We start from the raw sequence: 288,358 nt of genomic DNA, 5'->3' as shown, positions 1-288,358 counted from the left end.
CACGTGATCTTTCTCTAACCAGGAATGCAATGCACATCGTGGCTGAGAGTTTTTTTCAATTTATCCACCTTGGATGGACGCTCACTCGTTCCTTCCGAACTTGAAATGCGTTCCTGGAGTATTTCTCCCTTGTGCTTGAAATCTCCCTCTGGGAAAGTCAGATAGGATGTGAGTTCAATGGACAATTCTCAACCATGCCATCCAATGGTACATGATTTTTTTTTAGCTCAATTCCTGAAGGAAACGGGACTTTGCAATGCTGAGGTGGCAATTTTATCTGACTGGTAGAAGAAAAACTACAAGGAAGGGGGCATTTTGTTTACAGGGTAGGCAAAGAGAGGGTGTGGATTATCTAAGCTAGAAAAATCAATGTTCTTGCCCTTAAATGTAAGTCTGTCCTGGAGGAATACCATGTGATGTGTCTCAAGTTTAAGTTTGGTCTTTCCCTGACAAGGGTAAAATATATAATTTTGGTTACTGTTGCGGGGAGGAAACAACCTACCAGGGACAAACCACAGCAATCAGGTCTCTGGCACGGGTATGCTCCTGGGGCTAAGAGGGGAAGGGAGGAGTAGGATAGGATATTCCGCAATTAGGGGGACAGATGAGAAGTTCTCTGGAAGAGATTGAGTATCCTTCATCTATGTTGCCTCTCTGGTGCCAGGATGCTAGATTTCTCAGGAGGGAGGGTGAGTAGTCATATGTCATGGTCCATATAGGGATCAATAACATGGGTTAGGAGGTCCTGCAACAGGAGTTCAGGCACTAGGTTGAAAGACAGGACTTCCAGAGTTGTGATCTCAGCTTGCTGAGATGCCACATGTTCGTGAATGGATGCATTCCTTGAACTGGATTAAGAGGATTATGCAGCATCTTAACATATGGCTAAAAACTTGGTGAAGGAGGGAGGGCTTCAGGTTTCTGGATCATTTGGGTCTGTTGCAGGGATGGTGGGACCTGTTCCAATGGGATGGATTGCATCTGAACTGGAGGGGGATTAATATCTTTGCGGGAAGGTTTGCTAGTGCTGCTCCGATGGATTTAAACTAGATTTGGAGGGGTAAGGGAACCAAAGTGCCAGAGCAGATAGAGGAGTGGAGGAGGGAAAAGATTATGTGAAAATAGCATGCATCATTAGAAGTCAATGGGTTGTATGTGTGGAAATTTTCTAAAATACATCTATTTCAATGCAAGGAGTATTGTACAAAAGGCAGACGAGCTTAGAACATGGAATGTCATGTGGAAATATGACATTGTGGCCATTCGTGAAACTTTGTGCAGGAGGGGTATGACTTGCACCTCAATGTTCTGAGCTTCTGTTGCTTTGGATGTGATAGAATGGGGAGAGGGGTGAAATTAAAGGGGGAGGAATGGCATTGCTCATCAGGGAAAATATCACCGGTGTACTCAGGCATGATAAACCAGAGGGCTCATCTACTGAGGCCATGTGAGGAACGGGAAAGGTATGACCACACTCATGTGGTTATATTGTAGACCACCCAATAGTCAGCGACAATTGGAGGAGCAAATCTATAGAGAGATAGCAGACAGCTGCAGGATACATAAAGTTGTGATAGTAGGGGTCTTTAATTTTCCACATAATTGACTGGGATTGCCATACTCTAAAAGGGCTGGATGGCTAGGACTTGGGTTGAGAATCTACATTGGAGAAAGGATCATTTTGAGGATGTGGCAGCCTGCCGTCGTAGTGATCGAGCCGGTGCTCTGGGTGGCGAGCACAACCAAAGGCCAACAGCCCACACAGTGGCACTGGCCCCAACAAGCAAACTGGCATGTAAACAGCAAGGGCAGCTTAAAGGCCAGCAACCCCAAAATGGCACTGGCCTTGCTGCACAGCCAACAGACAGGGACAGGGCGCGGGGAAGAAGGAGGTTTTTAATGCAGGAAAGTACCCGCACATGGGAAACCCGCTTTTGTTCTGCATGTTGTGATGTCAGCCAAGGGGGGCCACAGTGGGAACAGTGCACGTATAAAAGTCAGACCTGAGCCCTAGTAAAACTCAGAACTTAGCCTGACGACACTACATGCATGTTTTCTTTTGAGTTCCACGTGGCTACAAAGAAATGATAAAGGATCTAGAATGCTTTGATTGGGATGCCATTTGTGGGAAAGGATGTGCAAGATGAGTAGAAGATCTTCAAAGGTGAAATTGTGAGAGTATAGAGTTTGTAAGTTCCTGTCAAGGTTGAAGAAAAGGTTAGGAGGCATAAGGAACCTTGGTTTTCAAGTGATATTGGGGATATGGTTCAGAAGAAAAGATCCCCAATGGAGGCAACACGGAGCAAATGAGGTATAGAAAAAAAGATGCCGGAAAAGCCTCAATAAATAAATAATTTTTTTTAAAAAGAAAAGGTAAGAGCTTGTTTTGGGAGACAATGTTAGAGAAAATCCTAAGGGTATCTAAAGGTATAATAAGAGCAAAAGGATATTAAGGGATAAAATTGATTCCTTTGAAGATCAGAGTGATCGGCTTTGTATGGAGCCAAAAGAGATGGGGAAGATCATAACTTTTTTTCATCAGTATTCACTCCGGAAATGGACAGAGCCCTAGTCAATTCAAGTCATGTTTATTTGTCATTAACCATATAACCATAATTACAGCACAGAAACAGGCCATCTTGGCCCTTCTAGTCTGCACCGAACCAAGTACTCTTCTCTAGTCCCACCTATCTGCTCCTTGCCCATAACCCTCCATTCCATATACCTATCCAATTTTTCCTTAAATGACAAAATAGGCCCTGCCACCATTACTTCTCCCGGAAGCTCATTCTACACAGCCACCACTCTTTGAATGAAGAAGTTCCCTCTCATGTTAATTCTAAACTTTTACCCCTTAACTCTTAACTCGTGACCTCTTGTTTCAATCTATTCTACCCTCAAGGGAAAAAGACTATGCACTTCAACTCTACCCCCCTCATAATCTTAAATACCTCTATCAAATCCCCCCTTCTAAGCTCCAAAGAATAAAGACCTAATCTGCTCAATCGTTCTTTGTAATCTAGATTCTGAAACCTAGGTAACATTTTCATAAATCTTCTCTGCACTCTCGCTACCTTTCTATAATTTGGAGACCAGAATGGCACACATATTCCAAATTTGGCCTCACCAATGCCTTAAACAGTCTCAACATCACTTCCCACTCCTGTATTCCATGCTTTGATTTATAAAGGCCAGCATACTAAAAGCCTTCTTCACCACCCTATCCACATGACATTCTACCTTCAGGGAATAATGAACTGTTATTCCTAGTTATTTCTGCTCCACTGCATTCTTCAATGCCCTCCCATTTACTACGTATGTCCTGTTTTGATTATTCCTTCCAAAATGAAGAACTTCACACTTCTCATCATTAAACTCCATCTGCCACCTTTCAGCCCACTCTTCTAAGCAGTCCAAATTCTTTTGCAATCTTTGAAAACCTTCTTCATTATCCACAATTCCACCTATTTTAGTATCATCCGCATAGTTACTAATCCAATTTGCCACCAAATCATTAATGTAAATAACAAACAGCAAGGGACCCAATACAGATCCCTGAGGCACACTGCTTGTCACCGGCCTCCAGCCTGACAAACAGTTGTCCACTACGACTCTCTGGCATCTCCCTTCCAGCTACTGTTTAATCCATTTGACAATCTCAAAGTTAATACTTAACGCCTGGATCTTCTTAACTAACCTTCCATGCGGAACCATATCAAAGGCCTTACTGAAGTCCATATAGACAACATCCACTGCTTTCCCCTCATCAACATTCCTAATCATTTCTTCAAAAAAATTGAACAAGATTGGTCAAACATGACATTCATGCACAAACCAGAGTTAAGTGTTCTTGATCAGACCCTGTCTCTCCAGATACTTATATATACTATCTCTAAGAATGCTTTCCATTAACTTACCTACAACAGATGTCAAACTTACGGGCCTATAGTTGCTGGGCTTGCACCTTGAGCCCTTTTTAAACAAAAGAACCACATGTGCAATTCGACAATTGTCTGCCACTGTACCCATCTCTAATAACATTTGAAAAATCACTGTCAGAGCCATTGCTATTTCCTCACTAATTTCTCTCAAGGTCCTGGGGAAAATCCCATGGGGACCTGAGACTTATCCTCTTCAATATGCTTCAAAAGCTCCTACTTTGGTGCTCTTGATTACCTCGACAATGGAGCCATCAATAGTCAGCAGACAGTGGTCCCCCTATGCTCTCCTGAAGTCAACCACTATCTCCTTTGTCTTGCTGACATTTAGGTCTCTTCATCAGTCCGTTAGTGTTGGCACCTCCTCTCAATAAGCTGACTCATCGTTCTTGCTAATGAGCCCTTCCACAGCCATGTTGTCAGTGAAGTTGATGATGTGATTAGAACTGTATCTCACTGCACAGTCATGGGTCAGCAGGGTAAACAGCAGTGGGCTGAGCACACAGCCCTGGGGGGCCCCCATGCTCAATGTGATGGTTTTGGACATGCTGTTTCCGATCCAGACTGACTGAGAAGTCATGAGAAGTAAGGAAAACCAGCAGTGAGGTCATGAAACCTATACAGATTAAAGAGGAGGAATTGCTTGTTGCCTTAAAGTAAATGAGGGTGGATAAAACCCCAGGACCTGACAAGATATTCCCTCGGATCTTCAGGGAGGCTAGTGTAAAAATTGCAGGAGATCTGGCAGAAATATTTAAAATTTTCTTAGCCACAGGTTGTGGTGCCGGAGGATTGGAGGATAGCTCTCATTGTTCCATTGTTTAAAAAAGGCTCCAAAAGTAACCCTGGAATATAAGCCTGATATCAGTTGTACGTAAATTATTGGAAGGGTTCTAAATGATTGGACATACAGTTATTTAGATAGCCAGAGATTGTTTGGGATAGTCAACATGGCTAATCATGTTTAAGCAATCTGGAAAGTTGACAAATGAAAAGCTGTGGATGTTATCTACGTGGACTTTAGTAAGGCCTTTGATAAGTCCCACATGGGAGGTAAGTCAGGAAGGTTCAGATGCTTAGTACTCATGGCAAAATAGTGAACTGGATTCAACAATGGCTGGATGGGAGAAGCCAGGGAGTAGCTTCTGAGACTGGAGACCTGTGACTTGTGGTGCGCCTCAGCAATCGGTGCTGGGGCCATTGTTGTTTATCATAAGTATCAATGATTTAGATGATAACGTAATAAATTGGATCAGAAAGTTTGCAGATGACACTAATATTGGTGGCGATGTGGACAGCAAAAAAGGTTTTCAACGCTGGAAAAATGGGCTGATAAATGGCAGATCGAATGCAATGCAGACAAGTGTGAGGTGTTGCATTTTGGAAGGACAAACCAAGAAATAATATACATGATGAAGGGTAGGAGACTGAAGAGTGTGGTAGAACAGAGGGGCCTGTGAATACAGATGTATAGTTCCCTGAAGGTGGATGAGGTTATAAAGAGAGCTTTTGGGATATTGGCCTTCAAATTACTGAGTATAGGAGTTGGGATGTTAAGGTAAAGTTGTATCAGATATTGACAAGGCCAAATTTGGAGAGTATTGTGAGCATTTTTGGTCACCTAACTACAGGAAAGATATCAAAAAGATAGAAAGAGAGAAGAGATTTACTAGGATATTGCCTGGACTTCAGGGACTGAGTTGCAGGGAATAGTTAAACAGGTTAGGACTTTATAGAGGATTGAGAGGAGATTTGGTAGAGGTATTTAAAATTATGAGGTGGATAGACAGAGTTGCATGTAGATAGGCTTTTTCCACTGAAAGTAAGTGAGATAAAAGCCAGAGGACATGGGTTAAGAGTTAAAATGGAAAAGTTTAGGGAGAGAGTGGTGGGAGTGTGGAATGAGCTGCCAGCTGAGATGGTGAATGCAGGCTCAATTTTAACATTTAAGAAGAATTTGGAAGAGATATAGAGGGCAATGTACTGGCTGCAAGTCAGTGGGACTAGACAAAAAAGAAATGGTTTGGCAAAGACTAGAAGGGCTGAGAGGCCTGCTTCTGTGTTGTCGTATTCTATGATTCTATAGGAAGTTCAAATTTACACCCACAAATAGAATGTAAAAGGTGGTGAAGCATTCACCCAATCTGCATTGGTTCTTACTGTTGTGGAGGAGGCCACATCAGGTACACCAAATGCAGCAGATTGGACAATGTGCAGGTAAACCTCTGCCTCACCTGGAAGGTCTGGATAGAAGTGAGGGGGGAGATGCAGAGACATATTTTGCACTTTCTGCAGTTTCAGTGGGAAGAGTCTGAAAGAGTGGAAGGAAGAGCAGTCTCGGGAGTCATTAAGAGAATGATTCCTACAAAAAACATATATAGAGTGAGCATGGAAAGATGTTGTTGCTAAAGGGATCTTGCTAGTGTCAGAGGGTAATGTGTCAAATGTAGAAGCTGGTGGGGGTGGGTGGATGTGAGGGCCAGAGGGACTATGCTCTTGTTCTGTCAGGTGGCAGAAGTACAAAAAAATAGATGGGTTTTGGGTGCAGGCTTTATCAATGGCTGAGAGGGGGGATCTGAGTTTATTAAAGAAAGAGGACATTTCAGATGTCCTGGAGTGGAAGGCCTCATGCTGGGAACAGATGTGGCAGAGAAGAAGGAATTGTGAAAAGGGGATTTCAAATTACAAGGTGGGAAGATGTATAATCTAGGTAACTGTGAAAGTCACTGCATTTGTGATAGATTTTCTTTGATAGATGGTCCCCTGAGATGGAGACAGAGGTCAAGGAAGGGGAGAGAGGTGACAGAATCTCACACCTTTTTGTCCTATCACTGCTATGCCTCTCCTATAGTTTCATCTCCCTTTATATATGTAATATTACACCCTTCCAGTCTTGATAAAGGGTTGAGACACAAAATGATAACTGACCATTTCTACCCACGGATGGTGTCTGACCTGTTGAGTTTCTCCAGCAATCCTTGGTCTGCTCAAGATTACAGCATCTGCAGCTTTTGAGTTCCTTTACTTGTCTTTCTTTGGCTTGGCTTCGCGGACGAAGATTTATGGAGGGGGTAAAAGTCCACGTCAGCTGCAGGCTCGTTTGTGGCTGACAAGTCCGATGCGGGACAGGCAGACACGGTTGCAGCGGCTGCAGGGGAAAATTGGTTGGTTGGGGTTGGGTGTTGGGTTTTTCCTCCTTTGCCTTTTGTCTGTGAGGTGGGCTCTGCGGTCTTCTTCAAAGGAGGTTGCTGCCCGCCAAACTGTGAGGCGCCAAGATGCACGGTTTGAGGCGATATCAGCCCACTGGCGGTGGTCAATGTGGCAGGCACCAAGAGATTTCTTTAGGCAGTCCTTGTACCTTTTCTTTGGTGCACCTCTGTCACGGTGGCCAGTGGAGAGCTCGCCATATAACACGATCTTGGGAAGGCGATGGTCCTTCATTCTGGAGACGTGACCCACCCAGCGTAATACCTTTACTTGTATCACTTCAGTAAATGACGTTGTTAGTCTTTAAATCTCCATTGCCAAAATATCAACTTAGAATAACTTGTTTATTTACCACCAATTAGTCTTTGTTGGTACAAAGGAAGTTTAAACAGCAGAGAAATGCAGTCTATGTTAAAGATAAGCTGTATGCTGGACAAGGATCAATCCTCCAAACTGATTGTCGTATGTATTGATTCAGAGGCCTTGCAAGACTCTGAAATCCATGACCTCTGTGACTCTGAAGAACAAGACTAGCAGGTATAGGGGAATGTCACCATGTTCTACTCCATGCCATATACCATTCCAATTTGAAAATATTTTGTTGAGCTATCAATAACATTTTCAAAATCTTGGATTATCATCTTGAATTTATATTGGCAATATCTTCATCATAACGACTGCAGTTGTTCATGGAAGTAATACACCAATTGCTTCTCCTCCCACCCCCCCCCCCCACCAACTCACAAGGGCAATTATGGATGAGCAATAAATGCTGTCTTAGCTAGCAATACCTACAGCACACATAGAATTCAGAGCATGTGCTACAGAATGCAGCAACTTCTGACATTATAAACAATTCCTTTTTAGAGAGAGCCATTAATCCTTGCTCATAGAGACATGGAGTTTCAATATCAGAAGAATGCCCAATGACCCACTAAATCTGTACTGACCATCAGGGACTTATTAGCTATTCCTACATTAAATCCTGTGAGGTAATGTTGCAGCTATATAAACCTTAGTGAGTTCCCACTTGGAATACTATGTTGACTTCTAGTCACCTCACTACAGGAAATAGAGGGTGCGAAGGAGATTTACAAGGATGTTGCTTTGTTTTGGAGAGAATGCTTTACGAGGTTGAGTGAACTCAGTCTTTTCTCCTTGTAGCGACAGAGGATAAGGGGTCACCTCACTTGATAGAGGTATATAATATAAGAAGCATTGATTGTGTGGATGGCCAGAGGCTTTTTCCCAGGGCTGAAATGGTTAACACAAGGGAGCACATTTTTAAGGTGCTTGGGAGTAAGTAGAGGGAGGATATAAGAGATAAGCTTTTCGCATGGAATGATAGGTGCATGGAATGTGCTGCTGGCAACAGTTGTGGAAGCAGGTACAATAGAATGTATTCAGAGACTATTAACTGAATACGTGGAATTGAGAATAAGGGAAGGTTAAGCAGTAGGGAAATTCTAGGCAGTTGTTAGAGTAGGTTATTATCTTGGCACAACACTGTTGGCTGAAGGGCCTATACTGTGCTGTAGATTTCTATGTTCCATATTCTATTAACTTTCTTTTCATTCTTCCCACATTCTCATGAAGTCCCCACAGATTAAACAATTCACATACATATTAGGTACAATTTACAGAGGTAATTTAAACTATTAACTTGTACGTCTTTGTGATGTGGGAGGAAACATTGAGGAAACCCAAAATGGGAGAATGTCTAAACTCCACACAGACAGCATTTGTGGTCAGGACTGGACTCCAGTCACTTGTGCTGTGACGTAATGTCTCTACTATCTGCGTCCTGTCCTCCCAAAAGAATATTCATACATTTCTATGTCTGCTGGTATTAACTCTGAAGTCAATTGTGTAAACCCTTACCAGTCTTTAAATTCCCCTTGCCAAATAAAAAAAACTAAACTCCGAATGATACTGTGCTTACCAAATACCAACAAGTTTGGTTTGTTTGAAGTTGAGTTTAACAAAGGAATAACACATTGCATCTTTAAGATAAAACCCTCCACTTAACCACCATTCATCCACCACATCCACCACTTCACATATAAACCTAGAAGTGCCAAAGTTAAATCCTGAACAATAGGTCTTCAGAATCTTTCATTTGGTTGTCATTTATTGTTGCAATAAACATTCTTTTTTCCTCAGCTGCTGTTTCCTGCCTCCTCTTTAGGGGTTTGAAATTACTTTTATAACACATATCCTGTTGCTTAGATTCAGTGGAAATGCTGATCATATTTCCAGCTATACACATCCATTTCTATCAGAGAAGCTCATCTCATATGAGCCCAAATTTTCAAAAGAAATAAGGAATTTACTGCATGAAGATAGATCTTTTTTTTTTGTTGCATGTGATATTACATGTGATTTATTATCAATTAAAGATAAAACGCTGCTTAGAAACCAAACCAACCCCCTGTCGAGCAACATTTCCCTGTGGATCAATGACTCATCTCGAACCAGTCACTGCAGCTTATAATGTTAATTTAAAAAAAACTCAACGACACTGCAGCTCAGCACCTTGCATTAACTTGGCCTCATTGAAGCTGAAAGTCAATGATCACTGAAACATCAGTTGGTTCTTGGTTGGCTTTGTTATCCAAGAATGTTTTCAGGGCAGGTGAAAACGGGAGCAGGATTTATTAATTGCAGATCTTCACTCTGTGCAATGCTGCTCAATCATTTGGATGAGGAGGACATTACAACCTGAAAAAAGGGTGCAGGAGTAACCTATCAGCCCATGCACCTGCTTCACTATTCAACAAGATTGTGGTTAATCCAGTGTTGGCCTCACTGCCACTTTCTCTCTTCATCTTTAAGATGAACAAAGTGCAGCAGTTAGAGCTGCTGCCTCACACCTCCAGTGACCTGTTCATGACCCGTCATGATATCCTGGGCAGTCTATGTGAAATTTATACATTTTCCATGAGATGGTGCAGCTTTCCTCACTGTGCATCAGTGTTCTCCCGTATCCCAAAGATCTGGATTGGCTGCTACAATATTTCCCTGGTGCATAGGTCAGTGGGGGGGGGGGGGGGGGGGGGCGCAGGTTGGGGGGATGTTGATTGAAAGGTGAGCAGAATAATAGGGGATCATGTCAGATTAGTGCTTGATGTTTGGATTTGAGTCAGTGAGCTGAAGATCCTGTTCTCCTGCTGTAAGACTCTCATTAGTAATAAGAACATGGGAGATAGGAGCAGGAGTATGTCACCTGGCTTGTTGAGCCTGCTCCACCTTTCAATAAGATTGTGGCTGATCTGGCAGCTCCACTCACTGCCCTTTTTCCCTTATAAACCTTAATTCTGCTGGTATCCAAAAATCTAAATGCATCTTAAATATATTTACTGAGGCAACCTCAACTGCTTCCTTGGGCAGAAAATTCCACAAATTCATTACTCTCTGAGAAAAGCCGTTCTTCTTTTGTCCTAAATTTACTTTTCCAAAATCTTGACGCTATGTCCCCTAGTTCTAGTCCTACTACGAGCAGAAACAGTGTATCTATCCTTTACATAATTTTATCCTTTGATCTAAGTTCTAATCTCATTCTAAATCACAGATGACTCGATCTCTCCACCTGGACTATCCCTTCATCTCTGGAATCAACTTGGTGAACTTCCACCTACTGCCTCCAAAGCCAGGAAATCCTTCCTCAAGTAAGGAGATCAGAATTTCATGGAATACTCCAGGTGTGGTTTCATCTGTACACGGTACAGTTGCAGCAGAACCTCCCTGTTTTTAAATTAGATCCTCCAGCAATGAAGGCCAACATTCCATTTGCTGCCTTGATCACCCGTTGCACCTGAAACTTTTTTTGAGATTCATGTACAAATTCTCCCTCTGCACAACAGCATGCTGTAATTTTCACCATTTATATTATAATCTGACCTTCTATTTCATCTTTCAAAGAGGAGGTATATTTCAAAACTTTTAGTCAAACTCTGTCTTGAATATATTATTGACTGTGCCTTCACAATTCCCTGGGCTTGATCATTTCTAAACATGATTATCTGAGAGAAGAAATTCCTCCTCAACTGTTTTATTTGGGCAGTCCTCAATTATGAAACCACGTCCTTATTTCTAGATCCCTCCACTTGGGGGGGGGGGGGGGAGGCATTTTCTCATCAATTCTCCTCAGAATCTTGAGTTTCAATATGATTGCCTTCACTGAGTACAGCCCCAACATCCTCTCCACATACATCAATCTCTTTATTCCAGAATTCATTGAGCCTCCTTTGCACTGCTTCCAATGCAATTATGTCATTCCTTAAATGTGGAGACCAAAACTGTATCCAGAACTCCAGGAGCAGTCTCACAAGCATATTGTAAATCTGCATCCAAATTTGCATCCTGTACCCATTTCAATGAAGGCTAATATTCCTTTAGTCCTCCCAACTATCTGCATGTCAATTTTTCGTGTTTTATACTAAGACTTGCAGATTGCATTGCAGCACAAAATGTCGTGATCTCTATTTAAATAATTATGTGTACTTCGTTTCCTCCTTCCATAGTGGATAACATCACATTTTCCTGCATTTATATACCATCTGCCAACTTCTCGCCCATTTGCTTAATCTGCCTTTATCCCTTTGCAGACTTTTTCTTTCTCCTCCACACAACTTGCTAAGTCGTCTGTTTTATGTCATCAGCACTTTATACTTGGTCCACTGGATCCCTACATACAAACCATTAACATGGAACATTACTGATGAACAATTCTGCATCTCACATTTTTAGACTAATGGTACAAAAGGAGATTTAACAGGTGCTGGTAACATCATTCCCTGGAATTGAATTTGAAGAATTATTCTATATTTTTAAAATTTTAAAAAAAATTTTCACACTATGAACCACATTGACCAAAATACACATAAACATTTCCCTCTTGAATAGACAGTGTCATTTTTTCCCCTTTTCCCCCCTACCTTCCCTCCCTCCTTCCCACCCCCCTCCCCACCCACTAAACATTCAACATATATGATACATTAAACCCATTAAACAATGTCATCACATAATGAAAATAAACAAGAAAATTGTGTCATCTACTTTTACGCACTGGATCAGTTCATTTTGTCTTCTCATTCTATCATTTTAGGGGCATGTATGGTTCCCAAATTTGTTCAAATACTGTGATGTTATTTCTTAAATTATATGTTATTTTTTCCAATGGAATACATTTATTCATTTCTATGTACCATTGCTCTATTTTCAGTCTATCTTCTGATTTCCTGGTTGACATAATACATTTTTTTGCTACAGCTGAGGCTATCATAATAAATCTTTTTTGTGCTCCATCCAAATCGAGGCCAAGTTCTTTACTTCTTATATTACTTAGAAGAAAGACCTCTGGATTTTTTGGTATGTTGCTTTTTGTGATTTTATTTAATACCTGATTTAGATCTTCCCAAAACTTTTCCACAAATATACAAATATTCATATTTGTATATTTAAAAGTACAAATATGGTATAACTCACGGTACAATGTTTGCATACCACCAACTGAAAACCTACTTGAAGGACAAATTGGGAAGCTGGCTGAGGTTACCAGAAGGATTACAGACACAATGATAATTAAAAGATTTATAACAAACATGTACATCAAGCTGCAAGACAAAGAGAATGATGAAATAAGCAGTAAACCCAAACAAAAGTGGGAACAAGATCTAAACATAAAGATAAAGAATGAAACGTGGGAAAAGCTATGCTCCGGAACTATGAGAAATACAATAAACACGAGGTTATGCATGATACAATATAAATGGTTACACAGGCTATACACCACACCCCAAAAGTTAAATAAATGGGACCCAACAGTATCAGATAGATATTTTCGCTGTAAGAAGGAAACGGGAACAACAGTACATGCAATTTGGGCATGTCAGAAAGAAGAATTATTCTATATTATGGATATTTTGTGTCTTGATGTATCTTCAATTTGCCAAAATGCTTTGATGATAAAAACAAACAGGAATTTTAACTCCATGTGCTTCCAATCTAGTAAATACAGGTGGCTCCAATTAATTTATAAATCTCTGGGTGTAACTCAGGAGATTTTAGGCTAAAGATGTACTTGCTTAAGTGTTCCCACCAGAATTTGTCAATAGGATTCTCTTAACTTGTTAAATTTTATATCCAGGAAGTGCTTTGTTAACCCTTAGTTAAGGGTAAAACCCTGAGCGTGTTTCCAAATACCAATCCATGGAAATTCCACAAAACATTTTTCTAATGTGCACAGCTTCATTTTAGATAATACAGCCCGATGAGAGCCATACTCCAAGCACTTGCCATATTTTGTTGTAGACATTTAACTAATAGTTAGAAACTCCTTTTTGTAATGATACAGCACCGTATTCAGAAGGAACTTGCACTGATTCCTATTAATTGACTTCTTTAACATGTTGAAAATCTATCGCAAATCTATCAGTAGAAGAGTTCCTGTCTTTGATTATTTCTGTCTTGAATTACTTTGATCACTGAGACAATAATTCGGCATTTGAAATGTCCAGTCAAAACACTAAATTTCTGGACAATTGCTTATGAGCAATGAATGTTGTTGCATTTTCTTGGGAATTAGGAAAAGTGACCAAGATTCAAAATTCCCAGAAACCAAACATCAACACCACATGCCACCTGAGCAATTTCCAAATTCCAGGACTGTTCACCATCTTCGATTTATCTGTCCATATTTCCTCATTACATGGAATGAGACAATCCATCCCATGTAGTCAATGCCAATTCTTAGACCAATCCTCTTCCTCATTTCCCCCCCACACACTAATATTCCCTACAAACTATTATCCCCACATTCCTATCATCTCACCGTTCACTGGAGACGATTTGTGGTAGTCATTTAACTTTGGGATATGGGAGAAAAGATGAAGTCTTGGAGAAAACCGACATGTTCACAAGGCAAGTGCACTATCCATGCAGCAATCACCAATGATCAAGAGGAACCTGGGTGGCTGGAGCTGTGATACAACAGCTCTACGACTGCACCATTCTGCTGCCATGATTCCATGGTCTTATCCTAAATCCCATGTCTAATCCCAAGCAGACTCATTGTACTCTTTTCACTTTCCTGAAGGAGTTCAATATCTATGTGCAAAGGGATTAAGCAACTTTGTCAGAACATTTCTTTCAATGAAATATTAAAATTTAGAAATCTGTTTTATCTTAGTCGAAAAGAATACTTAAATATATTTTACATTACTCACATTTATGTGATTCTTGCAGAAAGGGAACACTAAATTCAGTTTATGTGTATTGCACATATATAGACCGATTAAAAAGTATTTCTGACATCACAAAAATTGGAATTTTGTATCGTGAATAAATAGTTCTTGGTGCACATTAATGAAAAACTTACAGATTCTGATTTGCCATCTGAGCCATTTACAGTAGGCAAATGTTGTGAGCCATTTTCATCTCTCATAGCTCTGGGCAGAACCATAGAGTGGGTAGAGCAAGGTGGTAAGCTGTTTGGTCTGCCTTGTCCATACTGTCCCAAGAGCAATCTAATGTCTAACTTCCCCATTGTCTCTCCATGGCCTCAAATTCTTTCCTTATGGATATGTTCCCATTTCCCTCTTGAATGCCATGATAGACTCTTTCTTCACTGCTAAACTTGGCAATGTCTTTCAGATCCTACCCAGTTTCTGTTTAATTTTTTTTAAGTTTTCCTTGAGTCTATTTTGATATATCTCTTGGGTCTTTGATTTTTCACCAATGGGAAGATTTTCCCACTCTGCTCAATCTACACCACAATCTGTTTTTTTGTAGATCCCTCACAACCTCCTGTGTTCCAATTAAACTACCCCAGTTTCACTAGCGTATCCATGGAGATAAAATCAGTTATCCTATTTGCCACCTTCTCTAAAGCCCTTACATCAGTTCTAAAATGTTCGGCCAGAACTAGACATGATATTCCAGATGTGACCCGGCCAATATTTTAGAGCTTAGTTGTGACTTCCTTGCTCTTGTACTCCAAGCCATATAATCTTGTATGCTTGTTTTTGTTTAACCATTTTCTCAACCTGTTTAACCACTTATAAGAAGCTATTTAAATCATTACATTTCTTTGTTTCTGTGCTTCTCTGAGAATTATGACTTTTTTTTTAAATGGGCTCTTGTTCTTTTTACCATAAGTAATGTTACACTTCTTCAGCTAGATTTCATGTGCTACCTGTTCTCTCATTCTACCAGCCTATACTAACATCCATATAGTTCACCAGTACTCCAAGTATTGTATCATTTACAGATTTGGAAATTGTGCCCTGTGCTATTAATGTGAACTAAAAAGAGAATTGCTACTGAACCCTGGGGAACTATATGATACACTTGCCTGCTCTCAAAAAAAACAGCCTTTAACCACTGCTCTCTATTTCATGAAACTTAGCCAATTTTATATTAATTCTGCTGCAGCTCCTTTTAATCAATCTTAATATTAATAAAGCTATTCTGTGACACGTTGTCAAATGCCTTTTCAAAGTCCATATATACCATTCAAATCACATTCTCCTCATTGATGTTCTTTGTTAGATTGTCAGGAAACTATTTTTAGTTAAACAATGTGTCATGGAGTGATAAACTCACAAAGAAAATAAGCACAGGACCAAGCTCTTTGGCTACTAAGTCTACACTGACCCTCAACATCTATTTTACATCTATCATATATTAATCTCATTTTTTCTTCCCACATTCCTATTAATTCTCCCTCAGATTCTACCACTCACCCACAATTTACAGTGGCCAATTAATTTACCAACCTGCATGTCTTTTGGATGTGGGAGGATACCAAAATACCTGGAGGAGACCCAAGTGGTCACAGGGAGAATGTCCAAACTTCAAACAGACAGCAGGTAAAGGTAAGATTGAACCCTTGTTTCTGGTGCTGTGAGGCAGTGACTCTACTAGTTGTGCCACTGTGCCTTTTAAAAAAATAAAATCACAAAATGATTTTGTATAATCAATTTTGTCCCTGATTATTGCTTCCAGAATTTGTCCCACTACTGAGACAAAATTCATTGATCTGTAATTTCTGGGTTGTATCATCCCTGAATCAATAGAGATATAGAAGATGATAACCAAGGTTGTCACAATTTCCTTCCCTTCCCTCAACAACATAAGATGCATCCCATCTAGATCAGTAAGTTATCCACTCTAAATGTAGCTAGCTTTTCTGCTATCTCCTTTTTCATGTTTACACCTAAATTTGCAAATTGGGCCCAGTGCAATTAACATTTATGAAACATTGATACAGATCCCTGGAGAACTCTTCTGTACACTTGATGACAAAAGAGACAGCAGATGCTAGAATCTGGGGGGGAGGGGGGAACATTTCTGAAAGACCTCAATGGGTCAAGTGGAATCAATGTCGATGTTTCTGATTGAGCCCCTTGATTAGAGTCTACTGTGATCAGTGCTAACAGTATGGCCGCCTCTATATTGGAGGAACCAAATCAAGACAAGGTGACAATACTTTGGACCACCTGCACTATATCTGCCATGGGCATTTCAGCCTTCTGCTTGCATGTCATTAGAACTCTCTTTCCCAGTCCCACACCATCTGTCCTTGGCCACCTTCATTTCAAAGGAGAGGCTGAACACAAAACACTTCATATTCTGCTTCGGTACCCTATATTGCAATGATATGAACACTAAATTTTACAATTCCAGGTAACCCACATCCCTGGTGTTTACCTCTCTCTCACACACACTTGTCTGTCCAGCTAGGATTCTTCTCCTCCCTTTGTTTACCTTTTCCATCCCCATCCTCTCCCCCTTCTGCCACCAGCTTCCATCATTTCCCCCCACCCCAAAATGATTTTCATCATATGGTTCCACCTATCACAAATTGCCTCTATCCCACCCTGAGTGTGCTATTGTATGTTAGGGCTAACTTTCTTCTATGCTCTCAGTTCTCATTAGGTGTCTCAACCCAAAATGTTGAAAGGCACCTTTTGCTTTTCCAAATCCTACTTGACTTGCAGTGTTCTAGCATGGTTATTTTTGTTCTACTGTACACTTCCCTCCATATTTTTTAAAGCAGAGTGCAAAATTTCAACTGCATCTACCTTTACTGTGACTCCAGCACCATGGTTTTTTTTTTCTTTGGTAAAGACTGATGGCTGAAGCACTAAAGATAAGTTCTTGACATACTCTCTAACTCCATGAGCAGATGAACCCAAGTAACTAAAACTCCAAAACAGAATGGTGCCTCATTTGCATAATAATATTCATTGTATCTCTTGGTCATTGTATAATTTTCACCTTTATTCATTGTAATATTCTGCAAATATTAAATAAAAATGCAACTCAAATCCAAAACTCTATGAGGATGTGACATGAAATGAATTGAGTTTTTGTTTCCACATTGCATGCTGTCCAGGCAAGACATTCCATACTTAAGGCTGACCACCACACGAATTGTGGGTATAACATTTGAAGTTACAAGATAGTGGAGGAGTTTTCAGAGAATTACATTGTAACTATAAAGAGTTGTTGCTTATTCTCGGATGAGCTGCAGTATATTCCATTTATTTACTCTCCCAAAACCTTCTACTATCTACCATCTAATCTAACCCATATTGACCTAGTTGTTGCTTCAATTATTAACCAACATAATACATTTCACTGCCTCCCAAAACCACATATATATATATTATTTCTGCTTCAAATCCCAGCCCTACATTTTTACATCCTTCCTTGACCTTTCATTAAGCTTTGTAGGTTCCTAATCCATGGCACAGGATACATTCTCTTCATATTTTTGAAATCCTTCAGGACTTTACCTGAATGGCATTATCTAAATCTGTTTATATTGTTCCAGGCTGGGATTACTGCTGCGGCTGAAGGGCTCTGCCACTGCTGCATCTTAAATATTTAGAAATCCATATCACTGACATCTCATGTGGGAACAATGTGAAAATAGTCGACAATGTTCGAAGAATCTAGTAAAAATGGCTCGATGATGTATTTACTGAACAATCCTCCCATAACACAAGAAATCTTTTTGACTGCTATTACCAGCCACTTTGCACCCGTAATTGTTATGCTGTGTAATACTAAATTTGCAGAGTGAAATTGCAACAAGATGAAATGATGATCTTCAGTTTCGAGGCTAACTAGCAAAAGCAATTCATTGAGTTGTCGTAAGCGCTCTTTGAATCCTCTCCTTCCTCATCATATTTTTTTATGCCTCTCTAGATAAAGCCGAATGAGATTTGTAATCAAACCTGCCATTCTAAAATGTGTATGTAAGAAATAATAGAAGGATATTCTGAAACTGTGTTTATTCAGGGTAGCGCAGCCATCAAGGATGATGGATGTCATTTTCTCAGCTGGAAAAAAAAGGCTTTTCATCAGGAACCACTTTGTTTTATAATTGGAGAATGTGAAATGGTGGGAACTAAGAACCATCTGACTAGAAAGCCCGGATTGGGGAATAAAAGTAATTTTTCAAGTTGACAGAAGATATAAAACAGTGTTCCATATAGATCAGTTGGATGACTAATGTAATAATTATTCATTTCACATTAATGATTTGGACATAGATATCAAAATGTTGAAGTTGCATCCAACAATGCATTTTATTAATTTTGTAAGAATAAAATTGAAAACTTGCTGGAGTTCTTTGAGGATATAATGGGTGCGGTAGATAGAGGGGACCAAGTTGATGACGTATATTTGGATTTCCAGAATGGAGTGAGGGGAAGTATATTGGCGTGGCTTGAGGATTGGCAGAGAGTCGGGATAAATGAGTGTTTTTCTGATTGGCAGACAATGGTAAGTGGGTGCTGCAGGGGTCGGTGCTGGGCCTGCAGCTGTTCACTATTTACATTGATGATTTGGAAAAGGGGACAGAGTGTAATGTAAATCTGAGGATGATACTAGATTGAGTGGAAAAGCACATTGTACAGAGGATGTGGAGAGGTTGCAGAAGGATATAGTTAAGTTAGGTGAGTGGGCAAAGGTCTGGCAGATAGAGTGCAATGTTAGTAAATGTGAGGTCATCCATTTTGGCAGGAAAAATAGAAGAGCAGATTATTATTTAAATGGTAAAAAAACCTGCAACATGATGCAGTGCTGAAGGACTTGGGAGTGCTTGTGCATGAATCGCAAAAAGTTGGGTTGCAGGTACAACAGGTTAGTAAGATGGCAAATGGAATGTTGGCCTTCATCGCTAGAGGAATTGAATTCAAGAGCAGGAGGTCATGTTGCAACTCTACAAGGTACTGGTGAGACCGTGCCTGAAGTTCTGTATGCAGTTCTGGTCTCCATACTTGAGGAAGAATGTTCTGGCTTTGGAAGTGGTGCAGAGGAGGTTCACCAGGTAGATCCTGGAGATGAGGGGGTTAACCTATGAGGAGAGACTAAATCGTTTGTGATTATACTCATTTGAATTCAGAAGAATGAGAGGAGATATAATAGAAACATATAAAATTATGAAAGGGATAAATAAGATAGAGGCAGGAAAATTGTTTCCACTGGTAGGTGAGACCAGAACTAGGGGACACAGCCTCAAGATTCAAGGGAGTAGATTTAAGATGGAGATGAGGAAAAACTGCTTTTCCAAGAGTAGTGAATCTGTGGAATTCTCTACCCATGGAAATGGTTGAGGCTACTTCATTAAACACATTTAAGGGGGGCGTGGCAAGATGGTGTAGAAGGAAGACATATGTTCCACCTCTCCCCAGCTGGATGATTAAATACCCGGATTTTCAATAGTATAAAAGTGATTAAAATAAGATTTACAGTTACTTAAATAACAGTGCTTTATGATGGCATCCAATGTGAAAATGTTTAAACTTCAGCTTCAGAAAAAACTATCATATAAAAGTGCGGAAGAATTGAGGCCTACCTGCATGGCTGAATCTAAGGAGTCGTTGCTGGGAGTCTCCAAGCCTCAGAGGAATATCCGGTGCTGCTCCTGCATCCGCAAGATGGTGCCGGCACATCGGTGAGTTCGGCCGTTGCCGACCCGCGTTCACGTGAAGCCGTGCACGTGGGCAGCACGGCCGATAAGGGGACCCGTGAACCCGCGACCTCGCTGGGTGGCCCGACGCCTCTGCGTGACCGATTGCCTGGCCTGTGTTTGCTATCGTGGGCCTGAGAGCTTTTAGAGAAAGTCGGTACTGTGGGGGAGCCCGAACGCCAGTGTCTCGAAGAGGTCGGGACTCCGGCGTCGGGTGTCCAGACCCGCAGCCGTTCAGTCAAAGGACCGATGATGACTGAGGAAGAAGAGGAACTTACCTTATTGGAATTTGTCCAGGAGGAGGAGCTTGCAGTTAAAAAGGTGAATCTCAAAAAGTGGAAGTGGAATCTGGAATAGATTCAGTGTTCACTGTTTTGGAAGGGATTGCTTGTCAAATACAGCAAATGCATAATATGTCTAAACAAATATTAACTCAAATGAATCAAGGATTTATGGAGATGAAAGTAAAAATGAATATTTTGTGTGATGAAATGTCAACTGTGAAATAGGAAATGACTGTAGTTAAAAGTGATATTAATAAATGTATACAATCAGTTGATACTGTGCAAGATAATTTTAAGAAAACTGAAACAGCTTTCTCTGAGTGTCAAACTCAAGTAGAACATAATAGAGAAAAAATGGAAGGTTCTTTTGTAGATTGGGGGATTCAGAAATGAGATTTAATGAAGAAGATTGATTCGTTGGAAAATCAAAGTCGGAGGAATAATGTGAAAATAGTTGGTCTCCCAGAGGATATTGAAGGTGCTGATCCTATAATTTTTTTTAAGCACTGGATCCCAGAGGTGCTGGGTAAAGAGCTTTTCCCTGAAGATTTGGAATTGGATAGGGCTCATAGAGCTCTGAGAAGAAGACCACTTATAGGACAAGCACTGAGAGCAGTCTTGAATCGTTATTTAAAATATCAAGATCGTGAAGTGATTTTACATATGACAGTGTAGAACGCAAAACAGAATCGATCTCCATAAATGGTTCAACATAATAGGGTGTTTTTTTATGCTGATTTAAGTCAGGAGGTTATTAGAAGATGACAAGAATTCAATATGGCTAAAGAAGTTTTGTGGCGAAAAGGCTACATGTTTGCTTTTTATTATCCTGCAATTTTGAAGGTTTTCTATGGAAATTTTCAATCTCAATTTTTTGAGAATGATCATGATGCTTTGGTTTTTGCTAATTCTTTACCGGAATTGCGAAGAAATGGATCTTATCCTCCGTTATCTCCTAAGAAGAGAGTAAACAGAAATGAAAATGGACATGTGAATGGAAAGAATGGAAAGTATGAAAAGAAAGAAGAGATGACACAAAGTCTTCTTAATGTTGAATATCCGGAGCAGTCATTGGGCTTGGAATCATTGGGCTTCATGTATGGACTATATTCGATTGTGTTTATTAAATAATTAATATGTATTTGGCTTGGGGGGGGGGGGAGGTGGATGACATTGAAAACTTTGACAGTCATTTGCCACTAGTAGGTTCACCACACCCAGTTTTTTTTAGGGTATTACTACCTTAGGGTGTTTTTTTTAAATTTTTGTGTGTTTTTTTCTTCTTTGGAAGAATTTTAGAGGGGAGCATTATTTTATAGTGTGTAAATATATTAGCAGTTTAAAAAGATGTCTCAATTGAATTTTGCAACTTTTAATGTGCAGGGGTTAAAAAATCCAATTAAGAGAAAGAGAATATTGTCTTATATTAAAAAAAAGAAAATTGATATTGCTTTTTTACAAGACACACATTTGACTGAGAAAGAATATTTGAAATTGAAAAGGGATTGTGTTGGTCATGTTTTTTCTTCTTCTTTTAATTCTAAGGCAAGAGGAGTAGCAATTTTGATTAATAAAAAATTACCATTTGAATTGGAATCTTCAGAGGGGTATGCTGGCAGAGTATTAAGAGTGAATTGTAAAATTTTTGCTGAATCGTGGACTTTGTTGAATCTTTATGCCCCTAATATAGATGATGAGCAGTTTATTTCAGAAGCTTTTTTATTGTTAACTCAAGCTAATGAAAATGCTTTAGTTGGTGGTGATGTCAACTGTGTTCTCGACCTTTTATTGGATAGAAATCCAAAAAGTATAAGGAAATCAAAGATGGCAACACAAATTAATGTGTTAATGAAAGATTTAAATTTGGTGGATATTTGGAGAAAAGTTAACCCTACAGAGAAAGATTTTTCTTTTTATTCTTCAAGACATGATTCATTTTCTAGAATTGATTTATTTTTGGTATCAGCACATTTACAAGGTAGAGTATTACAAGCTGAATATAAAAGTAGAGTTATATCAGATCATTCACTATTACTTTTTTCTTGCGTAAGTTCAGAGGTAGTACGTTTGTCGTTTAGATGGAGGTTTAATGCAATGTTATTGAAAAAACAGAGTTTGTAACTTTTGTTAAAGAGCAGATTTCTTTATTTTTGACGGAGAATGTTAATTCTGTGGATAGTCATTTTGTAATATGAGATGCTTTAAAAGCTTATTTGAGGGGGCAGATTATTAGTTATTCTACAAAAGTTAAGAAACAATATATGGCAGAAAGCTTAGAGTTAGAAAATAAGATTGCTGAGTTAGAGAAGGATTTTCAGAAAGGTGTAACAGAAGATAAAAAAGTTGCATTAGAGAGGTTGAAATTGCATTATAATACTTTACAAACTTATCAATTTAAGCATTTAATTAATCGATCTAAACAACATTATTATAAGTTGGGGAAAGAGCTCATAAGGTACTTGCTTGGCAATTTAAAGCTGAACAGGTGTCTCGGACTATTAATGCTGTTAAGAAGAATTCAATAATAACATAAGCCTCAGGAAATAATGACCAGTTTTATTCATTTTATCAAAAATTATATACTTCTGAGGGGAAACAGGATAATGGTTCTATTGATTCTTACTTATCTAAATTAAAGTATTAGATGGAAATTATATTCAAGAATTGGAATCTCCATTTACAGAATTTGAAATTAAGGAAGCTATTCAGGAAATGCCAAATGGAAAGTCCCCAAGGGATGATGGATTCCCTGTGGAATTTTATAAACTTTTTTATGATGATTTTACTAATGAATTTAGAGAAGTGTTGAATCAAGTTACTGAAGACCAGAAGTTACCAGAATCATGTTCCAGTGCTTTAATAACTATCATTCCAAAAAAAGATAGAGATCCATTAAAAGTGTCTTTCTATAGACCTATTTCTTTATTAAATGTGGATTATAAAATTATAGTGAAAGTATTAGCTAATAGACTTGCTAAATATTTGTCTAAATTGGTACATATTGATCAAACAGGTTATATTAAGAATAGAAATGCCTCAGACAACATATTTCGATTAATGACTTTGGTCAACGCATATCAAAAGCAACCTAACCATCCTATGGTGGTTGCATTAGATGCAGAAAAAGCTTTTGATAGGGTTGAGTGAGATTGTTTTATTTAAAGTGTTGGAGAAATTTAAATTTGGCCCTTTTTTATTGGTTGGGTTAAGGCTTTATATATGAAGCCGATTGCTAGGGTTGTGACAAATGGACAGATTCCTTTACCATTTAAATTGACTCGTTCAACTCGACAGGGCTGCCCATTGTCACCAGCTCTATTTGCATTAGTTATTGAACCATTGGCTCAGGTTATTAGACAAAATAATGAAATTAGAGGGATGAGGGTTAAGAATGAAGAATATAAAATTAATTTGTTTGCGGACGATGTGTTGATATATCTGATGGAACCGGAACGGTCGTTGAAACAATTGCAAGAGTGTTTGCTAATATTTGGAGAATTATTGGGATATAAAGTTAATTGGAATAAAAGTGAAATTTTACCAGTTGGAGTGGGAGATTATTCTGAATTTAAAACATTACAAAATTAAAGTGGACAAGTAAAATTAAATATTTAGGTGTATTTATGGATATGAATGATCAATCATTATATCAATTAAATTATGTACCTATATTAAGATGGATTAAAGCAGATTTGATTAAGTGGAAAGATCTTCCATTGACTTTGATTGGTCAGGTTAATTGTATTAAAATGAATATTTTTCCTCGAATTCAATATTTATTCCAGTCACTACCTTGTTTACTTTCTAAAGGCTTTTTTTCAAGATTTGAATAAAGCAGTATGATAAGGGGATAATCAACAATCTTGTTGTAAGAGGCCCTTTGGGTAGGAGCGATCACAATATGATCAAATTCTCACTCGACATGGAGAGTGATGAAATTAAAACCAAGACTAAGGTCCTGAATTTAAATAAAGGGAATTATGATGGTATGAGATGGGAATTGAGTAAGATTGATTGGGTGGTGTTTATGGGGGAGTTGACTGTGGATAGACAATGGAAAGCATTCACAGATCTAATGGAGAAATTGCAAAAATCGTTTATATCGGTTTGGCATAAAAATAAACCAAAAAAGGTGACTCAACCATGGATAACAAGGGAAATTAGAGATAGCATTAGGTCCAAAGAGAGAGCATATCAATTGGCCGAAAAAAGTATCACAACCGAAGACTGGGAGCAGTTCAAGATGCACCAAAGGAGGACAAAGGGATTATCAAGAGAGCAAAAATAAATTACGAAAGTAAGCTTGCAGCAAATATAAAAACCAACTGCAAAAGCTTTTATAAATATATCAAGAGGAAAAGATTGGTGAAATCCAGAGTAGGTCCTTTGTAGTCGGAATCAGGGGAATATATAATGGGGAATAAGGAAATGGCAGACCAATTAAATTCTTACTTTAGTTCTGTTTTTACAAGAGAGGATACAAATAACCTCCCAAGGATGTTGGGAAACATAGAGACTAATGCAAGGGAGGAACTGAAATAAATCAGTATCTCTAAGGACATGGTCTTGGGGTAATTGATGGGATTGAAGGCAGATAAATCCCAAGGGCCTGATAATCTACATCCTAGGGTACTTAATGAAGTGGTCATTCAGATAGCAGATGCTTTAAGAATTATTTTCCAGAACTCGATAGACTCAGGATCAGTACCCATGGATTGGAGGGTAGCTAATGTTACCCCACTATTTAAAAAGGGGGGTAGAGAAAAAGTGGGGAATTATAGGCCGGTGAGCCTTACATCAGTAGTGGGAAAAATGATGGAATCCATTATTAAGGATGTAATAGCGGAGCAATGACTAGCAGAGAAGGGATCAGACGGAGTCAACATGGATTTACAAAAGGTAAATCATGCTTGACAAATCTATTGGAAATCTTTGAGATGGTGACAGGTAAAATAGATGGGGGAGAGCCAGTGGATGTGGTGTACCTGGACTTCCAAAAGGCCTTCGATAAGGTCCCTCATAAACAACTGGCTTACAAAATCAAGGCTCATGGGATTGGGGGCAAAGTATTGATGTGGATTGAGAACTGGCTGGCAGGTAGAAGACAGAGAGTTGGGATAAATGGCTCATTTTCTGAGTGGCAGGTGGTGACCAGTGGGGTGCCACAGGGATCTGTACTGGGACCCCAGCTGTTCACAATTTACATTAATGATCTGGATGACGGGATTGGATGTAATATCTCCAAATTTGCAGATGACACTAAGCTAGGAGGGGTTGTGTGCACAGAAGAGGGGGTCAGGAAGCTCCAGTGTGATTTGGATAAATTGAGTGACTGGGCAGATACATGGCAAATGCACTACAATGTGGATAAATGTGAGGTTATCCACTTTGGTAATACAAATCGGAGGGCAGATTACTATTTGAATGGCAATAGATTAAGAGATGGGGAAGTGCAGAGAGACCTAAGGGTACTTGTACACCAGTCTCTGAAGGCAAGCATGCAGGTGCAGCAGGCTGTTAAAAAGGCAAATGGTATGTTCCCCTTCTTATCAAGAGGATTTGAGTATAGGAACAAGGATACCCTACTGCAGCTGTACAGGGCCTTGGTGAGACCACACCTGGAGTATTGTGAGCAGTTTTGGTCACCTTATCTAAGGAAGGATGTTCTTGCAATGGAGGGAGTGCAGAGGCAATTCACCAGGCTGATACCTGGAATGGCACAAATTACTTATGAGGAAAGATTGCACAAATTGGGATTGTACTCCCTGGAGTTTAGAAGATTGAGAGGGGATCTCATAGAGACATATAAAATTCTGGCAGGACTGGACAGAATGGATGCAGATGGGATGTTTCCAATGATGGGAAAATCCAGAACCCGGGGCCATGGTTTGAGGATAATAGGCAAACCATTTAGGACCGAGATGAGGAGGAATTTCTTTACCCAGAGGGTGGTGAATCTGTGGAATTCATTGCCACAGAGGGCAGTAGAGGCAGGTTCATTAAATATATTTAAGAGGGAATTAGATATATTTCTTCAGTATAAGGGTATTAAATGTTACGGAGAGAAGGCGTGGACGGGGTACTGAACTTTAAGATCAGCCATGATCTCGTTGAATGGCGGAGCAGGCTCGATGGGTCAAATGACCTACTCCTGCTCCTATCTTCTATGTTTCTATGAGAGTTTTTATGAAAAGGTAGATGAGCTCAAATGGCATTGCATAGACTTACATGGAAGTATACATTGGGCGGACTACAACTACCCATTTTCAAAATATTTATGAAGCAGCCCAGTTGAAGTTTATTAGTAGATTGATGGACTTAGAACAACCTCATAGCTGTGCTAAAGTGGAGATGGCGTGTATTCCTAGGGTTGAAATACATGAATTTATATTTTGTTGGAATTTGAATTTCTTACAGCAATATGATATGCTGATATTGAAGCATTTATTAAAGATTTGGTTTAAAAAAAAAATAGGGTGTTAGGGTCAAAAGATAAATATATATTTTAATTCCATTGTATAATAATCATCTTATTCCTTTTTAAATGTTTAATAATCATTTAAAGATTTTGGATTCTAAAGGTATAAAGACAATACAAGATTGTTTTGTTGAGGGGCAATTTCTTTCTTTCAACCAATTGAGAGAAAGATTTGATATACCTGTAAATTCTTTGTTTGTGTATTATCAACTTAGGGCTTTGATAAAAGATAATTATGGTAGAGAGATGATTTTATCTACTTTGTCGAGATTTGAATCTTTGATTTCCTCTATACTGAAAAAGGGTTATATTTCAGTTATGTATAATTTGTTACAAGATAGTATGGATAAACCAGATTGGGAGAAATCTAAACTTAAATGGGAGAGTGATTTAGTATTTATTTTCCCTGAAGAAGATTGGGTGAATATGTGTCAAGACAATGTAATTAAATTGACTAATGTGCGATATGGAATGGTTAATTATAATTTTTTACATCCATTATATTTGACCCCGGAAAAGTTTTTTAAAAATGGGTTTAGTAATTTAGATTCTTGTTTTAGATGTGGTTCATGTATTGGAACTTTTTTACATGCTGTATGGAATTGTGTTAAAGTTCAATTATTTTGGCAAGGAATTAAAGTAATTTTGGAGAAATAATATAATTTTATACTACCGTTAGTTCCAACGATTTTCTTGTTGGGAAATTTATATTCATTAAGGGGAATAGGATTGGATAAAATTCAAATTGTTTTTGTACATTTGGTGTTATCAGTAGCGCGTAAATGTGTTGCTAGTACTTGGAAAGATGATACTGAAATTAATATAGCACATTGGCATAATGAATTGAAAGTATGTTTTGTTATGGAAAAAATTACTTATACTTTACATGATAATTCTTCTTCTTTTGTTAGTAAGTTGTCTCAGTATTTGAAATATATGCATTTAGATATACTTTGAAATGTTGTTAACATTTATAATTTTTTGTAATATATATAATCAATTTTTTTTTGCTCCCCTATAGGGAGGTGGATGTAGGGGTGGGAGGGGGGGAATGGGTATTAATGAAAAATTTTCTTTGACTATTCCTATATTGTATGTTATGTTTCTGTTATCTTTTAAATGAAGTTTGGGGGAAAAATGAAACACATTTAAAGTTCAGTTAGATAGATTTTTGCATTAGAAAAAGGAATTAAGGGATATGGGGAAAAGGCAGGTAGGTGGAGTTGAGTCGATGATCAGATTAGCCAAAATCTTACTGAATGGCGGAGCAGGCTCGATGGGCCGGATGGCCAACTCCTGTTCCTATTTCTTATGTTCTTATGTTTATGAGAAACCGCAGTTGCTCCTCAAACTTGCATTGGGCCTCATGGTAACAGTGCAGGGGACCATAAACAAATTCATCAAAGTGGGACAAATTCAAAACTAGATCCCACAGGCCGTGAGATTGCTGTGAGGTGTTGTTATATAGTCAGGATAATGGGAACTATTTTGTAACCATGTAAGAATATACCCTTCTCTCTGTAGTAACTGTTGTGCAGCACTGTGGGGTGTATATGTATAGGAGTGTGTGTTGTTATGGACCCAGAAGACCCCAAAACCCAGCAGCAATAGAAATCCACCAAGACAAATAGTTACTTAAACAAAAGTAACTTTTAATTATCTTTCAACATGAAAACAGGATCAAACTTCAACTTATTACTATTAACTTAACCTAACTTAACTCCCTTCTAATTCTAAGCATGTGTATGTAAGTTCAGAAAAGTTCTTTAATTCACAGTCTCACTTCTCACTCCTCCAAGTTCACTGGTTACAGGCAATTCTTATACTGTGCACAGAATTTGACATTTATGTATTTCACCAGGCTTTGGTGCTTGAAAGGTAATGGTTACCGCTCAGGAAGGATCTTGTCAGTTTTCAGAGAGAGATTTGTTGCTTGTTTGACATAAACTGATTCCTTCCGATCAGCCTCTTCAGTGTCTTGCCGAAGAAACTTGCCCCATCAGGGTTTTCCAGATTATAACCTCTTTCTTTCAGGTTACCACAGAATTCCTTATGTTTCTCTTATTTCAAGTGAAACATTATGCCACCAGTCCTCTCCTCTTGTATGCACCACAAGGGCTTTGAACAGGCTGAACTAAGAACTCACAACCTGTCTTCAAAATGGTGGGTTTCCACAAGCTTGCCAGCTTGTCATGTTCCAGGTCCAGCTGCTACTGCTGAACTGTAGAACTGAATTCTCTCTCTCTCTCTCTCACACAGACACACACACACACACACACACATTCTCTCTCTCTCTCGCTCTCTTACTCACTCAGAGAAAATCCTGTTTGACTCTCTCTGCTTGCAAAGCCACATCACCATTCTAGGACAGCAAATTGCATTCAGATAGACTGCAGCACCAGACCTAGTCTTCTGAGTTCATTCATCTGTTGCTTTCTAAAATAATAATCCATTACTCCACAGAACGTTCAATTAACACCTACTTGTTAAGTCCTTATAGGCATTCTTTGAAGTTTTTGCAAAGGCACTTAAGTCTGGATTGTCTGGTTTGAGCAGAGCTCTGGCATTTTAAATAAGATCTGTTTTGAAGTGTTTTTAACTAAAAACCCCACAATCTATCTCCCTTAAAACATATCTATATCCAACATACAATATAAAATATAACATAATCTGTCATAGTGTGAATAGTTTCCTGAAATGGTGGAAGACATCAGTAAGTAAAATCTCTTCTGCTATTTGAATCTTGCCTCTCTAAGTTATTTAAGAAGCATTTCAAGTAACACTGAGACATAACAGGTGTCTTATAAATGAAATGGAGTAAATTATTTCAAAGTATTTATAATACTTATGTTTTATATTTTTATGCATGTAATTATTTTGTGCTGTGTGAGAAATGTATCATGAGTGATTGTGTGTGTACCATAATCCAGAGAAACACTGTTTTGTCTGGTTGTATATGTACAGTCAGATGATAATAAACTTGAACTTGAAAAAAATAGAGGCATCAATCACAGCTTTGAAGATAAGCGAATGAATTTAGCTGAGAAAAGAGATTTAAAAATATTGATGAAGAGCTAAATTAAAAACAAATTTTTGAGTTTGCTTCAGGAGACGAAACCCCTTCACTTTCGTTTTATCTCTACCTATTATTCAAGGACTCAAGTGTCCTTCCAGGTGAAGTATAACACAAAAATCTGCAGACACCACGGTTGAAGTAAAAAAAACTAAGCTGGAGAAACTCAGCAGGTCAAACAGAATCCTTTATATAGCAAGAGCTTGAGCCCTTCATCAAGGTATGGAAAAAAAATATCGACAGGTGTCTTTAAAATAAAGAGTAGGGGTGGGAGAGGGGTGGTTGCAAAGGCAGGAGGTGATAGGTGGAGAAGGGAAGGAGGAGACAGCAACAAATGGGTGAGTATATGGTCATAGAGCTTGAGAGCAGCAGGGATTGCAGATGGGGAGCAGTGAAAGAGAATCCCACCGAAGCAATGATTCTCTTGTACTTCATTCATTCCTGTGTTTGTATCAGCTGTTCACAGAAGGTTCTTCTCTACATTGGAGAAACCAATCACAGAATGGTTGGTGGGGAGGTTTGGTCATGTTACAGGCAACCTGTATTCAGACCCTGAGTTTTCTGTTCTCTGCTGCATTTACTTCTCTATCCTACACTGAATCTGACCAAATTGCCTGCGCCATCCTGTTCTGACCAAACTGCCTGTGCCATCCTGTTCTTCTGACACACAATTATTCAACTTTAGTTCATTAACTTTTTTCTGTCTGTATCAGAACTGGCTCTTCCTGCTATAAATTGTCCATCGGCTCAGTTTTTTCTTTTTCCTGACGTGTTGGGCATGACCAATAAGCCTGCATTAAGCAGAAAAAAACACACAACGCAGTCAAAGAAACATAATCACTCTCCTACTACCTGTTTGACCCTTTAACCTGGTCTCACTCTGTCCCAGCTTTCGGAGTTAGTGAAGCAATTGAAAATACTAAAAGCAATGTTAAAGAAATTGCGATTTACTTCTAAGGGCAAAGAATTCAGAAGCACTGATATAAAACTTGCATGGGGATCATACAGGCCAGAATAAAGTGCATGATTATGAAATGCTCAGAATAACAATGAACACTGTAAAGAAGATTTATGAGGGTTGTATTAGGGAGATTACAGCTATTGGGAAAGTTGCCACAGTTTGTGGCTTCTTTCTTTAAAGAAAAATGACCCTGCACTTGTTAGAGCACTTTAAAATATGAAATAGATGTGGAAAGAATGTTTCCATATGTCAGAGAATCCAAAGTAAGCAGAATAAATATTGATGGTTACTGATAAAGTTCAATGGGGTAAAAGAGGAAACCTCCTTACCCAGCAGGAGCTTAGATTATGAAACTGAATTCATAGGAGGTGGTCCAGACAAATAACAGTTTAGGTATTAACACCAGGAAATGATACAGCATGACATAGGCAGGTCAGATCAAAGGCTGTAATGACATAGTACAGTGAGAAGAGGTTCATAAGGAGTATAAATGTCAGTAAAGATTAGATGGGCCGGATGACTGTTTTTTCTTGACTATTCTCCATGTAGTTTAATGTAGCATACCAATTGTCTTGGATTTTGGCTCCTGAGGGTAATTTTGTAGCATTATATTCATCATTTTTGAGCTGCATGCTGTACTGGTCATAATCCATTGTGTATCTTGGAAGGAAATGTGAACACTGCAAAAATCCTCATTGAAACAATAGCAGCTTGATTCTAGAATTTCATCCAAATCCTGGTGATGTTTGTGAATAGGATGGGGCATTACAGATATCCTAACTATATACCCCAATCAAACAGAAACATTGCACTTCCTGGCTTTGAATTCCTTAAGCACAATGGTGCTACATTGTTGTGCTACTACATCAGTTGTGTTTTCGTGGAAAAAATTACTTACAATTTAAGGAATATGTTTTTGCAGATATGGCAACCATATTTACAAATAGAGGATTGAATACATTAGCCAATCACACTTTTTTTAAATTTTTTATCCTTTTTCTCCTAGGTAAAAAAGAAATGGACTTTCTGACCTGGAATCTGGATCTCTCTCTCTCTCTCTCTCTCCTGTTCTTGAGGGATTTTTTTTCTTGGTAATTTGAATAACTTCTGTTGGTGAATCCTTTTCATTTCAGTATATATTTGTGATGTATACTTACCGATACTTGTTTGATCATAAAATTAAAATAAAATATTCCCCGAAAAAGTATATCAATGGATTTCTTTTGTAAATAGATTATAATGTGATGGTGGCACCACAATCCAAACCACCAACCAAATAGTAAACTATCATGTACAAGAGAACATTGTACTCAACTAGGAAACAGCAAAATGACAGGCCACTTATAACCAACAGAAACTGACAATCACATTTAGGTCTTGAATGTTTTACCCTATACAATGCCCTCCATAATGTTTTGAACAGACACTTTTCCCCTCTTTGTTTGTCTCTATGCTCCATATTTTAAAATTTGTATTCAAACAGTTCACATGGAATTAAAGTGGACATTCTAGATTTTATTCAAAGATATTTGCATGCATTTTGGTTTGAAATTACAGCACTTTTTGTACATAGTCCCCTTGTTTGAGGGCACCATAATATTTGGGACATAGCAATGTATGTATATTAAAGTAGTTATGTTTATTACTTTGTTGCCTTTCCCTTGCATGCAATGACTACTTGAAGCCTGTGATTCATAGAAATCACCAGATCCTGAGTATCATCTCTATTAATGCTCTTCCAGGCCTCTACTGCAGCCATCTTCAGCTCCTGCTGATTTTGCGGGCTTGTCCCCCCCAATTTTTCTCTTCAGCATAAGGAAGGTAGACTCATTTGGATTTAGATCGAGTGACTGACTTGGCCATTCAATAATTTTCCAGTTTTGAGATTTGAAAAATTCCTCTATTGCTTTAGCAGTAAGTTTGGGATAATTGTCTTGCTGTAGAATGAAACGCCGTCCAATAAGTTTGGAGGCATTTACTTGAACTTGAGCAGATAAGAAGTTTCTTTGTACCTCATAATTAATTTTGATATTGCCATCAGTAGTTACATCATCCATGAAGATAAGTGTGCCAGTACCTTTGGCAGCCATGTATAATAGACCCACCACTATGTTTCACAGATGAGTTGGTATGCTTTGGATCTTGGGGAGTTCCTTTACTGCTCCACACTTTGCTTTTGCCATCACTCTGATACAGGTTCATCTTGGTCTCATCTGTCCACAGATTTCAGAATTCTGCAGGCCCTTTTAAACTCTTTTTGGCAAACTGTAATCTGGCCATTCTCTTTCTGTGGCTAACTCGTGGTTTGCATCTTGCAGTGTAACTTCTGTATTTCTGTTCATGAAGTCTTCTGCAGACAGCAGTCGTTAACACATCCACACCTGCCTTCAGAAGAGTGTTTCTGATCTGCTGTACAGGCGATTCTAGATTTTTCTACATTATGATGAGAATTCTTCTGTCATCAGCAGTGAAGGTCTTCCTTAGTCTCCCAGTCCCTTTGTCATTACTGTGCTTACTAGCTCAGTCTTTCTTCTTAATAATGTTCCAAACACTTGATTTTGGTAAGCCTATGGTTTGAATTATGTCTCTTATTGTTTTATGCTTGTTTTTCAGCCTCATAATGGCTTATTTGACTTCCATTGACAAAACTCTTGTCCTCATTGAACCATAGTACATGACAGCACAGAAACAGGCCCTTCGGTCCTTCTAGTCTGTGCCGAGCTATGTTGTTGTTCATTATTCGTGTTGACCCAGTATATAAAAGTAGAAGACACAAATTTCTTGTTTATTTTCATTGTGTGATGATATTGTTTAATGGATTTAATGTATCATATATGTTGAACGTTGAGTGCGTGTGGAGGGGGGGTGAAGGAGAGAGGAAAGGGAGGGGGGAAAAGGGGATAAAATGACACTGTGTATATTCAAGAGGGAAATGTTTGTGTGTATTTTAGTCAGTATGGTTCATAGTGTGAAAAATAAAAAAATTTAAAAAAAGGAAATGGCATTTATCGACTTCAAAGTTGATCAAAAGCTTAGAAGGCTTCCTCTATTATACATGCACTAATGAAGCAATTAAACATACCTGAGTACTCACATATACCTGTGAAGCCAAATGTCCCAAACATTATGGTGCCCTGAAATGGGGAACTATGTATATAAAGTGCTAGAATTTATATATCGTCAAGCCAATACGTTTACAAATAATCTTGAATAAAATATGGAATATTCTCTTTAATCACATGTGGAATGTTTGATTCCAAATTTAAAACTGTGGAGCACAGGAGGAAATAAATTTTTAAAAGTGTCTTTGTCCCAAACATTATGGAGGGCACTATAGTTGCGAAACTGCAGATGTTGCAATCCTGTGTGCAGAAATCGCCAATGAATGAGAACAAATGACATTGCCCAATGGAAGTGTTGAATATATCATGCTATTTATATCTTTGACTTATCGTAAATAGATTAAAAGGATTGTAAAACAAGAAGTTTGTAATAAATTTATTGCGTGAATGAAACAATTATTGGAATTGGTCGAAGTTATGTACAATGCTTCCAGCATTAACTGAACCATTTGATTTATACTAGCTAATATAGGAACTCATGACAAGATTCTGCAAATTACAGTATGATAGCCACCCTCTGGATGCAGTGTACCTTTTATTGCAATACATTGTCCTGCCATTTGTATACAATAGCAGCACAATTGGCACAGCATAGCAGAATCATTGTGCTGAGTGATCTGTGGAGCAGCTTCACTTCCTTAAAAATCCTCTGAAAAAGGAATACAAGAATGTAGAATTGACTCAGTTTAAATGAAGTAGCTATAACTCTCCTTCTCAATCCCATCTTCACGTTGGGTGGTCAGCTCTCCTATTCAGAGCTATTTTCAAAATGGTTTTTTCTTGTTTCCCTAATTAATTTTATTTAACTTTTTTTGTTTATGAACTCTGATACAATTACCAGAAATTATGCCCTGGTTTCAAATTTCTGATAATTACCTGATAACTATAAAATAGTCATACAGTGATTTTTTTTAAGAGCAGCACCTAATAAAAATGAGCCAAATTGTTGCACTTAAAGTAGATTTCTAGGATTACCAAAGTATATGTAGACAATACCAATGTGTTACTAAACCTTTGAACTTTTAATAGAAACGCAATGAATTTAAATCTTTCTCTGCCTGTCAGTCAAATGTCTCATTCAATTTTATGTGACAAGAGAAATGCTGAAAATTGACACTGACACAATAGCTCATGAATTGCAGGAGGAACTGAGCACTTTCAGTACTGGTTGAGCCTATTTATTGCCACTGTCTCCAATCTCTTGGACTGTTCAAAATCTGTGGAAGAAATCTTGCTCCCATGTTAATAATTCTGTAAATCTATTCCCCAACAATGCAAATCTATATTTTTTTTGTATTCTGTATTCTATTTATCCTGTTGTCACAGAAGAAAAATGATAAACATTTTAAATGAGATCCTTCTTTGTGTGTATAAAGGGTATATTTGTTATATGCTCTCTAATTATTTCAATGTTAGGTGTGACCTTTCAAAGTAAAAATCATTAGAGACGTCCAACTATCCCAAGGTTCTTTTTACAAACAAGTAAAATCCAATATGTACTGGTTAGTTCAAACATCAGCACCCTATTTCATCCTTCAAAATCCACTGCAATAATGAATCACTGTTACTGATTATGGGCTTAATAAAGTGCGAAGTCCAAGAGCACAGCCGACTTCTCAATAGAAGTAGCTTGAGCACTGAGCTTGTCTCTTGTGACAAAATAAATACTAATAAAAATAGAAAATGGACATATTTTCAGTAATAGCTACTGCAAAATCACTTGTAGAGAAATTTTCAAGAGCATAATTTTGCACAGAGACTGATTGTGTTTATGTTGTTTGGTATTGCAGATGAACCATGCACCCTATCATGTAAAGCTCTTTCTGATCATATTGATCATTCTACTATTTTCAGGGTAATGTAACATCCCTGAAAAGGTCCATCATTACTATATCTTAATGGAAAGTATGTGTCTGGTCACTCATCTGGGTGCTACTGGTACCTTGGAACCCAGTACTACCTGCCGCATGGTTGGGTGGTCAGCGATTAAACTGGCTCCCCCGCCAGGCTTGCCTGGTGTAGAGGGTGGCTAGACACCCTGCAGGATGAAAAACAAGACCTGTCAAAGGGTGGACGAACCCTCTTGTAGGGTTAATGGCCATCTAGCAAACATGTGTTGTGAAGCACGGAAAGGCCATCCCTTGCATCAAAGCTTGGTCTGGCCATTCACTTCCCCCAGCTATCTTGGGCCTCACTGAACTGCTGGATCTGGGAAGGGGATGTTGAGAAGCTGGGTCTGGACCTGTGCAACACCTACTCACTTAAATCCATTCACGCACATGCTGTTCCTTACTGAGGAGTAGGGTATCCTATCAAATCCCACAAACTAACTCAAAGGAACCATCACCATCCTGTGGGATGGATAGCCAGAAGAATGTATGGTGAAAACATGAATGAAAGCTTGAAAGTGAAACCCAAATCTTGAATACATTAGATTGTGTAGGGTATATTTTTGAAGGATTTGTAGCTAAACTGAAGGATTTATATTTTTGAATAATTTGGGTTTGTTTTGTTTATTTTAACCTCTACATTTCTTGATTTAAAGACACTTAATGAATAGGGGAAAAAAGCAGGGAAAATTTTAAATTTCTAATTTACCAACTCTACCAAAAGCTACTCTAATAAATGTGTTTGATCCAACTTGATGGTTTGAGACAAACTATTCATGATTGGAAAAGGTGCTTGTCTTGGACCTTTTTTATGAAAAATATTTGCATCCTTTCAGAGCACAGCAATTTTAAAGGTAATTGAAGAACATGTGGAATCATTGATATTAAATGGCACATATCAATGAAGTACAAGATACTAATGGGTTTAGGTAATGACGGATTAACTATTAGGCTGAAGCCTAGGGGCCCAGAAGGTAAGGGGGCCTGACACATTATAGTCTGATTAATCTGGCTTAAAAAAAACAATGAGGTTCATTATTCTCCTCCATCCTTTGTGTTTGTTTGATTTCATTAAAAATTATAGGTAGCCTCCCATCTGAGTGAGTGAGTCAACCGGGAAACTCTTTTCTGTTGTGCTAACAAAATCATTGAGGTGTTGAGACTATTTATAAAGTCTCAGTAATGGACCACATTGTTGTAAGTTGGAGAAGAGCGTGCATATAGAGGAGCACTGTAGGAATGGTGCGCCATAGCTACAGCGAGGCATGAACCCAGTGGGACAAATGCAGCCCTTCCTCCCTGCATCTGCACTCGGCTGTGATGGGTTTACACAGTCTCCCACCTAACCTAAATTGCATGACAACCTCTCCCTGCCCAGCGGGATGGGGGCCTCTTCCCTTCCCAGTGGGACATGAGATGCAAACCTCTCCCTTCCCAGCAGGACATGGGACGGGGACCTCTCCCTTCCCAGCGGATGGGGCTGGGGAATAGTGACCTCCCCCTGCCCAGTGGGACAGGGGATAGGCTCACGTTTTAACATTTCGTTGAAATTGGCAGGGTCAGCAAAAAAAGTTGCACATTAAATTGATTGTTGGATTGATATAATATTAAATTAAATCACTGATTTCTCTTCAAATAATACAACCAAGGGTGATAGCGATTGTTTGAAGTTTAATATGTCTATGTTTTTAATCTTCATTGTACTGTGATTTTGCATAATTAAGTTTTATTAATAAATGAGAGCCTAATTCATTCCTTGTTTGCAGGGATATTTGATCTGTTATTACTCATGTGACAGATGTAGAAAATGTGTAATGTATAAATAATTTTGAGTGAAATCTCAGCAAAACAAAAGGAAGAAGCCAAAGTCATGTTTGTAAATTGAGTTTTTAAAATCATAATTCTGGACGAGGAACTGAACAGTTCTTGCAGCAACTGTAGGAGGTAAAAATGTATTACTGATATTCTGGGGTTTAGCCCTATTTTAAAGTATCTTTACATCCTTCATGTGGATGCTACGAGACTAGCTTTCCTCTAGCATTTTTGTGTTTAACGACAGACACAGCGTCGGACGAAGTGTGGGGGCCATGGGGCAGGGGGAAAGATGGGGGAGGGGCTTTCTAGTCAGCTTTGGGCCTGGATGGAAGTTAATCTGCCACTGGGCTAAGGATCTGCCTGCAATTTGAATCTTTACAGTAATTTTTATTATATTTATTAATAACTTCATTACTTTACTACACATAATCCAATTCTTCTGGCAAACTGCCAAAAGTGCTTTTCCAAACTAAGTATAGTTTTCCTCATTATCAGGGGAAATTAATGTTCCTTATCAGTTTACAATATTTACAATTTATCAAAATATTTTTCTGGAATGACTTCTTGTCTCATCCTAGTGTGTCCTAACTTAATCTTGTGGAAGTGATCAGTTGCCAGAAGCAATGTCTGAAAGTAGAGGAGTTATTTTCCTACCAAATTAAAGAAAGACATTTGTTATGGACCGTGGACCATTTTATTTTTGACTGAGGACAGGACTGAACCTACAGTGGGGATTTGACAGCTGCTTGGAGCTGTAATTGCGCTGGGCTACCACTAGGGGACTTTGACAGCTGTCGAAGCATGGGAACTCGCAAGTGAGTGAGCCTGTAGTTATTAACCTCTCTCCACCAATGGGGAGAGCTGGAGCCAGCACTGGGCAGTGCACTGGTTTTGGAGGTTAGTCGGTGGATTGGACTGCAGGCAGTTAGACAATCGGTCTAACTGTATGTGCTTACCTGGAAGCTTCATCAAGCTAAATGCTGAGTTGCTTTGTTCAGGGGTGCTAGCACTGCCATCTGGAGACCTATGTCAATGTGCTCACTCAATAATTTCAGTGGAAAAAGGAAGACTGAGCTATTTTGTCCACAGGTGCCAGTACTGTGATCCTGACAGCAGTTTGGGAACTCTGATACCAAGAGTGTGAATGGAACTGACCAATGCCTCTCCCGTCTCCTTTCAAGTGGAGGACTTCGTGTGGCAGGAGTCATGGGACCACTTAAGCCAGGGTGTCCAAAGGAGAAGACATGTGACAGAAGGTCACTTGTTAACTCTAAAGAGGACTTCGAAAGATTAGTGTGACAGAAGATCCCTTCATAACCTTAAGGAGGGTTTCGGAGGAGTGAATCTCAGGTGGTGACTAGGAGGTCATTGTGAAAATTTCTGGGTGTGGTTGTTGCCACATTCAAAACAAAAGCAAGTCTCATGTTCCCCTGGCAGGGTTGAACATCTATAGGACCACGGTTATCTGGATACAGCCTCAAACTAAAAGACCAGTGGGCAAGGAAATAAATAAGCCTGGAGACCAGATCTATGAGCTGTTCCTTCTTGACTGACAGACGACATGACTGACTGACTTAGGGGTTTTGATTTAGGGAAATTTTATTGATTTTTGGGGGGGGGGGGGTGCATTTGAGCTTGGGCTATAATGGTCTGGGTTTTTTTCCCCATATAATAATCTGCTTTTGTATGGAGTTGCCATTAAGGCTTGTGCTCGGGTGTTAAGTTTATTGGGTTAATTCTATTATTGTTAGTTTATTAATAAATGTTGTGTTTAAAAATTAACCCATTTGTTTATGCGCCTCTCAATTGCTGCTGGGGAGTGTAAAACATTATTACATTGGAGATCACTTTCTACGATATCCAACTCATTCATTCAGTCAAAATTGTTGATCAAGTTCGTAAAAAAGCATAAAGTTATGTAAGGATCAAAATACCATAAAAATAGGTCTGTAGTTACATATTTCAAATATAATATGATTGGAAATCATTGGAAAGGAAGAAAACTAAAAATAATGGAAATCTGATTATATGTTCCAAATGAGAGTATAAAGTATTAAAATAAGCTAGCATTTTAGTAACGCTGGAAATCAAAGAGAAAATGAGCAGGAAAAACAACTGATCCTGTCCTAATATAGCCATTGGAGTATTGAGATTAGGATGATGATTATTTTACTCCTTTAGTTGTTACTTTGGTGAAAGAATGAATAAAATCATGGCAGCCTTGCCAACAACTGTTGAATTAGAGTACAATATTGCACTTGTTTTTCTTTCATTATCCCCAGCAGAATAACATTCCTGCTTTATGAATGCTACTATATATATTTTTTCTGTTACATAACAGGAAAGTTTTATCAAATAACATGAAGGGCATCCTTCATGGGATGATAGAGGTGTGGTTCTACTTCTTTACAACATGCATCTAAAACAAAAGTACGCATTCTGCCCCATGCCCCCTTGAAGAAGGGCTCAGGCCCGAAACGTCAGCAATATATTTTTGTCTCCTATGGATGTTGAAAGACTGGCTGAGATAATCCAGCATTTTGGTGGTTTTTTTTTAACTACAATTACAGCGTCTTCAGGCTTTCATGTTTCACTCAAACCAATAAACTCCACACATTGTAATCTAATTGGTCTTTCTTCTAGCTTCAAACTCTAATATACTGGCTCTATCTCTTCTCTGGAGTGGAAGATGAAAAATAGGCTGCAAAGAGAAGATAATCGTATTATTATTGACTGCATGATTTTTGAAAATTTGTTTAATCCTCATATTTGAGTTCCTTATTCAATATGGTAATGTAGTCTCTTGATTTCTATTAAAGTAGCCCTGCTGGGTTTTTTAAAATTATTTCTGCCTTGATGGACTGCTCATCTCATTGAAATGGATCTTGCTCAATACAAATGCCAAAATTGGAGACATTCATTGCTACAGATGATTACATATTTGACTTGGTCTATTCTCCATTGTATTTTGTACAGGTGCCTAAACTTTTATCCAGGATCATCAGGACACCACACCTGCCATTTTTCAGAATAATTTTAATTTTGGTCCCTTTAAGCCCACCCACCTGAGTCGTGGTGCCATCTTCCCTCCCCCCCCAATCCACTTGAGTCGCGTTGCCATCTCCCACCATTGCCCACCTGAGACACGGTGCTGTCTCGCTCCCTCGCCTGTCTGAGTCACACTGACGTCTCTCTCTCTCCCCCTCGCCTGCCTGAGTCGCACTGCTATCTCACCTCCCCCACCCCACACGCCTAAGTCATGCTGCCATCTCTCTCTTCCTCTCCCCCACCCCCACCACTTTATAAAGTAGCCAAACGACACGGGATATTGCAATGTGAGTTGAGCGAGGGTCATACTCAATGGGTAGGCTAATTATAAAGTAATAATACCATTAATTAGCAATGCAGGATGCGAAAGGATACATGGGAGTTGAGTGAGGTTCACATCGGGTCACGTTTGGCACCAAACTCCATCTTTGATGAGCAAACATCATTACCGAAAATAGTGCTGGTTTTTGGAGGTTTGCTGGTTTTCAGAATCCCGGATAAAAGGTTAGGCACCTGCATTATAGACAAATTTTGCATCAATACCTTCATTTTGAAAGCAGTATATTGATCATTATACCACGTTTGAAAGCAGTATTAAGCTGGGATCCTTTCAATGGTCGACTGAAAGAATAGGCCATTGGTATTTTAATACATTTGTAATGACAGCTCATAAATAGATCATGTAAGTAACAGCCCTCCATTTATGTGGCATCTTTCAGCTCTTCAAAATCTTGTCACTTCACTTTACAGCCAACAAAATCTATTTGTTGAAGGGTAGCCACCTATTGTTATTGCTGACAAATGTCAGCTGCCAAAATGCTCTCATCATATTCTCTCAAATAAATTAGATAAATTTCCATGCAATTTGTGATTGTACCTCATTTACGACTCCTTTTACTTCAAGTGATGATGAAACAAAAAGAATTTGGTTTCCTCCTTTTCCCCAGGCAACAATGCTGCATCTGTTTTGAGGGAGGAAGGAGATTTGTGGGTTCAAACAACAATTTGAATTGGGTGGAAGGTAAGAGCAAATGATGATTATTATAATTCACTTTTTTTTTTAAAAAATAGCCATACTAGCATTAAAACCTTTTTCTGTGATGATGGACATTGAAGGCAGGTAGCATAAAATTGTAAGAATCGTTCACATAAATATATCACCATATAACCGTTTACAGCACGGAAACAGGCCATGTTGGCCCTTTGAGTCCGCACCGGTTCACTTGAACAACTCCACCCTCCTGCTCTCTGCCCATAATCCTCCAACCCCCTCACATCCAACCTTCTCTTAAATGACAGAAGGGACCCTGCTGCAACTATCTCTTTTGGAAGATCATTCCATTCTGCCACCACTCGCTGAGTGAAAAAACATTATCTATTATTTCTCCTAAAGTTTTTCCCCATACACTTAACTCATGCCCTCTTGTTCCAACCTCCCCTGCCCTCAGGGGAAAGAGTCTGTTTATGTCTAGTCTATCTATTCCTTTCATAATTTTAAATACCTCTATCAAATCCCCTCTCAGCCGTCCACATTCCAATTAATAAAGTCCCAGTCTCCTTAATCTTTCCCTGTACGCCAGGCAACATCCTTGTAAATCTTCTCTGCACCCTCTCCACCTTATCTATATCCTTTCTATAATTTGGAGAGCAGAACTGAGCACAGTACTCCAAATCTGGCCTCACCAATGCCTTAAACAGCCACAGCATCACTTCCCAGCTCCTATACTCTATACTATGATTTATGAAGGCCAGCATAACAAGTGCCTTCTTAACCACCCTGTCTACATGGGTATCCACCTTCAATGAACTCTGTACCATAACCCCCAGGTCCCTCTGTTCCTCTGCGTACCTCAATGCCCTCCCTTTAACTGCATATGTCCTATTTTGGTTATTTTTTCTGAAATGCAGCACCTCGCACTCTCTACATTGAATTCCATCTGCCATCTTTCAGCCCACTCTTCCAAACAAACCAAATCCTTCTGTAATCCAAGAAAACCTACCTCACTCTCCACTACTCCTCTTATTTTTGTATCATCCGCATATATTCTTACCAAGTTAACTACACCCTCCTCTAAATCATTAATATAAATGATAAACAAGGGACCCAGCACCGTTCCCTGAGACAACCCGCTTGTCACAGGCTTCCAATAGACAGTTATCCACTATAACTCACTGCTGTCTATCTTCCAGCCATCTCTGAACCCATGCCACAATCTCTCTACTAATCTCTAGTGACTGATCCTTTCTTATTAACCTTACATGCGGAACCTTATCAAAAGCCTTACTAAAATCCAAATAGATCACATCAACTGCCCTACCTTCATCCACTTTTTTTGTCACCTCCTCAAATGTGACAAAGTGCAACTCCATTATTGGAAGTAAGATTCTGGTGTTTGCTAACATGTTCAACAACACTATTGATATCCAGTACACAGTGATAACAGGATATTAGCACAGATTTAAAAGTAACTTCCCAATACTGTAGCTATACCAGAATGAATTGTGCTACAAGGATACACAAAAGTTTTAATGGAATCAATAAGTATCAAACTGTCAAATAATTTAGATAATAAGAGGGGAAGAACTCACCAAGATCTCTTTGTGAAAGTACTTTCTGCCACAAGGAAACACTATGTTAGAACTTAAGAACTTGATTCAGATTATCCTAATATAAAAATGTCAAAACTGTCTTTAAGTACACCAGCTAAATGAATCACATTTATAAGCATGTGTGTGTAATTGCAATCATAGAATCCACTAAGGAATTCAAGAAATACACAATTGGAAAATCTGGCATTAAAAGTTCTTACGTAAGTGTGTATGTTTGGGCCACAAATGTAAACAGACTCACTTTCCAGTAATTTTAGCTCAAATACATGCCCAGCTTTACCTCTTGCCTGACCTTAGCACAGTCTTTTTCAAATTGCACCCAAACTCACATTCCACCTTAAGTAATCCCTAGACCATGTGCTCTGTGATTAGTAAAGAATTGCTTAAGGTGGGATGTGAGTGGGAAGGGAAAGTTGAGAACCACTGCTCTGGATCCAATTGTTACTGAAACATTTTTCTTGAGAAAAATTGTCATTGACCCATTTGCTTTGGAGTTAAGAAACCGTGCACATAATGAGTCAATTAGGGTCAATTAAAACAGTGGTTTTCAAACCTTTTTCTTCCCACTCACATAAACTATAAGTATCCCTTACTAATCACAGAGCTCTTGTGGTATAGGGATTACTCAAGGGGAAATGTGAGTTTAGGGGAGAAGTTTGAAAACCACTGCCTTAGCAGAAGTGGTGTTTCCATGGGTGGGTTGGGCCACCAGTGGAGAGCTCACAAGAGTCCACAGCTAAAATTAATGATGATGTGGGGAAGGTTGTGTCAGGTCTGTTTTGGACCACATCAGGTCACTTTTGCTTCGTCTTCAAAATTGAAATTAAACATAATACCTCATCTCAGGCTCTTGGACAGGATACTTCCTGGTTCAAGCTTCCACTTGTGATAATACAGATTCTATCACAAATGTGTCCCGTATCTGGACAATGTCACCATCTGCGGCCATGACACAGAGGATCATGATGCCAACCTTGAGAAATTATTTCAGACGGCAACTCGGCTGAACTTGACCTAAAATTTCAACAAGTGTGTCTTCCGGACCACTTGACTTGCAATTCTGGGTTGTGTGATGGAAAACGGGATGGTCATGCTGGACCCTGACCGCTAGCATCCCCTCATGGACTTGCCCCCGCCCCCCCCCCCCCCCCACACCCAGAAGGCACTCAGACGCTGCCTGGGTTTTTTCTCTTACTATGCCCAATGGGTTCCACACTATGCCGACAAGGCACGTCCACTCATCAAGACCACCTCCTTCCCCCTGTCAACCGAAGCCAGAGCGGCCTTCAACTGCATCAAATCGGACATCGCTGCTGCAATGCTGCATGCCATCGATAAGTCCATTCTGTTCTAAGTCGAAAGTGATGTGTCTGACTTTGTACTGGCAGCCACTTTGAACCAGGCTGGCCAGCCGGAAGCCTTCTTCTCCAGAACCCTCCAGGGTCCTGAGAGCTGACACTCCTCTGTCGAGAAGGAGGCCCAGGCCATAGTCAAACCAGTACGTCATTGGAGACACTACCTCACTGGCAGGCGCTTTACACTGCTGACTGACCAACGTGCGGTCTCCTTCATGTCTATCAATACCCAATGAGGTAAGATCAAGAATGACAAAATCACCAGGTGGAGAATCGAGCTCTCCACCTTTAATTATGACATTCTGTATTGGCCAGGTAAACTCAATGACCCACCAGATGCACTCTCCAGGGGGACTTGTGCCAACATACAACTAGACAGGCTGCAGAAACTCCACGAGGAGCTTTGTCAACCAGGGGTCACTAGGTTCGCGCGCTTTGTCAAAGCTCGCAACCTGCCCTACACAGTCGAGGAGATTCGCTCCATGACCTGAGCCTGCCCAGTGTGCACTGATTGCAAGCCCCACTTCTTCCGTCTGGAGAACACCCACATCGTCAAAGCCAACCGTCCCTTTGAGCGTCTCAGCGTAGACTTCAAAGGGCCCCTACCGTCGACCAACTGTAACACCTACATCCTTACGGCCATCTACGAGTACTCCCGCTTCCCATTTGCTGTGCCCTGCCCAGACATGACTGCCTCCTCAGTTATAAAAGCCCTGCACAGCATCTTCGCCATCTTTGGGAACCCCAATTACATCCACAGTGACAGAGGGTCCTTGTTTATGAGCACAGAGCTGCGGCAGTACCTTCTGGAGCGTGGTATTGCTTCAAGCAGGACCATCAGCTATAACCCACATGGTAATGGGCAAGTCAAAAGAGAGAATGCCACCGTCTGGAAAGCAGTTACGCTTGCCCTCTGGTCCAAAGGCCTCCCCACCTCTCGCTGGCAGGATGTGCTCACTATTACCCTACACTCCATCCACTCCCTCCTATGCACTGTGACCAATGCCACCCCCCCATGAAAGGATGTTCTCTTTCCCAATGAAATCTGAATCAGGTATGACCAGACCGGCGTGGCTCACGGTTCCTGGTCCAGTACTTTTATGACGCCACGTCCGGTACTCTAAGAATGATCCCTTGGTTGACCAAATGACTGCTCCATGCGAACCTGCATTATTGCTACATTGAGTACCCAGATGGGAGGACACAGTCTCGGTAAAGGACCTAGCCCAAGCTGGATCAGGTGCAGCAGTGCCTTTAACCCAACCTCCCCCTATTCCTTCTCCCCCAGGTCATGTGCTTGAACAGAGGGACCAGCACCACCCCACCAGCTCAGGCCAGACTGTTGGCAATGCCATTGGGGAATTGAGCGAAGCAGTGGCCGCACCCTATGGGCCTGACAGCGACACGACTCTGGCGACCCCAATCCCGGCACCACGACGGTCATGCTGGATGGTCAGGCCCCCTGACCGGTACAGCCCTTAACCTCCATCCACCCTGGGGTCGGTTCTCAAAGAAAGGCTGAATGTGATAGTATAGATTCTGTCACCAATGTTTATATGTACATATGTACAGATGGTACTGTAGGATGACTGTGATTGGCTGAGAGTGTAGCCACACCTACTGGCAGGTCTTAAAGGATTGCTCCTAGCCAGACCACGTCATTCTGGACTGGTCGACCTACTTGTGATATGCTCCAGTCTTTTAGTTAATAAAAGCCTTGGTTTGGATCAAGAAGTCTTTGGTTCCTTTGACGCGCACTACACCACTGACACCTGAAGCTTGTGCAAGCTGTTGATTAAGGTGTGTGTATTTGTTAAATAATGTAACTGAGAAATAGCATTAGCACTTAATTTGGATCCTGTGTCATCAAAGAGCATGAGTGTCAATGTTTCTTCATTGTGAAACTAGATGAGGGCATTTCTTTTACTGGCTGACAAACTGTGCAGTTATTCAAACAGTGTAGTGAAGAGAAAACTGTTACACCCATGCTGAAATAGCAAGGGTTGAAATTCACCTTCCCATCTCAAAGGCAATAGGGAATGGCAATGAATGCTGGCCTTGCCCATGACTCGCATATATCAGATGCAAATTTTGAGAAGAATTAATTATCCCTGCTCTTTATGTTTTGATTAAACCACAATGGAATTCATTGAAAAACAGTTCAAAGTTGACAAAAACATGCTTGCATTTCTTTGTTGGAAATATCTTTTGTATGAGCAGGACCACTCTGAACCGATCCATTGGTGTGTGGTAACCTAGCTCTCTGCAGAATATATTTTACAAGTTCAGGAAATACATTAGAATAGGTGGTATTCACAGAAATATGTTTGATCGCTGGATATGTTTCAGGGCAAAACCATAAATTTGAATATCTATGAAAAGGTCTGTGAAAGAGGGAATCCAGTCTAAGTCACTTGCGAGGAGCCTTTCTAGCTCTCAGCATCTGTGAAATCTCTTTGTAAGTGATCACAATTCTCACCAGTGGGTAATACCAAAAACAAAATAATCAATCCAATTTGCTTGACTTTCATCTGAGATTCTCACTTTATCAAACTGTGACTATGGTTATATGTGCCTGATTTTGGCAATCATATAAAGAGTCTACTGAACTTGGATACTTCTCTAAACTATATTGACTGATCCAATTGGCCACCAGCCTGAAATATACTGACTTGTCCAGACACACTTAATATAGAACACAGCTAGACAGACCTACCAGTAAATGCTTGAATCAGTATCACTTGCGTTAAAGAAAAACTCAAAAGCTTCAATTATTGGCTATTGTCTGCCAATGGAAAATTCTTACCCCCTCCATGGATTTGGAGAGATTCTTGACAGGCCTGATTCATTATAAAATAGCACCATCTCTTTATGACATTAAGCTCTTTCACATTGTTAGGTCTGCTTTGTTCATGAATGAGTGAGACAAACACCAGGCTGAGTCGAAATCAGGGTTCTTTGTTCTTTATTACCGGATTGTAACACTTGCGACTAAACATGTTAGTCGGAGAATGCATTCTGCCGTTATCAGCAAAATGGTGATTTTTTATACCCTTGGATACATGCTTAGAACATCATCATATCATTACTTGTCCAATGACTAAAACTGTTGCTATCCTTTCCCTGCTAGCTTCCTGCCTCTCAATCCATCAATGTCTCTCTTATCTTGTAAGTACAAGGATGCATTTACATCTTGTTACAGCCCTGTACAGGGCAGGGTAACTCCTTACACATTCCCATCTCATGATGTTTTACCTTACAACATTCAAAATGCTGGACTGAATGTTGACAGTTAAGATAGGATAATTTTTTTGTGAGGGACATAGTAAATTATTTTATGAGACATTTTTTTCCTTTTGTTATGAACAATGATGTTCTGATTAAAATAGTATAACCCTTAATTAGGAATATCAGAATTTACAAATATTCACTATCATGCTATCCTACATAATATTCTCAGACAAGCAGTGTCTCAGAATTGAATCGTATTTAAATCTTTGATTAGTATTGGCTCTCCCTTCGTCCGTAACCCTGCAGCCTTCTGAGATATCTTCCATTCTGTTCTCTTGTGCATTTTGGTCCTTAATTTCTGGCATTCTGACTCACTGAGGTCGATGTATACAATTCTGGAATTCTCTTCATGCATCTCTTCATTTATCTTTCCTTCTTAAAGTACTCTTATTTGCTTCCTAATTGACTAATCTTTTCATTATCAATTCTATCTCATTAGATGGTTCAATTTTTTTTTTGTACATCTCTACTGCAAAGTGCCATCAGAAGTTTGGAAGCCATATCCTGTGAATGTCATTCAAGTGTGTAGCTGAAATCCTTTCAAATAATGTTCAATCAATGACTAAGGCAGGAGATCGGCCTTGACAGAAGAGCTGCCACTTTTCAATAAAATGACTTTCACCATTTTTATTTTGTTCACTTTAAGAAACCTTTTTTTAATATTATGCCAATTCCAGTTGCAGCAATTTGATTTGGCTTAAAGGTTTTCTCACAAAAGTTCTAATATTTAATAGCAGAAGAGGGATGTTTGTCAGGTGACAAAAACACCAAGGAGAGACAGCTTATTGTTGAATGTGATTTATGTGCATTCTAACACTCTAACTTTGGTGGAACAAGTGTCCGAGCAAACATCAGTCAATTTACTTTTAACAGAGATTTCAAACAGGATTCTGGTGCCCTTGTTTATCAGAGCATGTAATTGCATTACTTCTACCAGAGTTGGCAGTGAACTGCATAAAAAAAAAACAGAATGTTTTTTTCAAACAGGAAATGGTAGAAGTATTCAACAAGGTAGGATCTGTGGAGTGAGAAGCAGTTAATGTTTCAGGTCGATGGCCTTTCATCAGAATGAAGTGTGGGGTGTTCACTCCTCTTCCCCTTCTCTGCTCCTTGAAAGATGTTCAGTTTCTAATTTTTCTCAGTTCTAATGAATTGTCATTTTATAAATATCAAGGGAAAATATCAACTGGAGGCAGTAACCTGAGATCTCTTCCATTCTGTTCTCTTGTGTATTCTGGCCCCTTTACTCACTTGCGTCTCATTGGATCAGAGGGGTTTTGTAATGTCTAGTTGATCTGTTGCCACAAATTTCCTGCTACCTGGAAAGTAAAAAATAATTCCTTTTGTCATTACATTCCTCTTCTATGAGTTTCCAGTCTGAGTCCATCCATTTTCCTTTGATGTCTTGCTTTTACCCCTTTGAAGAGGAAGATGATGTAATGAAGGAATACAAGGTATGTACACTTGACTTTGGTGGAAAATCTCCATTCACAGATATCCATCCAGACGATATCTATACACCGTCTCTACAGGTGCAGGAAGAGAAGTTTGAATATGTAGATTTAAATTTATATAAATTTAGACATAGAGCACAGTAACAGGTCATTTCGGCCCATGAGTCTGAACCGCCCAATTTACACCCAATTAACCGACAGCCCCCAGTATGTTTTGAATGGTGAGAGGAAACCAGAGGAAAATCCACACAGACACGGAGAGAATGTACAAACGCTTTTCAACCAGTGCAGGATTCAAACCCTGGTCCTGATCGCTGCGCTGTAAAGGTGTTGCGCTAACTGCTACGCCAATCATGTCGCCCGTGTATAGTATGTGAAAGTGCAATTGCAAATTCCTACTGTATATTGACTTTGATCCATGTATCTCTAATAAAGACAAGGAATTCAAATTTACACATTCCTGAAATTATTTGATTTGTTACAAAAGGAAACAGAAGAAAGAACACACTGAAACAGCTCTCTGAACTTTGGTTTAGAAGGCCACACGTCTTTCTCCCTGTTTACAGAGAAACTTTTCCCATTCTGCGGGATTCCTCAATATCCTGGAAGTAATTGGTTACCTTAAAATGATGTGTATTCACAAATTCTATTTCTGAATTCATATTGATTAAAGTAAGGCAAAGAAATAGCCTTTCCTTTATTAATAAATGTTATAATCTTCAGAAATAATTACTAAATAAGATAAGTAGGATATGACTGAGTGCAAGAAGTAACATAGATATGGAAGATTTCAGCAACTCCATTCAAATGGTCTCTCTAATCTGGCACATGATACCAAGATACCTGCTAAGTCAGTGTTTCTCAGCCTTTTTTCCCCCACTCACATACCACATGAAATAGTCCCTTACTAACTGCAGAGCACCTATGGCATCTTGTGCCATAGGTGCTCTGTGATTAGTAAGGGATTACTTAAGGTAGTATGTGAGTGGGGGAAAAAAAGGTTAAGAACCACTGAGCTAAGTAAAACTGTAACAAAATTTGCAGCAACGTTATTAATGAGCATTTTAATGACATCTCAAAATCTGCAATGCATCACACATTTTCTGATATAATTTCAGAATATCTTTCTGGTGCTTTTATTGCTACTTCCAATGAATGGTATGTTTATAAAGTACAATGTATTGATTATTATAAGAAATGAAAGCAGGAAAAAAACCATTTTGCCCCTATACTTGTTTTGCTGTTCATTATGAGCAAAACTGACCTTTTATCTCTGTGCCACTTCTCTCCACTAAATCCCCATATCCCTTGCTGCCTGTAATATATTATCATACTAAAATGGTAAAGGTCTCATCCCTTCGGAAGTGCATTTATTTTCTTCAGACCTGCTCAGAATTACGTATCTGTCAATATTATCCTGATTGACATCATCCAAAATGGAGTCTGTCATAGATTAAATCATAACACAAAATAAGCTCCAAAATACATCATGAACCCTGCAGGCTTGGAGGAGAACAACTGTCAACTATACACATTCACTATTACTATGTAATTCATGTCTATGACTACATTTTTCTTATTATAAATATCCATTAACTTTTGTCTTAAATATACTCAGTGAATGAGTCTCCAAAAGCTCCTTCCTCTCCAGGTGATGACATTTTGTCTTATTACTGGACTTAATAGCCAACATCTCAATGAGAAAGTGACTTCTGGACACCCAACCAGAAAAATCTCTGCATTTACCCTCTCTAAAACTATAAGAAATTTCTGTGTTTCCTTGCAATCACTTCTCATTCTTCTACTTTTAAGAAAATATAGGGGTCTAATCTGCTTAATCTCTCTTCATATGCCAGACTTTTATTTATTTATTCCATCTTTCAATAGATAGGGAAACTGGACCTTTATACTAGATTCCTAATGTAGTCTCACCAAGGCTTTAAATAATTGGTACACGACATCTCCACGTGCATTCAATTCCTCTGGCAGTAAAAGCTCAGATATCATTGGCTTAGTTGTTTATCTTGTTCATTGTTTTGTTCCAGTCAGGGCAGTTGAACTAGGTAAGAAATTGTAAAACATTTGAATAGGCTAATCAAATGGCTGCTTTCTATTCCTGTTTAGACTGTTGATGTTTTCTGTTGGGACTTTTGTTCATGCATGGCCAGATGTTCAACTGGCATTTTTGAATTAATGTCAAATAAACTGAGTGTAGAGCTTGTCGAAAGAATCAAAGACTTGTTGATCCAAACCAAGGCTTTTATTAGCAAAAGACCAGAGCTCTTCACAGGTGGCCAACCAGTCCGGAATGATCCGACCTGGCTAGGGACACAACCTTTTAAGGCCCAGACAGTAGGCGTGGCTAAGCTCTCAGCCAATCGCTGTAAGCACAGTCTAGATACTGTAACTATATACACTATATACATTGGTGATAGATCTGTACTATCACATTGAGGCAAATGGAATTACTTTACAAGTTGGGCGAGATAGTACAAGTAATATATTGATGACGCATGGAAGAAGAGAGCAGCTCTGCTGAAAGCTGCTGGGTCAAAATAAGCAATGCCTCCTTTGGTCAAGTAACACCATGATTATGTCCGACTGAAAAAGAACAGCTCACAGCCTATTGTTAATAACTCAACTAAATGCTTTATGACAATCTTATGATTCATCTATTGTTGTTAGTTTATATAAAGCCAAACTGTAATGGATACAAAAATAATTTAAACCTTAAAATATAGATGTATTGAAATCTTTAAAAATGTTTTTCCACAGCTAATCTTTCTGATGGCACAGAGCTGCATGTTACACATTCATTTCCGGCAGACAAACTGTACAAGACTATAATTATGTGAGCAAATGTGTATTGGTTTAAATCCTCAAAAATTGATGTTGCTGCATAGAAAAGCTGATTCAAAACCATTGGCTTCCTGATTTAATCGGAGCACGTCAAGCTGTTACTAGAGTAAGTTGTGGTTAAATTGTAAGTTGCCCATTAAGAGCAATCTCAGCAGCTGGATTGTTATCTCATTCCATGGTTTCTGCTGTATTTAGTGCTCTGCTGTTCCTTGACACCGTGTGGAGTGAATAGAATTGGCTAAAGACTGGCTTCTATGGTGGGAAGATCTTGGGAGGAAGCCGAGATGAATCGCGCACTCGGCATTTTTAACTGCTTATGGTTGCAACTGCTTCAGCCCTGTCTTTGATATGTTCAAGCTGGCACCACCATATATCATAGAATCATGGAATTCTACAGCAGGAAACAAGTCTTTTGGTCTAAATTGTCAATACTGACCAATCTAATCCCATTTGCCTGTGTTAAGATCATATCCCTCTAAACCTTTTCTGTCCATGTACCAGTCTAAAAGTCTTTTGAACATTACCAGTTCCATTTCTTCTGGCAGCTCATTCCATGTACCCACTGACTGAAAAATGTACCCCTTCAGGTTTTTTTAAATCTTTTTCTTTTCCTTTAATTGATGCCCTCTTGTTTTAGGTTTGCCTATCTTGGGAAAAGGGCAATGACATCAATGCCCCTCATGATTTTATAAACCTTTATAAGTTTCCACCTTAGCCTCCTGTACTACAGGGAAATGTGTCTCAGCTTACCCATCCCAATTCAACCCTATCAGTTCCAGTCACATCCTTGTGAATCTTTTCTGCACCCTTTCCAATTTCATGATGTCTTTGCTATGACTGGGTGACCCGAACTGCCCAAAATACTAGGTATGGTCTCAACAATACCGTGTAGATTTGTAACGTGACATCCCTGCTATGATGAAGTTAATTTTGGCAAATGCCTTCCTCATCACCCTGTTTTATCTGCATCACCAATTTCATGGAACCCAAGTCCTGTTCCCCCTTTCCTATACCCTCAAGTTTCTGTCTAAAGTATTCCCCAGGCTCCTACCATTCACTGTGCAAGTCCTGCCCTACTTTCACTACCACAGTGCAACACCTTTTCCTTGTCCAAGTTAAATTCCATGGCCCACTGTAATGGAAGATTCTAACCTGTTTTTTTAAACTTGCAGCTCTGGGTTCTGCAAGGCTGAGAACCTGCTTGTGTTTTAGAATCAGCAGACATAAGCTAAATTCCACCAAGGGGCCAGAGATGCTGTTATCTGAAGAAAGGACATCTGTGTACCAAGAACATTTAATCTTCCTGCTTGTTTTGGTCACAGACTGTCAGAGGCCTAGCCTTGATGCAAAATAAATCATTGTCGTCAAAGTGATAAGCTGAAAATTATGTTATTCGTTAATAGCCTAGCATGCTAGCTTGCTTGCTTATCTTTCTTGCTGTGCTGGGAATAGGTGCTTGGGTAAGCAGTTTTTGGGTAATATAAGCCATGGTCCCGCTACTGAAGAGAGAGACTCTCCGAGAGGTGGCAACATCTCTCAGCAAGAAGAAGAACTTCTGAAGTCCAGCCAATATCCCGGTCGGGGGAGGTGGAGAAGCTGCTACTGGCGCCCTGACAACCGACTACAAGTTTGCAGTCGTTGCCTCGCTTCGGCAGTTGGGACCAGTCCAGGCATTGATAAGTATAGTTGGGAAGGGCTTGCATATTGTAGTGTGAAATCAGCTTTTGATTTTGTAATAAACATTTGTATAATCTGAACTGCTCTCGGAGTGTGTGTCTATTTTCTTTCGGTAGCTCAAACACTGTGACCAATCTAAAATGAAGAAAATGAGAAGTATAAGTTTACCCAGGACACCCACTTTTCCAGTTCATCTTGATCCTGTTGTAATCTTAGATCATCTTCTTTCAAAGCAAATGTTCCTGGAGTCATTTCCATTGCTGACTTTTTAAAAGAGTAGTTCACGGACAAGTTGCTCTTGTGTCTTGGTGTGAGCCTGCAGGTGCCTCAGATTGAAGAGACTGCCATCCGTGCAGTACCGGATGTAAACAGCGTCTTCATTGTTGAGGTCTTTCATGGCTTGTTTCAGCATCATGCTGAAGAAGATAGTAAAGAGGGTTGGTGCGAGGACGCAGCCTTGCTTCACGCCATTGTTAATCGAGAAGGGTTCAGAGAGCTCATTGCTGTATCTGACCCGACCTTGTTGGTTTTCGTGCAGTTGGATAATCATGTTGAGGAACTTTGGGGGGCATCCGAGGTGCTCCAGTATTTGCCAAAGCCCTTTCCTGCTCATGGAAGAGCCAGAAGTGGTTGTGGATGTCACAAGAAAGGCCATTCCTGATTTGCTGTGCTATAACAGAGGACTCAAAAGGTCAATCACTCTCCACTTAGACTCGCATATAGGCCATGATAATGACTATTCTCTCACTGAGCAGACCAGTAAAATCAATGATTTTTTTAATGGCAATGCTTACGACTAACACTGCTTCTGAATTCAAAATGTACTTAAGATCTGAATTTAATTCCCCAATTACCATTTGGAGATTGGAACTTTTTCTACGACTCATAGTCCCTTTGATTGCTTGTTATGTAATGCAAGTAGCTCTATTTCCTTTCATAGTTGTTCCCGTAAATTCATGACATGGAACGGTTTAGTAGTGCCAAAGTCATTTTCTAGAATACCAACAACAACTTGTTCAGTCAAATCACAGGAGAAGACTTATTACAAGTGCCTATGTAAAGCTAATGTTAATTTTACTGGATCAAAAATATCAAATCACACAACTTTTTTGAGGAAGAAATATGCCTGCCATGTTAAAATTGAAATACCAAAATCAATGATATATTAATTTAGACTGTTATCAGCTTTAATGAAAAATATAATGGATCCATTCCAGAAAATCGGTTATAATTTGCAATAGTTTATTGGATTTACAATGGATTATTAATTTTTAATTTAAATGCCTGTTTTTCGAAGAGTTACTAAGCAGCAGCAAACAGGCCTCAATGATAGTTTTTGTTCAGCATTGACAAATTGCTTTTCCTGTACACTCTTCAGAGATTTCATAGCTTCATCGAGATCTCTTACAAACCGGGTTCAATTAGAATTTTCTTTTACCCCTCCCACCCCACCCCACAGGTTCCTCTCTGTGATAATTCCATCATTTCATGCCACTTGTGAACAACCAGACAACTTGCTCTGAGGTCACAGCTGATGCTGCTGTGAGTCAGTTGCTAGGAGATGACCGAGACTAGTGGGGGTTTGGCTAAGCCTCTGATTTCACCTCAATCTCAGAATTATCTTAGCACCTCCACAGAAGGATTTAATAGTTCATATGGAGCTGCTGTTCTCGATCAGAGAATTATACGGCTCACACAATGTGCCACAAGACCTAACTAAAACTCTTTTTTTATTGTTGTTACAGCAATCTGCATCTTTAAATAAACTCTGATATCAAAAATAATTCTCTAATATCAAGCAATATTCTTAGTATAAATTAACAGATGTGTTTGGTTATAAGAATTGTGAATACAAAGTTTGAATTAGATTGCTAGGTTCCAACAAAACTTTATACTGTTTAATGTGCACTGAGTTGGTGACAAAGCATAAATGTAACCTGGAAGAGGGTTTGAAATGTGTCTATTTCAGTGCTAGGAGTATTAGGAATAAAGGGGATGAACTTAAAGCATGGATCAGTTCGTGGAATTATGATGTTGTGGCTGTTACTAAAACTTGGCTGGAGGAAGGGCAAGATTATCTGATGCAGATACTGGGGTTTAGATGTTTTAAAAGGGACAGGATGGGAGATAGAAAAGGGGGTGCTTGGGGGCAGCAGTTGCATTACTGGTCAGGGATAGTATCACAGCTATAGAAAGGAAGGATGCTGCTGAGGGAGTGTCCACTGAGTCAGTGTGGGTGGAAGTCCAAAATAGGAAAGGAGCAATCACTGTGCTGGTAGTAGTCTATAGGTCCCCAAATAGCCCTTGGGATACTGAGGAGCAGATAACCAGACTGATTTTGGAATAATGCATAAAATACAAGGTTGTAGTTATGGGTGAATTCAACTCCCCGAATATTGACTGCAAGAGGGTGTGTACAAGAAGGATTCCTGGCACATGTGTGAACCGGCCAACTAGAGGAGAGGCCATGCTGGATCTGGTTCTGGGCAATGAACTGTGGTGAATGTCTGCCAAGCTATCTGTCTCCCCTCTGGCAAGCTTTGCTGTACTAACATTGGCTGTGCATTATCTCTACTGTTAAGGACACTCCCCTTGGATATAACTGTATATGCACCTATTCGCTTTCATGGCTTTTATTAGCAGAAACTCATGGTACAATAATGAAAGACAATAGGTGCATATACAGTTATATCCAAGGGGAGTGTCCTTATCAGTAGAAATAATGCACAGCCAATGTTAGTACAGCAAGGCTCGCCGGGGGGGGGGGGGGGGGGGAGGGGGGGGCGGGGAGACAGGCAGCTTGCCAGACATTCAGACATTCACCACAGTCTCCCCCGGCAGAAGAAGGGTTAAAATCAAAAGGACAGCTGCTAGGAAAGACTGGATGCCTACCCCCTGCCACGCATCAGTGAAATGATTAATCAGATAGCGCAATACAAAGTGTACTCCACTATCGACCTCAAAGCAGCTTACCACCAAATCCCCATTAAAAAAAAGGAACAACCCTATACAGTCTTTTGAGGCTGATGGTGGGTTATACCAGTTTTAAAGGGTACCTTTTGGAGATACTAATGGTGTGTCAATGAATGCAAACCACAATACTTCAAAGCTCCAGAGGCTACTCTTATCAAGGCAACCCGACCTTTTGAGACGATTAGCTTAGATTTTAAAGGGCCGTTACCTTCCAACAACAAAAATGTGTATTTCCTTACTGTAATTGACGAATATTCCAGGTTTCCCTTTGCGATACCTTGCCCTGACTTCTCGTCAGCGTCTGTCATTAAGTCACTGGACAGGATTTTCAGCATTTTTGGTTTTCCCAATTACATTCATACTGATAGAGGCTCAGCATTCATGAGCGTTGAACTCCAGCGAGCCCTGCTACGAGAGGGGATTGCCACCAGCCGTACCACAAGCTACAACCCGCAGGGCAATGGGGAGGTTGAAAGGGCTAATGCTACAGTCTGGAAGACTGTTAACCTTGCTTTAAAACCACATGGTTACCCAGTTACCCAGTGGCAGGAGGTGCTGCCTGAGGCATTACATTCTATTCAGTCTTTATTGTGTACTGCAACAAATCAAACACCTCATGAACTTATGTTTGCCTTTCCTAGGAAATCAGGAACTGTGATGGACTGGCCAGCCTGTTTATCTGAGCCTGGAACCATGCTGCTGAAGAGCCACGCTCGGGCGCATAAAACAGACCCCCTAGTCCAACCAGTTCAGCTACTGCATACTAACCCCAAATACGCTCATGTTAAATTCCCAGACGGGAGTACTGACACTGTACCCCTAAGAGATCTGGTCTCACCTGGTTTGTCCCTTCCTCGCACCCCTAGTGATTGAGGTCACTCCCCCCCGAGCCTGTGACCCCTAGTAAGCTTTCAGATGGCCATGCTGAGGCTCCATTGCATCATGCTGGCGATTCTGGAGCGGGTCCAGAAGCCAGTCCTTCCCACACTACAGACCCAAGGAGGACTGTACCAGTTCCCAAGGTTGCAAAGGAGCCACCTGTTTTGAGACGAAGCACCAGAATTCGTAAACAACCTGAAAGGCTGACATATTCATAAAACATCTCATTATATTTTGATTGCTTGCTAGATACTGGCGTATTTTGGCTGTTAGAGTATCTCAAGGCCAGACATGGTATCCATGTATCACTTTGCTTCAGTCTTTCCTAGCAGCTGTCCTTTTGATTTTAACCCTTCTTCTGCCGGGGGAGACTGTGGTGAATGTCTGGCAAGCTGTCTGTCTCCCCTCTGGCAAACCTTGCTGTACTAACATCAGCTGTGCATTATCTCTACTGTTAAGGAGACTCCCCTTGGGTATAACTGTATATGCACCTATTGTCTTTCATTATTGTACCATGAGTTTCTGCTAATAAAATTGAAGTGCCAGTTGATGAAGTAGACAAAGACGATGTGGTCAAACAGTAATCATGGCTTTTATTAGCAGAAACTCATGGTACAATAATGAAAGCGAATAGGTGCATATACAGTTATATCCAAGGGGAGTGTCCTAAACATGAGAAATAATGTACAGCCAATGTTAGTACAGCAAGGCTTGCCAGAGGGGAGACAAGCAGCTTGGCAGGCATTCACCACATGAACATGATCAGGTGGTGGATTCCTTAGAGTAGGAGCATTTTGCTGAGAGTGACCACATCTCCCATAGCTTCAACATAGCTATGGAAAAGGATAAAAACAGACAAAATGCTCAACTGGGGAAGGGCTAATCATGAAGGGATGAGGCCGGAACAGTGAGAAAAAAATTGAAACAGATGTTCAAAGGTGAAAGCACAGAATAAATGTGGAGAAAGTTTGGAGACCACTTATACAGGGTTCAAGATAGATTTGTCCCATTGGGACAAGGAAAAGTTGGTAGGAAAAGGGACCCGTGGCCGACAAAACAGGTCAGGGAACTCATCAAGAAAAGAAGGAAGCATATATTAGATATAGGAAGCAGGAAACAGGAAGGGCTCGTGAGAAGTATATGGTAGCCAGGAAGGAATTTAAGAAAGGATTTAGGAGAGCTCAAAGGGGGCATGAGAAGGCCTTGGCACGTAGAATTAAGGAGAGCCCTAAGGTGTTCTATGTGTATGTGAAGAAGAGAAGGTTGATGAGAATGATGGTGGGGCTGCTAAAGGATAAATGATGCAACATGGGGTTGGAGGCAGAGGAGGTTGGGGAGGTCCAAAATGAATACTTTGCATCAGTATTCACAAGGGAAAAGGACCTTGATCACAGTGTGGTCGATTTGAATGTGAAGATTAAAGAATTGGAAGTGTTGGATCTTCTTATAAACACCAAGATTGATTAAGTCCCCAGGGCTGAACACGATGTACCCCAGGCTGTTGAGGAAAGTGAGAGAAAAGATAGCTGGGGCAGTACCTATGATTTTTTAATCCTCTTCGGCCACAGGGAGGTGCCGGAGGATTAGAGAATGGCAAATGTAGTCCTCTTGTTTAAAAAAGATAATAGGGAGAACCCTGGGAATTATAGACCAGTAATTCTTACATCAGTGGTGTGCAAACCATTGGACAGGATTCTTAAGGATAGGATCAATGAGCATTTGGATAAGTACAATCTACTCAAGGATAGTCAGCGTGGCTTTACAAAGGGAAGGTCGTGCCTCACAAGTCTAATTGAGATTTTTGAGGAGATAACAAAAGCAATTGATGAGGGTAGGGTAGTAGATTTTTTCAAGGGATTTTAGCAAGGGATTTGACAAGGTCCCCCATAAGGGAATCATCCAGAAAGTCATGAAGCTCGGGATCAGTGGAACCTTGGCTGTGTGGATAAAACATTGGTTTGTAGGAAGAAAGCAGAGAGTAGTAGTGGAAGGAAAGTATTCTGCCTGGAGGTCAGCGACTAGTGGAGTGCCACAAAGATCTGTTCTGGGACTCCTGCTCTTTGTGATTTATATAAATGACCTGGATGAAAGAGCAGAAGAATGAGTCAGTAAGTTTGTGGATGACATGAAGGTTGGAGGGATTGTGGATGGAGCTGAAGGTTTTCAAAAGTTGCAAGAGGATATAGACAGGATGTAGAGTTGGGCAGAAAAATGGCAGATGGAGTGTGAGGTGATACATTTTGGAAGGACAAAGTAGAAGGCTGAGTACAGGGTTAATGGTCTGTGGATGAACAAAGGGACCTTGGGGTTGAAATCCATACATCCCTCAATGACACCACACAGGTTGATAGGATAGTTAAGAAGGCCTATGGGATGCTGGGCTTCATTAATAGGAGGATTGAGTTCAAGAGTAGAGAGGTCATGATGCAACTCTATAAATCTCTGTTAAGTCCACACTTAAGAGTATTGTATTCAATTCTGGTCACCTTATTGTAGGACAGATGTGGAAGCTATCTGTATATTAACCTGTCTGAGCACACCCATTGGCTGACTGCACCTGTGGCCCCACCCACAGGCTCCTGAATAGATGTAAAACTGTTCCACAGCTCCCTCCCCAACTCAGGACAGTTGACCAGCATGGACATGTCTCCATTATATTATGAATAAAAGCCTGTCAGTTTCACATAACTTCCATTCTTTTGGAATTATTGATGGTGCATCAATTAGCAGAGCTGAGACTTTTCCCTTTGGAACATAGAAGGGTGAGAAGAGACTTGATAGGGGTCTACAAGATTATGAGGGGTATAGATAGAGTGGACAGCCAGCACCTGTTTCGCAGAGCAGGATCAGCAAAACCAGAGGACATATCTACAAAGTTAAGGGAGGGAAGTTTAGGGGAGACATCAGGAATAATTTTTTTCCCCCCACACACAGAGTGTTGTGGGTGCCTGAAATGCCTTGCCAGGGATGGTGGTGGAGGCTGAATTATTGGGGCATTTGAGAGACTCTGAGACAGACATGGATGAAAGAAATATAGAGGGTTATGGGGTAGGGAGGATTTAGTACTTTTTTTAAAAGGAAGGAATATATGGGTCAGCCCAGTATTGAGGGCTGAAGGACCTGTACTGTGCTGTATTGTTCTGTTTTAATAGCATAATTGAAACCAATGTAATGGCCATATTACTTCTTCCTCCTCTAAGAGATTTCTGGAAATTTTCCCTTTCACCCTACCTCACCTTAGAGTCAAGTCAGTTCAAATTTACTATCACGTGTGCTGAGGTATTGTGAGAAAGCTTATTTTGCGAGCAGCTCATTTGGTCAACCAATACATAGTACATCAGTAAAAATACACTACAGGGTGGAGAGTTACAGAGAAAGATCAGTTACAACAGACAAAGGGTAATGCTGGTTTTTTTTTAGTGTGTTGTCCATTCAAGAGTCTGATAATGGTGAGAAAGAAATTGTCTTTGAATCTGATGGTGTTTGATCTGACATGAATCTTTTTCCTGATGGGAGGAGGGAGAAGGGAAGATGGTGTAGCTGGGGTGGGATATATTTTAATATGTTGTCTGCTTTCTGGAGGCAGTGAAAAATCTAAATGGAGTTGATGAGGGGAGAGAAGTTTATGTGGTGATCTGAGTTGAGTTCACAACTCTCTGGAATTTCTTGCAGTCTTGGGCAGAGCAGTTCCTATACCATGTGATGATATATCCTGACAAGATAATACTTTCAATGGTGCCCATGTAGTTGTTGAAGAATGCAAGCAATGTGCTGAATCTTATCCAAGATTCTGAGCAAATACAGGGATTTAGTGCATTTTCTTGGCCATCATGTTGACACAGTTGGACCAGGATAGGTCATTTAATATGTTTATAATAACTATCCACTTCCACAGCATGAATGTGAACAAGGGAGTGAGTTCCACCTCTCTTCCAGAAGACAATGCCCAGCTCCTTCATCTTGCCAACAGTGAGGGAAAGGTTGTTGCATTGGCACCAAGCCACAAAGCTCTTCATCTGCCTTCTACATTCCAGCTCGTCCTCCATTGAGAACATGTAATGGTGTCATCTACAAATTTAAAGATATATGGAGTGGTGTTTAGCCAGAGTCATGGATGTGCAAAGACTAACTATAGTGATGGACAGAGTGTACTGCTTTGCAAGGCACCAGTGTTAAGGGTGATCACAGAGGAGATGTGTTCTGCAAGACAGAGTTTGTAGATCAATTTGTTCAATACACCAAAATGCTGGAGAAACTCAGCAGGTCATGCAGCAGCCACAGGATGTAAAGTTTATCAAAGTTTAATGTAGTGATAGAATGCTAGTGACACTGCTGACCAGTGGAGTGAGTCAGAGACTAATTTGTTGTAGCTGGGGTTGGATTCAAGATGGATGCCTCCACACGGTCTTGTGTACTTTAGCTAATAAAGTATAGTTCTTTTAAAAGAATCCAAGTTTCTTTATTAATAAAAAAGAAACATCACATGGTACCAGGAGTGCGCAGTGTATACAGGAGTAGGAGAAACACCAGGAGTATGCAGAGTGCATACTCAGTTGTTATCAACAGAAATACAGGCAATGTAAAGATTCGTAATGATGTAAATTGGACTGGAAATGCCGACCATGAGTGAAGGGTGCTTAAACAACGATTCATTCTGTACCTGAAAGCCATTGAATGATAGCAAATCTGATGCATGGAAGATTGCACTGCTATTTACCATGGCGGGACCTCAAGCACTAGAGGTTTTCAACATATTTGTTTTTGCCAGGGCAGAAGACCATGGCAAGTTTGACAATGTTATAAAGATGTTTGATGAGCACTGTTCATTAAAGAAAAATGAAACACTCGAGAGGTACGTGTTTCACTCATGTACCCAGCTGCAGGGAGAGAACTTTGATACTCTTTTTAATGGACGAAATTAAAAGCATGAACATGAAATTTTGGATCTCTGCAAAATTCAATGATGCATAATCAAATTGTGTTCAGAATGATTGATAAGAAAGCGAGAGAGAGGTTGCTGAGAGAGACAGAGTTTAACTTAGCTGGAGTTGAGAAGAAATGTCACACCAGTGAAATAGGTCTGCAGCATGTGAAAAACTTCAGTGATAGTGCAAAAGCCAGTGAAAATGAAGGCATAGTCATAGCCACAATGTCAGGACACACAAACAAAAAAGGAGATATAGGAAACAACAAAAAGATAGAGAGACATTCAATTGCAAACATTATGGCACTCAACATGCACCAAAACAATGCCCAGTCTATGGAAAAGTCTGTAATAAGTGCAAAGGGCAGAATCACTGTGCAAAGCAATGTTCTTTTTCCAAAGGGAAACAAAACAGAAGTGAGAGCATACACACTATAGAAGAAACTGCTCTCAGTGATACACTTTTGGTTGGCATGGTAATGCAGGAAGATTATAAAACAACAGACTCTTAACAGCCAAACCTGAACAGAATCAAGCAGGATTGGTGAACTTTGTCATTGCATACAAATGGAACAAATATTCCTTTCAAACTGGACACAGGGGCAAAGGTCAATTTGATCTGCGAGCATGACAACAGGGCAATGAAGATAAAGCCATACATCCATGCAAATCCTGTACAGTTCAAAGAGGACAATGGACAGGCCATCGACAAGCAAGGTACATGTAAATTCAAGGTGAAAGTTAAAGATAAAAAGCAACACCTCAGGTTCGCAGTAGCCCTAGATGGACATGAATCACTGCTTAGTGACAGAGCATGTGAAAACTTAAGCCTAGCTCATGACCAGCATCATGGGGGGGGGGGGGTGGAATTCATGGGTCATGTCCCCAAATGAGTTATTGTGGCCCCCCACCCACCCGCAGGCCCAGCCTTTGGTGCAATACTTTGTATTTTATTAATTAATTTATATTTATCATATTAAAAGTGAAAATCTTTCAGCTAAATGAAATAAAAACAAAAATAAGAAAAATAATCATATGCACATGACATCTGAAAGGAAGTTATTTTGTAATGGGTGGTACACATATCCGCACGTGACATCATAACAGAGGTTGCATTGGGGTTACGAGCAGTGTGTGTGCCATGTTTAAAACTGAGTAAAGTGTGCTTACCATTCTCCTTGGTGAATCAGTTCTTAAAGACACATAAACAACAGGAATGGATATAAGAAAATGGCTACACTTATCGGCTTCTTCAATGCCTCCTGCAGCTCAGTCAACAGAAGAGGGAGCAAATGTGCTTGGACCTAGCACGGTCACCTCTGAAAGTAACAGCCTCCTTCTGTGAGAATCCATGATGTACCTACTAAAGTAAATGTTAGCTGTGGAAGACAACCCATAGCCATAGATGACATTGGGAATGACCAACCCAACCAAATTACCTCACAACAGTACCCTGCCAGCATTTTCAGTGGTAGAAAGCATTCATTTGTCTCCACTTGGTATCCCAACCAAGACTGGTTTGAATACAGTATCAAGACCGATGCAGCATTTTGCTTTTGTTGTTGGCTATCTAGCACCACTCGGAGGTCTCGGATACTGGATGTCTTTGTGAGTGTGGCTTTCGTAACTGGAAAAATGCTGTGGAGAGAGATTGGGGATTTCATAAATACAAATCTTCAAAGGACTCTATCTTTTGGTATATACTGTGGAAGGAGCAGGAGAGGTGTGTCAATACTGGAAAGGAGATTTCAACATTTGTCAATGCAGAACAACTACAAAAGAACAAATATTATGTTTCCTCTCTCATTGATGTTCTCGAATTTTTGGCAGAAAACCAGTTGCCTTTACGAGGGAAGATAGAGTCTTTTGATAACATGTCAGAGTGGGGGAGTGGACTTTTCCTCTCCTTACTGGACTATACACTTAAAAAGGACCCTGAACTGGCTATGGTTGTGAAATGGATCCCTCGCACCGCCACATATGCCTGTCATGACATGCATAAGTACACTCAGCAGTGTGTTGATAGAGGCTATATTGGAGGAAGTAGGCAACTCCTATTACACCTTGAAAGTAGATGGAACCTGTGACCCCACTGGGTGTGAAAATATATCGATTGTCATTCGATTTGTAAATGAGTCATACAAGGTCACAGAGCTTCTGGTAACCGTGGAAACAGCTGGCAAATGTGATGAACAGACATCAGCAGACACCATTTTGGCAGAGCTAAATGAAGTTGGACTGGACAGCAAAGATTCTAAGACAGGAATTTGATGGGGTTGCTCTGATGTCTGGGAAGCATGGTGGTGTCCAGAAACTACTGCAAAATAAACTAGGTCATGAGATACCTTATGTACACTGTCATAACCACCAGCTACACCTAGTGGTAGTACACCCAATGTCATCAGAGACTTCTTTCATGTGCATGATGCCCTCTCAAATTCTGCAAGAAGTCCACAATTGCTGTAAACTACAAAGGTGTGCATCTTGAACACCTTCTGGTGTGGAAGTCAGCTCCCACCTCTGAAATGAAATCTGACTGCAAAATAAAACACAGCAAAAAAAAAATCTCTTCAAAGAATACAGATTTCATTAAGCCTTTATTAATTTGTATCCTGGAAGTGAGTAAGACTAATTAGGAGAGATCAATTTCTGACACCTGTCTGAAGCCTTTAGCTCTCACTCCAAAAAATACAGAGATTTCATTCAATATTTATGCAATTTCAAATGAGTAAGGGGAAAAATGACCTTCACTCTTAATATTACATAATTCTATATATGTGTATATATATATATATATATATATATATATATATATAAATAAATTTCCCTGCCCAATGCCTGGTTTTTTGGTGTTTATCTTTCACAAGCAAAATAGAATGTTTTATGGTCTAGCATTGCCTCAAAAAATACAAAATTAATGATATTAATGCTAGCCTTATCTCAACCGTGCTTATACTTATCTGTGCTCAACTTATCTGTCCTTGGAAAGCTCATTGGGTGGCATTTTTCACAAAATGTTACAAGGTTATATTTGCAGTTGTCTGTTTTCAGCCACCTTGTGACATAGTAAAGTAATGGTTTTCAACCTTTTCCTTTCCACTCACATACCACTTTAAGTATTCCCTATGCCATAGGCACTCTGTGATTCATAAGGGATTACTTAAGGTGGTATGTGGGAGGAAAGAAAAAGGTTGAAAACCACTGTTTTAATCGTACCTAATTAACGTTATGTGCACGGTTTCATAACTCCAAAGGAAATGGGCCAATGACAATTTATCTCAAGCAAAATATTTCAGTAACAATTGGGTCTAGAGCACTGATTCTCAACCTTCCCTTCCCATTCAGATACCACCTTAAATAATCCTTTACTAATTACAGAGCACCAATGGCATAGGGATTACTTAAAATGGTATGTGAGTGGAAAGAAAAAGGTTGAGAGCCACTGCACAAAAGGTTTGTCAGCCATCTTGTCTGTCTCTGAATTTTAAAAGCAAAAGCTTTAGCATTGAGATACAAACTATACTTCCACATTCCCTTCTTTTTATCATTTGATTTTAACTTACAGTGCGAAAGAGGTCGATACCCATGCCAGTATAGTTGTACAGCAAACCTTCATGCAGGTAACAGCAGCACAGAAGGCAATCAATACTGCGGCTTGTATCACAATTACATGCAAGATATATGACCCCCATGATCCTTTGAATATCCACTTTAGCCAAGTAAACCACCCATCCTGTCCTGTGAGACCCTGTCTAAAACTGTCTAAATTATTCTGGATATTCAGTTTTGCCTTAGAGATATTATAGGATTCATCTTTGACTTTGGTAATGTACTTATCTCCAATAATGGCACATACACCACCTTGGGTAGCTAACTGGTAATCTACTGCATATCGGGGTTGTCATCCGAAAAGTTTCAATTCAACCATTTCTTGATTAACAGCCTCCAGCCCTCCCATAGTCTCATTACCCAATGTCGTCAAGTCACAGATGAGATCTTTGAGATTCTGCATAGCCATTATCCCTGCCAATCCTCCACTGGATATGTAGCTGAGCACTCCCCATCCAATGTCGGACCCTAGGGATTTTGGACTGTGATAACCCACACAGAATTCCTTTGTCACTCCTCAGGTGATGACCCATCTTCTGGCTTGAGCACTCTCAGGGCACGGTACTGCTCGAGGCCCTAACATCCCTAAGGTAAACAAGGCAGGGAGTCTGTTTCCTGTAATGACAGTAATAAAAGTTCCATTAAAAAGAAATATATACCTTTCTTTAACCAACAACAGGAAGTGGTGTTTCAAAAGTCTTCCCTATGCTTATATCCTCACTTTCACTTGTCTGTAATCTTTCTGTTTCAAAATCCACTCTATCACTTTCTGTATAGGGTAGATGCTGGAACTTGAGGAGATGCATCCCGTTGAGTTGGTTTGAATATAGAATAGATTCAACAACTATAAACATTCATCTTATCAACATATGAATAAGAAACATTTAAAAACGTATTATGCTTCTACCCAAGATTCCTCTTTTCAGTTACAACTCCGGTATTCAGTTCAAATGTCAAGGCGACAAGAAGCATAACGATTAGGTTATCGTGTTGTAGGTGGACCTTTTTTTTTCAGTTTGTTGTAATAAAAAGTCTTAATATCTTACCTGGGCCATCATTTTTTAAAGTATGGTGTATCTGGTGAGGCTGTCCTTCAAGCTTTACTGCAGACACTGCTATCAATGGGACCTGGACTGGCCCTTTCCAACAAGTTCCCAATATCTTCCGATCCCAATTCTTTATCAGAACGTAATTTTCAGGTTTGTCATTAGGATATTCACCACTTTGATCTGTTGGATCTCTGTCCTTTAGATGTGCTTGTTGTACCTGTGAATGCATCTCTCAAAAACAATATTTAGTTAGATTACTCAAATATTTGCTTATGTTATCCCTACTGGTTGTACAGGCTTTGTTCCCCAAGACAGCGGGCCATCTCTGCAGCAGATAGTCCTGACTTAAGTCTGCGGTGTCATCCGCATTTTGAACAATGCTAGGGTTAGCACTTTTTAGCCAATCTTAGCCCTGTTTTCTCGGTCAATTTCGCCAGCTTAGTTTTTAAAAATGTTTCATTCGCACACTCCACTATTCCTGCTGCCTAGGGTAAATGGGAGAAGTGGAACCACTGTAATCCCCAATTCCTTATACAAGTCTTCATTTATCTCAGACCATTATCTGAACTCAGTGCCTCAGGCAGACCATAGCATGGAATTATTTCACTTAACAAAGTTTTAATCTAATAGTCAAATCTTAAATAAGTCTATGCAGTATTGTCTTTAAATAAATAGAAAAATGGCCTCCTGGCAAGAGGTACATACCTGCTGGCATGACGTCCCTTTACCTAAAATTTGGATGCCACCAAGTCTGCAGTGAGGTGTTTTCAGTAAGAGATTTCTCATTCTCTCCTTGCCAATGTGGATATCACTGTGCACAATAATCAAGCAACAAAGTTAGCATCATCTTATAACTGAGGATTTGTCAACAAAACTGGCTGTTTGCATTTTTTTTGTTTGATTATTGTCTCTGTTGCTGAGTTGCTGCATTTCAATGCATTCAGAAATCGTATAATGTTGTTAATTTTCAATTTAACCACTTATTAATTGCATTACCTTTGATGGTTTACAGGAACACTAGGAACACCAACTGCACGAAAACCAACAAGGTCGGGTCAGATACAGCAATGAGCTCTCCGAACCCTTCTCCATTAACAATGGCGTGAAGCAAGGCTGTGTTCTCGCACCAACCCTCTTTTCAATCTTCTTCAGCATGATGCTGAACCAAGCCATGAAAGACCTCAACAGTGAAGACGCTGTTTACATCGGGTACCGCACGGATGGCAGTCTCTTCAATCTGAGGCGCCTGCAAGCTCACACCAAGACACAAGAGAAACTTGTCCGTGAACTACTCTTTGCAGACGATGCCGCTTTAGTTGCCCATTCAGAGCCAGCTCTTCAGCGCTTGACGTCCTGCTTTGCGGAAACTGCCAAAATGTTTGGCCTGGAAGTCAGCCTGAAGAAAACTGAGGTCCTCCATCAGCCAGCTCCCCACCATGACTACCAGCCCCCCCACATCTCCATCGGGCACACAAAACTCAAAACGGTCAACCAGTTTACCTATTTCGGCTGCACCATTTCATCAGATGCAAGGATCGACAATGAGATAGACAACAGACTCGCCAAGGCAAATAGCGCCTTTGGAAGACTACACAAAAGAGTCTGGAAAAACAACCAACTGAAAAACCTCACAAAGATAAGCGTATACAGAGCCATTGTCATACCCACACTCCTGTTCGGCTCCGAATCATGGGTCCTCTACCGGCATCACCTACGGCTCCTAGAACGCTTCCACCAGCGTTGTCTCCGCTCCATCCTCAACATCCATTGGAGCGCTTTCATCCCTAATGTCGAAGTACTCGAGATGGCAGAGGTCGACAGCATCGAGTCCACGCTGCTGAAGATCCAGCTGCGCTGGGTGGGTCACGTCTCCAGAATGGAGGACCATCGCCTTCCCAAGATCATGTTATATGGCGAGCTCTCCACTGGCCACCGTGACAGAGGTGCACCAAAGAAAAGGTACAAGGACTGCCTAAAGAAATCTCTTGGTGCCTGCCACATTGACCACCGCCAGTGGGCTGATATCGCCTCAAACCGTGCATCTTGGCACCTCACAGTTTGGCGGGCAGCAACCTCCTTTGAAGAAGACCGCAGAGCCCACCTCACTGACAAAAGGCAAAGGAGGAAAAACCCAACACCCAACCCCAACCAACCAATTTTCCCTTGCAGCCGCTGCAACCGTGTCTGCCTGTCCCGCATCGGACTTGTCAGCCACAAACGAGCCTGCAGCTGACGTGGACGTTTACCCCCTCCATAAATCTTCGTCCGCGAAGCCAAGCCAAAGAAGAAGGTTAACTTATGATTGAGCTTAAAGCAATGGCTCTCAACCTTTTTCTTTCCACTCACATACCACTTTAAGTAATCCCTATGCCATATGTCTGTGATTACTAAGGGATTACTTAAGGTGGTATGTGAGTGGGAAGGGAAGGCTGAGAACCACTGCTCTAGACACAATTGTTACTAAAATATTTTGCTTAAGAAAAATTGTCATTGGCCCATTTCCTTTGGAGTTATGAAACCGTGCACATAACGAGTCAATTAGGTACAATTAAAACAGTGGTTTTCAGACTTTTTCTTTCCACCCACATACCACCTTGAGCACTCCCTTACAAACACAGAGCACTGATGGCATAGGGAATACTTAAAGTGGTATGTGAGTGGAAAGAAAAAGGATGAGAACCACTGGCTTAAAGAGTCTTCAGAAAATTGGAGTGTTTAGGTCGTCATGAAGTATCAAGCATTGTTTTACTTCAAAGCATGTAGTCACTGGTCTGGAGGAGGGTCACCTGTTTGCCATCATTTGGTTCCTCGAGATGTCTCTGTGTCTCCTGCACCTCTGAGTGTTAGACTGACAGTGCTTTGGTTAGTTGCTGTACATAAGTGACCATTTTGTCATTTGACTCACTTAAGTCTAATGTAACGTCACATCAGTCTTAGGATTCATCTTTGACTTTGGTAATGTACTTATCTCCAATAATGGCACAAACACCACCCTGAGTTGCTAACTGGTAATCTACTGCATATCGGGGTTGTCATCCGAAAAGTTTCAATTCAACCATTTCTTGATTAACAGCCTCCAACCCTGCCATAGTCTCATTACCCAATGTCGTCAAGTCACAGATGAGATCTTTGTGATTCTACATAGCCATTATCCCTGCCAATCCTCCACTGGATATGTAGCTGAGCACACCCCATCCAATGTCAGACCCTAGGGACTGTGATAACCCACACAGAATTCCTTTGTCATTCCTCGGGTGATGACCCATCTTCTGGCTTGAGCTGCTGTGTGGGGTTATATGTATTTCAAATAACGACAATATCGTTACGTAATTCAACGCAGTTTCTTCTGACAACTTAGCCAACTTATTCTTTAAGGTCTCTTGTAAATTAATAATAACAAGACAATACTTACAGTTATGTACTTAATTCTATGAAATCAATTTATGTACACTCAAATGCTGACATTCTGTCTTTGCTTGTGGGCACTTAATTTCTTTACCTGGATTATTTTGCTGATAGATGATACATTACTGGGCCTTTCTTTGTGCCTATTTTCTCAAATTAGTGATGTGTCTCTCCTATCATTCCTCCTTAGTTAAATATATAATTAAGTTAGGTTAAAAAAAATTGCGTTAGGTATAAAAATTGTCCAGCAGGGGTGGTTCATAATTCACTTTCTGGATTTCTGTCACACCTCCTGCTATTTACAGGGCTTAATGAAATTAGCAGGGCAGGGGCATCCCCCTGTCATGCTTCATCCCCATATCAGACAAGACCATTCTACTTTCAAGCAGTTTATCACCTTCTGAAAAAATCGGTGAAGGGACCGTTTATAACAGCAGCTTTTGGAGTAGCATCTGCATTAGCATTCCCAAGGGCTACTGGGTTCTAGTATGGGCATAAATATTCCTTTCCCCATCATGTAGACTCTAATAAAGGCAAACAATTCAAATGCTGGGAAAACCAGATGATAGAAAGCAGCTGTCTTTTATTACTTCATTTCTGTATTTTTTTCACAATGGTATAATCTGGAGTGTAGACCTGTATCATTAACAAAGACTTACCAGTCAATAAACCAAGCCGTAGTTTCATCTTCAGCTCTTCAGCTCTTCAGCGCTTGACGTCCTGCTTTGCGGAAACTGCCAAAATGTTTGGCCTGGAAGTCAGCCTGAAGAAAACTGAGGTCCTCCATCAGCCAGCTCCCCACCATGACTACCAGCCCCCCCACATCTCCATTGGGCACACAAAACTCAAAACGGTCAACCAGTTTACCTATCTCGGCTGCACCATTTCATCAGATGCAAGGATCGACAATGAGATAGACAACAGACTCGCCAAGGCAAATAGCGCCTTTGGAAGACTACACAAAAGTGTCTGGGAAAAACAACCAACTGAAAAACCTCACAAAGATAAGCGTATACAGAGCCGTTGTCATACCCACACTCCTTTTCGGCTCCGAATCATGGGTCCTCTACCGGCACCACCTACGGCTCCTAGAACGCTTCCACCAGCGTTGTCTCCGCTCCATCCTCAACATCCATTGGAGCGCTTTCATCCCTAATGTCGATGTACTCGAGATGGCAGAGGTCGACAGCATCGAGTCCACGCTGCTGAAGATCCAGCTTCGCTGGATGGGTCACGTCTCCAGAATGGAGGACCATCGCCTTCCCAAGATCGTGTTATAAGGCGAGCTCTCCACTGGCCACCGTGACAGAGATGCACCAAAGAAAAGGTACAAGGACTGCCTAAAGAAATCTCTTGGTGCCTGCCACATTGACCACCGCCAGTGGGCTGATAACGCCTCAAACCGTGCATCTTGGCGCCTCACAGTTCGGCGGGCAGCAACCTCCTTTGAAGAAGACCGCAGAGCCCACCTCACTGACAAAAGGCAAAGGAGGAAAAACCCAACACCCAACCCCAACCAACCAATTTTCCCCTGCAACCGCTGCAACCGTGTCTGCCTGTCCCGCATCAGACTTGTCAGCCACAAACGAGCCTGCAGCTGGCGTGGACTTTTTACCCCCTCCATAAATCTTCGTCCGCGAAGCCAAGCCAAAGAAAGAGTTTCATCAATGGGACTGTCTGTTAAATCTTCTTGTACCAGAAGTTAAAAGATAATTACTTTGCAAACAATCATAATCTGGTCCTTCAAGTTCATCTGGAGGCAGTGTTAAAAAAAAGGCTATTGAGTTAATAATAATACAGTCATGGAAGGTCAGATGAGTTTACTAAGGGAAAAGTTCATAGTGGCTCAAAATGTAGCCTGTCTGATTAGACGTAGAGAGCTGTCACTAAATGTTGAATGTATTTCACACTGGGTTTCAAAGGTGCTTCAGCTTTCTCTCTTTATTATTTGGCCAGAAGGTTATAAAATGCTCTTGGTTGTTCTTTGTTTTGGAGGGGTTTTTTTTCTGGTAAGCATTGCTTTAAATGTCTGATCTGCAGTACAAGTATGGTGTTCTTCCAAAATTTCTGTTCAGTGTCTTTGGGGAGGGGTGTAACTTGAGATTGCAACACTGAAAGAGTTGAACACAATTTCTTAACTGTTATTAATGCCCAATGGCTGTGAAGCTGTGAGTTCTTTTAAATCATTTCTTCTTCACTCATACACAATCTCATTACACAAACAAAAGTGCTCAAAGGTGGGAGGCAAACATTTTTCAAGTTTCTTCTTCCCAAAAGGAGCAACAATTCTCAATCGAAGCTAAGTCTGAAACCTTCTTCTTTATTATATCTAGTGAGACACACGACTGGTAAATGTGGCTGCTAGGGTACATATAGGGGTGGTCTTGCCCACAAGGAATCTTTTGATTCCTCATTCTCATCATTCTGCAAGAATAGGGTCGCCCTGCCTGATATCGGTGTGGTGTGCTGTCGGTCAGAAGCAAACCCACAAAACCAAAAGACTGTACAACAGGCTTTATTTGATGTAAAACTCCACAGAGCCAGCTGTGAGATTGTGCTGCTGTGAGCTCTGAGAGTGACTTCGAAGGGCCGGCTCAGGCTTATATCCCGGAGGGTGATTGACACCCGACCGGGTGGGGCTTGGTCCATTCAGGTCAGCTGATTGACAGCCGACCAGGCGTCATCTTTTCCCTATGCTCTTCTGCAGGTACAGAGGTTTCCCCCTGCAGTCGGCCAGTGGTGTACCACCACAATCAGGTCCATGGAGTTTTCTTTATTCACCTTCTGTTTGTTAACCATTCAGCGATTTCTTTCGTCTCACATTCAGCTGGCAGGACTTCTCTGTTTTTTTCTACATCTTTTTCCTACACTTATCAATCCCTGTGATTTAAAGGGAAAAGAAACAGTTGCATAAGGTTAAGACTAACACGTTGAATCAATGTACGAAAGTTTCAGAAGTGAGAAAAAATGGGCACTTGATAAATCAATTCGTTTTATAATGTCTAAAAAGTTTTCTGCGTGTATTGAAAGATCTGCTCATTTCTGGCGTGTTCTGGTCCATAACATGTTTTTTCTTTGAACAGTTTCAAGTAGAACATTTAACGTGGGTTCAGTGTTGTTTTGAAAATGCTTTAAGCACTGGTTTCGGAACACACATACAGGTTAGCAGAACAAAGGGCCAAGTCAGTTACGTAGGCAGCAGAAAAAAAATCTCTCTCCCTCTCTAAGATGGGGGTGTGGGCAGAAGAATGCGCTATCATTTTAATAGTAAATATCATATCTTTAATCTGAAATGCTAAGTCAGTTTCACATTCTCTAGTTGATGCTGGGCTGTTCCTTTTTAAAATTTTAGCTATTTGTGATCTTTAAACATCACATTTAGTTTTTTTTCAATATTGATCACAATTGATTAGCACCATCTAATTTAATATCTGCTCATCCAAATTACTTAGCTGGGATAGTTTCTGTAATATCCTGGTAGAGAGTTAATTTCAGCCTTTTTTAAAAAAAAAATGTACTGCACAGACAGGGCAGGAGCTGTTCTGCCTTGGCTGTTTTATGCATTATAAATTCTTCCTCCTTCTCCATGTCATTTTGGAACAGCTCTGGTAAGCTAGATATTGCCAGTATCGGTCCCTTTTCTAATATATCATTACCTTTTTAACTCTATCATAAATTAACCAGGCCAGATCTTTTCTGGCCTCCTGCCCAATTCCTACATCCCTTTTTTTTAACTAAGTGGCACAATTTGCTGTCCAATTTAAATTTATACCCTTAATCTTCACCACACTTCAGATAAAAATAACACATTTGCTGTACTGGGCAATTCCATCTATCTTATCCATTTGTTCTCCCATATCTTATCTCCTGCCTGCTTCACAAATTAAAACCTTTCATCCAGGCCTCTCTGGCCACATGATCAAATTAAATTTAACCTCAGGCAAACAATATAACCATATCACTGCAGTCACATAACCTTATCCCTTATTTCTCCACTGACCTGTATGCTTTATTTCTCTTGGTTCTTTTGTGGATCTCGGCAGGGAACCAGGTCAACCTTGGAAGAGGCACAACAGTGTTCCCGGGTGTGGGTGATGGAGTCCAGGCTCAAGGGTCCTAGAGGTGATCTATCAACTGTGTCCGACATCCTGGTATAACTATTGCCACTTATTCCATCCGGGCCAATTGTTTCTGCGAGATCCTTGCTGACTACATCAATGTGGAAGTCTGCTCCCACCTCTGAAATGAAATCTGACTGCAAAATAACACACAGCAAAAATTCTCTTCAAAGCATACAAATTTTTTTAAGCCTTTATTAATTCGTATATTGGAAGTGAGTAAGACTAATTAGGAAAGATCAATTTTTGACACCATCAGGAAGGAGGTACAGGAGCCTCAAGATGAGCATTCAGTGGCATAAGGACAGCTTCTTCCCCACTGCCATCAGATTCCTGAATATTCAATGAACCAAAGACACTGCCTTACTTTTCGTGTGCTACTGTTTTTATTTATATATTAGTGTTGCAAAATGGTTTATAATAGGAATGTTTGCCCTGTGATGCAGCTGCAAAACACCAAATTTCACAACTTGTTTATGACAATAAATTCTGATCCTAGAGGTGAATGTCAGCCATACTACAGTATCCGAGCTGAGTATTGTCAATGGGCTTCTACTCAGACAGAACAGAAATTATAATTTCTCAATCACTGTGACAAGAGATGCTGGAAAGGGTGGATGAGGGGCACCTTGGAATGGAAAACTGCAAGAGGAGGGCCAGAACTGCTGCTTATTGGCCAGGGATAAATGCTGAGATTGACAGGATGGTTTCTAGCTGTGAGACCTGTTTGAAACATCATGCAAAGCAGGCAAAGGAACCCATGATTATAAGTGACGTACCAGCAGAACCAGGGCGGAAGTTAGGACTGATCTGTTCCACATGGATGGATATAGTTACTTGCTGGTTATTGACTAATGAACTATCTGGAGATTGTGCTGCTTCCCAACATGTCTGCTGCTTATGTGATCAACTATATGAAATCAATCTTTGAAATACATGGAATTCCTCAAATTGTCTACAGTGACAATGGTATCTACAGTTGTAAAGAATTTCAGAACTTTGGAGAAGAGAACGATTTTCGACATGTGACTTCAAGTCCTCTGCATCCACAGTCAAGCAGTAAAGCAGAGAAAGGAGTTTGCATGGTTGAACAGTTGTTCAAGAAAGCACAAGACAGTGGCTCAGATCCATATCTAGCTCTATTTTGTTACATAGCTTTGCCACTTGAATATGGCACATCACCCACAGAGTTTCTGATGGGACTTAGATTATGCACTACACTTCTCTACTCTGCAGGCCCAAACAAGAACAGAGATGTCAAACAGAAACAAAAGTATCTGCAATGGAGACCAAAAGTAAACTATGACAAGTCAGCGAGAAGCTTAGGGCCACTGGCACAACATGACCCAGTGAGACTCAGAAATTTCAACAGTTAGGACAACAAAGCCACTCTTCTGGAGAAAGTAAATCCAAGATCCTACACTGTCAGGACAGAGAACAATCAAATACTGAGAAGAAATCAAAAGAGCCTGCTGAAAAATGAAAGAGACATTGCAGGAACAGAAAAATGCAGAAAATCCAGCCTGCACAGCAACAGAGTAAACATCACCAGTGCTGGACAGTCGTGGACCAGCAAAACCCACACAAGCACCTGTGTTGCAAAGATCCACGTGTTATCAAAGCACCTGACAGACTGAATTTCTAAAAGAAAAGGAACTGCAAACTTAATCTCAAGGAAAGGGGATGTACTGAAAGAGTGCTAGTAACTCTCCTGACCATAAGAGGGAGTCAGAGGAGAGTTGGTTGCAGCTTTGGTTGGATTCAAGATGGATGCCTCCACATGGTCTTGTGTACTTTAGCTAATAAAGAATAAAAGAATCCAAGATTCTTTATTAGAATAAAAAGAAAACCCACATTTCAGGCCTGAACCCTTCATCAAGATATAAGCATTAAGAAGGCTGTACTTGAATAAAAAGGTGGGGGAGAGGAGGAAAGAAGGGGCAGGCTAACAGGTAAGAGGTTATAGGCGGGAGGGTAGAAGAGAACAAAAAAGCTGAGGTGATAGAAAGAGGCACTAGGTCTCTGATTGGAACAGAAGAGGAATGAGATGGGCAGCTGGAAGATAGGAGCCGATGGGTAGGGAAAGAGAAACTTGGGGGTGGGTTTAATGGAAACAGTTGCAGGGTGGGGGGAGGGGTGATGAAGTCAAGAATTTGGAGTCTGGGATGAGTTTGGCATGATGGTCTTCAGCAAAATTAACCCAGAGTCCACCCACATCTGAAATGTACACATGCACAGTTTTTATTATCAACAAAAGGATGCTTGCTGATCGTTGCATATAAGCCTAAAAGTGGAACAAATTATATCAACGTCAACAGGCAATCCATTGTGATCGCCTTGCCTAAAGGACCATTGAATACAACTCCTGAATAGAGTTATGCTCAGATAATGTGATATTCTTGATGTTTCTTCTTGTGGTCAGCTAAGTTAGCAACCAAAATGTTGTGTAGTCATAGCATCTTCCAGGTACTAAATCAAGCTGCTAGTTCAGTGACTCAATTTTTAAAAAATACTTTACGTCCAACTGCATGTAAACTCTGTCACTCATGGTCCGATAGGGTTATAATGGAGTTCAGTCAGAAATCCCGAAGAACACCAGAACGGGACATCGCAGATATAACCAGAACTGAAGAAGAGACAAGGGAAAAGAAGAAGGACAGGTGCAGAAGAGGGGTTAGCCAAATTCATTGCTGAAGAGATGGATCCAAGCATTCAATGCTTTTCATTGATAGAGAGGATTGCTCATGCAGTGTTTGCTGCTTATAAAGAAATTTATTAAGGAAAAAAACAAACTAGGCAAACACCTCCCCAAGAAGAGCTTCAGCCAGGTCCTTCAGGCATTACAGGGTGACAGTTCATCACTGAAGGTTATTTGACCTGAAACTCTTCCAGTGGAACATTAAGAGCAAGTTGATAACAGTGATGTGGAAAATTCTGATCCTCTTTGTTAAATTGTGTATGAAATAGGCTAAGAAAGTGTTCACATAAAAGTTTAAAAAGTGAAAAAAAATTAAAGTTTAATTTATCCTAAGTTCAGTATTCCATATAGCTTTGTTAAGTATATACAGTAATATGGTGTTCGCACAACATCTACATCATATAACGTCCAGTTTGACAGAACATATTGTGGATGTTAAGCGGTGTTCTCGCACCAACCCTCTTTTCAATCTTCTTCAGCATGATGCTGAACCAAGCCATGAAAGACCCCAACAATGAAGACACTGTTTACATCCGGTACCGCACGGATGGCAGTCTCTTCAATCTGAGGCGCCTGCAAGCTCACACCAAGACACAAGAGAAACTTGTCCGAGAACTACTCTTTGCAGATGATGCCGCTTTAGTTGCCCATTCAGAGCCAGCTCTTCAGCGCTTGACGTCCTGCTTTGCGGAAACTGCCAAAATGTTTGGCCTGGAAATCAGCCTGAAGAAAACTGAGGTCCTCCATCAGCCAGCTCCCCACCATGACTACCAGCCCCCCCACATCTCCATCGGGCACACAAAACTCAAAACGGTCAACCAGTTTACCTATCTCGGCTGCACCATTTCATCAGATGCAAGGATCGACAATGAGATAGACAACAGACTCGCCAAGGCAAATAGCGCCTTTGGAAGACTACACAAAAGAGTCTGGAAAAACAACCAACTGAAAAACCTCACAAAGATAAGCGTATACAGAGCCGTTGTCATACCCACACTCCTGTTCGGCTCCGAATCATGGGTCCTCTACCGGCACCACCTACGGCTCCTAGAACGCTTCCACCAGCGTTGTCTCCGCTCCATCCTCAACATCCATTGGAGCGCTCACACCCCTAACGTCGTGGTACTCGAGATGGCAGAGGTCGACAGCATCGAGTCCACGCTGCTGAAGATCCAGCTGCGCTGGATGGGTCACGTCTCCAGAATGGAGGACCATCGCCTTCCCAAGATCGTATTATATGGCGAGCTCTCCACTGGCCACCGTGACAGAGGTGCACCAAAGAAAAGGTACAAGGACTGCCTAAAGAAATCTCTTGGTGCCTGCCACATTGACCACCGCCACTGGGCTGATAACGCCTCAAACCATGCATCTTGGCGCCTCACAGTTCGGCGGGCAGCAGCCTCCTTTGAAGAAGACCGCAGAGCCCACCTCACTGACAAAAGGCAAAGGAGGAAAAACCCAACACCCAACCCCAACCAACCAATTTTCCCTTGCAACCGCTGCAATCGTGTCTGCCTGTCCCGCATCGGACTGGTCAGCCACAAACGAGCCTGCAGCTGACGTGGACTTTTTACCCCCTCCATAAATCTTCGTCCGCGAAGCCAAGCCAAAGAAGCGGTGCATACCTGTACTTATGATTAAGGAAAAATCCTCCAGAACTCAATAAGCGGCACGGTTAGTGTGGCGGAACGGCATGGTTAAGTAAAATGGTTAGCGCAACGCTATTACAACAGGCAGCAACTCAGGTTCAAATCCAGTCCTGTCAATCAGGGGTGTATACATTCTCTGGGAGCTCCGGTTTCCACCCACCCTTCAAAATGAATGGGGGTTGTAGGTTAATTGGGATATTTGTGCAGCATGGGCTCATGGGCTGGAAGGGCCTCTTACTGTACTGTATGTCTAAACTTAAATTTAACATTTATATTGAAGTGTATGCTCAAGCAAGAGGAGAGCTGAGGAAAGGGTTTCTCTTTGGCTGTGTAGTGGACCACAGCACTTGTATTGCAAGCGAGCTGCATTTGTTGTCCCTCAAGGATCATCATCTGCCTGACCAATCTCCAACCCAGCACTTACCCACTATGAGGATTGATCAAGTATTTCCCTCATTTGGTAACTCTGTCATGTTGCCATGGGTGCATCAAACATGCGGTGAGTGACCACATAGAGACCTGCGGTCCTCAGGTTGCTGCACGTGCACGTAGGCTGTCCCCTTATTGTCTTAAGATTGCAAAAGCTGAGTTCAATCACATGCGGGAGCTGGGACTAGTTTGTAGATCTGACAGCTGCTGGGCATCGCTGCTGCATCTAGTCCAGAAGAAGTCTTCAGGGGATCGATGGACATGAGTAATTACCGTGCACTGAACAAGAGAGTGTTGGTCATGCTGATTACTGAATGGTTTACCTGGCCTCAAATCAAGTGTGATGTTGGATTATGAGCAAGGACCTGCTTGCCATGTCAGTGTTCTAAAGTCTCCAGACATACAAAATCCAGACTTGGAGATTTTCCTGTTTCAAATTCTTGTTTTGATCACATCTACCTGGACTTGGTCAGCTCTTACCATCAAGAAGGTACACTTATCTATTTGTGTGAGGACCGAGCTACCAGATGGCAGGAGACCAATCCTATCACCAATATCTCTGCGGAGTCTGTCGCTTGGGCCTTCAATTCCGGCTTTCAGTGTCCTAAACACCATTACAACTAAATTGAAGATCTCAATTGGAGTTGACGCTGTCCCGCTCTCACTGACTTGATCGCTACATAACGGTCTGGCGGGCTGACATTCTGGCCAAATTTAGTCTGGTACTGTAAGGTGGGCAGTGCATGATCCGATTGGCAGGGGTCCAGCTGTTTCTTTGGTGTTGGTAGTAATGAAGAAAGTGGATCATCGATATACGATGGCTTCACACAATCAATGGAGAGAATCAGCCTTCCCATTCTGCCAGATTACAAACTTTTAGGGTAGTATTGTATGACCTCATAAGGGCCATCATAAATAAGCTGGAGTGGCTGACAGATGGCGTCATGTCGAATGAACACAAATCATCTGCAGTTGACATGTCATGTAGGTTTTGGTTTGAGCAATCACGTGCTCTCCCAAAGGTAGTCACCATAATTGGACAGTTCCTACAGTGCAGATATAGGACATGGTTCACCCAATTCACCAGGCACAGTCAGTGTGGTGCCATATACCATTTCTGCAGCTGAACAACCTCGGTCCACTTTTATGGAAATCTGTACGCCAAGGAGGATCTTGGGCCAATGCTTACTCCACACAAGCTCCTTCTGTCAATCTGTCAATGCTGCTTTTAATCGGCAGTATAAATGCTGAACAAGGCCGTTGCCCTGCAGATGTTAGGCCATAGTCTGAATGTGGTGGTGCCCAAAAGATCCAAGTCATGCAATCAAGTCAGTCACCTCTTCACATGACTCGGTTGGTGGAGGGGGTTGGGGAAGGTAAACTGTTGTGGTTGCATACTTACATGGGTCTAAAGTAGAGCTGGTCATTGCTGGTGATATAATGTGCGTGCGCCAGCCGGTCGCCGCTGATGACTCATCCAGAGTGGCACGCAAGAATTTTCATGTGCATGCGTGGGCTGGAATGCAGAGTTCAAATTATATGGAGTTTACTCGCATGAGCAGGGTCTTGGGAGAAGAAGAAATTAGTTACGAAGAGAATAATAAAATGCCAACGCCATTAGGTTGTACTGAAGAATGGGCGAGTGTGTCCTTTTGATGGTTTATGTTACATCTATTTGGTAATCACTACAATGGCCTGGGCATGTATATGACTGTAACAGGTATGGGCACACTTATTTTCATCAATGATGCAACTGCTGATGGCAGTAACAAAATTAATTCTGAGGTATACAGAAATATCTTGTCTGCTCAAGTTCAAGAAAATGTCTCCAAACCCAGGAAGACAATGATCCCAAACACACTCCTAAAACAACAAAGGAGCTTTGTAACGCTAAACACTGGAAAATTATTGAATGGCAAAGTCAGTAACCCAATCTAAATCCAATTGAGTTTGCCTTCCTTATGCTGAAGAGGACAAACCCCTGACACAAGATGGCTGCAGTAGAAGCCTAGCAGGGCATCACCAGAGAAAATACTCAGCCCCTGGTGATGTCTAAGATTCCAAGACTTCAAGCAGTCATTGCACCAAAGTACTAATCATGACTACTTTAATATACATAGCATTACTATGTCCCAAATATTATGGTGCCCTGAAATGAGGGGACTATATATAAAATGTACCATAATTTCTACATAGTCAAACAAAAATGTACATAAATAACCTTAAATAAATTCTGGAATGTGCACTTTAATCATATGCAAATTGTTTGATTACAAATTTAAAACTATGGAGTACAGGGGCAAATAAAGGAAAATGTGTCTTTGTCCAAACATTATGGAGGGCATTGTACATTGATTGTCTGGGCCATCTAGGTATTAAGGAGATGAAGGTACCAGATGTCTTGAAACACACAACGATGGATGAATTCCCAGGGCCAGATATAATTATTGTATCATAGAATCATATAATATAGATGGCAGGGATCCTGGTTGTGATGTTTATATTTTCGTTAGCTACAACAAAGGTATCTAATGACTCAAGGACAGCTCATGTTGTTTTTACATTTAGAATGACAACAGGGATAAGCCAGTTTGGTAACTATAGGTTGGTAACCCTAAAACAGTGGTTCTCAACCTTTTTTTCCCACTCACATACCACTTTAAGTAATCCCTATGCCATAAGTGCTCTGCAATTAGTAAGGCATTGCTTAAGGTGGTATGTGAGTGGGAAGGGAAGGTTGAGAATCACTGCTTTAGACACAATTGCTACTTAAATATTTCACTTGAGAAAAATTGTCATTGGCCCATTTCCTTTGGAGTTATGAAACCATGCACATAATGAGTCAATTAGATACGATTAAAATAGTGGTTTGCAAACATTTTCTTTCCACCTACATACCACCTCCAGATGCCTTATCCAGAGGAAGCTGTGCCTCTGCACACACCAGCCAAATGAACTCTGCCATCCAGGGGTCACTGGCATGGCACATTTTGTCAAGGAGTGCAATGTGCCCTATTCCATGGAGGGCGACAGAGAAATGACCGGTCTTGCTAGGTCTGTGCCGAGTGCAAGCCACACTTCTACCACCCCATGAAGGCACACCTGATCAAGTCATCCAGGCCCTTCAATCAGCTCAGTGTTGATTTTAAGGGACCTCTCCCCTCCACAAATGAGAACACCTTCTTCCTCTCTTTCATTCCCATTCACCATTCCATGTCCAGACACCACCACTTCATCAGTCGTAAAGGCCCTAGACTCCATATTCACCCTGTTCAGGTATCCCAGCTAATATTCATAGTGACTGGGGCTCAGCCTTTATAAGTGATGACCTACGTCAGTTAGTACCTGGTGGTGAGGGGCATTGTGTCCAGCAGGACTACTAGCTACAACACCTGGGGGAACGGACAGGTTGAAAAGGAAAATGCCTCTGGAAGACTGTCAAAGTGGCTCTGAAGTCAAAAGGCTCATCCTGGCAGGAAGCCCTCCCTATGGCACTCCATTTCATCCGGTCGCTACTATGTACCACAACCAAAATTACTCTTCATGAGCTCCTATTCACTTTCGAGAGAACCACACTCCCAATCTGGCTCATCACTCCTGGTCCAGTCCTTCTCAGAAAGCAAGACTGACCCTCTGGTGAAAAGGGTGAAACTGCTCCACGCCAATCTCATGTATGCATATGTGGAGTACCCGGATGGCAGGGAGGACACTGTCTCTATCAGGGACCTGGCACCCACCGAAACAGAGGGTCCATTGCATCGTGCCCTGCAAGCCATGGAGCTCATTCTCACTACCCCAAGTCAGGGTCTCAGGGGATCCAGTTCAGGAGGAAAGTGCATCCCCTCAACCTTTGACCCAGAGACCCAGCCCGCCTCTCCTCCCTCACAAGGGAACCCGGAGACCCAAGGAGTCCAAGACCCCCCAGTAGAATTTAGGGTCTGTGAATGAAGACAGAACATGGGTTCAGAGAAAACTGGTTCAAAAATATACAGTTATTTACAAATTTACAGGTTTAAACGGTCTGGGATTCTGGAGATCCTGGTGGTCTAGAATACCTTGAGTGGAAAGAAAATTGTTGAGAACCACTGCCTTAATGCAACAAACACACCCTCGGTTTTCACTAAAACCTGAGGTAAAATAAGATGGCTGAAGTCACACACCTCTCCATATTTCTGAAATATAACTGTTGAAAAATTGAGATATAAATAATGTAATTAACTGCACAAAACCTCCTTGTGCCCACACAAGCATGTCATGAATGTTCCACCAATCTGTTCTTAGCATGCAATGAATTTGAAGCAATCTAATTATACAAAACAAAATGCTACCTATTAACAAATAAAAAATGTGATCTAGAATACCTTGAGGATCAATCACTATGGAAGGAAAATACAAATTGTCCATAAAATGATATAAAAAAAGAAAGAATCAAATAATATGAGGGTAAACTGCAATTATTTGTTTACCATTTTCTAGACTTTTTTTTTGTCATGCTCTGCCTAATCTGCTGTCATCTTCCTTTTGCTTTACCACTGTTTTCTAATTGCTAGTCATCTAATTGTGTTCAGTTGACTGATATGTTAGGCTGCAAGAATCACATGGGGTCAAACTTTGAATTGACCTGCAATATAACTTTCATACTGGAAAACTTTGCTGGGATCTGTTCAACCTGTGATCACAAAGTTGGGGCTATTTTGGAATTAAAGAATGATTGCAGCATGAAGTGAGCATTTTGGGCCATCTAGTCAATGTTGGTTTGATGTAAGAACAATCTTGTTGGACCCATTCCCCCAAATTTTCCCCATGACCCCATTAATTCTTCCCTTCCTGGTACTTATTCAACCCTGTGCTAATACGACCACCAGCCTACTGCAGGGGGCGACCTTTGTACCTGCAGAAAGACCACCTAGGTAGTTGATTCCGCCTGGCCGGCTGTCAATCAACCGATCTGGATATAAACCTGAGCCAGCTCCTCCTGGTCCAGTCACTCGTGGAGCCATTGGGATTGAAACTGGTGTACAAAACTTTAAATAGGTTAAAGCCTGTAGTACAGTCTTTCCTGTGTTTTTGTGCCTGCTTGCTGCACCACAGCGCACCACAAGCCCCTTTTAAACAATTTTATCTGCCTCTACTGCCATCTCTGGAACTGTGCTGCACTTGCTGTGAGAATATTGTTCCTCATGCCGTTTTTGGTATTTTTTTTAAACATTTTCTATGTTCGATGGTTCTTGATCTTTTCATGAATGGGAACAGTTTGTTTTTCACTCTTTCTGTCATCCCTCATGATTTAAAATATCAGATCTACTTACAAGCATGTATTTTCCAAGAAGAATTGTCTTAGCTTCTCCAATCAATCAACATAACTGAAGTTACTCAATGTTGGAATCATTTTGGCAATTTTGATTCTGCAACTCTCTAAACCCTTTAAATTATTTCTGAAGTATGGTGCCCAGCACAGGGAAAAATAATTCATTTGTGATTGAATCAATGTTTTATAAAGATCAATCATAATTTCTGGTTATTGCGCTGTCTGTCTCTACTAATAAAGCCATTATTAGGATTCCATATGCCCTTTTAACCATGTTCTTAACTGCCCTACCACTTTAAAGAAACTATGCACATCCCAGATCTCACTGTTCTTGAATCCTTTGTAGAATAGTGATCTATTATTATCTCTTCTAATTCTTCCTGCCAGAATATTCTGGCTGCTTTTTCTTTGGAGGAGAAAGGAAACACATATGGCAAGCACTAATTATGTATTACCGCTAAAAACAACATAAACACCATCTCAATTACCACTTCTATTGTGTTGCCCTCAACACAACCCAATAGCACCTTTCAGCCAAAAAGTACACAACCTCCTATATTTGAGAATACAAGATCACAATTAAATAAAGAAAATACCTTATTAAATGTGCAAACCTGAAGGAACTCAGAAGGGCAGGCAGCATAGTATCAATAGGTAGAAATGACCAGTCAATGTTTTAGTTCAAGATTCTTTATCAAGACTCATCTAAGGTCCTAACCCAAAATGTTGGTGTCTTAAGAAAGCAGCCTTTATCCTCAAGGACCCCTACCACCCTCTTCACTCTGGTACCATTGGGAAAAAGGTGGAGCCTGAAGACAAGCACTCAGCAGCACAAGGACAGCTTCTTCCCCACTGCCATCAGATACCTGAATGAACAATGAATCACAGACACTGCCTTACTTTGCCATTTTCTTGCGCTATTCTTATTTATTTTGTAAGGTGGCTTATATAAATCTTTGAAATGTGATGCTGGTGCAAAATAATGAATTTTGTGACATGTTCATGACAACAACTTCTGATTCTGACATTGACTGACTAATTCTATCTATAAATGCTGCAGACCCACTTAGTTTCTCCAGAAGCTCCTTGTTGGCTCAAGATGCCAACATTTGTAGTTGTGTTTCTCTAAGGAAATTACCTTGTCTAAATATTAAAGCTATAAACAATAAAAGACATTTAATTAATTGAAATAATCTTCAAACATTCTCTTTGGTATTGGACAAAACAGGCAGTAATTTCACAATTGCATTTCAACTGACTTTGAAAATAATAGGAACTGAACTTCTTTATGTCACTCTCCTGTTACAACTCTGAAAGACCTGAAACTAGGAATTCACACTTTGTTTTCTGCTACAGTAATGAAGCTACTGTACGTGGAACAGAGGCGAGACTGTGATCAGAACTGAAACTAGGGACAGTCAGACTGGCACACCTTGTGAAATGTGTATCTGTCTCCAGATAGTGGCTGGGGATAAAGTGGATTGGTCCCTTGGAAGATGAGAATAGGAATTGATATTCAGTGATGAGGAAATGGCTGAGGCTATTTTGTGTCAGTATTCACAGTGGAGAACACATCGAACATGTCAACGACAGATGTTATGGATGTGATGGGAGGTGAAGATCTGGATGTAAATGCCATCATTGAAGAGGAAGTACTCTGAAAACTTGAGGGTCTAAAGATGTACAAATCCCTTGGTCCTGATGGAATGCATTCCAGGGTGTTGAATGAAATAGCAGAAGCTAGAGTTGAGGCTTTTGTGATAACTTACCAAAACTATCTGGACTCTGAGCAGGTTCCGGTGGAGTGGAAGATGCTGAATGTCATGCCTCTATTCAAAAAAGAATGTAGGCAAAAGGCAGACTTGTTAGTTTAACATTTGTAGTTGGGAAAATGCTTGAAGCTATAATTAAAGGAGAAATATAAAAACTTCTGGAGCGAAATGAACACATCAGGCAGATGCAACATAGATTCAGAAAAGGCAGGTCCTGTTTGACAAATTTACTGGAGTTTTTTGAGGATATAATGAGTGTGGCAGATAGCAGGGACATTGTTTACCTGAATTTCCAGAAGGCATTTGATAAGATGCTGCATAAAAGATTTCTACATAAGACAAGGATGCATAGAGTTGGGGAATATGTATTAGCATGGATAGAAGATTGGTTAATCATTATAAAGCTGAGAGTTGGGCTACAGGGGTGTTTTTGTGGAGGGCAATCAGTGAAGAGTGGGGTGCCTCATGGGTCTGTGCTGGGCCAGCAACTGTTCATGGTATACATAAATGATCTGGATAATAGGACAGAGTGTAGTGTATCTAAGTTTACTGATGACACTAAATTGAGTAGAAAAACAAATTGTGCAGAGACTACAGAGAGACTGCAAAGATATAGATAGCTTAATTGAGTGGGCAAGGATCTGGCAGTTGGAGTACAATTTTGAGGTTATCCACTTTGGAAGGAAAAATGGAAGATCAAAATATTATTTAAATGGTAAGCAATTGCAGCATACTGCCATATAGAAAGGTCTTAAGAATGCTTATATTGCAAAATGTTGGCTTGCAGGTGCAGCAGACTATCAAGAGGGAAATGGAATGTTGTCCTTCAATGCTAGAGTAATTGAATTTAGGAGCAGGGAGGTTATGCTGCATCTGAACAAGGTACTGGTGAGTCTGCATCTGGAGTACTGCGTGCAGTTCTAGTCTCCTTACTCAAGAAAGGATGTATTGGCTTTGGAGACAAGCCCGAGAAGGTTCACCAGGATGATTCCAGGGATGAAGAGGTTAGTCTATGAGGAGAGAGTGAGTCATTGGGTCTGTACTTGCTGGAATTTAGAAGAATGAGAGGGGATCTTATGGAAACATAAAATTATAAATGGCATAGATAAGATTGAGGTAGGTAAGTTGTTTCCATTGGTAGGGGAGACCAGAATTAAGGGACATATCCTCAAGATTCAGGGTAGCAAATTTAGGACAGAGATGAGGAGGGACTCTTTTTCCCAGAGGGTGATGAATCTGTAGAATTTGCTGCCCATTGAAGCAGTGGAGGTGACCTCAGTAAATATACTTAAGACAAGGATGGATAGATTTTTACATAGTAAGGGATTTCAGGGATATGGGAAAAAGGCAGGTAGATGGAGATAAGCCGATCATCAGATCAAACATGATCTTATTAAATGGCGGAGCAGGTTTGATGGGTGTATTCCTGCTCTTATTTCTTATGTTCTTGGATTTGTTTTTTTTTGTAAATGAATTCCACCTACCCTCCATTAGAGGTATCATTGGGTTGTTTCTGTGGATTCTCTGTTTGGTGGACAGAGATTAACAAGGAAGCTGATCCAGGAAAACACTGGAGCTAGACCCCGAGCTGATGGAATTTCAGGCTTTGAGCTATAAATACATTGGGCGGCACATTTGGCAGAGCGGTTAGTGCAATGTATTTACAGTGCCAGTGATGGGGACTGGGCTTTGAATCCCTTGCTGTCTGTAAGGAGTTTGTATGCTTTCCCTGTGTCTGCGTGGGTTTTCCGCAGGGGCTCTGGTTTCCTGCCACTGTTTGAAATGTACCGGGTGTTGGGGGTAAGTAGGTTAATTGGATGTAAATTGGGCAGCAATGACTCATGGGCAAAATGGCCTGTCTCTGTGGAGTATGTCTAAATTTAAAACTTTAAAAAATTTAATATTTAATTAATCATTAAAGCTCTGCATGCTAATTTAGCAGCAAGATGCTGACATTAAAAAAATCTCTTCTAGTTTATGATCATTTCTTTTCTGCCCATATATTTGAAGTTCAAGCACTAATTCCCTCCAGAGCTCTTCTGATATGCAGGCAGTTCCCAAAAGCACAGCACATCCCAAATTAATATAAACAGTTTGGATCTTAGAAAACATTCTTCTGTGGTTTATTTTTCACACTACAGTAATGTGCATGGTTAATTTTAAAAAAGATATCTTTATCATTAATTTTTTTATTTTAATTACCTTTCCACCACCACCAATGTATATTTGCTTAAAATTGACCCCATCACTCATTGCACACAAACTATATTCATTTAACCAGCTATTTTAAAACATGTACTACAGCAGCAAAGCAATTACAGAAGTAAATACCGTTTATGAAATAAAACAGCTTGCAAAATTTAATAAAATAGGACTGTGGACTTAGCTTCACAGCACTCAGGATTACTGTCCCCTGTATCCTCTCAGCTCTCATTTCATATTGCCCGTTACCCTGTCCTGAACTTCCAGAAGGTAATAGTGAAGCAGCCAGGTCAGATTGCTCCATCATGCTGGCAGATTTCTTGGGTAGCGTAATGGTATGGATTGTTTATGCTAATTGGCTCGGGCTGGCCCACCCCCTGATGACACTCTTACCTGGGACCCAGGCCATAAAGGTCGGGCCATCTTTCCCTTCCTTGCACTTCCCTAGTTTGGATCCGGGCCATTTCAAATCTTTTGTGTAATAAAGCCTATTGTTCCCCTCAACTCTTTGTCATTGCAATTATTGTGGGAACTGATAGTGCCCAGCAATTTATTGCACAAAAATTTTAACATCTCTGGTAATGGAGAAGTTGCTGTGCCCCGATCAGCTAGAAGTGGATCCCCAAGTCCCGGGATTGCATCGGAGCTCTTCGAGCAGTGGGTCAACTGCTTTAACAACTTCCTGGAGGCCGCTGCTGGAGTGGTCGATTCGGACGAAAGGAGGCTAAAGGTCCGACAGGCAAGAGACGGCCAGAGGGCTTTCCAGGCCATCTGAAGCTGCACGACCTACTCAGATGCGTTGGCTGAATTACAGATGCTATACAAGTCCAAGATCAACGAGGTCTACTCCCATTACCTCCTGGTGTCTGGAAAACAGCAACCTGGTGAGTCAGTGGAAGAGTTCGTTCGAGCCCTGATCACACTGGGAAAAGACTGTTTGAGGAACCCCACGGTATCTGTGCCGGGGGCCAAGTGCGTGGAAGACCTGGTCTAGGATGCTTGCATGTCAGGGTTGAGGTCAGATTATATCTGGCAAAATCTCCTCAAGGAGGATCAACTTCCACTTGTGAAAAATGGGTGTCGATGATTAAACTCGCACCACTCTGCGAAGGGTGATGGAATGCAAAATATGTAGATTAGAGCTTGAAAATAAATAGCACTAACTAGTGGACCCCTTTCTTATCAGAAACCTCAAGCATGAAGGAATCTGGTTCGGACTGGCACAGAGATCTAGGGTACCCCATAGTCACTATTGCGCTTGCTTAATAAAGATATGAATATTAACTTAGATGCCCCTAAGGATAGGACTGCCTAATTAACATAACATGCCATGTATGATGAGGGAGGGACTGTGTGGAATCTGCAGGGATGGAAAGGAAAAAGGGAAGGTTGTAAGGCATTGAAATTCCAATTGGAAGAGACTAAATGAAGGTGTGATGTTGAGCACAGGACTGTACAAAAGAGTGACCTCCAGTGTGTCTTGGGACTAAGAGACACCCGGCTCTGCGGACCCAAAATAAAGCTGAACCTATTCTCCAAGACTTTGTCTCCAGAGTAGTGATTGTGAACACTTTATATTTCACACACTGAAACGGGCGATCCAACTGGCCAGGACAATTGACTCGGCCCAGTGCCATGCGGAGTCAATCGCGGGCAGAAGCAGGCCTACCCAGTACGTGCCACCACGAGGCTGCCATCTTGGGAATCGGCATCGGGGACGGCAAACCCATCTGTGGCTGCAGGTCGTCCAGAGCCCCATCTCAGAGCAGCGCGGCGTGTATGGCTGAGGAGCTTCCATTGCCGGCTGCGTGCACGGTAAGGCAAGCGCCATTTTATCTGCTCCCGCCACCATCCTCTGCGCAGTAGCAACCCTCACCAACAACATCACTTCTACCTTCTTCACCAGCATTGTCAACATGGAGGCCGCAATCTTGTGCTTTGGGCCTCCCTATCAACGATAAAGATGACGCACCCATCCTGGCATCGATCACCTTGGACAAAGCCAGCCCTCACCGTATCACGAACTCCATGATGCAGATCGAGGTGAATGGACACAAATTGAACTGCCTCTTCAATAGTGGCAGTACTGAAAATTTTATCCACCCCGAGGTGGCCCGTAGACTCTCAATCCCCATTTGGCAGATGACCGGGTCCTTATCAGCAAAAGACCAGTGGACTTGTATCTGGGGGAACTGTGTGGTGTCTCTGATGGTGGGGATGTGGGGGGGGAGTGTTATAAAGACTTTTTAATTGTTGGTCATGCCCCAGCTCTGTGCGCCAATCCTCCTGGGCTTCAACTTCCAGAGTCATTTCAGGAATGTGACAATGGCGTTTGGGGGACCCCAACCCCTGCTCACCGTTTATAACCCGCATCTTACAGACTCACCCCAATCCAGCACGCAGCCTCACCACCCTGTGGGTGGCCCCTCCATCACTATTTGCAAACCTTACCCTGGACTGTAAACTGACCGCCACCAAGAGTAGACGCTATAGCACTGAGGATATGGCGTTCATCCGGGCCGAGATTCAGCGACTCTTGGTGGAGGGGATCATAGCTCCTAGCTCCAGCCCATGGAGGGCGCAGGTCCTCGTGGTCAGAGGGGCGGGCAAGCCCTGGATGGTGATTGATTATAGTCAAACCATCAACCGCTTCACCCAGTTGGATGTGTACCTCTACCCCGGATAGCCGACTTGGTCAATAAGGTCACACAATACAGAGTCTTCTCGACCACTGACCTCAAGTCGGCCTATCATCAACTCCCCCTTTGCACGAGCGACCAGCTCTACATGGGATTTGAAACCAATGGCAGACTTTTTACACTTCCTGCAGGTGCCTTTCGGCATTACTAACAGTGTCTCTACTTTTCAGAGAGTCATGGATCAGATGGTGGAGGAGCACAAGCTGATAGCGATATTCCCATATCTCAATAATGTCACCATTTGCGGCCACAACCAACGGGACTACGATGCGAACCTCTCTAAGTTCTTGCGTACGGAAAACTCTCTCAACTTGATGTACAATAAGGACAAGTGTGTGTTCAACACAGATCGTTTGGCCCTTCTCGGTTGTGTCATGTCACATGGTGTCATTGCCCTGGACCCCAACTGCATGCGACCCTTTATGGAGCTCCCAGACCAAATCACCCTAAAGGTGCTAAAAAGGTCCCTGGGGATGTTTTCCTATTGTGCACAATGGGTATCCAATTATGCCGATAAAGCCCATCCCCTGATTAAGTCCACAACATTCCCATTATCAGCAGAAGTCCAGGCTGCATTCTTCCAGATCTGAGGAGACATTGCAAAGGCCACGATGCACGCCGTGGACGAGTTCATCCCATTTCAGGTGGAGAGCGATGCTTCTGATTTCGCACTGGCCACCACTCTTAACCAGGCAGGCAGGGCAATAGCTTTTTTCTCCCGCACCCTGCACGATCCTAAGGTACATCACTCCTTGGTTGAGAAGGAGGTCCAGGTGATCGTTGAGGCGGTGCACCACTGGGGACATTACCTGGCAGGTAAACATTTTACCTTGCTGACAGATCAGAGGGCTGTGGCCTTCATGTTTAATACTAAACAGCGAGGTAAAATTAAGAATGACAAGATTCTTAGGTGGAGGATTGAGCGCTCCACCTATAATTACAACATCTTGTACTGACCAGGTAAACTCAACGATTCCCCAGATGCCCTATCCCAGGGGATGTGCACCAGCATGTATCTTGACCGTCTCCAGACCCTCCATGACAGTTTGTGCCACCCCGGAGTCACGAGGTTGTACCACTTCGTCAAGACTCGGAACCTCCCATACTCCATTAAGTACGACCAGTCCACGACCAGACACTGCCAGATCTGCACTGAATGTAAGCCGCAGTTCTACCGGCCTGAGAAGGCACACCTCATCAAGGCCACACGCCCCTTTGAACAGCTCAGTGTCGATTTCAAGGACCCCCCCTACCCACTACAAATAGGAACGCCTACTTCCCGACGGTGGTGGACGAGTTCTCCAGGTTCCCCTTTACTATTTCCTGCCTGGATATGACCTCGGCAACGGTAATCAAGGCACTGCGCAGTATCTTCACCCTGTTCGGGTACCCCGATTATATCCAGCCCGTGAGGAACTGTGACAGTATTTCTTGGCCAGAAGCATAGCCACCAGCAGGACCACCAGCTATAACCCCAGGGGTAATGGCCAGGTGGAAAGGGAGAACACCACCGTCTGGAAGGTGGTGCTCCTGGCCCTTAGGTCCAAAAACCTAAGGTGTCCTGCTGGCAGGAAGTTTTGCCCAAAGCGCTTCACGCCATCCGATCGCTCCTGTGCACCGCGACTAACACCACCCCACATGAACAAATGCTTTCCCTAGAGTTTGGTGAATGGTGCCACCATTCCTCCTTGGTTGGCAACCCCAGGGCCGGTCTTGCGACGGAGACATGCAAGGGCCCATAAGACAGATCCTCTGGTGGAAGTGGTACACCTCATAAACGCCAACCCACAACACGCATCTGTGAGGTACCTCGATGACCACGAGGGACACTGTGCCTAACCGAAACCCAAAACTGCACTGCCTGCCACAGTGCACCCCGCGGAGCAGACCACCTCAATACAGGAGGCTGAGACACCTGGCTCTCCTCCCCAGGAGTTGGTCCTCCGGGAGGCATCAAATCTCCCTTCCTCTTGGGAGCCCCCAAGCATCACCTGACCCAGACTGCTCTCTCCCCTGCCCCCCTCCCCAGGACCACTTCCCCTCCCAAACAGCAAAGCTCAGACACGCTTGCTCTCCGGTGGTCCCACAGAAGGAGGAAGTTGGCAGTGTGGCAAACCTCTAGAATTTTTTTTTCTCTTTTTCTCTTTCCCTCTTGTTATGTAAAAGGGTCGGGGGGGGGAGGTTCTGTTTAAAAAGAGGCGGTGAATGTAATGGTATGGATTGTATATACTAATTAGCTCAGGCTGGCCCGTCTCCTGATGACACTCTTACCTGGACTCTTCCCCTGGGACCCAGGCCATAAAGGTCAGGCCACCTTTCCCTTCCCTGCACTTCCCTAGTTTGGATCCGGGCCAGCTCAAGACTTTTGTGCAATAAAGCCTATCGTTCCCCTCAAGTCTTTGTCATTGCAATTACTGGGGCAACTGGTAGTACCCAATAGGGAGGCACGTCCAATTCATTATTAGGCTCTCTGTTGCAGACTATTCTTGCCAGTCCCAAATCTATTCCAGTTACTTCACAATGGAAATGACCATATATGGTCATTTCATTGGTTAAGAATTTGCAACATGATCATGTGTTTATTGTCGTGCACGTCATACAATGTACATATGCAACACAATACTTGCAAGATCTGGATAGGTACTTCACAAAGCAAAAGAGTCAATCTAGCATTTCCATTCACTGTGCAGCACATAAAGAACATGCTACTTTATTAAACTTCTAGATCAATGCATCTAATCTTAAAAAATATAAATTAATTGAAATAAATTAGAGTGCCCTCCCTGTTGCTATTCCTGCTATGGACCAAATGTTACCAAGTACGATAGTGAAGGATGATACTTGATTGTCCGCATGGCTTTGCAGGGCTAAAGAGCCTGTTTCTGTGCTGTTTGTGTCTTTAGCATAATGAATGTAATCACAACAGAATCCAGGAGCAAACACTTCTAAAATACCTCACGTCCTAGATTGATGCCTCCTCCCAGTAAACAGTGTATCAAACAAAGCAATAATTTTGTTGTTCAAGAAGCTGAGTTGAAATGAGTAAACACTGAATTTAAAGTTCAGTTATTAACTAAAAATATCCACTTCAGGGATACTCAATGAGAAGTGCACAACTGGGGAAATTGCTGTGGAATGTGCAGATAACTAGCATGGGCTTAATGGTCCAAATGTCCTACTTCCACCCTAAAATTTGGAGTCCATGATTTGCTGAATAATATTTTATTAAAATGTAAAGTGAACAATTTTTTTTCAATTAATTAATTGTTCAAGCAATGTCCCAGTGACACTAATGAAGGCAACAATGTGTTATGAGGGAGTTGCTCCAGAAATATCCATTGATAAACACATTAGCTTTCCTTATTGGACAGGGAAGAGGCAAATGGAGATCATTAATACAATGAAACAAATTAAAAAGTGAAACAAAGGAAGTTACACAAGAGCCGACAGATGATGGATTCTGGAGCAAAATACAAACTACCGGATCTCAGTAGTTTAGGCAGCATTTATGGAAGGAATTGGACAGTTGATGTTTTGGATCAAGATCCATCATCTGGACTGAAAGAGTAGAGGCGAGATAGAAAGCATGAGGGGTAAGAATGGGGCATGAGCTGGCAAGCAATAGGTGGATCCAGATAAGGAGTTGTTGTCAGATGAGGGAGGGGGTGAAGGTTAGAGATAGGGATAGGATGAAAGGTGATAAGTGGAGACAACAAAGGATGATGGAGTGTGGAAAATAAGGTAAAGAGTTGGACAAAATAAGGAAGGATAGAGGACAGATGGGAACAATGGGGGTAAGGGGAAGTGATAAGAGATTCTGTGGAAGGAGGGAGGAGTATTGTTTCTAGAGCTGGAGGAACAGTTGCTGAAAGAGCAGGATCAAAGTGGCTGCTGGTTTGAATATCAAAGTGTTCAAATGATAATTAGCTTGTATTTTTCCATATGGAGCAGGACTAAGGGGAAATAAATATGAATTAGGGGATTAAAGGTTGAATGGTAATGATATGCATGAAGATGTAATGAAAACAAGAGAATGACAAAAAAGCTAGAGAACAAAATGTAAAGCTACAATGAGTATGTTGACGAAAAATTGTTGCCACGGTAGCAGAATCTGCGTTGCTGATGGATGCACTTTTCCTTGTCGTCCGACATGTTTTCGTGACATATGCAAACTTGGAAATGTGTCCATCATGAGTCTATTAACCTATTCACCACTATCTACAAATAAACAAGGAGCAGGCAGATAAAAGATATTGTAATTTATGGAATTCGGAGGAAAGGCTCGTCATCAGATAAAACAAATATCACAGTGAAATCATTGCACACCAATATTAATGCCTTTTCTATGTCTGAAATCTCTTTGAAAAGATGCCCTCTTGAACAAAAAGCCACCGCCAATATTTGGATCTTGAAACAATGGGACTCTATTTATGATTACGATTATGAATAATTATAAATGACAAGAACTCTATTTTGAACCAGGAGTTATTTTATAACAGTGCAAATATTTTGAACGTGCAAGAGTTTTCCTTTGAAAACCTTTCACTGATGTTAAAAGCTAGACACCATTTAACCTTTATTTTTACATGTTTGCCTGCTTTTACCTCGCACCTCAAAGAAGGGCTCAGATCTTGATCAGGGTGAAGTTGAAATAGAGCTGGATAATGGATAATGTGTGCTGGATAATGGAGATAAAGGAAGTGGATCTTCTTAAAAATATTGAGATTGATATGTCCCCGGGGACAGATGCGATATACCCCAGGCTGCTGTGGGAAGTGAAAGAAGAGATAGCTGGGGCAGTACCTATGATCTTTGAATCCTCTTTGGCTGCAGGTGAGGAGCCGGAGGATTGAAGAATGGAAAATGTAGTCCCCTTGTTTAAAAAATGGAGAATCCTGGGAATTATAGACTGGTGAGTATTATGTCAGTGGTGTGCAAACTATTGGAGAGGTTTCTCAAGGATAGGATCTAGGAGTATTTGGAGAAATACAGTCTACTCAAGGATAGTCAGCATGGCTTTGTGAAGGGAAGGTCGTGCCTCACAAGCCTAATTGAGTTTTCTGAGGAGGTAACAAAAGAAATTGATGAGGGTAGGGTGGTAGTAGCGGTCTACATGGATTTTAGCAAGGCATTTGACAAGGTCCCCCTCGAGAAACTCATCCAGAAAATCGTGAGGCTCGGGATCATGGCTGTATTGATTAAAAAATGTAGCTTGTAGGAAGAATGCAGAGAGTAGTAGTGGAAGGAAAGTATTCTGCTTGGAAGTCAGTGACAAGTGGGGTACTGCAGGGATCTGTTCTGGGACCTCTGCTCTTTGTGAGTTTTATAAATGATCTGGATGAAGAGGAGGAAGGATGGGTCAGTAAATTTGTGAATGACATGAAGGTTGGAAGAGTTGTGGATGGAGCTGAAGGTTGTCAAAAGTTACAAGGGGATATAGACAGGATGCAGAGTTGGGCAGAAAAGTGGCAGATGGAGTTCAATCCAGATAAGTGTGAGGTGATACATTTTGGAAGGACAAACTAGAAGGCTGAGTACAGGGTTAATGGTCAGTTAATTAAGAGTGTGGATAAACAAAGGGACCTTGTGGTTCAAATCCATACATCCCTCAAGGTTGATAGGATAGTTAAGAAGGTCTATGGAGATTGAGTTCAGTAGAGAGGTCATGTTACAACTCTACAAATCTCTGATAAGACCACACAGATAATTTGTTCAGTTCTGGTCACTTCATTAATAGGAAGGATGTGGAAGCTATGGAGAGGGTGCAGAGGAGATTTATCAGGATGATTCCTGGATTGTGAAAGGTTATGAAGCAAGGTTAGCAGAGCTGCACTTTTTTCTTTGGAGCATAGAAGGATGAGAGGAGACTTAATAGAGGTCAACAGATTGTGAGAGGCATAGATAAGGTGGACAACCAGCACTTGTTTCAGCACCAGCACCAGGGCAGGATCTCCAAACACCAGAAGACATACTTGCAAAGTTAAGAGAGGGAAGCTTAGGAGAGAAATCAGGGGTAAATTTTTTTTTACACAGAGAGTTGTGGGTGCTTGAAATGCCTTGCCGGTTGGTGGTGGTGGAGGAGGCTGAAACATTGGGGCATTTAAGAGACTCTTAGACACATGGATGAAAGATAAATAGAGGGTTATGGGGTAGGGAGGGTTTAGTCATTTTTTTAAGGAAGGAATATATGGGTCGACACAAGATCAAGGGCTGAAGGGCCTGTACTGTGCTGTATTGTTCTATGTCTTTTGTTTGAACTTCCTGGTGCATGAGGAAAACTTAGTTCACTTCATATGTTCTGGGTATGATGGATGCCAGAAATATCTGCAATATGCTCAGTGTTGCAAAGCCTGAGGGACAGATGGAGTCACTGTGTAGCATCAGGAGGCTGAGTGTCCTGGATTCCGGTGATGGCCACCCCACAGGCAGAAAGAGTTTATGTTAGTAAATATAAGGATGTCTGAAAAAAATGAACATCTAGTAAGTACAGGAGTCTTGTACTGGTATTCAGCAGTGGATGTTGCTATGACCAATAAGACTTCAAAGGAGTGGAGTCCACACGTTGACATCAATTAGGATGGAACAACAAGGGAGAAATTGCAAAGCGTGCTGATGAATTTATTCCAGACCATTGGCAATAGGCAGGTGTTTCTTGAACAGCCATCATAAATATGACATGTTATGTTGTCTCTCTGGTATTTGGCAAAGGTTATTGTGGAGAAGCTGCAGAATATTCTGCAAAGGGAAGAGAGTGAGCCAGATTTATGGTATATGATGATACTGATGGCATGGAGGGAACGTGTATTGAAGACTTTCAAAAGTGAGAAAACCAGATAAAAAACAGAAGAATTCTGTGTAATGTTCTATTACCAGGTTGCAGTTGCTCATCCTGCCACAATCAGACTCCAAAACAACAAACTCAGACACTCATTTGAGGACTCTTTTGCTCATTATTTCTGATTTGTTTGCACTGCATGGTAAGTTTGTTTACATTTATCTCTTTTGTATTCGTCTCTTATCTTGAGTACAGTTTTTTGCTCTCCCAGTAAAAAAGAATCTCAGAGTTGTTGTGATCTCATGTGTGTACTCTGATAATAAATCTGAACTTTGAACTCAAAAGAATAACAGGAAGCTGAGGATCAATACCTCATTTGAGGTATGGTCCAGGATGGAAGAATTCCAGTTCTTCGGGACTGGGATCAGTTCTGAAGCAGAGTACACTATTCCCAAAGAACAATTTGTCCTGGAAAAGGGCTTGGCTGAGAAGAGGAGGATCCTGTGAGAAGGAAACATGACCAAAGATTGACCAGAAATACTGTTTACACCATAATAGAAGGTCTATATCAAGGAATTGTTTCAGATGATAGGCTAAGTACATGTCCACAAGAGGGTATGATGGGAAAACTAGAGCAGGACTCTGGAAAACAAGGATGACTGTGAATGTCATAAAATATATGTGATATATGAGTATCCAAGCAAACAGCTCAGTTTCAATACTCAAGATGTCCACTCCAGAGCCATGCTGCTATCTAAACCGTTCCAGTATAATTACAATATTGTATCTGCCAGGCAATGTGGAAAATTGCTCAAGTATATCCCATTCACAACAAGGATAAAACAAATCGAGCTAATTACCACCCTTTACTCTCAATGATGAGAAAAAATGATGGAATCGATCAGTCGCACTTCCAATAACTTACAGACTACTGCCTTTTCTGCATTTTGTCAGGATCACTGAGCTCGATATTTCATCACTTTCTTTATCAAAACATGGATCAAAAAGCTGAATTATAGAAATGCAGCATTTGACTGAGCATCATTGAGCCTTGGCATTAAAGGGAAAGCAACTGAGATGATATCTCACATATAAAAGAAGATAGTAATCCTGGCCCCAGGAATTGTAGCTGAAGTTCCTTGGCAGCCCAACAATAATCAACTATTTAATCCAGCCATTCTCACTGGGGGCCGTAGCACATTTAAGTGGGGTGGGGGAGGGGGGAAGCAAAGAGTAAAATCATAATTTTTTTAATGCTTTTCATATCGTGGGTAGTAGAGAAATACAGAAGAAACCAACTAAACCTGACTGCTTCACAGAGAAGGGGGCCCATAAACTTTGAGCAGAGGGGAAAGAGCCAAAAAAAAAGGTTGAGAAGAGCACAATCTTCCTTCTGACATGTCAGAAATTACTACATTTAATATCTCTACTATTTGAATAGTGGAAGAAATACTTTAATCCTTTTCTAGTGAATGTCTTTTTTCATTGTTTCGTGAGGAGTTTCTTATTTTTCATCCTTGGAGTACATCTATTCAGTCCACTAACCTACCAGATTTTTTGACATTTTTCTGTTCACCTCAATTTTACTGCATCTTATACTTTCAAATTGGTGATCAAAAGCAAACCTTTCAACATGAAGGACCAGGATCTAAATTCCTTGAATCGGGTCAAGCTCTCACAGTACAAGCTTCACTTGTACGATGGTGATCAGCAGAATTGTCCATGCATCATTCTTCTATGAATATTTAACTCCTTGGTCATGGAAGGCCAAAATTGGAAGTTAGAAATCAGTAGCATGAGTAGGGAGGTCTCTGAAAAGCAAAGTGCAGAGAGAGAAAATTGTTGCTTCAGGTCACTGAAATTTTCCACAATTTGAAAAGAAAAAAAACAATTTTGAAGTTTCAGTGAGGGCAAAGCTATGAATTTAATTAATTTTAAAGTTAATAGTATGAATCATCCTGTAAAATGAAATAAAATTTTTCCTTGCATCAAAAAAAATTAAGGAGTGTATTGTGGAGGGTTGTGACTGTCACAAACCCACCCCACTCATCTGTGCTCACCTGATCATTAGCCCCTTTAAGTATCTTTGTACTTGGCCTTGGGCCATTGGCCTTTGTAATTGACTAGACCTTGCTGGAACTGGGCCATTGTGGCTATGTAAATTACCTGGGCTGGACCCTCCAGCTCTCCTGTACTTGGCCTTGGGCCATTGGCTGTTGTAATCAATCAGACCTTGTGGGCACTGAGCCATTGGTCCCCTGTTTAGCTTACTGATTCTGTCATAACCATTTAAATTAATATTTTTATTTCTATATTTTTAATTTAAAGTTTTTCTTTTGTTCTCAATGGTTTAAAATGTAGTATCAGTTTTGTGAAAATCTGACCTCGGCAATTAATTGTAGTAGAAATATTTTGACTAGCTTGGAAACATTTTAGATCTCACTATAATATTGGAGTTCTGCCAGCAGGAATTTGGGGAGTTGGATAAAAGAGTTGTTAGTTTTCCGGCAGTCCACTGGTCAGCTTTCTGGCTGGGGGGAGGGGTGAGAGGGAGGGAGGATGTAGTTGATGTTGACTCTGGAAGCTGCTTTGGCCATGAAGAAAACAACTGTTTTTGGTTAGCTTATTTTCAACCTTTGTTAAATCTAACTGCATTTAGTTTTTACTTGCTCGTTTTTAAAACTTTTTTAAAAGTATTTAAAATGAGTCAAGCTATGAATTTAATTAGTTTTAAAGTTAATAGTATGAATCATCCTGTAAAACAAAATAAGATTTTTGCTTGCGTTAAAAAAAAATTAAGGTTCCAATTATATTTTGACAACAAATGATTATATGCAAAAGTGATAACACACACCTTTTTAGACAGTGGAATTGGCTGCAGTATCACTTCATTCCAGGCTAAATCCAGAGGGGTATTGAGATTTATAGATCATACAATTTCCTTTGTTCAACATAATGTTGTCACAGGCACAAATGGTCATTTTGTTATTATAACAGGGAAATAATATAAAGTTGTAGCATTTGCTAATGTATATGGTGTGGCAGATGTAAGTTATGGACATATGCTATCATGTTGAAATATGATGAATAACAAAACCACACCTCATGTTTCAGCCAGAGAAGAGCAAAAGCATTTATTGACGTCCCGTCAGGCTTGATAATAGACAAACAACTGGTGACATCTGGAGTACGTACTACCTCGTGACATTCACCTTGAGTAGGCCAGGTCTTCTCCGTAGAACTCCGGGTGCTGCTGAGTTGCAAGGCCTCATAGCTGTAGTGGCAAGTTGCCAGTAGCTAGGAGACTGTTGTGTCTAGCTATCATGAGTTTGGAGCTGTTAGTGCTGGTTCTGCCCACTCCCCCCCCCCCCCCACCCAGCATACCACTACACAGCTCCCCCCAGAACCAGCAGTAAGTGACCAAATAGTTCAGCAGTTCTGTCCGAGTACAGACATGAATGCCGATATGCTGCGTAGAACCGTGCAGGGAGAGTGAAACCGACATGTCGTGTGCATGGCGCTGTGCCAATGCATTGTACTGCATAAAATCATGCAGGCTACAGGTGCATTGTGAACAAAAGCTGCTGGGGAAGGAAGTGTACAATCAATTGGTAAGTCAAAAAACAATCATTGACAAAATGAATTGTATGAGACACAAGATCTGCAAAAGGTAATCAGGGACAGTTGTGAAAAATCAACATTGATTGCAGACAATTTACAGTTAAGACACATGAGAAACTCAGAACTGTATTTGAAACTAAATGTCCATACTGTAAACAGGTTGTTGGTAAATGTAAGAGTCTGTAGTGCCAATCCCAAAGTCTGCCAGGAAAGAGTTAAGTTTAGAGTGTCTCTTTCTTCTTTGGCTTGGCTTCGCGGACGAAGATTTATGGAGGGGGTAAAAGTCCACGTCAGCTGCAGGCTCGTTTGTGGCTGACAAGTCCGATGCGGGACAGGCAGACACGGTTGCAGCGGCTGCAGGGGAAAATTGGTTGGTTGGGGTTGGGTGTTGGGTTTTTCCTCCTTTGCCTTTTGTCAGTGAGGTGGGCTCTGCGGTCTTCTTCAAAGGAGGTTGCTGCCCGCCAAACTGTGAGGCGCCAAGATGCACGGTTTGAGGCGATATCAGCCCACTGGCGGTGGTCAATGGGGCAGGCACCAAGAGATTTCTTTAGGCAGTCCTTGTACCTTTTCTTTGGTGCACCTCTGTCACGGTGGCCAACGGAGAGCTCGCCATATAACACGATCTTGGGAAGGCGATGGTCCTCCATTCTGGAGACGTGACCCATCCAGCGCAGCTGGATCTTCAGCAGCGTGGACTCGATGCTGTCGACCTCTGCCATCTCGAGTACTTCGACGTTAGGGATGAAAGCGCTCCAATGGATGTTGAGGATGGAGCGGAGACAACGCTGGTGGAAGCGTTCTAGGAGCCGTAGGTGATGCCGGTAGAGGACCCATGATTCGGAGCCGAACAGGAGTGTGGGTATGACAACGGCTCTGTATACGCTTATCTTTGTGAGGTTTTTCAGTTGGTTGTTTTTCCAGACTCTTTTGTGTAGTCTTCCAAAGGCGCTATTTGCCTTGGCGAGTCTGTTGTCTATCTCATTGTCGATCCTTGCATCTGATGAATGTCTAGTAGCAGCTGAAACCAACAATGACATACAGGAGCTGGCAGGTGGCGCTCTACAGAGCGATGGTCCATTGCTGCTCAAAATCTGCAGTGTCATACAGGAGGTGGCAGGTGAAGCTCTCCAGAGCGACTGCCAGAGCCGCAAAAAAATCTTCTGGCTGTCCAGCCGGCGTGTAGGCAATGCTATGTTGAGCAGGAGACCAAACTCTGTTGCAATGAGTTTTCCCTGCAGTTCGAGGTCTCAGACAGGCGATAAAAATCTTTTATTTCACAGGTCAATACCTGGGTCGATTCTTTCATTGGGTGGGGGTTGGCTGCCTACCCTCCAGGACATGTGCTCTTCTCTCGGGGGAGTTAATAGTTGTCCCTCGGAACCCAGGCTTCATCCCTTGGGTGGGGGTTGCTGGTTGTTCCTGGGTTCAGTAGTTTTCCCTGTGGGAGTAACTGGTTGAAACATGGGTGGGTGGGGGGGGGGGGGTGCGGGGGCTCCCTCCAGTCACAGCTACTGAGATACAAATGATTCAAAGTCTGAAGAGGCAAGTTTGAAAAACCTGTGTTGACAACAGCAGACCTTTCTGATTTATGACCCCTTCAGATACTGGAGTTTGGGGAGTGTAAACATTTTGCAAAACTGTGGCTACCATGCTATGCTTTGTCAAGCATTTCCAGGTAGCTTTTGATGTATACAACAGTTTTGCCTAGTCATTGCAGCTGGTTTCTCAGTTTGTGAGGCAGAAAACAACAGTTTAGGTCATATCGTTTTGACTTTCCAAACCTGTTGCATGTTCAGTCGACCGTGTAGTGAAGCGATGACCTCGTGCTTGATTAATGTCTTTGTTGATGACCTGCTGAAGTTGTTTGTAAAATCTAGTTAGCCAGTTTGTGGCAAACTAGCTGTGTTGTGCAGAAATGTTGCAGGTGTTGCTTAGGCTTGCGAAGAGAAGGTTCTTTGTCCACAAGTGAGCTGTTTGCGAAAGTTTGCAGTCATTGCTCAGGATTGCAGAGTTCATTGTTGGGTCTAACCATGGTTAGACCCTTGTCAGGGTCACCAATGTGGCAGATGTAAGTTATGTAAGAGCACACCTCCGGTGAAGAGCAAAAGCATTTATTGGTGTGCTGTCAGGCTTGATATAGACAAACAACAGGTGACCTGGCATCATGACATCTGGAGTACATACGTCATGTTGAGTAGGCCAGGGCTTCTCCATAGACCTCTGGGTGCTGCTGAGTCACAAGGCCTCGTAGCTATAGTGACTAGTTGCCAGTAGCTAGGAGCCTGTTGTGTCTAGCTATCTTGAGTTTGGAGCTGTTAGTGCTGGTTCTGCCCATCCATCCCCAGCATACCGCTACAATGCTCCAAATATGGATGACCCTGTATTTTTTGAACGTTTTACCCACTTTTACCTGATTTAAGTCTTTATTGATAAGTGATGTAGGGAGACTTAATTGCTGGTTAGACCAGGTTTTAGATTGTTCTCCTAAACTAATCACCTTGAATAAATTGGCTTTATTCTTTCAGTCTTTTTTTATTAAAATGTTGTGGTCAGTGAGCTGTGCTGCGAACGAAAGAAAGAAAAAACAGACAGAAGCTGTGAGTTAAAACAAGCAACTGCCTTTACTAGAATACTCCAAGAGCTGATCAGAAACACTCCCATGATCCTTTGCGCCCCCCTTCCCCCAAGACATTGTGATGTCAGCCTAGTGCATTAATGCCAGTAAGGGCAGTTGGCATGTGGTCACTCAGGCTGACCATGTGGAGCAACTGTGCTCCTCGTTCAAGGTGGGAGAGGCCGAAGGTGCAGCTAAGGATCACCTTAATTGTCTCATACTTGTTGGTGGCTGATGTAAGAAATGGATGATTCGTCTAATGGTCTCCTGTTCAAGCGAACTGACACCATAGTAATATATTGTGGAGTCTGAGGTAATCTGCCTGATCTGAAACTGGGCCTCAGCCTGTTTGAACCAGACTAGCGGCTGTGAGATCCAAAAGCGACACTGCATTCTGTGCATTCGTGCCATTCATCATGGAGTTCAAAATGCTGTTTTGGTCCGTTGGGGTCACCATGGTGGTCAGTGTGCTGTGCAGCATACAAAAGAAAAAAAACACACACAGAAGCTGTGAGTGAGTTGAACCAACCAACTGACTACTGGAACTCACTGAGAGTTTATCAGCATAACCCCCATGATCCTTGTGGCCCCCCAACTGGGACCTCTGGGACCCGGTTTGCTTGCAGATCAGTACAGACTGCTACAATGTGGTATTATTGATGTCTGGCATTTTTTTTCATCCAGTAGACAGGAAATATTTTTTTTCTTCTGTTCATTAAACATATTCACAGATTGACTTTTTTTTGTTGACAGTCAAATAATCCCATTAACTCATTCTTATGAATACAAAAATATAGTTATTTCTGATCATGCTCCTGTTTCACTATCTTTATATTTTCTTGGTCTTCCTCAAATAAATAGACACTGCATTTCAGTTCAATTGTGCCATCTGTTAAGGAATTTTTAAAGGTTTTTTGAGGAAAAAATTACTCTTTTTTGAAAAAATTACTGTGGAAAAGACTTTGAGTCTTAATGTTTGGGATGTTTTTAAGGTTTTTATTAGGGGACAAATCATTTCTTACACTGCAACCATGAGGAAAAAGGGTAATCAAGAGAAAATTGAGAGCTAACCAACTGAAACAATTAGATCAAATATATGCTCTGGCTCCAGATCCTGCTCTATATAAGTGGTGTATTGAAATTAAAGCCAAATATAACCATATAACATTTACAGCACAGAAACAGGCCAGATGGCTCTTCTAGTCCATGCCAAACACCTTCTCCCACCTAGTCCCATTGACCTGCACCTGGTCCATAACCCGCCACACCTCTATCGTCCATATACTTATCCAACTTTTCCTTAAATATTAAAATCGAACCCGCATCTATCACTTCAGCCAGAAGATCATTCCATACTTCCACCACCATCTGAATGAAGAAATTCCCCACACTCAATGGAAAAAGCTTGTCCACATTGACTCTTTCCGTTCCTCTCATAATTTAAAATACCTCTATCAAATCATACACTCCAGGGAATATAGTGCCACCTGTTCAACCTTTCCCTGTAACTCAAACCCTGAAACTCATGCAACATTCTTGTAAATCTCCTCTGCATTCTCTCTATTCTCTTTATATTCTTCTGATAATTCGGTGACCAAAAATGCACATAATATTCCAAATATGGCTTCACCAATGCCTTATACAACTTCAACATAACATCCAACTCCAACATAATATCCCAACTCCTGTATTAATGAAGGCCAATATTATCAAATGCTTTCTTCACCACCCTATCAACATGTGACTCAACATACAGGGAATTATGTACCAGAATTGACCTCCCTTTAACGTATCAAATTGAAAGCCAACTTTTAAAAGCAAAAAGTCAATTTTATACCCAATGAGATAAAACAGGTAAACTATTGGACTTAGAAGCCAAATATCAAATTAAAGAAATTTGTAATGCTCATGATGACATGACAATTGATCATTTAGAAATAAATGATATTTTTAAAGAATTTTATTCTGAACTGTACAGTTCTGATTCTCCTAAGGATAATATTGTAAAGAATAATTTTTTAGATAAATTGATTATTCCTGTATTATCTACTTCTAATCAAAAGCAATTGGATTAACCTATTTCCCATGAAGAATTTTTTTGAAGCTGAGCGTTGGCTATAATCTAGGAAGTCACCAGGCCCTGATGGATTTCCTTGAGAATTTTATAGGGCCTTTTCCTCATTACTTACACCTTATTTATGTTCTGTTCTTTTTGATTCTTTTAAATTTTGCAAGTTGCCAGTCTTTTTATGAGGCTTCTAGTTCACTCATTCTTTAAAAAAAATCCAGCCAATTGCTCCTCATATAGGCCAATTTCTTTACTCAACGTTGACATGAAAATTCTATCTAAAGTTTTGGCTCGTGGATTTGAAAATATTTTACCACTTATTATATCTGATGAGCAAACTGGATTTATTAGAAAAATCCGTACTCCCATTTCAATATATACCATTTACCAAATATTATATACTGTCCTTCTAAAGAGATTTTGGAATATGTGATATCTCTCGATGCAGAGAAGGCTTTTGATCATGTAGAATGGATTTATTTAAGACTTTAGAAAAATTTAATTTGGGGATGGTTTTATTCAATGGATTAAATAACTATATTTATCCCCTTCTGCCTGTATTATTACTAATTTTCTTATATCTAAACTATTTAGATTTCATCGTGGAACCAGACAAGGATATCCTTTAATCCACTGCTTTTTGACCTGGCTTTAGAACCCTTAGCTATTGCTTTTTGAAAATCTAATTATTCTACTGACATTTTAAGGAAGGGCCCAGTCCACAAAGTTTCGTTGAATGGTGATGATTGATTGCTTTATATTTCTAATCTCCTGACTTCATTGCCTTCTTTAATTTCTCATTTCAGTCAATTTTCAGGTTATAAGTAAAATTTTCATAAGAATGAGCTTTTTCGTTTGAATAATTTGACACCAATAAATACTAACCTTCCTTTTAAGATTGTAAGAAATCAATACCTATTTAAGTGTTACAATGATCAAAAACCATAAAAACATTCAAAGAAAATTTTCTCACTTTAATAAAATATGTGAGAGGGGCATTATCAAATTGGTCACCCTTTCTTTATCATTGGTTGGTCAAAGCAACTCTATTAAAATGAATATATTACCTAAATTTATATACCTTTTTCAGGCTTTTTTTTAATTCCCCTGACTCAATTTTATATATGGAAGATCAAACATCCTCACCTAAGTAAAGTCCAATTACAAAAACTTAAAATGAATGGAGGTTTAGCCTTACCAAACTTTAGTTTTTATTATTGGGCAGTCAATATACAAAACCTCACATTTTGGTTATATTATAATAACCGTGAAGACTGTCCAATATGGATCTCTCTGGAATCTAACATTGTTCCAAAATTTTCTCTGATCTCTCTTATTTTTTGAATATTTTAAAGAATTTTCAATCAACCTGCAGTCAAAATTAAGAATAATAAAAAAGAAAAAAACATAAATATCAATAATATTAACAAAATAATGCAAGTATCAATCTGCCTGTTGATATTAAAGAAAGTGGGAAAAAGTCATCAATTATTATAAAGAAAAATAACAATAATACTGCAAAAATGCAAATTCAATGTCCATGTTGAACCAAAGGGAGAAAAAGAAATTAGAAAGATTATAAAAATCTGCCCAGCCTCAAGAAACAGGAAGAAGAAAGAGTAAGAAAAGAGAAAGAATAAGAAAAAGAAAAGATTAGCTTCACCTTGGATAAACCCCACTCCCATCAAGGGACAAATAACGACTTATCTAGGATCCTTGGCCCTTTAAATCATTAAAGATTTACCCCCATGTACATTAGGAATGTATACCACATTATTGAAAATATATCATACCTGTTACTGAGGTCATAGGTGATCTTCCAGCGGGCTAAACCTAGTTGGGAAATTACATTTCCAAGTAACTGCTATGCATTTCCTGGTCACTGCTAAAGCAAGCTTAACAAATTTTAATTGATATTTTGACAGCCTCATTTTAGGTTTTATGCCTTGTAAATTGCCCAATAAAATAATTCAGATGCCTGAGGGTATCAAATTTCAGTATTTTTTTTCCAGATTACCCAGGTCTTCCCAGAAAGGCCTCACTTTAGGGCATGACCAGGTTGAATGGAGGAAAGTACCTATTTCTTGACCACATTGAAAACATTGGTCTGATATTCCTGATTTCAAATTATGTAATTTTTGTGGAGTAAGGTATAGCTGATGCAAGAAGTTATATTGCACCAGCTGTGAATCATGTTAATCATACTGTCCCGACATAAGTCGGACCAGCAAAATGGATCAATTTTTATACCCAAATCTGATTCCCACCTTTGTCCTGATTTATCAAGCCTTTGTTCTCTTATCTCTCTTCTTGGATCCTCACTTCCTATAACTTTAAATAAATTAACTAATAATCCAGTAGTTAAACATACTTTGAGGATATTGATACAATTTTTTTAAAAAATTTGGCTTATTGAGATTTTTTCTCTCTCTAGTCCTATTTTTTTCTAATTATTTCTTTAAACCTTCTATGATTCATGTAACTTTTAAAAGAATGGTATAGATTGGGCATTAAATATTTTAAAGATTTATTTGTTGAGGAGAGTTTTACTTCCTTTGAACAACTTTCAGTTAAATACAGTCTACCAAATACTAATTTTTTTCATTATCTACAGATTAGAGATATTTTCCCCCATCGTGAGTACATACATTTCCTAAGAATTTAATTGATGTAAGTTTTAATTTACAACCTTTCTATAATGGTTCAATATCTAACAGTTATGACATGCTGTTGAGAATGAAAGGTTCCCTAAGATAACATTTAAAAAGCCTGGGAACAGGATCTACAGGTTTCAATTTCTGAAGAAACTTGGAATGTAATTTTCAAATTGGTTAATACCTTTTCTTTATGTGCCTACCCTTCTCTCCTATAATTTAAAGTAATCCATAAGGCTCACATGTCCAAAGTCAAACTATCTTGTTTTTATGCAGATGTATCCCCTCATTGTAATAAAACCAACAATAGAGATGCTTCATTAATTCATGTGTTCTGGACATGTCAGGGGCTTGAAAGATATTGGAATGAAGTATTTCAAACTTTCTCTGCACCTTTTGAAGTTAATCTTAAACCTAATCCCTTAACTTGGTATTGTTGGAGTGATATAACTTTAATAGTATCTGAGCTGCATGTATTAGATTTTTATTTCTCTTATGGCTAGGCAGGCAGTGTTGGCCAGATGGAGGGATGTTACCTCGCCTCATCTTGCTCAGAGGCTACGTGACATCATGTGCTCCTGCAATAACACTCACAACCAGACGGGTTGAGCTCAGTGAGTAGAATGGTTTATTGCAGGCTACTGGACTGCACTTATACTCCCAGCCTGGACCTGGCTGAGAACTGTGCTGGAGGGCGCTGATGTCACCAGGGCGTCACATGGACCCCCAGTGCGGGTTTCTGAGCCCTGTGCTGGGAGGAAGGGAAAACCACTGACGGCGCCATTTTGGCCGGCTGCACTGCTGCGTGGCTTACAAGCGGGGCCGGTTCGCCTGCCTAGTGGTGAGCCGCCACACAGCCCTCCCAGAACCGGCGCCAATGTCCTTTATCGCTGGGCGGCCTCGATTCTTGGGCTGGGCTACGATCACAGACTCGGTGGGATCGAGGTGCGCTGATGTCAGCCTGTCCATGGTAAACAGTTCCCACCTGCCGCCAATGTCCAGCGTGAATGTGGAGCTGGAATGCTGCACAACCCTATACGGCCCCTCGTACAGTTGCTGCAGAAGTGCCACGGTTGGGCACCGCCGAACAAAAATGTACTCTGTGAAAAGCAATTCGCCGGGAACGTGAGACGGGCGGATGCCATGCCTGGGCAGCGGTGGGGGTTCGAACAAGTCCAAGCGTGCCCTGAGGTGAGGAAATAGTTCGTGCAGCAACTGCTGGGGATTGTGAGGTGCATTGTTGAACTCACCAGGTAGTGCCAGCAGCGCACTGTAGACCAGCTCAGCAGATGACAGCTGCAGATCTTCCTTGGCAGTGCAGCTGATGCCCAGGAACACCCAAGGCAGTTTGTCCACCCAGTCAGGACTGGTGGGGCAGGCCATGATTGCTGACTTAAGGTGGCAGTGCAGATGTTCGACCAGTCCATTGGCCTGCGATTGGTAGGCAGTGGTGAGGTGTAGCTGGATCCCCAACCTGTTGGCGAGCTGTGCCCAGAGTGCAGGTGTGAACTGGGCGCCCCAATCGCTGGTGAGATGACCCAGGACGCCAGACTGGGCGACCCAACCATGCAACAGTGCTCAGGAGCAGGAGTCGGTGGAGGCGTCTGGCATCGGGATCGCCTTGGACCAGCGAGTGGTACAGTCCACCATCGTAAACAGGTAATGGTTGCCCTGGGAAACGGGTAATGGCCCAACGATCTCCACATGAATGTGGCTAAACCATTCCCGTATGTGCTCGAACTCCTGTACGTGCGCCCTGGTGTGCCTGTGCACCTTGGATGTCTGGCAATGGGTGCATGTTCTGGCCCAGCCCGCGATCTGCTTCCGCAGCCTATGCCATACAAACCGTTCTGCCACCATCCAGACCATGAACCGATGTGAAAGTCGTGCATGTGATGGAAGACCTGTCTGTGCCACCGCTGGGGAACCACTGGTCGTGGGGTGCCCATGGAGATATCACACAGGATGGTGCCTCACCACTTGTAGTTGGGAGGTCTTGGAACCGCAGGCCCGTGATAGTGGTCTTGAAGGCCCTCATCTCCTCATCAGACTTCTGGTCCTGGGCGAGCTGGTCGAAGTCGAGGCCGGGCGTCAGCACATAGATGGCCGGTCGCGAGAGTACATCAGAAACCACATTGTCCTTCCCCGCCGTGTGCCGAATGTCGGTGGTAAACTCTGACACGAAGGAGAGGCGACGATGCTGGCGGCCCGACCAGGGATCCTTTGCCATCGCGAGCGTCTGGGTGAGGGGTTTGTGGGCATGCTGATCGAGGCCATCTGCAGTTACTCCAAGCAGGAGGCATCGAGGTGAATGGCCTGGAAGGTACGGGGATCCAACAGGCGCCTACCTCGAATGTCCACCAGAAGCTCGTGTGCGAGGAGGAAGTCTGCACCCAGGATGGTGAAACTCCACGTGAAATTTCGTTGGCTGATCTGGAAGTGGACTGTCTTGTCTCCATACATCCTGATTTCTGTTGCGTTGGCCACACGGAGGGGAGATCCACGAGGTTGGTTCCTGGTCATGATGGCTCCATTGTCAATGAGGAATCGCCGACCGCTGACTGAGGTGGAGGAGGCTGTGTACTTGGCCAGCCACCACAGCCATTAACAGCGACCGGCATGGTCGTTTCCCTGGAACGAGCAGGGTTGATGACACTTCCGAGCCTTGGCTCCCCAGCACTGGTGGTAGAAGCAGAGGCCTGGGGCAGATGCTGTGGCCTTGGTTATGCTCTTGGGGGCCCCTGCAGGGGCTGGATGCTCTACTGCAGAGCTAGGGGCAGGCTTGGCATGGATGTGCCTGTGCCTTGTGACCTGCTGGACCCCTGAGCCCTCCAGGAATCATGCGAGCCATAGCTCTTGGGCCTATTGGGCGATCTTCCTCAGGTTGGTGAAGCTCTCCTGGACCAGCGGCGGCCGGATGTCCCCGGGCATATGGTGGAGGAAAATGCACTCGAAGAGTGGGCAGTTGGTGTGCTCATCCATGAGCGTGAGCATCTCGTCCATCAGCTCTATCGGAGACCTGACACCCAGGGCGTCAAGGTGCAGCATCCAAGCGGCACGCTGGTGTCTGGATAGAATGAGGGATCCGGTAAGCACTCCCTTGATGGTCTTCGACGGGTGGGTACTGAACGAGGTGCAGCACGCATCTGGCAGTGGCCTGGTCCAGGGCAGCGTCCACACGGTAGAATTTGGTTGTTTCTGATTAAATCTGGCAGAGGTGAAACTGAGCCTCCGCGTGGCTGAACCAGGTCTCCGGCTCCTGAACACAGAATTCAGGCAGTTTTATGGCTATAGCGCTGATCCCAGGCTCGCTCATGATGGGCTCAAAGACATTTGAACCAGTCGGGGTCACTAATTGTAGCGGCAGCTACACTGCTCCTGAAGGAACACACGCAACCAGACGGGTTGAGCTCAGTGAGCAGACTGGTTTATTGCAGGCTGCTGGGCTGCACTTATACTCCCAGCCCGGACCTGGCTGAGAACCACGCTGGAGGGTGCTGACATCATCCGGGTGTCACGTGGTCCCCCAGTGCGGGCTTCTGAGCCCCATGCTGGGAGGAAGGGAAAACCCCTGACAGCGCCATTTTGGCCATCTGCCCCGCCCAGTGGCTGTTTCGCCTGCCTGGTGGTGAGCCACCACAGTAGAACTGTTGACTAATGAAGTAATTTATCACTGTGATAAGAATTCTGCCTTCCTTTTTTATTCTGGCCGAACAGCTTCTTTCTTGGTAGTGGGCTTAGATTTTCTCAATATAATATAATGTTTGATTAAAATGTGGAGTACCTTGGATGAAATGATACATGATTTAAGTGTAATGCATCTTTTGACTTTTAACATATATCCGTATGTACTCTGTATCTTTGGATGTGGAATTTCAATGTTAATAATATTGGGAAAAAAAGTTCATGATTGGTAAGTGGTGTGACTTCCGATGGGTGAATTATATTGTGAAGGGTTGTGGCTGTTACGAGACAGTAATGCCCACTACCCGTTTGGAAGACATACCACCTGCCAATCAAGGTTTGCCCCTGATCCACCCATCAGTGCACACCTGACAATTCATTGGCCTAAGTACCTTAGTATTATTACTGCTCTATGCAAAAGTATTGTTACCAAACTGAAACTAAGACTGAATGTAATTAATCACTGTAAATGAAATGAAACACTGCCGATGCTGGAAATCTGAAATAAAAACAGAAAATAGTGGAAACAACCAGATCAGACTGCATCAGTGGAGAGAAACTGAGTTAATGGTTAAGATCAATTCTAATTATGTCACAATTGAAAAGGCCATAGTTCTACCTTTGAAACAGATGTTTCCCTGTAGTGTACCACTAAGAATGCTTTGGGGATATATTTTAATAACTACTTTCTATGATTGCATTGAAATGATGCTGGCAGGAGATGTTACCTGGTAAACTGTGCATTTTGGCATGTTTTCCCCCACATTCATTCAATAATATCAAGACATTCGCAATTAAAAATTTATAGCATGAATCTGCATGTTTGTGTAGATTGCCTACACTCTTTCATCCAACACAACTGTCACCACAGAGCTTTCCAGAACTACTGCTTTTCATTCATAGAGCTTGGTTTATTAATAATTTGGCAGCTTTAAATGATAAAAGGTGTAAAGGAAATAAATATAAAAAAACTTTGATATATGAACAAATGCTACATTCGGCAATGGAAAGACGAGTTGATGATGTGGGTGTGGCTGCCAGGAATTGGACCTATCTTTCGCCCTTAAGCTTTTGACTTTCCTGCTGTGCTCTTCTAAACTTTTTTCCAATTTTTATTTTGAACATTTTCAAACAAGCAAGTTCATATAGGTCCATTCTAAATCAACAATTCATTATTAATATTGTCTGTGTTGAACAAATGCTATTTATATATTATAGGTTTCACAGATCAAAACATATTAGTTATGCACATGTATAGTAATGAGCAGGGTGTTACCCCATCAGATAAAATCTATGTGGTGTCAAATGACTGATGAGAAACCCAAGGACAATTATTTATTGGAAATGGACCTCCAGATTTTGTTCTTACTGTGAACAGAATGGGGTTGGCATATTTACCCTTAATTGTATTTATTATTGCTGCTGTCTCCTTATCTCCAAACTGCCCCTTGTGCATACACATCTTCCTTCATGATCCCCATGGTTAACCATGTGCAGGGCTACATTAGATGTAAGAAATGCAAAGTTTGTAGATTAAATAATTGGAGCCATTGGGGCCAGAAAGGCCACAGGTCTCAGTAAAGCAATTGATCTTGATAGTTTGATTTTGATATTATTTTGTTTGTCTGTTCCATGTATACTGGGTCAAGGCTATGAGGTCATTTTGTTTTGTCTTTGAAGGAAGATGCATAATAGTTGGCCATTGCAGTGAGAAATAGCAAAGTGAGAATGAGATAAGACATTGATTTTTGCAGCCATTGTAACCTTTGGATGGGATGGCTGCATGGTTCTTCTGAACTGCTAACTTCACTTAGATGTTCTTTAAAACATGCTGTAGATCTCGCATTTACTATAGCTGCAAAGTATCAGACCACCTTCACTGTTTGCTTATAATATCAAAACTACTCAATCTGAGATTATTGTGAAATAATTTTTTTTCCGCCAACTAAAGATGGGCCCTCGTGTTCCCTTCTCTGCCTAATCACACTCTATCAGTATGTATATCAGTGTGTTTGTCTAAGCTGAAGCTTGAATCGCACATTTTTCATCAGAAAAGAGGTGGATCCACAAAAATTTCCATTCTTATAGGATCTAACAGGGGGAAAAAAAAGACGCTCCCATAGGGCTGATGACCAGATTGAAATATACATTTTAAAAGCTTCAAAGGAGAGAAAAGTAAAGAGACAGGTTGAGAGAGGAAACACCTGGAGTTTGTGACCTTGATAACTAAACATATGACTACCAATAAAATCCAGCATGCTTCACAGACCAGTATCTTAGCATGTCATGGTACTAAGAGTTAGAAAGAGGATGAAACCACAGAGAGTTTGAAAATAAGAATGGAAATGGAGATATTGGCAGAGAAGGCAATTAGGCAAATATGACTATAGATGGGCAAATGGTGTTAGGACAAAGGTACAATAATTTCAGATGAGCTCAACTTAGTGGAAGAAGGAAAACACACCAAGGGGCTATAATAACCAAGTCTGTAGATAAAAATAGTTTCAAAGTCACCATTTACGGCAATAGAAACAAAATCCAACATTTTGTTCAAGCATTTTAACATGTTACTAATCCTGAAATTTTCAGCATCTCAAATTCTCCATTTTCCATATGACATCTATTTTTAATCAAAGTAAAAGCAGAGATTGCTTCCCACCATAATGATTCACCAAGTACTCAAAAAAATGTTCCAGTCCTTTTTCATCTAGTTATTTGCAGAATGATATGTGCAATCTTCATGCTTCACTCAAGTATTGCAGAAAATTTGACTAGGGATGCTGGAATGACAGAAGAGAGATTAGGAGAGACAGCTTTTCCTGTCCAGGTGTTCCATTTACTTGAACTTTGATTAGACCTTACTCTGGTCTCCCCATTCTCCCCCCACCCCGATCATGTGGATGGTCAAAAAATTTTTTCCAGGGCTGAAATGGCTAACATGAGAGGTATATTTTAAGGTGATTTGGAGTATAGCAAAATGCAAGAGGCAAGCTTTTTGACACAGTGGTGGGCGCATGGAATACGGTGGTGGAGGCAGGTACAATGGAATCTTTTAAAAGACTATTATATAGGTACATGAAGTAGAGAAAAATGGAGCATTATTCAGTAGGGAAATTCTAGGCAGTTGTTTGCTAGGTCAGCACAACACTGTGAGCCAAAGGTCATGTATTGTAGATTTCGATTTAACATGCTGTTACATCCAGATTTCAAAACTGCAAAAGGTGCTATTTCAGATCATCAAGTCTATGCATTCTTACAGAGCAATCCCATCAACTCACTAATTTGCCCTGCAACCCTTTCTCCCCACATTTAGCAACTCATCACAGGTTCCACCATTTACTTTGCCTTGAGGCGCAAACTACAGTGGACAATTAACTTTCCAACTTGCAGGTCTTTGGAACGTAGGAGGGAACTGAAACATGTGAGAACATATAAACTCTACACAGACATCACCAGAGGTCAGGATTGGAACCTGGGTCACTGGTGCAGTAGCTCTATTAACTGTGCTGCTGTGCTACCAGTTAATTGCAAACTCTTCTTAATACAGAGTGGCAAAATAATAAAAGGGAAGTTAATGTAAGGGAGAATAAAATGCAGGGAAATAGGGAGAGAAGATTAATAAAATTGCTCTGCAGAGAGACAGTGGGTCAAAAAAGCCTCCACTGGTTTCATAATCAGATGGTGTGCTGTTCTGCCTAATACAAGGGGTAATCAAGTTTCCAAAGGGATCTTTGTCTTTATTTAAATGTGTCCACTCTTCCGGTTGATGGAATGAGTCTGGACTTGGTGGCAAGGTGAGAGGCTGCATGGGAGATCAAAGGTCACTGCATGTTCTGCATTGTGGTGTTGCTGTCCACAGGTGCCAAAAGTTTGGAAAATACTGAGAAGAGCAACGGCTGGTGATTTTGGCCATTTTGGTGATATTGGGCCAATATCTTCATGTTAAATGAACATCCATCAGAAAAAGGCATGAATTCACAGCTTTGCAAAAATGTGCCAAATTTGAGGAAATTCAGGGAATAATTCATGTTTTAAAGCTTCTCCCTTAGATAATAACGGCATTGTACAATCAGGCACACATCATTTTAACATTCAAATTTTCCTTTAATTTTTTCAGTAAAAGGATAGCACAGTTTCCCACATAAGAGAAAGGATAATAAGAATGAAATCTGCTATGAGGTAATTTATCTGCCATTAAAACCTACTGTGCTGCAGTGCAAAGGCCTTAAACGGTACCATTTGAGTTAACTAACATTTTGCATTGATTTCTTTTCACAGCAAACCTTTTAGGTTTCAAGGAATAATGGAGATCTGTTTAAAGAGAATTGAACTGTCAATCTTAATGTTCTCACTCAGTGGAGGTGATCATGGAAATGTGAGTGACTTTTTGTTTGCTAAAATGAGCTACTTTTAATTTTTTTGACCAAAAAGAACAAATTAAGAATCTGAATGTTAAAATAGTGTGCTAAGATACAATTGAAACAGTACTGCTCCTACTTTGAAGAGATTTATAAAAACATCAATAACTAAAAGCAGAAAGTGCTGGAAATACCCAGGTTAGGCAGCATCAAAAGAATAAGAAAAATAAGTAATGTTTCAGGCCAATAAACTTTCACCAGAAAGAAGATAATCAACCTGAAACATCGAGTCTGGATCTCTCTCCACTGCTGCCTGCCATGCAGATTTCCAGCATCTGCAGGGTTTTATTTATGATTCAAAGGCTGCATCCACACACTTAGCCCTATAACAGCACTTCAAAATATTGGGCTGCTCATCCAATGTGCAGCACTGTATAAAGGGGAAATCCCTAACTAAGTAACAAGATGGCTGGAAGTACTGTATAATCTTTGGTGACTACTGCAGTCTTCCTTCTGCCACTAGATTGCACAATTCCTGGCATCTATCGGAAACAGAATGAGACAATTTAGCAATCAGTGCCACGTTTAACCACATAAATGCCCCATTAACACCACCCATTTCTTCTTCTGTAAAATTGCACATCTATTCCAATTCCAGTTCACCTCTTGCTGTCATCTAACACCTTCATGCCTGTACATTGAAGGTATTCCAGTGTAGACCTGTCTGACCTCTTGTATAAACTGGAGGATGTTGAAAATTCTGCTGTCCATATACTGTTCTATGCACACTTTAACACTGTGCTAGCTGATATCAGCTGGCTTCAGGTTATTTCGGCTCCATTTTAAGAAAATATTATTCTCGTTTCCATCACCTCATTCTCCTGATCTCTAATCTCTTCCCACCCTACAAGCCTCTCAATCTGGCATTTTGAACATTCCAAAATTTAATCACACCATCAGTAGCACTGATGTCTTCAATGGCACACACTGTCTCAAATTCCTAAGCCTCTATGCCTCACTACTTTTCTTTTGAGGAAGCTTCCTAAAAATTAACTAGCTTTGACCATCTCCCTGGCTATCTTGTTACTTGGTGTCACGGTAATATGGCAATATTTCTGCGAAGCACCTTATGATAAATTGCTAACACAAAGGCACTATATAAGACAATTTGTTGATACTGTATTTTAAGGTTCAACAACCAAATTTCCCATTATTAACAATCAGTATAGTTCCAATCAAAACTATTATTGCACAACTTGTTCAACTCATGACTATAATTTGACTTGTGTTAGTTACTTTTGATCTGGAAAAAAAAGTATTTTAGGAAACCCACAAATAATTACTTTACAAAGGATTTTCAGGATATGGAATACATGGTAGCTGTTGATTGAATGTGTAGAATCAATTGAGTTATTAAAAATAGAAGCAAACTCACGACAAAGGTTGGGGTAGCAATCCTTAGTCTCCAGTCACTTGCATGAATTACCACAAAATTATTAATGTTTTGATCTATGCATAACTTTCCCTTCTGATGCTCCAGTCCAGTGAGCGTCCAATGTACAGAGGACCTGTCTCAGAATTTATTAATGCAAGTTTGTCACAATGTTGGATTGACTTTACCTGCAGTTCATTCATCCTTTAATTTATGTGATTTACATAAAATGATATTTGTATCAAGCATTAACACAATACTCAATAAACCAAAAAACATTTTCATTAAAGTTGGGAAGGCCAATTATGTATGCCTTAATTGGACCTTCCTGGATACTTTGGATATTAAATTAAGATGTATACAATCAACTTGTTAAATTAAATCAAGCTATGCTAATTTTTGAAAATATATATCCTTATGTACATTTCATTATTTTGAAAAATGAAATGTTACATTACCAGATATTATGTAATTTATCAAACAATTCTATACACAACCAACAAAACTGAATTATTCCATTGCAAACAAAAAGAAAAACATGAACACAATCCACTTTAGTGTTTGATACATTAAATGTCCAGTTCTTGAAAGAAATCCTTCAGCCATATTTAAATATACAATTCAAAGGTCAATCACCTGGGCAGGTATTTGCATAATTAAGTCCTGAGGAAATGGATGGGAGATGAGCTCAAATTCTTACACTGCTGAACAGACAAGCACTCTAAATGAGCCTGCCAAGTTCAACAGTAAATATTCCAGTAGTATTGTTTTGGAAGTCCATTCTAGTATAGAGTTCTTGTGCTTTGAATTAAAGACGTTTTAATTGAGAAACAGGTGATCTCCAGCTGTGGTGCTGAATCTTCAGTTGTTTCAAAGCTCATTCTGTCCATTTTCCTCTGCAGTTTTAAACATGAGGATGGAATTGTAGATTTTCAGAGCTGGTCCTAGTTTAATACTCATTATTTTCACAATATCTGTCTGAGTCAGCAGTAGAAATGCTTCTCCATCAATTTGCTAAAGACAAAAAAAAGTAGAAATATTCAGTGCTGTATGCAACAATGTGATTTTTCATATATTGAACTTTAAGAATGATCTCTGGGTAACAAATCTTAATTTGTCAACCTTGATTTTCTCTGGTTTATATGTTAAAGCTTGTTCTCTATATGTGCATGAAGCAGTTTGAAAACTTGTTTCTTACAGTGTCAAAAGCACATGGCTTTACTTTACTAACCATAAAAAGAAGACAAACAAAAGGAAATTTATTTTCTTTTAAAATAAGTCATTTGCACATTTTCCTTCTTTCCAGGGTCTATACACCATTCTTCATTCACTGCGAAAATTTCTCCAAGTGGCCAAAGATCAGCTACAGCTAATAAAATAAAATCATTCTCCAGCTTCTCTCTCCCTTTGAGCATCTCCAGGGTCTTCTTTGCACTTCTCCCCCATTGGGTCCATCAGTGAATAGTGTGGCAGGTGTTTGGGAGATAAAGTGGGAAGGGTTTGTTAGAGCAGGTCACACACAAACACTTTAAAACACAGAATTTTTGCAGGAGCTTTTGCAAAAGGGATCAGACTCATGATGGACTGCTATTTGAAAAAGGCAACAAATGTAACAACAGGCAGTAGCAGCTTTGTCTGGAAAACAGAACTTACTGTCTGGAAGGTCATGTGATCTTTGCAGGCAGAGAGCAGAAAAAAAAGATGATTTACTCTCAGAGTTGGAGGGAGTGAGAAAGAGAGAGGAGAGAGAGAGACACAGACATCAGTTCCAGAGGGACAAGCTGGCAAGTTTTGGAAGACCACCTGGTCAGAGGAGAGGACTGGCTATCCGGTGTTTCCCTTGGAATAGGAAAAGCAGAAAGGAACTCTGGGGTGATCTGAAACAAGAAAAACTTTCTCTCTCTGAAAACCAACAAGAACCCTTCTGAGTGGTAACCATTTACCTGTTAAACACCTGGTGAACTTTATTAATGTTAACTTCTGTGCACAGTACAAGAATTGCCTGCAACCAGTGAGATTGGACTGTGAATCAAAGAACTTTGCTGAACTTACACACACATTACACACACGTGCGCTTAGAATCAGAAGGGGGTTAAGTTAAAGTTTGATTCTATTTTCATGTTCCAAGATAATTAAAAGCAACTTTTGTTTAAGTAACCCTTTGTTGTGGCGCATATCTATTGCTACTGGGTTCTGGGGTCCTCTGGACTCATAACAATAGAAGCTCAGAACACCATAAAACACTGCCATAAACAATATATTAATCTATGGCACATCTGAGTTCAGCTGAGCTTCCCCTCACTCCAATTCCACAAAAATCTAAGTAACAGTATATACTGAACTTAACACTCTGACCACCAATTAACATATTATTTTGAAGTCCAAAGGAAGGAAATCTCGGCTGATCTTATGTGATTATTGTTTGATTTATTGTAGAAATTTAAAATTAACACCTCATTTGACTAACATAGTTACAAAAATACAGCTCCATGGAAATATGGTGTAATTTGGATGCTATTTTAAAAATCTAGTAGTGCATAGGAAGCAGATTTTGATTCTGCATGAAAATTTAAAATGAATAATAGCAATCACTTTATCTCTCTTGATCTTTATTGAGAGATGAAAAGGAGGTAGGTGATTAGCTGTTGTCCATCTTGCACTGTGCACAAAAGACACAAGAGATCTATATGAAGACGATTATGTAGCATTTATGCAACCATAAGCCAGATTTTGTTCAACAATCTATTCAAAATGAACATATGCATTTATGATTTATTTATCTATTATTTCCAGATGCTTCTGTTTTTATTTCATCATGATGAAATAAAATTACTTCTACTAATTTTGTATTTCATTAGTCGCTCAAGTTTGGGGTGATAATGCAAATGGGACTAAAATAGTTATATAGTAGTGTGATGGATTATGTAATATTTTATATTGTAAAGGAGATGAATTGTGGGGTTTTTTTTAAGCATAGGTCACAAAGAATTACAAACACTTCAAAACAGATCTCATTTAAAATGCAAGAGCTTGGCTCAAGACAGACAGTTCAGGCTCTGAGTGCCTTAGCAAAAACTTTGAAGAATGCCTATAGAGACTTCACAAGTAGGTGTTAATTGGACATGCTGCAGAATAAAGGATTATTGTTTGGAAAGCAACAGGTGAACGGACTTAGAAGATTGGGTTCAGTGCCGTAGTCTGTCTGAAGAGAGAATTCAGTTCTACAGTTCAGCAGCAGCAGCAGCTGGGACTGGAACAGGACAAGCTGGCAAGCTTGTGGAAAAACCCCATTTTCAAGACAGGTTATGAGTTCTTAGTTCAGCCTGTTCAAAGCCCTTGGGGTCCATACAAGAGGAGATGGCTGCTGTATGATGTTATATAATGTTTCACTTGAAATAAGGGGAACAGAAAAGGAACTCTATGGTGAACTGAAAGAAAGAGGTTATCATCTGGAAAACCCTGATGGGGAAAGTTTCTTCGGTAAGACACTGAAGTGGCTGATCGGAAGGAATCAGTTGTGTGTGTATCCAATGAGCAACAAATCTCTCTCTGAAAACCAACAAGCACCTTCCTGAGTGGTAACCATTTACCTTACAAGCACCAAAGCCTGGTGAAGATTCATAAATATTAAATTCTGTACACAGTATAAGAATTGTCTGATATCAGTGAATATGGAGGAGAGAGAAGTGAGATTGGACTGTAAATCAAATAACTTTTCTGAACTTATACACACATTACATACACGTGTACTTAGAATTAAAAGGTTAAGTTAATAGTAATGAGTTAAACTTTGATCCTGTTTTCATGTTTAAAGATAATTAAAAGCAACTTTTGTTTAAATAACCATTTGTCTTGGTAAATTTCTATTGCTGCTGAGTCTTGGGGTCCTCTGGGCTCATAACAATAGACAGTGAAGAATGTTATCTCAGACTACAATTAAAATTTGATCAACCAGGCAGGTTGGCAGAACAATAGCATATGCTGGCTTTGTTAAAAAAGATAAAGGTGGATAAATCTCCAGGACCGGACAAATTATTCCCAAGGACACTCAGGGAGGCTTGTGGTCAGATAGTGGGGCCATTAACAGAGATATTAGGATGTCACTGGCCACGGGGGTAGTGCCAAAGGATTGGAGGGTGGCGCATGTGGCTCTGCTGTTTAAGAAGGGGTCCAAATGTAAACCTGGGAATTATAGGCCCGTGAGTCTGACGTCTGTGGTGGGCAAGTTGATGGAAAGTGTTCTGAGGGATGGTATTTACAAATATTTGGAGGTACAGGGATTGATAGGGAGTAATCAGCGTGGTTTTGTCAGGGGTAGATCATGCTTGACAAACCTGATTGAGTTTTTTTGAGGGGGTTACAAAAAGGGTTGATGAAGGGAAAGCTGTGGATGTTGTCTATTTGGACTTTAGTAAAGCTTTTGACAAAGTTCCCCACAGGAGGTTAGGAAAAAAGGTGGAGGTATTGGGTGTAAATGAGGAGGTAGTGAAATGGATTCAGCAATGGTTGGATGGGAGGTGTCGGAGAGTAGTGGTGGAAAGTTGTTTGTCCAGTTGGAGGCCGGTGACTAGTGGAGTTCCTCAGGGATCGGTCCTGGGTCCACTATTGTTTGTTATATATATTAACGATCTGGAAGAAGGGGTGGTAAATTGGATGAGTAAGTTTGCTGATGATATAAAGATTGGTGGTATTGTGGACAGTGAGGAAGATTATCATAGCTTAAAAAGAGATATAGGAAAGCTAGAGGAGTGGGCTGAGAAATGGCTGATGGAATTTAATACGGATAAGTGTGAAGTGTTGCATTTTGGAAAGGCAAATCTAAATAGGTCATATACATTGAATGGTAGACAATTGAGGAGTGCAGAGCAACAAAGGATTTAGGAGTTATGGTAAATAGTACCCTCAAAGTTATACTCAGGTAGATAGAGTGGTGAAAAAGGCATTTGGAATGTTGGTCTTCATAAATCGGAGTACTGAATTCAAGAGTTGGGATGTTATGATGAAATTGTACAAAGCATTGGTGAGGCCAAGTTTGGAATACTGTGTGCAGTTTTGTTCACCGAATTACAGGAAGGATATAAACAAAATAGAGAGAGTGCAGAGAAGGTTCACGAGAATGTTGACAGGATGTCAGGGTTTGAGTTACAGAGAAAGGTTGAGCAGCTTGGGGCTTTTTTCTCTGGAACGTAGAAGATTGAGGGGGGATTTGATGGAGGTGTTCAAGATTTTAAAAGGGACAGAGAGAGTCAACGTGGATAGGCTTTTTCAATTAAGAGTGGGGGATATTCAAACTAGAGGCCATGGTTTGAGATTGCAGGGGAAAAATTTTAAGGGGAACAAGATAGGAAATTTCTTCACGCAAAGGGTGGTTGGGATGTGGAATAAGCTTCTAGCAGAGGTGGTTGAAGCAAGGACGTTATTTACATTTAAGGAAAGACTGGATAATTACATGGAGAGGAGAGGACTGGAGGGGTATGGACTGGGTGCTGGTCAGTGGGACTAGGAGGGTGGGGATTTGTTACGGCATGGACTAGTAGGGCCGAACTGGCCTGTTCTGTGCTGTAAGTGGTTATATGGTTATATGAAGTTTAATTAAGTGTAAGGTGTTCAATTTTTGTAAATCAAACTAAGGCAGCGCATACACAGTGAATCGAAGGGCTCAGCAGAGTGCCCATGAGGGACTTAGATATGGTGAATAGTCACAAGGTTTTTCCCAGTGCAGGGAAACTAGTTGGCATAAATTTAAGATAAATCTTCGAAAAGACTTTATCCTGAGGATATGGTGTACTACAAATGTATAGGAAGAGCTCTGTTCCATTCTGTAAGGAGATCTGGAAATTCCTAGAGACGGGAGTGGGTTTACTCAAAGTTCTTACTGCACTTATTTTCTGGCCTCAGCAGCAAGTGACTGCTGCAAAAACCTATCAGTTTGCTATCCATTCCCAAACAAGGCACCTTATATATTCCCTGCCCACTGAGGTGCTCTGATTTGACTTTGGGCATTGGAGCAAGACAGATGAGCTTACTGGCTATTAATTTTTAATCTGATCTCTGGATTTGCATTGAGTGTTTAGAACAATAGGCTGCACATGCATGACCCAACAAGTCTGTCAACACATACCATTTAGTTAACCATAAAATCAATCCATTCCTTTGTGCCCAATTAATGTGCAACACAGGCATGGATTTTTGCACATCACGGCCCCACATTTAAGGGGAATGTCATGACTTATTCATCCTTTGACAATCAATTATCCATCTTTCCAGAATCAAGACAAAGGCACTAGCTAGTTTCTTGGCAACAGACATTTTTATATTACCTCGCTTGATAATACATTTGAGAAAAAAAACTACCAACAAAACTGAAAGATAGACATATAATTTAAACTTTAGTTTTAACTGAATAGACAGCTACCATTTTGGACAGAAAAATTAAGCATCTGGACTGATCAAACTGATACACTATTCAACAATTGAGATATATGAATGCATCGACTCCAACACGCCAGTGATGAAAGGATCTGTCTGATGCAAGTTGAAATTAACTAATATACTTTTTCATATATTTGGATGAGCCTATATAATAATTTGCAAGCATTAGTCTGGTGGAATTATTGAGATCATTTGGAATGTTTAATCTAATATCCCTAACCATGTATCAAGAACATTAAAAAATGGATACAGAAAATTAATATTAAACTTTTGATTTATGTCCAACCCATGTTACTTGGATCACCTCGGGGCCATTTTTTTTTAACTTGAAGAAGGCTAGTGTACAAATAAATGAAACTTCTGGCAGCGCCCTAAGTTGAAAAACCAGCACTGATTCCTCTTGTGTCTTCCTATGGTTCTCTAAGATGGAAGTATGCTATTGATACATACAATTCATCTTCATTGTTTCATTCCAATTGATATCAGGCCCACAGATGAATATTGTTAGAGATGCACAGAACTGCATCAATAAAAGTCACAATATTCAGTTAAGATCAGAGTAGATACTTGTGCAAATGCCCGGGTTACAATCAGATACCAGGCGTTATGACCTGGCTCTTAAATTCATTTTAAAAGGTGAGGTGGATGGAAGTGCTGAGCATCACTGAACATAAGATGCGAAATTTGGAAAAAGGCTAGCAGGTACTGGCTAACACTGAGAATGTTCCTGGTCACAACAGCCAGATTCATAGAACACAGAAACAGGCCTTCAGCACATCATCCATGTTAACAGTTGTGCTCATCTACATTAATATCATTTGCCTATCAACACAAGGACCATATCCTTTTATGCTGTATTTATTTGAGTGTCTCTCTGAAATATCTCAAACGTAATTGTATCTGGTTCCACCACTTCCTCTGGCAGTACTTTCCAGTATCAACCTCCTACCTCTCATCTTTAAACTATGACTACTTGTTTTAGATACCCCAACCACAGTAAAAACATTTTGATTATCTTCCCTGACTATGCTTCTCATAATTATAGTTGTCCCTCAACTCCTTCATTCAGAGAAAACATGCCCTGCCTATCCAATTTTGCACCTTCCCCCCCCCACCATCTTTGAGTATAATCCTGCAATCCAAGGACCACCCAAACAGGAAAGTCTGCAAACTACTACGATTATATTGCAAAACTGAAAAGTACAGGAGAAACTCAGCAGGTCACATGGCATCTATAGGAAGCAAAGGGATATAACCAATGTTTTAGGCAGGAGCCAGTTGTCAAGGTATGAGCAAAAAGCAGGCAAGTCCCTGAATAAAAGGGTGGGGAGAGGAGAGGAGGAACATAGGCCAAGGGTCATAGGTAGATATGGGTGTGAAAGCAGAAAATAAAAAATTGAAAAGTGATGGAGGGAGGGTGTAGCCATGGACAGACACATCAGTGTGGGAATGGGGTGTGGAATTGAAATAATTAGCCACTGGGAGGTCCCAGTTATTTCAGCAGACAGAGCCAAGGTGTGAAACACAATGATCTCCAGTCTCAGTGCCCAGTCTCTCTGATGCAGTAGGTGACCTCTGCAGATTCACAAGTGAACTGTCGCTTCACTTGAAAGGAGTGTTAGGGTCCTGAATGGTGTTGACAGAGGAGGTGTGGGTGCAAGTGTAGCTTTCCTGTTGTCACAGGGGGCGATTTATGGGAAGGGATGAATGGATGAGGGTGTCCCGGAGGGAGCAGTCCTTGTGGTGAGGGTAGATGTGTCTGGTGGTGGGGTCATGTTGTAAGTGGTGGAAATTATAGAGAATAACATGTTGGATGTGGAGGCTGGTAGGTGAAGACAAGGTAAATCCTATCCTTGTTGTATTAACAGGTGTTTTTCCACAAGCTTGCCAGCTTGTCCTGTTCCAGTTCCAGCTGCTGCTGCTGCTGAGCTGTAGAACTGAATTCTCTCTTCAGACAGACTACGGCACTGGACCCAATCTTCTAAGTCCGTTCACCATTACTCTGTTGCATGTGTGGGAATGTAGCAGAGAAAGAGTTGAGGAGCCTTGCCTGTGTAGGCTTATTGCAGGGATTGCTCCACATAGCTAATAAAAAAGACAGGCATAGCTGGGACCCAGGCTGTCTCTTTCTTTGATTTGAGGGCAAGTTCTGCCAGGTGGAGGATGGTAGTGGTGGAGGGGTCTGGCTATGAAAGAAATAAAGGGCCTTGAGGCTTTCAGTATGGAGGATGCAGGTGTAGAGAGACTGGACATCTATAGTTAAAATGAGACTGTAGCATCCACAGAACTGCAAATTGTTGAAGCAATGGAGGGTGAATGTGAGTTGAATCATATCATTTCTATATGTAGTGAGGCAACCACTACACATACTATTCCAAATGCTGCCTACCCAGCATTTTGTGGTTACAATGTCTCAACTCTCATATTCCTGTGCCTCGAACTAAGGTAAGCATGTCGTTTTCCTTTGTCACCACTCTACTGACTCCTCTGTCTTATTTACTGCCCTACCATTTACAGTATATGTCCTACTTCCATTTGACTTCCCAAAATGCATCACCTTGTACTTGTTCAGATTAAATTCAATCTGCCCACACTCCACCCAACTTTCCATTAGATCTGTATCATATAACACCACCAATATTTGCAAGATATTTTTTTCTGAATCATGTCTGAGGCATAATTATCAAAGAATTTAGATTCAACAGCAAAAAACTTCCCTATACTCCATTGATTTTACTGTTATTGACTCTAAATTTTCTATGGCAAGGTACAAAAACAAAGTATTATCTCAAAATGAAACTTGCATATTAAAGGAATTTTGTATAAAATCTAGCAACCAACTGCACACTTATTTTCTACCTCAAACAAACCAGATAGTCACCTATCGGCGGTTTACTTTTAAGCTCAATGCTTGAGACTTCTCAGTTTGTAGGATATGGTGCACAGTGGAAGCATATTTACAGTTTAGATCAAAATATACTTGCAAACAAAAAATAACAATAAACCTATCTGGCAGGTTTCCAGTCACATTTACTAATGACAATTTTTATTTCTAGATACTTTAAAATAAGTGGTGGAAATATTGAGAAGACCTAGCAGAAACTGTGGATAGAGAAAATAAGACAACATTTCAAATCACTGACCTTTCATTAGAACCAGTAAAAAGTGTTGAAAGCCACAGAGAAGGGAAGATGAATTGAATGACCAAGTGGATGACAATGTATGATAAAGGATGGCAGTAATGCAAATAATAAGAAAGTAAACAAATAAAATATTAATCCAGAAAACTGGAAACAGCAGAATCATGTTCAGTTTCCTTTTTGTGCAGTCAGGAGCTTGTACCTTTAGAAAATTGTCACAAAAATAAATTTTAAAATGTACAGATGCAAAGCTATCACAGAAAATGACAGAACCTTAATTTTTCAGCGAAGTCTTACTACTTTATAAGGGATAAATAATATATCAGAATCATTTTCTGAAAAGAAAATTAATGCAAACTTCTGGCATAAATAAATAGACTAAATTTCTACCAAAATATGCAGATCCACCTGTGTTAATCATTACAGATTTTATATGTATTTATAATCTCTAAGAGCTTCATTAAATTAGTCATGGAAAATGCAGATGCCACTATTTGGTCTACTATGTGCATACCAACAAAAAATACATTTATGAAGATTACTCTCATTTTTGATCCATGGCTCTTTGATTGCTCATCCGAGTATCTATTAAATGTGTAGAGAGTTTCTGCTCTCACCAGGTTTGCAGGTGTTGAATTACAGAACACTCAGACTACTTCTCATCACTTTTTGGATGAAAAGATACATCTTCAAAACTCCTCCAATCCTTCCACCAATTAACTTGTTTTTAATTCCTCCCTGCTAGTACTGTCTCAGCCAAGGGAAACAGTCCTTTCCTGTCCAGTCTGTCTAGACCTCAATTTCATGCAGTGCAATTACTGGTAAATCTCTTCAATATCCTTTATTCCTCAAGGAATATAACTGGTTACCTTTGGTCCTTCTTTGTAAATGAACACTTCAGCTCAGGCAACATATATGTGAATTTCCTCTGCACCTTCAGTTATTACATTTGCATGGTGGCCAAAACTGTACTTAGCCCTCCAGCTTACAACTAGCCACTGTTTAAAACAGATTTAGTAATAACTTCCATGTTCTTAGTAATTTTCTCATTTAATAAAGGCATGTCCTGCTAATTTGTGAATATGCACTGCAAGATCACTTTTTTTTTAAAAATACCAATTCACTTGCCATGTTTGGCCTTGCCAAATGGATTAAAACTTGCCCTTCTTCAGCTGGAAATCCATTTGCTACTTTTGCTCAAAACCAGTTGTAATGGCATTGAACAATTTTAAATTGAACATTTCACACCTCAAGCATGAATCATGGTACAGTAAAACATCATTAGAACGCGGTAGTTGGGGTCCAAGATTTCATTCCGCGTTACAGCTGAGTTGCAGAACAGATGCAGATATGTCAGAGTACACACGGATAACCAAACCCAAATATTACCAGTTTTCAAAGGATCTGCTATCTCTAACTAACAATTTCAATGAAAGAAAGAAAGCACATTCTTTTAATATTGGGTTTCTGAATTTTAATCAGCTTATTTTACAGAAAAATTGAGTATTCCTTCAAATGACCACTTAAAAGGAGCTGCCATTACAGATCAAAGTGATATATAATGTGGACGGTGATTGGCCCGGGGATGTCTAAAGTAATAACTTTTTGGCCCATCCACCAGCGTCTCAGCGCCTGGACCTTCTGCATCAGGTAGTTGCGGACATACAGCCGCGCGTCCTTCTTGGCCTGATGGAAGCACCCACTGCTGTGCTTGTACACCTGCGGGTTCAGATGGACCCCTTCCAGCCCTGCCGCCACGTCCGAGTGTGTGAACGTTTCCCACATGGTGCAGAGGCGCGAGCAGGTGTTGCTGTCGCAGCTCTCTTAACTGGTGCGAGTGCATGCCAAACTTGCCCAGCTCCTTATGGAGCTCCCAGCCGCTATGAAGCTCAGCATGGAGCTGGCAAACAGCCACTGCTGCGCCTTGCCGTGGCAGAACTGCAGGGCAGCGATGTTCACCTCCGCCTCGTCACTCTCCTGAGAGACCCGCCAGGTGATCCTTCCCCTTCCCCTGCGCCAGGGCGTACTGCCACTGGGTCTGGCTCATCACGCCCTCCAGAAACGCGGGAGTGCCGAACTGAATCACAACTTCGCAGCCCATCGATGCCATCCTTATCCACTAGACAGCGGTAGAAGAAAAGCAGCAACTTACAGAGCGGGATCCACAGGCGTGTTCTTGTGTCTTGATGATCTAACTTTTCCTCCAAATTTTCCAAAATTACTGAGTTAGACAGGCACACAGGAACCATAGTTTAAGGTTACCTTCACAAGATTTTGATTCCAATATGATCCATTACTTCCTCAACCCTGTCAACAGCTAACACCTCTGATGCAGATTGTTCTCCACTACCAAAATCCTCATAATAAGGTTTCAACATATTTATGTGACAAACCTGAGTTTATTCCTTCTATCTGGAGTGTTAACAACATACTTAACATAATTCAGTTTTGATTTAACTATGTACGGTCCAGAAAATCTAGTTCTCAAAGGATTGTCACGTGTTAGAAACAAAATCAAAACTTTACTTCCTATCTTAAAATTCCTTGAGCTTTTCTGTCAAATAAATGCTTAATTTTACCTTGAGCCATTTCTAAATTCTCTTGAACCAAAGTCCTCACTTTTTGTAGCCTGTCCTTACATTTAGAAACATAATCCAGCAAGTCCAACTGCACATCCTCATTAACCCATTGTTCTTTTATCAACATTAAAGGTCCTTTAACCTGATGTCCAAACCCAATTTCAAAAGGGCTGAAACCTGATGACTCCTGCACAGCCTCCCTTGCTGCAAATAAAAATAAATGAATACCTTCATCCCAATTTTTTCACATTCTCCAAACAATAACTCCTCATCATATTTTTAAGAGTAGAATGAAATCTTTCCAAAGCTCCCTGAGTTTCAGGATGATACACAAATGAAGTGATCTGTTTTTATTCCCAACTCATAAATTAACTGTTGAAACAACCCAGACATAAAATTAGATCCTTGATCACTGAATTTCTTTAGGTAATCCAAAAACTTTGAAAAATCTTTCCAGAGCCTTTACCACCATTTTGGCTTTAGCTTCTGGAAATCTTGATGCTGTACACATAATTGTTAACAACTACTGATTTCTAGACTTAGTTTTCGGCAGGGGAACTACACAATCTACAATAACCCTAGTGAAAGGTTCTCCAACAACAGGAATAGGTTGTAATGGAGCCACTGGAGGACATGGCCTGACAAAAATGACATGTCTGGCACCAATTTACAACATCTTTCCTCAAACCAGGCCAGAAAAATTGTCTCAAAATCTTATTCATGGTTTTATTTACTCCAACATGACCACCTAAAGGTGTACTGTTGGCTAAATTTAAAATTTCATTCTGGTTATTTCTAGGAACAACCACCTGATGAATCACCCCCCACATTTCATTAGCAGGAATATCAAGAGGTCTCCATTTTCTCATCAACAATTCACCCTTTAAGTAATAACCACAACCCATTTCTTTAATCTCCTGTTCAGTTACTGCTTTATCTGTTTAGTCAACAAACAAGACTTGTATCTGCTCTTTGTTGTCAAATTAACTCTTCCCTTGACAAAGAGAAATCCTTACTCTCACAATTACCCTGCTCTTTCAAAACCATTTCAGAAGCACTGGGCATAGCTCTGTCAACTGGATCTTCTTCATCTCTCAATAATTTCTCAGACACCAACCTTGTTACTGCACACGCAGGATATATCTCACAATTCTCTTCCACCTCACCCTTCCTAGGCCTACTTGTTAATCTCAATACTGAACCAACTTTATTCTCTGCCAAATCATTCCCACATAAAATTGAGATCCCCTGCGTGGGTGACTTTGAAATTACTCTTACCACAATAGGTCCTTTAACTAACTCTGAATTTTGCACTATATTGTGAAGAGATATCGATTCCATCTCACCTCCAACACCTTTAATCAAAGTTGTCTCCCCTGTGTCAGTCCTTTGATCCAGAGATAAAACACCTTGTACCAACAATGATTGTGCAGCCCCAGTATCCCTAAGAATTTTAACTGGATCCTGTGATTCTCCTTCCTTTTCTGAAACAAAAGGTTTAAAAACATCCATGACATCCTTATCAGGTTTGGAACATCTGCTCTGCCCAAATTCGTTTGAATACATGCTTCTGGTAAAACCTTCTTTTCTCTTTTGTTGTTCAATACTAGACAATTCGCAATAACATGACCAGGTTTCTTATAAAAATGACATACAAATCCAGAAGTTCTATCCTTTCAAGCCTTAATTTCATCTTTTCTCTTCACACTCACTCCAGATATAATTTCAGGCTTACTATCCTGCTCCATATTAATCCTCTGAACAGGCTTATTAATCTGTTCTACATTAACTTCCAGAAAATGCTTACCATTCTGAGATGTACTTTTGTGAATCAGAGAAAATTCATCTGCTAATTTAGCTGCATGTCGCCATGTACCCACATCTCTCTCAACCATGTATAATTTAATCTCCTTTGGGACACACCTTTTAATTTCCTCAATTAACATCAATTCTCTCAATCTGTCAAAATCATTATTTATTCCTTATGAGGCACACCAACGGTCAAACCATACAGATTTCTCTAGAGCAAAATCCATATGATTGATTCCATGTTTTTATCAAACTCCTAAATTTTTGTCTATACACTTCTGGAACCAACTCATAAGCTTTCAATACTGCTTGTTCCTTAAATATTCACTTGATCATTAAAGACCATTTTTTTTTGGCCATCTTGAGCTCTCAGCAACCTTTTCAAAAAGCTGAAAACAGGTATCTATATCTCCCTCATCAAAAAGAGGCACTAGATTTACCTCTCTACTCACCAGAACCTCTCCCCAGGAGTTACAGCCTCAGCTCTCTTTCTTTCCTCCCTCTCAATTTTAATCCTCTCTAATTGAAACTCCCTTTCAATCTTTTCAAAGTCATATTTTCTCTGTCTTTCAGCTAACTCTAACTCATACCTCCTCCGTTTTTCAGCTTCCTCTGCCTGATATTTCCTATTTTTCAGCCTCTTCTCTTTGCCTTTCAGCCTCCTCTATTTGTTTTTCAGCTTGGTCTGCCTCATACTGTCTCTGTTTCTCAGCCTCCAACACCCTCCGTTTTTCTCTTTCTTCTTCCACCTTCAATTTCTCCAATTCCAATTCCAATCTATCCTCTGGAAAATTTTCTAAGTCTTTCTCAACAAATTTACCTTCACCTATATAATATTTCATTATAATCCTCTGTATTTGTACTTTCCTCATCCAGTGCTTAACTTCAGTCAGTTTTAAAACCTTAGAAACAAACATCAGTTCCTCTTTTCTCTTACTCTTCAGCTTGCAAGAGATGGTTGTGACAAAAATTTATCAACATCCATTGCTGCTGTTTTTCACACTCAAGATTTAAATTAGCTTGTTAAAAAAAAACAATTGAGTAATAACCCACAGAACTCGTGTTCAATCAACTGGACAAGCCCCCATAAAAATGTTACAATCTCAAAGGACCACAAAACCCAGCAGCAATAGACATTCACCAAGACAAGTAGTTACTTAAACAAAAGTCGTTTTTAATTATCTTTAAACAGAATCAAACTCTAACTTATCTCTATTAACTTAACTAACCCATCATAACTCCCTTCTAATTCTAAGCGCACGTGTATGTAATGTGTGTGTAAATTTAAGAAAAGTTCTTTGGTTCACAGTTCAATCTCACTTTTCATTCTTCCAAGATCTCTGGTTGCAGGCAATTCTTATACTATGCACAGCATTTAACATGTATAAAGTTCACCAGGCTTTGGTGCTCAAAAGGTAAATGTTTACCGCTCAGGAAGGTTCTTTGTAGGTTTGCAGAAGAGAAATTTGTTGTTCCAGGATTTTCACAACTGAGGTACCACCATTAGTCACCTCAATGTCTTGCTGATGAAACTTGCCCCATCAAATTTCTCCAGATGATAACCTCTTTCTTTCAGGCTACCACAGAGTTCCTTTCTGTTCCCCTTATTCCAAGAGAAACATCAGAAAGATAGCACTTCCAGCCACCCACCACTCTGCAGTTTCTGTTTCAGCTGTGACTCCATCTCAGATTCCGACTGCCAGCCACATGTACTTCTCTCTCTCTCTTGCAAAAACACCCCTCCTTCTCCAGCAAACAATAGGAGTCAGTCTTCTGCTCCCATCTGTTGCTTTTAGGTAAACATGAACCCAGGAGTGACCTTTGAGTAAGCACTTTGCATAAAGGTCAAGAGTCTTGTAAAAATGTTCAACACAGATGACCTGTCTCCAGTCCATTCATTTCATGACATCATTTCAATTAGCATCTACTTGTGAAATGTGCATAGCATTCTCCATGGCTTCTGTAAAGTCACTGAATATGAATTCTTCAGTATTTCAAATACGATCTGTTTTATAATGTGTAACCTACTCTAATTTTACAAATTTATCTCCCAAATACATCTACAAATATTACATCACATCTGTCAAACCCATTCTTTTTTGCATCCATCTATCTTTCAAAATTTGCGAAGTTTGGGATCCACAGACACCCGTGCTATAAGCAATTCTGCAGATTAACGAATCATGTTCTAACGAGGTTTCAGTGTAGGATCATTTTGATGAACCAATGAATTTACGCAATGAGAAAACTGTGCCTTTTCCTCTGTGGGACAGATTATGCAGACTGCTGAAAGAATTACTTAGTAGAGAAGTTTTGTTTCAAAATATTGGACAAGACAATAGCACACATTATCTGGAATAGATCACTTAGATCAAAGAATAATGACAATTATTAGCACCCTCTACATGTTGATAATTATGATAATTGTGATTTACAAAGTCAATTTATTCTTTAAAATATACAACTTTAATGACCTTCACTTGCAGTCTATTGTATGATCTGGCCAGTATAACTCTCATACTTCAGTGATTTCCCACCATTGTAACATTTTACACAAGGTTGAAGCATATCAGATTAATGCCAATATAAGATAAGGGAGTCTCAGGTTTATTATTTAATTACCACTTTAAAGAAAGAATTACATTTTTTGGGAAATTTCTGATCTTAACATCATTTTTTGTTCTAAAAGCATGTGAATTTATTGCATGGTTTCAAACAAGTGTCCAAGATTAGAACATCACATCAATCCTGCATTCACCTGTCGGAAAGTGGAGCTGGTGGTACATTTCTTTACGTTAGAGAACTTGGAAGTCTGTGCCCAAAATGAAAGTACCCATGCCTGGTAACCCAGAACAAAAAGTTTGCAGGGTCTTAGGTGCCAGTGGAAAAGTGGATGGTACCAGAGTGGGAGACTAACAACCAACCTCCCCCCCTCCCCCCACCCCATCCCACCACCAGGAGGAGAAGCCTGGAGGAGACCTGACAGGGTAGGAGACCACAGCAACTTGCTTATGTGAACCAGGTATCAGGACCAGAATTTGTGAGAGGCTGCCAATGGTGACAAGGCTCCCGAAGGGCCTCAGGTGCTGACAGTTTCCTAATCGTACCAGTATTCAGAACCAGAGCCCAAGGGTGAATTGGATTCCTGGAGTTTGGGTTCACTGCTGGGACAAGAAGCTGTGGTAGGATCCACAGACACTATCTCTGAAGGGATTCTGTCTTGCTTCTCATTCGGGGTACTAGACTAGTGAAGCCCCTAGTGTGCCTCTACAAGGCAAACAAAAGTAAGCACATTTTGTAAACAATCATATTTATGTAGATGCCAAAGGAACCGTGAAGCCACAGGACCGTGACATTGGCTCTAAGGACAATCACTTTGTGTCTTTTCTCTGGATACAATGACCACTCCTTCACCATCTACCGTCAACATTTTTAACACTGCCATTCAGTCAGACTGTCTGGATTGAGATATTACTCAAGGTCCATCGATTGATCCAACCTTCAAATTCACTAAAATTCAGTTCCTACAATTAAAGTACTGTAGTTCTCCCAAAATGAGCCACTAATGAAGCCCTAAACACCCTAAAATGGATGGAAGAATACATATTCCAAGTTTTGGTGATGAAGGAGATGGCAGAGAGGTGGATAAATGTTGCTCCAGATGCTTCACAACCTCTTCCTGTTACTGTCCTTGTGCTATTAATAACTATTCTCTCTAGATGGCAAAATTCTGCAGCACACCACAATAAATTTGGAAACATTGCCAACAGTGCTTATCCAATGTGGTCCAGAAATCAGAACCTCATTTAGCACACTGGCAGTCCATTCAATTTAGATCTCATTGTCAGCCTGCTTTGCCTCTACTTGGGTTTGTGTCCGGATTTTGTGTGGGTGGTTCCTGACTGTCCATCCTGCGAAGCACGAGTATGGATGAAATGGAGAGAGAACAAAAGGTTGAATTAATTGTTGCTTTTCCAGGGTACCAGGCACAAAGGAACAGAATTCACTGCCTGTGGTTGCAAATTACTTGTCTACTGAAGGAGTCATATCCATTTTCTGATGAAAATGCTGCCAGGCTGATATCAGAACCTTGCAGGACAATGAGAGCAAAATCTAAGATGGAAAGGCTGATAATCCTCCTGATCCAGGTGCGTCCAGAAAATTGGGATATGTTGTTGATCAGAGTGAAACAAGAAAGTCTGCAGATGCTCTGATTGCAGTTAATACATAACAGATAATGTTGTTGATCCAGGAGGATCCAGTAATGGAAAAATATCAATTTACATTTACAGTGGGTGACAGAACAAAATCAGACATTTTGAATGATTGCACCTTCTGCAAGTACTTGTTTCAAATCTTAAGAGTCCAGCAGTATGTTTAGTGAAGAAAGGTGAGAGACCCATCAATTTTGTATCCTGCTAATACTCAGAATTGAGCTTCACCTGGATTGCTGCTTGTATCCCAATTATTTCTGCCTCCAATCCTTTGTTTCCCTGTTACACTGAATGATTCCTACCAGAACCAAGTGGGGAATTTGCAGGCTGCCATTCAAAGTTAAATCAACTGGGTTTAAAAAAAAGAGGTCAAATAGGTAGATATATTTACAGAGAGGAGAGGGAAGCTTTGTAGCTCTTGAAAAAACACAGAAGTCCATGAATTCAAGATTCCTCCCACATTCAATAACAGTGCTTCACTTGAACTTCCAACACTCTGGCCAACAGTCAGATTTAGAAGCTGTAATTTATCGGTCAGGATGGCTACACAGGAAGTTAGATAGTATACAATAGTTTAAGAGTTCAGAGGTTCTGTAGGTGGTCTTAGAGTTGATGGGAGGTGTGCATGCAGGTAGTGCATGGATTGGGGGGTTGTCAGAAATGGGGAGGGGAGGAAAACAATGGGGTTATATACCATGAACCCCTGAGAGGTAGTATGCTCCACACCCTGGTGTGGGGGGGGGGGGGGGTATGTTTTAAAACTAGCATTAACAGACTCAGAGAAGTGGGAGGAGACAATTCAACCACTCCCAGGGGCCAGGTCATATTATTTCCCTTCCAATCCAGCTGGTGTTGTTAGCTGCTGTTTTTCCAAGTGCAGGGAAACACAGCCAGCAACAATTAAATTTATAAAACTCATTTGTGTATTTAAATTACCAACCCACCACTGTGGAACTATCTAGTCTACAAACTCTTCACCTAACTCCATTACAACTAGAGGTGGGTATGCTTGAGATAGTTTCAGATCTTTGAAATTAAACCCTCGTTCACCATATTTCATAATGTATCAGAGAGTCTGATCTGGAAGAGTGGTGTAATGAAAGGGAATCAGCCACTTACAAATGAACTGAGTAGAAAGTTCTTGATGCACAGACAGTAAATCTTTATTCAAATATGGGATCAAAATATTTTTTCGCCCTAAAGAACAGGACATGTGGATTGAGCAAGGAAAATTAACATGAAATACAGTATCAACAACGATCTTAAGGAAAGATAGAGCAGGTTTGAGAGGTGATATGGCCTACTCAGGCTCCTAGTTATGTTCTTAAATATAGCTGATACAGGAAAAAATTGTGTGTCCTGGTAAACTATATTGCTGATATTTGCAAAGAATACTTTGACTGTATGGCATACCTCCTCAGAAATATAAAGTGCTTTGTAATGCCACAATACACTCAGTGTCTCGGGGAGGGGGAGAAACTGTCTTTTGCTTCTCTTTCTCTGAGTGCAAGGGGTGCCAAGAAATTTCTGAGGATGGTGAATCTTTTTCTGGCTTATGGTAGTTTAAAGGTCATATTTTTCTGTTTTATTACATGATAATAAAATAATCTTGAATAACTTGGCCTCAATGTTCTGTCCAAAATAGAATAAGACTACTTTTGTTATAAACTGTTTTTCCTTTAATTCATAGTAAGTAGGCTCCATAAGAGATCAGTTAAATGTTCAAATATGTTGCCTGGTGCTCTTTTACCATGAACAGAAAGGAATATAGAGGTGGGGAATAAAAAATCACACTAAATGCAGGTCTATTTTATGAGCAGATCATTAAAAAAAAATAACCAGAGAGGTCAAAGAAATAGTCTGTGACAATTCAAAACCTTGAGGGTGAGAGAGACTTCATTATCATTCTCACAGATTCTGTTTCAAACCAGAAGATCAGGAAAAAAACCCCATGAGATGCCATGATCTTTGCAAAGGAAGACTTTTTATCTAAACAGCTTTAAGAATATCAAGTTTTAATGAATAACAGCAGCAAACTGCCAACTGTCCTCAATCAAAGTAGACACATTTACAAATAATTAATGCATCGTTCTAATAATAGAGCCAAAGCGTTCATCTTTATTCAATAATTGAGTATGCAACATTTTATGCTAAATTAAAAAGAACATTCTAAATTACCTTTTACTTCTTGTGTCACATCATTTTCACCTTAAAAATGAACTAGATTAAGTGAGCTATGGTTTTATTAAATAAATAAATTAAAGCAAGCTTTAAATTTAATGAAAATGCTCCTCCCAATTGCATAACTTTGAATAATATTTTCTCCTAATCATTTGAACAGATTGCATGACAAGACATTTGAGATGTTTCAAATACAACTGTAGAATAGCACTAACCTTATTAAGCAGAAAGCAATAATTGTGATTATTTTGCCCCTCTCCACACTAGTTTTAGTTTAGAATGGCATAATGAACTGAAAATAACAATTTGCTGCTTAATTCAGTAGAATTTTGTGGATTGCTTTTCTACACAGAATGAGAATCAGGTTATAACATCCCTTCTTATATATATTTCCTTCAAGGGATTCTTATTCAACTTGTTTCAATGCCATCTCAATCTTACCTCATGCTTAAATGCTTTGGCTTGTTCTTCACAACCTGGCAGACTCAGTATAAAATCAGATACCTATAAACATAACCAAACAATAATTTAACATTGTATTACAAACAGAAAATATAGAATATTAACCAACAGAACAAAAATATTGGAAAAATTTTGGCTTTTATAATTGAACAGCAAAGCTCCTCTCTCTGCTGTTAATGAGTCCAGTTTCTAGTTATGATACAATAATATGAAGTCAGCATTTGTCTTATTGCTAATCAACATATCTGTTACTAAAGTGTGATTTGTTTAACTTAGTTGAATTTTTTAAATTTAAAAATTTCACTTCTGTATTTTGTTTAGTTTTCCTTTCTCTCCCCTTTTCCCTCTCTTTCCGCACACAAGCAATGTTTAAACCACATTCTACGACTTATTGGAACTGAATTTACACACCTTAATTTACAGTTTAAAACACTGTTACATTTTACTGACATCAGGTTCAGCGCATTAATTTCCCTTGTCCCACCTTCACGGATATTCCAGAGGACTATTATTGTAGACCATATCCTTTGACCCAAGTTCATTTCCACACTACAAATAGAACAGTTTTATATCTGTCAATGAATTTCAACTGTGAGGGAGACAGCAATATTTTGTTTTCATGAAACTAGTGGCATCTAAACCTTATGCAAAGTTACTAGACCATTTGTGAATAAATGGATGGATGGATCGATCAATAGGATTACATTTACTGTCAGTATTAGTAAAATCTTGGGCCAAAGAGTTTTGTTTTAGACTTCTAAACATTCACATGAATATTTAACTCAATCATTTCGTAGCTTATGTGAAACTGTACCTGTAATTGTACTGGAATTTGGAACAATGCATACAAAACTGTTTAAACAAGTCAAATTTAAACACCTAAACTTATCGTAATCAGAGCTAGAATATGGTGGAGCATCACTGGGAATACATCAAGTATTGATCTGCCTAGTCCACCATGATCCAGACATACTTTTGAGACACAATTCATTGACTTGAGACTAAAGATAATCAGGATAATGTAAACAATTGCCTACCAAGCCTTTTGTGTGTAATTTGAATTGTTTGTGGAAGATTGTGTTCATGGAGGTGGGAATGTCCTGGGCTTTCAAAGACTACCTGGCCACAAAAGAAGTGTTAATAAAATTGATATCTCATTTCAGTTTCTTCTGATAAGATGGCCTCCGTCAGAAGCTTTCACCAATGGTGGAGGATGCTGGGAATTAGACACGCATTCTAGAATTGTGCATGTTTTACAGACGCTTTCCTGATTTTGCTGATAACTGATGAAGGACCCAGGCCGAAATGCTAGTTACCCCTTCCTTCCTATGGATACTGCATGATCTGCTGAGTTTCTCCAGCATATTAGTGTATTGCACTAAAACTTTGTACTGGTTTAATATTGGAACTATAGCTCTTTCCGCATATTTTTCGATGGCATGTTGGCAAATTATACTGAATGAAATAGGACATTTCTTTAAGGCATACCTACCTTATTGTTCCAATCTGCCATTTCATATGTGGTTTATTGCCAATTCACCTCTCTCTTTGTAAATCTGCACCTGTAGTATCTATTGGTTGACTTGCTACATTACTCACACAACAAACTTTCTCACTGTACTTTCAGTACGCATGACAACAAACTTGAACTATTGCTAAAAAGGAGGCTAAGTATTTTATAACAATTAACACAGTCAGCAAGCACTGCAGAAATAATAGTGATACATTCATAAAATTATTTGCTTTTAACACATGGTTAAGAAAAAAATAACTATTTCCTACTTACCTCATCAATCGTCCATTTTGCTACTTTTCTGGCAGTTATGCCAGCAACTCCAGGTAACAATTTGCTGTGTTGTTCCCAGCAAAGAGGCAGACATGGCACTGGACATGCAGAGGACATAAACACAGACTGGTGTAATGCCTGCTGCAGAGTAAAATCATCATTTTCTGTAGAAAGTATATTATAAGATTAACAGATTTGCATTAAAAAATAACAGAAAACCTAAATGTATTTTCCTAAATATCCACCAAAATAGTTTTCAAGTTTATTTCACTAAATTAAATTTCACCCACAAAATTAATATACAGGGACTACTTAATTTCACTGACACACACTTAAAATAACTGAACTACACATGTTGGTTGTACACAAGTATAACTGAATTTTTTGTAGCCTGAAATAAGACAACAGACTCTGAGTCCCACTTACAAGGACTTCCAGCAGGTGTTGGTACAACTTCTCATTAGAGACCATTACCTGAAATTTAAATTCCTGGATTTGATAAATTATTGACCTGATTTGAATAGGAGACACAAAGTGATGAAAATGAGCAGCTACATCAATTTACAATTTGTGACCAATCATGTCCCATGGGGGGGGGGGGGGTGGGCGTGTCAATCCTCAACTCTTGTCCATCTATCTGTATAAATAAACTCATTTACAGTAATGTTGGTTTTCGGCATTGTGGGCTCGATTAGAGTTAAAGGCAGACTGTGAGGCTATCGTACAAGTTTTATGGCTGTGCATATGCTAGTATCTTCTGAAACAATTAATAAACTGAACAAAAATAATTTTGCCTCTTGTTTCTGAATACAGATTAGTGTTCCATTGTTCGGAAACATTGGTCGAATTAATACTTAAGTATTTGTAATTAAATATTGTTTTAAAATTTTACATTTAATTTGTTTTAACTTTAAGTTTGGACGTACAGCACAGTAACAGGCCATTTCGGCCCATGAGTCCATGCCACCCATTTACACCCAGTTTTTTTATTCTTCTGACATAATCATCCTAAAACATGTTTAAAAATTTCACACACCGCATGAGCACACCCCTTTCAACTTTTCAAATAACTCTGTCTTGTTGAGCATGTCCATTGATTAGTCCCCTTACCCTTGTTTTCATTTTGACAGTTTACTTTATTCGTGATGTCATCATTCTCTTTCAACCTTGGATGTTTCATTGGCCTTCCCACTCTAAAAGGAGATAAAAATAAGATTACTATTTAAAACTGAAAAATAAAACAATTGTGAATACATGATAAAAGTGTAATGTTATCATGCCAAAATAATAAAACAACATTGAAAATATTTTCCAGTCGCAGCCACTTCTCAGATAGGTTTCTAATAAAATCTTTAAATGACAATTTTGGAAAGCATTTATAATTTTGTTTCAAATAATTATCATCAGATATCTTTCACAGCTTTACTTACAAATTGGTTTATATAAGGCAATTCATCCGAGTTTTGATGGTGGTACAGCCAGAACTGCTGGGACCACATAAATTCCTTGGCACTAGTCTTTACCCAGTGAGAGGAAACTTTAGCTCTTATACACTGTTTATACTGTTAAAATCAGAGGTATCAAGGGAGAAATATTGGTAAAGCTTACTGACACATGCATTTAAAATAAAACTCTCTTCTTACATTTGTGTAATAACCATTGTTATGAAGGTCATTATGGATTATAATTCATATTTCCATGTTATAAAAATTTAATCTTATAAGGAAGAAAACTATTTCATTCACTGATTTTGTACTTTATAATTTGGTGGCATGACTAGAATAGCAGTTAGCGAGATGCTATTACAGTGCTGTGACCTGGGTTCAAATCTAGCACCATTTGTAAGGAGTTTGTACCATTCTCTCGTGTCTATATGGGTTTCTTCCCACCCCTCAATTGGTGCATTTGAGTGGCATAGGCTTGTGGGCCAGAAGGGCCTGTTACCATACTGTATGTCTAAATTTGACTTTAAAATTATTTAAATACATTGTATTCATTTAATTTAGTTTGAAAAACAGCATTTACAAATTATACAAATTGTAGAATGTTTCTAATTTTGTATCACAAGAGTTCAAAAAGAAAACTACAACATAATTATGTGCTTCTAATATTGATTCAAATCAAATGGTAAATTTTAAATAATTCCAAAAACCATAAATTACAGCCTCACTTCATCATGTTGTCTTATTGGATGAGGAATCAATCACACAGAAATTTTAGCATCAAGCTACTTTGTCATGGTTTATTTTAGTAATTAACTAATTAACTCTACTTTGATACAGTTGAATGTGCAACTACTTAAAACAATACCAATGATAAGACAAATGAAAAAAAGTATTTTGAGGACTACAAGTATGCAGACTAATTTTAAAAAAAATTCTTCTTATTTTTCTATAGACTCCAGTTCCAGCAATTAAGCTTTTTGTTAACACTATCATTATTAATCTGAACAGCTTGATTTTAAATCAGCTCTCAGACTTTTTGAGCCCTATGGAATACAAATCAAGTTAATACAACCTTTCTTTATAATTTATCCCTTTGAGAACTAGTATAATTTTGGTAAATCTAGTTTTGATCCCCAGCAAGACTAATATATATTTCTGGTTATTTATTGGCCAAAACAAAATGCAGCACTCTGGCTATGACAATCCTTTCTTAGATTTGCACTTCAAACCTCTGGAGATGATGCATCTTGGATGACTATTTGTGCCTATGAACCAGCTTGAACTTATGTTACAAGATTTAAAATCTAACAACATCTTTTAAATTGAAAATGTAATGTTGAGTACAAATTTATCTGTTAACAGTACATATGCTGTTGTATTTTATAATTGCTAAATTAATATTGCTGGTCTAACCACATTCAATCATTAACAAGCCATCTTCTACATTACCATATTTATTTAGGAATGGGTAGAGGTAAAGTGACCACAATAGAAATAAAAATTTGAATAACTACAAACAAGTTTTGGCTATCTTAATATTCACATTTTTTTCTGCCAATAGTAATTGAATTAAATATGTACTAAATCTTACCATATTTCACATTTCAGAATGACATTCCTGAATAAATAATAAATTCATTAAAATTGCAAGATTAAATTACACTATCCCATGCAAGAATTTGATTTTAATTAATAAGCAGGTATTTCATTTTTTCTAAATGATCCCTTCAGATATGTGAAAATACTGCCAAATAATGCTGCAAGCTTGAAAGCCTCTGCAATCAAATTGTACATTATCAACTCAATCTAGAATGTGGCTTCTTTTGAACAAAGTAAATATGACTTAAGAAATATTCATTTTTTAAAGATATTTACAGATTAGAAATTTCTTAAATACCAGATTGCTGGACTTTCTATTTGTATGTCCACCTGGTCTAGTGATAATATTTTTTGATTGAATCCTTCTCAGAAAGGATTAATTGGAATTATAATTATGATAGATTATTGAAATTACATCCAGTATTTCATGATAATATTAAAAAGTATTGGGAATTGGAACTTGCAAGACCCTTATTGGAGGATCTATGGGATAAGATTCTTAAACTGGTAAATACATCTTCAATATTTGCCCGACATTCATTAATCTAATTCAAAGTTATGCATTGTGTTCACATGTCCAAAGATGAGCTGGCTTTTATCTTTTCTAATATTAACCCTACTTGTAACAGATAAAAATCTGATATTGCTCCATTGACACACATGTTTTGGTCTTGTCCATCCTTAGAAATCTATTGGAAAGAAATTTTTATTATCTTTTCAATTGTATTTCAGATGGAGTTACGACCCAATCCAATAACTGCTCTTTTTGGGGTTATTGAACCAGACATAAGGAGTTTTTCTGTACCTGCATAATGGGTTGTGGCATTTTCAACATTGTTGGCTAGAAGAACCATCTTATTCAAATGGAAAGACCTCCAACAGTGTTTCAATGGTTCTCTCATATTATGTCCTGTTCAAGTTTAGAAAAAAAATTAGATATCGTATTTGATTCATCTGTGAAATTTGAAGATACATCGCAACCTTTTATGTCTTATTTTCATTTGATGTAAATGTTTTTAATGTGATTAGATGTTCTCACTCTTCCAGATGAGATATTGTCTTACCTTGGTTTTTTTGATTCATGGTAAGAATCAAAAGCTACAAAATATGTAACCCTCATGATCAGCTGCTCAGATGTTTTTGTTTTGGTCAGTTTTCTTTTTTCAAAATAGAGTAGGTTAGGTGGGGTTTATAAAAACCTATATCTATATCTCTTTCTGACATTTTTTGTCTTTTCTGCCTTCATCCAGTGTAGTGGAGGTGGGTGGTGGGGGGGGGGGGGGGGGGGGGAAACAGAGTTTATACTGTTTGAAGTTATATCTTGATATATATATATATACATATATACAAATGTACTATTGCATTTTCCATTTCATTCCCTTTTCTTCATTGTACTGTATTTATAATAAAAACCCAAAAAGTTTGAAAAAGAAAGTGGCTGCAGAACTTCCCTAAAATAGCCCCCTAGACCAAAATTCCAGATGCTTTATTAATGACCATTATTTTATCATCAAATCTGAAGGATATATTATTTAAAGGCATTCAAGTTATTTGGAAACCCAATTAGGTACCCTGTGCTCAAATGCAGAAGTCACAACACTATTTAGCTTGATTCAATGGCAAAAAATATACAGGTATACATTGCACCAAGTTTCAGGAAATGACATTCAGCAGCATTGCACCATTCCCTATTATGAATAACAAGGAGGTGACCATGGACGTGGAACGTAACTGAATCAGTTGCATAAATACTACATCTACAAGAAAGCAGGTATGAGGCTGGATACTTAGTAGTACCTTCCTCTTCCCCAAAGCCTACGTACAAGGCACAAATCATCAGTGTGACAGGATATTCTTTATTTGTCTGGATATGTGGAGTTCCATCCAGCAGGAAGTAAGCCACTTGATTAGCACAGTAATCAACATATTCATCCATTTTCTCATTTATTTACTGTATTATATTCCATCAGCGATTCCTCTGCCACCAACCCAACTGATCAAGAACCTGGTGCAATTTTTATTCCACTCTTGGTTTTTTCCAGAAACTTATACCAAGATATTCATAATATACACCTCAGATTTTTATCTCTCAGAGAATTTTCTAAATCATGGCATTATAGCTACATTATTCTCCATGGTTACATATCAATAAACGTGAAAAATAAAACATTAAATCAACGTTTTTTTCCTCAGCACTGCTGTCAGGAAGCAGGAGAACATCACTTTCAAAGCAACATTTTTTTTTCGTCTCTCCTGTACTAACAAGTAGATGCTGTTTTCCAATATTTTGCAAGCTTGTGATAGACACAGTAGTGCAGTATTGTAGAAAAAGCATGGGTGAACTTTTCACCATTGTTATTAAAAATTAGATTCTAAAGATGTAGCACAAATTAATGAAACAGATTCAAACAATTGAAACATACATGTCCACCATATTTTTCTTCTAGATTTCTGATGAACAACATTCATTACCTTTTCAAAATGAAATCCCAATTCAGATGTGAAACTTTCAATTGAAAATGCATCTTTACTTAGACCATTTCTCTCAAGTAAAAGATAAAATGAAATACATTTCTCTCAAGTAAAAGATAAAATGAAATACTGGGGATCTATACCCAGCATACAAATTATTTGATTCAAAACCACAAATTTACTGAATTGTATTCACTTGACATAAAAAAATTAATTGACCTATCATGACCAGCTTTTTGAAAAAGTTATCCAAACTGTCTCGCAACTTCCTCTTTAGCAAAACTTCAAATTTACTTTTTCAAATATCGACCAAATTCCCTGTTAAAATGCATTCAAAGTGCAGTCCCTGGTAGGTCTTGATTCCCTTTGCAGGCCCTCAATTGCAAGGGAGTAGTCAACTATGCATTGCTGGAGGATTCACATCACCAGAGTAGATTGCTTCATGCACTGGTGTGCATAACCATTTGAAAATTACATGCATTCTGAAAGGACCTGACTGCATTTAACTATCAATTCAATGCTAACAATCCTTCCTTCAGTTCCAGCATACAAAAAAAAATCCAACTCATGATTGAATTGCTTGGTGACGCATTTCATACCACTATGAGGAAAGTGGTACGGGAAATATCAATGTAGTTCAATGCTTCTCTTCACCAGGCTTGACTGCAATTTACAACAATAAATTGAGTATGCATTTGTATACATCTCATTAAAGTATTCTGTAAATATAAATGTTACAATGCACTTTAAAATATTATCTGTTACGACTAATTTTTTCCACAAAGTAAATAAATTGCCTTATCATTTAAATTTGCACATTTTATGGCATAACTAAATACTAAGAGTTCAAAATAATTTCGGTATGCATGTCCAAAGTATATTATCCAAACAAGCATTATTTTGTAAATTAAATTTACACACCAAATATAGTTGACTCAATTTCTGAAACAACACTTTTAAGATAATTTCTGAACCACTGCAATTGTCCTGAGCTTCTGGTAAATTTGGAAAGCATGTGAGTGATGAAGTAAATGCAAACAGTTGGGCCTAGGACAATGCTCCAGTGAACTCTCGAAGCAACGCGAGGAGTTGAGATGACAGACTTCCGAGAATTAAATCATTTTCCTTTGTACAAGATTTGATTCCAACCCTTGATGGTGGACCAATGAGAGGGCTCTGTGGCTGAAAGACCCACACATGTGACGGGCTGCTGGCAACTCAAGGCGAAGAACCCACAGAGGCTGGGGGCTATTGGAGACTGCTGTCGGAGGATTCACGCTGGGCTATAGACTACTGGAGACTAGCTTGAAACTGGCTGAAGGGGTACCAAGTATCAGAATTGGGATGCTGAAGGTGCTGAGAGGTTTGTGACTGTGTCAGAGGTTCAGATCTGGAGCTCAGGTTGCCAATGGTTTGGACTGGACTGTATGTGGCTGCAGAAGCACTGGAATGTGAATCTGCAGACGCTCAATGACTCTATGGGGACTCTCTCTTGCTTCTCTTTCTCTGGCTCCAAGAGCTGCTTCACGCAATTTCTGCCAATGGCAAATCTGTCTGCCTTACAGCAGGCAAGAACAATTTCATGTAATATGTAATATATTTTATTGCAATGACAATAAATTGAATCTTGAATGTTTACTCTTTGATGTCCATTGACTTCAGATTCATGATTTGATGCCACATTTTGTCAAATGCAACCCTGAAGTACAATTACTTTCACCTTCTGGATCTAAGCTGTGAGGAGATCTGCGAAAACCCAAACGGCTTTGGTGAGTGAGAACCACTTGATGGCACTGTGGGTGAGAGCTTCCCATTGAGATAGTTCTGGATGAGCATGGATAGATTAGGGCAGTAATTTGCGAGATTGAACAAGTCCTGATATATTTTGCATTCATGAATAATTATCTGGATGGTTAGGTATGTGCCCGAGTTGCAATGCTGTTCAATTGATGAAAATTTTCTCTAATTGGTACAGTAAAACCCCTGGTATCTGGCACCTATGGGGATCAGTAGATGATGGTTTAAGTGTAAATTCTTGTTGCTTGAGAATGCATGTTATATGATTGCCAAACTAACAGTGAGGCATGCTAATTTTAAACTTCCGTATTTTTAACCTATTTATTTTTGTTGATTTTTTTGCTGGTTGCTTAAAACTCCCAGTTGCTTGAATTCTGGATACCAGGGCTTTTTACTGTACTTTGCTTGTTAAAATTGTTTCCATTATTTTCAATAATTCAACACTGACAGGGGATGAACTGAAAAGCAAATAAGTGTAGGATAGAGCATAGAACACAAAATAACATATTACACTGATTTCTGCACTCAGTAATAACATTACAACTAAGAATATTAGACATTTTAACGATAAAAGATACAAGTTTACTTTTGTGCAGATTGCTGACCTGGGATATTTTCTTCCTTTGCTTGCAAACAAAAGAGATTTTTTGCATGGCGAGTCTTCATCAGAGACTGAATCCTCAGCACTCCTTTTTCCCTGAACAGCAAATTCTGAGAGCCAATTGTCTTTTGAGCATTTTCTGCAGGCCACACATAAAATTAATTCAAATGTAAATACAATTTTTAAACTAAATTTTGTGTTCAACGAATAGAAACAAGTCAGTGTTGCAGACTAAACATTTTGTTATTCATGGAGGCAGCGAGTCAGATGCCCAGTTAGATGTGAAATACATTTTCCCTCTGATTCAACAATTAATTTTAGTCGATTTATTTAAAAAAACCCAAGGTATCAATTAAGCTTTCTGCATTGTTCACATCCAATTTCTTGGAGTAATTTCCAATTTGTGTCACAATTATTTCTGCTGTGGAGGCAAGTTAATTGGCACCTTCATTAAGGTTACTTGAAGCCCCACTTTACATTCATCTTACTACCAGCAGATGGGACTCTCAATCTAACAGCACGTGTCCAATTGCCTCCAAGAACCAGTGGCAAGATCATTTGTTACAGCCAAAAAGCTGCTTTATATGATACAAAGTCACTAAATCAAGCAGCTCCAATTGTGGTGACAAATTGAAATAAATACAGTAAACACTTGGTTTTATGATACCCAAGTACTACGTAGTATTTCATATAACATCAAAAAAAGTCTTCTACTAATAAAAGGCAAAAATCCAGTTAGTATTTGTAATATGAAAACACAATCTGCTGGAGGAGCTCCATATGTCAAGCAATATCAGTGGGAGGAAATGAATGGTTGGAGTTTCCATTCTTTTTCTCCAGCTTGACCAGCTGAGTTCCTCCAGCAGATTGTGTTTGGTTTAGATTCCAGCACCTGCAATCTCCTGTGCATCTCTAACATTTGTACTCACCCTCTTGACCTCCACCTTCAAAAGGTTTGAGTGCCTACATCTCCAGGTCATTCCATGTCTGCAAGCCTAGCTGGGCTTTTAAATCATACCTTTCTGTTTCCACATCATATCATTCTTCCTCCCACCAAACCATAACAAATGGCAAGTTCCTGCATTTGATTTCTTCTCAACACATTCATCTGCTTTACCAATCTTTCCCTCTCTTTCTGAAACCTTTTCTTATTGCCTTGGTTTTATACAAAGCACAAACTTTGATATTTAACTCTGTATTTACACTGGTGCCAATTCATATCTTTGGGAAATACCTCTACATTACACAGCAACCCATTCTTCTCCCTCCTGTTTCTTGGGTATGTGTTCTTTATTACTTTAGTTTCTTGGAATTTAACTAAGGACATTTAAAAAGGGTTAATAAATGGCATTTTGTCAAATGGCTTGTGAAAGTTTATGCACATGACTTCAGCCAAACTATCCATGTCAAACCTTTCAATCTCTTCAAAGAATTCATTCCAGTTATTCAAGCTCAACTTCCCATTAACAATTTCATGTTAACCTTCCTTTATTACATACATTTTCCAAAAATGTGATGGGCAACAAACCTTGATATTCACTGGCATTAGGTTACAAGATTTAAGAGGGAGCACAAAAATTTTGAATCACAATTGCTTTTACTTTTTCCAGTTTCCTTTTGTAAAAACCAGCCTGGTCAAAAGGGTTGAGGCAACTCATCTGGCAGAGGCTGTAACTCTTGGTAATGTCTGGGCTATGACCGCGCATTTGGAGAACCTTGAAGCCCAGTATTGTGAGCAAACGGAAGCCCCTGCGATAAGCAGCAGAGGAAGGCACCACCATACAACCGACCTACTTGCCCACCTTTCAACCATCTCTTATTCCAATGGAAGAGTTTGTGGTTCTCCATAGTCTTCATTAGCCACCTCAGACCCCATAAAAAAAGTTTAAGCAAATCATCCTGCATCTCAAAGGACTGTCAAACAAAAAAAGAGCAGGAGCAGTAAAAATTCAAGAAACATGAAGCAGTAAACCATCCAAGTCATTGATCCTGTCCTGTCATTAAGTGTACTTTGTTGAATGGAAAAAAAATCTTGTCCTTGGATACACAAAGCATGCAATCAGGATTTTCTGGGGTAAAGAATTCCAATGAGCTGTAATCTTCCAAAATATTCCTCTTCATTTCAATTTTCAATGTATCCTGCTTAGTTCCAGGGTCTTCATAGAATCATTACAACACAGGAGGTGGTTATTAAGCCCACCATATCTTTCCCAGAGCCTGTTTGGCTCATTCCACTGAAACAAGAAAGTAGGTAGTCGTTGTAAGAAATGCACAGAAGTGCTGGAGAAACTCAGCAGGTCCCACACTTCAGGCCAGAGTCCTTCAAGGTATGAGCAAAAAGCTGCAGGACCTGCTAAGTTTCTCTAGGACTTTTTTTGGTATAGATTCATTCCCCTACTCAGGTGGTTTTCAACCTTTTTCCCCCACTCACGTTACATTTTAAGTAATCCCTTAATAACCACAAAGCACCTATAGCAAAGGTGCTCTATGGTTAGTAAGGTGGTGTGCAAATGGGAAAAAAATTTGTGAACCACTGCCCTACGGTTTCAACAATTCTCCAATTATTTTCCTTGCTTTTTGACTTGCTTTCAAAGACACTGATTGTTTCCAAGATCATGCAGTGTATCATATCATTTTATCTCTGACCTGCTGATGAAAAAGCTTCCCTATATTTGCCCTATCAAAATCAATTGTGATCTAGTCCAGTTCAATTGAATCTCTCAAATGTTCTTTTCCCCCAAAGAGAGCAACTAGTTTCATCAGTCCACATGACCCAAATTCTTGGTTTCTGAAAACCATTTTAGAACCTATTTACTGCACTTTCTTTCAGGCCTTCAAAGGAGTGTATAGCACATAAGGCAAATATGTCAGTTGTAGTGCAACCCAAGGACTTTGTTTTATAAGTGTTATGGGTTATATTATATATAAATATGTTTTTAAAAGAGATAGATTGTGGGGGGGGAGGGTAGGTGGGTAAGTGTAGGTCAAAAATAGATACTTACACTTCACATCTCAATCAAATTGCGAGACCTTTGCTGAAGGTAGACATTCAGGCATCAGTGGCTTTGCAAAAGACAATGGAACTGCTTTGGAAGGAACTTCAGAAGTAGGTGCAAATGGAACAAAGTCTGGGCTCAAGTGCTGATAAAGATCTTTCAAGGATTGGATTTGGAGCCTTGGAAGGGGTTCTACTTTTTACAAGCAGTGAGAGAGGAAAGAATACAGGATTCTTCTCTGAGAGAGAGAGAGAGAGAGAGAGAGGTCAGTTCTGCTTTTGGAAGCTGCAACATGACACGCTGGCAGGCTTTTTAAAAAAACCCACTTTGAAGACAGATTGTGAGTTCTGAGTTCAGCCTGTTGAAAACCATTATTGTCCTTACAAGAGGAAATGGCAGGTTAGAGCGTTTCTCCTGAAATCATGGAAACAAGAGGAACTCTGTGATGACCTGGAAGAAGGTTATAATTTGGAAAACCCACGATGGGGCAAGATCTTCAGCAAGACACTGAAGTGAATGATCAGAGGAAATCTGTTTATGGGTGTCCAACAAGGAACAAAAATCTCTCTAAAACTAACAAGAACCTTCCTGAGCAGTAACCATTTACTTGATGAAAATTCATAAATGTTAAATTCTGTGCACAGTATAAGAATTGTCTGATACCGATGAACTTGGAGAAGTGAATGATTAGACAATTAAAGTAAAGAATGTTCCTGAACATATACACATTACATACACGTGCTCTTAGAATTAGAAGGGGGGGGGGAGGGGGTTAAGTTAAGTTAATAGTAATAAGTTGAAGTTTGACCCTATTTTTATGTTTAAAGAAAATTAAAAGCAACTTTTGTTTAAGTAACCATTTGTCTTGGTGAATTTCTATTGTTGCTGGGTTTTGGGGTCCTCTGGGCTCGTAACAAAGAGGGGGCTCATCCTTTTCGGATTGAAATATTTGGAATTTTGTGATCTTAAACTTTTGGAGTTTATTAGTGAATTGGTTTTTCCAAGCTAATTTAAAGCTTGTGTGTGTGGAAAAACAGCAGCAATGCATGTTAGTACATTTTTGTCACACCCATCACCTGTGGAGCTACAGAGAAAAAGAAAAGAGTAACTGATCATTATTGCTAAGGAATTAAAGCTGGCTGAAGTCAAGCACTGGATGAAGAAAATACAAATACAGAGGATTATAATGAAATATTACATAGGTGAGGGAAAATTTGTTCAGAAAAAGTTAGACAATTTTCCGGAGGATAGATCTTTTGAATTGAAATTGGAATTGGATAAATTGAGGGTAGAAGAAAGAGAAAAACAGAAGGTGGTAGAAGAAAGAGAGAAACGGGGATTTGAATAAAAGAGAAAACAATGAGGCAGAGAAAGCTGAAAAAAAAAGAGAGGGTGCTGAAAAACAGAAAATATGAGGCAGAGAAAACTGAAAAATGGAGGATATGAGCTGAAAAACAGTGGGAGGATGTTGAAAGAGATAGACAGTTTCAATTAGAGAAATTAAAAATTGAGATGGAGGGAGGCAAGAGAAGTGTGGCTATAACTCCTGGCGAGAGGTTTTTGGCTAGTAGAGTGGTAAACTTAGCTCCTTTTTTTTGATGAGTGATATAGATACATATTTTCAGCTTTTTGAAAAGGTTGCTGAGAGCTCAAGATGGCCAAAAAGAAAAATGGCCTCTTATGCTCCAAAGTTTATTGAAGGGAAAAGCACAAATTGCATTCTCTAGTTTGACTACAGAGCAAGTGGCAAATTATGATACTGTTAAACAAGGTTATGAGTTGGTTCCAGAAACATATAGACAAAAATTACAAGTTTCGTGAAAATATGGAACCAATCTTATATGGGCTTTGCTCTAGGAAAGTGTGTATGTTTTAACTGTTGGTACACCTCAAAAAGAAAAAAAAATAATGATTTTGACAGATTAAGAGAATTGATATTAATTGAGGAAATTAAAAGGTGTGTTCCCAATGAGATCAAATTATACTTGGATGAAAAAGACATGGCAACAAAACGGCTAGGCTAGAAGATTCACAAAAACAAATTGCAGTATAGTAAGCCTTTTCAGAAGGTTAATGTGGAGCAGATTAGTAAACCTGAAATTAAGTCTGGGGAGAATATTCAGAGAAAAGACGAAGGTAAGGTAGGAAAAGACAGAACCTCTGGATTTCTATGTCATTTTTGTAAGAAACCTAGTCACGTTCTTGCAAATTGTTTAGTGTTGAAAAAGAGACGAGGAAAGGAGGTTTTACCAGAAGACAGTTGAATTTAAGGAAAGCAGATGTTCCAAATCTGGTAAGGATGTCATGGATGTTTCAAACCTCTTGTGTCAGAGGGCTTGGTTTCAGTAAAGGATGGGAATTCACAGGTTCCAGTTAAGATTCTTAGAGATACTGGGGCTGTCCAGTCACTGTTGTTGGAGAATATTTTAACTCTTGATCAAAAGACAGACACAGAAGAGATTACTTTGATTCTTCACAACATCGTGTTGAATTCAGAATTAGTTAAGGGACCAGTTGTAGTAGGAGTTATTTCAAAGTTATCCATGCAAGGAGTCTTATTTTTATTAGGGAATGATTTGGCAGAGGATAAAGTTGGGTCAGTTTTGAGATTAACAAATAAGCCTAGCAAGGATGAGGTTGAAGAAGATTGTGAGGTATATCCTGCATGTGCTGTAACAAGGTCTTTGTCTAAAAAATTGATGAGAGCAGGGGAAGATCCAGTTGATAGAGACTTGCCCAGTACTTCTGAAATAGCCCAGAAGGAGCAGGTTAAATTTGAGAGTCATGATTTGCCTTTGTCAAGGAAAGAGTTAATTGAGCAGCAAAGACAGATTTTAATCTTGTTGATTTTAAGGGAGAAAGCTGTGAATAAGGAAGAGATTAAGGAAATGCCCTGTGGGATATTACTGGAAGGGTGAATTGTTAATGAGGAAATGGAGACCTCTTAATGTTCCTGCAAATGAAGAGTGGGTGGTGATTCATCAGGTGGTCATTCCTAAATTTGCCCCATAGTACACCTTTGGGTGATCATCTTGATGTAAAGAAAACCATTAATAAGATTTTGAAACAATTTTTCTGGCCTGGTTTAAGGAAGAATGTTGTGAATTAGTGCCGGACATGTCATCTTTGTCAGGTTGTGGGGAAACCTAACCAGGGTCCTCCAGTAGCTCCCTTGCAACCTATTCCTGTTGTTGGGGAACCTTTCACTAGGGTTATTGTGGATTGTGTGGGTCCCCTGCCTAAAATAAAAGCTGGGAATAAGTACTTGTTAACAATTATATGTACGTCACCGAGATTTCTAGAAACTATACCATTGAGGAATATTAAAGCAAAAACAGTGGTAAAGGCTTTGAAAATTTTTTTCACAGTTTTTGGGTTACCTAAAGAGATCCAGAGCGAGCAAGGAACTAATTTCATATCCGGGTTGTTTCAGCTGTTGATTTATGAGTTGGGAATAAAACAGATCACTTCATCTGCGTACCATGCTGAAACTCAGGGAGCTTTGGCAAGCTCAAGTGAGGAATTTTAAGACAGGAAATAAAGTGTTAATTTTGTTCTCAACACACAACAATCCTCTTAGAGTGAAATTTTTTGGACCATATGAAGAGAGATCAAAACTGAATAATGTTAATCATGTGATAAACACTCCAGATCGTAGGAATAAAACTCAGGTTTGTCATATACATATGTTGAAATCTTATTATGAGGATAAAGGTAGTGGAGAACAGTCTGTATCAGAGGTGTTGGTTGTTGAGAGGGTTGAAGAAATTATGGATCATAAGATTATGGAAACAGAATCTTGTGGTAACCTTAAAGAAATCATGTGTGCCTGTCTAACTCAACAAATTTGGAAAATCTGAAGTCAGGCCATCTTAAATCACAACAACAGAAGCAGTTGCTTTTGAAATATGCAAATTTGTTTCCTGATGTGCCAAAAAGGAAATAATTGATTTGTCATGATTTGGGAGAAGTAAGTCCCATAGAACAACACCCATATAGAATAAACATTCAGAAGAGCAAAATCGTGGATCAGGAGGTGGAATATATGTTGAAAAATTATATTATTAGACCTTCAAACTTGTGTTCTGCTACCTTAACCAGAAGGAACTGTTAGGTTCTATCCAGATTACAGGAAGGTTAATTCAGTAACTATAACAGATGCTTATCCTATTCCTAGAATTGATGATTGTATTGATAAAATTGGGAAAGCTAAATTTCTTACTAAGATGGATTTGTAGAAGGGTTATTGGCATGTGCCACTAACAGAGAGAGGAAGGATTATTTCTGTATTTGTGACAGCATCTGGTTTATAAGAATATAATGTGCTACCTTTTGGCATTAAAAATGCCCCTGCAACATTTCAAAGGATGATAAATTTGGTAATCCAAGGTTTAACACATACAGATGCTTATACTGATGACTTGGTCACAAAAAGTGACACATGGGAAGAACATCTGAGTAAATTGGATAAACTGTTCACAAGATTTAAAGGAGATGCTATGCCATTACCCTGTTCTAAAATCTCCTGATTTTGACAGACCATTTTCTTTAGCAGTGGATGACAGTGAGGGAGAAGCAGGTGCAGTTTTGTTACAAAAACATGATGAAATTGACCATCCAGTTGCCCACTTTTCAAAAAAAATCAATGTTTATCAAAGGAATTATCCAATATTGAAAAGGAACTGTTGTCTATAATACTTGCTGGTGTAGCGGGAGCCCCATGTGAACAACAGAAACGCGCACAGTCACAGCAGTTTAGTAAGTGCATTACCAGAGCGCATAACCTCCAATGATGTCCCAGTCCACCAGATACAAGTCAGGCACTTAGGAAAAGTGCGCGAATAAGAGCCCGCGCTTTTTATGGCACCTGGCACCTGAAGCTGGAAAGTGATGTCACTACCGCATCCCAAAAGGCTCAGCGTGAAATGCGCAGAGGGAACTATAAAACCTGTGGTTAAGAACCAAGTCTCCAAATCCAATCCTTGAAAGATATTTATCAACTCTTGAACCTGGACTTTGTTCCATTTGCACCTACTTCTGAAGTTCCTTCCAAAGCAGTTCCATTGTCTTTTGCAAATCTACTGGTGCCTGAATGTCTATCTTCAGCAAAGCTCTTGCATTTTAAATGAGATGTGAACTATTCCTGACTATAATGTCTCCAGTGTCATATACTGCCACTTGTGTAAGGTAGTGCCATCAGATAGGCCACTACATTATTTAGTGACCCCGACGTTATTCTATGTATATCTCGGTACCTCTCATGAACCAGTTGTTATATTTACTGATCAGAATCCTCTGATGCATTCAAATAAAATGAAGAATAAAAACAGAAGATTCTTAAACTGGAGTTTAATATTACAAGAATATAATCTGCAAATTAATCATCAAAGATACAAATAATTTAATAGCTGATTATTTGTCGAAATGTTAAAATTGAACATGTAAAGAAATATAAACTTTCAAGATTGGGATATATTGTAATAACATGCAATATATTGTGTATTATTATCACTGTAGTGATTGTAAAGTCAGTTTTGTTATAGGGAGAGAGTGTTATAGTTATCTTATATTTTATATTATATATAAATATGTTTTAAAAGAGATAGATTGTGGGGGTTTAGTGTAGGTCACTTCACAAATAGATACTTACACTTCACACCTCATTTAAAATGCAAGAGCTTTGCTGAAGATAGACATTCAGGCACCAGTAGATTTGCAAAAGACAATGGAACTGCTTTGGAAGGAACTTCAGAAGTAGGTGCAAATGGAACAAAGTCCGGGTTCGAGCTGATAAAGATCTTTCAAGGATTGGATTTGGAGACTTGGTTCTGGTTTTTATAAGCAGTGAGAGAGGAAGGAAAACAGGATTCTTCTCTTACAGAGAGAGAGAGAAAAAGAAAGTAAGAGAGAGAGAGAGAGAAAGAGGGGTCAGTTCTGCTTATGAAGCTACAACATGGCATGCTGGCAGGCTTGTTGAAAACCCCATTTTGAAGGCAGGTTGTGAGTTCTGAGTTCAGCCTGTTGAAAAGCCTTATAGTCCTTACAAGACAAAATGGCAGGTTAGAGTGTTTCTCCTGAAATAAGGGAAACAAGAGGAAGAAGAGGTTAACATTTGAAAAACCCACAATGGGGCAAATTCTTCAGCAATGCATTGAAGTGACTGATTGGAGGAAATCAGTTTGTGTATGTCCAAAAAGCAACAAAAATCTCTCTGAAACCAACAAGAGCGTTCCTGAGCAGTAACCATTTACCTTTAAGCACCAGAGCCTGGTGAAACTTCATAAATGTTAAATTCTGTGCACAGTATAAGAATTGCCTAATAGCAGTTAACTTGGAGAAGTGAGATTGGACTATTAAAGCAAAGTATGTTCCTGAACATATACACATTACATACATGTACGCTTAGAATTAGAAGGGGGTTAAGTTTGGTTAAGTTAAGTTAATAGTAATAAGTTGAAGTTTGATCCTGTTTTTATGTTTAAAGAAAATTAAAATTAAATTTGTCTTGGTGAATTTCTATTGCTGATGGGTTTGGGGTCCTCTGGGCTCGTAACAAAAGCAAAACTTTTGACTTTCTTTGCTTCTGTTTATGAATCCCAGAATGCTCAATATTACATACCACTCTCAACAGGCCCTTCCACTTTCAAGGATTTATATATGTGTATAACCATTTCCCTTTCTTTCTCCTCAAGTATCCTTTGGAATTGTACTTGGTGGATATCAATGAGATCACTCTTGATCTTTTCATCTACAATGAGTATTGTGCCAGCCTATTTGAGGTATATTTATAGGACATTGCCCTCACCTAAAGCTCCATTCCCAAAAATCATCCTGCACCAACTTTAGAGCAAGATGATTAGGCTTTGTGTATGAAGATCAAAACTACACCAAGATCAGAACTCAGCACCATACAGTGAAATAGAAGCATAGCTCAAAATGATCAAGTAAATTTTAGGGACAAAAAAAAGTAATTCTCTTGAAGAATAATGTGTGGGAGAATGAGAAGGAACAACTGGATAACTATGAAAGTGGATGAATGCCTGGATTGGACCACGTAAGAGTATGCATGTGGGTGAACTACAATAATAAGAAGCAAAATTAAAGGTTGCCACATGAAAATTGATTCAAATAAAGCTCAGGAAATTAATGCATAGAAAGTGAAGTAAATAATAACAATGCAATGAGGTGATAAATCAAATACAATATTTAACCAAAAACCATGTAATAAGAAAACAATTACCAGAAAGCGAGAAAATGTCAATTAAACACAATAAATTGACACCTCGTGATTATGTAAAAAGAAAGCTGTAGAGTGAAAGATAAGCATAATACCACAAATGTAAACAAAAATTAAAAGGGAAACCAACTGTTTGAAGCTGAGCAGTTTTGATCTCTGATCACATTAATCTTAAGGCTACAACTCAGAGCTTTCAAACACCAAAGGATTTGGAATTCTGTTTCTCAGAGAATACTATCCACTGAGGTAGTAATTCAGAGAAATGAAATGTTCCACAAATGAAACAATCAGTTGCAAAATAATGTGAAAAGTAATCTCAGACCCTTGAGAAGTGGTGGTAGATGAACAAGGAATTGTTTCTACTCCATCTGCTTCCACCTTCTTGTTTCTTGGAACACCAGGACTAGAAACCGGCGGCATTTCTCCATTCAATCGATCCGGAAGCACATTTTCTCTGTTGAGGTTGATCTCAGAGTATGGACAACCTAATGCACTATAAAGGAAAATGATTTCTTACCGATAAATAATGAACAGCACATTTTTCTTTTTGCTATGATCATCTTATAAAGAGAGATGCCATAATAATACTCCTAAAAATACTTCCTACTTGCAACTTAAATCTGTACATTGACATAATTCAGTAAATAGTGGGTTAGAGGAATAGTCATTCGAAGACTTGCACATTGAACTCCTATCTGTTCTCAGTGTCATCTCAGTTGAATACCATTGAAGATACTACATCCTCAACTTGCACCTTGTGGCCAGTCAATTCATCAGAGCAAAAACATTCATGCTCAAACAATAGTCCGCAGACATACAAGTCTGGAACAAAAAGTAATAATCTGGCGGGAAAGGGGGCCCATTACAATCACTAGTACACCAATTTCACCGCTTGTCAATATGGGCTCGCGTTAGTCCTGGGTCCACTCCAAAATGTCAAACCAGACTCAGGAAACTTGGGGTATTTGGTCTTTTGAAAAGTAGAACACCAAACAGCACAGTGGCCAGTTTCATGGGCACCAGAAATACCTGGAAACCCCATGGCTAGAATGTACCTTATCTCCACTGAAGGAGCTGAGAGCGCAGTCGCAGCTCAAATGTGACTTAAGGAGCATGCGCAGTTTCTCCATCACCCTGACTGGCAGCAGTGGGAGAGAAGGTGTACAGTGGTGGTGGGGATGGGGGCTGGTCTCATCAACGCGGAGGCAGTGATCCTCATGGCAAAGAGCAGCCGCCGACTGGGGATGAGGAACCAGGGTGAGCTCCAGGGAATTCCATGGGCGGGTGCATGAGTTGTGCTCTGCCCTTCTCAAATGCAAACTTTTGTGCCAAAGGCTTGGCATGTAGGTGGGTGGGGAGTGGAAAACAATAACTAATTTGGGGGGGGGCATGGTCCATGAATGCCAGCCATGAACTGGTGTATTCCCAGCAAATAAATTTAGAATATGTGATGGCATTATGCCCAAAGGCTAATAAATGGAACAATTTCACTTTATTCTATTCAATGAAGGATGGGGGCCATGGGACAAGGTTATGGAGGGCCTTACTAAAGCTCAGCGTAGGGCCTGGTGGTAGTTAATCAGTCACTGTCAGGTCATGCTAGAGTGCAGTCAGCTCATATACTTTTGGTAATAAATCCAATAGACCAAGTTGGAGGGGGTGCAAGCAAATTCTGCTTCACCTAGATAATGGTGAGGGGTGGCATGAAGGGACAAGTGTTGCACTTCCTATCGTTTCAGGGGAATGTGCCAGGGGATAAGGAGTGGAAGTCAGAGGGGATGAGCAGGCAGGCAAGTCACAGAATGGTGGTCCATAAGGAAAACAGGGGAGCAGCAGAAGATCTGACTGGTGGGGAACTCTTTTGGAGTTGAGAGAAATGATGACTGGCTGAATGACCTACTTCTGCATCTATATCTTATGATATGCTGGATATAGATGTCTATAGGTTGAAAAGTGAGCACCATGGGAACTTTATTCCTGTTCTGTCTGGGGATGGGCGAGACGAGATGTGCGGGAAATGGAGGAAATGCGTGCCAGAGCAGATGGGGTACCATGTGGAGGTATTCAAGAGCTGCTTGATGTCCTCAGCAAGGTAAAGGTTAGTGCCATTGTCTATCAGTTTGATGATGAGTCTGCATTCGTCCAAAGTAAACACATTGCATTTGGAAGGGGTAAGGTTGGAGTAAGTGAGGAAAATGCAAGAAGTCAAGGCACAAACTGGAAAAAATATCAAAAAAGATTAAAAGGCCAGAAGATAATGTTTAAATGGAGGGAGAGTGCTAAAGTGAGAAAAGTGCCATCAGGAGGAGGTGAGGATTCGATACACAGAAATAGGCAGAGTAAAAAGATCTCAACATGTGTTAGGTCCAGAATTCATTGAGTGGATGGGGCCCGAGAACAGACTGCTCAGTGTCAGAGAAAGAGAGATCGAATGACGGGGGAGGGGGATTGGGAATTTGTGAAGATATGACAAAGGTTTTCGTTGGGTGTTGTTGTAAGTGATGGGTGGGGATATATTCCTTGCCAAAATACACCCTGATGAAAATTCACCTCCAGTTGGTGCTGCAAAAGACACAATAGTGACAGCACATTGCTGCCTCCAAAATACATTTCATCTCAGTTTTGTTTTCATTTTTACAATGATTTTGAGAAAAATCTATAATAAAAAAAGTAATCTGAATGTACTTGCAGAAAACACTTAGGCACTTGAAATTTCTTCATAACCCCCTCCCCCCAACAAATAACAAGTTTATCCATGAAGAATAAAGGAGGTTAAAATAACTCTCGCTTTATACCAAAATTAACATGCAATGTGTCTCACTCTAAACTTTTCAAGAACAATTACAAATGAGTAACAAATTCTGGCAAAACCCACATCTTCAAAATAACGTTTTATAAAAAGGCTGCTTTCTCAGATTTCCTTTGGAGTTTCTAACAGAGCATCAAATAGCAAGTGTTTGGAATTCCAACAACTGTGTTGGTCGTGGCTTGCCACTTGAAATAGTGCTGGATGTTACTGAATTAGCTTTAAGATGGGAAAGCTTTTTCTTCACTCATTGCACCAACAAAGTGTGTGAACCAAAATCAGGACAATCATGGCTAGATTGAAGGTTGGGGGCAGTAGTGACTGGTAGCAGTGGGGCCAAAAACACCATCAGTGTGTCAGTGAAAAAGAGGGGTACATGTGTGTCAAGTGGTTAATGGGTAGGGAGGGTGGGGTCAGGTGACTAACGTCTGTAGCATTGGGGGTAGGAATTCAGTCAAAGGTGGTGAGCTCTCATCAGTTCTTTGCTGGAAGGACTGGAAGACCAGTAAGAACCAGCATGCAAAAACTTAGAGGCCCCAGTGTACAGTGCCAAGCTGGAAATTACTCAAGAGACCCTTTTTAAAGCCACACAGCTGCAACGCAAGCAGTGCCAGGAAAACCTGGTTTTGGTTTTGACTGCAGCTACTGTTGGATACTCAATGTCACTAATTTCTCCTGGCGACATTGTAGGGACTAAGTCATCAAGTAAACAGTTCATCCACACAAAGCTAACTTACAGCAGGAACTACTTGGTCAGATTTACAGTGGCACAAATTAACCTGAAAAAACATCACATAACTGTATTGTACTTTGGCTCTGGGAAGCAAGGTTGGCACAGTGGTGTAGGATAGTATAGAAAACTCAATAAATATAATTGTTTTTTTCACATACTGAGTAAAGCATTGCAACGTGACTAAACAACTTGACATAAAATCATGCACTTGGACAAGTAGGCAAGTGAATGAAACCATAACAAGATCCCACATAGTTCCAGCTATATTTCTTAAACATTCCCATGTACAGTATTTTACAGCGATAGGAAAAGCTCTGAGAGGGCATTACGACTGGCGAGGCAGTAAGCACATCGCCTTTACAGTGCCAGCGATCGGGACTGAAGATGGTTCGAATTTCACGCTATCTGTAAGGGGTTTGGACATTCTCCCTATGCTTGCGTGGGTTTTCTCTGGGGATTCTGGTTTACTCCCACCTTTCAAAAACATACTAGGGTGTTCGTTAATGGGATGTAAAATGAGCGGCACTGACTCATAGGGCCAAATTGGCCTGTTACACTACTGCATGTCCAAATTAAAATTTAATTTAAAGAGCTATAGAAAGCAGGCTACCATATACATTAGGGAATCACGTTCTTTTAAAAGAATGTAAAGCATAATTGCTCTCCTCAGATATGAAAGTTCTTTAGTCCCAGACTTAAATCTTATGATTTAATCATCTTCAAGTAGATTATAAACATCGGCATTAATTAACCACAATTATCTGAAATTAATTTTAGACATCGGTTAATAGTCTGTTGAAGCACCTCTGGTACTAACTGCAGAATCAATATAGTCAGATGTTGTTTCATTTTGAACTTCAAATACTCATGTGCAATCAAGGATCATAACCAAGCAGATTACAAGAGTGCCACCTCTAATTCAACAGCACATTTTGCTTCATTCTGTGCCTATTCTTCAAAACCATTCAGAAATATTTCTGATGAAGTGGAAGACCAAACACAAGCATGATTCCTGCAGCATGTTGTGAAATCAGAGGCTTTCAAAGTACACTGTAATTTCCAACTCCATTGTCATAGACATCAAAACCAGGAGATGATAATTTATTGATATAGGTATCCAAATAACAGGAAAGGAAACTGATAGCCATTTTTTTTCTCTCAGCTAATGTAATTTTTATTGCATGATCCTTTACCGAACAAAAAAAGCTACCCCAGAATCTACTGATACTTCATTACTTAGAAATATCAATTCAACAAAAATAAATGTCATTTTATTAACCAAATACTGTAGCAACATTCTGATGTTCTTGGGCAGGGGTAGTTGAATCATGTGGCTTGCGAGCCACAAAAGTCCCTGAAAATGTTATGGTGTATGGAAATACAATGGTCGAGACCAACCAAGCTCCCAACAGCCCAACCATGGACTCTGCTTCATCCCAAGCTCCCAATGACTGGCTCCCCCTTTCATCTGAATTTCTGATGCCCTGACTGCAGACTCTCCCCTATGCCCTGGTCAACCACTCAGCCAAGCTCCCAATGCCCCGGACACAGACTCTCGCCTAGCCCCCAGTCGCCTACCTATCCAAAGTCTCAATTCCCCAGCTACCCTCCCATCCAAGCTCCCACTGCCCTGGCCGCCCATCCAATCAAGCTTCCGATGCCATCCCATTTGAGCTCCTGATGCCCTGGCCATGCTCCCATCTAAGCTCCCTATACCCCGGACACAGACCCTTGCCCTGGCTCTGGCCTCCTGTTCAACCAAGTTCCCAATGCCCTGGACACCTGCCCACATATCAAAGCTCACAATGCCCCAAACAATGTTATGAAATCTGTCCTTGAAATTGTCAATTTTATATGCTTAAATGGGAGACCCACTGACAATTCAAAAAGTTTATTGAAGAACTGGAGCTTGTATATAAACCAGGGATGTCTCTTTCTACTTTAGTGTGAGGCGGCTGGGGCATTGAGAGCTTGAATGGTCTCAGCCAACATATTTCCACAAGCTGCATATTATATGTCAAAAAAACTGCATCTTGCTCGTGAGCTGCAGTTTGGTCACCCAAGCCTAGAACATCAGAATGTTATTTGTTGGTTAGTGATTTTTATTGAACTGATGTCTTGAGAAGGTTTGTGGATCTGTTGGAGCCTATTATTACTTTTCTTGAAGAAAACAAAAGATTCTATCCTCAACTGGAAAATAAAGAATGGATCCAAAATCTAATGTTCAGAATCAGAATTTATTGTTATGAATAAGTCACAAAATTTGTTGTTTTGTGGCAGCATCACAGCACAAACATTTGCATAAACCACCTTACAAAAATAATGCATGTAAAGTCAAAGTAAGGCAATGACCTTGGTTCATTGATCATTCAGGAATCTGATGGCAGCAGGAAAGTAGCAATCCTTGTGCCACTGAGTTCTCATCTTCAGGCTCCTGTACCTTTTTCCCAATAGTAGCAGAGTGAAGAGGGTGGTGGGCGTCCTTGAGGATAGAGGCTACTTGCTTAAGACACCGCCTTTTGTAGACTTCCTCAATGGAATGAAAACTGGTGCCGTGATGTTGCAGGCTGAATTAACAACCCTCTGGAGTTCTTCTTGACTTAAGCATTGGCACCTCCTTACCAGAGAGTGATGCAACCAGCCAGAATGCTCTCCACAGTAATCCTGTAGAAGGTTTCAAGAGTCTTCGGTGACAAATCTCCTCAAACACCTCACAAAGTATATCCGCTGGTGAGTCTTCTTTGTGATTGCATCAACATGGAGGCTCCAGGACAGATCCTCGGAGATGTTGACACTCAGGAATTTGAATTCCTGGACCCTCTCCTTACTGATATGATAAAGCATCTACAAACTCACAGTGGAAGGATAGGATTGTTTCTGATCTGACTCAGAGAGCTTTAAGAATAAAATAAGTTTTTGTTTTAAGAAGAGATGTATTGTCCAGAAAACTCTGTCACTTTCCCAATCTCCAAAGGAGAGTACTGGTAAATACATTTCCTGATATTGAAATAAAAGACCACTAACTGGAAGAATACAAAGGTAAATTATAAGGTCTGCTTGATAATTTCCTAGTCAGGTTTGAGGACTTGCAGAAGCTGAAGCCCTGCTTTGCCTTTCTTGTAAATCCATTCATGGTTGATGTGATCAATGATAGTTGTCCAATTCTCAACACCCTGGTTACAGATTCATCTGCTATGGAAATGGAACTAATGGAATTGCAGGAGGATTTGTGTCTAGAAATGATTCATAAATCCCAGTCTACAATCAAGTTCTAAAATATCCTGAACTGAAGAGAACCAGTGTATGACTTGTCTCAATTTTCAGCCCAACAAACTGCTGTGAATCATTGTACTCAGTAATGAAGTTTGTGAAGTTAAAGCATCGTGCAATCCTTACAAATCCACACTTGACAGAGCTAATTCTTACAGTCTTGACAACATATCAGCCGGATTTTTAACAAATCACAGCCAAGATGGAGACTCACAATAATCAATCAGGATTTCAAAAATATGTATGTATACTTTTTGATAATTGTAAAAATACATATGCAGTTTAGAAACTACATACATGAATAAACAGTATTATGTACATGAATTTCTTTATATTTATGTAACTATTTGCAGAAAAAACAAGCATGTTAGAGCAAAAACGTGCATGCAATATTTTTTCATGTCTTACGGCTCTCAAACATCTGAAGTTTATTGGACATGGATTTATGTTAAGCAAGTTTGGCCACCCCTGTTCTAAGGCCTTCATGTGCATTATATTACTATTCTAATGTTGCCATATTTGTTGCAATTTACCTCATGATGGTTCCATAATATCAATTGTGTTATTTTTTAATTAATATTAATTTTCCTAGTCAAAACAAATAAAACCAAGAAATACAAGTCTAAACTATGTGTGTTTTGAAAATTATAATATACAGTGTGCATTTTATTTCTTGAGGATAAGAATACTTTAAGTTTAATCATTCTTTTACATTGCCCTTTTAGCATTTGTTTACATTTAGTAATTTTTTTTGCAAATGGAAACAAAATTATACTAAATGTCTTGAAAGGAATTATGCCAAGTTGTGCTGCTCTGTGGGCAAGTTGATTTGCTATTTAACACTAAAATAGGAGAAAACAATTAATCGTTAATTTTTTGGGACTGAAATTGAGGAGTTTGTGTTAAGAAGCAGATGCCTGTGTTGGTTTTCCAAAAAAAAATCTCTTAGATTCAATTTCAATAAATTCTCATGGTTAAATGCAAATATGTGGTTATACCTTGCATTGATTTTTTTTTAAATTTAGTTTTATAGATTTCTAGAGATAAATAAAAATACATGGTTATTAGCAGGACTGATAACTATAAATAATTATGCCTTATAACACAATTGAGGATGAGATGCAAAAAAAGCTTAAAATTTGTTAATTTTGAAGGCCTACATTTCTTGAAGATATTGTTCTGTATTATTCCACAAGAATATATTTTGCCCATCAAGAATGTGGTGCAGGTATACAATTTTATATTCAACAGAGATTAAACAGAAAAATCTATTTTGAACAAGAGATAGAAAATACTGTGAAAGATACCAGCTTTATTTTTAGATGATTGTGATAAATCTGCAAAATTGCAACAACTGTGAATTTAAAATGGTGGGCAAATATTCAGAACTGGCCTACCAGGCATTATGCCTGAATAGTGAATAAGGATTAATTTCTATCCATGTACTTTTCAAAAACTAAAATATTTGGAAATACTATTATGAATGAATAAAATAGTATGATGACAAGATTTTAATCGATGGAAAGATAAAGGACAAAAACTAAATAATTAGAAATGTCAATTCACCAATTAAGCAGTCTCAAATCTGCATTTGCAAAATACACTGATGAAGGAGGGAGAGTGGGAAGGAAGATAAAGAGAGATTGAGCTCAGAAGTATTCACAGTTCTGATATATTATAAGAGTACACATACATGACATCACATAAAACCCTGAGATTCTTTTTCCTGTGGGGCAGGCAGAACTTCTAGTGGACCAGGAAAACAGCTTGGAAATTGGCTAGTGCAGATCAATCTAACACTTCTAAGAGTAGAATTGATTTTGTTACCAAACTGGCAATACCAAACGAGATCAACAGACCAAGATCAAATCTATTATCATCTGACTGTACATATATAACCCATCAAAACAGCATTTCTTCTGAGCACAGTGCACGCACAGTACATATGGTAATAATCACATATATCCATGAAGATAGAATTTTATTTATAAATAAATAGATAGATAGATATTTTGGGATAATTTGCTTGGAGACAGGATACTGTTCAATCTTACAGACTATGGGAAGAAGCTATTTCCCAGCATGGCAGTACTGATTTTGACACTCCTGTACCTCGTCCTTGATGGTAGTGGGAGGTTCTTATCAAAATGATAATGGTACCACTGTCCCCATGAGTGACTGGAATACCTGCATCCTTTTGTGAAAACTGGAGTCCCATAATTAAGACCCCAAATGCAATTTTAAATGGACGGTTTGAGATCTGACAAACTGCCAGGAAAATTCATGTGTCATTAGTAAGCTGAGGTATACCTAGAACTGAATCAGTTTAAGGAGTTCATGTAGTATCACTGCACCATTGGATGTATATCTAAGGACACCACAATTTATACAATGTCTATTTCCTTCTTTTCCCAACACAAATTACTCAACAGTGCAACCCATCACCTCCGAGAATCCATAAAAGTAGAAATAAAAACACAAAGTTTGTTGCTGTTTAAAGCAACAGTACAAAAACATCATAATTGTAGAATGTCTGGTTGGATGGATTTTGGAAGAGAAGAAATATACTAATCCCTTGCTGCTAGATCTTTGAATGGCTGAAATTATTTCATGTACCTTGATTGTAGCAAAGAACAGGCATCATTACAGGCATTGGATTTCTGGCTTAATACAGGTTCTACCAACCATTCATGTTTATATTGGTTTTCCACTCCCAGAATGTTGATCTTCAGAGAATATCATCATAGTCAATACCACTTTCATGATGCCTTCAACCATAGGGAAACTGGACTGCCAGACATCTTTTGTTACCTGATTGCCTGTATTGTGGGAAAGTCAAGCTATTCACTTTTCCATTGACCCTTCATATCAGTGCTCTATCTAAGTATAACACATCATCTAAGATGTAAGAGATCACTACAGAAAATGGCATTAGTCATCAATCAACCAGATGCAGAAATTTAATTATGGCATGCTACATATTGTAAAACTTTGAGATGAAGAGAGTAGCCAAACCTAGAGGGAGAGCAGCAAAAAGATCTGAGAACATAACGAATAGCCAGAATAAGAGAATAGGGACACTGTTATGACTGGGATGGCTTATGTTACGAAGTCCAGCAGCAATAGATATGCACCAAAACTTACCTAACTTACTTAATCCCCCCTCTAATACTAAGTGCAGGTGTGTGTAATGTATATTTAGGATTAGGAGAATTCTTTGGATCACAGTCTAATCTCACTGGTTGCAGGCAATTCTTGTTCTGTGCACAGAGTTCACCATTAACAAAGTTCACCAGGCTTTGGTGTTTAACAGGCAAATGGTTACCACGCAGGAAGGTTCTTGTTGGTTTTCAGAGAGAGATTCCTTTTCCAGGACATCCGCAACTGATTCCTTCTCAATCAGTCTTGCTGACGAAACTTGCCCTCTTCAGGGTTCTCCAGGTGATCCTCTTTCTTTCAGGTCACCTTTCAGATCGCCAGTCTTCTCCTTTGACCAGGAAGCCTTCCAAAGTTTGCCAGCTTGTCCCTCTGGAACTAATTTCTGTGACTCCTCTCTCTGTTTCACACTCTCCCTCTCTGAGAGCAAAAATCATATGCTCTCCCAGGCAAGCTGTAGTCTGCAAATTTGTTGCTCTCTTTGCAAAAAGCATTCTGCAAAAGTCCTGCAAAAATTCTGTGTTTTAAAATGTGTTTGTGTGCAAGCTACTCTAGTAATTCATCCCAGCCACCTCTATATACTCTGCCACACTTAAGACAACTGAGCAGGATCAATGCAAGTTCATGAAAGGAAAATAAGTTAGATTATGGCACAAGATAACAGCATATGGGTTGAAGGTATTATGTTGGCATAAATAAGGAAAGGAGGTAATGATCAGAAAACAGAGTTAGAATAATTAGGGCATCTTTAGATTAGCAACTGAGTAGTGGATTGCAGTCAATCCTGGGGCCTCAATTAATTAAAATCTCTATAAATGATTTGGACAATATTTTTTGATGTGAAAAATGTAGATGCATTATTAAGGACACAACAAACCTAAAAGGGGAATATAGAAAGGTTAAGCAAGTGGGCAAAAGAAAAGGGAAATGGAATATACAATGTAGAGTAATTTTTAGAAAGAAAAATGACACACTGAGAATTTGGTTTCAATTTAGAAAACATTTGGTTACCATAGGTTTTTATTGATTCACTCTATTCTATGCAATTCCTTTTTTTTAACCTTTGGTCCAATATATTGGTTATACTCAGTGGCTAAGCTTGGGTATCCATTTCTTTTCTAGACCTATACAGTACAACTCCAATTATCCAAAATGGTCGGGACCAGGCCTATTTCGGATAAACTTTTTTCAGAGAACTGATCATTTTTTTAAAAACAGCCCAGGAGCAACAGCAAATAACTTAAATAAAAATAAACAACAAGGTAAGGCTCTTTAAGCATTAAAATAACATTTAATTCAAAAAAAATGCTGGCCACTGCCGATCACCAGCACTTCCCCACCAAGGCCCTGCTTGTGCTGGGAGCCCGAGGACCTGCTGCTGCCAGCGCCAGGACCCCCAGCTAGTTCGGCTCGAAAAAATTTTGGATAAATGACGATTTCTGATTTGTTTCAGATTTCAGAGAATCTGATTTTGAATAATCTGTACTGTATATTGACCCAAACTTGGCTTCTTTTGAACCATTATTAAATTTTAAATATCTAAACATCAATTTTTTTTGTTATTTACAGATTAGGAGCTTTGTAAATTCTTTCACAGGATTTAGATTTTAACCTTATTTGGGAAGTACATAATTTTAAACCTAAACATAAAGAATGGCTTTCTGCCCTCTATGAACTGCTCTCAAGATCGAGGGATAGTTCCCTGGGTGGTATTAAGAAATTAATGGAACAAGACTTTCAACAACCATTTGCCGAAACTACATGGGATTCTATTTTGAAACGTGTTCACTCGTCTTCTCTTTGTGCTAGGCACTCATTAAGTCAATTTAAGGTAGCCCATTGAGCCTACTTTTCTAATGTTCAGTTAGCTAAATTTTATCCTAATATTACCTCTAAATGTGTAATTTCTGGCAAGGGGTATTTCACACTTTTTCATTAGTTCTTAATATTAATTTGACTCCTTGCTAATTTTGGAGTGACTGAGCCAATTGATTTAATAATGACTTTATCATAATCCCATGTTGTGGCTTTTGCTTCCCTCACTGCTGGAAGGGCCATTTTGATGAGATGGAAACATTCTGTCTCTCCCATTCATACTCAATGGCTGTCTAATATGATGGCATGTCTGTATCTAGAAAAAAAAATCAGCTGTCCTACTACTGCAATGGATCTTAACTTTCTTTTTCTTTGGGGTCTTTTTCATATTTACTTCAAAATCTGTATTCATCTCTGCTTTTTTTTTTAATGACTCCATAGTTATTATTATTAGTAGTGCACTCCTTAACTTGGCCAGTAACCTTCATTGGGTGGGGTTTGATTATTAGTTCAGAATGTTTTTTATTAACTTTTTTCCCCATTAAATATGTACCTTGTTTATTGTTACTTGATACTTGTTACTTGATATGAACTTACTTTATTATTACTATATTTACCTATGTAATTTGCATATATTAAAACCAATAAAAAGATTGTATCAGTGGTTTTCAAACTGTCCCTTAAACTCACATTCCACCTTAAGTAATCCCTGTGCCATAGGTGCTCTGTGATTAGTAAGGGATTGCTAGATGTGATATGTGAGTGGAAAGAAAAAGTAGGAAAACCACTGTTTTAATCGTACTTAATTGACTCGTTATATGCACGATTTCATAACTCCAAAGGAAATGGGCCAATGACAGTTGGGAAGGATAACCTGAAGATTCCCCATGTTTTTATTAGAAATGCAACAACTTGGTTCACGATCCTCGAAGCGTGTTTCTCTGCCCTCAGTGTGACGAGTCAGAAGATTAAGTACTGCTTACTTGTGGAGCATCTTCCAGAGCAGATCGCCTGTGAAGTGGAGGATGTCTTAGTGGATCCAGATGATAATCTCCCATACGAAATACATATTCTGCGCCATACTCAGCCATCTAGGGAGACTTGAATTGCCCAATTACTAGCTGATGACAACCTAGGTGATAGGCACCCATCAGATGTTGAGGAGGTTGTGCAGGCTAACGGGAACATACCCTGTTAAAGGTGATTTTTGGAAACAGGTTCCTTCGCTGTTTACCTCATCATGTTCAAGAGCATTTGGTGAGCGTCTTTCCAATGTCCACTCTCGATCAGTTGGCAGATCATGCCGACCTCATTATGCCCATGACCTCTGCATTGAAGATAGAAGGACTGGCTTCTTCTCATTTCCAGCACGTGCACCTCGACTTGGTAGGCCTGCATCTGCCATTCGCAGATATACTTATCTGCTTACATGTCAAGACCAGACTACCAGGTGGTAGGAGGCCATTTCTTTCACTGACATCTCTGCAGAGATGGTCGCTAGGGCTTTCATGGATTGTTGGATTCCATCTTTCAGTGTTCCGGTTACTATTACAACAGATTGAGGGTTTCAGTTCGAGGCGGCGTTGTTCCGAGCTGTCACTGATCTTCTGAGCACTACTTCTATTCGCATTACAGCTTACCATCTGCAGACCAATGGCCTTATTGAGCATTTCCATCGACTGCTGAAGACAGCATTAACAGCAGGTGGAGATACATCTACGAGGAGGAATCGTTTGCCCATGGTTCTCCTTGCTGTGCTTACTGCTGTTAAGGCAGATCTTGGATATTCAGCAGCAGAGCTAACCTTGCCAGGCAAGTTTGTGAATCTATGACCAAGCACAATGCTCTATGTTGATCATCTTCAAGGAAAACATGAGATTACTCCAATCTACTCCTATGCGACAGGCATTAGTTGCAGTGTATGTGGTGAATTTACAACACTGTACTCAGGTGACCCTTTGGCATAATGCTGTTCACAAACCACTTCAGCCATTTACGATGGTCCTTTTCAGGTCTTACGATGCCACCCGAAGACTTTTAAGATCGATAGTAATGGAAAAGCTGACACAGCTTCCATCGACAGGTTGAAGCCTCGGTCCATGTTCTGGGTCAAAGTCAGAGTAGGAGGACCAGTCACACCCTTGCCAGTCGGACTGTGCATCGCCTGTTTTACACTATTGTAGGAGGTCAGGGCAAACCATCAGCCCTCTGGACCATTATGTTGTTAGTCAGTTTCAATCAATCTCCTCTTTGCATGGCTCAGAGGATGGGGGGGGAGGGGGTTTGGGTGGGGGGCAGTTGTGATAGCATACTTACCTTCATCAGGAGTGGTGCCAGTTGCCGCTGATGACGTAAGTGAAGTGACTTGCGAGAGTAATAGCGTGCATGTGTGTGTCAAAAGTCAGCAAACAGATGATGGATCCCAGAAGCAGGAGAAGAGTGAGCCAAATGAGAAGGTTAGAGGAGTTTGGGTGAGTGGTGTTGGGGAGTTGAAGAATGCAATGTTGCATCTAGTGAATAATAAAGAAAATTGACTTCATGGTGTGCTGGAAGAAACGAGTGGGTGTATTCTTTATTTGTTTGTAAGCTGTGGTAAATCAGTAGTGTTACAATATATTGATGCATATTTTGCAAGATGCTGGTGAGGCTGGACTTGAGAAGACCGACCTTTTATGGCCTTCAAAGCGAATGGGCGGCTGTATCAATTCCTCAGGGTACCCTTTGGGGTCACAAATGGAGTTCCGGTCTTCCAGTAGAAAATAGACCAGAATGGGCTAACTGCTACTTTCCTGTATCTGGACAATGTCAACATCTGCGGCCATGACACGGAGGATCAGGATGCCAACCTTGAGAAATTTTTTCAGACTGCAATTCAGCTGAACTTGACCTACAATTTTGACAAGTGTATCTTCCGGACCACTTGGCTCGCAATTCTAGTTTGTGTGGTGGAGAACGGGGTGGTCATGCTGGACCTTGACCGCATGCGTCCCCTCATGGACTTGCCCCCCCCCCTCCCCACCCAGAAGGCACTCAGACGCTGCCTGGGTTTTTTCTCCTACGATGCCCAATGGGTTCCACACTATGCCGACAAAGCACAGCCACTCATCAAGACCACCTCCTTCCCCCTGTCAACCGAAGCCAAAGCGCCCTTCGACTGCATCAAATTGGACATTGGTGCTGAAACGCTGCACGCCATCGACGAGTCCATCCCGTTCCAAGTCAAGAGCGACGTATCCGACTTTGCACTGGCAGCCACTTTGAACCAGGCCGGCCAGCCGGTAGCCTTCTTCTCCAGAACCCTCCAGGGTCCTGAGAGCTGACACTCCTCTGTCGAGAAGGAGGTCCAGGCCATAATCAAAGCAGTATGTCGTTGGAGAAACTACCTCGCTGACAGGCGCTTTACACTGCTGACCGACCAACACGCAATCTCATTCATGTTTAGCAATACCCAGTGAGGTAAGATCAAGAATGACAAAATTGCCAGGTGGAGAATCGAGCTCTCCACCTTTAATTATGACATACTGTATCGGCCTGGTAAACTCAACGATCTGCCAGATGGACTCTACAGGGGGACTTGCGCCAACATACAACTGGACAGGCTGCAGAGACTCCACGAGGAGCTCTGTCATCCGGGGTCACTAGATTCTCGCACTTTATCAAGGCTCGCAACCTGCCCTACACAGTCGAGGAGATTCGCTCCATGACCCGAGCCTGCCAGGTGTGCGCTGAGTCCAAGCCCCACTTCTTCCATCCGGTGAACACCCATGTCATCAAAGCCACCCGCCCCTTTGAGCGTCTCAGCGTGGACTTCAACCGTAATACCCACTGTCGACCAACTGTAATACCTACATCCTTACGGCCATCAACGAGTACTCCCGCTTCCCGTTCGCTGTGCCCTGCTCGGACATGACTGCCTCCTCAGTCATAGATGCCCTGCACAGCATCTTCGCCATCTTTGGGTACCCTAGTTACATCCACAGGGAGAGGGGGTCCTCGTTTATGAGCGCAGAGCTGTGGCAGTACCTTCTGGAGCGTGGTATCGCTTCAAGCAGGACCACCAGCTATAACCCACGCGGTAATGGGCAAGTTGAAAGAGAGAATGCCACCATCTGGAAAGCAGTTACACTTGCTCTCCGGTCCAAAGGTCTCCCCACCTCTCGCTGGCAGGACGTGCTCACTAGTGCCCTACGCTCCATCCACTCCTTCCTATGCACCACGACCAATGCCACCCCCCATGAAAGGATGTTCTCTTTCCCGAGGAAATCCAAATCAGGAACAACCACACTGGTGTGGCTCACGGTTCCCAGGCCGGTCGTCCTACGACGCCACGTCTGGTATTCAAAGAATGACCCCTTGGTTGACCAACTGACTCTGCTCCATGCGAACCCGCATTATGCCTACGTTGAGTACGTGGACGGGCGGGAGGACACAGTCTCGATAAGGGACCTAGCCCAAGCCGAATCAGGCGCAGCAGTGCCTTTAACCCAACCTCCCTCAATTCCTTCTCCCCCAGGTCATGTGCTTGAACAGAGGGACCAGCACCACCCCACCAGCTCAGGCCAGACTGTCAACAACGCCAATGGGGAATTGAGCGAAGCAGTGGCCACACCCTACGAGCCTGTCAGCGACAAGACCACAGCGGTCACGCCAGATGGTCAGGTCCCCTGACTGGTACAGCCCCTAACCTCCACCGGGCCCGGAGTACTCCAGACAGTTTTGGTCACCTTGTTGAGGAAAGAATGTGCTTGGATTTGAGGCAGTCCACAGAAGGTTCACTACCTTGATTCCTGGGAAGAAATGGTTGACTGCTTAAGATGTAAAACAAAGTTGGACTTATACTCATTGTAGTTCAGAAAAATGTAATTTTTCTGTGAAAACACACAATTTTAAGACGGGCAGACGCAAAGAGGGCACTGCATCCTATTATAGATACCCCACGAGGTGAAATGTTTCAGAATAATGGGGTGGCCTATTCAAGATGGAGATGAAGAGCATCATTTATCATATAAAGGAAAATTTTTATGCCTTCTCTATCCCAGAGATCTGTGGATACTGAGTTAATGAATATATTCAAAGTAGAGTAAAATCAAAGAGTCTGAGAAACAAATGGAAAAGTGGTACAGAGCCAGGACTAGATCAGTCACAATCTTATGGAATGGTAGAAAAGTTAACGATGCTGATTAGTCTATTCCTGCTCCTATTACCTTTTTTCTCATGATTATGATCAGTATTAATCTCCTTTTATTCTAGATTAACATCCATAAAACTCATTGCAAAGCTACTATTGCATTTATTTTCCAACTAACTGTCAATCTACCCTATCTCAGTTCAATGTAAACTGATCAGTAATTTATCATGTAATGGAGGTGATGAACTTGCTTAAATTCCATAAGACAGGAGCAGAATTAGGTCATTTGTCCCATCAATTCTGCTGTGCCATTTCAATCATGGCAGATTATTTTTTACTCTCAATGCCATTCTCATATCTTCTCTCCATAACCTTTGACACCCGTACTAATCAAGAAAGAATACAAGAAACAATCAACAATTTTTCAATAATTGGAGGCCAAGAATTCTAGTTTAATAAAATTAAGACAACCAGAGACTCTAATAGACAGTCATACTCTAATAGACAGTCATACAATAATAGCCTAATGGAGTTGAACAAGAAAGTCTGCAGATGCTGGGGTTGAGTCAGGAGAAACTCAGCAGGGCACGCAACATCCATACTCTCAATGAATGCTGAGTGACCAGCACATTTGTGTATAGCAATGGTAGCCCATCCTCTTTTGTCAAGGGTTTTTTTTAAGATTATGTGCACATGACATTCATCTAAAAGTGTATGGGGAATTCTCTCATATGCAGGTGTCAAGAAAGTCAGTGATTCAGATTACGTTTCTTGACACACAAAAGTGTCGGAGCAAGTCACACAGCATCCATGGAACCTTTACTTCCAATGGATGCTGTGCGACCTGCAGAGTTTCTCCAGCACATTCGTATATTGCAATTCTATCAGATACCTCATTGGTTTGTAACTAATCAACAAGGCTTTCCAAATCAAGTGGTTCTCAACCTTTTCCTTTCCACTCACATCTTTCTCTTCTTTGGCTTGGCTTCGCGGACGAAGATTTATGGAGGGGGTAAAAAGTCCACGTCAGCTGCAGGCTCGTTTGTGACTGACAAGTCCGATGCGGGACAGGCAGACATGGTTGCAGCGGTTGCAGGGGAAAATTGGTTGGTTGGGGTTGGGTGTTGGGTTTTTCCTCCTTTGCCTTTTGTCAGTGAGGTGGGCTCTGCGGTCTTCTTCAAAGGAGGTTGCTGCCCGCCAAACTGTGAGGCGCCAAGATGCACGGTTTGAGGCATTATCAGCCCACTGGCGGTGGTCAATGTGGCAGGCACCAAGAGATTTCTTTAGGCAGTCCTTGTACCTTTTCTTTGGTGCACCTCTGTCACGGTGGCCAGTGGAGAGCTCGCCATATAACACGATCTTGGGAAGGCGATGGTCCTCCATTCTGGAGACGTGACCCATCCAGCGCAGCTGGATCTTCAGCAGCGTGGACTCGATGCTGTCGACCTCTGCCATCTCGAGTACTTCGACGTTAGGGATGAAAGCGCTCCAATGGATGTTGAGGATGGAGCGGAGACAACGCTGGTGGAAGCGTTCTATGAGCCGTAGGTGGTGCCGGTAGAGGACCCATGATTCGGAGCCGAACAGGAGTGTGGGTATGACAACGGCTCTGTATACGCTTTTTGTGAGGTTTTTCAGTTGGTTGTTTTTCCAGACTCTTTTGTGTAGTCTTCCAAAGGCGCTATTTGCCTTGGCGAGTCTGTTGTCTATCCCTATGCCATAGATGCTCTGTGATTAGTAAGGAATTACTTAAGGTGGTATGTGAGTAGGAAAGGAAGGCTGAGAATTACTGCTCTAGACCCAATTGTTACTGAAATATTTTGCTTGAGAAAAACTGTCATTGGCCCATTTCCTTTCGAGTTATGAAACCAGAGTCAATTAGGTATAATTAAAACAGTGATTTTCAACCTTTTTCTTTCCACTCTCATACCACTTTAAACAATGCCTTACTAATCATAGGGAATACTTAAAATGGTATGTGAGTGAAAAGAAAAAGCTGAGAACCACTGCTCTATATTCTTGATAAATGGATTGTTATAATGTTAGATCCCATACAACAGAAAGGAGGCATAAAAACAAAAAGCTCCAATTTTGATGGAATGCAATCTTGCAGGGATCCTCCAATACTAGGAAAAAAATCATCCCTTAGAGCCTATTCGAGGCAGATGTGGGATTCAAGACTCACTGATTTGAATGGGGATTCAGTGGGGAATTTCAATATTATTAGCCTGCACATTAAGAGGCAAAGGGAAAGGTGTGTTTTCCCTTTATTTTGTTTTTGTTTAAAGTATTTAGTTATTTATGTGTTTTTTTAATTAAATTTAATGAAATAATTAAAATTATTGTTTAACTTTTTTCTAAATACAGACAGTTGCTGGTGTACTTAAGGGTTCCATTCTTGAAAATTCTTCACAAGTCTATTTATCCATGTCAAACCATCTGTTTTACAACACCAACAATTTTCTTGATGGAGGGCTCAAGCCCGATACACTGGCTATCTTTGCTACATAAAGGACAGTTTGACCTGTTGAGTTTCTCCAGCATTGTGTTTTTACTTCAACCACGGTGTCTGTAGACTTTCGGGTTTGATTTTTGTTTTGCATGACATGACTGTAATCTCCCAACATATACTGCTATGATTCTTTCACTTCATTGAACATCTCCTTAACACTATCCATAATAACAAATGGAATTTATACTGCATCAAATCATCATTGAATACCATGAAACACTACTAGCTTGAAAAATGCTTCAAGAAACATACAGGAGAATTTGTACAAAGCCAGATTTCTGCAAGTCAGGTCATTCGTAACCCTGTATCCATGAATGTCAAATTCAATCACAGGTTTGACAGAAAACAATGCTTCACCTATACTCAAGACCTTGTCAGTCATTGCTCAGACCTTGCTGCTTGACTCAACAATGGGGAGAGCAGGAAGGCAAGTGCCCTTTCGCCAGCCCAGAAGAGTGCAGGCAGGTAGGGACTGCTAGTAGAGAGCGTAAACAGTGGGCGGGTTGTTATTCAACCCATTACATAAAATGTCTTTTTTTCTTTGGCTTGGCTTCGCGGACGAAGATTTATGGAGGGGTAAATGTCCACGTCAGCTGCAGACTCGTTTGTGGCTGACAAGTCCGATGCGGGACAGGCAGACACGGTTGCAGCGGTTGCAGGGGAAAATTGGTTGGTTGGGGTTGGGTGTTGGGTTTTTCCTCCTTTGTCTTTTGTCAGTGAGGTGGGCTCTGCGGTCTTCTTCAAAGGAGGTTGCTGCCCGCCGAACTGTGAGGCGCCAAGATGCACGGTTTGAGGCGATATCAGCCCACTGGCGGTGGTCAATGTGGCAGGCACCAAGAGATTTCTTTAGGCAGTCCTTGTACCTCTTCTTTGGTGCACCTCTGACACGATGGCCAGTGGAGAGCTTGCCAGAAAACACGATCTTGGGAAGGCGATGGTCCTCCATTCTGAAGACGTGCCCTATCCAGCACAGTTGGATCTTCAACAGCGTGGATTCGATGCTGTCGGCCTCTGCCAACTCGAGTACTTCGATAAATAACATTTTCATATTCAGAACATATAGAAGATGGTTCCTAAGTGGCCATCAGAATAACGTGTATTTACATAAAAACTTTCACACTGGGTTACCAAGTGATGAATTGCCAATCAAGGGCTTTTGAAATATAATCACTGTTGCAATGTAGAAAATGGATGTCACTTTAAGCACAATGAGCTCCCAAGAACAGGACAGAAAAGAACAGAACCCTCCCCATCCTCCCTTAGACCCTCCCCCATTCTTCATTTCTTGATCTACCCCATCCTCCTCCCCACTGAATCTCCCCCTAATCCCTGCCTGGTCTTCACCATCCCCTCTCAGAGACTGAACATTCTGTTCTCAGAAGAGGCCTCACCTTCGTCTTACTTCATCTACACCTTAACGAGTTCCGTGCACACCATGACGTTGAACTCTTCTGTCGGCTCCGTCTCCAAGCTTACTCCCACAACCTTATTCTCCACCCCCCACTACAGATTCCTTCTCCTGTTTTAAAATGTCTTCCTTCTCCTGGACACCTTGTTCTGGTCTTTTACCTGCTTTGGACCTTTAGATTTCCAACTGCCGCCGAGAAAAAAAAAATTATTAGGAAGAAAGGCTCAGGCCTAAAACGTCGGCAATATATCTTTGTCTCCTTTAGATGCTGAAAAGACCAGTTGAGTTCCTCCAGCATTTCTGTGTATTTAGGACTTGGCTAACATCCAGGTAATTTCTTTCAGTGGGGTCACATCAGGTATGTAAATTATTCTATTTTTCTGAAATATTGCCAGGAAATTTATATTTCCACTCAGAGCAGCAAACAGCTAACTGCTTATCCAAAAGATCAAATTTCCATCTGCAATACATTGGAATGTATGATTGGAGTTTGTGCTCAAGTCATTGGAGTTTCATAAAACAAATTAAAAGCCATATCAAATTTGACTCTGAATGTAGTTACAAAGTTGATCACTTTTCTGGTACATATTTTTCTCTTACCTGTGGTGGCCAGAATGTTTCACTCCTTTTATGTGGCCAATGCCTTTACAGCCTGCAGTAGGGCATCCTCCTTGTTCTGAAGCTTCCACCAGATCCAATGGGCCTATTTGCACAAAACAAGTAGTTAAATCTGCAAATCATATCATATTTTCCTCATTTCCTTTTAGGTCATTTTCCCTTATTGATTTCAATGCTGACTCATTAAGCAATCCACTTGCCCCACTAAATTTCCTCACCCATTCAACCATATTCTCTTCAAATCATTCCTGATTCAAGTATTTACATAAACACAAGGCACAATGTACAGTAGCTAATTAAGCTAACCATCCTGCATATCTTTCAATGAGCTATGGACCAGATCACTCTGTACATAAGAGCTCTGTCATTAACCATATACATTTGATCTTCCAAAGTGCAAAATCTCACATTTTGTTCAGAGTGGTTTCTTCGGAACCTGGTACTTCTGTTCTTGTGCTGTTTGTAGTTATGTTGTTTTTATATTGCACCACAGTTTCGGGGAAACATTGTCTCATTTTTTTCTTAAAGCAACAAGAAAAGCCTACTACTACTAAACTCCATCTGCCATTTCTCTGCCTAAATCTGAAATTGATCTACATCCTATTATATTCTTTGATAACTGTAGGAGTTCAAATAGATTTCAAGCTTGCAAGCAGTTGTTTGTGGCTTTCTGGCTATTGTTTAACATATTTTAATGGTGTCTCCTAGCAACATCTTTGAGCCAAGGTTGCAGATTGTTTCTCAACCATGTTAGAAAGATAAGATGCTTAGTTTAGTTCTTTTGTTCGACGAAACGTGGGGATCGGAGAAATTCCGACAATTTCTCTTGACTGTCTAACAATGTTTTAATGGCTTTTAACAATGTATAACTGATAATAATGTTAACAATGTTTAATAAACTTTTGAAAACTCAACTTAACCTTAGTATGAATAAAGACTTTTTTGATACCCTCCAAGCAACTATAAAGGAAAATAGTCACTACAATAACTCTCTACACCATTCATACTCTACCAATCTTTGCATCATCTGAAAATTTATTGATCCACCCTTTTTCTCTACCCATAAATTGGAGGAACAATACCTTATATTCCATCTTGACACTCTCCAACCAGACAGTGTTGACATCAACTTCTACAGTTTCCTTAAAACCCCTCTCCCAAGTCTCTCTTTTTCCCCATCCCCGTCTCCTTTCCTCTGGCTCCCCACTCCTTTCCCTCCTATCAAAGAGCTAAATCCCTCCCAATCACTTCACAGCAGATTTTTTTCTCTTCTACCTTCCCACCTATATCTACACATGACCTTCTTGTGTGCTTCACCCTCTTCATTTCTCTCCTCTTTTCCACCTGCCTTTTTATTCAGGTGCCTGCCTGTCTTTTGCTCATACTTTGACAAAGGGCTCAGGCCCAAAACATTGATTACCCTTTACTTCCTATAGATGCTGCATGAACTACTACAGTTCTCCAGCACTTTTGTGTATTGCAAATGAGCTAAAAGCCTCTTTACCACTCGTTCCACATTTATGGAGCTATGCACCTGTTCCTTCAAACCTTTATTCTACAATATTTGCCAGGGCCCTACCATTCACTGCCCTTGCTTAACCCTACAAAGTGCACACCTTGCAACCATCGGCCATTCCTTGAACCACTTTCCATGTTCTTCTAGGTCCTGTTGTAATCTTAGATAATCTTCTTCACTATCCAATTTGCACTGTGGCTCAAGTAGTACAAAGTAAATTAGAGGTACTCCCTTACTTGCAACCTATGTGACTTACGTCCATATGCTCAAGGATACAGAGCATTCAAGGGGCAAAATGTGCATACTTAACTTGTCAGTCGGCGTCCTGGGGTCTGTGGGCTGGACGTGATGGCCGTCTTGATTCCAGTGTGCATGTGCAAGTCAGGTTGGCACATGCGCGGTGGGTTCGCGTATTGACATTTGGTTGGTCCATGCGCAACAGTTAAGGGTGCGAATTCAATATCATTAGGGCGCTTAACTCTCGCTCATGTGAACTTCCAAAACACAAACCCACCGCACATGCACCTACTGAAGGCTTGTGTTTGCACAAAGGAACCAATATGGCCACACCCAGCCTACGGACCCTGGGACACTGACTGACAAGTTAAGTACGCAATTCCGACAAACATCCATTCCGAGATACGACCGGTCATCCAGAACGGAACACGGACATTTACGACCTGTACATAAATCTTCATATTTTTGCAAACACTCATATTTTTTCAATTTGTCTGTGCATTGATATGTATACTTCTTGTAACTGTAAATTAATTTGTGAAATTGTGTGTAGAACACATGCTTTTGAAAGTTTTTACTATTTTCTGGTCATCTTGCATTGCTATGAAGAAGTTCTATTCTCATAAATGTGGTTAAAGTCTCAAATTTGTGAAGATGTCAAGCTTTGGAAAAGCTCACTTGCTACTTCTTGAAGATCAGTATAAAGATGTCTGATGCAAATTTGGATTTTATTTCCCAAGTGTTGGAAGTGTATTAAAGTTATAAAGAGACAACATGAATGAAAATGATAATTTTAATAGTTTCATTTTCTTTTATCTGCACCTCATGAAGGATGAACTGAATGGTTACCAAAATTATTTTCATACATTTTTAACAGACTATGCTAAAGAACCCCGCAGAGCATGGACAGTAACTGTGCAAATGACAGCTGTATCGATTAACAAACTTTGCTTTCACGAGGTGAATAAGAGCCTAACTAGATGGGACTTACTAATGGGTGGTTGAAGAGGGTGGCCAGTTTTAGCACACCAGCCTGCAGGATGAATATCAACGCTGTCAGCATCAATCCAGTAATCATAATCATGGTTCCATCCGTCAAAATGTATCTAGACAAACAGCAAGTTGAAACTACATTACTGTGGTAACTTTTTTTTTGCCAAACATATATTTTAAAATATATCTATGATGTCCACCTGAAATACCAAATTATATCAAAGGTTCAAAAGTATCAAATATGGTTATAAAATACATTTTCATCATATTTGCATTTGTTACTATATCATGTCCATCACTTGATGCAAGTTTGTTATTTCACTGACTGATGTGTTCTTTCACTCATTAATGATTTGGTCTTTTATTGTCTAAAACCTCCACAGCAGCCCTCAGATTCACTCATATACTGTACACAGGAGACGAGAACTCAGAGGAAGCTTTTTTACCCTCTCCATCCTGTCATTTATTTTCCTTTGAAATACTTTGCTCACAGTTAGGTTGAATACAAGTTCCAATTAAAGGCTATTGATCTAAAGCATTGTTTTATTTTCCTCCACTGATATGATACCATCTGACCTGCTGCGTGCTTCCATTCTATGTTTTCATTTTAGTTAAAAACAAGACTAAAATTCCATTTTTGTCATATATTCAAAAGTAGAATGTGAATATTTTCCAAATGTCAACAAAGTACAAATAAAGGTTTTCTTCTTGCTTCAAAATTAACACTTTTTCATATTAAATGAAATGATTGTACAATATAACCTTAACTTTTCTAGCCATAGAACACTACAGCATAGAAACACACTCTGCAGCCCTTCTGGTCTGTGCAAACTACATTTCTGCCTCATCTCAATGACCTGCCATCTATTTGCCTTTCTAAATATGTCTGAAATGTCAAAATTGAGCCTTCATTCAACAATTCAGCTGGCAGATTGTTCCACACTCCAACTACTCTCTGCATGAAGTTCCCCTGAATGTTCCCTTTAAAGTTTTCCCTTTGACCATTAACACAAATCCTTCAGTTTTTAATCTCACCCAACCTCAATAGAAAAAAACTCATGTTTGCATTTACACCTATCATATTTTTGAATACCTCTATCAAATTTCCCCTCATTCTTCTGTGTTCCAGGGGATCAAGTCCTAACCTTGTTTAACTTTCAAATCCTGGGAACTTCCTTGTAAATCTCCTCTATACTCTTGCAATCTTATCGATATCCTTCCTGCAGTTAGGTGACCAAAAGTGCACACAATTTATCATCTATCACTCCTGATTTACCCTGTTGTTACATTTATACCAGGGTTTGAGTGAACTGAACTCCTTCGTTTAGTTAGGTTAACTGCAGTTCTAGGATCCCTGGATATGGAGCACACTGCATGTGCTCTGAAAGGTTGATTCATCATCAGTTAAAATGCTACTGAGGAAAGATTCAATCAATGTATTAAAAATTATCAACTAAGAACGTATTTAAGAGATAAATTGGGTCCAATAATGTCATTTCCAAATTCTAGTGATGTGGAGATGTTGATTCATAATAGACACAAAGAAATTTACTTCAGCTATGTACATTTTATTCCAGAAGGGAACTCCTAAGCAGGGGATCCACAAGTCCAGACAGAGATGGGAGGTAGATTTAAATATTAATATTGATTAACAGAACCGGTCGGAGCTATGTCGAGATAGTATGACAAATACAATAAATGTTAGGTATAGATTAGTTCAATACAATTTTCTACATTAATTATAACTTACACCATAGATATTTAATAGATTCAAGTCAGATTTATCAGATCAATATTTTAGATGTGGCCAAGGGATAGGTACTTTTTTTTACATTATACCTTGCCCTGCTCTGAAGTGAGACCTTTTTGGATAAATTTGGGAACATTTTTAAAACAAGTTACAGGAATTAAATTTCTGCAAAATTCAATGTTATTTTTACTAGGTACTATTGTAGAATAAGACCAAAATTGAAATTAACTATATATCAAAAAGAATTTGTAAAGACTTTGTTAGCAGTAGCAAGAAAATGTATAGCAGTAATTTGGAAATCGGGCACTCATCTCGGTATGGAGCCATGGAACACAGAAATGCATAGTTTTGTTCCCCTTGAGAAGATTACTTATAATTTAAGAAATAAATATGATGTATTTTTGAAAATTTGGTGTACGTATTTATGAATTGCTGGTATAAATTTATAATATTTTCCCTAAACTTCTAGAGCCTCGTTAACTTCCTTGGAAGAATTAAAAACGTAAATTATTAAAACTGTGTGGTAGACGGTGTCTTCTTGGCAATCAGGTCTGTTTTTTTTCCCTTTCTTTTCTTTATTTCTCCTCTTGCTTCTTTCTTTTTTTGACCTATTTCTTTCTTTTCTTTCACTTGGGGATTTATTGTTGGGGAGGGGGTTGGGGGGCTTTGGGATTGATATTAATATTTATCATATTTTGTTATGATTACATGTATGGATAAAACTTTAAATAAAATATTTTAAAAACAATGTTTTAAAAAGTGGTTGAAAGTGTACCGATGACAAAAAAATTATTCTATGTATTTACTTTTTGAAGCTAAGTTCAATAGAACACATTTTTAAAAACCTGTATTTATGGAAAGAAGATTTATGGAATAGATTACTGTAAATCTAAGAACCTTTTGACATCATTGCACATTAAAGGATCCAATTAATTAGACTTCAATATGAAACATGCCATGAACTTAAACCAACCAAAAACTGAACTAGAAGTGTGACAAAAAAAAATTCCTTGAAGATTTAAGTAGATATTGAATTGTCCAAGGGCTCAGGAGATGTACTTTATTGAATCTATTATGCTGGCTTCTTATATCAAAACTTTACAAATTTAGTCACATGCTGTTTCTAAAATCCAAATACACATTGTTATACCAGTGAAAAATACTGATTAAAGACAGAATGAAGTTCAGCTACGACAATTAACTTTGCTTCAGCTGTGTTCAATGTACTTAACAGGATATGATGTCTGTGGGACTAACTGAACCATACTTTTAAAATCATGCAATTGGATGAATAATTGAAACAACTGTACATCTCAACTACAATTGAACCAAATTATTTCTGCAACCACCCACCATTATTCGGTGATCATCTGTGTCTATGACTGTTGCTACTCTTATAAGCATTGGATTCCGTTTGTCAACGACCTCTAATTTCACATTTGGTAGAAATCCATGGGCAGGCCGCTGAAACAAAAAAGAAACAAAGAATTGTTTACATTTGCTTTTCACTGGCCAACTTTACTAAATCTGATACCAAGATAATATTACACAAATTCCAAATTTAACCTCAAACTGTAAACTTGAAGAGGTGATTTTAACAGCATTACAAGTAAAATGTTACTCCATTGTGCAATGTTTATTTGTGCTACTTGAACTCAATCATTGAATTAATGATAATGATTTTATTATTATAAACATTGCACAATTTACAAATTCTTAATTGCTGCAGCTGAACAGGTACTCTGAGGAAAAAAGTATACAAGTCAAATTGAAAAGATAATAAATACAATAAATAATAAATGAAAATATTTATAAAAATAGTGAAAGTGGTGGTGTTCTAGTGCACAACATTTTTTTGTGGTGTGGGAGCAGTCCTGGATTAATGCAATTAGCAATCTTCCAAGAGCTTAAGAGCCATTGGAAAGAAAGTGTTCTTGAACTTAGAAGTGATAGTCTTCAGGTAGCAGTGAGAAGTACCGTCATTTTTTTGTTTTGGCTAGCTTTGTTACCTTCTGTGGTTCTCTGTGTTCCTGGGCATTCAAATTATCAAACCAGGTTATGATGCAACCAGTCAGTAGACTTTCCATAGTGTACCTATAGAAGTTTGATATAGTATTTGACGACATGCCAAATATCCTCAGACTTTTTAAGATAGCATATACATCAGTGTGCCTTCTTCGTGGTTTTTTCGAGGTGCCGGCTCTAGGACTCTGTGGCACTTGAAAGTATTAATCCTCTCCACCTTTGCCCATCAATGTAGACAGGTGTGTAGTCCTCATCACTCCCTTTAGATTAGGTCTAGAACTCAGTACCATATATACGTGTGTAATAGTTGGAATTTTGTGGACCAATTTTTAGGGTAAAATTACACGCATACTACTTTTGATCACAATAAGTACCTGCATCATTCGATGTATCAGGAGCTTGGATGGGAGGCCAGCTGGCTGAGACCGGGTGGTAAGACTGCATTTATGGAGTTGAGAGCACGGATGGGCGGGCAGCCATGACTTTGGCGAGAGTCCACAGTTGGGGCGTTGGGAACTCAGATGGGCGGGTGGCCAGGGCCTAGATGCTCAGATGACTGGGCAGCCAGGGTCTAGGGCAGAGTCCGTGGTCAGGCCGTCAGGAATTCGATGGGTGGATGGCTGGGCGACTTTTGCATGATATAGACTATACACACGTATATATGGTATTCAATCTCAAAATGAGAGGAGATCTTATAGAAACATATAGGATTATGAAGGGTATGGATAGGATAGATGTAGGAAGGTTTTTTGAGCTGGCCAGGGAAACTAAAACGACAGGACACAGTCTCAAGATTCGGGGGAATAGATTTAGGACAGAGATGAGGAAAAATAGTTTTTCCCAGAGAGTAGTGAATGTTTGGAATTCTCTAACCAGGGAAGTGGTTGAGGCTGCCTCATTAAACATATTTAAAATTTGGGTTAGATAAATTTTTACATGATAGAGGAAATAGGGGATATGGGGAGAAAGCAGGTAGGTGGAGTTAGGTCATAAATTAGATCAGCCATGATCGTATTGAATGGCGGAGCAGGCTCGATGGGCCATTTTTGGCCTACTCCTGTTCCTACTTCCTATGTTCCTATGAACTCTATTTTTAGAGCCTCAATGCATAAAAGACTTTAGCACACAAAGGTGAGCAGGCAAGTACGATGACATCAATAGCACACAATTCTTGTCAGGATATAATATGCATGAAATTTATTGCAGGAGGCAGGACTGCACAATCAAATGCAAGGATGATTTGGAGAGGGAAATGTTAAGGGATAATGATTGAAAAGGTTCCAATCCTGTGGAATCCAGCACAGGTTATCTGCTGCAGCTAGGTTTTTTTTAAACCTGCTATTGTAGCCCTCCTTCAGGCAATCCTACTCTCCCCTCTAAACTCATCACCTCCTCCCACAACTCAACCTTGATCTTTCTTCACTCACAACTTTGACAATACCCCCCAGAAAAATATTATAATCATTTTATAATACAGGTCCTTATCCTTTTATCCGAGATCCTAGGGATCGGACACTTCTTGGTATTCGGATTATTTCGGATTAAGGATTAAAATGGCGGCAGTACAGATTCATGCAAAACACAAGCCCTTTTTATAGAGCAACACCACATTGAAGCCGGCACAACGAGCAATGGTCGTTTTCATTACCTATAATCCCCCCCGCAGATGGAACTGATCTGGGAAATGCAGAGTGATTCTAGCTGCAAGGGTGATTATGGGTAATAAAGACAGCCATTGATCATGCATTAAATCAAAAAGAGGCTCAAACCACAAGGCTCTGCCATACCCTTGTCTGCCTCTTCCTGACCCAGCTCGGCTGCTTCCCATCATCTGGTCCCTCTGCACCCGATCAGCTGCCGTGGGGCTTCCCATTGCTTGCTCCTCCCTCGGTCCGACTCTTGCTGTTGCTTGGGCTCAGCCACTTCCCAGCATCCCTTCAGCTTCTCTCCCTCCAGCACCACCTTCTCCTCAGTGCCAGCTCGCTTCTCTCCTCCTTCCGCCTGGGCCGTGGAGTTCACCACCCGGGTCCCTTTGCCCTCTGGCCCCGGCAGCTTGGCAGGCTCCGACTCTCCTTGCCCCCACCAGGTCTCCACACACTTCGGGCCGTGTTATCCTTTTACTTCCTCCCCACTCGCCTGCCCGAGTCATGTTGCTGCGTTCTCTCCTCGCTCTCTCCCCACCTGAGTCCTTCCTCACTCTCTCTCCCTGCTCGAGCCGCATTCTCTCCTCAATCTCTCCCCGCCCAAGCCATGTTGCCTTCTCACACTCTCCCCACCCGAGCCACTTTCCCTCCTCGCTCTCTCCCCACGCGAGCGGCATTCTCTCCTTGTTCTCTCCCACCCGAGCTGCAATTCACCTTGCTCTCTCTCCGCATGACCCTGTTCCCTCCTCGCTCTCTTTCTCTCTGCCCAAGCCGTGTTCCTTCTCGCACTCTCCCCACCCGAGCGGCGTTCCCTCCTTGCACTCTCCCGGTCCGAGCCGCGTTCTCTCCTCGCTCTCTCCCGGCCCGAGCCACGTTCCCTTCTCGCACTCTCCCCACCCAAGCCGCATTCCCACCTAGTTCTCTTCTCACCCAAGCAGCGTTCTCTCCTCACTCTCTCCCCGCCCAAGCTGAGTTCCCTCCTAGCTCTCTCCCCACCCGAACTGCATTCCCTCCTAGCTCTCTCCCCATCCGAGCCACATTCCCTCCTCGCTCTCTTCCCACCTGAGTTTCGTTCTCCTCGTTCTCTCCCCACCTGAGCCGCGTTCCCTCCGAGCTCTCTTCCCACCAGAGCCGCATTCTCTCCTCGCTCTCTCCCCACCCGAGTCGCATTCCCTCCTTACTCTCTCTCTGCCGGAGCTGCGTTCTCTCCTAGATCTCTCTAGAGAACCTGAAAATATACTGTATGTGCAGTTAAAAAAAATTGTTTGGTTTTTGGAGATTTTCAGAATCACCATTAAAGGGATAATAAGGACCAGTTCTCCAATTTTCCATCCTCTCCCATATCAATGACAGGCACTCTGACCTGAACTCTGAAACAAACTTACAGGAAAAGCTTTTGAGCTGTTAAACATACAAGCCTTGACCATGTTATTTTGTGCTTCATGCACAATGGAATATTGAAGTACAAATTATATTTCCGTCCATCATGCATCATCTATTTCACTCACATTTCCTGGTACTGAAAGCTTTCTGAGCCACAATGTTTTGTTATATGAATGAAATGTATATGATTTAACTTAATGCAAGATTAATTTTAGCTCATACAAAGTCTAATTTTCATCTTTATATCAGCCACTGCAAGGTGTCTCAGGCACTGGCAAAATATAATTAGATTTTGATAAACTCAACAGTGCAGGACCAAAATATACAGTGGCCAAGAGAGATTTAATTTGTCATAATTCAATGTTAAAACATTAAATTTAGCTTCTATCATTACAAAGTTACCTCAGCATTACTTACCGATTTAAAAGCACGTGCAGGTGCAGGTAGAGAGTTTGTTTCTTCTAAATACTTCTCCCATGAAAAATGTTTAGGATCATGATAATCTAAGTAAATTAAATAAATATTTAATGAGCAATTCAAAATCATTTATTTAAATCCTCAGACTTTTTCTTGTAATTTAAAGTCAAGAACTCTTAGGCAATGGTTTTGAAATATTTAATTTTTACCATGAGAAGTCATGTTATCTGAGCCAAATTAGTTTTAGTGAAGGTGAATGCATCAAATTTAAAAGCTATTGCTTAAAAAAAAACATTTGCCAGATATTGATTTTTACATGAAAGGATTTAAGGATTAACAATCTTTGCCAACAACATAGAACAGAACAAGAAGAGACCCTTCAACCCACTCTGCTTGGGCCAGACAAGATACCCAAATTGATACATATTCCTCTGTTCCCTGCTAGTTCACATGTCTATCTAGAAGCTTCTTTTTAAACATTACTATTACATTGGTTTCTTTGACCATATTTTTTTAAAGTCAAAGACATGTAGAGCTGCAATGACTTTTAAGATGCTTTCCAAATTTTGCAATACAAGAATCTGAGATTACATATACTCACCAGCCACAGAATTTCTTTCCATTCCTGAGACACCAACAATATTTTAACAACGAAGTGATGACATGAATGTAATAGTGTGAATATATATCACAATGCAGTTACAAAACAGTCCAAATTTAGTCTGAGGAAATGCCCGTTTTAAAGGTCTGAAATAAACTCACACTTGTTCTCTGGGCATAAGAGATTCGTTCATAAATTGTGAACTTGAGAAAGGTCAGTAACTTCAGGAAGATTGAGAATTTATGGATGGGAATTCCCAATGGTTTGACTTCATACATTCTCTTGATGTGCAAAGCCCCATGTCAAGATAACAAAGTCGCAAAATCTACTCCATATTACTTTGATAATCAAGATCATGAAGTCATTCACCTGGAGGGGTTGTAAGGATTTTCCCATGCTGCTGGCACCATCCAACTGGGTGAATGTAAGGACTAGTAGCATCACACCTGAAGAATAAACAGTAAATAGTCCCCACATGGAGACACAATGATATAAAATAGATGTAATAAGACTGTCAATCCAAATCACTATTATGTGTATATTTAAATAGCGAACTGCAGACTAATGTGCTTTATTTTAAGTATGCTAATTACATGTCACAATTGAATTTTAAAAAACCCACATACAACCTCCTTAATAAGAATTGTAACCAAGTAGTTCAATGCTAATCAAGTGATTGGGTGAGACTGAGCAGACCCATAACAGTAATCCCTTATAACTAGGGAAAAGCATCTATTTTTAACTTGCATCATGTTATAAAAAAGTAAAGTATTTCTATTGGACCATTTAAATATATTGGGGGACTTGTAACAGTGCTACAATTCTGATAGTGGCCCACTAAAATCCCAGCTGGTGAACATATAAATGAGATTCCCTCACATATTCACTGAAATTAATTGGAATCCACGAATGAATCAAGAACATCTGACAAAAAAAAGCCAACATTGAAATTGAATTGCATTTGACACAGAAACAATGTTAAAAATACTAGGCTTTGTGGAATCTGGATTTTTCTTCTGTCCTCCATGCTTTTAACAGGCCATGGGCAAATGCACCCAGGAGAGCCTAAAGTACTCAGTGTTCCCCTTTTCCTCAACCAGGTGAAAGCTGCTTTTCTTTACAGAAAAGGCCTTTCATTATTTAACAACTATTCAATAGTATGCCATCTTGTGAGCTACTGAATTTTGCAGCACCTTTATTAACTTGCCTCCTCATGTGCTTTTCAATTTGGAGAATAATACAATGAGGGAAAATGAAATAACCAAAATGATGCCACTTAAGGCATGCACTGTAGGTATCTCCAACAGGGACAAGGTGCATTCTGCTGTTGAATGGTCAGATCTGGGACCAAGTTGCAAGGTCCTTCTGAAAACCCCAGGAAAAAAAACTGCGTATAGGCTACCTTTGCAGATAATCAAAAGTTTAGTTTTAGGTGTATATGTTGTACCACAGACAATTATCTGCAAATGAAGGTAGATTACACCTTCTGATGCTAAAAAAATAAATGTCAGGATCTGTGGAAAGAGAAACAGTTAACATTTTAGGGCCTGAAACATTAATATTTTCTCTTTCCACAGATGATCCCACCCTTTCGAAATTCAGCATTTTTGGCTTTTATTTCTGAATTCCAGCATTTGCGTTATTTTATTTTCAGTCAGTGGTGCACAGCATGGTATTGGGTCCTTCGGCCCAGAGTCCATGCATTCATTAAGCATCCATTTACTCAAATTCATTATTTTCCATATATTCCCATTTACCCAAAATTCTACCACATACCTGGAGAGAAGAGCCTATTAACTCGACCAACCCACACATCTTTGGGATCTGAGAAGAAAATGAAGCCCCCAAGGCAAACCCACAGTCCCTAGTGGAGCATTAAAGTTCCATGTAGACTGCAGACATGTTTAGGATTGAACCCAGGTCATTGTAGCTGTGCCACATATTATTTCACAGGGATTTGTGGGCTATGTTTTCTTTGATGGGGAAAGAGAAACTAATTGCTTGAGAGTCTTCAGCTATAGATGTGCGAAATTCTGCTCAATTTGTCAGAACAGAACCTGATGACACAAAACACCAGGATCCAGGCTCAGTCATCCTCAACTGTCCTGCCAAACTTATGGACAGCATACGTCAAGGGGGCCATGGTAATTCTTGACTTTGGCATTGTCTTCAGTTGCTTGTAAATATCTTCCGAGTTTAAAAAAAATCATTTATTTTATGAGATCAGTTTCGAATGTATTTTTCACGAATCCTGTTGTTTGCAAAACAGATTTGCTTTCTTCAGGTATGAAAGGAGCACTATGCTTCAGGAAAGGTGGGCAATACTAGGAAAAGGCATTTATTTATTCCAAACAGGATGGCATTATGAGCTCTTCTAATTTTACAATATTGACATGTAATCTAAAATGTTCCCAATACAGAAAATATTAGAACTAGTTTGTGAGAGATCAAACCAAAATTAATTTAGGGCTGTTAAAACAGGAGTCCTGCCATCAATATTTCTTCCCATCAGTGTTCAATTTGCAGCAGCTATTTGACTTGATCATTTACACTTTGTTGGCATTAATCAAGTTTTCATCAAATATATGCACAGGCATTTCCAGCAGATTACAGAGGATAGCTGCTTCTGACCTGTCACCAAGCAGCAGCTATAAATGCATAAAACTAAGATTTTAAAAAATGGCTTTCAGCAAATAAGCAATAAAAGTTTCCTGGTGGAAAATGAGCAAAGGCTCCAGGGAAAGATCACAATGGAAATGCAATTTCAACTTATTTTCTGCACAAGAAATTCAGAGAACACATAAAAAATTTCTATATGTCCAGAAGTTTTGCTTTATTTGTAATCATGGAGTCTGATACCAATGCTTTCAAGAATATAACAATAAAAGCTGGAAGCAAAATGAAATAGCAAGAAATAAATGAAAGGAGTGATGGCTGGAATGGACCTCAAGATTAATGTGGAAAGTACTGATCTATGACTTTACTAAATTTTAGCTTCTTTCACAAACTAAACCTGAGTGGAAGCATTATGTTTTTTTTTTCATAAATATTCTGAACAAATCAGCTATGAACATGCAAATACATTTACTATGGTGCTTTGATTAAGTCAAATCATGCAATTGTACAAAACTGGAATACTATTGCCCTCTTGTGGTTAGAATAAATGTGATCTTTTAAATATGCACAACACATACTGTATACAAAAAGGTATGAAGTATATCTTCCTCACCAGTAATCATAACTTTCATCCCACTTGTCAAAATGTACCAAGAAACGATTGTCAACCATGTCAGAAACTGTTGCCACACAAATGAATTCTGGATTCTTTTTATCAACAGCTTCCAGTTTCATACCTAATCGAAAGCCCAATGGAGTAATTGTCTAAAACAAATGGATTTTAAAATATAATTAATTTACCTGCAATTATGCATTGGAAATTTATTCCTTAACTGTGGAAAAACTATCTCAGGCATTATTAGTTTTTGAAAGTTTTGCATTCAGCTCTATAATAGATCATTCACAAAATCTTCATTTTCTGCTCGATGATTTATCCTAGAATTATATTTATAACTGGCAAACTGGTTTTTAGGGCATTATTCAAACAGACAAAGTAAATTGACACCAGAATTCTTTAAAACAGAACACCTAGGGAGAGAGCAAAGAAGATTTACGAGGATGTTGCCAGGGCTTGTGGGTCTGAGCTAAAGGGAGAGGTTGAGCAGTCTCGGGCTTTATTCCTTGGAGTGCGCGAGAATGAAGGGTGATCTCATGGAGGTGTTCAAAATCATGAGGAACAGGTCATGTGAACGTAGAGTTTTTTGCCCAGGGTAGGGGAGAGGAAAAAAAATATCGGTAACTAGAGGACATATGTATACGGTGAGGGAGGGGGAGAGAGATTAATAGGAACTCGAGAGTTTTTTAAAAAAAAACACTGAGGGTGGTGAGTGTATGGAATGGTCTGCCAGATGAGGCAGGTACTATTGCAATGTTTAAGAAGAAAAATGATGGATCGATTGGATGTGATTAAAAGGATATGGCCTGGCACATGCAAATGACACTAGTGTGGGTGGGACATTTTGGTTGGCACAGCCAAGCTGAGCCTGTTTCCACACTGCATGACTCCAACAACACCAATTTTACTTAATTTAAATGCTGAGATAGGACAAAAGTATTTATGATACAATGCCAGGAACAAACTTGTACTCTTTGCTGAAAACAAACCAGGATGATTTCTATCTTTTATTCCACTCAAACCACAGCAGTTTCACTGATCGTTCAGTTTCACTGAATTCCTTTTGAGGAATTGCAGTTATCATTCAGTAAATTGAAGCATTACAAGGCAAATGTGCCATTTGATGGGATAAGACAATATTTTAAAAATAGCAGTACCAATATTTAGCAAAAATAAGTGAGGAAATTATGATCTATGACTTTACTAAATTTTAAATCATAGATACATCACACAAGACTTTTAAAAGTTGTGTCACCCTGCAAAAGATTGAAAGCTAATAACTAGTTAACACCATGGCATCAATGCATATCATAAAGTCCACAACAGGAACTGTTGTTCACAGATAGCAAGATGAAAGTCAAATCAGGCCAAGTGAAAGTCTATTTCAAAATATAAAGTGTGTACAACACAAAAAGGAAGCAAAATTACACTTCTTCCAGCATATTTCTGCTGTAAATCCATTGGGTTGATAAAGGGAATGAAAATAAGGATTGGACCAGGAACTAGTCTTGAAAGGGAATTCATTTTCCCGACAGTGGGGACTAAAACCTCAATCAGTACTATATTAGTAGCAGGGCCTTCTGATGACAAGATTTGTCATATTTTGAACTTTAAAAGGGGGAAGAAAAAGTCAGGAGACTTTTGACTTCTCTGGGGAGATAAAACACTACTAGATAGTGTCTATTCCTCCTGAAGTCATTTGCCTATGACCTAGCACTTCTATTTGCTTGCCAGAAGCTGCATGGAGTCTTGTTCAGAGTGATTTTCAGACAAAAGTTATGGCTTTGAGGATCAACCATTAAGATCGCCCATGCTTCCACACATTTGAATTCCCTCACAGTGGCTACATCCAATTCAAGTACAGGTTGTACTTCTCTTATCCAGCGCTCTGTGGTCCGGCACATTTGAATCTGCCACCGTTAGTACAAACTCCTTACAGACAGTGCAGAACTCAAATCTTAGTCCCAATTGCTGGTGTGGTAAAGGGGCTGTACTAACAGTGCCACCCCACAGTATTATTTCCTGTTTTAAACTTTGTTCTACCTTTGATACGTTTACTTAGGAGGTTCCCTAATGGGCCAATTTCTGTGATCTGGCAATGGCCAGGTCCCAACGTCACTGGATTTAACATGCACAAGCACTTCACCACAATCCCCTGTGCCCTCAAGCCTGCTAACATGAGGGCTAGGGTGGTTAACATTTAATTTTCAATTCACACTTAATGTCATTCCTCCTGGTGATAACTCCATAATTATCAATGTTTTGCAGGATGGCAAATCATCCATCAGTTTTCATATCACCATGTTGAAAATCTTGCTGTTCCTTACCGTGTTTTGGTTTTCAAACAGAGACTTGGGCACAGCTTGAGCTTTGCACATCTTCAGATATGATGGCCAGTTAAACTCATCTTCTCTGTATCCTAGAGAAGATAAAATGTTCATGTGTTCATAGGCACACAACCCATCAAGACATTCCTGTTGTTCACCAAAAAGAGAATGTTGCACAGAAAACAAGATTTACAGTACGATTAAACAACAACCCAGTGGGTCTCCAGGAACTATATTATACTCCATTGTGTTTTGTAAAAATATGAGTACATGGCCAGTTCAAATCTTTTTTTTCATCCACCTATTTAAATTTTCTGACTTTAAAAGTTTTAATCACTATAACAGGTACATCTGCATAAAATTTGTAGCATAAAAAACATTTATTAACATATCATGAAATGGATTAGGACATAATTTGTTGTAGAATGCAAAATAATACACTATTGTTAATTGCTTGGAAAACAAATGTTGAAACTAACCACCGTGATCTGACCATAGGAAATCCAGACCACATAAATTATCCCCAATCATCTTCCTCTGGTCAAGAGAACTGTTCTTTTTAAGTACAGATACTCCTGCGTCACATAAGGGTGTGAGAGCCCAACATTTCTGAAAGTTGGAAATGCTGTCAGTTGAGATCACAAAAGTTGCACTGTTAGCTCCAGATTTTAGTTAGTTTTTTTTTAAAAAAGATCTTAGATATTTGCATCAATCTATGGTAGGAGTTAAAAACATCAACGAAAATGGGAGTTTCCCCATAAGACAATTTCAACCTGTAAATGTCAAGCATTGTGTATGGAATGACAGTAAATATACTGCGTAATTATAATGTCTGAATGGAACTGCATATATACACATAGGGAAATTGCTGCCTTTTTTTCCCCCCCAACGACAAATGTCATCTAAAGATTGTGGAATACCTAGGGACTTGTTTTACCGTGCCCTCTGTAATGTTTGGGATAGACATTTTTATTATTTTATCCTTTACTCCAAAGTTTTAAATTCGTAATCAAACAATTCAAGTGCACATTCCAGGTTTTATTCAAGGTCATTTGTATACATTTTGGTTTGACCATGTAGAAGTTACAGTATTTTTAATGTATAGTCCCCTCAGGGTACATAATGTTTGGAACATATTGCTTCACATGTATTTGTGAGTACTCAAAGCAAGTTTAATTGGTTTATTGGTGCAGGTATAAGATTGCTTCTAAACTTTGGATCAACTTTGAAGTCTGTAGTTGCAATTTTTCAACATGAAGATCAGAGATGAGATAATAAAAAGTCAAAATATGAAGATAAAAAAACAAGAATTAAAATGTAAAGAGACATCATCCAAACCGTAGAATTACCAAAATCAACTGTTTGGGACATTATTAAGAAGAAAGAGTGTACTGGTGACCTTGGTAATTACATAGGGACTGGTATTCTAAGGAAGATCCCCAAAGGAATTCTCATCATAATGAAGAAAATTCCCCTGACACATGTCTGACAGATCAGAAACAGGTGTGGATATGTTAATGCCTAATTTCTGCGGAAGACTTCATGAAAAGAAATTCAGAGGCCAAATTGCAATGTGAAAACCACTAGTTCGCCACAGAAAGGATGGCCAGATCACAGTTTACCAAGAGGTATTTAAGAGCCTGCAGAATTCTGAAAATAGGTCTGTGGATGGATGAGTCCTGTATCAGAGTGAGAGCAAGAGCAAAGTGTGGAGGCATAAAGGAACTTTCGAAGATCCAAAGCATATTACTTTGCCATGATTTTCATCTTGCAGTGTAGCCTCTGTATTTCTGTTCATGAAGTCTTCTGTGGAAAGAAGTCATTGAAATATCCACATCCTGCTTCCTGAAGATGTTCCTGCTCTTTTGGACATATGTTTGGAAATTTTTCTTCATTATGATGAGAATTCTTCTGTCATCAGCAGTGGAGGTCTTTCTTGGAATACTGATCCCTTTGTGATGCCTGAACTCACCAGTAAGCTCTTAATGATCTTGCAAATCCTAAGGTTTGGGCGATGTCTCTTACTGTTGTATTCTTGTTTTTCAGCCTCACTTTAATTGCAATTGAATTGTTTGATTACAAATTTAAAACAATGGAGCACAGGGCAAATAAAGGAAAATGTGTCTTTGTCCCAAACATTATGGAGGGCACTGCATTTCCAGAGTCTAGTCACTGACTATTTAAACCATTACCAACTACCTCCTGACCTTGTGAAAGAACAGATTCCTAAACGGAAATCAGTTCTAACATTTCTGTATTTTTGCTGCTGACATGAATAATCCTGGTTCCAAGAAATCTGTTCATTTCAATATACAATGCACATCCTTTCAACCCAGTGTGCAGGTATAATACAGTTTTTTTTAAATGCTATTCATGAAAGGTACAGAGCAAAATATATCAATTTTGAATATGACAATTAACTGGGAAAATAACTTTAGTGTTTGTCCTGATGCGACTTTGCAACTAAAATTCAATTTCGAATTAGGTATTTCAAATGGATATTTCAAAAGCCATCTTATAGTTTGGCCACCAGATCATGTAATATATCAGAAAATATCTATTATAGCAAGTCTTTTTAAAGTGATTACAATCAAGTGGCATATGGATGACGTCAAGAAACACCTGGACATTCTTTGGTATGCAAAGAGAATCAGTAGGAAAAGAGTGTATTTATTTCTATTTAATGCAATTCAGAATTACAATTGGAAGAGTTAAGCAGTCTGGTTTTTTTTTAAACGAAATTAACAGAATTTTTAAGAGTGCAGGTTATTGTTTGAAATTCAGTTTTAAAATATGACCAATTATTTTTAACAGATAAATTATAATTTAATGCGAAGATTACACAGTCACTGAGATTTGCGCACTGTGGAATTCACCAGAGAGGCCGCTTTTTCAATTCCATTATCATTTAGGCAAGTACAATGAGGGACGAGGAAATGGTCACATTGTGACTAGCAGTTGAGGAGATTTGGCCCAATATGAATGTGTTTAACTTAATAAATTGTTGCGATTCTTGTGAGAACTGGCAAAAATATCCACCAAAATTTCCACCAATGATCTCAATGTCATGTTTTGAGCATATATTACAGGTGTTATCTTAAGAACACTCATCTAACAATACAATTATTATTCCAGCACAAATTTTGCACGCTAGTGTGCATGTGTTTACAACTTAAAATAAAACTGTGCACAATCAGCAATATTTAACGTACTCAGGCAATAAAATCTAAAAGTGACCTCATGTTATTAGGGCCTGATACTAATTAGAATATTAAATCAACTCCATTCTTTGGGTACAAATTTGTAAAAAAAATACTTGTTTCAATCAAACAAGGAGATGCGAGTACCTAAATTTTAAAAAACTGTTCTCACTATGTTTCTTGTGTGTCACCTGATTTTTTTTAAATTAAATTGTTTTCTCAAAGTATTTTCAAAAAGAACTATTTGTCATTATTTAAACAAATTTCAAAAGTGATTTATTTTCACCTGGCAATTGGCATTTTCTGAAACAAGCGTCCAATTAACTGATTTTATTTACATCTAAAACATCATCAAGTTCATTTTTTAAAAATCACCCAAGATAGGAATTTCTTCCATTTCCCAATTACGTTTCATTTTCAAATTAGGTATGACAAAAACACCTAAGAGTAAAAACACAAAGCTGGAGAAACTCAGCAGGTCAAGCAGTGTCCTTTATATACCAAAGGTAAAAATACATAACCAACTTGAGCCCTTCATCAAGGTATGGGAAAGTGTCGGCAGGCGTCCAGACAAAAGAGTGGGTGGTCACAAAGTCAGGAGGTGATAGGTGGAGAAGGGAGGAAGGGGACAGCAGTGATCAAGGGGAGAAGGGATAGCTAGGTGAAGGGAGAGTGGAGAACTAGAAAGGGGGAGGGAAGGGGGAAGAGAGAGCAGGTTAGCAGAAACGAGAAAAGTCAATGTTAATGCCATTTGACTGGAGAGTGCCCAGACAGAAAATAGGGTGTTGTTTCTCCAATTTACGGGTGGTCTTGGTGGGACAGTACACAAGACCATGGATAGACATGCGAGTGTGGGAACTGAAATGGTTGACTACTGGAAGATCTCTGTCACTGGAGTAGATGGAGTGAAGGTGCTCAGTGAAGCAATCTCCCAATCTGCGAGAAGGAAGCACCGGATGCAGTAAATCAGTCCTGCGGATACACAAGTGAAGTTGTTTGTCTTGAAAGGCCTGTTTGAGACACTGGACCATGATGAGGGAAAAGTTTGTTGCACCTCCTGTAGCCACAAGGGAAGGTGACGAGGTGGGGGGGCAATTGGTGGGGGGGCAATTGGTGGAGAGGGATGAGTGCACGAAGGAGTCTCGGAGGGAACAGTCCCTACGGAAGGCAGAGAGGGGAGGAAGATGTGCTTGCTAGTGGGATCCTGTTGTAAGTGCCAGAAATTCCGAAGGATAATATTTTGGATGAGGAGGCTGGTGGGGTGGTAGGTGAAGATAAGGAGAATTCAATGTTTGTTGCTTCTGAGGGCAGAGGGGGCCAGGGCAGATGAGAGGGAAATGGAGAAGATACGGGTGAGGGCTGAATTGATGGTGGTGGAGGGGATGCCACGTTTGTGAAAGAAGGTGGACATTTCAGAAGATCTGGACTGGAATACCTCATCTTGGGAACATATGCAGCAGAGATGGAAAAATTGGGAGAAGAGGATAGAATTCTTACAGGGCACAGGATTAGGAAGAGTAGTCAAGGTAGTTGTGGAAGTTAGAGAGTTTGTAATATATGTTGGTGGAAAGCTCGTCTCCCAAGATGGAGACAGAGATACAGAAAGGGGAGTGTGTTGTCGGAAATGGACCAGGTGAGATTGGGGAAGAAGTTGGTCGCGAAGTGGATAAAAATGACAAACTCATCTTGAGTGAATGAGACAGCCCCAATGTAGTTGTTGATATAACAGAGGAAGAGTTGAGGGGCCTTGCCTGTATAGGCTTGCAGCATGAATTGCTCCACAAAGCCCACAAACAGACAGGTGTACCTGGGTACCCATGGCTATTCCTTTGATTTGGAGGAAGTGAGATGAGTTAAAGGAGAAGTTGTTTAAAGTGAGGACAAGTTTTGCCAGCCAGAGGAGGGTGGTAGCAGAAGGTGAATGGTCAGGTCTCTGGTCCAGAAAAAAAATGAATGATTTAAGACATTCTGTATGGGGAATAGAGGTATAAAGGGATTGGACATCCACCGTGAAGATGAGGCAGTCCAGTTCAGGGAATCTGAAGTCATTGAAGAAATGAAGGAGATGTGCAGTATCACAGATGTAGTGGGGAGGGATTGGACCAGGGGAGAAACAGTAAAGTTAAGAAAAGATTAAACCAGTTTGGTGGGACAAGAGCAAGCAGAAACAATGGATCTACCTGGATGGTTGGGTTTGTGCATCCTGAGTAGAAGGTAGAAGCGAGCAGCATGGGGATGGGAGACAATGAGGTTGGCGGCCCTGTTTGGGGATGGGGTGGGGAGGTGACCAGAGGTGATGAGGTTGGAGAAGGTGCTGGAGACAGTGGGTTGATGTGCCATGTTTTTACTTCAACTGCAGTGTCTGAAAATTTTTGTGTTTTACTTTTCCTACAGCAATAACACCTACACATTCCATGATCACAAAATTTGATAAGAAACTCAATTTTTCTCAAAAATCCATGAGCAAATTTCTCTGTTAAAATTGAACAAAGTTCTGAGTATCTTTTTAAAATGTCTTGGCAATTTTAATCTTCTACAATAGCTGGAGGAAGGCTGGGTGCTTCAAAGAGTGGAAATCTAACTACACTAGCTCTCCAAAATTTTTAAAAAAAAGAGATTCAAGGATTTTTGGCCCAACTTTAAAAAAAATTTCATCTATCTTTCCACAGATGTCACTTGCATTTTTAATTTTTTTCTCCCCCCATTTCCAATTTCCAGCATTTGAAGCTTTTCCTTATACTTTTATTTTGCTAGATCTCCATCTCCATGGTCAGGAGATTGATTATTTTCGGGTGTTTTTTTTAAACTCAACTTTTAATTTTAATGTACTCAAACTAATTTTCCATGTCTTGGGTAATCTGCTGGTTGAATGGCAGCACACATGGCTGGAATCATTGAGTAAATCCCCTAATAGCACTTCCTGTCAACCAGAAAGTGCAGGAGTATGTTCTGAACTGTTCTATCAGTTGCATTTGCTTGAACAGATCCCAGATTTGGCCAATTCCTTTTCCTTCATTTCACTAAGAATTTGATGATCTTCCTGCCACTTGTCAGTCATTGTTCTGCTCTGCAGTTGCTCATCCCTTCAAAAGGGCAGCCAAATAAAAGTAGAGGCTATAAATGCTAAATGATAAACATTCTATAGATGATCTCAAATTAAAAATGGAGTAGATTTATGTTGTGAAAATGCATCCCATGCGATATGGTACAGTGTTGATGAATTAGGTGGTCTTTCCTTAACCTAGTAGATTTAAAACATTCATAACGCTCAACCCCAAAATGAAGAAGTAGTGGGGGGGGGGGTGGGGGGGGAAATCATAAATTAGTGGTTCATCATGATTCTTTTGGGTGTTCAAAACCACTCATTTCATAGCACATTCAGGCTTGTTTGACACAAGGTATTCAGTTCAACTTCCAAGTCAAAAGAGGGCACAATATAAATGTTAACTTAAAATATTTTTTGCACCATCTTTCCAGTGATTAAAGGCAGCAATTCCTGATGTTTGATGATAACACTTGAGAACGGTTTAGCATAAATAACCACTCAAGAACGATCCACACAATCCATGTTTGAAACTTACCTCTTGGAGGATTAAGCTTATGTCCAGTTTTCTCACACCATCCCACAGGGTGAATGTCTGGTGAGTCTGCATTTATCCAGAAGTCATAGCAATCAGAGTATTTGTCAAAGTGGAGCCTTATTCTGTAGCCACACACCTGAGAAGTTACATCATTTGTAGACCACACATCAAACAAAAGCATTCACCATTTAAATTATTTTAATTGTCTATATGAGAAGATACCAAGTAGAGAAGACAAAAACATTGCACCATCAAGTAAATATGTAAAGATAATGTTTCGCAAAGGGTGGTAGGGATGTGGAATGAGCTTCCAGCAGACGTGGTTGAGGCAGGATCATTGGTTACATTTAAGGAAAGACTAGACAGTTACATGGAGAGGAGAGGACTGGAGGGGTATGGACCGGGTGCTGGTCAGTGGGACTAGGAGGGTGGGGATTTGTTACGGCATGGACTAGTAGGGCCGAACTGGCCTGTTCTGTGCTGTAAGTGGTTATATGGTTAAAGGAATTTGGAACGGAGTTTCTAGTTCCGTGAAGACTATTAGAGGTTACGATGTAGAATCTGTACTGTACTTCAAATTTTGGCTAGGCATTGATGTTCAGTGTCTCCCCACAACCCTGTATCAGTCCCCACACTGATTCCACTCTCTCCCGACAGCACTGTATCAATCCTCAGTGATCCCACTGCCCCACTCTCACCTGACAGCGCTGTATCAGTCCTCAGTGATCCCACTGCCCCACTCTCTCCTGACAGCGTTGTATCAGTCCTCAGTGATCCCACTGCCCGGCTCTCTCCCCACAGCCCATGTCGGTGCCCACTGTGATCACACTGCCCTTTTTTTGACTTACAATATTTTCCCACTTACGATAGGTTGGTGGGAATATAACTCCATCGCAAGTTGAGGACTACCTGTATATTAAATCACCACTCCGCCATACTTGTATCAGCAGCACCCTAAAAGATATTTTACTTTGTAACAACAATTAAATGAACTAACCCTAATTATTTAAATTCATATTTTATGTTGCTCCTTTTGGGTCTTGGAGAAGATGAGGGGAAGGCAGAGATGAAAGAGACCATGTTGGACTCTGAAATGTCTTCCTTCCTACTGAAATGTGGTTTGCCCTCTACCATCATGGTCAGAACCTACGAATGCATCTCAACTATTTTCCAATCCTCTGCCTTTACCCCTTTTCTTCCTGGCCACAGTAAGACTAGAGAACCCTGGTCCCCATGTATTATTCTTTACAACTTCTGCCAGCTCCAACAGGATTCCACAAAGCACAAATTTCCCTGTTCTTTCAACATTCTAACTGGATTTTTTTTCTCCACGACTCCTTAGTCTGTGGCTGTGTTCCCATCAATCATTCTCAGTCTAATAGCATACTCCAGTGCATCTGAAGGATCTACATTACCTTGCCATACCATTCAAGGACTTCAAATCAAGTCCACTGCACTCAGATGCACAATGTAGTCTTCTCTGCATTGAAGAGAAAACACTGATTGGCCAATCACTTTGCAGAGCACCAGTGTTCAGTCTGCACAAGCAACCCAGAGCTTCCTGTAATCTACCATCTGAATTATCCATTCCACTTCCACTCTGACCTACTTGAATGTGGCCTCCTCCACTCTGTAAGAGTATAATGCAAGCTTGGGGAACAGAATCTCACCTGGGCATGTTGGAACCTTGTGGACTCGATGAAGAATGCCAACATTAAGTAACTTGCTCTTTGCTTCTGTCAGTTTCAGAAATGGCCACTCTACCATCTGTGATTTTGGCTCAATTTTTCTTCTGTTTGACCAACCTGATCTCCAGTGTACATCCCACAAACCTGCTATCAGCAACACGTAACACAGGCAAGCTACTGTAATCAGGGGACAACTATCACATGTGGTCTCACCATATCAGAAATATTTACTTTGTTATATATTACAACTCTGATTATACAAAATGGTCAGGACCAGGCTCATTTTGGATAAACCTTTTTTCTTTTCGGAGAACCGGTCATTTTTTAAAAAAAATAGCCCAGCAGCAACAGCAAATCATTTGTAACAACAAGAAGGGAAGGCTTTTTAAGCATTAAAATTATGTTTAATACTCACCAAAAAAAAATGCTGGCCACTGCCAATCACTGACACCTCCCCACTGAGGCCCTGCTCGTGCCCGGGACCCAAGGTCCGCTGCTGCTGTCGCTGGGAGCCCAAGGTCTGGAGTAAGTTTGGCTCCAAAAAAAATTTGGATAAATGAGGATTTCAGATCATTGGAGTTGTAATGTACTTTTCCTTCTACTCATGTAATATTACATTTCTGTTTGATTACATGACAATAAATAGTGTCTGATCTAATCAGAACTTGTATTCTCTCTTCGAAAAAATACTGCCAAGGAGAATTCAGAGGACAGGCAGCATTCATGGAAGGAATTGGCCAGAAAAGGTTTTTGTTCAAAATCCCACTTCAGGTATTTTAATTTATTAATTTATCAGGATCTGAACATGATAAAGGCAAATACTGGTAGGTCTGGAGACTTATTTAAACCAGAGCAGATAAGAACAGCAAATTTCCTTCCATGGGAACACAAATGTGGAGTTTGCTCCAGATTTCTTTCTACTGTGACTTTGAAATCATCTTTAAGCCTTATTATACTCTGTGACTGAGTCTTCACAGCTCCATTTGACAGAGAATCCTACAGATTTTTAACTATCTTGGTGAACAAGTTCCCTCGTCATCTCTGATTTTATCTGTCATATAGGCAGGACCTCAAACAATGACCAGTCGGAATATAGAAGGGAAACAGAGGAACAAGTGGCTTGTGCCAGAAGTACAACCTCACCTTCAATGTCACAAAGACCAAGGAGCTGGTTATATACTTCTATAGAGGAAGGGTGGAGCTCACTCCCAGATGGCATTAATGGTAGTAAGATGGAGAAAGTAGAAAGCTCTAAGTTCTTAGAAATAAGCATCTTCAGTGCATCATCCTGTTCCACCATGCGGGCACAATAGCCAAGCGCTAGCATCACTCACTTCCTCAGAAGCCTGAAGACATTTGACACACCAGCAGCATCACGCACCATCAGATTCAAGGATAGTTATCAGACTCCTGGATGAGCCTCACAATAGTAAAATGATGTTAGGTTTGCTCTGTACCAACTGATCTCTTTTTCTGTAACTCAGCATTTTTGCACTGTATCCCACTTGCTGTCAGATGTCTAGCTGGACTTGTCACAAATTAAACTTTATCAATGCAAATTGGTACATCTAACAATAAACTGGAACTTGATTTTAGGTTCCTAAACCAGAGAAAGTATCATCCCTGAACCTATACTGTCAAAACTTGTAAAACTTTAGGATGCTTCATTTTCAATATTTATGAATTACAATTATGAAAATTTTTTTAAAACTTACTGAAAGAGAAATTCTGGGTATTGTTTGATAGGATTAAATAATCATTATCGGGTGGCCTCCCTTATCTATTACAATGATGTGACGTTTTAATTTGACTAAAATTAATATTTTACCCAAATTCTTGCATCTTTTTCAAGCTTTACTAATTTTTATCCCCAAATCCTTTATCAGCTCACTGGATTCAATTATGTCGCCATATATTTGGCAAAGGAAAAAACAACGTATAAATAAAGCCTATCTTCAAAAAATTACATTAAATAGTTGGTAATCACTCACATATTTTAGATTATACTATTGGGAAATTAATATACATAATTTACTTTTATTATTACATTTGGATAAATCAGTGAATTGCCCTTCTTGAATAGAAATGGAATTACAGGTACACGATCCTTTATCCGGACATCTAAAACCCGGAAAGCTCCAAAATCCGGAAAGTGGGGACTGGCAGTCGGGGAGATGTCCGGGCGACTGGAAGAGGGTGGGGGTGGATACAGCAGCACAATTCGGGTGGGCTTTCTGAAATCCGGAAAAATCCGAAATTCGGAACACACTGATAAAAGGATCGTGTACCTGTATAGTTTACTAAGAAAACCTCTATGTTGGCAATTTTAGGATCCTTATCATTTTTTCTTCTCCAAATTAACAAATAATTCATTGATGAAAAATAGATTGAGAATTTGGGGTTCAGATCAGGAAATTCTTTGGAATTAAGTGTTTTTCATTGGTTAGTCCAATTATAGATAACCATCTGTTTCAATCATCTTTGATGCAGATTTCAAGGAATGGCATAGAAAAGATATTCAAAGTTTCAACGATCTTTTTATTTGAAATAATTTTGTTTCTTTTGAACAATTATCAGCCAAATTTAATCTTTCCAATAGGATGCTTCAATAAGATCACCTCCTATACTTCAAAATTTGATAGGAAACCCGGTCTGAATCCAGGAATCACTCTGGTGAACCATCACTGTATGCTTCCTATTACAATATATAGCACCATTGGTAAGGAGTCCAGAGGTCTCCTATCCTACAGGAGTCGCAGGATTGTACTATAACAACTTCACTTTTGTCTGGACTCAACTCCATCTGCCAATCCTCTGGTTATATTTCAAACTGATCTGTATCCTGCTGCAATTCCTTCTAATAACAGTACCTCATCTTTGCAAATGCTCTGTGTGACATAATTCCTGAAATACTGATGATTCTTCACTGTGGAACCAGGCACAACCCAAGTTACAGACGGCAAATCAGAAAGTAAAAAACATTAATTTCTATTACTTCTTGAAGAGTTTATAGATAGTGACATATTACTGACTAAAAATTTTTAAAAGATAAGTAGAATGTTGAAATTATGTTGAGGGTTGAAGTCCATTTTTTTTCAAGAGCATAGAGATTGTTCAACCATAATTGTGACATGAAACAAAAGTTTTTCTAGGCTTCAATTAAAATGCACAATTTCAATTCAAAGGCACATCTTCAGTTTTTGTCTTTGAATAGTTTGAAGTTTATATCAATTCATCAACTGAGAAACTTGGAATCAAATGATATAAAGCAAGTACAATCAGTGGCTGCTAATCTCATCCATTAACAACGCAAGCTTCTCGATCACCCACCCAAGCCATTACTTTCTCAATCCTTATTTTAATTGGTGTGGTATAGCTTACATTCATTCAGCCTAAAATGGAGTTAGCATTTGGTATTTCTAGATTTCTGAAATTAACTGCACAAGTTGTAGTCAGGTGTCTTCCACCATAATAGTGAGTGCTGATGGCTCAGTTATTTTCAATGAAAATTCAGGGCCAATACACTTCAATAAAGCTTCTCATTTGGAATGCATTCCCTCCATTAAACCCATCTACACTTCCTGATGCCTTGGAAAAGTTGCTGACAAAATAAAGGACTTTAGCATACACACTTCTTCCCCTGAAGATACATGGTTTTGAAAACACACACCATCAGAATTCAAGGACAACTATTTTCCTGCTGTTATCAGACTCTTGAACAGAACTCCAAAGCACAAGTGATGATCTCTTTATCTCACAACTTCAATGCAGAATTTCACAGTCCAAAATCCACTTTTCCCTATAACACTTTATTCTGCACTCTTGTTTTATTTTGCTCTATCTGGCTGTACTTAAGTACAGAGTTGATTTACATGGAGAGCACACAAATCTTTTCATCTTTTCTTGATACGGGACAATAATAAACTATCAATTATCTGGTTCAACATAGGTGAATTACAATAGAAATGCAACACTTCTTCAAATAACTATTTATTTTCTATCAATAAAAGCACTTGCACGAGTCAAGTCACTGAGCCCTGGAATCAAAGTGCCTGCAATAGCTAACATTCCTGAATAACATCAGCAGCAATGGGTCTTGCCACTCACAATAGGGTGATATGTGCATGGGAGGGGTTACCAAGATTGAAAATTTTGAAAAGTGAATAGCAGACATCAATATAATTAATGGAAATGTGTCTGTTTTCAAACAGGAAGAAATAATAAACATCTCTACTGAAACTTGGGGCTGAAACCATTTAATCGCAACACTGAAAGATATCAACAGGTATAGCATGAAAGTGTGCAGACATTGCAGTTGAAGTGAAAACACAACATTGGTGAAACTCAGCAGGTCAAACAGTGTACTTTATATAGCAAAGATAAAGAAACATAACCGATGTTCTGCTCTGTCCGCATCAGTGATAGGGACCTCCCAATGGCAATCCATTTCAGATTTTAGCACGATTGGTGTAGGGGTCAGTGCAAGGTCTTTACAGTGCCAGCAATCGGGACCGGACCTGGGTTCAAATCCCGCACTGTCTATAAGAAATTTGTATGTTCTCCCTGTGTCTATGAGGGTTTTCTCCAGGGGCCCTGGAGAAAACGTACCGGGGGTATAGGTTAATGGAGTGTAAATTGGCCGGCATGGACTCATAGGGCCGAATTGGCCTGTTACAGTGTTGCTTGCCTAAATTTTAAAAACAATTCTGCATCCTACTCCCATGCCTGTCCATGGCCTCATGTACTACCCCACCAAGCCCACCCATAAATTAGAGAAACAACACTTGATTTTCTGCCTGGGCTCTCTCCAGCCTGATGGCATTAACATCAACTTCTCTGGTTTCTTCATCCTCTCTATTATTAACAGTTCCTTAGCCACTTGGACAGTTCCAATTTGTTCCCACCTAGATCCTCCACACCCAAAAATTATAGACCGGTTTCTAAACTGCCATTCCCGTCAAAGGTCCTCAAAAAAGTTGTTCTTAGCCAATTTTTGCCCTACCTACATCAAAACAACATATCTGAAAAATTCCAGTTAGGTTATAAGCCCCACCACTGCACAGAGTTGGCCTTACTAAGAATATACAATGATCTGCTCCTCGCCACTGACTCAGGGAGCTCAGCCATTCTAATTCTCCTCAACCATAGTGCAGCGTTCGATATTGTGGATCACACAATTTTAATAGATCGCCTCTGGCAGAGGGTTGGTGTTGACAACACGGCCCTGAATTGGTTTAAATCTTATCTCAGTGATAGGACTTTCTCAGTCAACATGGGGACATTTTCATTTTCCTCTGCTACCCTTTCCTATGGGGTCCCACAAGGGTCTATTCTGGGCCACATTCTCTTCTCCTTATACATGCTTCCCCTCAGTCATATCATCCAAAAATAAGGTATCTCCTTCCACTGCTATGCTGATGACACCCAGCTCTAGCTTCCCCTGAAGCCCAACAATCAAGCAAAGACAACCAGCCTCATTGACTGTCTGGAGGGCATAAAGTGCTGGATGGCTCAAAACTTTCTGCAGCTAAACGAAGGCAAATCTGAGATCATCCTATTTGGCCCCCCAATTCCAGCAAAATTATTGCCAATACCCTTGGTAACTTATCCACCCTCATTAAAACCACACGTCAAATCCCTCGTTGTAATATTCAATTCCACCTTCAAGTTTGACAAACAAATCAATGCAGTAGTAAAAGCTTTTTCTAGCTCCGCATTATTGCCAAAATCAAATCATTGCTGTCACTGAATGTCCGAGAAATTTAACCACGCCCTCATTTTCTCCCGTTTAGACAACTCTAACTCTCTTTACATGGGAATTAGTCTGTCATCATTATCCCATCTGCAACTGGCTCAGAATGCACCAGCAAGGTTCCTGACAGGAGCCAAGAAGAGGGACCATATCACCCCTAATCTGGCCTCCCTTCACTGGTTGCCAGTATGGCTCAGGATAGATTTTAAAGTTTTCCAGTTTGTTTAAAAGCTATTAATGGACTAGCCCCCTCCTACATCACTGATCTCCTAATGCCGTACTCCACTTCAGGATCCCCTCAGATCAGCCAATTTAGGGTGCTTGGTTGTTCCACGCTCAAATTGCAAACTCAGGGGAGATCGCACCTTCGCGGTAGCAGTCCCCAAACTGTGGAACAATATTCTCCTATCCATCAAATCAACCCCTTCCTTTAAATCTTTTAAATCCAGGCTTAAATTGAATTTTTACTTGGAAGTGACTGTTGATTGTTACCATTGTTACGGGCCCAAAGGACCCCAAAACTCAGCAACAATAGACAATCACCAAGACAAATGGCTTTCAAAACAAAAGTTATTTTTAATCAACTTTAAACATGAAAATAGAATCAAAATTTAACTTAACTCTATACTTAACTAACCCAAATAGCCCCCTTCTAATTCTAAGCGCATGTGTATGTAATGTGTGTGTAAATTCAAGAAAAGTTCTTTGGTTCACAGTTCAATCTCACTTCTTCTTCCAAGTTCTCTGGTTGCAGGCAATCACCATACTGTGCACAGAATTTAACATGTATAGAGTTCACCAGGTTTGGTGCTTGAAAGTTAAATGTTTACTGCTCAGGAGGTTCTTGTAGGGCTTGCAGATAGAGATATTTGTGGCTCCAGGATTTCCACAACTGAGGTACCACCACTAGTCACTTCAGGGACTTGTTGATGAAACTTGCCCCATCAGGGTTTTCTAGATGGTAACCTCTTTCTTCAAACTACCACAGAGTTCCATTCCTTCCTTTATTTCAAGAGAAACATCAGACAGATAGCACTTCCAGCCATCTACTGCTCTGGAACTTGCTTTCATCAGTTTCAAACAGTTTTCCCTGGATTGCACTTTTTAGTTACTTGTCAGTGTCCTACACACTGACTGACTGAGCTTAACTCAACCCTCTCTCTCTTTCAACTGAAATGCCAAAAAGAGCATGTGACTCATGTCTTGCAAAACCCCCACCTTCTCCAGCAAAACAACAGGAGTTATTTCTTCTTCTCAAGTTGTTATCTTAAGGCACTTTCAGGTGGCCAATTGCCCCGCTTGTAAAGCCGCATATTTTGGCAATATGTGGCTGTTGGGAGGCCATGTGAATGTGCAGGAGGCGCTTGCAAGGTGAACTTTGTAACCCTCCTCCGAGAGGGATAATCGCTGCAGCGGGAGAGAAGGAGGCTGGAGCGGCTGGCGGGGGAGAAGGGGGCTGGCCAAAACAATGCCGGTACCCGACTCGAGCACTGTAGTACTCCCCCGCCTGCCGCTTCAGTCTTCTTCTGCCCCTCCGGCCGCCCCAGCCCCCTTCTCCCCCACCGGCTGCCCCAGCCCCCTTCTACCCCACTGGACGCTCCAGCCCCCTTCTCCCCCACTGGACGCTCCAGCCCCCTTCTCCCCCGCCGGGGGGGAGGGGGGGGGGTCAGAGCGATCAGTGGGGGGGACATTCCATGTTTGTGTTTGCATATGTTTTTGGGAGATAAATTGGGGCAGGGTTTTTTAGTGTAGGTCACATACAAACACTTTAAAACAGATTTTATTTAAAATATTGGAGCTCTGCTCATGCTTGACAGGCCGTCACCAAGAGCCTTGGCAAAAGCTTTGGAGAGTACCCAAAAGATGTCACTAATGTATCGTTGTTTACAAAAAGGCAACAGATGAACAAACTCATTGAAGCCACAGGCTGTTGAACTTCTTGTTCTAAGAGGGTTATGTGGTTTGACAAGCAGAGAGAGAAAAAGAGGGGAGAGAGAGAGATCAGTTCTGCAGTTTTACAGTCAGCAGCAGCATCTGGGACTAGAACAGGACAAGCTGGAAAACGGTAGAAAAAAAACCATTTGGAAGATGGGTTTGTAAGAGCTTAGTTCAGCCTGGTCAAAGCCCTTGTGATTCATATAAGAGGAGAGGACTGGCTGCCTAATGTTTCACTTGAAATAAGTGAAACAAAAAGGAACAATGTGGTGACCTGAAAGAAAGAGGTTATTGTCTGGAAAACCCTGATGGGGAAAGTTTCTTCAGCATGACACTGAAGTGACTGATTAAAAAGGAATCAATTGTGAGTGTCCAGTGTACAACAAATCTCTCTGAAAACCGACAAGAACCTTCCTGAGCAGTAACCATTTACCTTTCAAGCACCAAAGCCTGGTGAACTTTATAAATGTTAAATTCTGTGCACACTATAAGAACAGACTGCACCAAAAAACTTGGAGGAATGAGAAGTGAGATTGGACTGCGTGTTAAAGAACTTTTCTGAACTTGCATACACATTACACGTGCGGTAGAATTAGAAGGGGATTATGTTAGGTTAGTTAAGTTAATAGTAATAAGTTAAAGTGTGATTCTGTTTTCATGTTTAAAGATAATTAAAAGCAACTTTTGTTTAAGTAACCATTTGTCTTGGTGAGTATCTTTGCTGCTGGGTTTTGGGGTCCTCTGGGCTCGTAACAGGATGCCTGCCGACATTTTTGCATACCTTGATGAAGGTCTCAAGCCCAAAGCATTGGTTATGCATCTTTATTTGAGCTATCTGTTTGACCTGAAGAATTTAATTTTTTTAAAATTTAGACATACAACACAGTTACAGGCCATTTTTGCCCACAAGTCCATGCTGCCCAATTTACACCCTATTAACCTACACACCCAGTATGTTTTTTGAATGGTGGAACCCAGAAGCCCCCGGAGAGAACCCACCCATACACAGGGAAAACATACAATCTTGTTACAGACAACACAGGATTCAAACCCCAGTCCGGTCCCAATTGCAGGTGCTGCAAAGGGATTGCACTAACTGCTACGTCAACGGTGCTGCCAGGAGAGTTTCTCCAGCATTGTTTTTTTTTAAAAGATACCAAGTTTGATCAGTCCTGCAAAGATTAAATCAAATACAAGTCCTTATACAAGACAACAACAAAAAAAATCATGAAGGAATTATTATACTGATTTTTTTACTTAAATATCTGACTGACAACAAGCTATAATCCTGGGCCACCAAGATTTTCCACTACATTAAAACAAAAACAGTTACATTGCAGGTAGGGTTAATTTGGACTGTGTCCTGTAAGCAAAATTTCACAAGTGTGTAATTTTCATTATCTTGGAATTTTAATTTCATCCATTTCTGGCTCACTAATTGTTTTAAAAATGAACCTGTTCTTTACATAACATCACTGATTGCACTGATCCTAAAAATAACCATTCCTCACCCCACTGACCCCAAGGTTGATGTACAACCCCCATGATCAGCAGCAGTGTTTTATTACAGATAAAGGCATCTGAATTGCTGCAATCAATTCACAGAAGGTTTGATCTATACCAAGGACTATCACAACTAAATTCCTTTGAAATAAAAATCACAAGGAAGGAATTTCAACACAAAATAGTGATGACTATAAAAGAGTGGGAGAGGATTGTGGCTGGAAAATGGATGGTACCACATGAAATGAATTTTCATTTCTTCCCCTATTAAGTCTGTTAATCGCTTTATAAATCTAATGGGTGCAAATCATGAACCTCTGAATCAATTTCTAATGTTAACATAGAACACTCTAGCACAGAATAGCTCCTTTGGCCTTCAATGTTATGCCAATCTATATATTCCTACCAAAAACAAAAGTGAAACTCTCACTATCTCGTAACCCTCTATTCATTCATCTGCCTGTCTAAGCAGCTCTAAAATGCCCCTAATGTTTCAGCCTCCACCACCATCCTCGGCAATGCATTCCAGGCACCCCTAACTCTCTGTAACAAAAAAACTTACCCCTGATTTATCACCCAAACTTTCCTCCCTTCATTTAGTTCATATGCAAGTTACATTTGTTCAGGATGTTACAACATATGCCAAGTATGATGGAGAGATGTGAATGAGGATGAATTGCAGTTAAAAAGTTCCTTATCCAATTTCCAAATGATGGGATTTTATCCCTATACATGCAAACATTACAAATATAGCCCAAATTAAGTCACTTACTCAGAAAAAAGAGTGGAAGGGAGTTTTCTCTAATCTAGTTTCTAAGCTATTGTGTATATAATTAGATACAAGTGAACATTTGCCAAAGAATCACCCAAATTTTGGTGAATGTATACCACTGCATCTTAGCCCTTTCCAGGTATGATGCATGACATTTTTTAGTTTGATGACCACAAAGGTGATACATTATAATGCACAATCCCAGAAGTGAGGAAAAGATTGGGAACAGCACCAGAATACATGTTAGATGCTGGATGATTTATTAGTTATTTCCTATTCCAAAAGAAATTATTGCATAACTTCAAAATAGTACAACCAGTTGGAAAAAAAATAACATTTCACTTCTTGATTGTTATACTGTATACTAAAATTGAGGCATCGTTTCAATCATCACAGTTAAAGAATAATTATGAAGGCTGTGAAGTGTAAAGATCCAATTGCAATTAAGTGGATCATGAAGGTTTCGAAAATTGCATTGGTGTTGCTCCTATCTCTTCCACTATGATTTAAATGTATATTTTTCACAATGATGTTATAAAGAGATGATATTAAAAATGATACCTCAGCCACACTAAGAACGCAGTACATGGATGGATGCTCTGGGTCAATCCCTTCAAGTTTCATTCCAATTTTAAATCCATTTTTGCTCTGTGGAAATGACTGATACTAAAATAAAATGAAAGAAAATGTACTTAGACTTTATAATACAACAAAAAATGTTGAAATACAAAGCAAGAAAATTCTCAACAAGTGGATAAAATTGTTATCGAACTTCAAAAATAAGAAAGCATTTTAGTACTTTGCAGGACTCTTAACTGGTTAAAAACTGACCAAAGGAAGAATTTTAAAAAAGACAAAAGTTTGGTCACAAGTGAAATATTTTAAAAGGAGCATCCAAAGAGAGAGAAAAGTGAAGGAACAGAAAGTTTCATAGAAAGATCAGTCCTTCTGCACCATCTCTTGGGTGAGAGTATCTGCAAGCATCTCAAAAGATAAAATATTCAAGGTGAATTCTGAGTAAAACTGCTCACTCTCAGTTCCTCCAATTCCCCTTCACTCTGCATGGCAATCATGTTGTTCGATTGCTGCCACCAGTCATTGATCATCAGGGTTGTGAATTTACTCTGTGGTAATCTGCACATCGTCACCTTTGCCATAGTAATTTCAGCATCTGACGCTGCTTATATTCTCACTTGTATTTCTTTCTATTGGCTATGTTTCCATTCTCAGTATTCCCATTTATGAGGCTATATTGGAGCAGCTAAATTTACTCAACATGAAATTGTTCTGCACTTGTTCCCAACCCCTACTTTCCCACACACCTGACTATTCAATTAAATACATTTATTACTTCTGGGGAAAGGAACTTTGCACTTATACTTGTCAGTAATGAGAAAGTCCAATGAAATTGGTCCTCTGGAGGTGGAAGGATTGTCATGGTATTTAATGTGGTTAAAATTCCATACACAATTTGTTTTACTGGATGCACTTGCACATCAAACTTGAACCTTTTGGTTCACCTTTTAGTGGGAGAAAATCTATCTGGAACTTCAACACATTCTATATTTTTTTTCAGTGCTGTGCAATTTCACTCTCCCCACACCTTACCCACCAACCTGCTGTGATGAAGTGCTTTGAAAGGCTGGTGTTGAAGCGGCAGCATGGATCCATCCCAATTCACCATCAAGAACACCTACAGGGAACGCTGCTGTCAGAGAGCAGCAGCAATCATCAAGAATCCACACCACAGAGCACACACTCTGTTCTCAATGCTGCCATCAGGAAAGAGGCAGCATTGACTCACAAGACTCACACCACTAGTTTCAGGAACAGCTACCATCATCAGATTCCTCAACAACAAACTCAATCAAGGACTCATTTAAGGACTCTTACTTGTGCACCTGATTTTTTTTTCTCCTCTGTATTGCACAGTTTGTTTACAGTGTTATTTCTTTACAGTTCTTTATTTGTTTATGTGTACATTGAACAGCTTTTTTTGCACTTTCAATAAGTGGTCATTCTGTCTCGATGGCAGGAAAAAGAATGTCAGGGTTGTATGTGATGTCATATGTACTCAGAAAATAAATCTGAAATCTAATCAGAGTATTTCCTTACTGCTGTACAACATTCTGGAAACTTAAATAGGTACTTGTGCACATAAATTACCCTTTCACTCACCATCAGCACAGAAAACAATGGCAGATCATTGTCTTGTTTTGTAGCATGACAGGGAAACTTAAATACTCTTGTGTCTGGAGTGAACATTTTTGAGCATTCCTAAAACTACATGGCTTTCCAGGCCAGTAACAGTCTGAGACACCTGCCAGAAATGTATTAACTCATCCTTCAGACTCCTAATATTACTCAATCCCAAAACTGCATTGACATTGCCACCATTCTTCCAGTTCAACTTCCCAGACCTGCCAACATTACCACCCACATCCCCTGCCGTGCTTCTTACTAATCCATTGAGTCCAAATGTTTGGCCCTGCTCCTCCAGTCTGCATCATGGCAATATTGAAATACAAGACTTAAATATCCTGGCCTGGCCTACCACAGACATCTAAAACTCACCTGCCATCCAGATATTCCCACCCCCCACCACCCCCCAACCCAACCATGACTAAACATACTGCTACTATCCCAATTTTTCTTCTCCAAATACCAAACTATCACTGCTGGAATCCCAATCACCAGTACACCCATCCCTCTGTACCTCTTACATGCTATGCCTGGATATCTCTACCCCTACTCAATTGTCCTGAAGTCATCAGGATTCCAAAATCCAACCTTCAAGATATATTATTAATGCTAAAACGATGGTTGGCTTTTGTTTTAAAACTAGAATACTGAACATGAGCTAGCACAGACCCTTCAGCCCAGTATGTTGTGCTGACCTATATAAATCTGCACCCTCATCTACTGCTGCAATATGTAATTCTGCAATATTTACCCATCATTAATTAGGATGCACAGCAGTCTCTAGGCAATGACATGCAAAATATACCACATATTATTCATACCTAGCTTCCACAATAAGACCCTGAGATATAATTTAACTATTGTATAGTTAGGATCTGACCTCTCTGAAAAGTTTGGTGGGTGCTGCCACAGCTTTTTCTTCTTCCAAATATGAAGCCCAGCACCAGGTTTTTCTCTTTCCTCCAAAAATTAAAGCTGAAAATTTAAAAAAAAAGTACAGAACATGTTGAGCAAATTAATTTCAAAATGCATATTTTTTTCCAGTATTTTACAAACACGATCAACTTACACAAAACTGAGTTGCATGACATCTATTTTATGTAGTAAATAAAGTTATGACATTCAATTTGAATGGCTATCATAGGACCCATTGTATTAACTGTCATGTGTGTGACCTTGCCAAAGTTTTATTTCCTACAGGTCTAATTACCAGAAAAGTGTCCCATAGAAATCATTCAAAAAGAAACAGCAAAATTCTGTCCAAAAAATTGAGCAATTTTAATTACAATCAGCCTAATTTGTTCAATTTTGCTTCTGGATACCATTTTATTCTACATCACATGGGATGTAAAACTGGTGTTCCAGTCTATCAAATCAATTTTGTACCCAATGAGAAAAGCTAATTTAAAATCCCAAATTATCAATCAAGGCTCAGAAGCAAACTTGGTTACCTGTATAACATTTGGATTAACTGGTAAATCATATTGCCCTTAAAATTAAGCAAGCACAGTATTAAAAGCATAAAATGACTCTACTACTTAAAAGCAGTAGATCCATGGGATTAATTTTCGATGTTTTTTTCCCGTAACAACTGCCTCGACAATTTCAGACGCTATTAACAAAATTTTCTATTTTAAACAAAGGAGACAAATTTTGCTGCATGTTCTCAGGAAATGTTAGTAAAATATAAATTATCAACTTATCATACCAAGTAGTTCTAAAATAGTTCATATTCCATGTCTGTAATTTAAGAGTATAAGCAGGGAAGTATAAAAAGAGCTCTTCACTTTTTCCCTGGCTTAATTCCAAGTCGGTGACAAAGGAGCAGAGGCAATGATCATCACTTAACTTTTCTTCATTTAGACATACAGCATGATAACAAGCTCTTTCAGCCCAATTCCACCCAATCGACCTACAACTCCTGTAAGTTTTGAAGGGTGGGAGGAAACCAGAACACCTGGACGAAACCCACGTGGGAAGAACGTACAAACTCCTCACAGACTTCACGGGATTCAAACCCAAGTCGCTGGCACTGAAACAGCATTGCGCTGTGCTGACAGGGCCACCCAATTGGATCTGGGGTCTAAATTTGCTGTACATCTCCATTGTGCGACTTACTTTGTTTTAATAATCCAGCATCACATTTTCTTTTTCTCCGAGCTCGAGCTTGGCTGTTCTGAGTCACTTTGAGCATCTTCAGTTCTCCGGGCTTTTCGTCCTAAATTGTACAAATGGCATCATGTTCAACTGGGGATGAATTACACAGTACTGCCTTCTTTTGGTTTGAAAACGCTCCCATTCACAGAGATTACCAATCTTAAATAGGTATGCCACTGGTAACTGAACCTTGCCCTCATTCAAAATTCTACCAATCATCAGAAATCAAGGCAATTAAGGAAGGTTACAATGCTTCCATCAAAATTCAATCCTGCCAAATATACCAAAGAGTTCAAGAACCTCGACCACATATATCCAGAACTTACAATAGTCCTAACATCAAAGGATAGCACACACCAGAATGCAACAACATTCTTATTCTATCAAAAAATGTCACAAGGATTTTCACAAAACTGACCGAGTATTGATTTTCTTTGGGCAGAGGGCTAAGTGAATTTCACAAGAGTACATCTATAGCAATCGGCAGAATATTCAGAACTTCTGCGGTACAAATGGGGTCAGTCTACATTTTGTGTAGCAGCACAATTAAAAGTCCTTAAAGAGAGCTTTGTTGGTCATTTCACATTAATTTTCTGGCCTGCTGCTACTCATCTGCACATACCCATCAAATATATTCTTACTCTCTCCTAATAATCAGTTGAAGGTTTGACTCAACAGTCAAGGTACTGAATTTCCAACAACCCTACTCTCAAAACTGTTTGGGTTCACCAAGGATTTCCACCTAACAATGTGCCTGCAATTACAACCCACCAACCAAGAAGTATTAAGATGATTTTGTTTTGTTCTTTTAAGTCAAACACAACAACTTCAAATTTTGTTTTGGATCTTTTAAATTCTTTGTCTGCCAATAGAGTGTCTTAGCTTTGATTCAATGCATCTGCATCTCAAATGGCAGAATTAGAAATTTTAGAAACTTGAGAGATACTGAGCCTTGCTGACCCAATGTTTTTATCCACAATCATGCCTGGAGTCTGATTGTCATCTGATCATACAAGTACAACCCAACGAAACAATGTTCTTCAGTCCTCAGTGCAAAACATGCAGGCGCACAACCAGACATAACACAAATACAGACAAACAATGCAAATGCAGGACAAATATTCATCTATACAAATAAATAAATACATAAATATTGTTTCGTGAATACAAGAGTCTAGGATGGTTAGTGTGAGCAGTTCCTTTGGTCGTTCACATTTTCATAGCCCGTGGAAAGATGCTGTTCTTCAACTGGTGGAGCTGGCTCTGATACTCGTGTTTCTCTTCCCAGACAGGAGCACCTGAAAGATGCTGCATGCAGGGTGGGGGGGTTCCTCAATGATTTTGTGTGCTCTCTTCAGACTATGATCCCAGTAGATCACATTGATGAGGGGGGTAGGAGGGGAGCTTTAAAGTGAGACTCCATTGATCCTCTCTGCCATTCTTATGGTACTCTGGATTAACCTCCGATCCATTTCTCTGCAACAACTGTACCACACTGTGATGCAGCCAGCCAGGATGTTCTCGATTGAGCTCCTATAGAAGGTTGACATAATGGGGGTCAGTAGTCTTGCCCACTTCAGTCTTCTCAGGAAATGCAGTGACTGTTGCACCTTCCTGACAAGTGAGGAGATATAAACTCCAAGAAATTTGGTGCTCTCCACTCACTCTACTACAGAGTGGTTGATGTGGTCATTCCTAATCCTCCTTAAGTTCATGATCATCTTTGTTTTGTCCATGTTGAGACTCAGAGTGTTACTCTTGCACCATTTCAAGAGATTTCTCACCTCTTCTCTGTAGTACAACACATCATTGTTGCTGATGAGGCCAACTACTGTTGTGTCATCTGTAAACTTGATGACACTGTTGGGGCTGAATCTGGCGACACAGTTGTGGGTCAGTAGTGTGAACAGCAGCAGGCTGAGCACACAGCCCTAAGGTGCACCACTGCTCAGTGTGACAGTGAGCACTGGTGCATGCCCCTATTTACTCTGACTGGATATAGCTCGCCAATCTAGTGGCCCACTGCAGCTCAGTTAGTCAAGATGGCAACAGATTCAAAACGTACAATTATTAAAAGTGAAAATCTTTTTCAAGAGGATGAACAAAATGCATAGGCAAGTAATACATTAAAATAAAGCAAAATAAACATTTTTTTAAAAAGTATCCTCAAATCTTCACCTCACAATTCCCATTCCAATCAATGCGATTTTGCACCCGCTGGACCTTGTGCAGGTTGAAATAGTCAATAATGCAACTTATCCAGCATCAAACTTTGATCTTCCACACGATGAGGAGACCAGCAGTGCAGTGAATTGCACTTGTCTGCAACTAAAAACCATCTTCTCTTTTTCCCCAGTTTCAATGCAGTGTTCTGGATCAGAAATGTTAATTCTGTTTACTGTTTGTTGTCACAGATGCTGCTCGACATGTCGATTGTTTCCAACATTTTCCATTTTTATTTGTTACTGAACCCAACCATCTGATACCTAGATTCATATCCACAAATAACCAAGTCTCAAACAACCCCTAACACCTTCACTTGTGTACAACCCCTCAATCACAGATACCAACTATATTGGGATTCAGGCACAACTGTTTTCAAATGAAAAGGTAATGGTCAAAATGGTGTACATTTATCATTCTGCAACTGATGAACACGTGAGTGCTGATAAATTTCTGAATCCTGTTCCCACCCCAACCCCACCCAGTTTTTAACCACGACTGCACGCCAATCTGATGTGGAAGAAAATCAAAGTAACCGGAGAAATCCACATGGTCTCAGAGGGAACACTACCTGAGATCAGTTTTGAATCCAGGTCAGAAGACTGGTGAAGCAGCAACACTAATCTGCTTCACATGCCAGGGTCTGTCTATGGTACCGTTATTTATAACACGTCACACAATAAAATATTCATAATTGAAGACATGCAAATAAAGATGCATTTTGTTCACTTTTAGGGAACTCTGAGCACAGTTTTGCAATAATATTATGCTAACAAAGTGGAGAGCAAAGCACGAAGAGTTAAATTCACCTCTGATGGCATAGACTATATTTTCTTTCAGCTACTATGCAATGACTGACAAATATGCTAAGATTTTGAAAAGTTATTAAAAACTTGATAATTATTTTTTCCAGAATAACAAATGAAAAATTTTTACATGTTGAAACAATGCAAGTTTCTAACCCAAACTGAGACACAAATACTGAAATCTTCCTTTACATCACAAAGTAGCATCAGGTTTTGTTCTTTTGTGCCAAAGGATGTTCATTATTCCAGGATCATCAAATTGGTCTTAAATCCTTTCCCCTGCACACTCAATCATATCTGAAACTAACTATTTATCCATTTTTGAGACATGCCACATTTCTGTGGTTTACTGTGGCCAAATTCTTATTCAAGTTTTACCCTACTCTTGAGCTGCAATGAAGGACAACATCGATTTGCCTTCTAAATTACCTGTTATGCCTGCAAAAAGACTGCTGTAATGGCAGCGCTGCTGTTGGTGTGGACTTGGTGAGAGTGGAGCCAGAGCGCTTCCTCCAAGGGTTCAACCACTCAGTCCTAAGGCTGGCAGCACCAAACAGAATTTAAACAGCCTGTTACCGGAGTTGATGATGTTTTTAAACCAAACTCCTGCAACCATGGGTCTGTTGGCAAGATGGGCGGCAGCGGCCACAAGGGGTGGCAGACTCCAGGGAGTAGTAGACTGGTTCAGGGCAAAAACAGCCCCTGTTGAGAAAGAGAAGCAGAGGAGAAAACTCTACAAAACGGTGACCACGACGACAGACCAGCTATGGGCTCAAAGGCTGAGCGACCCATACAGGCTGCATACGGGCTGTGGGCTGCTGGATCCAGGCTCATGAGAACCAGGTGTGGGAGCTAAGATTTGGGAGGGTGCCGAAGGCAAGAGCAGCTCCCGAAGGGCTTTAGACACTGAAGACTTCTTGATCATGTCGGAGGTTTGGATCTGGTGCTCAGGTTGCCAATGGTTCAAATGGGAGTCTGCATGGATGCTGAAGCACTGGAGATAAATCCATACTCAATGACTCTGAAAGGAGTCTCTCATACTGTAAGGGGCACCAGGTGATACTAATGGCGACTCTTTGCCTTACAGTAGGCAGAAAGCAATTTCATGTAATAGTACAGAAAATATATTACATGACAATAAAGGAATCTTGAATTCCCTCTTGAATAACCTGAGATTCATGTACAAGTACTTCAAAATCTCTCTGCACAGTCCCATGCTGTAATTTTTCACAGCTCATATAAGAATCTGATTCACTGTTTCATTTTAAAGTTAATGACCTCACATTTATTAATGTTGTATTCCATTTGCCAGACCCTTGCCTATGAACTTAATTGATAAACATCTCTCTACATATTATTTATATCCTCCACACAATTTGCTTTTCCACTCAGTGAATTCAGCAAACTTAGAAACAGCACATTTGGTCTCCTCCTCCAAATCATTAATGTATATTGTAAACAGATGTGGGCCTAGCACCAATCCCTGCAGCACATCACTGATTACTAACCAGAGAAGCACCCACTTATCCTAACTTTCTGCCTTCTATTAGTTAATCAATCCTCTAAGCCAATACTTTATCTCCAAAGTCATACATCCTCACTTTCACAGATTTGTGCAACAGTTTATCAAATTCCTTTTGGAAGTCCAAATATACCACATCCACCTGTTCTACTCTATCCACTGCATCCATTATATCCTCAAAGAACTTGTGAGCACTGCTGTGCAAATGATTCTAATGCAAAGTTCCACAGACTGTACAGCAGGCTTTAATTAGCTTAAACTTGTACACCCAATCTTAGTATCTTTTCTGGCTCCACGTGTGTCTGACTGTCCCCTGAAGGGGGCCGGCTCAAGTCTTTATACGGGCCTCATGAAACTCGACCCCCAGTTGCTGTGGATGAAGGCCGGGTATCTGAACATGGTGAAGATCTGCTCCAGTGCCTTGATAACGGAGGCAGTGGAAGTGTCAGGACAAGGGGAAAACGGGAGTATTTGTCTATGACTGAGAGAAAATAGACGTTCTTATTCGTGGAAGGCAGTGGTCCCTTGAAGTCGATGCTGAGTCACTCAAAGGGCTAAGTGGCCTTCTTTACATGGGCCTGTGGTGGGCGGACTCAGTCATGGTCCAGACTTCTTGAACGGTAAAGGGGTGGCTCCGGGAATTAATGAAATGGTACAGGCGCGTGACGCCCGGGTGGGAAAGGGTGTCATGCAGCGCCTGAAGCTGTTCAGACTGCGCACTGGCGCAGGTCTGGGACAGGGCATCAGGGGAGTCATTGAGCTTCCCCGGCTTATACTGGATGTCATAGCTGAATGTGGCCAGCTCGACTCTCCAGCTCAAGATCTTGTCGTTCTTGATCTTGGCCCTGAGAGTGGTGCTGAACATGAATGCCACCACGCGCTGGTCAGAAAGAAGGGTGAACCTTCTGCCTGCCAGGTAGTGGTGCCAGTGGTGGACCACTTCCACAATTGCCTGGCCCACCTTTTCGATGGCAGAGTGTCTGAGCTCTGAACAGTGGAAGATCCTGGAGAAAAAGATCATGGGTTGGCCTCCTACATTGAGGGTGGCAGCGAGGGCAAAATCTGAGGCATCATACTCCACCTGTCATGAGCTGTTCTCGTCCATGGCATGCATCATGGCATTGGCGATGTCCTGTCTGATGCGGGCGAAGGCCGCTTGCGCCTCAGCAGAGAAGGGAATAGTGATGGCTTGGGCCAATGGGCAGACCTTGTCCGAGAAGTGGGGACCCTCTGGGAGTAGTACGAGAACAGCCCTAGGCACCTGCGTAGGGCCTTGTGCTTGTGGGGAGGGGCAGTTCCATTAGGGGCAGTTCCATTAGGGGCACATGTGTTTTGGGTCAGGACCGATGACACCATGTCCCACGATGCACCCCAGGATGGCGAGGGAGGTGGAGCTGAACACGCAGTGGGGTAGGTGTCCCTGTTGTAAGTGAGGTTCAGTGCTTCAGCCATCCGGAGAAATCTATTCAGGTTGGCATCGTGGTCCTCGCTGCAGATGGTGACATTCTCCAGGTACAGAAAGGTCACTCTTAGGTTGTGCCAGTCTACCAACTGGTCCACCTCCCGCTGAAATATAGAGACTCCATTTGTGACCCAAACGGGGCGCGGCGGAACTGGTAGAGGTGCCCCTCTGCCTCAAAGGCGGTATAAGGTTTATCGTATACATGGATGAAGAGCTGATAATAGGCTGACTTCAGGTCAATCATGGAGAAAACCCTATAATGGGCTATCTCGTTGACCATGTCGGCGATGCAGGGCAGTGGGGTAGGTGTCCAGCTGGGTGTACCAGTTGATGGTCTGGCTATAGTCAATGACAAGTTTGCTGCCCCCTTTTACAACAAGGACCTGAGCTCTCCAGGGGCTGGGGCTGGGCTCTATAACTCCTTCCGCCAGAAGCCGTCTCACCTCTGCCTTGATAAAAGTCCTGTCAGCCACACAGTAGTGCCTGCTCTTGGCAGCTATGAGCTTACAGTCTGGCATTAGGTAGTTGAAGAGGGATGGAGGGGCACCCATTGGGTGGCGAGCCCACAGGTGGACTGGGGGCGGTCGCTGGACTTTGTGCTGTGGATGGTGAGTGGAGGGAATGGGCCACCGAAGGCAAGGGTGAGGCTGTGTTGGTGACACTGGAAGTCAAGTCCCAGGATAACTGGGGCACAGAGCTTGGGCATGACCAGGAGCCTGAACCCTTGATATGTTCCCCCTGCCCCACTGTCAAATTCATTGAGCAGCACCCTAGTGCCATAATGGAGAGGTCCTGGGCCGCAAAAGCGATTCACTGGGTATAGAGTTTCAGCATATGGACCACATTCAGGTGCACAAAGCTCTCAGTACTACCGCTATCATTCAGGTATTTTATACCTTCCCATTGACAGCGATGATCATCATCGAACACCCGAGTCCATGGGGAATGTCCTCTATTAGCGTGGTGGATGCTAGGTCTGAGTCACTGCTCCCCAAGGGTTATGGCGAGTAGCGGCCAGTGGGTGCCCTTTGGACCCTGGGGTGCAGTGAGTGTGCAGTTCTGTATGCGCTCATGTTGACCACCTTATCTGGTTGGCGAGATCGGGGGTCAACTGGCCCATGATGGTGATGCCCATGAGATACACATGGCGTTGACGCGGCCGGAAATTACATCATCCGTGCGGCCGGAAGTGATGTCATTGGTGCAGGCGGACGTTGGATGATGAAAAATGGCAGTGCCCGTGGTGAGCATATGGCAGCAGCGTGGTTGAACAGCTGGACCGGAAGTGACGTTGTCAGTGCGGGAAGAGTAACGGTGCTGCCTGGCATTCGCATTTGGGGGAGTCCATAGAGTCGGAAGGTGCTCCTGGTTGGTCATGGAGGGCCACAGTGCTCCTGGCGGGTTTGGAGAAGCACACTTTAGCAAAGTGGCCTTTCTTGCCACATCAAGAGCAGGGCTGTTCTTTCAGGAGCACCTGTCTGGTCCATACCAGGACCCGCAGTACTTGCAGTGGCAGCGGTGGTGATTGTCTCTTTCACGTGGGGCTTCTCAGCGACTGCTGTTGTCAGTGTCGTCCAGGCTGGAGGTTGGAGGAGGTGAGCATCGAAGGCCTCTACATGGTGAGCTGCAGCTTCTAGGGAGCGGACCACCTCCATGATCCTGGTGAGGGAAGCATTATTCTCTCCAACAGTTTCTGTCGAGTTGCTCACATTCGCAATCCTCACACACAGGTATCTTGGATGAGTTGTTCCACCTCCATAGCAGCCACCCCAGCTTCGATCTTGCACAGACATGCTAGTTCTCGCAGTGCCGCCAGGTAAGTGTCTGCCGCCTCACCTGGCTGCTGTACCCTGATACTGAGCAGGTACCGGGTGTAGAGCACGTTCATTAGGGGTCGGTACATGCCTTCCAGGATGACCATCGCTGGTTCGAAATCTGTGCAGTCTCTGATAGCCTGGAAAGCGCAAAGGCCAAGCTTGGTGCGAAGTACAATGAGTTTCTTCTGGTTAGTGTTGATGACCTCAGCCTGTGTGTGAACGATTGCCTCAATCGCATGCTTCCAGATCTCGAAGTATACCAGAGTATTTGGACGTTGAGGGTCGATAACTAGCCTCTCGATGGTGAGAAACCTCTCCATGATCCTTTTAATTTTAAGCTAATTAAATTGAGTGCTGCTGTGCAAATGATTCTTACACAAAGTCCACAGACCGTACAACAAACTTTAATTAGCTTAAAATTGCATCTTTGCATCTTTGCTGGCTCCACATGTCCTGAATCCATACCACATTTATCCAGATATCTCACTACTTCCTTAAAGAGAGCTTCATGCATTTAGCTTAACATTAAGCTTAAACAGGGGCATTATATTTCTTGAGACCCAAAGCAATGGCTACCTTTTACTTCCTATAGATGCTGTGTGACCTGTTGAATTTCTCCATTACTTTTGTGTATTGCACTACAATCACAGCATCTGCAGACACTCCTGTTTAACTGCATTATATTTTCTGTCTACTAATCTGCCAAGATTTGCCCGGAGCATTTTGGTAAATTACCACAATTTTCTCTGACTGATAACATTTCCTTCAGTACCCTGGGATGTACTTCATCAGGACCAAGGGACATATCTACCTTGATGCCACTAGTTTGTCCAGCGTTACCATTTATCGATAGTGATTGTATTGAGGTCCTCCCCATTGTTTCCTTAACATAAATCTTTACCACATTATCCATATCTTCCATTGTGAAGATGGCCACAAAATACCTATTCAAACCCTTGGCCATTTCTGCATTACCTATGGTTAATTCCCCACTCTAATCTTCTCAGAGATCTGTTTACACTAGTAACTCTTTTCCTATTATTTAGTCATAAAATCTTTTCATAACTGTTTTAAAATCATGTGCTAGTTTACTTTCATAATATATTCCTCCTTCCTTTATCGTTTTCTTAATGGTTTTTCAAGTTTTCCTAATCTTGTCGTTTTCCACCACTTTCAGCCACAAGCATTAGCTTTAATATGATATCCTCCTTTATTTCCACAGCTGGCTATCCTTACTGTAATTGTCCTTGTTTTAAACTGGGATATATTTTTGTTAAGAAGTGTGTAAAATCTCTTTGGAAGTTCTCCATTGTCCCACCATATAGCCTGTGCTCCCACTCTACATTAGCCACCTGCTCCCTCACCCATTGTGATCTCCTTTGTTTAGGCACAAAACCCTTATTTTTCACATTCCATCTGTATTAGAAATTCATTAACTCTTACCAAGAAGATCAGTAACTGTGAGATCATTAATTTTACCCATCTCATTACAAAGGGGAGATCTAAAAATCGCATGCTCCTTTGTAGGTTTCGTAATGAGCTGTTCAAGAAAACTATTGTGGATGCAATTCACGTTCCCCTCCTCAAGGATGCCTCAACCAACTTTATTTAACCAAGATTAGAATCTCCAATAACGATTTCCTTTCCATTCTTGTATGTGACAGTTATTAACAATGAATGCCATTGTAATGTTATTTGACGGCCTACTTAGACCAGTGATCTCTCCCCCTTACCATTCTTAACCTCTATTTAGATTGATTCAATATTTTGCTCCTTATCACTATCATTATAACATCATGCTTAATGAAGACCCCCACCTCCCTGTTTGCCTTTCCGAATTACCCGTTCCCGGTGAATATTTAATTCCCAGCCATCTCCACCCTGCTAATACTCTTCTGTAATGGCCACTAAATGATATTCATTTGCAATGATTTAGGTCATAAAATCATTAACTTTGTTTTGAAAGCTACCCACAGTCAGATAATCTCACTGCAATGAGGCCCTTTTTGACTTTTACGTCGACTTTTCTGCTCTCCACTTTTACTTTTCTTTTTTCTAACTATTGATTCTGGCTCAATTTACTTCCCTGAGTTTTGCTGCATATGTTCCCATATCCCTGCCATACTTGTTTAAACCCTCCCAACAGCACCAAGTACATTCTTCCCCCTCCCCCAATGCATTGATTCTGGTCCTGCACAGGTGTAGACTATCCAGATTGTACTGGTACCTCTTTCCCAGGAATAAGAATCCCTCCCTTCTGCACCAATCTTTAAACCACATGTTCAACTTATATATCCTACTATTTCTCTTCTTTGATGAGCATCTGATACTGGTAACAATCCTGAGATTACTATCTTTGAGGTCCTTGTAGCATTCACAATGCTAAATTAACCAATTTGCACTTGATGTCCTATTTTATCTGAAATGAGCCTCTGATCACAGGCCCACATAAACATCTACCACCACTTAACACTGTCAGTCCCTGAGAAAACCATTGACTTCAATTATCCTAACGGAATCCTGGCTGACTTCTTTTTCATTACCATTATCTCAGCACCAATTTTTTTTCCAGGAATATTTCATGTTGTGTTCCTAGTTTTTGTTGAGTTACAGTGACATTTTAAAATGTCACTGGGCACAGAAAAGAGTATATATCTAGCAGGTATGCAGCATGCATCTATGAACACTAAATTTTGAATGGTCTCTGCAACATGCTCTCTCAAAGAGAATACAAATACATACAATGTCTTCCTCCTCTTCCTTCAACATCTCTCCATTTTCTTTGATATCTCCTTTTAAAGACAGGGCTGGCTTTTGTCTCTTTTTTCGATTGTATTTAGAAACTTCATCAATGTTGCACATCAGTAGCTCCTTTTTTGACATAGACACCCTGCAGAAAAAATAATAAAATCAGTAGAAAATGAATAGGGGCTACATTCAACAGCCCTTTAATCAGGCACAGCAATCACAAATGGAAATTATTCCAAAGCCCTTGATTATAATGGCAACATGCCAATTTTACCCTGATTGCAATTGCATAGTTCAGCACAGGACTACAACAGGCCCAGTTAATTTTTAGATGTACAGCATGGTAACAGACCCTTCTGGCCCTCAAATCTGTGTTCCCCAAATACACCAATTAACCTACAACTCCTGTAAGTTTTTTTTTAAGAATGCTCCCATTTCCTTTTATCTATATCAGTGTCAATAACAGGTCGACATGGAGAAGATCATTTGGATACCAAAAGTCTGATTCAGTTCCTGGATGAGCTTGGGGAGTCCAACAACATGCACAAGAGTACATCAGGAAGTGCACCAGCCTACTCCAGTTCACAATTTTGTCTCATGTAATTCTAGCTAGTGACAAACTTTTGGCAAGAGGTTATTCATGCTGTGAGTCTCCATTTTCAAAGATAATACGTGTTCGAAAGTGCAATGGCTGCAGGAGTCTTGGATTATAAGACTATTCAGTATCTGATTTATTTCCTGATGGGAAAAAGTTGGTGCAGTTTTTTCAGTGGAAACAACACATCAGCATCCTTATTCCCACAAGTACACTTAATTTCAGCAGCTTAAATGAAGATATACAAACCATATATATGGGCTATTTCCTATCTGACTATAATCTCAATGATATAACTAGAGAATAAAAGTAATACTGAATGCAGGACATAATAGAAACAAGGCACTAAAAGAATATTAATTTTCACTTCAAATACTTGCATAGCTAACATTGCCAGGCATCCTGTATATTCAGGACATGCCCTGTATCTAATGATTTTGTCCTGCGTCTTGTATTGACTTTATCAAGATGCCTTAAAAGTCCTGTATTAAATTTTTTTTTTAAATAAATTGCAAAATTCAGCAGCTTAGAGCTGTACCATATGGAATTTTCAATAACTTTATGCTATATGAACTTTACTTCATTAAAACTAAAATGTTAAATAACTCCACTATTATGTTGAATGAAGTCACCCGAAGACAGCAAGAATTTGTGGCTCGTAATTAACTTGTTTGAAACTGCAGCCACTGGTCGCTGCCAGCCGCCCATTAGATATGCGTTTGCAGTTGTTAGTGACGGATCAGTGAAATTATCAGGCTCGATTTTTCCAATTCTGCATTGATAATTGAAAAATAATTCTTCCTGCAATCTCAATAGTGCAAAATTAACCATCAAGTATGAGAAAAATGTGCAGTACCATCACGGCATTGTAAAAGCAGTTTCTACTGCAAGAAATACTACATGAAATATATGCAGCAATTATTTAATAACCCAACTAAGATGCCCCATGTATCTTTCTTTGAGAGAAGGATGCTTTTTACCCTCTAAGCATTCCAGTGCTACAGTAATATATTTTTGAAAATTTTATTTATCACTTGTATCAATGACAAGCAACTATTCAATTATATAAATAGAACATTACAATACTATTCAATACAAGATGCTACAATGTTTTTATTTTTCTTCCCCACCCCCTCCCAAGAAAAAGAAAACACTTAAACTGTATCTTAATCACTGTTCGTATTTTCCTAACATTATTTTGTATCTTCTAATTATTAATTGAGAGGAGTGGGTGATATGGATGGACTTTTGTCAACAAATTCCATATATGGTTCCCAAATCTTATAAATTTAAGGAATCAGATTGGGAACTTTTATAAGTATTTTTTTCTAATGGTATACAATTTTGTATTTCAGTATTCCATCTATAAAATTTTCTGTTTTCCACGTTACTGCCACATTTTGTTTGCTACCACCATTGCTACACTCAAAAAATTGTACTTGATATTTAACTTCAATTTTATATCTGCTTCATATATATTTTACCAAGTAAAAATATTCTCAGGTCCTTTTGTATGTTTATCTTCATAATTTGTCCTAATAATATACTCAAATCTTTCCAAAATTTTTCCACTTTAACACAGGACCAAACTGAATGTATTTGTTACATTTAAAACATTTATCAGAATAATAGGGAGTTAAGTCCATTTAATTTATATGGAGTATAGTATAATTGATGTAAAAAATTATACTGCACCATTTGATATCTAACATTAATTGTATTTGTTACACTCTCTTGACCAAAATTCTTCTTGAATCTGCATATTTAAATCTTTTTCCCATCTTTGTTTTGATTTATAGAATTCTTTTTTGTTCATAGTATTTTGTAATTTTATACACATATTAGTAATAAATTTCTCAATAAATGTATCTGTTATTATTGACTTTGTTCTGGAAGTCTTATTTGCACCTAATTTCCCTTTTAAATATGATTTAAGTTGATAATATGAAAAAAAATTGTATTATATTTCTTTCATTTGTTCAAAAGGCAAAGAAGGAACCTAAAAACAATCTTTTCTCTTCTGTAAACCTTTACTGTGCCAAGTAACAAATAAAGAATTATTCAAAGTAAAAGATATAAGCTGATTTTGTTTTAACATCTTAGGTATTTGATCATTTTTAATTCCTCTTTCCATATGGATTCCATTCCATGCCTTAAGCAAATGCTTTAAAATCGGTACTTCTGTCTTCTTTTTCAATAACTCATTGTTCCATTTATACATTTATGCTCTGAGTTAATTTCTCCTATTTTATTCATTTCGATCTGGACGCACGCTGTTTTTTCTCCAATTTGATAACAGGAGGACAAGAGTCTTAATTGATCTGCTTTATAATAGTTTTCTAAAAAGTAATATTTACCATTTGAACCATGTAGGGTCTTCTTGTACTGGTTTTGGAGGAAATTAGACCAAAGTGGGGCACCAACACCTGAGTGAAAAGCCCCACAAAAGGTCATGACAAAGCCCAGTACATCACAGCCAAAACTCTCCCCACCATTGAGAACATCTCAATGGAATGTAGCCGTTGAAGAGCTGCATCAATCATCGAGGATCCACACCACCTAGGATATATTACGTTCTTGCTGCAGCCATCAGGAAGGCGGTACAGGTACCACAGGACTCACTCCTCCAGGTTCAGGAATAGTTGCTACCCCTCAACCATCAGACTCCTGAACAACAAACTCAGAGATTCATTTAAGTACTCTTACTTTGTTCATTATTTACTGAACATTTGTTTATATTTATTTTTTAAGTACAATTTAGTTACTAGTAACTAGAAATTCTGACTGGGCTGCAGGAAAAATATCAGGGTTGTATGAGATGTCATTCATGTATGTACTCTGACAATAAATTTGAACTTTGAAGGTGGCAAAAAGTGCTCCAACTACTTGCATCCTTGAAGAATACTTTTGCAGCTATATTTCGCCATCATATTCCACCTCTACAATGTTTTGAAAGGTATGGGAAATCAGAATCAGAATTTATTATCATGAACATGTCACAATAATTGTTGTTTTGTGGCAGCATCACAGTGCAAACATTTCTATAAACCACCTTATAAAATAAATAAAAATGGTCCAAGAAAAAGTCACGGTACGGCAGTGACCATGGTTCATTGTGCATTCAGGTATCTGATGGCAGCAAGGACGAAGCTGTCCTTGTGCTGTTGAGTGCTCATCTTTAGGCTCCTGTACCTTTTTCTTGGAAGCAGACTGAAGAGGGCATGGCCTGGGTGGTGGGGGTTCTCAAGGAGATTGTTTTCTTAAGACATTGTCTCATTGATGCATTGAAGACTGGTGCCTGTGATAGTGCAGGCCAAGTTAACAACCCTCTGGAACTTTTACTTGTCAAAATACACCTGTATAAGTTTACGAAAGTCTTCGGTGACATACCAAATCTCCTCACTCTTCACAAAGTACAGCTGCTAGTGAGCCTTCTTTGTGGTTGCACTGACGTGCAAGACAGCTAGAAATTTGAAGTTCTTGACCCTCTCCACTGCTGACCAGTTGATGAGGACTGGTTTGTGTTCTCCTAATTTCCTCCTGAAGTCCATAATCATCTCTTTGGTTTTGCTAATGTTGAGTGCAAGGTTGTTGGTGTGACTCCATTTAACTAGCTGATCTACCTCCCTCCTGTATGCTTCCTTATTGCCATTTGTGATTCTGCAAACAACTGTGATGTCATCAGCAAATTTGTAGATAGCAGTGGAATTGTGCCCAGCCAGTCATGGGTGTACAGTGAGTAGAGCAGTGGGCTAAGCACACATCCTTGAGGTACACCTGTGGTGATCGTCAGTGAAGAGGAGACGTTGTTTCCAGTTCTTACTGAAAGTGGTCTTCCGACAATGGAGTCAAGAATACAGTTGAAGAGGATGGTGCAGAGGGCCAGGGTTTAAAGCTTGTTGACTAGCACAAAGGGAATAATGGTGTTCAAGGCTGAGCTGTAGTCTATGAAGAGCAGCTGTATGTATGAGTTGCTGTTTTCAAGGTGATCCAGAGTGGAGTGGAGAGCCAGTGATATGGAGTCTCCTGCAGAGCTATTGTGATGGTACGTGAATTGCAGTGGGTCCAGTCCTTTACTGTCAATTCTGGCCATGACCAACCTCTCAAAGCATTTCATCACAGTAGATCTTAGTAGCACTAACAGTAGTGGTGCTACTCTGCTTTTCTTGTGCATCAGGGTGAATGATGCTCTTTTGAAGCAGGTGGGAGCCTCTGACTGCAAGTTAGAGATTGAACAGTCTGGCCAGTTGGTTGGCAAAAATTTTCAGTACCTTGTCAGGTACACTATCAGGGCCTGACCCCTTGCCAGGGTTCACCCTCTTGAATATATTTTGGTGTTGGCCCCAGAGACAGATATTGGCCTCGGAGATAGATATCGCAGGGTCCCCAGCCTTTGCAGGAATTCTAGTCAGCACTGTCAAGTTTTCCTTCTCAAAGCAGGCATGGATAGTGTTCAATTTATTAGATGATGAAGCATCAGTTATCTATGGTGTTTGCCCTTGCTTTGTCAGATACAATGGACTGCAGTCCCTGCCATAGCTGGCATGTATCTGTCTCTGTGTTTATTGGACTTGTTATAACTTTACAGCATCAAGCACATCAACTGCAATTGTCAGATTCTCACTTATTGCATAGTCCACATTGGGTCCAGATGGAAACATGGATAATAGTCTTTATAATCAGTACCATGAGATGCCACAAATCATGGGAAAGTCCTCAACAACTCCAGTACCTGTTCTACAGAAGTGCAGCTGTAGAACTGCAAACTCATGACATCTGGTATCCAAAACATTTACCTTTAGCTCTTTCTACACCACTTCTGAAAAGATAACCATATCTATTCACTTTTTTCCTAGCACCACAAATGACTAGACTTTTTTTTAAGTAAGTTTATTGACTAAAAGCAATGGAGCATTCTTGGGAATTCCTGGGCCACTATGTGAGTACTTAACACCACATTACAGAAAAGTGTGATTTGAAAGTATGCAGAAATTTACAGAGGACAGGTCAAGACTGGAAAATTTAAATTATGAGAAAATATTGTAGAAACTAAGTTTCTTTCTATGGAGCAGAGGAAGTTGAAGGGAGATTAATTGAGATTTATAAAATTATAAGAAATCTAGACAGAGTAAAATTATCTGTTTCTCTTTACAGATGAGACAAAACTAATGGGCAAAGAGTTAAAATAAATGGGAGAAGGATTAGGAGATGACAAGTAAATTATTTTACCCAGAGAATAATGGAGGCTGGAACACACGGCCAAAATAGGCAAACTACTTAATACATTTAGATAGCTTAAGAATGACAGACAAGCATTTGACTGCAGCATCAGGAAAGGCAGCTTTATTTCCAACCAATAGACATGATGGGATTGCATACTTACCTTCATCTAGAGGGTGAGAGGGTCAGGATTACCCATGTGGCAATGAACCAATGGAAAGGTCAGAGGAGTTTGGCAGGGTGGTGTTTGGGGAGTTGAAGAATGCAGTGTTGTGTCTAATGAATGATAAAAGAAAGTTGACTTCATGGTGTGATGAAGGAAACAAAGGAGTGTATTTATTTGTTTGTCAGCTGTGGTAAATCAGTGCTGTTACAAATGGTGTCCCTGAGAGTTCACTGTACCCTCTAATTTAAATGGGATAGTGATGAGGATAAACCCCTTATAGGAGCAGTTGGAGAGGTAGAACAAAACATTCCCCCCTACCTTTTTTTTTAATTAATTATGCACCATCATGATTTTTCATCAATCTCAGTAAATGGATTTTTGGCAATGCTGATCTTATATTTTTTGGACATAGAGTTACAACATGGTATTTTGCCCAATGAATCCAGTGTAGGAGATTTGAGAATTTCTTACACCCATAATGTTTGGCCAGTTGTGACTTTTTTTTAAAGCCAGGATTTGATTTTTTTTTTTTTAATAATCGCCTATTCCTCCCAAATGCTGGATGTCCCTTAATGAACTACTAAAAGAATCCTATAAGTCCTTGTCCAAAAGACCATTATCTTTGGAAGATGATGTTGTGTGCGCTTCCACCGATGTGAAGACAATGTTTATAAATCAAAAGCTCAACCTTTGTTCTGTCGGTGCTGTGGGAGCAGTGTTAGAACAATGAGTCCGTGGGCAATTGGAACCTCTAGCATTTATTTTTCAGCCAACCTGTCACTGGCTCAGGCAAATTATAGTACGTTGGGTTGAGAACCCTTAGCTATCTATCTCGCAGTGAAACATTTCTGCTTCTCAGAATCAGAATTTGTCATGAGCAAGTCATAAAATTCAGGTTTTGTGGCAGCATCATATTGCAAACATACATATTATAATCATCTTATGACATTACTATAAAAATAAAATAATAACAGCAATAGTGTGCACAAAAAGTAAGGCAGTGTCTTTGGTTCATTGATTATTCAGGAATCTGATGGCAGTGGGAAGAAGCTGTTCTTGTTCCGTTGAGTGCTCACCTTTAGGCTCCTGTACCTTTTCCTCCATTGATAGTAGAGTGAAGAGGGCATGGCCTGGGTGGTGGGGGTCTTTGAGGACAGAGGCTGCTTTTTTAAGACACTGCCTCATGTCGATTTCCTCAATGGAGTGAAGTCTGGTGCTTGTGATGTCGCAGGCCAAGTTAACAAACCTCTGGAGTTTATTCTTGTCCTGAGAATTGGTGCCTCCATACCAAGCAATGATGCAACCAGCCAGCTCTCCATGGTACACCTGTAGAAGTTTACAAGAGTCTTCGGTGATATACCGATCTGCTTCAGACACCTCACAAAGTATAGCTGCTGGCGAGCCTTCTTTGTGATTGCATCAATGTGGAAGCTCCAGGACAAATCCTCAGATATGTTCACCCCAAGGAATTTGAAGTTCTTGACCATCTCCACTACCGAACCCTCGATGAGAACAGGGTCATGTTCCCATGACTTCCTTCCTGAAGCCCACAATCATTTCCTTGGTTTTGCTGACATTGAGCACAAGGTTGTTGGCGATAAACCATTCAACGAGCTGATCCACCTCCCTCCTGCTCGCTTTCTCACTGCCATTTGTGATTCTGCCAACAACTGTGGTGTCATTGGCAAACTTATAGATAGCAATAAAATTCTGCCTGGCCACACAGTCATGGGTGTATAACGGGTAGAACAGTGGGCTAATCACACATCCTTAAGGTGCGCCTGATTTGATGATCAGTGCCGAGGAGACATTGTTTCCAATTCATACTGAATGTGGCCTTAATGGGAAAGTCAAGGATCCAGTTGCAGAGTAGGGTACAGGTGCCTGAGTTTGTAGAATCTTGACCTCCACTGAGGGAATAGTGGTATTGAAGGCCGAGATGTAGTCAATGAAGAGAAGCCATATGCATGAATTGCTGTTTTCGAGGTGATCCAGAGCCGAGTGGATGGCCAGCGATATTGCATCTGCCGTGGAGTGATTGTTTTATGATAGAAGAATTGCAATGGGTCCAGATCTTTAATTAGGTACGTGTTAATTCTGGCCATGACCAGCTTCTCAAAGCATTTCATCACAGTAGAAGTTAGTGCTACTGGGGCTCATTGAGGCAGCAACCACTACTCTTTTTGGGTACCAGGATGATTGTTGCCCTTTTGAAGCTGGTGGGAATGTCTGATTGCCACAATGAGAGGCTGAAGATGTCCATGAACATTCCATCTATTTGGTTGGCACAGATTTTCAGTTCCCTGACACCTTCTGAAGGTTCACCCTCCTGAAAGATGTTCTGATATTGCCGTCCTTTCACCATTTATAGACCACCAGCCTCTTACATATACTGCGAGTAAAACACACATCTCTACTGCACTTGGACTTCATCCTACAATTTTCATTGGACATGTGGCACATCTGTGGAAAAGTGAATGCCGTGCCAACACCCTGTCCAGGCACGACATTGATGCCTTACATACAACTATTGTCACCAATTTCACCATCATGACTCATGCACTGTCCACCAATCCCAATCTTATTCCACGTTGCTGGATCAACTCTGGTCTCCATCTTTAAGATGTGATCCTAGATAAATCAGGTAAAAAGTTAATCTGTGATTTTTAAATCAGGAAGGCCTAGGCCTTTTCTGCCGAGGCTATGAGGCAGGAGATTATTGAGTCTTGTGATGAAATGTGCTATGATTAATCTTTAGTTTAATGTTAAACTGTATTTCATACGACTTAGTAAGGTTATTTTGTAGGATTGGTTTCGGAGGCACAAAGACAACACATTTGCATTTTAAAAACATAGGGAGAGATTCTTTCAAGATGGCAGCTGACATCTCAAAGACAGAGGTCTGCTGTGACTATAGCTGAAGTAGAGAGATGAAAGATTTTATGATGGTTCTTGAGATTCAGAGAACAATAGAATGTTTGCTTAAGAAGCATTTGCCTGGTCAATCCTAGACAAATCGGAAGCAGGAGAAAAGCAAAAAACAAAATTATTTTTAAATTTGGGAACACAAAGATTAAATAACACTTTTTAGCATGATGTAACAATGCTCAGAAGGACTTCAAAGGCTGTTATGATGTCATTCTGTGTGACATGAAAGATCTGTATTATTATTGAAATCAGTAATTTTTGGATCAGATGAAGAGAAAGCCATCTTGTATCGACAGGATTGGAAAAGCAGCTATCACTTCCTTTAAAAGGAAGGCTGTCTGTGTTCTCCTACTAAAAGGATGAACACCAAAAGTGTTATTTTAAAAGAAATAGCCACTCCAACTGCCTCGAAAAGAGGGTCACCTTGTTAAATGAAAAAAGGTCACTCTTGATTAAGAAAGAAACCATTGTGGAAAACAGACTCCATAACTCTTAAGCAAGATAAGAGAGAGTTTGTGAAATCACAATTTGTATGAAGGAACATTGCTCTGAAAACAGCTCTACAAAAGAAAGTTGTGAGTTTTAGAGGTCTGAAAACAAAATGTTTCAAAATGCTTCATCATCATTTCCAAAATGCAATTTAAAAATCTTCAAGTTCAACATAAGATGTTTGATGATGAAATTTAAAACTGACTTTTCAGAATTATGCCAAACTGTAATAGTTTGGGATTTAATCTCTCACATACACTCACACATATATATTTACATTAGCATATAGTGGGCTTTAAGATAGAGTTTAGAGATAAGTAAGGTTATGTTATTAAGAGTTTAATAAAAACTATATTTTGAATATACCATTGACTGGTGAATTTTCCATTGCTGTTCCTTTGTTGGTACTAATAAGATGTTATTATTTCCTAACAGTCTCTTCTCAATCTATCGGATCCTGGTAGAAAAGCGTCAATCAAATTAGTTACGGAACGTTTTACCTAGTCTCATCCTAAATGGGATGTTGGATTATGGGCAAGGACCTGCTTGTCGTGTCAATGTGCTAAAGTCTCCAGACACTTGAAATGCAAGCTGTGGGATTTTGTTGTTCAAGATTCCTGTTTTTAGCACAGGCATCTAGACTTTGTAGGCCTGCTTCAGCCATCTCAGGGATATACTTATCTGCTCACATGACATTCCTATCACTGACATCTCTGCTGAGACAATCGCTAAGGGTTTTTTGGATTGTTGGATTCCATCTTTCAGTGTTCCAGTCACTATTACAACGGATCGAGGGTCCCAGTTCGAGTTGGCGTTGTTCCAAGCTCTCACTAATCTAGGCACTACCGTATTCACACTATGGCTTACCATCCACAGGCTAGTACTGCTGAAAGGTAGATCAGAGACGTTCAGTGGTAGAGTTAGTATATGGCGGTACATTAACCTTGCCAGGCGAGTTTGTGAATCAGAGTCCAAGCACAACTCTCTATGATCCAGCTGGTTATGTTGATCATCTTCGGGAAAATAGGAGATTACTCTAACCTACTCCAGTGCAGCAAGCATCACCTGTACTGTATTGCCGAATGATTTACAATGTTGTTCTTGTGTTCCTCTGACACGATTCTGTCACCAACTACTTCAGCCCATTTACGATGATCCTTTTCAGGTTTTTACAACACCACCCAAAAACTTTTGTGATTGACAGGAATGGAAGAGCTAATACAGTTTCCTTCGACAGGCTGAAGCTGTCAACTTCATGGTGTACTGAAATGAGTGAGTGTATTTTTTATTTGTTTGAAAGCTGTGGTAAATCAGTGCCATTACAGGGTAAACAGCTTGTGTCTGTTGTAAATTTTGAAGAGTCTACAAGTTCATCTGCTGACAACTGGAAAAAGAGAACAGAAAAGAATAATCTCAAGGTAGAGAAATAAGAAGACACTCAGGACAGTAATCTCTCAATGGAGCGGAAAGATTTTGAGGCCCATTTTCCTTGTCAGAAAAAAGGCTCATCTCTGCTCCTTTGCTTTTTGGTCTCCAAAAATTACAATGAAGATCTTCTTGGATATTTGATCTATAGAGTGAGAAATGTCATGTTATAATGGATAAGTATCTCCCTTTTCATACAACTCTCCTTTACAGAGAAGTAAAAGTGGATTTGTCTGCCAGTCTTTCACTCTTGAACAAAGTGTGGCTGATCCCCCACTTCCATTACAGCCAGCGCACGTCAACACAGGTTTTGGCTAGATTTCCCTTATAGCTGAATGAAGAGGTCTTGTGTTGTAGGCAGGAACCTCATTATTTAAGACCATTCTGCAATCACACATCATTTGCAAACATTGATAGGAAATGCAAGTGTGGCATTATAGTCATTACAGGAAGCAGTATATTAAAAAAATTGCCAATTTTTGGAGATTTCTCTACACAAATGAAGTACTGTTAGACAGTTGGCCCTGCCCATATGCTAGAAGAATGGATAATAAAAGTATCATCTTTCAAATTAATGGTAATGCCATTTAAAAAATGGATAGCACATACAATCTTTTACCAGATAACATTTGCCAAATTATTGAAACTTCCTCTGGCACTATTCAGGAAGTCTTGAGACCATCAGAGGTAGAAATTCATACCAGTGCCATCTTGATCCAAGAACTGCAAATGCCTATGCAACCTCACTTGACCAATCTGCTCCTTAGTAGCCAGTCCTGGCTGGCCTTTGTCAAAATCAGACTGAACTGCCTTGATCCACAGTCCCTCTGCTGCCAACATGGATTCTTCAAAAGTTCACACAATGGATGTTACTGTCCAAAAACAGAAATGCTGCCGAGGCACCAGAAACAACTTAAAAGATTTTTTTTTTTGAATGGTGAAAGCAGTCCAATACTTACCTTGACTTCCAAACCTTGATTTGAAGAATGTTTATACTTCCTCAGAGATTTGCCAGAAATTCCTTATGCCCTGCCCCCCCCACCACAAAAATTCCCAAAAGCCAAGACAGGTGCAGGAACTAGTCCAAATTTCAAAGCAACCCAAGTGCAAAAAAAACGATCTAATCACAGGCCTATGGCTTAATATTCAAAGCTAAATAGACGTGCTATTGATGACCCAATTTTTCACAGAAGGTATCTTTCATAGAAGCTTATCACTGTTTTTTTTGGTTCTTGCACAAAAGTAGAAACTCTTTTTGCGCTCCCCCCAACCCCCTCCCCCCTCCCACCATTTCTTCAGCAGCTATCTGTTTTGACTCTGAGTTCTTGTTTTTCTTCAGAAATTACAATTTCACATTCACAAGGCTTTCAAAACATCTAATTTTTGCCTACTGGCTCACTAAACAAAATATAAAAAAAGACTTTCAAAACAAGTCAACCAAAATATTCTTTGAGAGCTTACTTTTCCTTTGCTTGATGCATACATTTTTCACTACAAAATTTACTCCCATGACTAAACTCTTCAGTCATCCCATAATGACCACAATTCTCACAGCAAAGTATGCCTTCCATACTAGGGGGCTCCTCCATAGAATTTCTGGATAAAACTAAATAACAAAAAAAAAGCACATATTAATATTGTCAACACAAAATATTGTCTCACACATTTTAAAAAAGTACACCACATTATTCAATTGTACTCAAACCAAGAGCAAATTTATGACAAAAAAATTACCATGCAGAAGACAACTTGCAATATGCATTGAATAAATATTCATGTTCAGTATTAAATATGAACATTTTGCTTCTGGATGAATAACACCAAAAGTCTTGTTGCTCCATGAATTCAAACTACAAAACATTCTTTTTTGCTAAAAATGGCAGTTAGAAACATCATTAATTTAGGAATACAATTCAAAATTTATAATTTATTGCACATAAAATCTACATACAGAAAAAAGAAGTTATCTTAAAAACTGCACTGACCTTCCTGTGCAGTAGGCACACTCCATGTTGTCGTTGCTGTGGCTTTCTTTATTCTATCTACTTCATCTGTGATGATCTCCAATGCACCAAACTCATTTATTCTGAACTGAAGACAATGAAGTTAATAAGGAGATTAATCATTGCTTAGAATACCATTCACAAATTACAATTCCTTAAGAATCCATAAAATTGCTCCGACCACAAAGAAAATTCTGGCCATTTGTGAGAAGCAACTCCATAGACATCAGCAATGGATAGAAATGAAGTAACAGAAACTAAATCAGCCTTAAGCTTGTTTAACAATTACCACAAAATTATATTCTTGTAAAATACTTCAACATACATTACAACAACTGCATCATTTCCTAATTTGCTTGTTATACATAATTTAAAATGTTAGTTTTTTACTTTTGTTCAAGTTTTACCTTTAAATCACTCCCTGGAAGTGTAGCTATTCCATCCTTCCAATCCATAGCGCTGAAAACATCAAAATCTTGGCTACCAGTAGCAGGCGAGCAATCACTCACAATGCTTTTCTCCATTATAGAAGTTACTGTTGTGGAATTTACTGAAGGATAAAACAAAACAGATTTGGATAATATCTGATTCTGATTAACAGAACAAAATATACTTCAATTAAATGTTTATTGGAATCATTCATAGAATTCTTCACTTGCTTCTACCCAAAATTTTATCATCTTCTTGAAATGAAACACTCCAAAAGCTGGCATGGATAGCAAATACCACTACCTGTACTGGACATTCCCAGCAAAAGCCCTGGAGAGTTAATTCTACAAATTTAAAGCCCATATCACTGTTATATTGGCCACAATTCTCCTTCTCATGCCCTGCGGGATGCAAGCAAGGAAATGTGGAGAAGGAATATTCAGGATTCCAGAATGCTAAAAGGACAAGGCCCCAATGGATATGGTATCAATACTCATTCATGGCACAAAAGTGCAAAATAATGACTTCAGTATGGGGGAATTCAACCATCAGCCCTTTCCATTCAGATGCAACATTAATATACTAGATGTAATTATTGATCAGAAACCTATCAGGAAGAGACGCAAACACTGTGACTCCAAGAACAAGTTACAGTCTCAGTATTCTGAAGTTAGTGACTCACTCACATTATTGAAAATCCTTCCCATCATTTACAAAGGCAAGAGTTTAATGGAATCATCATCAATGCCTGAATTACAGCTTCAAAGCTACCAGTCAGGACAAAGCATCCCACTTGATTGACCCGTCATTCACCACCCTACACATTCAGTTCCTCACCATTCACTTAGGCTACTCTGATAGCAGTACCTCCAATCCCACCAAATTTCTGCTCCCATCCCACCTTGGTAGCAGAGTTCAAGAGCTTCAGGCACATGCGAACAATATCATTTGCATGTTTCACTCTTGTTGACTTGGAAATGCATCATTCTGATTTGCTTCAGGTTCAAATTCTGGAACTGACTACTAGAAGGACTGCTGCAGTTCAACAATTCAGCCCATTCAAAGGAAATTTCAGTTGGACAATAATGGCTTGGCCATCAGTGCCCAGATGTAAAAATATCAAAGAAACCACTAATAGTTAAAAGAGAGTGCAAAGGTGTGGCTGAAGAGGAGATTGGGGAGGCATATTACAGGCAGAACAACCCTAATGATTTTCTTGTGAATTAAAATTAAACTAAAAACCACAAATAAATTAACCTCCACTTGTCCAGTCCCTTGCCTTGCCAGGTTAACCCGACAAAGAATCCAAGGTAAATATGGAAATACCCAATACAAACCCAACATTTTCAATTTATATTTGCAAGGAACTGTTTTGGGGTGAAATTGCAGCTGCCTTGCATTATTTTATACTCCTTGTGATGCATGTGATCTTGCTGGTTAGATGCACACAACTGTAATGAAGCAGATACTGCCAAGTCCATCTTAGTTTGTACTGTGCCTGCAGAGTATCTTGTTCCAAACTGCCAAATACCCAACCTTTTAGAAGTTAATGGGATGTTCAGGTTCTCATCCAGTGGCACATTTAGGTACAGGAAAACCCATGGTATCCAGCGCCTATGGGGATTGGTAGATGCTGGATAAGTGTATTTGCCAGTTGCTTGAGACTCACTCTTACACTGCCTAACTAATGCACCAGAATTAAGAATAAACAGTTTAAAAAACAAAAATACTATTCTGTACTTATACCGAACAAACTTCACTTACATAAATATACAAACCTTAAAGTATTTTATTTTCAGTCACATTCTTCGAAATCATTTAGCCATCACTACATCCTCCCTCTACAGAGCTGCCCAAAAGACAAACAGTAAGATTTGAGATAATTAACCCTCCTCCCCTAAATTTACAGACAAAACCTTACTAATATACCTTAATAATATCAATAAAGACTCTTACTAAGCAGGGAAAGGACTCTAACTCAAGGGAAATAAATTAATTGTGCAATGTTATGATAATTATATTGTAACATATCAGTGCACACGTATGTATGTAAGCAATCTTATGGCCCCATAGAAGGATCTTAAGCTGAAGAAATCAAAGGCGTTGGGGATCTTTGTTGTCACCAAACATGAAAGCAGCACATCAGCTTGAGGCAAAGCTATGAAACGCTCCTCCCTTAAAGGGCAGCACAGCAGTGGATTGCACTTCAGGTATGCTAAGGTCCAATCATTGCAGATCCATTTATAGCTTAGAATGTGATTGAAATAACTTGATCTGCCAGGTATCCTTACCAATATCATAGTTTTCTCTTCCTCTTCCAAGGAACACGCACACTAAGTAAATGGCATTACAACAAGGAACCCACAAAGGTTCACATTGTAAAGTTAATTGTACAGTTATGAGTAAATGTATTATTTAATTTTCTTCAAGAATGTTGCCACTGGGCAAAATAGATTACATTTTTTCTGCCCAAAATCCCTTTCAGGGATTGGTTATCCAGTTCTCTTCTACCAACATTTGTGAAGTAAGGCCATGACCACTCTTATCCTTTGTATAACTTTGACTCTATTTTCAAACAAATATTAAATTAATTGGCTACTTATCAATGAACAATACTCTGAAGTGTCCAGGTTTTCCTTTGCAATTCCCCATAACTAAATTAACACACACCTGAAAGAATCAAAAGTGCCAATCTCTCACCAATATGGCATACAGTCTTTACATTGAAGGTGCTCTACTTAAGTAGTAAACAAAAACAGAAAATTAATTCCTGTCAATCAAAACTTTAGAAAAGAACATGAAAGTCAACTTCTCAAATATGAACCCAGCATGATTTAGTGAAGGTTGAGTGGCCAAAAAAACACATGACAGAATAATACGAAATTGATACAAATGCGGTGCACATCTCTTGTAGCGAACCGGACCCGCTTGTATCACTGCGCTGTCGGGGCTTACTGATTGCCTCGTGGGTTAGGCCACAGCTCATGCCCCAGGCAACATGATGACGTCACCGCCGCACGGGATGGAATTCCCATTGGCCTTAAAGGGGCACACGTGAAATTCAAATAAACAGTTCAAATGAAAGAAACCTCCACCATGTCCTATGGTGTGTTTCTATGTGTGAGGCAGCCGTTACATTGGTGACTCTGCAGAGCCCAGACGTTATCTGGTCTCCAACCACGGATTTGTCGGTGATCAGCGCTGTCTCCGTGAAACTCCCCCCACCGCCCCCCCAACTTTTGGACCCATTGACCTCGCACGTGGTTCGGGCAGGTGGAGGTGCAGTTTCATCTCAGACAGATCACCTCTGACTCCACGATGTTCTACCATGTGGTGAGCGCCCTTAATGAAGAAACTGCAGCCAGAATGGATGACCTGATCCACGATCCTCCAGAGGAGGGCAAGTGCATCACCCTCAAAGCCCTCCTCCTTGGCACCTTCAGTTTCTCACATCGGCAGCGCGCGGCCAGGCTCATCGACAGCCTGGCGGGGGGGGACAGCCCCATCCACACTAATGGACGAAATGCTCCCACTGAGAGAAGGCCACAAACCCTACCTGATGTTTGAGCAAGCCTTCCTGGATCAAATGCTGGAAGATATCCTGCTTCTACTAGCAGACGAGGATTTCTTGGACCCCCGAAAGGTCGCAGCCTGTCCCGACGTGCTGTGGAGAACCAAACGGGAGAACGAGGCCGCCATGAATCAGGTCACCCGCCCTGGACCCAGCCGACCACAGCTCACCCCCCAAGCTGAAACCAGAGGAGCACCAAACCACCTGGTGTTTCTGTCACCAATGGCCCGCAAGTGCCATCAGCCCTGCTCATACCAGGGAAATGACCAGGCCAGCCGCCACTGATGGCTGTGACGGCTGGCAACACGAACAGCCTCTTGCACGTGGTCGACAAGACCAACGGACGACGTAACCGACAAAGACCATCAGCACGCAGAGCATTCAGGTATACCTCAGGCCGGACCAGTACCGCTGGAAATTCCGGCTGGCCACTGTGGGCATTGCACTGCTGGGAGCCGACATCCTCCGAGCGCACAGCCTGCTGGTCGACCTGAAGGGCAAGAGACTCGTGCATGCCCGCGCCTTCCAGACCCCCTCCGACTCGAGTCGGCCAGCGTGCACAGCCCAGGGATAGCCACCATCTGCACACCCAGGGATGAGTATTCCCTCATCCTAGAAGAGTTCCCCACCATCCTACGGCCACAATTCACCGCCACCATGCCCCAGCATGGCATCCGCCACCACATCGCCACACAGGGCCCTCCACTCCACGCCAAGGCCAGACGACTGCCACCGGAGAAGCTGCAGCTCGTGTAAGAGGAGTTCTCCCACCTCGAGGAACTAGGCATAGTCTGCAGGTCAGACAGTCCTTGAGCCTCTCCCCTGCACATGGCCCCAAAGGCCTCTGGGAGTTGGCGCCCATGTGGGGACTACCGCCAGCTCAACGACGCAACCACACATGACCAATAATTCATCCCCCATATACAGGACTTCACGGCCAACCTACACAGCCCCAGGGTTTTCTCGAAGGTTATCTTGGTGAGGGGCTACCACCAAATTACCGAACACCAAGATGATATTGGCAAAACCGCCATCGTCATCCCGTTCAGCCTTTTCGAATTCATGCGGATGCCCTTTGGCCTGAAGAACGCAGCCCAAACGTTACAGTTTCTGGGCCATACCATCACCGTGGATGGGGCAGCACCATCACAGGACAAGGTCAAGGCCATACAGCAGTTCCCCAAGCCAGACACCCTCAAGGGCCTGCAGGAGTTCACCGGAATGGGCCTCGCCCTGATCTCGGCCAAACAAAAGACCCTTGAGTGGTCGATGGAGGCTGAAACAGCTTTAGCACAGACCAAGGCTGCCCTCACTAGTGCCACCCTATTGGCCCACCCATGGCCCGACGCCCACACAGCACTCTTGGTAGACGCGTCTGCCACAGCCATTGGGGGCGTCCTCGAGAAAGAAGTCAACGGACAGTGGCACCTGCTAGCATTCTTCAGCCGGCACCTCTGACCTCCAAAGCTGAAATACAGCACATTCGACAGGGAGTTCCTGGCCCTGTACCTCTCTATCAGGCACTTCTGCTACTTCCTCGAGGGCAGACCTTTCACCGCCTTCACGGACCACAAGCCACTCACTCAGGCCCTCGCTATGGCTAAGGACACTTGGTCAGCGCGCCAGCAGCGGCACCTTTCCTACATCTCGGAGTTCACCACTGACATCTAACACTGCACTCTCCAGACCCACCATCCACAACTTGACCCCCAGCCTGAACTACGGCCAATTAGCTCAGGTCCAGAGAGGGGATGAAGAGACGCAGGCCTTCCGAACTGCCATCACCAGCCTGCGCCTCGAGGACCTTCCTTCTCCTATCAGACAGCCACGACACGATTCTGTGCGATGTCTCGACTGGCTCGCCACAACCAGTGGAGGCAGGAGGCATTCCAGGTGGTTCACAACCTAGCCCACCCCTCCGTCAAGACATCAGTACACATGGTGGCGGATTGAAAAAAACAAGACATCCAGATGGTGAGGAATTGCACGCATTGCCAAGTCTCTAAATTCCAGGGCATGACAGACCCTCACACAACATCTCGACCCGCCAGCCAGAAGATTCAACCATATCAACATCAACATAGTGGACCCTCTACCAGTGTCCAGGGACGCCCGCTACCTCCTGACTGTGGTCGAATGGACGACAAGGTGGTCGTAAGCCATCCCCATCAGAGACAATTCCACCTAGTCCTGTACCAGAGCCCCGCTTGCTAACTGGGTTGCCCAGTTTGGCGTTCCAGCGACAGGGGCGCTCAGTTCATCTCCACCCTCTGGGCGCAACTGGCAAACCACTTGGGGATCAAGGGACCATGGCTTATCATCCCCAGGCAAATGGACTTGTAGAGCGCTTCCATTGGCACTTCAAGTCAGCTCTCATGGCGCAGCTAAAAGAACCCATCTGCCGCGGGTCCTGCTTGGCATTCCAATGACTTTGAAGGAGGACCTCCATGTTTCACCTGTGGAACTCATCAACAGTGCACTGTTGTCACTGCCAGGAGAGTTCTTCGGGGCGGGCACAGATTGGGAGGTGAGAACCGAACCCTCCTCGTGAACCTCTGCAACAGACTCACCTCGTTGGCACCCCCACCACCAACCCACCACGGCAAACACCCGGAGAACATTCCCAAGGAGCTGGCCTCAGCGGAGTTCGTGTTTGTCCGGCGTGGCCCGTCCCCTGCCCCCTGCAGCGTCCATACGAGGGCCCGTACAAGGTCCTACACTGGTCGGGAAAGACTTTTACCCTGGCCATTGGGCACAGGGAGGAGTTATTCACAGTCGACAGACTGAAGCCGGCACAGGTGGACTTGGCTCAACCCATGAGGATGGCCCAACCTTAGCGGAGGGGTCGACTGCCCAAGCGGCGAGATGCACAAGTCGGTTCTGGTGGGGGGGGGGGGGGGTGGATGTGTGGCGGCGCACATCTTTTGTAGCGAACCGGCCCCATTTGTATCGCCATGCTGGCGGGGCAGCTGCAGGAAGATGGCCCTGTCGGGGCTTAGGCCACAGCTCACGCCCCGGGCAACGTGATGATGTCACTGCCCCGTGGGGCGGAACTCCTATTGGCCTTAAAGAGCTGTGCATGAAATTCAAATAAACAGTTCAACTGAAACCTCCACCATGTCCTGTGGTGTGTTTCTGTCTGTGTAGCAGCCGCTACATACTTTTGAAACACTGTTCTGAAATCTTACGTAAAACAAAATCCTCATGATCAACGACCGGTTTGAGGACATACATCTTTCAATCGTGTAATTTCATGTGTAAAGACTTAACATAAAGAGTGCATTGATGTATTTTTTTTTAATTATTGGTATTTTGTGTGGAACATAAACATAATGTGCAAAATACACACAAGGTGATGGTAAGATGTATTCCACAACTCAAGTTGGTTACAGCATCAGGAAAATAGAGCATTGTCATGCATTAGATATAAAATCTGCATCACTGTTGACTTTCCAATTTCCATGAACTTCCTCCCCATTCTTTCTTTCCTTCATCCCTGTCTCCCTTCCTCCAGCTTCTCAATGCCTTCCCTTCCTTCTCCTATCAGAGCTATCTTCTCCCCATTCAGTTTCCTTTTCTTCTACCCTCAAACCTGTATTACCTTTCTTCTGTTAACCTGTGTCTCTCCTTTTTCTCATTTCCTTCACTCTTCCCCCACCCCCCCACCACCACCCCCACCATTTTCTTCTGATATCTGACTAATTTTTAGAACTCCTGAAGTAGGACTCAGGCTCAAAACATCAACTGCCATTCACTTTGCACGGCTGCTGCATGACCAGATGAGATCTCCAGCAATTTGGTGCACAGCACTAGACCCCTATATTTGGACATTTTAGTGTATATTGTCAATTATTCACATGGAGGAAAGGGATCAAATCAAACCCGAATCGGAAATCCTCCAAGTTTACGAGTACATGAACATGCCACTGGGACTCGGTCAATTCTGAGCTCCATGGCTGCTGAGAACATTTTTTCTACTGCATCTATGTGCCAATATAAGATGGATTAAAAAATCTGGTTCAGTTGCAGTTTTGAGTATTATTGATTTGCACAGCAAAGTTATTCTCCAAAAAAAAAATCAGGCTGACAACAAGAAGCCCATTAACCAATTTTATGCAGGTTCAAATGTTGTTGTCAATGACAAAGGGGCTGGTCTCCTCACGGACCTTGAAGTAAAGCCAGCAGTATTGTATTGCATGGTTTTGGCACTGCTTTTGCTTATTTTGACTCCACACAACCTGGAACCAATTACAAAGGAAACTGATTTTTCAGGAACAATTACATCATTAAGCAGGATGGGCAATCAGAAGGTCTGAGGAGGGAGAGAGATGGGTAGAGGAAGAAGCCATGAGGAAGGAGGAGGGAAAGGAGGGAAAAAAGATGGAGAGGGAAATTTTTAAAAAATTAAAATTCAATGTCATGCAAGTGTTGGTGCTGGAGGCCCACGTTTTCAGATTGATTGTCAAGAGTATATGCACATGACATCACATACAACCCTGAGATTATGTTTTTCTGAAGGTGAAGCAGAATTACCACTTATTGGTAGTGCAACAAACTACACACCATATCTTTCTTCTTTGGCTTGGCTTTGCAGACGAAGATTTATGGAGGGGGTAAATGTCCACGTCAGCTGCAGGCTCGTTGGTGGCTGACAAGTCCGATGTGGGACAGCCAGACACGGTTGCAGTGGTTGCAGGGGAATATTGGTGGGTTGGGGTTGGGTGTTGGGTTTTTCCTCCTTTGCCTTTTGTCAGTGAGGTGGGCTCTGCGGTCTTCTTCAAAGGAGGACATGTGAACAAATAAACAGATGACAAATGTAAACAAACTGACTGTACAAAACAATTTTTTTTAAATCAAGATGAGTCTCTGAATGAGGAGTCTGATGGTAGCAGCCTGCTCCTGAACCTGGTGGTGCAAGTCTTATGGCCCCTAGGCCTCTTTCCTGAGGACAGCAGTGTGACCAGAGCTTGTGCTGAGTGGTGTGGATCCTTGATGATTGCTGCTGCTCTCCAACAGCAGCGTTCCCTGATGATGTTCTCGATTGTGGGGAGGGGTTTGCTTCTGATATCCCCATACCAGACTGTGATGCAGCCAGTCATCACACCTGTAGAAGTTTGCCTAGGGTTTCTGGTGTCATACCAAACTTCCGCAAATTCCTGAGAAAGTAGAGGCATTGACGTGCTTTATTCACAATGCCATTAGTGTGCTGGGTCCAGGAATGATCCTGAGAAGTAACTCCCAAGATAATAACTTGGATGAAGTGTACTGAAGCACAAGTTGTTATGGACGCAGAGATAGCATAAGACATAGGAGCAGAAATCATGAGCTAATAACCTGTGATGCCCTGGCTAATCAATAATCCATTAATCTCTGCCTTAAATACACCCAATGACCTGACCTCCACAATCACCACAGATTTACCACTGAAAACAATTCCTCCGCATTTCTGTTCTAAGCAGACACCCTTCAATCCTAAAGTTGCGCCCTCTTGACATAGACTCTCCCTCCATGGGAAACAACCTTTCTAATCCTATTCTGTCCATGCCTTTCAACATTTGAAATGTTTCAATAAGATCCTTCCCTCATTCTCCTAAATTCCAATGAGGACAGGTCAATAATATTCCCAGAATTATCCTTGTGAACATCCTCTAAAGCAGGGTGGCCAACCTTTTAATTTTTCATTTAGACATATAGCATGGTAACAGGCCATTTCAGCCCACACTGCCCAATTAACCTACACCCCCCTGTACGCACTTTGATAGAGGAAGGGGATAGATTGGATTGTTTTTTTTCTTTTTCTGCTTTATTTTATATGTTATTTCAACAAATGGGTTTAACATGGTTGCATGGATCATGTCAATTAAATGTTTTTAGTTTTATCTATTTTATTTTCATTGGTTCTTTTGTGCCTTATTACGTATACAAATGAAATATTATGTAATTATCAATTCTGTATTTATGCTTATATGTTAAACAATAAAAAACATTTTAAAAATAAAGATACCATAAAACTCACAAGCATCCAGTGAAGGAAATAGAAATCAAAACATTTAACATAAACAGTTTAAAGGCGAATTTCTCATTTCTATATTCCCCAAGGTATTGATGAACTGGCTCTAGAACATTTGTATGATGCCATGAGGTATAAAACCAAAGGTGTTTGTACAGCAACAGTGAAATAAATTCTTGTTAAATCAATATGTGGACTGAGTGAAATAGGGACAAAATGTTTTTGTAATTTTCCTGCTCATATGCTTTTCATTCACAAGGTAATGGGATTGGAAATGATCCAGAAGTAATCAGTCAATGACTACAGTGCACAAAGATTTAACATAATGCAAGGAAAGCACTAATGAGGGAATGAACACTAAATACGACCAGAATATCCCTAAATGCTAATACAAGAGTGTACATCATTAGCTTCAATACTGCCATCTACTGAAAAAAATTCAGGCCTTGTGTTACAGTAACATTGATGCTACTTGATAAATAAGAGTTTGTCGTGCAACTTTGTTAAAAAGCAACATTTCTGCTGATGCTGCACATGTTGAATAGCATTTGATATGGCAACAGAGTGCATGTAGTCTGTAGACCAGTGGTTCTCAACCTTTTTCTTTGCCCTCACATGCCATATGCCATAAATCTTCTGTGATTGGTAAGGGATTGCTTAAAGTGGGATGTGAGTGGGAAGGGAAGGTTGAGAACCACTGCTCTAGACCCAAATGTTACTGAAATATTTTGCTTGAGAAAAATAGTCTTTGGCCCAATTCCTTTGGAGTAATGAAACCATTCACATAACGAGTCAATTAGGTACGATTAAAACAGTTGTTTTCAAACCCTTTTTCTTTCCACTCACATACCACCTTGAGCAATCCCTTACTAATCACGGAGCACTTATGGAATAGGGATTGCTTACGGTGGAATACGAGTTTAGGAGGGCAGTTTGAAAACCACTGTAACAATAGAAAGGCTACAATGTCCACCCTTCCTTACATAAAGATGTGCTCCAAACCTTCGCTGGCCCATGGTTGACATTGTTCACATATTTACAATTGCATCTCTTGCTGACTCCCAGATAAAGATTACCATAATATTCTGATGCCTGCCTCTGGGGTCTTAAGGAAAGCCAGGATCTTATTTAATAAACAAGTGAACTAATGTGGGAAATTAAATCAATTGAGATCAACTCAACACTCTGGTCCTGGTAGAGCTCAATATTAAATATTAATTATTAAAGCTCAGTGGTCAACTTGATGATCATGTTTTTGAATTTAAAACATGGGATGGAAGCATCATCAGGAAATGAGTCTCGAGAAGGTGCCATGAAGCCAACACCACGAAATTGAGTTATCCTGTCACTGAATGATATTTCCACTATTCTGTTAGTTAACGATGGTACTCCATGATGATAAAATATTGTATCCGTCTGTGGATGGTATCCGTCTTGTTGCATCTGCACTCCTTTAGAGTATTCCATTCAATTGAATGTCAAGGACAAGTAATTAAAAAAGCTCTTTCTTATTGGAAATTGTAATTTCCTGGCACTTGACAGGAGTGAATGTTACTTGGCACTTATCCTCTTGATTCCCACATGCTTTGTTGATCTACTTGCTTGCATGCTGAACTGCTTCATTTGATAAGGAGTTCTGTATTGAACTTTGATTTTATGATAGATGGAAGGGTATTGGTGACAACTTCAGATGGTTAATCCAGTATACTTTTCTGAGAAAATCCTGGAACAATGTCCAGCAGTCAAAATGATTAACCTAAAATAACCACAGCCATCTTCCAAATCTGTCAGAGGGTTTTCCATTAACTTAAGTTTTACTACGACTTTGATGCCATGTCAGATTAAATTATTCACTTGTATAAATGGCTGCAACTCTCAGCTAATATCAGAAATTCATTTGCCAGAAAAAAAGCAGCAATGATGGACAGTTTGTGAATGGTGCTCGGCTATTATTGATGACGACTTTTAACACTTTGTTGATGATTGATTGCAGACTAAAGAGGCAGAAATAGATTAGATTCATCCTGCTTTGTCACTTGGGACACTTGGACAAAATACAGCTCTGTGACTGTCCTGGTCGAGCTCAGCTAGTCACGACTAGATCCCAATTAGCTCAAAAGCAGCTCAAATTAACAAATACAACTCAACTATTGTCAGAACTATAGCTACTGTCCCAGGGATTTTGCTGTCAGATTTTCTTGATATCTGCAGAGTGAATTTAATTTGTGCTGGTGGGGACACTTGGAGGCAGCAAGCATTAATCAAATGCATAACTCTCCCAGCTGAAGACAGATGTAAATACTTCAGCGTTGTCTTCTGCAGTCATATGCTAGGCTGTACCACTGATGCGTAGGGAGTAGTTCATGGACCATCTTTCGCTTGTTAGTTGGAAAGAAGGACACTATGATCTTCTCTGTTGATTATAGAAAAGGCTGTGATTCCATAATGTATTGCTATCACATTTTAGAGAATTATTACAGAACAGAGGGTACTATTTAGCCCACTAATCCAAAGCAAATAAAGTATGCATGTATACAGTATCCAGTCTTGAACTGTACTTTCATTCGGTTGTCACCTTGTATTTTGTCAAGGTTCATGCCCCAATTGAGATCCTCTTGCACATAATGGACTAAAACAAGATTGTTTATTTAGATTGATGATAATGGCAGATGGATTGCCAGGCCATGCGATCATAGATTGTGAAATAATACAATTCTTCTGTGGGTCCCAATCCCAAAGGCCTCAACTCATTCTAAATGCACTCATGTGGCACTCTGATTGTGCTACACACATCAATGTGTTAAAAGAGTGGTTCTCAGCCTTTTTCTTTCCACTCACATACCACTTTAAGTAATCCCTATGCCATCCGTGTTCTGTGATTAGTAAGGGATTGTTTAAGGTGGTATGTGAGTGGGAAGGGAAGGTTGCAAAACACTGCTCTAGACCCAATTGTCACTGAAATATTTTGCTTGAGAAAAATTGTTATTGGCCCATTTCCTTTGGAGTTATGAAACCATGCACATAATGAGTTAATTAGGTATGATTAAAACAATGGTTTTCAAACTTTTTCTTTCCATCCACATACCACCTTAAGCAATCCCTTACTAATCACAGAGCACCTGTGGCATAGGGAATACTTAAAGTGGTATGTGGGTGGAAAGAGAAAACTTGAGAACCACTGCATTAAAGTATGTACTCACACAACCTACAAAGTGTAAGTTTATGAGGATATGATTAAGCGTCTTTGCCCATTGCGACGGCTTCCCTACCATTTACTGCAGGTTCAATTGGAAAGGAGTGTTTACGACTCAACCAATCCAGTCATCAGTGCTTCATTCTTGGCAAAGTGTACTAATATCCCTCTATTTTTGCCCTTGGCCAATAGGTGTTTAATATAGGAGAATGATTCATCAGCTAAGCAAGACAATTAGCAGGAAATTTGACCATGACTTTTTTTTTAAATGGGGTCAAAACAATGGTGACTCCCCCCCTGCATTCTTTTTGTCAACAACTTTAGTGGTTCTGCCCTGATTACAAGACACGATTTATGTCGGGATACCCATGGAGTCTGGGGCATTGAATGAAAACTGGGAGCTTCCCCAGCTTGATCATTCGATCAAGTTTCCATTTTTGAAAAAATTCCCAGATGTTTAAGAAGATGACTTTGCAGTATCAATTGGCAGGTTATGTCATTATCAGTGTCAATACCCATTCAGACTTCAATTGGTCTGCCCAATTTCCTAATAGTTTTTTTGTTAAATATCTGTTTGATGCAAACCGATTAGACAGCCAAGCAATTTTAGAGGGCAGTTAATTGGAATGCATAGCTTTAGTTCTACTGTGAGATATCTTTGCAGATGATGCCGCTTTAGTTGCCCATTCAGAGCCAGCTCTTCAGCGCTTGACGTCCTGCTTTGCGGAAACTGCCAAAATGTTTGGCCTGGAAGTCAGCCTGAAGAAAACTGAGGTCCTCCATCAGCCAGCTCCCCACCATGACTACCAGCCCCCCCACATCTCCCTCGGGCACACAAAACTCAAAACGGTCAACCAGTTTACCTATCTCGGCTGCACCATTTCATCAGATGCAAGGATCGACAATGAGATAGACAACAGACTCGCCAAGGCAAATAGCGCCTTTGGAAGACTACACAAAAGAGTCTGGAAAAACAACCAACTGAAAAACCTCACAAAGATAAGCGTATACAGAGCCGTTGTCATACCCACACTCCTGTTCGGCTCCGAATCATGGGTCCTCTACCGGCACCACCTACGGCTCCTAGAACGCTTCCACCAGCGTTGTCTCCGCTCCATCCTCAACATCCATTGGAGCGCTCACACCCCTAACGTCGAGGTACTCGAGATGGCAGAGGTCGACAGCATCGAGTCCACGCTGCTGAAGATCCAGCTGCGCTGGATGGGTCACGTCTCCAGAATGGAGGACCATCGCCTTCCCAAGATCGTATTATATGGCGAGCTCTCCACTGGCCACCGTGACAGAGGTGCACCAAAGAAAAGGTACAAGGACTGCCTAAAGAAATCTCTTGGTGCCTGCCACATTGACCACCGCCAGTGGGCTGATAACGCCTCAAACCGTGCATCTTGGCGCCTCACAGTTTGGCGGGCAGCAGCCTCCTTTGAAGAAGACCGCAGAGCCCACCTCACTGACAAAAGGCAAAGGAGGAAAAACCCAACACCCAACCCCAACCAACCAATTTTCCCTTGCAACCGCTGCAATCGTGTCTGCCTGTCCCGCATCGGACTGGTCAGCCACAAACGAGCCTGCAGCTGACGTGGACTTTTTACCCCCTCCATAAATCTTCGTCCGCGAAGCCAAGCCAAAGAGAGATAGCTTTAGTTCTACTGTGAGATATAGGTCAGACCAAACGATGTCAAATTTCTTCCAGGGAATACATTGAACCAGATAGATTGAGCAGCATCAGTGGGAGAAAAGGACTGGTCAATGTTCTGGGTGAGAAGTAATCAGGTTCCGGCCCGAGATATCAACTATTCTTTTCCTCCCATTGATGCTGCTCAACCTGCTGAGTTCCTCCAGCAGATGGATTTATGCTCCAAATTCCAGCATAAGCATTCTCTCCTGGATTTTGATAACATTTTATTAGTTTAATGGCTATTATTAATCATGCTAGGTTTTTTTTAAATTTCTAGACATGTAAATTATCTGGAATTTAAACTGCCAAGTTGCCGTGGCAGATTTGAACATGTACCTCCAAATAATTAGCCCTGAGGACTTGGTTACTGATAAAAACAGGACTGTAATTTATTTGTTGTCTGTGGGTCAAAGTATTGAGTACTTTCACTGTTGCATCTAAATGTAAGCTGTCCAATTCAGTAAATATCATGCATCGTGAAACACTGTCTTGCTCAAGTAAAAAAAAAACAACTATATTGTAAACTTTGGGGGTTCTGCAAATATTTTGTGCACTATGGATGGGTGACAAGAGTAAAAATATATAGCCTGAACCATGCAGTCCATTCAGAGGACAGCTCTTATTTCAATAGAGAGATGTTAAATCTTTCCATTCCTCAGTCTTTCAACCATCCGTTGAAAACTATTCCCAATAACTTAGAAGCAATAAACATTGAAAACACTATTAGACCAATGTACATTATTTACTCAATTCTAGAAGTTACATCAATCACAATAAGTTTTTTTTAAATCACATTTCAAAAAGTGAAGGAGGACCACAATGTCTGTTGGCCAAATGATTATGGAGTAAAATCATTAATGCCAGAAATTTTAGGGATAGGGAGATCATTATATTTTACTTTTATTTTGGAGAAACTACTCCATTTAAAAAAAACATTCACCTGCTTCATACAATCTTCTGCAATTAACATTAAAAAATAACTTCAATAATTTCAACAATCCGCTCCAGCCTCTGTGCAATAAGAGAATGCCTGATTAATAATTAAGCAAACCCTGCTTTTTAATCTTCCGCTCTTTCAATCAATTAAGGACAGACAATAAATGTTTCCACTTTTGGGAAAAGCAGCTCAAATGAATAAACACAACCAAATAGAGTAACTTCTATTGGGAAATTTAACTAAGAAACCAGAAATTTTCAGCTTTATTGGTTCCATAGTAAATATGTAGCAAGTATTATCCTTTCAGTTCCTCAATAAGCTCAATTTTTTACCTATTTGAAACATCCATTCTTTAACATGTATGTATCAACACCACCTGTAATCATGCATCTAACTTAATTGATAGATATGGATGCTGGATTTAGAACTTCAATATCAGTATTGGGTGGATGTTCACAAAGATAATCACAGAAAATAATATCTCAGCAATTAGGCTAAAATAACCAAATCATTTTACTCTTGACATGACGAAGTAACATCTTGTGTTATGTTTCTGAAATCTACAAGTTGAATTACTCTTGATCAAAAAGATTGTTAATAAATTTAATTCATTTGGAGAATAACAGACCCATTATTTCCATCACATGAGGATATTTCATAGAAATAGAAAATATTATTTTCTCTATATTAAACTGCAGTACATTAAAAAGTTATGAAGCACCTTAGTAAGTCTGACCACTTATTACTGTTACAATATTCAAAATCACTAGAAATGATACAACAATATTGTTATTACATGTATTGCTAAATGAGAGTTACTTTTCAATAAAAAAAACTAAAAGATCCAGGATCCAAAATTTGTACTTCAACAGAATTGCATTCCAACCCTGAAAAGCAACTGATAGATAAGTTTTCCCCAAATGTTTCTGTTGCATTATTAAATTGAGATGATGCTCGTTTAACATGACCATGGCAATTTTGTTATGCCTCAATTACCACAGTTAAATACATGGTCATTTAATACTCCAACAGGGATTTAAACAAAATTTGTCCAAATGTTTTAAAATTTACAGACTGCATTCTTAAACTTTCACTCTACGGTTTAGCAAAATGTCCACAAGTCAATTGAGAAAGTATAGTTCAAACAGTTCATTGAACTTTTTTGAATTATGATAATACTTATGAAAATGTGTTGTACAACCAATTTCAAAATCTATTCCAATGATCTCTGCAATCAAATTCCCTGTCAAATTATTCCAAAAATCAATATACAAAAGGCTTCCAGACAGAGGAATAAAAACAGCTTCTAAAAAGAAAAATGCTAAACACGATAAATTCAGTGCTTTGAAGCACTGAAAGTCTATGAATTGACAGCAAAACATCATTCATAAAGTGCATTAGACATTAGTCCACCAAGAAATCAGCTTGCCATCGCCAACACCTTTTAAGCAACTATTGCTAACAACGGCACAACACGTGGAACATACAACCTCATAGAATCATCAATTAGATCTATTAAGTATTGTGAGCTGAGTAAGCAGGTTGCAAATCAGCAACACGGACTACCCATATATTTAGTATGAATCACACTAGATTTGACAAGCTAAGAAAGAATAAATTTTAAGGCTTCAATGCCTCACCATGACAATGCATCTTTCATGAGTCAATTCAACACAACTTTATCTGACATGGCTGTAGGAGAAAGTGAAGTGTACATTTTGGAATGCCAGGGATGCATTCTTAAAAGCAACAAAAGCATCTGAAAACTCAAGCAGGTCATATCGCCCCTTGAGTCTAACCCACCAATCAATACAATCAGAGTTGATCGACTCATCTTCTGTCAGTTCCATAATACCCCCAATCTTTCAAAAATATCTGTGAATACCTCTCGCACTTGAGGAAATAGCTCAGTCGACCTAGCCTTGACCATTTAGGATAGAGCAACGAGGTTTTTTTTTGGCCAGTTTCTGAGAGACAAGTCCTCTCCTGGAAATTAGCTTAGGGAACCTCTGAGTTTACTGGAAAGTCTTCAATTTTTAGAGAAGACCTCATTTTGTGGAACCTCGCTTCTTTTACAACATAACCCTTTGGTTTTTTAAAAAAAACGATTGCAGTCCCATCCTTTGATTGGAAAACATTAGCATAAAATTAGTCTTCTGTCACTGGTCCACCCTCCTGTGGGTCAAGTGCTCTCACTCAACAGGAATAATAAAACTGACAGGGGGGGTAGGGGGGTTATTAAATATGAAATTCAGTTCACGGTGCAAAAGGAAATTCACTTAGCAGCTTGACCCTCCAGAACATGGCAGGCATTATTCACCACCCCCCCCCCCCCCCCCCCCCAAGTAGTATGCAACTGGGGATAAATTCATTCAACCCTGTATGATAGCAGTCGGGCCCACGGAACAGTAAAGTAATGCCCCCGATGGAAGAAGCGTCTCGATAAGCGGGGGTGGGTTGGGGAGAAGGCGGAACAAAAGCCCAAGTGTCGCCCCTTTAAGTGGGAACAATTGGATGCCCATCTTGACAGCCCAAGTGCAGCCTCCCCTCCTGCACCTCGACGCAGAAACCATTTGAGGTCGCTCTGCGTCACCTTTTGAAAAGCATGTTTTGGACTTGAAAGTTTCCAGGATTCACTCAACTATGTGCAGTAGTTTCTAGAGAATGACTGCAAAGGCGAACACGTTTCACTGAGCCCCGCCGCCGCCTTTAATCCGCGCTCCCGCCCGGCCCGTCACTGGCACCAAACTAACGTCCGCGCGAACCGTTTGAGCGAAATGAAGCTGGCACCTCGAGGACTTTCTCACCGTCGGGCTCGGCTCCCCACTACGCGACGGAGCCGCGGCTCCTCTCTCCGCAGCTTTGACGCTGTCAGCGAGGTTCCCGGGGACAATAAAAGAAAACTTAGACCGACTGCAGAAGGCATCAAATTCAACGTGCACCCCCCCCCCCCCCTCCTCGCGCCGACTTCCTGAATAAGCGGCCGGCCAGCCCCTTCCACCCTTGCCTCTCTGAGTGGAGCCCCACAATTGCCCCAGTCCCCCCCCCCCCCTCAGAACCACCCCGAGATTTCTCTTCCTCAAACACTTCTTGGATTTTATTTGGGCAGTTTCTCAAAATGGCGGAGTCTATATTCATGAAAAGGCCTAAAAGGAGACACGTTGCCTCCAAACGTGAATTGATGGCCTTTTACTCCAAATTCAAGAAGGCAACAGAAAGGGGGAAGGAAGAGGGGGCTCGGAGGCGGCCGGAAACATCGTGTCGGACGCTGCCCTTCCAAGGGAAGCCTCGCACTTTTGCTCGGGAGCCACAAAATGGTCCGTGTCCCTGAAGAGTTGTTTGGGGGGGGGGGTGAAATTTAATTTCAACCCCCCCCCCCTCTTCAGCTCCCAATAGCGTCCCTCGTCGTTCAGCCGCAAAAGTCGAGCGCTCTCCCTTCCCCACTATCGGAATGGGTGTCCCCCCCCCCTCTCCTCCTCTGTGCAGTTTTTTCCTCCCATTCATGCAATCTTTCTCCTTGCTGCAGGGTTGCTCTGCCTCTCCCGCAGACACTCAACCACTCGGTTCTCTCCAACTACTTTATTCAAGTTCCAGCAAATGCAATTAGGATAAACGTCAAGAAAGAAGAAAGGGCTCAATGAGAGAGAGAGGAGGGGGGGAGAGAAAGAGAAGGGGGGGGGGAAGAGAGAGAGAGTTAAAGATCAGGCCAGGTGAAGGAAACACACCGATACACCAGGCACTGCCGGAAAGCTTGGGTCCGAAATTTTGGATAGTAAAAATTGCACCGTTTCTTACCCAAATTCTGTCACGAGTAGCAGACAAATGCCCAGGTCGACAGTGCGCACGCGCGCGGGCCAGCTGCGAGCAAGGAACTGCAGAGAGGAGGAAAAGGAGCCACTCACCCACCTTCTGTGAGCTCCAAGCGTCTGCCTGGCTGTCCTTCACCCCTTATTTCCATGCTGTTCCCACTCGAAACTTTCTCTGCCCCTGTCCCCACCCCCCGATCTGCACGACGCTGGGGTAATGCACTTTGGAAGGAAGTCATGCTTAGTTATTGCAAGACCATGATGTCTCTGACGCATATTTCTTGGGCGATTGGCGAAGTTGCTTTTGATGGGTAGATTTATTGGGTTTTTTCTGGCGGTTGAGTGACTATGAATTCAGATGTTCTTCATTGTGCGCTTTAATTTTTCTTCAAAGTTTTGGCAAACCTTATGGCTGTTTTTCATTTGTACAAAGGATTGGAACTCAACACTCCTTTAGGCAAACCACCCACTCCCCCAGTTGACTAAAGGGGTTTTTTTTTTCCTGGAAAACGTTTTGTTAAGCAAAATTCCATAAATAGAAAAGACTGGCTGAGATGTATTCTGAGTATTTTACATCATATATCCCCGTGGGTGGAGAGTTGCATGCTGTTCAGTAAACAAAAAAGAAAGTTGATGTGTAAATCAAAGACAAGAAACCGAAATTTGTGTCTGTTTCATTCTTTGGAGAACATTACAAATTGAGGATGATCATTGGGGAAAATTAAAACATCTTTTTTTGCTGAAATCAGAACTCTACAGGCATTTAATGGAATGTGGTCTATTTATCACCATTTCGTAAACAAAAGTTGCAGAAACAGGTTTTAAAGTTTCCTGTTGGCAAAGGAAACCTATTTTATCACCGATCCCCATTAAATTGAGAGACTTCGTGATGAGATATTGAAAATCAATTCATTAATTCCTGTTCAGAGAAAGGGCGACACAGTTTTGCATTGGGGTGAGCAGAACATTCTTCCAGCCTCAACGATTCAGGTTCAATCCAGTGCTGTCTGTAAGAGTTTGTCCATTCTCCTGTGTTCCTTTGGTTTTCTCTGAGTGCTCCGATGCTCTCCATTGTTCCAAAGACACCATGGGGTTTGTCGGTTAATTGGTCACGTGGGTATTTTTGGGCAGCAGGGCTCATGGGCTGGAAGGGCCTGTTCACATGCTGTATCTCTGAATTTTAAAAATGCCAGCAAGTCAGACAACATACATGCATAGAAATGGTTAGTGTTTTTATCCAAAGCCAAAACATTGAGTGACCTTTTCTACTTTTGGATGCTGTCTGATATGCTGAGTCTTGTTGAAAGACTCAAGCCTGAAACATGACTTGTGTATCTTTAACTTTGCTCTATAATGTACATCATTTGATCTAAATTTCCCCAGCATTGTGTTTTTACTTTAATCATGGTGTCAGCAGACTTTCATGTTTTCTTCCTCCAAAAAATCTTTATTTGCTCAAGATTCCAGCATTTGCAGTTCTTGTGTTTCTTCATTCCTGCAGTTCACCATTTGAGGTCACTTGTGTGTCCCATCCTTCATGTTTTCTTCCAGGGCTAGGATTCAAATCAAGTTTTAGATTTGAGATTCCTGAGCCACAGAAGCTAAAGTTGTTTTCCTCATGTTTTTTCATGGTGCGTTCTAAAGATGGCCCCATCTTACAGAAGCACATCTACAACACCCATCAGGTATAAGTATCCTATAAATGTCCATCCAATATGCAGAATTGGTGCTCTGTTGTCCAGGTTTAACCATACCAAACTCTTACAATCCTGAGGCAAGTGAAGTCCCTCAGAGCAAGTGAATGAGAGTAACTTTCTGGATGCTAACTCAAAGTTTAGAGAAGATTTGGACATACATTTTCTTCTCATGCATGATATTTATATTGGCACAAATCATATTGAAGTAAGCCCAACAACTAGTGGCCAGTCATTGGTGAAATAACAGGGAAATGTCAAAGTGAGATGGGTAACAGAGGAAGAAACTCCTCAATAATCATCAACCACTTTAGGGTGATGTGTGTTTGTGTTTAACTCATTAAGCATTTTAATAAAGTGACAGGAAACTAGTGATGAGAGCAAATTGTTGATATTCTAAGTACAGATAGACAAAAGATATTTTAAAGTGTCAGAGAATTGGCTAGTCAACAAACATCAAGCCCATGAGCAAAGCTAACATGATGCAAAATTAGCCAAGGGCGAGGAAATGAAGAATGATAAAGTTTGACTCTGGATTAGAACGAAGGAAGATGTACATTAGTGTTTCCCAAGGATCAGGGCTAGAACCACTGCTTTTTTCTTTCATTTATTATAATTACTTGTACAGTTTCAAAATTTAATCATAATAAATTTATTCTCTGTAGCAAGGATTGAGAGTACTGAAGATTGTGTTACCTGCCTGATTCCTGGGTTCGTGATGTTTCATCTGATCTGCAGAGCAATTTGGAGATGGACATAGGTGGAACTAGGAAAGAGATCCTGCTTAGGGAATTTGAGCAACTCAATTAAAAAGAACCAAAAATGGAGTAATCTCTGATTGCTACGTGAGCCGTGTGTAAATTGGCACAGGGTCAATAATATTAGTGAGTTAAATGTGTGGCTTAATTGGAGTCGGAAAAGTTGGTTTGAATTTGTGGGATATTGGCACCAGGATTGTAGGAGGAAAGAGCTGTACCAATAGAACAGGCTCCACCAGAACTGAGCTGGCACCAAGATCCTGATGAATCAGATAACTAGATTTGAAGATTGTGAGGGGATGGTTCAATGGATTGGAAAAGTATAGATAAAGCAAAAAGGAAGGACATTTCAAACTGAAGGCTCCAAAAATTTTATAAAAATAAAAAACTTTAGAAAAAAAAATTAATGTCAGGCAAGATGGAGACAAATATCAGAATCAGGATTTTTTTGTCATGAACAAGTCATAAAATTTGATGTTTTGTGGCGGCTTCACAGTGTAAACATTCATATTATAACCATCTTACAACATTACTGTAAAAATATTAAAATTTAAAAATATCAATAATAGTGCACGACAAGTAAGGCAGTGTCTTTGGTTAATTATTCAGGAATCTGATGGCAGCAGGAAAGAAGCTGTCCATGTGCTGCTGAGTGCTTGACTTTAGGCTCCTGTACCTTTTCCCCGATGAAAAGGGCATGGCCTGGGCGATGGGGATCTTGGAGGATAGAAGCTGCTTTTCTAGACACCACCTCATGTAGATGTCCTCGATGCAGTGAAGTCTGGTGCTTGTGATGTCACAAGCCAGGTTAACAAACCTCTGGATTTTATTCTTGTCCTGAGAGTTGGTGCCTCCATATCAAACAGTGACGCAACCAACCAGAATGCTCTCTACGGTACACCTGCAGAAGTTTATTAGAGTCTTCAGTGATATGCTGAACTTCCTCAGACACCTCACAAACTATATCCACTGATGAGCCTTCTTTGTGATTGCATCAATGTGGATGCTCCAGGGCAAATCCTCGGAAATATTGACACCCAGGAATTGGAAGTTCACAATCATCTCCTTGGATTTCATAATGTTGAGTGCAAGGTTGTTGTCATTACAACATTCAACAAGCTGACTATCTCCCTCCTGTACGCTTCCTCATTGCCGTTTGTGATTCTGCCGATGACTGTGGTGTCATCGGCAAACTTGTAGATAGCATTGGAATTTTGCCTGGTCTCACAGTCGTGGGTATATAACAAGTAGATCATTGGGTTAAGCATGCATCCTTGGGGTGTGTCTGTGTTGGTGATCAGTGAGGAGGAGACATTGTTTCCAATTCATACTGACTGTGGTCTTAATGGGAAAGTCAAGGATCCAGTTGCAGAGTAGAGTACAGGAGCCTCGAGTTTGTTGCTTCTTGACCAGCACTGAGGGAATAATGGTATTGAAGGCCAACCTGTAGTCTATGAAGAGCTGTGTATGAGTTGCTGTTTTCAAACTGATCCAGAGCTGAGTGGAGAGCCAGCAATATTGCATTTACTGTGGACCAATTGTGATGATAGGAGAATTAGAGTGGATCCACATCTTTACTTAAGTAAATGTTAATTCTGGCCATGACCATTCTCAAAGCATTTCATCACAGTAGAAATTAGTACTACTAGGCAGTAGTCATTGTGGCAGCTCACACTACTCTTGTTGGGTACCAGGATGATTGATGCCATTTTGAAGCTGGTGGGAACTTCTGACTGCTATAATGAGAGGCTGAAAATGTCCATGAACACTCCGGCTAGTTGGTTGGTGCAGATTTTCAGTACCCTGCCAGGTATGCCGCCAGGGCCTGACACTTTGCGAGGGTTCACCCACTTGAATGATATTTCTGACGTCAACCTCAGAGATAGATATTACAGGGTCCTCAGCTTTTTCAGGGATGCTAGTAGGTATAGTTTGGTTCTTCTCAAAGGTGGCATAAAAGGTGTTCAGCTCATTGGGTAGTGAAGCATCACAGCCATCTATAGTGTTCCCCTTCGCTTTTTTGGCCACAGTGGCACTCCCTGCCATAGTTCGTGTGCATCACTCTGTTTCAGCTTCCTCTGGTTTGCCACTTTGCTTCAGAGATAGCTTTCTACAGGTCGTACCTGGACCTCTTGCAAAGAAGGAACATAGGATCAGACGGTATAGAATTATCATGGGTGGAATGAGAAATTGCATAGTTAAAAAGACCCTGATTGGAGTAATATACGTTTCTCCAAAGAGCAGCCAGGATGTAGGGCACAAATTACAACAGGGAGAAGGCATGTAAGAAAAGCAGTGTTACAGCAGTCATTGGGGACTTCAATATATAGGTAGAAAGGGAAAATCAGGTTAATGCTGATCCCACGAAAAGGAGTTTGTGCAAGTCTTTTCAGCATAGCTTCTGGTCAAACCACCAGGGAAAAGGCAATTCTGGATTTGGTGCTGTACAATGAACTGGACTTGATTAGGAGCTGAAGGTAAAGGGACCCTTAGGAGGCAATGATAACAATATGAAACAATTCACTCTGTAGTTTGAGAGGGAGAGTGAAAGTCAGATGTATCCATATTACAGTTTAGTAAAGTTACAGAAGCATGACAGAGGAGCTGGCCAAAGCTGATTGGAAGGAGACCCTAGCAGGGATGACAGTAGAGCTTTTTGGAGCAACTTGGAGATGATGATAATTAGCTTATTGTCATATACATTGTACAATGTGTAACAAACCACACGTAACGAGCAGCAATAGGCAATGATCCAGACAGCGTTTCTTTTAAATTCAGTGTTGAAGTGTAGGCCTTTGAAATTTAATGACTGGTATTAATGTTGAACTGAGGGGAAGACTGGGGTTGTCGCTGCTCCAGACTCACAAATTTTCCTTGCGTTGCCTTTGAAGAAATGTCCATCCACACAACTTATGGACATAGTGCTCCTGGTGCTTTTGTAGGCGATACTCGAACTGGGTGGCCTTCATGAAACTTCCAAGACCCTGTCACCAGTCTCTCCAAGTAACTTCACTGTTAGTCAAAATCAAACTGAAGCACTTTGCTTTCCAAAAAAACATCCTGGCATTGGTCAATCTACTGAAAAAGCCCAGTCATTCACAGAACATACTTTGCTCTGAATTCCACAAAAATGGCTGGCCACAAGGGCTGCTTCAAAAACCAGTTTTCCCTTCAGCAGTCAGAATGGTTTTTCTTTGCAAAATCACAATATCTTTGCAAATGTATCAAATCTGGAACAAGTTGTGACAAGCTTTCCCTCAGTTCTTCCAGTGTATTGAATTGACACTGGACTGTGGCTCGTGTTGTGATGGTGCTTGTGTGAAATGTTAAATGTTAACTGTGACCATTCAGTTCCTCCTGTCAATATTATCCCTTACAGTGATAATCCCATTTTACTAAAGCAGGAGCTCGTAATAATGTGCATATGAACTGAAATTCTTACTTGCTGCTCCCAAACAGGTATTTGTTAAAAAAAATTGCAATAGTAAGCTTAATTGAATGAAAAAGACAGTAAATATATCAAGATATTTTCAATCTCTCACTGATGCAGTCAGAGGTTCCCACCTGCTTCAAAGGGGCATCAATCATACCAGAGCCAAAGAAGAGCAGGGTGAGCTGCCTCGATGATTATCACCCAGTATCACTCACATCTACTGTGATGAAATGCTTTAAGAGGTAGATCATGGCCAGAATTAACATGTACCTAAGTAAAGGTCTGGACCCACTGCAATTTGCCTACCATCACAATCGCTCCTCTCAGCTCTAGAACACCTAGACAAGAGCAACAAATACATCCAGATACTCTTCATCAACTACAGCTCAGCCTTCAACACCAGCATTCCAGTGCTGGTCAACAAACTTTAAAACTTGTGACTCTTCAACCAGTCAGTGCGAATTGTAAACCACATCTCCTCCTCACTGACGATCATACAGGCAAACCTCAAGGATATGTGCTTATCGTATTGCTCCACTCTCTCTACACCCATTACTGTGTGGCTAGGCACATTTCAAATGCTGTCTACAAATTTGCAGATGACACCACGGTAGTCAGCAGAATCACAGATTGCAATGAGGAAGTGTGCAGCAAGGAGATAGGACAGCTAGTTGAGTGGTGTCACAACAACAATCTTGCACATAATGTTAGCCAAACCAAAGAGCTGATTGTGGACTTCAGGAGGAAATCAGTCTTAATCGGGGGGTCAGCAGGGGAGAGGATCAAGAACTTTGAATTCCTAGATCCTCCGAGGATCTGTCCTGGGGCCTCCACGTCAATGCAATCATGAAGAAGGTTTACCAGAGGCTATACTTTGTGAAGAGATTTGGTATGTCACCGAAGACTCAAAAATCTCTAACAAGTGTACTATGGAGAGCATTCTGTCTGGTTGCATCACTGTCTGGTATGGAGTTGCCAATGCACAAGACAGGAAAAAAACTCCAAAGCATTGTTAACTCAGCCTGCAACATCACAGGCACCAGCCTTCACTCCATCGAAGACATCTACAAGAGGTAGTGTCTTAAGAAAGTATTCTATCCTCAAGGACCCCCATCACCCAGGCCATGTCCTCTTCACACTGCTTCCATCAGGAAAAAAGTACAGAAGTCTGAAGATGACCACCCCGTGGCATAGGACAGCTTCTTCCCCTCTGCCATCCGATTTCTGAATGAACACTGAACCATAGACACTACCTCAATTTCTCCTATTTTATTGCACTGTGACAGATTATGTTGTGTTTGTATTGTATATAGATATGTTTTTGAGATATAAATTGGGGCAGGTTTTTTAGAGTAGGTCACATACAAACACTTTAAAACAGATCTTATTTAAAATACTGGAACTCTGCTCATGCTAGACATGTCGGCCTCAGAGCCTTTGCAATAGCTTTGGAGAGTGCCCAAGAGACTTCGCTAATGGATTGTCGTTTACAAAAAGACAACAGATGAAAGAGCTTGTTGGAGCCGCCGACTATCTGGAGAGGAACTTGCTGTTCTAGGAGAGTCATGTGGTTTTGCAAGCAGAGAGAGTCAAACAGGCTTTCTGTGTGTGTGTGTGTGTGTGTGTGTGTGTGTGTGTGTGTGTGTGTGTGTGTGTGTGTGTGAGAGAGAGAGAGAGAGACAAAGATCAGTTTTTCATCCTACAGTCAGCAGCAGCAGCAGCTGGGACTGGAAAAGGACAAGCTGGCAAGCTTGTGGAAAACCCCATTTGGAAGACAGGTTGTGAATGCTTGGTTCAGTCTGGTGAAAGCCCTTGTGATTCATGCAAGAGGAGAGGACTGGCTGTCTAATGTTTCACTTGAAATAAGAGAAACAAAAAGGAACTCTGTGGTGACCTGAAAGAAAGAGGTTATCATCTGGAAAACCTTGATGGGTGGGGCAATTTACGTTGGCAAGACACTGAAGTGGCTGATTAAAAAGGAATCAATTGTGGGTGTCCAACATACAACAAATCTCTCTCTGAAAACCAAGAACCTTCCTGAGTGGTAACCATTTACCTTTCAAGCACCAAAACCTGATGAACTTTATAAATGTTAAATTCTGTGTACAGTCTAAGAATTGCCTGCAACCAGTGAACTTGGAGAAATGAGAAGTGAGATTGGACTGTGAATCAAAGAACTTTTCTGAACTTACACACACATTACATCCACGTGTGCTTAGAATTAAAAGGGGGTTAGGTTAGTTAAGTCAATAGTGATAAGTTAAAGTGTGATTCTGTTTTCATGTTTAAAGATAACTAAAAGCAACTTTTGTTTAAATAAACACTTGTCTTGGTGAATATCTATTGCTGCTGGGGTTTGGGGTCCTCTGGGCTCGTAAGAGCACTACTTAATTATTTTTAAAATTTTGTGACATGTTCATGACAATAAATTCTGATTCCGATTGGGAAAATATTCACAATAATAGTGCAAGAAAAATTGACCATGTAATATTGCAAACAGTCCATGATTAGTGACACAAGGGAAGGATGAAGGTTTTCATAGCTAGAGGAAATAAACTGTTCTTGGTTTACAGGCTTCTGTACCTTGTGCCCAAAAATAGCAGCGATGAGTGATTGTGACCAGGTGGTGGAGGTCCTTTATGATGTTTGCTACCTTTTTGAGGCATCACCTCTCTCACATGATATCTCCAATGAATGGGAGGTCAAAGCATGTGATTGACCTGGCTACCTTGAGGAGCCTTCTGTATTCATGGGCAGTCAAAATTCCCAAACCAAGATGTGATGCAACCAGTCAATATACTTTCCACAGTGCATCTGTAGAAGTTTGACAAAGTATTTGTCAACATGCAAAATCTCCTCAGACTTCTTAAAAAGTCTTTTAGTCTATCTGTTGGTCCTTTGGTGTGCCTTCTTCATGGTCACGTGGATGTGCTGGCTTCAGGGAAAGGTCTTCTGAGATATGGACTACTAGGAACTTCCAGGTTCTGATCTCTCATCCCATCAATTCATCAGATGCATAGTCATTTGGTCTATCCTTCCTAAAATCAACAACTATCTCCTTGGCCTTGGTGATGTCAAGGGCAAGATTGTTCTGGCACCATCCAACCAGGTTTTCAATCCCCATGCTGTAATCTGAATCATTTCCATTTATTTGGCCAACAACATTAATGTCATCAAAGAATTTGTAGATTGAGTTGGAAGAACTTGACTGCGCGGTTGTGGGTGCACAAGGAATAGAGCAGGAGACTAAGTACATAGCCTTGGGGTTCCCCTGTGTTGATGGTCATCATGGAGGATTTGATGGTACCAATCCACGTTGACTGGGAAATATCACAAAGGTAGCTGAGGAGCTAGAGGGATAAACAAAGTTCCAGGTCCTTCAGTTCGTTCATGAGTTTTGTTGGTATGACGGTGTTGAAATCCAAGCTATAACAAACAACTAACAACCTGACAAAGGTATACCTGCAAACTAGGTAATCTAACGTAGAGTGGAGGGCCAGATTGATCTCTGTGATAATGGGCAGGCTGGAGTAGGTCCAGTTCCTTCCTGAGTTAGGAGTTGATTCACTCCAAAATCAAACTCTCAAAGCACTTCATCGTGGTTGACATCAGTGTAACTGGCCAATAGATGTTAAGGCATGCTATATATTTGATTTGTCATATATTCTTGTATGGAGAGAGAGGCAAAAGACAAGACATTATCTTCTGGTTAGCTTAACTTCAGTGGTTGGTAAGATTGCAGGGTCCATTATTAAGAATGAGGGTACGGGATACTTGAAAGCACATGATAAAAAAGACTAAAGTCGGCATGGTTTCCTTCAGGGGAAATCTTGACTGATAAATCTGTTGGAATTGAGAAAGTAATAAGTAGGATAGATGAAGAATCAGTTAATGTTGTTTACTTGGATTTTCAGAAGGTCTTTGACAAGATGCTGCACATGAGGCTGCCAAGGAAGTTAGGAGTAGAATTATGGGAAAGGTACTTGTGTGGAAAGAAAATTGGCTGACTAGTAGAAAGCAAAGTGGGAATAAAGGGGATATTTTCTGGCTGGTGACTAGTGGTGGTGTGTAGGGGTCGGTGTTGACTCTTGCTTTTAATGTCATATGTAAATGATGTAGATAATGGCATTGATGGCTTTGCAGCAAAGTTTGTGGATGATATGAAGATAGGTGGAAGGGTGGGTCGTGTTGAGGCAACAGGGAGCCTGCAGAAGGCTGGGAAAATGGGCTAAATGGAGACCAAAGGTCCCATTTAGAGAGTCGTAGTCCTAGATTCCATAAAGATTAACTTGCAAGTTGAGTCAGCAGTAAGAAATGCAAATGTTAGCAGACATGTTGAGAGAAAGAATATAATAGCAAAGATGTAATACTGAGGCTTTATAAGGTGTTGGTTCAATCACATTTGGAGTATTGTGAACAGTTTTGGGCCCCATATTTAAGGAAGGAATGCTGGCTTTGGAGACAGTCCAGGGGCATTTTACAAGAATGATCCCAGGGATGTGAGGGTTAGCGTATGAGGAGCATTTGATAGCTCTGGGCCTGTTCTCACTGGAGTTTAGAAGGATGAAGGGCATCTATTTGAAACCTGCTAAATATTGAAAAAAGTGGATATGGAGAAAATCTTTCCAGTAGTGGGAGAGCCTCAGAATAAAAGAATTGCCCTTTAGAAAAGTGATGAGGGGAAATTTCTTCAGTCAGAGCATAGTGAATCTGTGGAATTTGTTGTCACAGATGGCTGTGGAGACCAGGTTATTGGGTAATAAGGGTTTTAAAGGTTATAATGTAGAGAAATGGAATTGAGAGGAAACATAATGTGAGTGGCAGAGGAGAGTGAATGGGCCAATTGGCTTAATTGTGCTTCTGCATCTTGTGCTCTTATAATTATGCACAGAAATACAAAATAAACATGCATCAAAGTTCTTACTTGTTGGAGCCCAACAGTTACTTTGTAAAAACAAAACTAGTTCACGTTAAATTAATGTATAGAAAGAGATATAAATATAAAAGATAGGTTATGAATGTTCATAGTTACAGTAGTAAGGTTTCACTTGTTCAGAAACGTTTTCTTGTGGTGCTGGAGCAGTTTATTATTAGTCAAGGGAAGTTCATGAGCTGATAGCTAGTGGGGAAAAAAACTTCTTAAAACTGGAGGTGCTGGTCCTCAGGCTTTTATACCTTCTTTCTGATTGTAGTTGCGAGAAGAAGTTATGACCAAGGTGATGGGGGTCCTTGTTAATGTTGGCTTCCTTGTTGAGACAGCACCTCACATAAATGTCTTCAATACATTTGTAGAAACCACAACATTGTAAACATAGGGATGTTTGATGCAAGTTAAATAGGCTGATGAAATGGGCTGTTGGGGTCAGGTAAAATTCAGTGCAGGGAAGAATCAATCGAAGCATCTCGTGGGAAGAATGAGTCGAAGTAATGTAATCTCGACCACATTTTTAAAAAGGGTGCAGAAGCTAAGAAAGGTACATCTGCATATTGGCAAGATAGATCAAGCCAGAAGGAACCTGGGCTTTGTTAATAGAGCCACATAATGCTAATACAAATAAATTATGCCGAATCCCCATAAAACATAGCTTCAGTCATGACTCCCAAATTTAAGGGATGCCAAGAGGATTTTCCAGAACAGTTCCAGAAAAGAAAGATGGGGATAGATTGGAAAATTGAAGGTTGAACAGTAATTTTATTGACTTTCAAGATTTTGAAGCATCTGATCATTAAATAAAGAGAAACTGATTTAATGGAAGGGGCAGGTACAAAGAGCCACAGGCTGGAAGAGACTGGTAAAAGAAACAAAAGAAGACTTGGTTCATGCAATTATTTATGCTGATTTAATTCTCAATGTTCCCCAAGGAGGCTCCAGGGCAACCTGATAGTTGTATATAAAATGCAAGAGGCACAGGTCAGATAGGTAATCAGAGTCTTTCTCCACATTGTTGGGATATTAAAAAAAGAGGACATAGGTTTAAGGTGAGAGATAGGACTTTCGAAGGAGATGCTGAAAAGAGGGTGGTTCATGTCAGGAACTCAATGCCAGAGAAGGTGGTGGAAACAGATATGATCACTACATTTAAGAGTGAATTATTCAGGCACAAAAATAGACAAGGCTGAGAAGACTTAAAACGTGCAAATGGGGTTAGTGTAGATGGACAAAAATGTTAGAGAAGGCTCACTTCAATATGTTACAGAACTCCAAGATTCTAATCAGGTTCCATCAAGAAAATAGGACACTGACATTGCTAATTTTTGGTTAAGGAAGTGTCTTTGAACTGCATTTATTCTCTTCAATACAAAGGCACTGGTAGGAATGTTTAACATTTTTATTCAAAATAAGTTTTAAGAAACTGGTAAATAGTTCATTTTGGATTTTAATTTACTTTAATTAATTTTAAAATGAAGTATTTTAAAATACCTATTTTGCATTTCTTCACAATGATAAAACTGCACCAGATATCAGTTTAGATACATCAATGAATACCATTGAAAGAAAGAATTAATTCCTTCAAGTAAAAAATTAATTCCTTCACACTACCCAATTTCTCAGTTTTTGAATTTAAAATTTATCTGTTGAATCATAATTGTATCACATATTTCAACAATGACCAGACAAGCATTTTGAGTGCATTTTAAATTGTGAGCCAGCTGAAGTAATGATTTTGTTTGCTAATCTCGGCCAATCAAATTTGTATGTAATTGGTTTCAAGCCTATTTCCACTTTACTCAGTGATAATAATATCCCACAAGCCTGCAAAATCACTGCCTGTTCCAAAAATTTTATTGTGCAATTTGAAAAAAGTTAATATTTATCATTTAAAATTATAAATTTAGTCATACAGCACAGTAACAGGCCCTTTCAGCCCATGAACCTGTACCATGCAATTAAGCTACACCCTCAGTATGTTTTGAATGGTGGGACGAAACTGGAGCACCCAGAGGAAACCCACACAGATACAGGGAGAACGTGCAATCTCCTTATAGACAGCACGGGATTCGATCCCTGGTCCTGGTCATTGGCGCTGTAACAGTGTTGTACTAACTGTGCCATTTTAGTTTGGCTGTCTCTAATACCTGATGAAAAGTTTCATGCAAGCTGTAAATTTCTGTTCTTATTTAGTTCCTTGAAGGATGACAAATTGCATATTATGTTTGCTGGTAGTTTTTTTAGTTTGGAAAATGGAACATTGTAGCATGGTATAGGCCCTATATATCCCTACCCAAAAAATACTAAACCCTTCCTTCCTCATAACCCTCTATTTGTTTTCCATCTATGTGCCAAAGAGTCCCTTAAATACTCAATGTTTCAAGGCATTCTAGGTATCCACAACTCTGTGTGTGTGTGTGTGTGTGTGTGTGTGTGTGTGTGTGTGTGGGGGGGGGGGGGGGGGGGGGGAGATCACACTGAAGTTTCCCCTAAACCTCCCTCTCTTTACTTTGTACATATCCTCTGCTCTTTGCTCTTCCTGCTCTGATTTAAAAAGGTGCTGGCTGCCCACACAGTTTATTTCTTTCAGATTCTTGTTGACCTATTAAAGCTCTTCTCATACTTCTTCACTCCAAAGAGGAAAAGTCCCAGCTCTGCTAACCTTGCCTCATAGGAATTATTTTCCAATCCATACAACATCCTGGTAAATCTCCACTGCACCATATTCATCATTTGCACATCCTTCCTATAATGAGGTGACCAGAACTGAACAAGTGTGGTCTTATCAGAGATTTGTGGAGTTGCAACATGACCTCTTGACTTTTTTGTAAATTTTATTTATAAATTATATTAAATCAGACATTCAAAATACAATCCAATACATATTTTATCTCATAAAACCCTCATCCCTATCCCTCCCACCCCACCCAACCCCCCTCTAAACTTCCCAAAAAAAAAGAAAAAGAAAGAACAGAGAAAGAGGAGGAGATCTACTGAAACAATACTATATGTCATGGATTGGGACAGCACCACCAATGCATGGGAAAGAAAGTTTTAATAATTTAATCACATCCATTCCATGTACAGGCTCCAAGTTTTAATTTTTAAAAAGGATAATTATTTTGTAAATTATGTTATTTTCTCTAAAGGAATATTTGATCTCCTCATGCCATTGTTGAATATTCAATTTAGTCTCATTTTTCCATGTAACTGCAAGACATTTCCTAGCCACTGCTAAAGCTAGCCTCATAAAAGCAATTTGAAATTTATCTAATTTTAACTCCAAACTCAATGCTTTAATATGTCCCAATAAAAAATATCATAGGATCAAATAGAATTTTAAATTTAAACAGAACCTCCAAAAATTCCTTAATTTTATTCCAAAAAGGCTTAACTGCCTCACATAACCAAACAATGTAAAAAAGTACCCACTTCCTTATGACATCTAAAGCATGAATCTGAAGTAACAATGTTTAAATTTCTTTAATTTCTCCTGAGTCAAGTATAATTGGTGGATAAATTATAATGAACTAATCTATATCTTACATTCACAATTTTAGTCATACTGTCCTCACATATCGACATCCAATCCTCTAGGGAAATAGATATTTCCAAATCTTTTTCCCATTTCATTCTAGTTTTATCGACATCTGGTTTAGGCATTTTAGTCTGCAATAAGGTAAAGATATCCGATATAAAACCTTTCTTTCCACCATCGGTAAACAGAATTTCAAATGTCGATCTTCTAGGAAGCCTCAACGTACACCCAAAATTATCTAATAATAAAGCTTTAACTTGATAATCAGAAAAGAGAGTACTCGAAGGTATTTCATATTTCTCTTTCATTTTTTGAAAAGAAATAAAATAACCCACCTCATAACAATCTTCTACCAATTTAATTCCTTTTTGTTCCCATAACTTCAGAAGTTGATTATTAACTGTAAAAGGAAAAAGCTTATTTTGGACAAAGGTATTTTAGCCAAAATTTTCCCTTGAAAATTCTCTTCTACTTTCATTCTTATTACTCCATAACTCAATAAAATGTTTCAGCACTGGTAAATTATAACTACTTAATAATTGAGAATTCCATTGATAAATAAATTAATCCATCCTCTTTTCTCCAATCTGAGATATTCAATATTAGCCCATATCAAGGGGCTGTCCACTTGAAACATCCTATTAATAAATTTTAACTGAGCTGATTCATAATAGTTTTGGAAATTAGGGAGTTGTAAACTTCCTAATGCATATTTCCAAGTAAATTTCTACAATGGAATGCTCACCATTTTATCCTTCCACAAAAATTTTCTCACAAAAGTATTCAAATCTTTAAAAAATTATGAGGAATCTTACATGGAATAGATTGAAACAAATATTGAATTCAGAAGAAGATATTCATTTTAATACAATTCACCTGTCCAATTTACATTATAGGGTAAATTCTTCCATCTATTCAAATCATATTTAATCATAATCAATAAGGGTAAATAATTCAATGCAAATAGATGAATATAATCACTATCAATAATAATACCCAAATACTTAATATGATCAGACTATTTAAACTTCATAATTTGTCTACACAACAAATAATTCATGTCAGCTAAAGGTATAATTTCACTCTTCTCCCAATTTACTTTATAAATGGACCACATGCCATATTGTTCCAAACGTTTATGTAAAATCTCCAAAGATTGCAAAGGATGTGTTAAATATATCAAAACATCTTCTGCAAACAAGCTTACCCTTGAATAGCGCTATCCTGCCTAATCATCTGAGCCAAAGGTTCAATAACTGATGCAAACAGAGCAAGTGACAAAGGGCAGCCCCATCTTGTCATTCTAGATAATGTAAAAGGAAAAGACATCTGTCCATTTGTCAGCCATCTTGCAGTGGGATTTTTATACAAAGCCTTAATCCAACTAGTAAAAAGAGGCACAAAATTAAACTTGTTCAAAGTGTTAAACAAAAAAAACTTCATTCTCGTATTAATTTTTAAAACTCTGTATCTTTCAACATAAAGGATTTGAAACGCCACCGATAAACATTTTCCACCCTCTCTGAAACACTACATTTAATCAACAACAATGAATGATCAGACAAAATCCTAGGTTTGTGTACAACTTCAGAAATTCGACCTTGCAATTGTGCTGACTCTAAAAACAAATCTATTCTAGAGAAAGAAACATGACAAAATGAATAAAATGAAAAATCTTTTTCCTTAGGATTCAGTTTCCTCCATATATCTACTAAATTCATATCTTTCATTAACGCCATCAACTGCTTAGCCATTTTAGTCCTAGTTACCGATTTAGGAGAATTATCCAATAGTAGATCTAAACAACAATTAAAATCACCTCCTACCATAATTTTATAATAAGCCTGATTCAAATTAAGAAAAGAGTCCACCATAAATTCTGTATTCAGAGCATAATCATTCATTAAAGTCCAACATTCAGAGAAAATTGTGCAATTAACAATCAAAAGTCTACCAGTTGCTTCAAAACTGATTCCAATTTTAAAGGCACTTCTTATTAATCAAAATAACAATCCGCCTCTTGCTTTAGAATGAAAAGAGGATGATATAACCTGCCCAAACCAATCTCTTTTTAATTTTTGATGCTCTTTATCAGTCAAGTGGGTCTTGTGCAAAAATGCCACATCAACCTTCAATTTTTTAATATAAGCCAATACTCTCTTTCTCTTAATCGGGTTATTCAGCCCATTATCAATAATAGTAGCAAAAATTAAATTAGCCATATAGTATCTCTATAACCATCCCATCATAAATGGTCAATTACCTCCCATGACATCAATGCATAAGAAAACTAAAGATCTCTTCCAAGAAAGAAAAGAAGAAAAAAGAAACGACATGAATAAAAAAACCCAACACAAAAAAATCCCAATGGTATTACCTCCCTCAAACCCTCAATTACACAGGAATGACAAATGCCACAAAATGGCCGATGACTTCGGAAGGATCCGCAGTTGGACCACTCACGCCGAATAGAACAATCAAAGATAATACAGAAAATTATCCCAGTATGAAATGCTTCTTCTAAGTCACGATTAACTTGATCATTATCGATACCAATATCAATCAACTGCTGAGATTCCATCTCTCATTTACCATTCTTCCTCTTTGGAATAACAGCAAGCTGCTGAGAGAATTTATCTGAATTTTGACCCTGTTTATTATGAGGTAAAGAGTTATCAAAATCCAAAGCCTCAGCATCATCAGAAAAAAATTGAGATTGATAATGTCCATAAAAAACTTGTAACACAGCAAGGTAACAAAAAGCAAATTTAGAACCCTTCCTCCAATAAACAGCTTTAGCTGAATTAAATTCTTTATGACGCTTAATCACCGCTTGACTCAGATCAGCATTAAAGAACACTTTGTTATTTTTAACAAGCAGAGGTCCCTGGTTATTTCTTACCTTCTGTACTGCAAGTTTCAAAATCAGTTCTTTATCTTGATTACACAGACAACGAATCAGAATAAATTCTTTGAATGGGGTCCTTGTCAAATGCCTTACTAAAATCCACACTTACCACATCTACCACCAACTATCAATTTTGTTTGTTCCCTCCTCAAAAAACTCTATTAAACTTGTGCTTGACCAGGAAACGGCTTCCTTTGTATTGCCCTGTCCAACTCTAGACCATTCAGAAAATGCATTATTCCCAAAACTTTGGGGATCCACTTTTTAAAAAACTGGACTGGGTCTGGACCTTCAAAATCTTCCGGAAGGCCAACTATCTTAAATTCCTCTGACTTTGATTTTCCAAAGCATCAATCTTCTTCAATAAATCAGGCTTCTGAATTTTCCATCCAGTGAATGAATCTTCCATCTGTCTCATCTTCTCCTTACAAAAGTCAATATCATCTTTGCAGTTAATACATTCTTCTTCAATCTTTTTAAACTTGTCCTGGACCTTATCCACAGCTTTCAAACATTTAGCCACAATCAGTTTAATTGTGGCTATTTCCCCTTTCATCTCAGAACATTGATCCTTCATAATTGAAAATCCTTCCCTTATTTACAGAGCCAAATCAGCAGTTGGAGACTGAGAAGACTGTACTTCTCCAAATGCTTATAATCCTGCCCTTAAGAATTCTCTCTGATAATTTGCACTCCACTGACATAAGACTCACTTTTCTATAATTCCCAGAGTCCTCGGTATTACCTTTCTTATACAAGGGGACTACATTTACCATTCTTCAATCCTCTGGCACCACCCCTATGGCCAAGGAGGACACAAAGATCACAGGCAATGCCCCAGCTATCTCTTCCCTCCCTTCCCACAACAACATGGTGTATATTGCATCTGGCCCAGGGGACTTATCAATTTTAATGTTTTTGAGAAGATCCAACACATCCTCTTCCCTAATCTCAACATCATCCCAGCACACAAGCATATTCTATTCTGATCTTACTTTGATCAATGTCCTTTTCTCTGGTTAATATTGAAGCAAAGTATTAATTTAGGACCTCCCACAACTTCCTCTGCCTCCAGGCACATGTTGCCTCCTTTGTCTTCAAGTGTCAATTAACCTTCATTTTTGTCATCCTTCTGTTCTTCATATGCACATAGAACACCTTGGGGTTCTCTTTAATCCTACTTTCCAAGGCCTTCTTATGCCCCCATCGAGTTTTCATAGCTCCTGTCTGGCTACCACATAATTCTCGTAAGCCCTTCCTATTTCCTGCTTCCTATATCTAATGCATGCTTCCTTCTTCCTCTTAACTAGCTGTCTCACTTGTTTTGTCAACCACGGTTCCCTTTTCCTACCATCTTTACCTTGTTTCAATGGGACAAACCTATCCTGAACCCGGCGCAAGTGATCCCTAAACGTCCTTCATATTATTTACTCTCTTTATTTCCTGCCTCTTAGTGTTATAGTTAGCCTTTCCTCAGTTGAACACTTTCCCATTTTGTCTGCTTTTATCCTCATCTGTAGTTATGCTAAAGCTCAGGGAGTTGTGGTCACTATCACCGAAATGCTCTCCCACCGAGAATCTCCCACCTGACCAAGTTCATTACCCAGTACCAGATCCAGAATGGCCTCTTCTAAAGTCAGCTGGTTCACATCCTGTGTCAAGAATCCTTCTTGGACACACCTGACAAATTCTGCTCCATTTATCCCTCTTGCGGTCAAGAGGTGCCAGTCAATATTAAAGAAGTCGAAGTCTCCCATAACAACAACCTTGTCATTTCTGCACCATTCCAAAATCTACCTACATACCTTATCGGTGTCCTGAGGGCTATTTAGGGGCTTATAGACCACTCCCAGTACAGTGATTGCACCCTTCCTATTTCTGACTTCCACCTACACTGACTCAGTAGACACTCCCTCTACAGCATCCTTCCTTTCAACAGCTGTGATATTCTCCTTGGCTAGTAATGCTACTCTGCACCCACACACCCCCCCCCCCCCCACCCTGCTTCTTTTACATCCCATCATAATCCTTTTAAAGCCCTTAAATCCCAGTTCCTCTATTAGTCAATCCTGTCCTTCCACCAGCCATGTATCTGTAATGGCCACAACATCCTAATTCCAAGTACTGATCGATGTTCTAAATTCCTCTCCTTTATTCCTAATACTCCTTGCATTGAAATAGACTCATTTCAAACCTTCCAACTGACTCCATTTATGTTTTCTGTCCTGCCTGCAACACCTTGCATCATGTTTTTCTCCCTCTGCCCTATTCTCTGCACTCGTATTCTGGTTCCCACCCCCCGCCAAACTAATTTAAACTCTCGCCAACAACTCCAGCAAACCTGCCTGCAAGGATATTGGTCTCTCTCCAGTTCAGTGTAGCCCATCCTTTTTGTACAGATCAGATCTTACCCAGAAGAGGTCCCAATGATCCATAAATCTGAACCCTGCAGCAACTCTTGAGCCATGTAGTCATCTGCCACAACTTCCTATTCCTACCTTCACTGACACAGAGAACAATCCCAAGGTTACTAGGCTTGAGGTCCTGCTTTCCAGCTTCTTTCCTAACTCCCTATATGTCTTTCTCAGGGCCTCATCCCTCCACCTATCCATATCATTGGTCCCAACGTGGACCATGACATCTGGCCGCTCACTGTTCTGCTTGAAAATGTTGTGGACTCAATCAGAGACGTCCCGAACCCTTGCACCTGGGAGGCAACATTTCATCTGGTAGTCTTGATCTCGTTCACAGAACCTCCTATCTGTTCCCTTAACTATTGAATCCGCGATCACTGTCACTCTCGTCTTCTCCCCCTTGCCTTCTGAGCTGAAGGACCAGATGCTGTGCCAGAGATCTAACCATCTTGACTTATCCCTGGTTGGTCATCACAACCACCTCCCCCCCCCCCCCCCCCCCAACAGTATCCAAAACGGGTTTCATTTTGTTCCATATTGTACTGACAAAAGTTTATTTTCACATCAAAATTTGTAATTTCCCATGTAGTTTTTGTTTTGCAACAAATTAAAACCAATGTTAGGATAACAACTGTTGTCATTATGAGATAATGCGGTATCTAGCAACAAATGACTTACTAGCAGAACCCAAACACAATCTGCTGGAAGAACTCTGCAGTTCGAGGAGCATCAGTAGGAAGAAAAAGGGTCAATATTTCAAGCAAAAACTCTGAGGAAATGAAGTACGGAAGCCAGTCTAAATGTGAGTGGGTGGGATACGGGTCCCATATGGATTGGTAGAGTGAAATGTGACAGTCAGAGACAGAAGATTAGCAGATACCAGACAAGGGGAGAGAGAGGTAAAAACAAAGTGGTCAAGTGGAGGAAGATGAGTCATTGAAGGTAGAGCAGGTGTCTTGGTGAGAGTTTTGGCTCAAGGCATCAACCATTCTTTTTCTTCCACTGTTGTTACTTGTTATTTGTAGTGCCATCTTCCAAGACAGGTGTGCACAGCAATTCGTTTTCCCCCCCCCCCCCCACACAATTAAAGAATGGAATAATCTTTACCTTACCATCCTCACACAACCAAACCTAATTAAATTTAAGACCACTCTTCTTCAAACATCTCCTTCTTAAGCACACTTTCCAGTTTCTATTCCCTACAGAAGATTTTGGATGACCAAGAACCAAAACCCACAGAGTTCCTCCAGAAAAATGTGCAATTTCAGATTCCAGCATCATTTGTTCATAAACGTTGATTTTTTTCATCATGGTTCAGTCTGATATTGCATGTAGTTGAGCAACAATAAGAATGAGTAGGCCAGTGATGCAGAGGAAATAAATGAGAGGGATCAGCATTCATCTGTGCCGCAACTATCACCTCCCTGCACAAAAAAAAAATGGACAAAATAAGATCCAGCATGAGCAGTGGATCAATAAATTTAAGGGATTAATAAAATTATCTGGTGGTTTCATCACTGCCATACTCATGCTAGTTTTATATACCATGATTTTGAATTTCCCAGATGCCATGGTGAGATTTGAACTCCTCTCTGGATCAGAGACTTGGCTTCTGCACGGAAATGCCAATCCAGCAGTGTGCTATGAGATCTGCAAATCTGCCATACCAGGTGCCAAGCACCCATTTTGTACATAAATCCATATTCATACTATTCACTTTTAGTCATAAATGTCCTAGTCTTCCTCTGATTCAATATTAGCAGCCAATCATTCAGCCACCACATTACTCTAAAGCTCACCAGGCATCAATTTAGAAAACCAGGCAGGCACAAATCCACTATCCACAGATAATCTCTCAAGGGACTCTCTCTTGCTTCTTCTTATCACATTGGTGAGGGCACTGTGCTAGTGGCACACCTTTGTGACCCTTTATGGCAAACAAAATCTGATAGATTTTATGTATTTATCCATGTGATGATGAAGGAAACTTGAATCTTAAATATTATGATGAAATCTGTCACCTAGGTCAGATTGTTATGTTCCAGCATGTGGTCAAGGGAGGAGAGGCAGAAGCATCCTTTTTAAAGCAAGTAGACTGAATCCCTAAGAATCCATAAAGGGTCAGTGGATACATAAATAAAAGATTAGCTTTAAGACTGAAAGCAGAGACTTGCTGTAAATGGTTGCTCTTCAGAAGGTGGTAGAGATTGATGATGGTAGACCGGGATCTGTGCTAAAACCACCATTATTTTTTGTTTATATGAATAGCTTGGATATGTGTCAGGGAGGGAGTAAGCTTTCAATAATTGTAGAGGCCATCAAACTTGGATGTGTCGTAAGATGTAAGGAAGTTGGTAAAAATCTGCAAGCAGTCATGGATGATCTGGTAAAAGACAGATGAAATGTAATAAAGGTAAGTATGCATTGTGCAATTTTTGGCAGAAATAATGTGTAAAATTAATATAGACTGAAGAAATCTTCAAAGGTCATAGGGTATGTTGGTAGAATGGTTCAGAAAATCTGTGGGATCATGGCCTTCATTAAATGAGGAAGAGTCCAAAATCAGGGTGATTATGTTGCATCTTCACAGAACACTGTGTTGACCTGAAACCAGCAGTGCATTCCACTCATTTGTGATAATGTAAAGGTTCCAATGAGGGTACAGAAAAGGTTTACTCATATGTTTCAGAGGTGAGCAATTTCATCCTCACGGTAAAACTAGAAAAAAATATGGGGTGGTTTATTAGAGCAACTAGGTTGAGAAAAAATTTGATAAAAGTTAATGAAAGGTTCCCATTAAGGAATTGTTCAAAGATCACAGGCCACATATATGAAGAACTTTACACAGAGAACTACGATGAAATGAAACTCACTGCCTAAAAGATCATGGAAAAAGAGTGAATCAAAAGTACTTGAGGGGAAATAATTTGCAGGACAGACATGAGAAAGCGAGGGAAAGGACAGAATGTAATATTCTCGAGAGAGATAGCTTGGAGTTGGTCTTTTTGTACCACAGTGATAACATGAGTTCTCCATCATACAATAGCTTACTGGGACTTCATTCCTTGCTCTTCTCCATCTGGTTTTAGTGTATCATGATGCGATCAATCCCTGGCACATTGCTCAAATCCTTTTAAATGCCTGGAGCCATCCATCCTTCTTTGAGTTAATATCAATTTACTTTGTTTCACATTATTCTTGAGATATTCTAAGAAGAAAAATATGATTCACATGCTACTTGTGTATGTAATGCTCTGTTGACTGCAGGATAATAGTACTGAAAATATGTTGCAATGGCAAAAATCAATGTTATTCTGTGGTGCTATTATGAATATTTGTTCACTTGAAAAACTCTACTCTGTGCTGGCATCATGCTCAAAATTTACCCACCCAAGTCCATCAATAATATCCTTTTCACAATTATGAAAGGTTAGTGATTTCATTTCTAGTTGATTGCTTTTATTTTGACCAAATGATTGAATTATAAAGGTAAAATGAACATGTGTATGTTATTTCAGTCCAGTGATGGATTTTGATACAACATAAATGCTTTCCATATAGTCAAAGCTTCCGTGACCAGCATCTACCATATCTTCATAATTACATCTCCCTAAAAGATGTAGGAAATCCCCGTAATAACTGTCTTCCTTTGTACATCTGTTAGAGAACTGGAGGATTCAAGTTCATTGAGCCACTCAGGATTAGACTGTCTTCGAAATAAACAGTTCCTCTTCATTCCTGTTTTTAATTCTTTTTCCATCGTTTACTCACTCAGTAAGGGTGTGCTTCTCATTTAAGCTCTTTAGCGGAGAAGTCCTTATGTGTGTCACTGGCATTCTGATGCTACCAGGTTACTTTATCTTTTAGGTTGTTGTTCCATAAGGTTCTTGATTTCCTCTCAGATGGAAAGTTATCTCTCATCAATTCTGGTCATCTTTAAAATATTTAATTAAATGACCCACTAATCTCAGAGCAATATGATCCAAATATAACCAGCTTTGATGTAGCTTCATTCTCCATTTCTATTTGGTGATCTTTATTGGACTTGCTCAATATCTCCCTCCTGACATTGACAGGCAGTGAGAATGATGAATGTCCAAAGGAACTGCTCACACTAACCAACCGAGACTCTCGTTTGTGTAAAGCAATATTTATTGATTTATTTATTTGTTTGTTTGTTTGTTTGTATTGATGAAATACTTGTCCTGCATATGTATTGTTTGTCTGTCTGTATGTTTTGCACAGAGAACACTGTTTCATCGGGTTGTACTTGTACAATAATAAACTTGAAGATAAAGCAGTTGGAAACAGAAAGAATTGCGAAAGAGAAGAAAAATAGTTAAGTATTGCTTAGTTTTTCACTTAAATGTGCTTACTATTGTTAACCTGTAACTGAAATAGATCAAAAATACTTCATATGACACAAATATTAAAGTTTTAAATATAAAATATTAACTGTATTAAATATCATCTGGTAGTTTGCATTCCTTTGTTGAAATCTGGGAACACACCAGTGCATTGAACGATCATATAAAATGTGGACCTTTTCTAGTGACATTTGGAATTGAATGGTAGCAATTTCCAGAGATGGAACATAATGGTTCAAAATCCTTTTCCAGAGAATTAAACACATAATCAATAGAATAAAGATAAAAGTGCGATCCTATTGTTGCAAAATTAAGCTGAAATCATTGTTTTTCACCCAGGTGGAATAAAAGGAGCAAAGCATAGCCTCGAAGTTTGATTTTGCAATCATTTTCACTTAAAAGTGTTTATCTGACTCTTTATCAATTGAAACTTCCAAGTCTGCTGTTTTTCCATATATGACAATGATCCATCAAAAAATTCTACATTGGTACACCTTGAAAGTTCTTCCATGCCTATAAAACTTTTCAAGATGCCCTGGAATTTTGTAGAAATGGAAATCTTTCTTTTAACTACATGCCCATATCTTTGTGTTCCTTATCTCACCAAATGGAGGAAATATCACGGACTTCGCAATGTATATTTACAGAAAACAGGTGTCCTACCTTATTTATTGGTGTTGATTTATTTATCACATTCTAAGTAGAAAGCCACCAGCAACTCAGAAGAGCCAGTTGGCAAGACAATATTGCTAACACTTCTTTATTCAAAGCAAGCTTTGCTTTCAATAACATATCTTTCACAATGAGAGGAACATTTTACTCCATTAATGTGCAGTTGCTCTGTGACAAAATGATAAAACTACGCATATACCTACCTAATTCCTGATAGCAATCGTGATGTATTCATTTTAAGAATAATTAAAATAGCTTGAATTCATTCAGTGTATCTTATGATATTAGAACACTCCAAGCTCTTTCCAACCAATTAATTTCTGTCACTCTTAGTATGTGGGAAATATATCTGCCAAATTGAATGCAATAATAGTCCACGAACAACAATAATAAACAAATGGCCACTTTTATTTATTTTTAAAGTTTAGACCTGCAGTCCCTTGTGGCCCACAAACCTGTGCCACCCAATTACGCTCAATTCACCTCCAACCCTGGTAAGTTTTGAAGCATGGGAGGAAATCA

At 40.2% G+C, this 288,358-nt stretch overlaps 1 protein-coding gene and 3 long non-coding RNA genes across 13 annotated transcripts; 2 read left to right on the top strand and 2 right to left on the bottom strand.

The window, feature by feature from the left end:
• Nucleotides 1–73,384: 73,384 nt before the first annotated feature.
• LOC138736872 (uncharacterized) lies at nucleotides 73,385–75,117 on the bottom strand. The gene is made up of 2 exons (XR_011340642.1): nucleotides 74,886–75,117; nucleotides 73,385–73,765 (listed from the first exon to the last, which is right to left on the bottom strand). It is a non-coding gene; the product is annotated as an uncharacterized lncRNA (long non-coding RNA).
• Nucleotides 75,118–104,878: 29,761 nt separating this feature from the next.
• LOC138736870 (uncharacterized) lies at nucleotides 104,879–120,370 on the top strand. Of its 5 annotated transcripts, XR_011340640.1 has the most exons (6): nucleotides 104,879–105,006; nucleotides 107,433–107,577; nucleotides 109,453–109,508; nucleotides 117,294–117,355; nucleotides 117,455–117,551; nucleotides 120,273–120,370. It is a non-coding gene; the product is annotated as an uncharacterized lncRNA (long non-coding RNA). The 5 variants fall into 5 exon arrangements; XR_011340639.1 differs by lacking the exon at nucleotides 107,433–107,577; XR_011340638.1 differs by lacking the exon at nucleotides 107,433–107,577 and having other exon boundaries at nucleotides 104,879–105,083.
• l3mbtl3 (L3MBTL histone methyl-lysine binding protein 3) lies at nucleotides 119,145–263,324 on the bottom strand. 6 transcript variants are annotated; one of them, XM_069886995.1, is made up of 22 exons: nucleotides 263,219–263,324; nucleotides 243,888–244,030; nucleotides 243,463–243,568; nucleotides 242,939–243,083; nucleotides 230,649–230,796; nucleotides 220,038–220,137; nucleotides 218,800–218,894; nucleotides 216,279–216,383; nucleotides 204,068–204,203; nucleotides 197,287–197,378; nucleotides 194,957–195,108; nucleotides 192,097–192,173; nucleotides 191,127–191,212; nucleotides 187,012–187,122; nucleotides 183,907–184,021; nucleotides 181,145–181,247; nucleotides 160,039–160,209; nucleotides 149,488–149,622; nucleotides 142,680–142,762; nucleotides 141,570–141,733; nucleotides 139,763–139,825; nucleotides 119,145–119,980 (listed from the first exon to the last, which is right to left on the bottom strand). In XM_069886995.1, exons 2-22 carry the CDS (start codon nucleotides 244,002–244,004, stop codon nucleotides 119,837–119,839), a joined length of 2,448 nt encoding a protein of 815 aa, XP_069743096.1. In that variant the 5' UTR covers nucleotides 244,005–244,030; nucleotides 263,219–263,324; the 3' UTR covers nucleotides 119,145–119,836. The 6 variants fall into 6 exon arrangements, with proteins under 6 accessions (XP_069743096.1, XP_069743093.1, XP_069743097.1 ...); XM_069886992.1 differs by lacking the exon at nucleotides 263,219–263,324 and adding an exon at nucleotides 263,112–263,203; XM_069886996.1 differs by lacking the exon at nucleotides 263,219–263,324 and adding an exon at nucleotides 263,112–263,203 and having other exon boundaries at nucleotides 141,570–141,667.
• On the top strand, nucleotides 136,911–142,138 carry LOC138736871 (uncharacterized). The gene is made up of 3 exons (XR_011340641.1): nucleotides 136,911–137,074; nucleotides 137,219–137,316; nucleotides 140,947–142,138. It is a non-coding gene; the product is annotated as an uncharacterized lncRNA (long non-coding RNA).
• Nucleotides 263,325–288,358: the final 25,034 nt, after the last annotated feature.

Source organism: Narcine bancroftii, chromosome 6 (assembly GCF_036971445.1).
Source record: "Narcine bancroftii isolate sNarBan1 chromosome 6, sNarBan1.hap1, whole genome shotgun sequence".
Classification (NCBI taxonomy): domain Eukaryota; kingdom Metazoa; phylum Chordata; class Chondrichthyes; order Torpediniformes; family Narcinidae; genus Narcine; species Narcine bancroftii.
The sequence above is the reverse complement of the archived record's forward strand: the minus strand, read 5'-3'. Positions and strand labels throughout refer to the sequence as shown.

Coding starts and splice junctions, on each gene's coding strand:
- l3mbtl3 (XM_069886995.1), bottom strand. CDS start 244,004: ATGGAGAAAAGCATTGTGAGTGATTGCTCGCCTGCTACTGGTAGCCAA. Junction 197,379..204,067: donor TAAGCTTAATCCTCCAAGAG/GTAAGTTTCAAA, acceptor TATCTTCTCTAG/GATACAGAGAAGATGAGTTT. Junction 195,109..197,286: donor TGTTTGAAAACCAAAACACG/GTAAGGAACAGC, acceptor CATTTGTTTTAG/ACAATTACTCCATTGGGCTT.